The sequence below is a fragment of the Pelobates fuscus genome, chromosome 9, assembly GCF_036172605.1.
Source record: "Pelobates fuscus isolate aPelFus1 chromosome 9, aPelFus1.pri, whole genome shotgun sequence".
NCBI lineage: Eukaryota > Metazoa > Chordata > Amphibia > Anura > Pelobatidae > Pelobates > Pelobates fuscus.
Window position 1 is genome coordinate 157046084 of NC_086325.1, and position 288358 is coordinate 157334441.

A 288358-nucleotide genomic window follows, 5' to 3' on the forward strand; every position below is an offset into this window, starting at 1 on the left:
GGCGTGTATATATATATATATATATATATATATATATGTATATGTATGTATATATATACACATATATACACACACACACAAAGCTGTGTGTGTGCTGTGTGAGGGTGCTGTTAGTGTGATGTGTGTGTGCTGGTAGTGTACTATGTGGGTGAGGGTGTTTGTGTGTGCGTGCTTGTGAGGGTGCTGTGAATGTACTGTGTGTCAGGGTGCTGTTTGTGTGTGTGTGTGTGTGTGCACTTGTGAGGGTGCTGTAAATGTACTGTGTGTCAGGGTGCTGTTTTTGTGTGTGTGTGTGTGTGCACTTGTGAGGGTGCTGTAAATGTACTGTGTGTCAGGGTGCTGTTTGTGTGTGTGTATGTGTGCACTTGTGAGGGTGCTGTAAATGTACTGCGTGTCAGGGTGCTGTTTGTGTGTGAGGGTACTGGTAGTGTTTTGTGTGTGTGTGTGTTTGTTAGGGTCCTGTTTGTGTTTGTGAGGGTGCTGTGTGTGTGGGTGCTGTATGTGGGTGCTGTGTGTGTGTGTGGGTGCTGTGTGTGTGTGTGGGTGCTGTGTGTGTGTGTGGGTGCTGTGTGTGTGTGTGGGTGCTGTGTGTGTCTGTGGGTGCTGTGTGTGTCTGTGGGTGCTGTGTATGTCTGTGGGTGCTGTGTATGTCTGTGGGTGCTGTGTATGTCTGTGGGTGCTGTGTATGTGTGTGTGTGTGCTGTGTATGTGTATGTGTGTGCTGTGTATGTGTGTATGTGTGTGGGTGATTGTGGGGGGTGGAGGTGGGGGTACATTACTAAATATCCCCCCTCCCTTCTTACTTTATGTGGGGAGGGGGGATTCTTGTTCCTTGTCCCTGGTGGTCCAGTGGAGGTGGAGGCAGATCAGTTATCCCCCCTCCCTTCTTACCTTATGCCTGGGAGGGGGGATCCTGCTGCTGCTGCCATCCCTGGTGGTCCAAAGGAGAGTGAACTCGAGCCCCGCAGGGCTAGAGTTCACTCACGCGAGATCTGAGCGTTGCCGCGGCAACGCTCAGATCTCGCGAGAGGAACCCGGCGGAGCTGCAGGCAATAGCTCCCCGGGTCCTCTCCTGCCTCCCTCACTGCCTGTGAGCCGGTGAGGGGAGGCTGAGAGCAGAGCCGGCGCTCGGATAGCGCCGGCTCTGCATGAGCCGGCAGGGGAGATCCTGAGATCTCCCCTGCCGGTCTCAATGCATAGGCGTGCCGCGGGGGTGCTGTGTATGTCTGTGGGTGCTGTGTATGTCTGTGGGTGCTGTGTGTGTCTGTGGGTGCTGTGTGTGTCTGTGGGTGCTGTGTGTGTCTGTGGGTGCTGTGTGTGTCTGTGGGTGCTGTGTGTGTCTGTGGGTGCTGTGTGTGTCTGTGGGTGCTGTGTGTGTCTGTGGGTGCTGTGTATGTCTGTGGGTGCTGTGTGTGTCTGTGGGTGCTGTGTGTGTCTGTGGGTGCTGTGTATGTCTGTGGGTGCTGTGTATGTCTGTGGGTGCTGTGTATGTCTGTGGGTGCTGTGTATGTGTATGTGTGTGCTGTGTATGTGTATGTGTGTGCTGTGTATGTGTGTATGTGTGTATGTGTGTGGGTGATTGTGGGGGGTGGAGGTGGGGGTACATTACTAAATATCCCCCCTCCCTTCTTACTTTATGTGGGGAGGGGGGATTCTTATTCCTTGTCCCTGGTGGTCCAGTGGAGGTGGAGGCAGAGCAGTTATCCCCCCTCCCTTCTTACCTTATGCCTGGGAGAGGGGATCCTGCTGCTGCTGCCATCCCTGGTGGTCCAAAGGAGAGTGAACTCGAGCCCCGCAGGGCTAGAGTTCACTCACGCGAGATCTGAGCGTTGCCGCGGCAACGCTCAGATCTCGCGAGAGGAACCCGGCGGAGCTGCAGGCAATAGCTCCCCGGGTCCTCTCCTGCCTCCCTCACTGCCTGTGAGCCGGTGAGGGGAGGCTGAGAGCAGAGCCGGCGCTCGGATAGCGCCGGCTCTGCATGAGCCGGCAGGGGAGATCCTGAGATCTCCCCTGCCGGTCTCAATGCATAGGCGTGCCGCGGGGTTTAGGGTGTGCCCAGGCACACCCGGCACACCCCGTGCGCACGCCTATGGGGAGGGAGGTAAGTGTTACTGATATCTGAGTGAGGGAGGTAAGTGTTACTGATATCTGAGTGAGGGAGGTAAGTGTTACTGATATCTGAGGGAGGTAAGTGTTACTGATATCTGAGTGAGGGAGCTAAGTGTTACTGATATCTGAGTGAGGGAGGTAAGTGTTACTGATATCTGAGTGAGGGAGGTAAGTGTTACTGATTTCTGAGGGAGGCAAGTGTTACTGATATCTGAGTGAGGGAGCTAAGTGTTACTGATATCTGAGTGAGGGAGGTAAGTGTTACTGATATCTGAGGGAGGTAAGTGTTACTGATATCTGAGTGAGGTAAGTGTTACTGATATCTGAGTGAGGTAAGTGTTACTGATATCTGAGTGAGGTAAGTGTTACTGATATCTGAGTGAGGGAGGTAAGTGTTAGGGATATCTGAGGGGGGAGGGAGGGAAGTGTTACTGATATCTGAGGGGGGGAGGGAGCTAAGTGTTACTGATATCTGAGTGAGGGAGGTAAGTGTTACTGATATCTGAGTGAGGGAGCTAAGTGTTACTGATATCTGAGTGAGGGAGCTAAGTGTTACTGATATCTGAGTGAGGGAGGTAAGTGTTACTGATTTCTGAGGGAGGCAAGTGTTACTGATATCTGAGTGAGGGAGCTAAGTGTTACTGATATCTGAGTGAGGGAGGTAAGTGTTACTGATATCTGAGGGAGGCAAGTGTTACTGATATCTGAGTGAGGGAGGCAAGTGTTACTGATATCTGAGTGAGGGAGGCAAGTGTTACTGATATCTGAGTGAGGGAGCTAAGTGTTACTGATATCTGAGTGAGGGAGCTAAGTGTTACTGATATCTGAGTGAGGGAGCTAAGTGTTACTGATATCTGAGTGAGGGAGCTAAGTGTTACTGATATCTGAGTGAGGGAGCTAAGTGTTACTGATATCTGAGTGAGGGAGCTAAGTGTTACTGATATCTGAGGGAGGGAGGTAAGTGTTATTGATATCTGAGTGAGGTAAGTGTTACTGATATCTGAGTGAGGTAAGTGTTACTGATATCTGAGTGAGGGAGGTAAGTGTTAGGGATATCTGAGGGGGGAGGGAGGGAAGTGTTACTGATATCTGAGGGGGGGAGGGAGCTAAGTGTTACTGATATCTGAGGGGGGGAGGGAGCTAAGTGTTACTGATATCTGAGTGAGGGAGGTAAGTGTTACTGATATCTGAGTGAGGGAGCTAAGTGTTACTGATATCTGAGTGAGGGAGCTAAGTGTTACTGATATCTGAGGGAGGGAGGTAAGTGTTACTGATGTCTGAGGGAGGGAGGTAAGTGTTACTGATATCTGAGTGAGGTAAGTGTTACTGATATCTGAGTGAGGTAAGTGTTACTGATATCTGAGTGAGGTAAGTGTTACTGATATCTGAGTGAGGGAGCTAAGTGTTACTGATATCTGAGGGAGGGAGGTAAGTGTTACTGATAAATCTGAGTGAGGGAGGTAAGTGTTACTGATATCTGAGTGAGGGAGGTAAGTGTTACTGATATCTGAGGGAGGGAGGTAAGTGTTACTGATAAATCTGAGTGAGGGAGGTAAGTGTTACTGATATCTGAGGGGGGAGGGAGGTAAGTGTTACTGATATCTGAGTGAGGGAGCTAAGTGTTACTGATATCTGAGTGAGGGAGCTAAGTGTTACTGATATCTGAGTGAGGGAGCTAAGTGTTACTGATATCTGAGTGAGGGAGCTAAGTGTTACTGATATCTGAGTGAGGGAGCTAAGTGTTACTGATATCTGAGTGAGGTAAGTGTTACTGATATCTGAGTGAGGTAAGTGTTACTGATATCTGAGTGAGGTAAGTGTTACTGATATCTGAGTGAGGTAAGTGTTACTGATATCTGAGGGGGGGAGGGAGCTAAGTGTTACTGATATCTGAGTGAGGGAGGTAAGTGTTACTGATATCTGAGTGAGGGAGCTAAGTGTTACTGATATCTGAGTGAGGGAGCTAAGTGTTACTGATATCTGAGGGAGGGAGGTAAGTGTTACTGATGTCTGAGGGAGGGAGGTAAGTGTTACTGATATCTGAGTGAGGTAAGTGTTACTGATATCTGAGTGAGGGAGCTAAGTGTTACTGATATCTGAGGGAGGGAGGTAAGTGTTACTGATAAATCTGAGTGAGGGAGGTAAGTGTTACTGATATCTGAGTGAGGGAGGTAAGTGTTACTGATATCTGAGTGAGGGAGGTAAGTGTTACTGATATCTGAGGGAGGGAGGTAAGTGTTACTGATAAATCTGAGTGAGGGAGGTAAGTGTTACTGATATCTGAGGGGGGAGGGAGGTAAGTGTTACTGATATCTGAGTGAGGGAGCTAAGTGTTACTGATATCTGAGTGAGGGAGCTAAGTGTTACTGATATCTGAGTGAGGGAGCTAAGTGTTACTGATATCTGAGTGAGGGAGCTAAGTGTTACTGATATCTGAGTGAGGTAAGTGTTACTGATATCTGAGTGAGGTAAGTGTTACTGATATCTGAGTGAGGTAAGTGTTACTGATATCTGAGTGAGGTAAGTGTTACTGATATCTGAGTGAGGGAGCTAAGTGTTACTGATATCTGAGTGAGGTAAGTGTTACTGATATCTGAGTGAGGCAAGTGTTACTGATATCTGAGTGAGGGAGGTAAGTGTTACTGATATCTGAGTGAGGGAGGTAAGTGTTACTGATATCTGAGGGAGGTAAGTGTTAATATATATCTGAGGGAGGTAAGTGTTATTGCTATATCTGAGGGAGGTAAGTGTTATTGCTATTTCTGAGGGAGTTAGGTAAGTGTTATTGATATAACTGAGGGAGGTAAGTGTTATTGATATAACTGAGGGAGGTAAGTGTTATTGATATAACTGAGGGAGGTAAATGTTACTGATACTGATAGCTAGGGAGGTAAGTGTTTGTGATAAATATGAGTGAGAAGGTAAGTGTTATAGACAAATATGAGTGAGGGAGCCAAGTGTTATTGTATTGATATATCTGAGTGAGGGAGGTAAGTGTTATCGATATATCTGAGTGAGGAAGGTAAGTGTAATTGATATATCTGAGTGAGGAAGGTAAGTGTTATCGATATATCTGAGTGAGGAAGGTAAGTGTTATTGATATATCTGAGTGAGGAAGGTAAGTGTAATTGATATATCTGAGTGAGGGAGGTAAGTGTTATTGATATATCTGAGTGAGGGAGGTAAGTGTTATTGATATATCTGAGTGAGGAAGGCAAGTGTAATTGATATATCTGAGTGAGGGAGGTAAGTGTTATTGATATATCTGAGTGAGGAAGGCAAGTGTAATTGATATATCTGAGTGAGGGAGGTAAGTGTTATTGATATATCTGAGTGAGGGAGGTAAGTGTTATTGATATATCTGAGTGAGGGAGGTAAGTGTTATTGATATATCTGAGTGAGGGAGGTAAGTGTTATTGATATATCTGAGTGAGGGAGGTAAGTGGAATTCCACTGTTACTCAGATATTTATTAATTAAACTATTTTATAAATAAATATCTGAGTGACAGTGGAATCCCGGATATATCTAAGTGAAGGAGGTAAGTGATATATTGGGAAATAAGTGTGAGTATAAGCTGGAGAGCTGAGTATGTATCTGAGTGTGACCTGGGTGAGTATGTAGCTGAGTGTGAGCTGGGTGAGTATCTAGCTGAGTGTGACCTGGGTATGTAGCTGAGTGTGACCTGGGTATGTAGCTGAATGTGAGCTGGGTGAGTATGTAGCTGAGTGTGAGCTGGGTGAGTATGTAGCTGAGTGTGAGCTGGGGGAGTATGTAGCTGAGTGTGAGCTGGGGGAGTATGTAGCTGAGTGTGAGCTGGGGGAGTATGTAGCTGGGTATCAGTTTTACAGTGAGTTTCCTTTGAGTAAATTCTCAGTTTCTTAAACGCAAGAAGAACTTGCTGAGTGTGAGTGGGCACTCCATAATAAGAGTGTGAGTGTCTAGAGTGTGTCCTCCTCCTTACTTACAATAAGTGAAGTGAGTTCCATTCAGCTGTGATCCTGTGAGTGGCCCTAACAGGAGTCTACACTCTCCCCCCCCCCCCCGTGTGGGAGGAGACAGGTCTCCTGCGCCCCTCACTGCCCCCCTCCCCGCGAGGGCCCCCCTCCTGGCTGCGGTCGCTGCGGTGAGGGCCGTCCGTCGCTGCCCCCCTTGGCGGGGCCCCTTTGCATTGCAGCCAGTACTGGGAGCAGGGGACATACAGCAGGACTTTCCTTACATTGTTGGTGAGTTTGCAACAACTCCCTGTGCTCTGGGCTCCTCCAGCTCTGGATTCTAACTCCCTGGGCTCCCAGCCATCCCTCCAGCACACCCCCTGTCCAGCTGATGCCTCTCTCACACCTCCCCGGCTAACTGGTGATTGCATTATTAATATTATTTTAAATCTGGCACAGCCCCCCCATCTCTCATCACAGACACTGGCATGAGTTAACCAGCCATGGACACCAAGCATTTCCTGCCTCTGGGTGAGTACAGCAGCCTGGATCCTCTGTACAGCATTGCATGCATGGGTCTGGGGGCTTTATTTGTAATATTGCATACTGTGTTTAACCCCTTGGCTGCCAGAAGGAGCCTTGCAATGCACTGCATACCACTTCCCTCTGGCACCCAAACTGGCTCCTGGAGTCTAGTATCCTGTTTACGTTTGCACCCTCCACCCATCTCCTAATATTTTGGTACTGTAAATGTCCATGGCACTCCAGGAGTTAAGGTGGGCTCTTTTTTTGGAGGTGTTTGGGGTGTGATCACCTAATTCCTAGGGGGTGCCTGTTTACAGCCTTGCCTTGTGAGAGTGAGTGCAAGTTTTGTCAAAGTACTGGGGTGGGCTGCCAGGCTGTGTGGGTTCTGACTGGTGAGAGTGATGGGGGGGTAAAAGTTACATTGATTTGTGTAAGGATCAAGTGCAAGTTAAATGTTCAGATAGTGTGGGTTTTACATTGACACTGCCAGGGATGTCTAGCTAACACAGGGGGAGGGGGGAGGGCAATATTGCTTCCTGGATGTTTATAATCCTATTGAGAAGGGCTCTTATGGTGTTGTGCAACTGGCCACACAAAAGAAACAATATAGTGATCCTTAACTATCCACTAAAAGCACATGTTAATGCTCCTTTTTGGTGACTTGACATTGTTACTTTGTAAAAGGGGCATGGACTTAATCCCCCCAGCATAGAATAGCAGGGGGCTTGTACATTGGCAATGACAGGGCTGCAAGACATTGTAAAATCTGCTAAAACTGTTTAATTACGCACTTCTTTAATGCCAAACGTCCAACATATCTTTAAGCATGTAGGGGCACCCATCTCTCTAGTCTCCAATGCCCTGTGTTAAATGCAAGGGGGTGAACATTCTGTTGGTAGAACCTTCTGATTGCATAAAGGGTTAAAATGTGTTAAAAAGTTGTTTGAGTGCAGAACCTGTGATTTCTGATTGACAAAACCCCTTTCTCCCCCCTAGAAGATTATCTTCACTCCCCATTGCTCTAATCTTCCACATGTATCTTTGGGTTCAAGAAATGTGTGCACACAGGTTGCAAAGGTTAAGCCTGTCAGAGGGTTAAACTGATTTGGCATTCTCACTGTCAGATACATGCAAAAGCATTGACAGGCTTTTTTTGTGTGTGTGTGTACCCCTAAATCTCACCCATTTTGGGGTGCCCTGCATTGTTAATCTGCCAACGCCTCCTCATCATTGTTGCAAGAAGTGATTTTTTTTTTTTTTCTCACACAGAGTTTACTTTATTTCATAATTAATCAGCTTTAACCACCAATAATCAGAATCTAGAATGCTGAGATTACTGGTAGTTAAATCTCTGAGGTGTAATAACCTTTATTTATGAACACGCAATAATTACTGGCAAGATTGCTGTATTAATATGTTGCTATTTTCTTTAAAGAGAATGGGGATCTGTAAAGGCTAAAAAAAGAAAAAAACATTTTTGAGAAAACACATGGTAGTGTTTTTTTTGTGTGTGTGTGTGAGGGGGTTTGGTAGTCCTGTGCTGATTGTTTACTGGTTTATAATCAACGCCAGCATTTGAAAGTTGTCTTAAAATCAATATTTATTCATTTAAATATTCACCGAAGAAACATGTTTCTAATGTCGAGACATTTTCACTTTGAGTGAAAGTTATTTGTAAAAAAAATTAAATAAATCTGCAACTATGTTTTTTTTTCCTCTATAAAACTTACTGCTGTAGCGCTGTGATCAGTTGTCGTTGTTGGTAGTTGCTCAAAAATTGCAGTTTTGTTTGTTCGGTTTTCAAGTATTGTGATGTAATTCCAGTAAAATACAAGTTTAGCAGGCTAAGATTGCCACAAGGCATATGTATGTATATGTGTTTGTAGTATCAGTTGGTTAATTACACGTAGCTAAGATACTGTCATCACTGTACTGACCAGGTGCAGGAATGTAAGAACTGGAATTACGCGTCCCTCTCCTTTGTATCAGATGAGCCACGTGGTTAGACCGGATGGATGAGTTTAGACTCTATTTATTAAATAGGTTAAGGGTATGTGTGGGTGTAGTTAATTGTGGGAGGAGCTACAGTGCTATATAAGGAATGTACTCTATGTATTCAGTACTCAGACTTTGCTGTATTTTGGTGACGCTAGTCCCTCTGAGTCCCGATCGGTGATCCAATAAAGAATCTCTTCCTTCCTGAAGAAACCTGTGTCCATCTCTCTGTGCTTGGCTTCCGTCAGTTTCTCCGGTATCATTTGGTGCATTGGCCGGGAAGCTCATCGTTCAACGGTAGCTGAGAGGCAGAGGCGTGAGACGGTCTATCTTTGCCCACGTTCTCTACGGCTGCACCCCTGAACTTCTGCGTGGACCTCCCTTCGTCTCGGCGCCACTGGTCTGTTGTCCAGGAGATCATCGGCCTCTACGTAAGAAGTGCTGGGGTGTCCCCGTCGATGAGTGTGAACTCAGGTTCAGGAACGAGGAGGTAAGACAACTGCTGTTTTAGACGGCAGGACCCACTAGGGGTATACCGATTGTGCGGTAGGCCCAAAGGGGTTTTGAATCTGTGTATCTGCCCCCTCTGTCGGAGGGAAGGAGCGAAGGCGCACCGCTCGATCGAACGCTCTTTAGTCAGACCGTTTGATTTGGTTAGTCAGGCGGGGTCCTGGTGTAAATAGCCCTAGCCGGACACCGGTGTCTTGTCTAGACTAGCGTTCTAGGGTGTATATTACGTTCGCTAGGTCGGAGGGACCGGGAGACTAAGCGGCGCCTGTGTAAATTCGGTTCGCTAGTTCTCATCCTATCTGGGCTAAGTGGGAAGGCGTGTAAATTTGGAACCCACTAGACTTTTGATAGTGCGACTAAGAGGCGCCTGTGTAAATTCGGTTCTCTAGCTCGCTATATATGTGGTGATTGGGCAGTGTGGCTAACCAAAACGGGTGTATATAGTTTTAGGTAGTCCATTCAAGGTACCGGCCAATAGTTTAGTTGGGAATTGTAAATGTGTTAACGATTGTTTTAGTAAAGTGTATATCTTGTTAGAGCCGTCTAGCGAGAGTGTTAATAGTGTGTTGCTGTATTATAGTGCACGGTACCATAACCCTGTATATTTACTGACATTATATAATAAGTACTAATCATTGTCGTCCATTGCATGTTTAACACCATAACCACTAATAATTGTATTGTGACCTTAACTTGTGCTTTGACCTATGCTAACCGTACTGTAACCGCTATTTGTAAAAGACGATGTTACTGGGGTGTGTTATAGACGGGTAATTCGTATATAGAGAATTATAGCGTGGGTGACTGTATAGTTACGCCAAAGGGCATAATATTGATTATATAGTGACTGGTGTAACAGCTGTGTGTGTACGGGAATTCCCTGAGTGTTTATTGTTATTGTGTACGTTTCACTTGGTAACCGTACCACGTGGTGCTGTTGCCAGAGGAAACGGGTGTGACTGTTGAATAGTACGCGTGTATAGTAATCGTTGTCGACGACGTTCCACTGTTAAATATGGGTGCGTCGCAGTCAACGATTCCGGATCCCTTAGGATGTATGGTTAAGAATTTTAAAAAGGGATTTAAAATTTGTGATTTTGGGGTAAAGATGTCTCCTGTACGTTTGGTCACTTTGTGCACTAGGGAGTGGCCTACTTTGGTTGCGGCATGGCCGCCACGTGGCAGTTTGGATCCAACTCTGGTACAGCGCTTACACGTGGCTGTATCAGGTAGGCCTGAACTTTACGGCCAGTTTCCTTATATTGACTGTTGGAGACAGGCCGTAAATGACTCGCCAAAATGGCTCCAGACATGCCACGAGGAGCAGTGTCGCCTCATGGTAGCTAGGACTTGTTCGTCCACTAGGACTGGTGTTAGGCCCATTTTGGACACGCCCCCTGAGTCCGAGATTCCTTTGCCGCCCCCTTACTTTCCGTTAAGAAGAAGTGACGCAAACGCAGGAAGCCCTGCACCCCTCCCCTCATTACCCTCATCCACTTCCGCTTCCTCCTCCAGTGCAGGATCCACCCCCCCTCGTACTAAATCCCCCCTTCCGGAACCAGATAGACCAACCTCCATTAAAAATGAATATCCTGATTTGGCGCCACTTCAGACTTCCGGTCAAGCTTCATCTAGCTCGGCCCGAAGTGTTCTATTCACTACCTTTTCCCAAAACCAACCTCCCACATCCCCATGCCCTATCTCTCCCCGACCGGAACCCATGACTGACGCTTCCCTACGTAGCCCCATCCAAACCCGACAGTTGACTGGTGCCCAACAATTAAAGCACTATCAGATGCCTCTTCGCTTAAATCCCGGGTCAGCTTATATCGATGCCGCAGGTCAAATGGCACACGCTGACCCAGTCTTCGTATATGTCCCATTTACCACAACCGATCTTTTAAACTGGAAGACCCATAATTCCTCGTATACTGAGAAACCACAAGCTATGACTGATCTGTTCACCTCAATAGTACAGACGCATAATCCGACATGGGCTGATTGCCAGCAGTTACTAATGACTTTATTTAACAATGAGGAAAGGACAAGAATAAATCAAGCAGCCATTAAAGCATTAGAGGATAGAGCCCGTGCTTTGAACCAAGCCAATCCAGCAGCATGGGCCGCGACACACTATCCCAACACCGATCCCGATTGGAACGTAAATGGTGCTGATATGGTTCAACTCAGAGCCTATAGAGACGCTATAATTGCTGGCATGAAAGCCGGAGGAAAGAAAGCCATTAACATGTCGAAGACAGTTGAGGTGATCCAGAAAAGCGATGAAGCGCCCAGTGTCTTTTATGACCGATTATTGGAGGCGTACCGCTTGTACACCCCCTTTAATCCGGAAGACGCAGACAATTCCCGAATGGTTAACTCCGCCTTTGTCAGCCAAGCTTACGGAGATATTAAGCGCAAGCTACAAAAGTTAGAAGGGTTTGCAGGTATGTCCATCACCCAACTAATGGAGGTAGCAAATAAGGTCTATATGAACAGGGATACAGAAAGTAAGAAAGAGGAAGAGCGCAAGATGCGTAAAAAGGCTGATATGCTAGCGGTAGCGATCGCAGGCGTAGATAAACGGGGCCCAGATAGAGGCAATAATAGATGGAGTAGGGAGCCTTTGAGTAGGGATCAATGCGCGTATTGCAAGGAAGAAGGGCATTGGAGGAACGAATGTCCGCAAAGAGAGCAGTACGAGAGAGACCAACCCAGGGCAGGCTACGGAAACTTTAGAGGTAGAGCGAGAGGTAGAGGAGGCCCCGGAGGGAGTAATGGTTATAGAGGGAGTAATGGGAACAGAGGAAGTGTTAGGGAAGACAGATATATTCCAGCAGCGCAAAGGTCCCGCGATAGAGAAGGTAGGGACTTCGTAGGATTGGCTGACACGGTCATGGAGGACTATTGATACCGACCGGGCTCCATCCCCCTTGGTCGAGCGGAGCCTATGGTCGATGTATCAATAGGGGGGAAAAGGAGTGCGTTCATGATCGACACTGGTGCTGAACATTCAGTGGTGACTAATCTAGTTGCTCCTCCATCTGGAAGGACTATTACTGTGATAGGAGCAACTAGGAGAAGTGCTGAAAAACCGGTTCTTAAAAGTCGACTCTGTACATTGGGAGGCCACGTAGTAAAACACCAATTCCTTTATATGCCTGAATGTCCAGTCCAATTGCTGGGACGTGATATGCTATCCAAATTACAAGCGCAGATTACGTTCCTACCAGATGGAACAACATCTTTAAAGTTTAATGGACCTTCAGGTATTATGACTTTATCCGTACCAAAGGAAGAAGAGTGGCGACTTTATACAGTGTTGACTAGCCAAAACCCTAGGAGTGATGAGATATTATTTAACATACCAGGAGTTTGGGCAGAGAACAACCCACCAGGACTGGCCCGCAATATTCCACCTATAAAAATTGAACTTAAACATGGGGTTTATCCAGTGAGCCTGAGACAATATCACATCCCGCAGAAGGCTAAGAAGAACATACAATCCTACCTGGATAAGTTCATACGGTATGGTATCCTAAAATTCTGTACTTCCCCCTGGAACACCCCATTGCTGCCTGTTCAAAAGCCCGGCACAGATGAGTATCGACCTGTGCAGGACTTAAGAGCAGTCAATGATGCGGTTGTTAGTATACATCCAGTTGTACCCAATCCATATAACCTGCTTGCTTTAATTCCGGGCGGGGCTACTTACTTCACAGTTTTAGACCTCAAAGATGCCTTCTTTTGCCTCCGAATTGCCGCAGAAAGTCAATGTATTTTTGCTTTCCAATGGGAGAACGCTGTAACGGGCTCAAAACGCCAAATGACTTGGACAAGACTGCCCCAAGGGTTTAAAAATTCACCTACCCTATTTGGTTCAGCCCTAAGTCAAGATCTATTGGATTTCGAGTCCATCCCAGGAGAGTGTGTATTGTTACAATATGTAGATGACTTGTTGATAGCAGCAGTTACAAAAGAAATCTGTCAGCAAGCAACGCACGATCTACTACACATTCTCTGGAAGGCAGGATACAAGGTGTCTAGAAAGAAGGCTCAGTTGTGTTTGCCAACTGTCAAGTATCTGGGGTTCCATATCTCTGAAGGTCAAAGAATTATGGGGCCAGAGAGAAAAGAGGCTGTCTGCCAAATACCAATACCCAAGAATAGAAGACAAGTGCGAGAATTCTTGGGGGCAGCAGGCTTCTGTAGGATATGGATTCCCAGCTATGCGATACTGGCAAAACCTCTGTACGCAGCTATCAAAGGTACAGAGCACGACCCCTTCCTATGGACCCAAGAACAGCAAACGGCATTTGAAGATGTGAAGAAGGCTTTGATGAGTGCCCCAGCATTAGGTCTACCTGATCACACACGACCATTCTACCTGTATGTACACGAGCAAAGAAGAATGGCTGTGGGAGTATTGACACAGTACTTGGGATCATGGCAAAGACCTGTTGCCTACATGTCTAAACAATTGGATGCAGTGGCCAGCGGACTTCCACCTTGTCTAAGAGCCGTAGCTGCAGCCGCCCTGCTAGTAGCTGAAGCCGATAAACTCACTCTGGGTCAAGAACTTTATGTACGAGTCCCACATGCAGTACAGACGTTGTTGGATTACAAAGGAAATCATTGGTTTAGTAATAGCCGTATGACCAAGTATCAAGCAATGTTGTGTGAAAACCCAAGAGTGCATTTAGAGACTGTAAACACCTTAAATCCAGCTACCCTTTTGCCACAACCTACTGAAAGTCAACATGATTGTTTGGAAGTAATGGATGAAGTATTCTCAAGTAGACCAGATCTTCGTGATTTTCCCATCCAGAACCCCGATGTTCAATATTACACCGACGGCAGTAGTTATGTGAAAGAAGGGATCCGCTATGCAGGATATGCAGTGACAACAATAGACAAGGTGATAGAAGCTCGGCCACTGGCGAAAGAAACATCAGCACAAAAGGCAGAATTAATAGCACTAACACGAGCGTTACAATTGGCTGAAGGTTTAAGAGTAAATATCTATACGGACTCTAAGTATGCGTTTTTAACCACTCATGCCCACGGAGCTTTGTATAAAGAAAGAGGACTACTGAATTCAGAAGGCAAAGAAATCAAGTACGCAGCTGAAATCCTACAACTATTGGAAGCAGTGTGGGAGCCGAAAGAAGTCGGTATCATACATTGTCGAGCGCATCTGAGAGGAGATGGTGATGTAACCAAGGGAAATCGGATGGCAGATAGTGCAGCTAAGCGTGCTGCTGAATCAGGAAGACAGGAGTATGTAGGGCATATAGCTGCTCTTATACCAACTCCACTGTCCCAATGGACTCCAGTTTATACAGCTCAAGAAGAGGAGTGGTTAAAGACTGAACCGGGAAAGTATCTGGAGAACAAGTGGTATCAGCTAGAAGATGGAAGAATAGTTATACCAGCATCGCTAGCGGTAGAAATTGTCCAAAATTATCACAACGGGACACATTCTGGGAGAGACAGTACTGAAGAATCTCTTAGAAAACATTTCTACATACCAAGATTGTCCAACTTGACTCAGGCCATTGTACGCAGATGTGTAACGTGTGCTAAGAATAATGCAAGACAAGGACCAGTAAAGCCACCAGGAGTCCAGTTTATGGGGGGACTCCCCATGTCCGATCTACAAATAGACTTTACAGTGATGCCTAAATCGGGTGGACATCGTTACCTGCTGGTAATTGTGTGCACCTATTCAGGCTGGGTAGAAGCATGTCCTACTCGTACAGAGAAAGCAGGAGAAGTTGTGAGATTCCTGCTACGAGAAATAATACCCCGATATGGACTACCCTGTTCTATAGGATCGGACAATGGTCCAGCTTTTGTTCACCAGTGCCTACAACAACTGACTCATATGCTTGGTATAAAGTGGAGGCTTCATACTGCATATAGACCCCAGAGTTCTGGTAAGGTAGAGAGAATGAATAGAACTATTAAGAACCAGTTGGCTAAAATGTGTCAGGAAACCCAACTTAAGTGGAACGTTCTCTTACCTATAGCTCTATTGCGAATCCGCAGTACCCCTACCAGAAGGATGGGCCTCTCTCCTTTTGAAATTATGTATGGACGACCACCTCCCGTACTTGGTAACTTAAGGGGGGATTTGAGTCAGTTGGGAGAAGGAATTACTCGGCAGCAGGTTGTAGAGTTGGGTAAGACTATGGAGGAGGTACAGAAATGGGTACAAGATAGATTACCTGTGAATATTTATCCCCCTGTTCATAGTTATCATCCAGGAGATCAAGTGTGGATTAAAGAGTGGAATAATGTACCGTTAGGGCCCAAGTGGAGAGGTCCTTATGTTGTTCTCTTGTCTACCCCTACAGCAATAAAAGTAGCAGAAGTGACTCCGTGGATACATCACTCCAGGGTTAAACCAGCAGCAGTCGATTCTTGGCAAGTTACAGCAGATCCAGAGAATCCCTGCAAGATCCGGTTGAAACGCACTACTCAGTCGGAGTAACGAGGAACTATTGTGGATTACAAATTTTATTATTTTTGGGATTTGGTGTGTGAGTGAGAAGGCCATAATAAAGCCTGTCCGCTTACCAACACATAGTGTATAAGCCAGGAAAGTCTCGAAGGGACACCTGTGAAGATGAGCAGAACTCCATTCCCTGCAGCCCCTCACATCCTGGAAGCTGAGGCGCCATCGCACGGACGAAGACTGAGGATGACGGCGAAAGATGTGCTTTTGATAGTGTTTATTTATATGTGTTTTTATATTCAGGAAGGTAGAGGTACCGACACTCCTAGCTGTGAGGTATGCATTAAGACTACGAGAACAGGTAACCATATTTCCCAAACCCTAATTTGGCATTCACAATACGAATGTAAAGGAGAGGTATCAAGATGTAGATACCTAAATATAGACTATAGTGTGTGCCATTTAGGAGTAGGAGAACCTAAGTGCTTCAGTCCAGAGTATCAACCTCGTACAATTTGGTTGACTCTCAGGAATGGAGATCCTCAGGGGACCCTAATTAATAAGACAGTGTTAGAATCCGTACATTCTTCGGGTGTCCTACTATTTGATGCGTGTAAAGCGATATCGAGTGGTAGAAAACCGTGGAATGTATGTGGGGATCTTAGATGGGAGAGGACGTATGGGTCTAACGATAAATATATTTGTCCCAGTAGCAAAAATAAATATGTGAGTCCTAGATGCCCAAATAAAGACTATAACTTTTGTCCATATTGGTCTTGTGTGGGGTGGGCGACTTGGGGACAGACAGTAGACAAAGACATGATTGTTACTAAGTTGCCTACCAATCCATACTGTAAGTCTATGGAATGCAATCCAGTCCATATTCTTATAAATAACCCCGACAAGTTCTTAGATAAATATGGTAATTTATTTGTGTTTCAAATATACGGGACGGGTTTAGACCCTGGGACAATATTATTTATAGGGATAGAGACTGATACGGTATCCTCCCAGACTCATCAAGTATACCATTCCTTTTACGAAGAGATGAGTATAGATAATAAGATCCCCCATAATGCTAAAAACCTGTTCATTGACCTAGCTGAAAGTATTGCCGGTAGTCTTAATGTTACCAACTGCTATGTGTGTGGAGGTACTAACATGGGAGACCAATGGCCTTGGGAAGCAAAGGAAGTAATGTCCGGTTCTGAGGCAGTTGACCAACTAATATCTACACAAGCCGATTATCATTTGAGTGTTAGAGGTAAATCTGAGTGGAGATTAAAGACCTCCATCATAGGTTATGTTTGCATAGCAAGGAAAGGAATAATGTATAATACTTCTGTAGGAGAATTAACTTGTCTAGGGCAAAAAGCTTATGATGATGATACAAAGAATACAACTTGGTGGTCGGCTTCAAATGTCTCAGAACCATCTAACCCGTTTGCTAGATATGCCAGTTTAAAGGATGTGTGGTTTGATTTATCCATCACATCTACCTGGAGAGCCCCAGCAAATTTGTACTGGATCTGTGGTAAGAAAGCCTATTCGGAGTTGCCACAGGACTGGGAAGGGGCATGTGTGTTGGGTATGCTCAAACCATCCTTCTTCTTGTTACCGATTGAAACAGGTGAGACTTTAGGTGTTAAAGTGTATGATGTGAATCATAGGAAGAAAAGGGGACCCTTAGAGATAGGCACCTGGGAAGATAATGAATGGCCTCCCCAGCGTATCATAGATTATTATGGGCCAGCCACGTGGGCAGAAGATGGTACCTTTGGTTATAGAACCCCAATTTATATGCTCAACCGTATTATAAGATTACAGGCGGTGGTTGAGATTATTACTAATGAGACCTCACAAGCACTCAATCTTCTAGCGAAGCATAATACCAGGATGAGGACAGCAGTGTACCAAAATAGATTAGCCTTGGATTACCTTTTGGCAGTAGAGGGAGGTGTATGTGGGAAGTTTAACCTGAGCAATTGCTGTCTTCAAATAGATGACGAAGGGCAAGCAATAGCTGAGCTTACTAGCCATATGGTTAAACTAGTGCATGTGCCTACTCAGGTATGGAAAGGGTACAATCCAAGTAGTTGGTTTGGTAGCTGGTATGAGTGGTTTGGAGGGCTTAAGGCAGTGGTAGGTGGAGTCCTACTAATTTTAATGTTGTGTCTACTCCTGCCGTGTCTTATACCCTTAGTAGTTAGGTCTGTGCAAAGCCTGATAGGAAGTATAGCAGAGAGGAAGGCTGCTGCACAGATAATGGCGATATATAAGTATAAGGCTCTAGATCAAGGAGAACCAATGCAGGAAGATGAGTGTTAAAAGATTCACATCATAAGATAAGTCTGGTCTGGTTCATGGTAACCTGAGGTATATGCAAACCAAGGTTAAGTGATGCCTCAAGTAATTGTGAAATATCAGAGGCATCAAAGGGGGGAATGTGATGTAATTCCAGTAAAATACAAGTTTAGCAGGCTAAGATTGCCACAAGGCATATGTATGTATATGTGTTTGTAGTATCAGTTGGTTAATTACACGTAGCTAAGATACTGTCATCACTGTACTGACCAGGTGCAGGAATGTAAGAACTGGAATTACGCGTCCCTCTCCTTTGTATCAGATGAGCCACGTGGTTAGACCGGATGGATGAGTTTAGACTCTATTTATTAAATAGGTTAAGGGTATGTGTGGGTGTAGTTAATTGTGGGAGGAGCTACAGTGCTATATAAGGAATGTACTCTATGTATTCAGTACTCAGACTTTGCTGTATTTTGGTGACGCTAGTCCCTCTGAGTCCCGATCGGTGATCCAATAAAGAATCTCTTCCTTCCTGAAGAAACCTGTGTCCATCTCTCTGTGCTTGGCTTCCGTCAGTTTCTCCGGTATCAGTATAAATGCATTGTATTTCTAGTAGTTAATATTAAGGTTTTTTTTAAAAGGCTATCCAGAAAACACGTCTGCCTATCGTCTCCAGATGTAAAACTCTGTAAAATTATTTTATTGGCCGAACTATTTGCTTTAACCCCTGCAACAGGCAATCTGGACTTTTAAAACCATGTACTGTATTCTCATATTCTAATAAAAGTCCTTACAATCTCCTCGTGGGTTAATAAAGTTCACAGATATGTCTGAACAGCATGTGCAAATTCTTCACCCACACATCAGACACCCCTTCTTTTTTTTTTTCCCCCCATGCACGCAGATTATTTTGGGGCTATTGTGATTTCCCCACAATAGGCTATATATTGGATTTTTTTTTAATTTTTTTTATTTTTAGATAATTGGAAACTTCAGTAAAGGCTTACAAATCAGAACTTCAATAATTAACTTGTTTTTTATTTTTATTTATTTACCTCCTGTCCAAAAAAACATTCATCGCTGTTGTGTATGTTGGCAATATATAGATAATTGTAGTTCGAGACACTCTAGTCCAGACATAGGCAACCTTTGGCACTTCAGATGTTTTGGACTACACCTCCTATGATGCTTTGCCAGCATGATGGGTGTAAGAGTATTATGGGGGATGTAGTCCACAACATCTGGAGTGCCGAAGGTTTCTAATCTATACTAACCCCTATTTTTAAGTGCAGTGCGGACCCTGAGATGCCAAAATCTATCTCACTAATGTTACCAGAGATATTTAGAGTCCTACATTTATATTACATCTCATTTAATCTTCATAACTATACAGTGCATCCTCTAGCATGTAAGCTCATTGAGCAGGGCCCTCAACCCCCTCTGTTCCTGTACGTCCAGTGGTCTGATCTCAATTATGTGTCTGTTAGTCCACCCATTGTACAGCGCTACGGAATTTGTTGGCGCTATATAAATAATAAAATAATAATAATAATAATAAGCCGACAAGACTTTGGGGTTTATTCACTAAACAGCAAATTGTAGTAGTTTGACATTCGTATTGCATAGTTTGGGGTAAAAATTTGCTGATTTTAGAAAAATTCTCTGTGCCATAGTCTTAGCTTGGCTATATATTTTAACCTAAATGTTTGCAGTTCCGTTTTCAATTCACAAATGTTCTCTTTTAGGGAAATAAACCCTTCTGGTAGATAGTCAGACAGTAATAGCAGAGTTGGGGGAAACGTTTCCATCTCACTTTAAGTATATATTTTCCACACCTGGCTATGCAGCTTTAATTATTTATTAAATCTGCTTTCAAACGTCCAAAAATCACAGTTTAGCGAATAAGCCCCAACTTGGTATGCTTGCTATGCTTGCTATGCTTGTACTTTAGATACAGAAAGTACCTAAAGATTCCATAGAGGTTTATTTATCAAAATGTGTTGTGTTTTTTTTAGCACCAAAACAAAGCTTGCTCTGTTTGTAATCTTGCCTCTTTGGAAAGATTTGGTATTTAGACATTGTTAGAATTTTGTCATGTGCATTAAAATGATATCATGTGCCAATAAGAAAGGGAAAAAAATGCCCTACTGCCGATCTGTGGCATATTAGCACAAGGGCTCTTTAAAGAGTTAATCTTTCTTTGCCAGAGGGTCCTTTAAACGGTTAAGTGTGGATACTGCTCGTGGGCTAAGAAGTCTAGGCCTGTCATACACCATTGATATGATCATGCTGTTCTATTAACAGCAGCTCAACAACCAGCAGCCATTCTCGGCGCAGGAAACCGACGATCTAATATTATTGAAAGTTGTTTCTCTAATTACGTTCTCTGACATAGTGCGCCGTGAGTAATACGATCGGTATCCGAGCTTCTCAAGTGCCGGCTATTTGAAAGTAACCTGAAGTCTCAGTGTAACTGTTTTCCCCCTTCTGTTTGCATTATTTAGTTTTGACCGCCATTGCCAAGTCTTGGTTAGTGCCAAGTGCAAATGCCATCTGATAAGTTTTTTTTGTTTTTTTTTCTTTTTCCTCTTTCTGTGCCGGTCCAGGACCGCCCAGCGTTTATCCATCTCAACCCACTTTACAGACTCTCACCAGCATAGCAGATAAGGCCTTTCCAGAACTTCAATCAAACTCCTTGCGCAGATATCAAATTGCTTTTCGACAGCTACATATCCCGTTGCATGTCAGTTGGGTAAATAAACTATTAATGGTCTGTAATACCAGCAAGTTCTTTACGAACCCCCCTCAGGTTTGGAAAAAGACAGGCTATCTCCCTGTGTCTTGCGCTGTATGGCACCATATACACTTGTGGCATTAGGTGTCAATAAATCCATACATTTTGTAGTTGTTGTTTTTTGTTTTACTGTTTTAAGAAAGTGATAGAACAATTTAAAAAATATGTTAGAAATTCAAAAACTCCTTGACACCATGTGTTGACAAATGTTTTGTAAGAACATGTAGCACTAGACTTTTTTGTTTTTATTGTTTTTTATTAATGGGTATTGTTACTTTATTTTGGAAAAGGATCCATTTCTAGAGCTCTGTATAATATATACAATAGAATAATCTGATAATATGTGTTTTGTTTTTTTGAATGCATGCCTGTTTATTTTATTATATGTTTGTTTGTGTTTTCTTTATTTTGTCCTAGTATTTTAAAACGCTGATCTAAGCCGACATGTCTAAACGTGTCAAACTTTTTGTAGGCCAGAGGAGGCTGATGGTCTGGACCATGGATATAAATAAGGGTGGGGGGGAGCAAATAAGTTTTGTCTAGTTATAAAACTCTTGCAACTGCAAGTAAAATTTTTAAGGAAAACATATGCAGGGAGATGAGTTTGTTTTTTCTTTAAGGGTGTAGGAAAAAATGATGTCCGACTGGGTGGGCCATGTCATGTTTCATTTGCCTACAAATTCTATATTTCCTCCTCTTGTGTTTACATAAATATTTGGGATTTTTTTGGATTTTGTGTGCTGAACTGACTTCCTGTGATATCCAGACCTCCGTAGTGTATTTAGAAGGTTACTGGAAGACAGCCGCTGTCCTTAAACTAGAGAGCCAAAGGTTATCCGACTTTGCATAAGTGAGAATGGGAGCCTTTTAACCCCTTAAGGACACCATCACGCTGGCCTTCTACTTATGAAGCTTTAAGCGGTTAAAAGACTTATTGACTATACTTCACAGAAACTCAGCAGTGTCCAGATGAATCTAGTACTCTGGCAATAAAGTAGTCCTTTTATTGTACAGACCGTAATGATTTGGTACAGTCGCGTGGATTATTTAAGGGCAGTTGAATGGTAAATTAGTTTCTGGATTTGCTAACATGACACTGTCTTCTTTTGGGACTACATCGCCTTTGATGCATTGCCGGATTAAAGCATCAGGGGAATTTTAGTACAACCTTTATGCTACTTTTTGGCTGGAAAAAATTGATAGTGATGCAAGGGGGTAGGTCTTTCTGACTTTAGCCTTGAGCGCAGTTAGGTCATATTTACTCCGAGTTTCTCTCCAGTGATAAGTGTAAACTAAAAATAACGTATCAGTTGACAGGGATCTTTATTCCACACTTCTCAATAATCGCAGAATTGGATCTTCTACTCAGAGTTTTATTGAATTGCTGCATCCGCCATTTTTTTTTTCTCTGTAAATGTAAGTTTGCCCAGGGAGATTGCCACAAATGATGAACCTTTTTGATGCCAAACCACAAAAAGGGGAAAAAGATTTGCTACGTTTTCTAAGCAAGTACGACAGTATCTGGGATAACAGTGGGGTTGGGATTTTCCTTTTTTTGTCTGACTTTTTTGAAAGTGCTGTAGCAGGGCTTGTCCAATGCTGAGCATCATGGGTTATGTAGTTTATGTCACTGATTTAGACCAAAACAGCTGGAAGAAACCCAATCCCATATCATGGCGAACATTTTGCAGGTCGCTTGTCCAGACATGACAACTAAGTGTTTAGTGAGTAAATCCCTGAGAGTCGTGGATTGTAAACTCCAAAGACAGGGCCTCAATCTTTTAGTGCCAGCATGTATCTCATCACCTTTTATATGCTATTCCATTTAATATGTCCTATGTGTCAACTTGCTGATAAAGTTGTTTTATAAAGAATAGAGCGTCAGGATTTGGTGGCTCTTTAAAAACAATAAGAATAATGAAAAAATAAAATATGGAATTTAATAGCCTCAGGTTTCATGCTGCTAAAAAATATTCGGACTCCAGTTTTGACAAAGGTATGTGGATTTGGCCTGGACGGGTTGGAAAGCTGAATGAAAGCTCAGGGACTGCAGACTTCTGGGGAAGCTATGACAGACAAGAGGTTCTGCAGCATCTGCAAATCTCACAGAATGATTTGTTGTGATGGGCAAGTTTGTCAACCATGCCCTTTTACGGTATTTTATTTGCACATCGCCATTGAGTTACCCAAGATTTATTTGCTGCATTGTATGACCACATTAAGTGGAGTTGCTCACCCATATGGCATTTTGAGTGTTAATGCATGCGCGTGGTATGTGTGTGTTTTTTTTGTTTTTTTTATGTTGATAAAGACATCTTGTAATCTTGTCTCTCAACTGTTAGTTAATGTGTATGGAGTGTGATCACCCTTCAGCTATGTCGTTAACCATCAAAACACCCCTATCACTAATTAGCAAAATCATTGCAGGACATGACTTTGATTACTTATTTATTCAATAGATTTTCGGTTCTGTCTTCTTGCATTTAAATATATACCGGGTATATATTTTCTCTTTCATCCTTTTTCTAGTGGCAACAAAAACATGGTAAGCCGTCGCTCAATCGAGGGTCAGACTTTAGCAGTCAAATACGTGTTTTTTATGTTTTTTTTTTTTTTTTATCGAAATCAGGAAGGAAAGGTTTAAAATCTCCTGCTTTGAATCTTCTATAAAAATGCAGAGACTTTCTCTGCTCGGGAGGGAGGTGCGGTTTGGTGGTTAAAGCAGAGTCTTGTGACTCGAAAACGCCACTGTTTCCCTGAAGGAGAAGCACTGCATTTAAAGGTACAGAGCCTCATACATGCCAGTACAAAGATTAATATTTTAAAAGTTATTTTCGCTGGCCTTCTGCGAGTATTTAGTTGCCAGCTTCCAGAATTAGCGTGTACTTTGTAGAATTCAGCAAAGGGCAGATTCCTAGCTATTGATGGAACTATGGCGACTCCTCTTACCTTCAGCCAGAATCTGGAAGTGCGCAGACGCTGGCTGACGTTAACGGTGATCTCTATTTTTTTGCTGGCTGGCACGTTGCCCTAGTTTTGGTTAGCATTGATTGCTTGGGTACGTGATAGGGCCTAGAAAACAAACCATTTGCATCCCCCTAGTATTACCACTGTGTGCAAAGGCCAAGGTAAAGCGAAACCTACTGGTTCGCTCATCTACTAACTGTTGCAAACCCCTCTTGGTCAGATGCTTGTCACCGTTCTGACATTCTGAAGCATCGTAATTTAAAACAAACAATTGCTTGTGTCTTTATTTTTTATTTTTTTGTGCCTTATTGTCAAGTTAGGGCTCTATTTTCCTTATGGTCTTCTCTTCCTGGTAGCAGTAAAGTTGACTTATCTCACTCTGTTAATTGATTGATAACAGAGGTCAGCCAAACCTCAATGCATAAGGAGTTCTAAGTAGTGAGGAAAAAGGAGGAGACATGAACATTGTGATTTATGTATTAGAGTGCCTTCAGGAAGACCCAAGACAAGTCAACTTCTTTTATTGGACCTTTTTCAAAGCCTCACCTTGATCTTCACAAATTAATTGTAATTTTTCAAGCTTCCTCTTTAAATTTCTAACCTAACAAAATATGGAGATCTTTGGTAGATGAACCAACTCTAAAAGAATGCTTTTATATGATTATTTAGGATTAGTTTATGAATTTTATTTATTTAATGGAGTTGGCTCTCATTAACAGACCTTTTTTTTTTTTTTTCAGAGTGTGATGTGTAGTATCGACTGCTCGACCTACATAAACGGTTAATCCAAAGAGTTCTTATGCATTCCACCAGGGTTGTTTAGGGTTTTGTTTCTGATGAAGACCCTTTGCAGCGCAGTGTAGTTCATAATGTTAATTTAAAGGGACACTGTAAATACTGTAACTGCTTTTTCATTTAAGTGGTTAAAGTGTCTGGAGTACCCTGGCACCGTCTTTCCATTCAGTGTTAAAGCATTTTAACATTTAAATGCTAAACAAAAGTTAGGGATCGACTGATATTGATTTTTTTTTTAGAGCCAATAGCCGATAACTTACCGATATTCTGTAAATCAACTATTTTAAAAAAAATAAACTATTTCTAAAGGTAAATGCACAAAATATACATGTCACATTTAGTGGATGCAGTGTGTTTAGACAGAGGAGCTGTGTGTGATTGTGTAGTTTGGATGCAGTGTGTATTTGTGTAGTGTGTTTAGTGAATGCAGTGAGTTTTTGTGTAGTGTGTGTATATATAGTGAATGCAGAGTGTGTGTGTGCGTATAGTGAATGCAGTGTGTTTCTGTAGTTATGTAATATGTGTATAATGGGGAGAGAGGGGGGATTTTTTATTGACATTTGTATTTTTTCAGATTTTGGAAAAAAAAAATTTTTTAGTACCCCTACCCTGCTTGTTACTTGGCCAGGGAGGGGGGATATGGCATTCCCTGGTGGTCCAGTGGCATGGACTGTGCAGTGGGGGCCCAGCAAGTGCTTACTTACCTTCCCTTCAGCTCCCCTCTCTAACTCTCGTGGCCTGTGTGCCGTGTGGTATGGTAACCCGTGGCGATGGCCGCGGGGGTCACGAGATATACACAGGTGAGCTGCTGGGAAGGTAAGTAAGAGCTTGCCGTGGGCCCCCCCAGGAACGCCGGGCTTGTCATGGGCCCGGCGGTCCTGGTATGTATTGGCAATATCGGTATCGCTATAGGCCGATACCGATATTGCTGAAAATACAGAATATCGGCCAGACTGATAATCGGTCGATCCCTAACAAGAGTACCCAGTAGACCCTCCCTTCTATGCTTCTTGGGTTATCGAGGAAGTGTTAGCCCGAATAGCAATAGGCAGTTGTGATTGGTTGAGAGTGTCAGCTGACTGCATTCAGCTAATTGCAGCGCCCATTGCTGGTATGATTTTGGTATGGCTACAAGGAAGTGTGTAAACTTGTAGCCATACAATTTTACACACTGGATGGAGGGACTGTGCCAGAGGACTAGAGGCACTATAACCACTTCGGTTAGATGAATGGTTATTGTGCCTACAATGTTCCCTTAAATATTCTATAATTAAAGGACACAGTATTCCTCTTTCTACTGTGCCTCTAGAAGCATAAATTGCGTTGAATACATATGTTTTGTTTTTTTCTCATCTATTGTATTATACATCACTGTCTTCTCAGTGTTTTTATTCTGATGTTTGCTGTAGAAGGCATTTTTCCTGTAACATTGAAACAACCTTCACTTATATCCTGACAATAGAAGCCTTTTAAAATTCCGTCTAATGAACAATTTACTTTTGTATCTAACGCGGGTCAGTAAGTTGCCTTTCCAGTGCAGAGTCTTCCTAGCAACTAAGTACCTTAATCATACCTGCATCTTTCATTGTTTAACGCCGCTCGCTCACTTTGGCAAGAAGCAACAAGAGAATTGCATTTGTTGTTCTAATATGAGGGCATGAGCTATGAAAAGAAAAAGATGGCTAGTGGGGCTCAAGTGCCCTCATTGATGGATGGTATAGGCCGCTCTAACAGAGTTGGAAAAGCAACTCCTATTACATGCAGACAGAGTTTATTTTATTGGAAGGAGGGGGGATGCAGACATGTTTGATGTTTGTTCTTAAAAGGAAAAAAAGCCTTTTTTAAAGTAACAGGGTAATTAGTGTTGTGGAATGAGTGTTTTTGGATTCCCCGCATCCTGATTGGCTGGGAATCCCGAACCAACCAGAATACAGTTACAGCTTCAGTCAGGAATCATTTTGCATGTGTCACTTAAAGTTTAACAGTTCAATTTAAAAGTTTTTTATAAGTACGGACAGTAGCGACTGCTGTAATTATAACTTTTAAAAAATGGCCCTTAGAGACCTTGCTATTATTCCCGCTAGGATATCTTAGGCATTAGCATTCTGTTTTAGCTTGCCTGGGCAAAAAGATCGCACTGAATTTAGTATTTTGCGGGGATTTTCTTTAGACGTTCATTTTATATTCTTTAAACAGATTTTTAGTTTAATGCGGGTATTTAGGAAGTACGTAACCCATTCTGCTTTTATTTGTTTCCTGAAATAACTGATTAAAATTGTATGTGCTTTTTTTTTATAAACAGAGCTAGTCACTATGGTGTGGATTGTTGGAAAGTCACAGTAAACTTCACATTTTAGACCACAATAACCAAATTTGGGTAGGTGGGTGGGTGAGTGGGAAATCCCTCACGTCAGCGATGTGTCTGCTGTTTTGGAGTAAAAACTGAAATTCGCTTTACATTAAATTCTCATTTTAATGCTAAAAGCATTTTCAGTGTTTTGTTTTGGTGTTGATAGAGAGCTGACCAATTCTTGCAGTGTTGCACCATCGTTCTTCTTTGCATGAGCTAAATGCAAGGTGTGGCACTTTTATTTTAATTTTAATGACTAATAAACGCTAATCACTTTCCCAGACCTTGGATTTTCTTTCTTCCCTGCCCCATGGCGGCTTGTATTTTAAACCCCTCCTTTTTGTAAATGCCTCCTGTCAGTCTTGAACAAGTGGTTAATAGGGAGGGGTTCATGCTCTCTCTATATGTAGGCCGGAGGCCCAAGGCTCTTAAACACTGGCTGAGCATTCTGGTAAATGTAGTTTACCAACACCTTAGAGGCCAAGCACACTGTTTTTCTTTGCAGGGATATCAAAATCTGATTAAAAAAACAATCCCCCCCACCCTTTGTGTGATTAATTGCAATTGCAATTAGTACAAGTGAATATGCACAGAAGAAAATTGCCTCAGAGTAAATGCCTTTCTTCTTTTAATTTCTATGGCAATGGATATAATTCTGTTTATGTTCTAAAAGTAAGGTGTGTTTTTTTTTTTTTTTTTTTTTGCTTTTTGCAGAGGAGCATATATGGGGGTGGGGGGGATGTTGGTGAGAGTGAGGGTTTTGACGTGTCCCATCCACACATTGCTGGTCAACAAAGTCCATACAGATTGGAGGGTGGAGGGTGTATAGCGGCTTGCTCACTAGCAGAGCATTTTAGCGTTACAAAGCAATTGTCTGCCTCAGCAGCTGAATGAATGCAAAATGGTCCAGAATGATAAGTGATGAGCCAGGACATGTGTGTAGGTAGCGGTTACGTGTGGTGCGACACAATGCATCACCCCCATTCAAACCCTTAACCCAATCAAAACTAGGAAACATATATGTGTGGTATAAAAAGGCCACAGCTTTTATTTATAATTTATCAAACATATTTATAAAACCAACCATAAATAAAACAAGGTATAAACATTATTTAACTTGAACTAGTCCTTGCCAACCGTACCACCAACCCTCTAGGGTACACGCCCTACTGAGGCATCAGCCCTCCCCCCTCGTCCATGATACCTGGCCTTCACCTTGGCCTTCCAATACCACATGCCAACCCCTGGCCACCATTCCTGGCACAGAGGGCACGCGCAAATACCCAAACCTTTCCCGAGGTTAGGGGAGGGGGCCAGACCCAGCATCCTTCTTTTTCTTGTACTCCTCTTCCCAATTGGTTCGGCAAGGACCATACCCGCCGGCTGTGACAAGATATTGAACACCTACAGAGAAAGGAAACAAAAACAGCAAAAAAAGGGGAGGGAGGGAGGGAGATTGTCACCTTGCCGTTATTTTAAGATGGCTGAGGTGAAGGGGACAAAATGTCCGTTATTTATACAACCCCACCCAAACCCTTAACCTAAATGCCACACCCATTTTACACCCACACCCACCACACCCACACATGCCTCCTATCCGGCTAGCTTTCAGCCCGCCTCCTCTGGGCCTTGTGTGTAGGTAGCGGTTACGTGTGGTGCGACACAATGCATCACCCCCATTCAAACCCTTAACCCAATCAAAACTAGGAAACATATATGTGTGGTATAAAAAGGCCACAGCTTTTATTTATAATTTATCAAACATATTTATAAAACCAACCATAAATAAAACAAGGTATAAACATTATTTAACTTGAACTAGTCCTTGCCAACCGTACCACCAACCCTCTAGGGTACACGCCCTACCGAGGCATCAGCCCTCCCCCCTCGTCCATGATACCTGGCCTTCACCTTGGCCTTCCAATACCACATGCCAACCCCTGGCCACCATTCCTGGCACAGAGGGCACGCGCAAATACCCAAACCTTTCCCGAGGTTAGGGGAGGGGGCCAGACCCAGCATCCTTCTTTTTCTTGTACTCCTCTTCCCAATTGGTTCGGCAAGGACCATACCCGCCACTAGCCCCGCTGCATTTACGCCTAAATCAGCGGGCGCGACCCCCAAGCAACGCCATGGCCTGCTCCAACGCATCCTGCAGCTCTAGGTTAAACAAGTCCAAACCGACATCAGTGAGATGGACCCCATCCGGGCGGAAAAAGATAGCCGCCTCCCGCTCAAAAGTACGGTGTCGAACTGCCAAGCCCCCGATACCTAGCACAAACTTGGAAACCCGCTTATTAATCTTTATGCGACAGCGCTCCATAGCACCCTGATCGCGTGCGCACTTCCAATAGTTCCTGGAAACTATTCCTGACCATATTAAGCAAATTTTTGGAAAAAGTACTCGCAAGCGCGCCAAGTCTCGCCTGATCAGCTCCCCTAAGCCCCACGCGGGCAGCGAACCTAAATCGTTCCCTCCCAGATGCACCACCAAGATATCCGGGATTCCTAATAACGTGGATAACTGCACGACCTCAGGCAACAGCTGACCCCATTTCATGCCCCGGAACCCGAACCACCGGACCTCCGCCAGCTCCCGAGGTATTCCAAGCCTTGTCCCACCCGGGCGAACCCCAGCCCGCAGGTGGGCCCAGTAGATGTAGGAATGACCGATTATCCAGATCCGTCGGCCGGGCCCTGTGGAGAAAACACAAGGGGAATACCGATCAGCCGAGTGGGCCGAACATAGGACCGAAACCTCCCCGATTCCCATCTACCAATCCTTTGAATGGCCTGGTCCGAGAAACCTAAACGAGAGGCTTCCGTAGCGGCCCCAATCCGAAAAGAGTGACCCCCAAAGTCTGTGCTCGAAATACCCAGATGTTCGAGTGCCAGACGGAAAACCCGGAGAAATTGGAAGCGAGAAAGAAAAGACCCATCCCCATGGATTAACAATGGGCCTACAACATCCGGGCGACACAGAAGGTAAGATTGAAAAGCTGCGACGGGACAGACAGCCGAGCCGGGAATGGCGCGAAGGGACACCCATGCCCCCCTACCAAAAATGTCAGTTTTCGACTTTCGCACCAAAAAACGCACCGTATCATCCACGACCGACACATCATGGAACAACAAGCCGCCTGGAATCCGCTTGCTAGGGCTCACAAGTTCCCCAATCCGCAGAGCACCAAAGAAGGCGAAAGAGAAAGCCACCCGAAACAAACGCGCTTCGAAATCGGACAAACAGACCCTGGATAAGACCGACGCGATACCAAGTAGCAGTGCGCCAGAAACCGGTCTCCTGGAATCCCGAGGCTGCGGACCTCTACGCCAGCCACGCATAGCGAGCCGGACCATGAAATCTTTGGTCACATCCGGCACGCGAGTCAGGTTGAACCAGAAGCTCAGACCTGATAGCTTCCCTGCTACCGTGGCTGGGGAACAACCACTGGCCTCCCAAAACCAGAGCAACCGTAAAACCCCCTGAACCCTCTCCGCAGATGAAGAAAACCCACCTTGGTCCTGCTCCAGAGCGACCCAGTCACCCCATGCCTTACCGTACCGGGCCCAAGTAGCATCCGACACTGAAGACCGAATCCATTCCCTTATTCGCTCAGGCCAAGGGACCATAGCTCTCTGGGACAGGGAAGGCCCATCGTATCTGCTTCGGGCGCGATCTGACGAAACACCTGCCATTGGAAACGAGAAAGGGCGTCAGCCGTGGTATTCTCTACACCGGGAATATGCACAGCGCGACATGTAACGTTCAAAGACAGGCAACGCAGAACCAAGCTCCGCAGGAGCCTGACCACCGGAGGAGAGGAGGCTGTCAACCGATTAATGGCCTGGACAACGCCCAAATTGTCACAGTGGAACACGACACGCCTGTCCTTGATCTCCGGCCCCCAAAGATGGAGAGCCACCACAATGGGAAAAAGCTCCAAGAACGCCATGTTCTTGGTCAGGCCCGAGTCGAACCACGATCTTGGCCAAGGTTCTGCGCACCATTGTTTTCCCATGATAGCCCCAAAACCCGACGCACCCGCGGCATCCGTAAACAGGTGCAGCACTGAGTTTGCTACCTCGGGCTGCTGCCAGTAAGACCTACCATTGTAGTCTTCCAGAAAAACCGCCCAAACCGCTAAATCCTCCCTGAGCGGTTTGGTCAGGCGGACGAAGTGGAACGGCTTCAGTATCCCTGACGTGGCAGCCGCCAGGCGTCGGTTAAATACTCTACCCATGGGCATAATCCGACAGGCAAAGTTTAATTTGCCCAACAAGGACTGAAGTCGTTGCAGCGTGATCTTCCGCAAGGAGCTCGCCTCCTGGACCACCCCACGTAGATCAGCCAACTTGTCCAACGGAAGCCGACATTCCCCGACGACCGAATCAATCTCGATCCCGAGGAAGCACAAGCACGTGGAAGGGCCAATCGTTTTGTCAGGTGCCAGCGGCACGCCGAACATACAGGCCACATCCGACACTGCTTGTAAGATCTGGGAGCATATCGGGGAATGCGCGGGGCCCACACACAGAAAGTCATCTAAGTAGTGAAGCAGGGAATCGTAACCGGACTCCATTCTCACTACCCATTCTAGAAAAGAGCTGAAGCATTCAAAATAAAAACAGGATATTGCACAACCCATGGGGAGACACATATCCACGTAATAATGACCTTCAAATGCACATCCCAAGAGATGATGACACTCTGGGTGAACTGGTAGGAGGCGAAAAGCAGACTCGATATCAGTTTTTGCCATGAGTGCCCCGGGGCCAGCGGCCCTGACTATGCCCACAGCAGCGTCAAAGGACGCATAGGAAACGCGGCATAATTCAGCTGCAATGTCATCGTTTACCGAGCACCCATGAGGGTGCGACAGGTGATGAATCAGCCGGAACTTTCCCGGTTCCCGTTTGGGCACCACGCCCAACGGTGAAACCCTTAGATCGGGGAGTGGCGAATCCCGAAATGGGCCCGCCATTCGGCCCAGCGCCACTTCCTTCGCCAGTTTTTCCCTGACCACCCCTGGATATTCAGAAACAGATCTCAGGTTTCTGCAAAAACCGGAGACCTGCCGAGGCCGGTGAGGGATCCAAAACCCCTGCCCAAATCCCTCCAGCAATAAGGCAGCCGCCTTCTTATTCTTATAACGATTTAGCCATGGGCGCATCGCGTCGACGTCCACCGGCGTCTTCGCTCTTAGCGCCCACGGAGTCCCCTTTGTCGCCAGTTTTGGCTCGTTTGAAGCATTTTGAAGCGGGGTGGGACCCACCGCACCCCGAACACTCATGCTTGAAGCGACAACTAGACCCGAATTTGCATTGGCCATCGTTATATTGCCAACAGCAGCCTGTTTTACGTTGCCCGGCCGACGCTGCGGTTGAAGAACCCGCGCCGGCCCCTCCAAGAAAGGACGACAGGCCCCCTTGATGTGAGGCTGGGCGGGTCATGATAGCTAACCACAAGCCAATGTCCATTTGATCCCAGCCCATGGAAGGCCGAACCGCTAAACGTTGGCGGAACTGCTCATCATACCGCCACCACCCTAAACCGCCGTACACCCGACAAGCGGTCCATATGACGTCCTGGTAGCAGAATAGGGAAGAACATTTGGCGGGAGTCTTCTCACCTATCACGCTGGCTAAGATCGAAAAGGCTCGGATCCAGTTTCCGAAAGTTTTCGGAATCTTCCGGTACCGAAACTTTTCTTTGTCCTTTTCGGACTCTTTAGCGTCAGCGTCAACCCGGGGAAGATCTTCCATAGGGAGGAGGGAAAAAATTTTAACAAATTCCCCCTTGTCTATTTTGGCGCGCAATTCCGGCGTGAGATGGAGGCCCAGAGGACCTGACCAGCACATGTACGCCGCACCGTGCGCAGCCGGAGCAACCCCCAAACCCGAGAGAGCAGCGGCGTCCCCGGCCGTGCCCACTGCAGTTTCCGGCGTCACCGGCAGTAACGCCGAGGTTGAGGGGATGGGGGCCTGTGTCATATTAGCGGGCATTGGCGCCGCGACTGCAGAAGGATCAGACCCTGCGGAACCTGCCCAACCCGCCCGAAGTTGGTTATCTAACGCCACCGGGGGGGAAGCCCCGGGGCGATAACCCCGCTCAAGGGTTAGCAAAACCTGCTTTATAGCCTGGAGTACAGAACCCAATTCTTGCACTTCCCCTGCGCCAGCGCCCCCCAAACCCGACCCCGTTATACCGGAGTACTCACCTGCAGGAGCTGAATTGGCAGGTAGTAGCGGGACTTCAACATGCCCACCAGGCTGCAACGGCCCCAAGGGAACTGCGACCGCAGGAAGCACTGCACCAGTCACAGCATCAGGGAACCGACTTGTCAGCCGACCAGGGGTGACCTGTGAAGACAGGACAGGTGAAAAAGAACCCTGCCCACCCAACCCAGTTAACTGGGGACCCGCAGAAGTGGTAAAGACTGTGTGTGAAACTGGCATGGCAGAAAGAGCCCCAGAGGGGGCAGCATGGACCGTGGGTAATGGCGGGGCAGATGCAGAGGGCATCAGACCCATAGGGAGGGGGCCAAGGGGGGTAGGATGGGCAGGAGATAGTGTTGGGAGAGATGAGAATGCAGGATGAACGGATGAGGTTGATGGGAGTGCATGCTGTCCGGCTGAGGATGATGGGAGTGCATGCTGGCCGGATGAAGCTGATGGAAGTGCCTGTTGAACGGATGAGGCTGATGGGAGTGTGGTAGTGGCCGGGCCAGGGGAGACAGAGCGGGGAGGATGAGAAGGGGGGGGGCTGTGCCCACGAGTAGCCGGACCTGGCTCCATACCCCGACCCCCCGAACCACCCAACCCCCTACTGGTTGCCCTGCCGCCTCGCGGCCTACTCACCACTCCTGAAGAAGAGCCGGCCGCCGACCTCACTTGCTCGCGCTCCGCCTGGGATCCGCCATGAGCCGAGCGCCTGTCAGGTGCTCGGGTTGTCGCCATCGTTGTGCTGGAAAGTGATCTCGCGGACGACCTCCTGGAGGCCCGCGAGATCACAGGAGCAGGAACCGGCGCGGAATGGCCATCACCTCCCCGAGAAGCGGCAGCCGCACGGGTAGCTCTAGACCGCCTCGGGGAGGAGGCGACAGGCTGCACTGACACGCTGCCGCCCGCGGCCGCGGGGGACCTGGCGCGCGGGCCGGCAACGGGGCTCCTGCTCCTACCCCTCACCCGACCCTCCCGCGAGGGGCTATAACGGGTAGGAGGACGCGCCCGGCGGCGCGGAGTACCCTGGCTGCCGACAGAGGGAGCAGCTACCAGGGAGGCACCCTGCAGCCTTACCAGCTGGGCCTGCAGGTGCCGGCCACCGTCCTGGAGGGCCTCAGCCCGAAGAGCAGCAAGGATTCCGTCAATATCCATGCTTCTGGCCGTGGGGTAAGCAAAAGTAACACAATGATAGGAAACAGGGGGAGAGATTGTCACCTTGCCGTTATTTTAAGATGGCTGAGGTGAAGGGGACAAAATGTCCGTTATTTATACAACCCCACCCAAACCCTTAACCTAAATGCCACACCCATTTTACACCCACACCCACCACACCCACACATGCCTCCTATCCGGCTAGCTTTCAGCCCGCCTCCTCTGGGCCTGAACAGGTGTGAGAATCTAATGGCTGTATATAGCGGCAGCCTGGCCGGCTTGAATTAAACCCTTCACTGCTGGGTTTGCATACATTGTATGAGGAATATATTGGGTTGTCCGTTGCGAGAGAGGGTTAAGAATTTGACACTAATCCATTTATTCAGAAGAATTCATGTAGGGGACTCAGGGGAACTTACGTAAGCCCCTCGTGATTCTTTGCCTGTAAATGGCCCGTACATTGTGCATCATTAGGATTATTAACTAAAGTATTGAATAACCCTGTAAGTCTCTGGTCCATATAGTATGCTTAACACTTTTCTAGGGGTACCCAGTCTGTCTCCTGCCCCCACCCTCCGATTGTTCAAAATGATTTGTAAATAACGTTGGTTGTGCTACTTGTATACATTATCTATACGATTAGAGACTGTACCTCCCAAAGGTCCTGTATCTGATGGACCAGTCATTATTTTGGAACGGTCTTAATTTTTTTTTTTCTCTCAACTTTATTAGCACTCGTGGGTAGACCTGACTTGCAAAAACAACACACCTCCGTTATACATATGCCTGCTCTTGGCTCCCATTGTTGAGAGGCATAAGGCATGGTTAATTTCTGCTGATGTGAGTGTCTAACACTTTTTGCTATTTTATTTGAGCTATGCATTGATCTATGCATTTGCTGAAGAAATGGTTGCTCTGATCTACTGCCAGGCTTACCGTTGGTAAAGCAGTATAGGTCGATAGTTCTATAGCAGCTGATTATATACCTTTCTGTCATTCTTATTATACTGTGAGCTCTGTGTTTAAGATCTCGCAATAAACTTTTCATGTGTGAAAAGTGAGAGCAATGTTTGCCCTTAGGATTCTTTATAGAATGAATTCTAGTGAATTGAAAAACAAACTGTCTATAGTTCAGAAATGGGCTTATTTTTTTAATTATTCTTTTTTTTTTTTTTTATTTGACAATTACATTTTTAGTTTTACCATAATTTAGTGTTTAACGATCAAACCCTGATGTTGCTCAACAACATGGCCCACACATGGTTTTTAGAATTGTCCGCATATCCCATGGAGACTTTTCCGGTTCCGCATTTTCACTACCTTTTGTAAACAGAGCAGTTCTCACGTTTAGATGTTCTGACCTTGATTTAATTGATAATTCTAGGAAATATTCAAAGCTTTGAAGAAGAAAAATTAAAACCGTGAGATGCATATACATGACTTCTGCCTGACTCCTCGACCTGCGCGCTATCCCAGACACAGGACCTGGTCTTTTCATTCTGGTTTTATGACACTAAAAACTTCCCCAAGAGGACTTGTATGGTCCAGGGTACTTCTGTGAAAGTCAGTGACCTCAGACGTGATCTTGGAGAGACCCCCCTCCAAAGCGGACTATTACAATGGGAAGTCAATAGGGCGCTATATCTCACATTTGTGGCACTTTAAAGACTGTAGCATTTTTATGTCCATCCTGGTGTTCCAGAGTGAACTTTACAACGCCTGATTGAGCCATGAGAACGAATCCTGTGGCCTCTTTGCCAGGTGTGGAGCATATAAAATCCTTTTATATAGGTGTGCATTGTCCAGCGGAACAGTTAAACCTCTCTTTACCAGGACCAGGAGCACAGTTTAAAGAGGCAGTTACAAAGTAACCCTCATAAAAAAGGCATTGTTAGCGTAATATATGTGTTCTATCGCATTTTGTCAAGATAGCTCATCTGAAGCGATTCAGTAAACTGGCTGTTGTTGAGAACTGACCAGGAAATCGCAAATTATAGGCCACAAGAGTTGAACTAGGAAAATAGCCAAGTTGGGAATTTTTTCAATTTTGTTGACTACATCGGCCTAAAATTTACAATTTTCTTTGTATTTACTTTATAAGTCCTGGTTTGTTGAATAACTAATAAATGTGTTGAGGGGATCATAACGGCATCGTCATTTTAAAATAATCCACATAAAAGAATATAATACTGACTACACCGTACTAAACATGACCGATTAAGTTGTTTGCAAAGTCCATAATTACCCATAATGCTTCACCAGTTAATGTAGCACCGTGTTTTTGTCTACGACACATATTCGAATATTTTTGCAGATGGTCAATGCATAGACAGTGCGGCCATATTGCTTTTTGAAACCCCATGTGCTGCGGGTGCGGAATACATGATCTAATCAAGTCAATTCCTTTGGCTTTTTAACTTAATGATACCTTGCGGCATATTAATTCTACGTACAGCATTGATACATCATTTTTCAATAGATAGACCTGGTACACAGACTTGGCAATTCTAGTTGGAGTCGATAATGCTGCATCTCTATTTTTTTTATTTTAAAAATATTTATGATAGTAGCAATAATATAACCAAACCCTTATTTTTATTTCTTAAACTAACAAGGATCAATGACTTTTAAAAAAACAGCAACGTAACCTGATCGCAAACGAGAGCCTTATTTAACGACAACCGAACTCTGCGGTGCAGCCTGTGTATGTTCTGTTTACTTTTTTATTTTTTTATTTCTTCAAATAATTTATGTTTCTTATAAAATTCCTTTACATATTGATGTAATGTTTTTTAACAAAAGATTGTGACGACTGCTGGGTACATAATTGCCCCTTAATAAGTTAATAAAAACCTTTAAATGGATCTCTAAACCTTATGGAAGGGGACCTTGTAATAGAATAATAAAAAAGTGAATCTAACAATTGGAAAGATGCACCAATTAAGTCAATTTACATGCAAATGCAGATCCTCTTTCTGTGATGTAGGGTTAAGTAATTCGCATTGTTGATGAGACAATGGATTTGGAGTGGGAGAAGAGGTCTGTTACCCTCATCACAGAAGCTGTATAATGTTATCATGATGAGTACATAGAAAGACAATACAAGAATGTTTTCAATAGAGACTTGTGCTTTTTTTTTTTTTTTTTTTTTTATGGGACCAAGTTTTTTTTTTTTTTTTTTTGCAAGACCAAGTTGGGTACAATGTCACTGCCAGGGTAATTTAACCTTTAACCCCTAGAATTGCAAATCATTACACGCCCATTGTATGTCCGTGGGTTATGATGCCATCTGCTGCATTGATTTGCAGAAAACAAGTGGTTTCTTTTTCTTTTTTCTTTTTTTTATTTAATTTTAAAAACCCAGTAAAAATAAACTGATGGATTATAAGCCTGTTTGAACATGACCCTAGTTTGTCAGCATTAATCTGTCTGTCAGTTGCTTGCTGACATATCCCCGCTGTAAAAATGTAAAGCGCTACCACATATGTTGGTGCTCTAAAATGTTAATAATAGAAAAATCTTCGTGAGCCAATTTTTCTCTCCAGAAGTCTCCAGAAGTTGTCATGTGGACTCACCTTTTTCCGGTCAGCAGGAGATTTCACTTTATTGATAAAATCGATTATTTTCATAAGTAGTATACTGTCATCTATGCTTTACTCCTCATACCCAAAGGACTCTTAAGTTTTATTTGTACAAGTCTGGATGGCATATTTTGTGATTTATTTATTTTTAAAAAATTTTTTTTTTCCTGGCTAAAGAAATATTATTACAATACTGATAATGAGACGCTTCCAAATATATACAACACTCAGAGAATACAGATATATATACTTCCCAATAATCACTTCCTGTGGTTTAAAACGAGATACCTCACATGGAATCTACAATAAAACAAATATACCCTCACACAGTGTAACCCATATGATAGCAATAAATGGGGAAAAAAGATATATAAAGTTTTCATTCACAAATATAGAGCCGCGCCAGGCTCTATGTCATCAGCATAAGGGTGCCAATTGCTGGCTGCAAATATATTTCTGATGTAGACCCACAATGGATCCAAAATATGTTTTATTGAAGTAAAAAGTATGTAAAGTAAAAGCAGGACATTTGTAAGCAGTGTGTAAAACAATACACTTACACTACCGCAATGTGGTACAAGTCCTTATTAAAATAATATTATTGCTATTATATAGGTTACACGATGTGTGGTTATATTTGTTTATTGTAGATTCCATGTGAGGTATCTCGTTTTTAACCACAGGAAGCGATTATTGGGAAGTATATATATATATATCTGTATTCTCTATGAGTGTTACACTGGGTGTTGTATATATTTGGTAGTGTGTCATTACCAGTATTGTTATTTTTTTTTTGTAAGGTGATTGAGAACACCTATATCTATACACCCCCTATAAGAAATTTGAAGCACCTAGACACCTTTTTAAACTCGTTGAGTACTTTTTTGTGTAAAGAAATATTATTATTCTTCAAGTCAACAAGTGGTATCTTGGAAAGTATAGATCAGTTTTTGGATTCAGGTTACCAGTATCAAATCCTACGCATGCTCTTGGTAATGGGTCTTAAAGTGACGCTGTCAGATGATCATTTCCATTCTTTAATCTATAAGGCGGTTTTGCAAATAGCGGAGCGGAATATCCATTTTATGTTGGCAAGATATAGTGAATGTAACTAAAATTATCTTTGGAAATTCTGTCAGTGTTTCAGAGTGGAGGCAGCCATTTTGGAATTGCATTTTAATCTTCAAATCATTGTTGACAGATACCGAAAATAAACATAGAATAAATAGAAATGTGTTACATATATATTTTAATAATTAGAATGGGGAGATGTGTAAATGTTAAATAATATAAACAACATTGGGAAAAGCTGTATTATAATGCATAGACTAATCATATCTCCCAAGTGTCCCTATTTAGGAAGTGCAGTCCCTTTTTTGGACTCCAAACCCTCTAATTTCTTTCCTAATGTTTCTCTTTTCTAGGAGCTCTATATCATTGTTATGTCTGAGTGTATAACAGAGCTCCACAGAATAATACTCCCAGTAATGTGTCTGTGTGTATAACAGAGCTCCACAGCAATAATAGTCCCAGTAATGTGTCTGCGTGTATAACAGAGCTCCACAGCAATAATACTCCCAGTAATGTGTCTGAGTGTATAACAGAGCTCCACAGCAATAATACTCCCAGTAATGTGTCTGTGTGTATAACAGAGCTCCACAGCAATAATACTCCCAGTAATGTGTCTGTGTGTATAACAGAGCTCCACAGCAATAATACTCCCAGTAATGTGTCTGAGTGTATAACAGAGCTCCACAGCAATAATAGTCCCAGTAATGTGTCTGTGTATAACAGAGCTCCACAGCAATAATACTCCCAGTAATGTGTCTGTGTGTATAACAGAGCTCCACAGCAATAATACTCCCAGTAATGTGTCTGAGTGTATAACAGAGCTCCACAGCAATAATACTCCCAGTAATGTGTCTGAGTGTATAACAGAGCTCCACAGCAATAATACTCCCAGTAATGTGTCTGAGTGTATAACAGAGCTCCACAGCAATAATACTCCCAGTAATGTGTCTGAGTGTATAACAGAGCTCCACAGCAATAATAGTCCCAGTAATGTGTCTGTGTATAACAGAGCTCCACAGCAATAATACTCCCAGTAATGTGTCTGTGTGTATAACAGAGCTCCACAGCAATAATACTCCCAGTAATGTGTCTGAGTGTATAACAGAGCTCCACAGCAATAATACTCCCAGTAATGTGTCTGAGTGTATAACAGAGCTCCACAGCAATAATACTCCCAGTAATGTGTCTGTGTGTATAACAGAGCTCCACAGCAATAATACTCCCAGTAATGTGTCTGTGTGTATAACAGAGCTCCACAGCAATAATACTCCCAGTAATGTGTCTGAGTGTATAACAGAGCTCCACAGCAATAATACTCCCAGTAATGTGTCTGAGTGTATAACAGAGCTCCACAGCAATAATACTCCCAGTAATGTGTCTGTGTGTATAACAGAGCTCCACAGCAATAATAGTCCCAGTAATGTGTCTGCGTGTATAACAGAGCTCCACAGCAATAATACTCCCAGTAATGTGTCTGAGTGTATAACAGAGCTCCACAGCAATAATACTCCCAGTAATGTGTCTGTGTGTATAACAGAGCTCCACAGCAATAATACTCCCAGTAATGTGTCTGAGTGTATAACAGAGCTCCACAGCAATAATAGTCCCAGTAATGTGTCTGTGTATAACAGAGCTCCACAGCAATAATACTCCCAGTAATGTGTCTGTGTGTATAACAGAGCTCCACAGCAATAATACTCCCAGTAATGTGTCTGAGTGTATAACAGAGCTCCACAGCAATAATACTCCCAGTAATGTGTCTGAGTGTATAACAGAGCTCCACAGCAATAATACTCCCAGTAATGTGTCTGAGTGTATAACAGAGCTCCACAGCAATAATACTCCCAGTAATGTGTCTGAGTGTATAACAGAGCTCCACAGCAATAATACTCCCAGTAATGTGTCTGAGTGTATAACAGAGCTCCACAGCAATAATAGTCCCAGTAATGTGTCTGTGTGTATAACAGAGCTCCACAGCAATAATACTCCCAGTAATGTGTCTGAGTGTATAACAGAGCTCCACAGCAATAATAGTCCCAGTAATGTGTCTGAGTGTATAACAGAGCTCCACAGCAATAATAGTCCCAGTAATGTGTCTGTGTGTATAACAGAGCTCCACAGCAATAACACTCCCAGTAATGTGTCTGAGTGTATAACAGAGCTCCACAGCAATAATACTCCCAGTAATGTGTCTGAGTGTATAACAGAGCTCCCCAGCAATAATACTCCCAGTAATGTGTCTGAGTGTATAACAGAGCTCCACAGCAATAATAGTCCCAGTAATGTGTCTGTGTGTATAACAGAGCTCCACAGCAATAATACTCCCAGTAATGTGTCTGAGTGTATAACAGAGCTCCCCAGCAATAATACTCCCAGTAATGTGTCTGAGTGTGTAACAGAGCTCCATAGCAATAATACTCCCAGTAATGTGACTTTAAACTACAATAAATGTGTTTAGAAATCAGTCTGTGTAATTAAGATACATTGTTCTTGTTCTAATTACATTTTAATTCTATAAATTATTAGTAAGGTGCCTAAAAATGTCTCCGGATAGCCGTGGTAAAACTGCTCGCACAATCTACAGATAAAATCTTATGCTCAATCTAATAAGCAGTAGGTTTTTTGAGGCATGTCAGGAGCCCTTTAAGATTTGGAATTTCCACAATTCCCAGTTTAATTAATAATCCCAGTCTGCGTCAGTTCCATAGGTCACTTCCACCAGTCCTATGTAGGTCTGCTTGTTGGCCCTACTTGCCTTTGCTATTTTCCTGTTGTAAAAATAGATTCACTGAAAACATTCAATAATTTCACAAAGTGTCCTGATTTTATTATAGAAAACATTTCTCTGTCCATTCCTTTTCCTCAAATCATTTCCTGCATTAAGAGCTTTGTTTGACAAAAGTAAAATCTGTTTATTGCACAGCTACACGTTAGAAGATATTTGTTGCCTGGATTCCAATCTTGAATACTTTAGGAAGAGAGGGAACAAGCAATTTGTTTTCTTTTTGTTGTGTTTGTTTGCTGTTTGGAGAACTTTTAGTAACTTATTACTTGGCACATGTCATGTGTTGCGCATGCATTATTAGGCCTTCCCCGGTAGGATAGTACTGAATCAATGCTTTCCTATAGGGAATTAGAAGACATCCTGCGTCTTCAAATTCCCTATAGGAAAGCATTTTGCTAAAACTGCAGTATTTTAGATTGCAGAGGTATGGGGACCGGGACACTGCACCCAGACCACTTCAATGAGACTGGGTGCCTATAGTGCCCCTTTAAGCCTGTAACCTAAACATTGAGTTAACTCAATTCCTAACTCATACTGTGCCCACAAGGGCACTAATTATTGGGTAACATCTGAGAAAATTCCCTTTGGTATATTATATATATATATATATATATATATATATATATATATATATATATATATATATATATATATATATATAATGGTTCTGGGTGCCTGCAGACTTCATATATATATGATGGTTCTGGGTGCCTGGAGACTTCATATATATATGATGGTTCTGGGTGCCTGCAGACTTCATATATATATGATGGTTCTGGGTGCCTGCAGACTTCAATGAGGTAGGACGTTGAAGGCTTGAAAAGAAGTTACCGGTAGTTGGAATGCACTTGTGGTAAAGAGAAGGGCCTGCTGTAGTGGTTATGATGTCAGGAGTATGCTGTTGGCCCCTTGCCCCTATAATGGGATAAGCCATTTAACAAAGGTTTGCCCTCTTACTTTGGTTCCTGCCGGGCCTGAGGCTTGTTGGTGACTTGGTGATGCTCAAGTTGTCTTGAGTTTCAGCGAACTCGATAAACATAAAGAGCTCAGTGGGTAAAGTTTTAGAAAGTTAAACAAGTATCTATGGATACAAAATTAAAGAAAATATGGAATGTTCCTGCCAACTACTCTAAAATTTGCCTTGTGATGTATGGCCCAGTGCCCAGGAGAACACCTGAGAGATCCTGGAGGGTGTCCCACAGTCCTGTGAGTGGTGGACCTAATCTATGCTTCAGCTCTTGGTTTCCTACGATGGAAGCAGGATTACATTTTGATTTTACTCCCCTCTTCTCCCATGCTGCTCCTTTCTTCCTGCAGCTGCCTCCACCTCCATGTCTGAGATAATCAAATTTTAATAATTTCAGCCAATCCAATGCTTTCCCATTGGAAAACATTGGGAGGCTATTGCACATGCCTGGCAAAATGCCACACTGCACCAGTCAGCATCTTCTCATAGACCTGCAGTGAATCAATGGGGGGACATTCAGCATCTCCAGTGTGGAGACACTGAACGTAGATTCTTCACCCTGTGCAGCACTGGGCTAGGAAGCACCTCTAGGGGCTCTCTGAGTGACTGTCACTAGATGTGTTGCTAGGCTGCAATGTAAACACTGCCTTTTAACCCCTTAAGGACACATGACGTGTGTGACATGTCATGATTCCCTTTTATTCCAGAAGTTTGGTCCTTAAGGGGTTAAAAGACCGTGTTTACATTGAAAGGCCTGCAGGCACAGGCTGTAGTCACCGGAACGACTACATTAGATTAAGCTGTAGTGGTTCTGGTGTCTGTAGTGTCCCTTTAAAAGTGCCTTCAGACAAGTTGATTGATTAACGGGATTTGGATTTGGATTTTCTGCAACAGCCCTTCAATATCTTAATGGCTGTCATTAGCCCTGTTACCTGATTGTGATAGCTCACAGCTGGCTGGAGATTTGAATGCAGTAACAGATACTGTAAGAGATTAGACCTGTGTAAATGAAATTTAAGACCTCCTGTGGCTCTCCTTCCCATTGTTTGCCAGGAAATTGTGTACTCTAACAAAGACACAAAGCTGTAGGATCAGTTAAAACTTAGTCAGCAGCAGAAGCAGGGATGGGAGATAAGAGCCACTTGTCCCTTTAAGAGTTACTTACCATTCCTTTGCATTGTGGGGGTGGAGGATACCCTTTACAGTGAGTTTACAAGTGACTTACAAGGTTTAGGGCAAATGGGCAAGTTTGACATTTTTTAAGATTATAGTCGAATAGCATTTATTTAGGTTGTCGTTCTATGTCGAGTCACTGTTTGGTGACTAATTTAAAAAAATCTTTGTAACATATTTATTATTACATGATACATAACTATACAACCTGCACAACTGTATATTTATGTACATATTTTTTGAGTGTGACAATCATTTAATATGAATCACTCGTACGTCTGGTCGTTTTTGTTTTTTTTTTACTTTTTTTTTTAAACAAAAGGTAAAAACCTAAAAAATATGACAAGCCCCGAAAGAGAGAAATTTTAAGGTATTCCAGGCATTTTCTTTCTTTGCATGTATAGTTTGTCTAAATTCCCCTGAAATATAGTCCTGCCATTTCTCTACTTGCACTATTCGTGAAACTTAGATTCTGCAGTTTTTTCCCTTTCGTGTATTTTTTTTTTTTTTTGCAAGAGGTGTGTGTATGTGTGTTTGTGTGTTCTTGCGCAACAAAAGGAGTTTTATTAGGTTAAAGTCTGTCCCTAGCATGCTAACCTTGGACTTTCAACCCGTGCCACGTGTTTGAACCAGCACCGCAAACTTCTGTGCCCAAAACAGCAACAGCGAGAAAAAGTGGTGTGTTGTGTTTTTTTTATTTTTTAAAACCCTTTTTGTACCTCGGCTAACGATCTTAACTACCGTAGTTTACATTTTTATCTCTGATTAATCGCTGGCATACCACATGTGATGAACTGTGCTTCCCATAAGGCTCCCTCATGCCTTGTAGGATCTGTAATCCACAACAAATGAGTGACTTTGGTTTACCATAACTACCGTATAACGCCTACTATATTAATAATAACCTTTTACAATAAACTCTTGGAATGTTGTCTCGTTCTGATTTTTAAACTGAGGCTTTGGATGTGTAAAGGTATGTTTGTAGTTTGATTTATATATTGGTGTTACGCCTTTGCAACAAAGTTATATGTGTTGTGTAAATACCTTCTTGAGGCAAACGTGTATTTTAAGGTTTGTGATCTCTGGATACAAAAATGAATATGCCGTCTGTTTTTATTTTGTTTATTTATTTCCTCTAGTCTGGCGTAGTAAAGGTTAACAACCCCCCAGTTGGTTATTACCACACTGCCAAGCTTCAGAAATGGGTCGGATCCAAACCGTTTACTCTAGCCGTCCGTTCATCCAAACTACTTGTGGAAGCGTGCGCACACCCTCTCCTGCCCCGCCACCCCTCGATTTAGAGTTCTAATTCTTAAATGTGAGAGAGTGTGAAAAACAGATGAGGGAAATGTCAGATTTGGCTCAGAATGCAGCCCGGGGGGAAGTTAGGAGGACGGAGAGGATGCCGCAAAGACGGCTCCCCATACAAGCTGAATCTTGTTAATCTCACTTATAAAAGCTGCTCTTAGAATGACTGTCGGCATGCTTCTAACTTGCCTGTTAACCCTTTCATTGGCCCCCAAAAAAAGACATTGTTATCATTCTCAGACTTTTTCCTTTACATTTTATATATGTCTGATAGCGTTTATGTCACGGAGGGCCAATATGGAACTACAAATCCCATAATGCTTTTAAACCATCGGTATACTGCCTTTTAAGGTTCTCTGCTAAATATAATGATTCCACAAACCAGTATACGGTATATTGTTTGGGTATTCATCTTTACTACTTTTGAATAGCTTAACTGTGAGCACAAGAATAAGCGGCTTTGGTTATTCCAAATCTTGGGCTTTCAATACTTTTGAGACCTGGCTATGTTGAGTTCTTGGCAGAACCATGGTCTGCTGGGTAGCTCTTTCATTGGAGCAGAGAGAGCTCAGCGCAAGTTTAACTCGCCATTGCAGATGCCACACTCAAAAAATCTTTGGGGATAAAATTTATGTAACCAGAATGGTAATCTCATTGGATATTTTTTACCTTTTATTTTTCTAATTTTGTGTTTGGACTGTTCCCTTAAAATGCTAGGCCTCCAGATCTTGCCATACCCCCATTTGTAATTTTTTTTTTAATTCTTTATTTTCATTGTGCAGGTAGGTACATGTCCGTTTCCAACGCCACAACAGCGTACTTACATATGTCTATACAAGCTTAACAGTGGCAGGAGTATTGGCACATTTTTTTTTAAAAACATATATAAGCAAGATCAATATAACAGGCTTAACAATGGTGGAATGTTACTGCAGAGTAGATTCGCATGTGTGTGGAGTAAGTTGCGTTGTGGTGTACTACTGCAGTGTTAGAAGTGCTGGGACAAACAAGTCTGCTTGAGAATCCAGGCTGGTGCCTCAGTCATAAGGAACAGCAGATCTGAGGTGTTGTAGTTAAGTATATTAAGTAGATGAGCGTGTGGTCTGGCTACATTGGATGGTTAGTTCAGTTAGCCCCTTTGTTCATAACTGCGTTGTACAAATCGACACTGGACTCCTAGCTTCAGCATCATTAGATTCATTATGGAAGTCATAAGGGGAGGTCTAAAGAAAAATTACAGCACAAGAAGAATCACTGAGCTCTCTGAGAGCTTTGTCTAAATGTATGTAAGTGTCAGGGCAATGGCGACCTCCATACCCCCATTTCTGATTTAAATAATAAATCAATAAAATTCAATGTCTCACTAGTGTGATCAGAGACTTACCTTCCTTCCCGCACCTTCTGCAATACCACGGGGTCCGCATAGAACCTGTCGCTAAATCTTAAGGTGTTCAGTACTTGCAGCTTACATTTTTACTACCCGGTGTTTGCCAAAAATATATTGTGTTTTTCTTAAAAAAAAAACAAACAAAAAAAACACAAAACAAAAGGATGGAAAAATAATATTTTGGTGGAACTTTCTTCAACATTTCAAGAACTCTTCCACTTTATCGGGGCAGGTGAGGCAGATTACACCTCCCCTTCCCTTTCACAAGACGGAAACTTTTACACATATTTTTGTGAAAGTTACAAAATGTTTTTTTCATTTTTTCATTTTATAGATGTTTATTTCACACACACACACACACACGATGAAAGTTCCTTTTTATAACGGTGCCTTTTCAATTTGGAAAATGTAAGTGAATAATACAAACTATGCGTCCACCGTTAAACCCTGCAGGCGCACATCATGAACTTGTTATATGGACGTTCCAGATTTAAAATACATTTTTTTTTGGTGTGTGTGTGTGTAGATTAGTAGATTTTTTTTTTTTTTTTTTTTTTATCAAATCGTTCATATGAAACTATCCATTAAAATATTCAAGCTAGTAAGTTCGAAAAATATATGTCCTAGCTCTGTAATATATATATATTTTTTTTTTTTTGTAGCAATGCTACAGTCCCTTAAATTGTTTCTGTACTTATTCCCTGAATTCTGAGTCGCGAAGCACCAACCACTGATCTCCAAAATTGATGAGTCAGGAGAAAATTAAAATCTCCACTATCGTATCTCCCAACAACTGACTATTGAAAAGTAGAATGTGACGGGCTATCGGATAATCTGCTCAGAGTGCGCTGTAATAGGCCATCAGCATGCCGGCAAGATCTCATCCGGCAAGCATTAAAGGAATGTTTTTGTATTATTCAAGCTCAATTTGGACACTTGACTATTTTGTGAGTTTTTTTTTTTTTTGTAAGGTTTTGTAAATGGCTCCTACACACAGAAAGAAGGTTAATATCCCAGTTGCGTCATTTAGTTACAAAGTTACATAGCTGAAAATGGACGTGTCCATCAATTTCACCCTTTTTCCCTTTTTCACATTTGTTTTTGCTGTTTATCCAAAAGAAGGCAAAAAACCCAGTCTGAAGCACATCTAAATTTGTAACAAACTTAGAAAAAAATTCCTTCTTTACCCCAGAATGACAGTCGTATATCTCCTTAGATCAAAAAGCTATTACCCCACTAATTAAGCATTGCTATTTCTGTATGTTATGTTTTTACATTCTTCCCACATCCTTTGTTCTTGTATAAAGTTTGTTTGCTCATTGTTTAGAAGAGGATTCTGGGGATTGTAGTCTGGAAGCTGCTGTAGTGGGCATTGTTGCACAAAACTGCTTTAGAGGTATAGAGGTGACTGGCTAGAATTGGACTGGGTCATGTGCTCCAGCTGATGTCCAGGCTGCCTGTTCTGGTTCGGTTACTGGAGGGTAATGGCGATTAAGAGGTCAGTGTCTAGAGATTAGCCCAGCTGTTTGTCTGCACACTGCAAGCTGAGATGCATCGCTGGGACTATATTTAGTCCCCTTTCCACCAATGACCATCTCACATGGAGATCCGACTGCTGAATGGCCAAGCATTGCTTGTGTGAACATGGGCCTTCAACAGGTTTGTGGCCACAGCAAAGCCTTATCTGGCAGTAATTGGCTTGCAGCAGGGGCAGATGAAGGGTCTAGTCCTGGTGATTTTATAAAGGTGTATATGGGTTGGAATTTTTACTTTTTGAATGAAATTTTTTTTTTTCTTCTTACAATTTTACTATGAAAAAAATTGATCCCTTCCTCCACCCTACCTTACTTTGTTTCTTTTGTTAGTCTGCAACTTTGTGCTTTTTTTTTTTTTTTAATTATTTATTATTTTGTACCTTTTTGCTGTCTATGAGTGGTTTCCCATTGTCTATATTTATAAATTTGCAATGTCTTCTTAAGTCGATTGCAAAAGAAGCGAAATAACCTCCCCTCAATCTATTTAAGCAGTGGCTGATGTTGGTGCCCCAAATAACTGCGCTTTATGGGATATATAGTTCACAAACATCTGGCGCATCGATGTGTTCTCTCTGTGTGTCCTTGGATTATGGATAAAGCAACTCAGATTGCACACAGACTTCAGTAACTTTTCTAAACATGGCATGTGTTCTCAGCCCTCCCAACTATCTGTTTAGAAGACACAGTCCCTCCTGGTCCATATTACCATTTTGACCAATCCTTCTTCAGACTACCATTTCTTTCTAAATCTTGTGTGTTTTTCTATACCTCTTTCTACCGTTTTTTTATTTTGTATAGTGTGTCATACATAATAATACGTACATTTATAGTCCCTATAAATACTGACGACTATATAGTCCACTATTATATTGCATACTGGATTTCTTAAAAAAGATGTTGAGGCTTACAGTTTTGGTTTTTGTCTTGTGCAAGAGTAACCAGCACTGTTTTTGTGAGTCTCTATCTCCTATAATATGTTTTTAAAATAAAGTCTTCTTCCATAATATTAACCATATTGTACCTCCTTACACGCCAAGGCAGTAGCAGTGCACTGGCTGTCAGCTATGCAGGACTTAGAGAGTTAATGCCGTGTGCATTGACAGGGATGTACGCCAATCCCTACTGTTTAGAAGTCTGTTACTTGACGTTCGTGCTGCTCTTTAGGCTGACAAAAGGCTAGGCGTCTTGTTCATCGCACTCAGATTTACATGTAAGATGCGATATTTAGCGGGGTGCAAACTGCACTGATTACAAAATGTAGGAGTCGCAGACGGAGGGAGGAAATTATCCTTTTTTTCCATTCTCTTTAGTAACCCTATTTTAGTTTTTTTTTCTCATCCATATTTTTCTCATTTTGGGAACCACCTTAGTTTATGAACCAAAGTGGGTTTCTTACATCAACACACCGGTAAAGCAATGGTAGAAATGCATACCTCCCAAGTGGCCCTGTTTTGGAGATCCAGTCCAAATCCCTCGGTCTCTCTTTAGCAGCTTTGTTTCAGTTTGTTTTTTCAGGAGCTTGGATTTTTTGGTGTAAACTAATATCACTGACCAGCAATAAACTCGTAGCGCTGCGTCTTCTAACAGTGAATGTGTTTCAAAGTGATTGTGTGTAAATAAAATACTTTGTGTGAGTGTGTGTGTGTATACCATGCAGTGATTAAATAGTGAACATTGTGTGATGCGCATGGTTGTATCTCAGAGCAAGGGCCGGGAGGCAAGCGTTAACGTATTTATTCCCTAAACACCCAATTATGGTGAAAAGCAGTGTTGTTAAATGGAAGAAAAAAGGGGGGAAAAACATAATATAAATGACCTTTAGTGAACCGAACTGTGTCTACAGCCGATTGCGAGAATTTTTCTAAATCAACTATCATTGTCTAAATTTTGCAGTTCTGATTTAAATTGGCTACATTTAGGTGTTTACTTTTGTGAATAAACCTCAAAGTATTTTAATGTTTCCCTTTCCAAGTGTTTTGCTAGAATGGTTTAATTGTTTTTGAACAGTTCTGAATCTTTATAAGTTAAAGGGACACTCTGGACCCTTAGAGTACTTTTGCTTGGAGAAATGCTTTATGTGTGAAGAGTATGTCAACTATTTGTCATTTTACAAAAGGTGCAGGTTTCAAAATAAATTAACCGTGTTACACTCCCTCTCCGGCTGTCAAATCAGAGAACTGATCCTTTTACTTCCCTGTTTGGTTAGCTCAGTGGAGCTAAACTCAAAAAGCAGCAATTGCAAACTTCTCATTGTACTGCATTGGGAAGCCTGTAATTGGCCAGTCACAGAAAGTCTGGGTGGGGCTAGAAGGGGAGGGCTTGCAATAAGATGCAGACAAGAGAGTTGCAGCTTTTTCAAGCTGGTTTTAGATATACCAAATGCATGCATGTTTTCACTTGGGGTATATCTACTAAAAGGTCATTTTTATTTGTATTTGGCCAGTGGAGTATTCCTTTAACTTGGTCATTGGCATCAAAATATTTCCATTCCATTTTGTGTTTCTGCACGACTCCCGGTTGTGAGAATTTAAGATCCTGCAGTGACCAGAATCCCTTGAATGATTCCCTGCTACTTGTTGGACCTGTCTGTCTCTAGTTCTTTTTGAAAGGGCACTAGAGCTCAAATGTGATGAATTACAGCCGTATTCAGCTTCTACTCTAACTGCCCTTGATATGCACTCTACTTCACACCTTCCGTATCGGTGGCATAAGTCATCCCGGATAACCGGCGAACAGACTTTATGATGACTTTGGCTCATGGTGCTGCCAACGAAATGAGTGTGTGCTCCTCCCCCACTACTGTACAGTCATTTTATTATCCATAAGAGAAGTGAATCCCTAGATAAGAGACTTAGGAGGACCGAGGCGTCCGGCCAGATCTTACTGAAATCCTCCTTCCAAGCTGTCAGCACCGCTTTCCTGCTTTTCATCGGCAGACGACACAATGCAGAATCAGAGGGCGGACTTTTTTTACTTGGAGAATTGTGGGTTCTGCATAGAAGAGTCGTCATGAAGCCGAGTTCCAATAATGGAGCAGTCAAGAAGAACATCGTTTTTGTTTCCGTGGTGACTGCACAACTTTTAGAACTCCGGTGCAGAACATGTATGCGTGGATTCCGTTGTTACTTATGCACAGCTCCGGGTCTCAGCTCACATAGGGTCCTTGGTTACAGTGCTGTTTACATTATTTTAATTCCTGCTTAAGCACTGATGTCCCCAGCCACCTGTGCTCAAGTAGTGAGACCCTTTCCCAGTCTTGGCTATATCTTTTTATTATTACATCGGGCGGGTTCCAATCTGAACAGTGGTAACCGGCAGTTTCAGAATGTATTTCTTTTACAAGTTTCTACGTTCTAGCTTGTTTTAGTTCATTGAGAAAACCCTAATCAGAATGTATTGGGTATAGGTTTACCTGCCAAATTAAAAATGCAGTGTTTCTAAACTGCCAGCGAGAAAGGGGAGACTCAAAAATTAGGCAAGCTTGATGTTCGGAGTTGTTTGATTTATTTATTTATTTTTGTTTGTTTAGTGGCATTTTACCTTGTTTTGCAACATGGAATAATAGTGGGAATAGGGCAATAATTTTTTTGTTTTTGATTGGCTACTAACCGGCCTGTGATACTTTCTAGAACTTGCAGCAATGTAAAGGGTTTGTGAACTTCATTTCCCATGATGCTCAGCCAGTTTCTACTAGTCATGGGGAATGTAGTTCTCAAGCATCGGGAGTGCTAAAGTAAGCTTTCACAGACACCGGTGCTACAGCAGGCAGGATAGGCATAATGCGGGGTAATGTGAAAAGCCCAGACTCCGCCCCCTGCGCTGTTAAACAGGTAGTGATGGTATATGTATATATGATGCATTGTAAGATTAGCGTGAAGTTTTCTGTTGCATAGTTGTAGTCAGCATCTTCTTATGAAGGGGAGTCCTCCCCAAATCAACAAAGCTTTACAGCACCCGAGACATCGGGCATCCGTCCTCTATTATCGCTTATTTCCATCTCCATTCAACCATCTGGCTGGCTTTTCTGAAAACGCGTCCATATATGCCTGCGCGTGACAAAACCCTAATAACTTCACAATCAGCCTGTCCATTTAAACGCGGCCTCTGGATTTCAGTTGCAGCTGCTGGGGCTAGAATTACTGTTTAATCAAAGGCTCGACGGTTAAATGAAACCCAACAACATCGTCCATACATATAAATGCATAGAACAAGGCAGGCAGGTGTTCCTTATGTTTAACTATGACTGCGTTTTCTGCGTTCTAGGCAGCGGTGCTGTACACAACGGAGATAGATGGATATTTTTTTTTTTTTTTTTAGTTCTAAGAGACTTTTTTTTATGATTGGGGTAATGTGAGAGCAGACACACAGTTTAAAGCCGCAGTCATAAGCATGCGTGATTTTATTGGTCTGAACGTGGGAGAAGTATTTGTATTCAACTCTCTTTTTCCAGAGTCCCCAAACCCCTCTGTAATCTAGGCTTTCGCCAATTCTCCATGAAGTTCAGCGGCAGTTTAAACTCATCACCAACAATATGAATTGATTTTAAAAAAATCCACGCAGCGCATGCCAGTTTATGACTTTAAATCAAACCGTAACAGAATGTCAAAAATAAACAATACTTACCCAAAAAATAAACAAACAACAAAAACCAATAAAGCGGTAATTGACAAACTACCATCTTTTTATTTATTTATTGTGTCAATAAAGGGGCACTTCTGACAGCTCAGTGTAGTGGATGTGTGGTTTATGTCACATCGAGGATCTTCTGACCCCGGGCTCCTTTGCTGTTTGCTTGGCTAATGTAGACATGAAGTTCCTCATTAGCCCTTCCAACCTTGGACAGCATTGATAAGCTGAAAGTGCTGGGAGAAGGATAGCCCTGTGCTCTTAGCCCATCATTGAGATAATGTAGACGTTTGCTACTTCATTACCTGAACTGGACTAGAGGGATAAAGATTTGGAGGCCAGTATTGGCACACGTTTTGTCAAACTGCTCAAACGGTTTAACACAAACCAGGGAGAGTGGCACCCAACCGCAGATTCTTTGCCACATTAACCATTAGTACAATGAACTCAAGTGCTTATGGTGATTATAGTGTATCTTAAAACATGGATAACGCAGGCGTATTGCTTTATTACTTTAGGGCAAAATAGTCAAGTTGGAAAAAGTTGCTGTTTTGGAGAATACTTCTGCTTAGGCCAAGTTTACATTTCCTGTATAATTCTCCATAATTACTTATATCTAAGGCATCTGTCGGACGAATTTAAAGAATCCATTATATATGATTTTAATCCGTGAGATACCTGGACCCTATGAATCAATGTTAAAAAAAGATAAATTTTGTCTAAATATTCAGGGTCGTGCATTCCTCGTGAATATTTGCGTGAATATTTTTTTTTTTTATATCTGGCTTAAAGAAATGTGCAGATAAATGATACACGTAACAGGCTTTATATACATCTAATCTGCCATGCATGCATGGGGCGGATGTACTGTTAAACCGCACACTATTTGAGCCATACGCAGTGACAGCCAGATTGCTAGCAGATGTATAGATCACAAAATATTTCATTTTTCAAGTCTTTTATTTTAATTTACCGTGACGTTACTGTAGGGTATTTGAAGCCTGGTGTACATTAATCTCAGCATGTGTGCGCGCAAGCATTAAAACTACGTATCACACAATATCTTTTTTTCATTTTGGCATTAGCTAGTGCAGGGTGTTATTGTGCTTATAGAAAGGGAGCCATCTTTAGACCGCGTACAGCCAGATTCAGGGTGCTGAGGCCTTTTAAAAAAAATAAATATTAAAATTAAGTAACCCATGTCTCCCTGACATATACAATAATGAGGGTTACCAAGAATTCTTATACTGTACTCACCATATGGTGGGTACGGTGCCATCTCATGTTTTTATATTACGTATGTTGACACATCGTGGGGCTCTGTTGCCTTATGGGTAATGATCTTTTACTGACTTATTTGCCTGCTTACAGTCTCACCTTGGATTCCTTTATGTGATTTCGACCTATGTCTAATGTTTTATGTGTTATGATTTGGGGAAAAAATCACCATGCATTAAAAACTAATTGTGTGTTTTGTTTTTTGTTTTACTTTTTATTCCCTCCCCCCCTCCCAAATTGCGAATCACTTTTGTTATAAGTCAACTGTGCACGCCTTGGAAGTGCTGCCTGTGAGTTTATGAAATGCTTGTACTCCCAACGGAATATTCAGGAATCCGAGCAGTTTCTTGGTCACCCGTGTTCAAATATCTGATTGATATTTTTTAATTTTTTATTTGAAGCATATACATTTCACATATTGCTACGCAACACTTTCAAGCCCTAGTAAACAGAATACAGGATTCTTAAACATTCCAAGGTTGTACCTCTGACCAATCAGAATCTGGAGTATTGCCCAGGCTTAGGGGAGAGCTTTTGGCTACATTTCCAGCGAATTGCAAAACATGAGCAAAAAGTGATAATGTTGAAACATTTTATAACCACTTTATAGTAACAGCCTGACTATCTTAGTCTACATTTCTCAATTCCTTATTTTTTATTTTTTATTTTCAATTCAGTGTTTAGTTAACAACCAAGTGATTGGGTTGGGAGCAACCCCTTTTAGTTAAGTTCTGGTAGGAGGGGAATATTTGTGCTCACGATTTATGCCACTCATGCCACCCACTTACCACAAAGCTAAGTAGAACAAGATCACTGGCAGGTTCTGGGTAAACAAGATAACCTTTCTGTGCCCTCTTGGCACCTTCCCCATATGGCATCGAGAGATGCTCTCAAGAGGTCAGATGTATGATCTTAGCGAACACTTATAATAAACAACAGTTCAATTTTAGAATTTTGATGTAAAGTGAAATTGATATATATAATTTTTAAATACACTTCAAAACCTCATCTAGTACAGGGCATTAAAAGATTATAATACAATAGTGTTGTTGTTTTCACATTTATTTTGATGGATTTCCACAAAGTTAAAGATCTGTTTCTGATTGATATAAAATTATTAGATCATATAAAATACCTCTCCCAACATGGGGATGAGTTTGGGAAGGGTGGATGTGCCCTAAGAAGGGGGGTGCCGACAGAGCCATTACTCGTGTCGCTGATGCCCCCCATAATGAGAGAAGCAAAAGGGCGGGCCTGCCTGACTGACCCCCAATCTACAGAATCCTGCAGAGAGCCCTGCTAATGTTCACAGCACAAGTGCTGACAGGGCAATTCTCTAGTGTTCCAGGATGCGCGAACTAATTTGGGACGGCAGAACAGAACTCCGAAATCGGTACTGTCCTACCAAAAATCGGGACTGTTGGGTGGGGAACTGATATAATCATGCAAAATGATGTACATGCTAGCTGGTGTTGTATGTACGTATCTATGTGTACATTGTTTCCAGCGCACTAGGTTGGTCTAAAACTTGCAATTCCCTTTGCCTGTTCATCTCCAGCTCCCCTGTTTGGTAAATAAGTGCTTGTGCCCAAAGGTTGCTTTATAGCAGACATACTTGTTGTGCTTTCATTTTTACTTCTTGGATTTGGGAGTGAGGAGAGCAAGATTGCGGAGTGTGGCAAGAAATGGTTAACGTTTAGATAGATTAATCATTCAAACTCAAGAATGGCCTTCGGCCAGCTTCCCTGTCATTGAGATGGCAAGTGTTTTCGACATGTTCTCAATTAATGAAGTGGTTTTGAGGCAATGGTCTATTATTGATTGAAGTCGAACTGTCACAAACATGTTTTCTAGGATTTTGTCTCCTTATATCCCTTCTACGTAAATGTAATTTACATTTTTTTATTTTTATTTTTGCTGCAGGAAGCATTATTTTGGGGTTTGTTCTTTGACGTTATTCAAAGAAGGTTATTTCCTATGTTTCCCTTTTTCCCTTACAGGCAACAACTTCGATGAAGACTCTGATATGATCTTTTCACAATAATTTTTTACAGATCACTCCTGTATTTAAGGGTTTCTCCAACCCTTTGTCACTGATGATAGAATAATACCCTTTTGGCATGATTCTATTTGTGCCACCAAAAAAAACGTTAAAAAAAAAAATATATTTTTACGTGCCTTAATCTTGTGCCAGGCGAAACTCTCCCGAACTGTTCAGCGCACCCCTGTCCGAAGTCACGGGAGCAACGCCAAAGTTCAGTCTCATAGAGAAGCATTTGATTAGAGGATTTTACAGCCTCAGAGGGCATGTTCGCGCTCTGATCCTACGAAGGGAGGGGAAGACGGAGGTAGGGAAGGAGGCTTGGAGGGTGGGGATGAAAAAAAAAATGTGCGAGAGAGAGGAGACGAGAGTCTGCAAGGGAGAAGCAGTTAAATCGGTTGCCAACGTGACGACACACGTAATTTATGCACAAAATTGACACTAGGCGGCCAGAGTTCTGGGCTGCCCAAGTCACGTATGCGAGCAGCACACATTTAACATTATCTATGGATCCATTATCTATGGATGTGCAGTGTTTTTTAAGATGAAACACTGCACATCCCGACTAGGTTAGGTTTTATCTGGATTGCGAAGCACCATAACATATCGAACAAACAGAGAAAACATTAAAACGATTCAGGAACATTCCAAGAGAACATTGTAAATGTATATCTTCAGCAATATTACAGTAATACAAATACATAAGAAAAGAATATCAAGCATCTTATTCTCTGTACATAATCAGAGGAAAACAATGACGCTTGGTAATTGACTGAGAATTTCAGTTGATTAAAGTATCAGTTATAGCTTGGATTGAAGCCAACCTCAAAGTGACGTTGCAGCTTATAGTGACAACAACCGCTAACCGTCTTTAAACACGGGAAGCATTTTGCGGGAAAGAAAACCTTGTTCTGTAGAGAATGCATTATCTTTATGCCCTAGATGCCAATCTGCATACTTTCAAAGTATTTTTTTTAAACTTTATTTGCTTACCTGGAACTTTACAGGTTACTTTGGGACATCTGGGTATCAGGTGCAGTGAATTCACACTGTCTAGTGGAACACTGTATTTCTTGCTAGCTAACTGTAGCCCAGCTGTGAAGTTTATATTGGCCAAATTCACTGGCAATCTGTTTTGTTTTTCCAAATATTGTCAAAGCCTCCCACCCCCTAAACTCTTGTTGTTACCCCTTCTCCTTCTCCCCCCCCCCCCCCGCCTCCCCACCTTCCTGTCTCACTGTTGTGTTAAACTGGAGACAAGTGCCTTGTAAACTGTGAAACTCTTTCATCTCTCCAGCTACAAGCTCAGCTGTTCCTGGCCATAAAACACACATCGTAGTTTACCAAGGGCTCTCTGGATGCTATTAAATGAGCAAGCTCTGGGAATCTCTACTCCTCCATCGGTTAACTCTCTGCCAGGAATGAGACCTGCAAAAAATAAGGACACCAACAAAAATGTCTTGTGTTTAACCCTCCGAGTGAAGGAGGTCACTGATTTAAAAATGAAACCCTACAATAACTAAAAATGGATCTAGAAAATATTGGAAGGGGGACCCTAACTATTTTGGTATTCAAGATTTGTTTCTCCTCTTCTAAGTCTAATGGATGGACATAAGTCTAATATGAACTTTTCAGTCCATTAGTACACAGCATCTCTGCATTTACTATTTAATCCCCTTTATGTTGAGTGAAATAATTAAAAACTAAACAAAACTAGTCTATTATAGTACCGGAACATGTGACGAAAACGTGATTCATCAGACCATCAACCTTCTTCCAGTTCTGACGGTCATGTCACCATTGAAGGTGCTTTCGGCGGTGGACTGGGGTCATTGTTGGCAGTTTGACCAGTCTGTGGCTACACAGCCCCATACACCGCAAACTGTGATGCGCTGGGTGTTCTGACACCTTCCTATCATAGCCAGCAAATTGAGCTACAGTAGCTCTTCTGTGTGATCGGACCAGTTGGCCTTCGCTGCCCACATGCATCAGTGAGCCTTTGGCACCCATGACCCTGACACTGGTTCACTGGTTGTCCTTCCTTGCACCACTTTTGGTTTGGTAGGTACTAACAACTGCATACAGCTAACATCCCACAAGATTTGTCTTTTTTTTTTTTTTGACCCAGTCGTCTAGCCATCACTATTTTGTCCCTTGTCAAAGTCACTCCGATATTTTCACTTGCCAATTTCCTGTAGTGATGTATCGCAGGGATCCTTGAAATGTGTTTGTTGGAAATCCAAATATTTAAATTGCATTATCTTGTCGACTCTTACTGCAGTTAGATAGCTAGCTCAAAGACCCATTATTCATGTGTGATCTAACTAATGTCAAAATATATTTTTTCAAAACACCCTTAAGGATTACTCTCACCATCATAACCACTAAAGCCCGCAAGGAGTGCCCTTGCCCACTTTCCCTGTAAAGAATTTTACAATCGTTTACCATCTAGCCTGGGTACCTGCCGGGCATGAACTGTCCTCCTCTGTCCAGTGACGGCATCTAATTTCTGCACAAGTCATTCCTGCTGGCCATTTATTGGCTGAGAGCACCCTCTAACGGCTTTCATCCTATAAATGCAATTCTGTGCGTAGAATTCTATGCACAGAATTGACATTAAAGGAACACTATAGTCACCTAAATTACTTTAGCTAAATAAAGCAGTTTTAGTGTATAAATCATTTCTCTGCAATTTCACTGCTCAATTCACTGTCATTTAGGAGTTAAATCACTTAGTTTCTGTTTATGCAGCCCTAGCCACACCTCCCCTGGCTATGATTGACAGAGCTTGCATGAAAACAAAAACTGGTTTCACTTTCAAACAGATGAAACCAATTTTTTTTTTTAATACTTTATTTTTGGTTGAAACATTTGACATACACATTGCACATAACAGGTTATGCCATACTCATATGTGGTTACACAGGTTGTTTAGTGGTATTACATAACGTTTTGCCCTTGTAGTTTTACTGGTGTGGTATACCACCTGAACATTGTTTTGTATGCCTGTTCCTGAAGAGACACACATATGGATGCTGCATTGCTGGCTTCCCATATATCCCTCCACTCCACTCCTTCTAACACCTCTCCTAGTTCTTTTTCCCAAGTGTCCGCGTATGCGAGTGTGCCCCATTCTGCAGTTTATGAACTAAGGTGCGCATATAAGGTGAAGATGAGGCCTGGATGTGTGGATTCATTTAGGCACATCTTCTCAAAGAAGGACATGTGGCTTGTGGCTGCTGTTTGTATGTGCGGTTGTTTCATAAAGTCCTTGATCTGTAGGAAGCGGAAGAAGTCCGCTGGGGTGAGGTGTGTTGTCTGTTTTAGCTGTTCGAATGTGATTAGTGTGTTATCGGGAAACATGTGGCATATTCGCTGTAGCCCTGCTTTTTCTAAATTGGTGTAGTCCCTTGGTGTCATCCCTGGGGGAAAGGCTCTATTTCTCAATAATGGGTTAAAGGAGACGGGTTGGATGCTAGTTTGTATTTGTGGGCTGTGGCGTCCCAGATTCTAAGGGAGTTTAGTATTGTCGGGCAGTTTGTGCGTAGGATCGGTCTGTTCCCTTTCGGCACCCACATGTGGTATTGGGGTAAGTCTGCTCCCGTTAATAGAAATTCAAGGTCTACCCACCTCCTTACCTCTAGTGGGGCGTGCCACATTGCCACTTGCGCAAGTTGGGCTGCTAAATAATAAAAATAGAGATGCGGTAGACCCAGGCCCTCTCTCTTTCTGTCTGAATAGGATGTTTCTTGATATTCGATGTCTTCTGTTTTGCCATATAAAGTTTCCTATTGCCTACTGTAGTGGTGCTAGAGTGGATTTGGTGATCTTGATGGGTACCGCTTGAAAGAGAAACAGTATGCGAGGCAAGATATTCATTTTTACCGCGTGAATACGCCCTATCCATGAGATAGGCTTGTTTATCCATTTTTCGAGATCTGAGATAAGTTTTGCCAATAGAGGGGCATAATTCAGGTGGTATAATTTAGTCGGATCGTCTGGCAACTGAATTCCTAAGTACCTGATATGTCCCTGCGCTATGGGTATATTATAGTTCTCTCTTATCACTGCCGTGTCCGCCGCAGACCTATTGATCGGGAGAGCACTGGACTTGTCTAGGTTCGCTTTGTAACCTGATAAGACACTGTACTGTGAGGACTTCCGTGAGAGCTGGCATCGATTCCTTCGGTTGCGTGACGGTCAAGAGTATGTCATCCGCATATGCAGACACCAAGAAGTCTTGATCTCCTATGTTGATTCCGTGGATACGTAGGTGTTTATATATTGCCTGCAACAGAGGTTCTAAGGTCAACGCAAACAGTAAAGGGGAGAGAGGGCATCCCTGGCGCGTGCCATTGTATAGGTTGAAAGGTCGGGGCCATGTACCAGGTATTTTTACTTGCGCCGTGACATTGCTGTAGAGTGCTTTTATTGCGGCAATGTATTTGTCAGGGAAGCCTATTTGTTCGAGGAGAGTAAACAGGTATGGCCATTCAACTCTATCGAAGGCCTTCTCGGCGTCGATTGATACCACTAAGGTGGGTGACTGAGTTGCTTGTTGTCGCCAGATTATATCAATGTTTCTTCTAGTGTTTTCGAAAAGTTGGCGGTCCGGAATAAAGCCTACTCCTTGCCTGGTTTTGGGAGGAGAATAATATTTGCTAGTGACATTTCTTTTCCGGGAGTACCGCCTGTCATGAGTTCATTGAATAGCTGTGTTAAGATGGGTGTCAGTTCCTCCCGGAACGTTTTATAGTATCCCCCATCGTATCCATCCGGGCCCGGTGCTTTGTGACTTTTGAGGTCTGCTATGGCCTTGTCTACTTCCTCGTTGGTGATGCTGTCGTTGAGTTGTAGCGCTGCTATTGTCGATACTTTTGGTAAATCCAAGTCCCGAAGAAAGTTATGCATCTTTCGAAGATTGTTTCGGCGGGACCTGTTCGCCATGTCTTCGATGGCTAGTTCCGCGGCAGATAACCTTTCCGTCAGGGAGTTCACTTGGGTGATGGCAGTATTATGTGCCATTGTCGTGTCTTCTAGGCGTTGCTCCAGCCTCGTGGTGCGGTCGCCGATTGATTGGATTTCGCCGCGCAGGACATGAGTGGATCGTTCTATCTCCCCAGCCAGGTATGTTTTCACCTCTGAGAGCCTTGCCAGGATTTGTACCGTGTCTGGGGTTTGTACCGCCATGTCAGGTCTTAACGTGGCTCTCGTTGGAGAGGAGGAGGCCTCTAGGCCTGTGTCGCCGCCATCTTGCGGGCCTGCTGAGTTTTGGCGGGGTGTGGCGAAAAATTCCGCTACCGAACCCCTGCTTCGGACTGCTTTTTTGAGGGCTTCTTCGCTGGACGTTTGTCCATTTTGGTGTGTATTTGCTCTGGTTCAGCAGCTATTGTTAGCTAGAAACGGTGTGGTCGGAGCGGAGCTCTATTCCAGTGCGTCCAGCTCGCTCCGTGTCCTCTCTAAATTGAACTTTAATCACATACAGGAGGCTCTTGTAGGGTCTAGCAAGCTATTAACATAGCAGGGGATAAGAAAATCTTAATTAAACAGAACTTGCAATAAAGAAAGCCTAAATAGGGCTCTCTTTACAGGAAGTGTTTATGGAAGGCTGTGCAAGTCACATGCAGGGAGGTGTGACTAGGGTTCATAAACAAAGGGATTTAACTCCTAAATGGCAGAGGATTGAGCAGTGAGGATGCAGGGGCATGTTCTATACACCAAAACTGCTTCATTAAGCCAAAGTTGTTCAGGTGCCTATAGTGTCCCTTTAACCAACCTCGAACTCTTGTTGCCAGGCTGGCTAATGACACCCAATGATGCAGCTGGAGGTGGTACTATACTTCTGGCAGCAGAGGGGTCAAACTCAGAATGTGCAGTAACCCTTTAAAGGAACACTTTTTCCCCCCACGCTCCCAATACCATTTTTCTTTCTCAATAAAGCCATTTGTGGGGCTTCGTGCTTCAGTCTGATTAAAATTGTAGGCACTCAGAACTCAATTCAACAGCAGATTTACTGGAAGCAAGTGCAATGTTTCAATCTCAGAGAGATCTTTTTTTCAAGCTTGCCAAAGATCTCTGTGAGATCGAAACGTTGCATTTGCTTCCATTAAATCTGCTGTTAAATTGAAACCTGAGTGCCTGGACCATACCTTTGTTCAAACAGTTGCAGTGGGGACAGCCAACCCCACGTCTTGCAGCACCTGGATCTCAACAAGAGTATGGTATTCCTCCTCTTTTCCTAATATATTGTAAATAAAATTGTAGGTGATGTCAGCTTGGATGCTGTCATCACCAGAGGCGGATCGAGCAGCTGCAGGATAGGAGTCCAGGCACTGGAAACGGGGTGTGTAATCTTTATTAAGCTTAGGGTTTTCAACTTAAAGGGTGGTGGACAGAAGGGAACATACAGGTTTTTTTTTGTTTTTTTTGTGGGCAGTCGCCTCGGTGTCCCTACCAATGGGAACACGCTAAAAAAAACAATTTGTGGCCCTTAATTTAATATTGTCGGTTACGCTTTCTAAATGATTTAATAATTTTAGTTAAACTTTAGACACAAAAAAATATTTTCTCCTCACATTAAATTATAAAAAAACTATATATTAAAAAATGTAAATGGTTTTTCATAATATGAATTCAATTTAAAAGCTTGTCCAATAGTATTACATTTAGGCCTTGGGGTTTAAGACAACTGATGGCATTCTGATAAGATTACCCGTAAGGATTGGAACACTTTTAAAGCAGCATATGTTTTTTTTTTATTTTATATATATATAATTTTTCACCCCCCCCATCTATTTCATTTTTAATATTTATTTTGTGGTGGTTCTTGCAGCTGAGGTCCTTAACTCTTAAGCTCTATGTTGCAGAAGAGGTCACACGACAGAAAGTTAAGGGGTTAAATGCTTCGATATTTCCGCCGTCCTGTCTATGAAAATGGCCTGCGGTGTAATGACATTTTTAGCTTTGCGAAATCCTTATTAGTTTCGAAAAGATAAAGTGTGACGGGCAGCGAGGAGATTGCCGCGGGCTAGTAGCTAAACAGAACACAGCGCAAAATGACATTCTTTAGCTCGTTCTGTTAACGATGGTCTTGTTCTCTCTGAATAGTGAATATTTGTTTCATTGTTTTTGCCCATGGTACTTTAATTTCTGTTGCATCCTTGTTCTTTTTGTGTACTAAATTTTACTTACCACAGTTCTATCCTTCGTCTTACTTGTATATCTTTAGATTACTGTCTGGCCTTTCATGTTATAACCGTCTCTGTTTTTTGTGACAATATGGAGGTCCTGTCACAAAAGCAGAATTATAGAGGCCTCAAATCTCTTAGGAACAGCGTAACTCATTCCTTCAATCGGTCTTACAGATTATAAAAGGAGACACAATGTGCCCAAGAACAAGGTGATTTAATTTTTCTAATCCCAGGGCCTATGCACAAAATTATTTTATGGGAAATTTCACAGCTTTAGAATGCTTTTCTCCTTTCCCTGTCCTTAATTACCTTCAACATTTTATGATCTGTTTTGTTTGTAAAACATTTCGACGCAATGGCCTAAAAAATTACGTGACTCAATGTTTTTATGTGGACCAGATTTTTTTTTTTTTAACTCCCTTTTTCTTTAAACTCCGTAAAACAGGAGTTGTGTGTGTGTGTGTGTTTTTTGGTTTTCTTTTTCTAACACGTTTGCAATTTTCCTGTAATAATATTGTTGTATATTGATTCATAACTACACGAAAACGTGTTTAGCACCTGCTTTCCAAAATCGTAACTTATAATCTGTGTTCCATTAACATTTGCATGAATTGCACAAGAGCTCTTATCAATAGACCAGATTTAGGAAAGACAAATATTTTTGATAATATTACATTTGGGTGGCTCCGCTAATTGGACAGAATTATGCAGGGCCAACCTAACCACGGAGCCCCATTCATTGCCTTGTCCTCTCTGCTAGTAACAGTCAGTAATTTTAATATTCTGATAATTTTTATTTTACTAATCTTATTTTTGGCAGCCTTCTTGCACTATAATTGGTTATAATGCCTGTAGTCACCTGGCACTGTCCCTCCAATGAGTGTTAAAACATTTTCTAGTAGTTTAACACTGAATTAGGGTTCCTGGCTTCCCATAGTCCCTCCCCAACTGGATTTGTGGCTAAGGCAGAGGTTACACACTTCCTTCTATTCATACAAATTCTTTCCAGGAATAGGCACAGTGATTGGTTGAATGCATAAGCTGTCGACTTTTAGCCTATTGCAGCCGCCCACTGCTGCTCAGGATAATGCTTCCTCATTAGCCCAAGAAGGACAGCGGCGATGGGCTTTGCGGTCTCTTGTTTACCATTAAAAATGGTTGAATGCTGACCGAAAGGTCATTGCCAGGATATTCGAGACACGATAACCCCTTCAATGGGATGAGGCAGTCATAGTATCTACAGTGTCCCTTTTAAAGGCATTAAAATTCCGTGGCTTCCTTTGACGGGCAAGATTATCGCTGAAGTGACGGTGGATACACTATTTCATGCCAAAAATCATACACCGTTATCTGTTTTAGATGTGTACTATCCTCTGCAGAATGGGCTACTTCCACATTCCCCTTCCCTATTGAGATTGAATTTTGTTTTTAACAGTAAAGTATGGGCAAAAGACTTTAATCTTAGAGTTAAGAGTCTTTGCCATGTTATCTCTTTCCGGTAGAGAAGGCTCTAGATCCACAGGTATCTAATGTTCTCATTAGAACTCTCATAAGAATATGCCTTTCCACCGTGTCTTCATGGGACTTGCCATTTTTGGATTTCAAGCCCTAACTAGTTCTTTCTTTGAACCCCCCTCAAACTACCTTCTTGTTGTTGTAGTATCATCTCCTCGAATGTGTCTGTTGTTTTCCTATGAGGAAGAGTCAGACATCTTCAGCCAAGACTGATGGTGGTCATTCTCTGACAAGGCTATAGAGCCACAGGAATGATGTACCTTCAAATGAAGTCCAATTCCTTCTTCTATTCAACATTTACCCCCCTCAAAACTTGGGTTGGGCAAATAATTTTATAATGTTGACAGTCCTGACTTGTTACTCAAGGAATTAAAGTAACTCAAGCCAAGCTTCTAAACTTGTTTGAGATATTTTAATGTTTATTATATATATTTGTTTTCTGCAACAGCGCTCAATTTAGTTTTTAAACTTTGTAACTGTTTCTACCGTGTAGAAACACAAGGCTCCGTTTGTCTACAGATCTCCTGTTGTTTTCTAACTCTGTACAGCTCTGCGGTCGTTTGTCTGGGAAACGCTACACTTGAGGATGAGATGAAAGTTTTAGTGCCGATATATAGACGGATTCATAAAGACTATTGTCTCCCCCTTTTTTATATTTTATTTTATAGCGGTCCAGAATAGCCTCCGCCATGCCACATAAAATGCCTTAGCCGGATAATGTGATTGGCTAGCTAAAGGCATTTCAGAGCTGTCAATTTCCCACAATGCACTATAAATTTTGTCATCTGTTGGATTGTGCTGTTGTAAATAGGATTGGCGCTTTGACTTTAGCTATCTCTCCTTCTTTTCTTGTTTCCTTTTTTTTCCTGTAGCATTGCTGAGCCGTACTGACTGTCAGTCTCTTCTGTCTACAAATAAAAAAGACTCCATCATGATTTAAACCGGCAGTCCCTCCAAGGGTGAAAGCGAACTAAAGACAGTGGCATGTTTAATAGGTTAAATGGAGCTGATTGGCATAGAGTTCTAAAAAATCAGACAAGCAGAAATATTGTTGAAATACATTTTTCTTTCCCCCGTTTTCATTTTTCATTCCTATTTTATGGGAACCTACAACAGCATTATATTTCCGTCTTTGGCATGTTTTGTTTGCTTTTATGTGTTTTTTTTCCCCCTCCTTTTTCTTTTTTAAATCTCACGCTCCCCACTTAGGAGAGGGAAGAAATCGTCAATGCTCTTTAATTACACTAACTGACAAGCAAAAGAATTGTATATAAAAAATTTTATGGTGCTTATATAAGTCAATCGAGAGGCAATTTAATGGCAGATAAAAATACCCTACCCAGTTGATTTTAAAATATCTTTTATCCTTGTCTCATTTTACGCATTTATAAATGTTTTCTATGTTATATATTTACTAAAAACATGACCAAAACTGGGGAGGAGCCAGTTTAAAAAAAAAAAAAAAAATTATTTGGTTTAGTTTTCAATGAGAAAAATGCAATTCTTAACGGACACTATAGACACCAGAACCACTGTAGCTTAATGTAGTTATTCTGGTGTCTATAGCCTGTACCTGCAGACCTTTCAATGTAAACACTGTGTGCAGCAGCTACGTTCATCGTCTCCACGCTCTGCATGGAGGCATTGAATGTTCCCCATAGAGATCATTGATTTAAAACCTCACTCTATGAGGAGATGCTGATTGGCACAGTTTTGCTGCACATGCGCGATATCCTCCCAATGCTTTTCTACAGGAAAGTATTGGCTTTGCTGAGATCATAAAGATAGCTGATTTCAGTCATGGAGGCAGGACCAGCCACGGCAAAATCGGCATGACGTGGAATAAAAGGTGAGTAAAACAACCTATGTCATGCAATTGGAGGGGGCAGGTACACACACACACACACACACACACACACACACACTAACTCTGACAGGCGCACGCATGCACACTCACTCTGACAGGTGCACACACTGACATTTTTATTTTAACTGAAATCCACCCAGCCTCCCAACCTTTGGGAGAGCTGAGTGGATTTTTCCCTGGGGTTCAGTGGGGCTGCTCTCTTCCTGCAGCTCCTCTGTCGTCGGAGTGACTAAAAATTCCAACTCCCGGCATCATTAAGCAGCATCCGAGGGAGCAGAGAGGAGCTGCAGGTAGATTACTGCTCCTTCGCACACTGCCTACAATGCTCCTGTACAATGCAGGGGGCCCCCGTCCTCCCGCGGGTGGACGGGCAGGCGGCCCCCGTGCTCCCGCGGGTGGACAGGCAGACAGCCGTATAAAGAATATGGATAATGTAACCCCTGAGCCATCCGCTTTCATGCTCACCAGGGCGGCCGGCTCCAGTGTTCCCCACCAAGGTTGACTTTAATGCTCCCTCGGGTGCCATCTTAATTAAAGGGCTGACATCCCAAGCGCCAGGGCGAAATTTCTAGTCGCCATGGCGACCTGGCGCCTGGGATTTGTCAAGCCCTGATATATGTATATGTTTAAAGGGAATACTATGCACAATAACCACTTGGCATGCTGTAGTACTGATGGGGCCAGTTTTCCTCTTGCGTGGTCCGACCATAAACTATAAAACCATTTTAAATCGGTGTGACACCCTCCAGTCTTCTATATCCCTTGATCCATTTTGTCTCTGATAGAATTATATACATATATTTTTAGTGACCATTAGATTTTGAGGCTTCAAGGTAGTGAAAGAGAAAAACAAACAAACCAAAAAATAATAAAAATATTCTGCTTGGTGCATAATTGAACACGGTAATGTCTTGAATGTATGTTACATTGACATCGTAAAATGATACTTTAGCAATGAGATGACTGTGATTGTCATGCTGTGGACTTTTTTTTCCTAGTTTCAAATGGGTAGAACACGGTTCCCTTGGTGCCGTGTGAACCATGTAATTGTTGCGTCGATGACAGCTGCAATAATTTCCTTGAGTATGATAATACCAGCCTTTAAAGTTTAGTGGTATAGAATGACGAGACTCTCCGGTTCCACGCTATAGATCATCTGTTAAAGTTGTGGTGAAACCACATTCGTACAGTGCTACATAGTAACATTCCGCTGATTGCCAATATCCCTCTTGTAACTTTCCCATCATTATGTGCTAACCACACTGAATGCCAGTCTAGAGGCACAAAGGATTCTGGGTGTTTGCCTACCCATACATACAGTGAGTGATGGACTAATGCACTTGACTGAAATATGTTTTGTGCACTTTTGTTCTGTTGCAATGGCGACCAGTGGATTTTCTTGAAAGTCAGAACCAGGGGCCCATAAATCTTCTGTGTATTCTGAATGACTTTTGTGTCTTCTTGTCTAAGAGCAGTTCTCAGGAATGCTTCCTTCTACAGTGATAGAAGACTTATAGCTCTTACTGTTGCCACGCCGCTTGCTGAGACATTCCTTTTCTGTTACAATGCGAATGAATGCTTAGAGAAGGGAACTGTCACTCTTCTGGGAATTAAACAATGGAATCAAACAATCAAAAATCACCAATAACTCGTCTCATGCCTTTTTTTTCACATCATTTTTCTTACAGGGCTTCAATAATAGAAAAGTGCAGGTTTTCCAACAATGATTTACAGGGAGCTAATATGTAGAATTGCTTGATTCCGGGATGGAGCTAAATACAGAGGTGTGAATTGCTACATTTAATTTTAGTTTTCAAACTTCGCAATGACGTTAATGAAACAGATCACCAATCTCACTGACTCGTGAATGAGAAAATGTATGTTGCTTGCTCAGCCATTATTTCAGGCCTCTACAGCTTTCTACAAAACTCTTTAGTGTCACTGTCCCTAGGAAAATACAGGACACCCTCGTTTGTGATACAATACGTTTTACTTACCCTTTTCAATTGCCGAGGCTAAATTGCCGCTGCTTACCCCTCCACCTCCTGTGATGTCACGCAGGATGCAAGACCTTCTCCGGTGTGGTCCAATCAATGCTCCTCTATGCATGCATGGCTACTGCTGCATGCAACAAAACCTAACCACAGGCAAGCTGTGAATCGACTTTTCTATGGGTGTTTTTGCATCACTGGCTAGTACTACATAATTGCCTCTTGTGGCTGTCATGTAAACCTTGCAGTTTCAAAAAGTAAAAGTAGAAATTATAAACTGCAGTGTTCTTGCCGGGTTAAAACTAAAAGACCACTGCACCCATGCAACTTAATTGAACTGAAGTGGCCTGGGTGGTGGCTTTAGTGGTCCTTTAATTGACAAACTCTTTTTAATGGGTCCAAGACAGCATTGATATGCGTTAAAGTATGCGCTCACCGTATGGGGATGAACGCTGATAAAGTAATCCTTGTTTCTGATGAAGTTTGATCGCTCAAATCGTGACATCATGTTGGTGTTGTGACCGTCATTATTTGTCCCTGACTCTAAATCCCTGTACAGTAAACATGTCACATATTGATTTAGAAATATAGGTTTACCGCTCCTTTAAATGTATTAAGTACAATAAGATAGAATTAAGTACTGTATAACATTCTTGCAAATTTCCAGAGGGCGTGCGCATCTCTCGGCGACCTAATTCTTAGCATTTTCCAGTGCTTTTCTTCCCAACTGGAAGCCATTAACGCCACTTACCTCCAGAAATATTATCCCTTTTCCGTGTGGCTGAATATTTCATGGGCAAATTAAAAATTTAAGGGTGAGAGGCCTGCTGTCAACGTGGAGAGAGAAAGGCAAGTGTGTCGGATTCCGTGGATGTAGTTCCCTTTGTAATATAGCCATGTCATTTACAAAATGACATGACTCTTTAAAATGCCGTTCCATGGCCCTCTTTAATTAAAGCAGAGACATAATGCCAATCTGCTCTCATTAATGAATTTTTAACCGCCGCAGCGAGAGTTGAGTGACGCACGGGACAGCTTTCACTTGTAGGATTTAATATTGTAAGTACTTAACTCTTTAATGCGTGGAAAGGGCCTCACGTACTGACCACTGCTAGCAAAGGTTAGCGTGATCAGTTGTTTTCTGTTAACCCTCTGATCTCAAAGCTGGGCACAGTTAATCATGTATTGAAATGGCTACCTGCTCACATAAGCGTTGACCTCCACGCATCCATTATGCGTAAACAGCTTGGAATTATAATTTGCTGTGCCGTTGAATGGTAGCCTGCTATACAACTATCAAATTAATGACAAAGACGTTAAGGCAAATGGAAACAAGTGGTGATTTGGTTATTTTGCTTCTTGAAAAAGCTTATAATCTAGAAAATGTGTTCTTCTGTCTGCGTTGGGCTGCAAATTTAAAGGGATACCCTAAGTAGATCATAACCACTAACGCGTGTTGTAGTTGTGGTGCATAAAGTGGGGTAAAGGCCTTGAACTTCTGCGGCCACTGTGATTAAAAAGGGTTATTTACTAAACTGAGAATTCAAAGTGAATTTAAGGCCAGAGTAGCTGAGCTGAAAACATGGCTGACTTAGAGAATGTGTCCAGGTCGGCTATTTAAAGTTCACTTTGAATTCACCTTGAATTCTCACATTGGTCAACAACCTTGATCGTGTTTTTTGACAAACTGTTTTGTAATGGTTTAAAGCTAAACGAGAGTCCCCAGCAGACCACCCCCTCTGTTCTTTGTAGGCTAATAAGAAAGCATTAGCCTGAACAGTAATAGGCAGCTGTGATTGACGGAGAGTCTCAGCTGACCTGTTTTGGCCTTTCACAGTGCCCATTACTGGTATGAATTGGTATTGCTAGAAGGAAGTGTGTTGTCTCTGTGTAAGTCGCACCTCCAGTGGGGGCCGGACTGTGGGTGGGCAGGGACTCTCACTCTGTGCTAAATTGCTCGAAATGGCCATAGTGCCTATTTAATAACCACAGAGTTAGGAAATGTTATATATTGGCTATTTTGGCCTATTTTTGCCAGTTTTTAGTTTGATTTTTTTATTACGTAAACAGCAGAGTGTTTGCTATGGAATTAGCCAGAATTCTGGCTAATAGCCAGTCACGTTTGAATATAAGATGCTTCTCGCAGCCTTGTACCAGCATATATTCTGTAATTAAGCAGTTAGTGGGCAGCTTAGTCAGGTAGCAATTAGGAGTAAAGGCACCAGTTTTATACCAGGCTCCGTATGACAAGTTACGGCAGAATCGGCCAATTCCTAATCACTGCCACCTAATAAATTCTAACACAATGTGGCAAACTGAGCAAGTTTAAACGCCAAAGGTACAGCCGCTCCCTTCAGGGTGCGTACAAGTGTGTTTTATTATCTTAAACTGTATTCCTAACACTATAGTGTCCCTCTGCCTCCACGCACCCACCTGGTGTTGAAAGGGTTAAAAAAACAAAACAAAAACAACAACCCAACAAACCTTTTTCTCTTAGCTGTTTCCCGAGCCGGGGTTCCCTCTCCTCCTGCAGCAACGTAATGCCAGTTGGAGAACCGGGAGTGCTATGCTGGGTGAGGAAACAAAACGGTTTGCCCCATATCTGGGAAACTGATCTAGGTTAGGACAGGCTGCAGTGGTGAAGATGCTTGGAGCCCTTTAACCCTACTCCTTTAATCTACCTGGGAAAGGTGAGCGGTTAAATGACCTTCCCAGGCACTGAACTTGCGACTCTTCCAATATGTGCTGCAGTTGGAGCAACTACCCACTGAGCCATCTCACAGTGGAGCCTTACTTTTAATAGAGGTTTTATGGCAGAATTTGGGAGATCTGCCATGTTTTTTTAATCACCTCTGCAAAATGTGGGCGCCTTGATGTGCGTGGCAGCTTGGAAACTTAGCAAGCCTGGCCGCCGTGGGAGGGAGCGTAGCAGACACACCTAATCTGTAGCAATGAGTTTTTATTGCCGCTGTAAATCTATTACCGTTAAAAAAAAAAAAAAAAATATATATATATATATATATATTGTTTTTTTTTTATTTTAATTTACATTTTTTTTAAATATCACAGCCAGTAAAAGTCTTATCAACACATTAAGTAGGTTTGACGCTGGGTTATTCAAGGGGAGGAGAACAGTTATTCTGTAGGTCACACAATCTGTTCAACCAATCGCCTTGCCCTGGCTTACATAGTGCTATTTTAGTACATTGAACTCTAGTCTCAAGCTGCAATAGTCTGATCTTAATCACCTGTTCCGTATCCCAGCACAATTCACGATCCGATCTCTTGCTAGTAACTGCTCGCTGATGCACAAGGGTGATTCAATAACAATTATTCCATATCTTGGCTCAAAGTCCGCCTTACAAAGGCTTTGAGACTGTGCGACCGCTGCAAAATGTGTTTTAATACTTGGCTCCAATCAATCTATCAATCACAATAAAATAATACCTGTCAAAGTAGTAATGTTTCTTTGATCTAACCACGCAAACCTGATGTAATATTTAAGGTCTAAATGAGAGAAATCCTTGCAACACTGAAACCTTTCAGGATCTCCTGTGATGTCAGTGGAATGCATATTCACCCATCGTCTACTGGTTTTTCCTATGCTTTGCAAGCCTCTACATTTCCTTATTTGCTAGCCGCATATAACCAAATTTTTACGTGTTCAGGTCACATACTGATTACCCATTAAACACAAGGCTAAAAAAGTAAAAAAAAAAAAAACAAACCCTAGATTTGACATTGTTTCATGGCATCAGAGGATCATGGGAATAGTAAAGTAATTGGCAAGTGAAATTGGCGCTGGAGACAACTTTGGTGTTAAACCGTTCAAGAACTGTTCAACCCCTTGTGGTAAGTTCTCCTCCTGGCACCATAACAACTTCATTTAGATTGGGGATGGTGTGTACGGTCTAATTTTTAAGGGAAGGGAAAATTAAAAGTGAAGTTAAATGCCCTCAATGATGTTTTATTTGTTTTTGTTTTTTAATCCCCTATAAGACCATTAAAACTAACAAAGTGACAGGGTGATTATTTGCAATATGTATGTATATCAGCAGTGTGAATTGCATTTTTTTCCCTGTGGACAGGGATTCCCCCCCCCCCCCCTCACCCCACCATTGAAGTTTTTTTCTTTCCCCCCAGCCTTGCAGTCTCCCTAGCAGTAACTTGCGCTAGTCTTCCAATAGTCTATAGGCAGACTTTGGCCTGAATTCAGGAATTTCAAATTATCTCCGGCCAATCTCAGCTTCCAGTGAGCATGGAACAAGCCTGCTTCTGTCTCCCACATCTGGAAAATGTTATAGCGGGGCGTGCAGGCTGTCGTCACACAGTGACTGACAACCCCCCCCAATCATCTTAACCACTTCGCTGTATGAGTGAAGGTATATAGGACTGGCAGGTCCTGATCTGCCGCTTTCACTTTCTGTGGCTGACTAAGACTCTGCTGTCTGATAAACCTTTCACCTTGAACCTGTGCCTTGCCTTTTTCCTGTGTTTGCTTTTTTCAAACACATTTTTCCATTGAACTTTTAAAAAAAACATTATTTTAACCCTATATATGTTTCTTGCGGTCTATAAAATATGGCTTTTTTCCTCTCCCCCCCACAAATGTCTGTTTCATTTCCATTATTTTTCTATTTTATTCTTACGCCTTTTTATTTTTTTCCTTTCCTTAAAAGGGACACTGTAGTCACCAGAACCCCTATTATTATTATTATTATTATTGCCATTTACATAGCGCCAACAGATTCCATAGCGCTTTACAATGTTATGAGAGGGGGGATTTAACTATCAATAGGACAATCACGGGGAGGGGGGTGGCGGGGAGGTGCGGACTAGCGCCCTACCCGTCTCCTCTGCTCCCCCTAACGCACAACGACCGCTTCCCACCTGGCCTAGACCCCAATGCATTTAGAGATCTGCTCCGCCACACGACACCGAGACTACATCACCTCCTTGACAGAACTGACTGCAAAATGCTCCCGACCTTACTAGAGGGAACCACTCCCACCCCCCTACACCACCTAAAATACAGGCAACTACAGAGGTATCTACATACTCTCCCGGGGGGCATAGCACGGACGTGGGACCCCACCACATTCGAAAGAATGTGTATGGACCCAGACCCACAACCACACGGGATCTCACTCATCTATTCCATGCTCAAGAGGGAGACCCCGACGGAGAAACCCAAATTCATGGGAACATGGGAACAAACATTGGGCAAAACCTTCAATGACGGAGACTGGGAGAAGATGTGCGACCTGACGCACCACTGTTCGGTCTTCAGCAGGACCCAAGAAACTGCTTTCAAACTACTGACGAACTGGTACCGTACCCACATACTCCACACCATAGACCCAGACCACACAGACCTTTGTTGGAGATGCAATAAAGAGGCCGGCACCATGCTCCACCTGTGGTGGGACTGTGAGGCCATACGGCCTTTTTGGAAAGACCTACACGGCTTCCTCCAAACATTCTCAGACACACCACCTCCCTTTTTCCCTGAAACCATGCTCCTACACCACACCAAGTAGCCTAGATCCCGCTACAAACACTCACTAACCGTACGAATCCTAAATAACAAGTGCTTCCACAATTCTGGAAGCCAACAATAACACCCCTACTGACAACATGGTTAATCCAAATGGAAGAACTCAGAGACATTGAAGAACTCAACATGAGCGCAACTAATTCCTCACACAAATACATGGAAATATGGACACACTGGCTACTAACGACTACCAATGCAGACTTCATGAATAGGCTTAAATACGGCACATAGACAGTGTGGCGGCGAGGCAGCGCCGATTGAAGAAATAAGAGACGAAACAGACTGAAACACCCCTGACAGCAGCATACCCCCTCCCAGACAGCCCACCCCTGAAGCCCACCCCACACCACACACAATTCACCACGAACACCAAAAACGGACGCTCAAGCCCAATGGAATACCACCTCTAGGAGGCACAAGAGACCACATTACCCAACACGAAGTCACACAACCTCACAGAAGTACAGCACACAGAGGCAGACAGAACCCACAGATGGCTAATACCAAGACAATGCCTAGGGCACAAACTGGCATTACATGGCATCACAAGAACAACCCAGTCACATCAGGCAGGCCAAACACGACGAACACAGCCACACGCCACTACACACTAAACACGCACCCGACATGCAAACCTAAGACGCAGAAACAGGAAACAACCCATGAGACATAACACACAACCAAACTGTATGCCTCCGCATTACACACAAGTGGTTTATGCCTACCTTGGGCCTGCGTGCCGCAAGATGCGAGACCTGCGTGTCTCAAGACAACCTGAATTTCACCAAGTTGAAAATCTGAGAGTTTATAAACATAACCTGTACTAAAAAGTTTGCAGTACTGCCATAACCTTTTATACGTCTAAGGAGACCTGCGAGTCCTAAAATTACTTCCTTATCAGAAAAATCTAATAAAAACATATTTACAAAAAAATAGGACAATTACAAGAAAACTTACAGGAACGATAGGTTGAAGAGGAACCTGCTCAAACGAGTTTACATTTAATAGGAGGTGGGCTGTAAAACACAGTAGAACAGGGAATAGCAATCTAAATAGGTGGGAGTGAAGCAGAGCTGGAAGAGAGAGTAGAGTGCTGCCCTTTAAGAGAGAGCAGGAGACCGGTATATGAGTTAAAGGTTTCTCTGGGAGGCCATAAGCTTTCCTAAAGAGACAGATTTTAAGGCACTTCTTAAACGATTGAAGACTAGGGGAGATTCTGATGGCGGTAGGCAGGCTATTCCATAGGAAGGGAGCCGCCCGCGAGAAGTCCTGCAAGCGTGAGTTAGCCATACGGGTGCGAGCAGCGGACAGGAGAAGGTCACGGGCAGAGCGAAGAGAGACCGAGAAGGGGCATAGCTATGGATCTGTGAAGAGATATGAGGGGCTAGAATTGGTCAATGCTTTATAGGTATTGGTTAGCACTTTGAATTGACTCCTATAGGATACAGGAAGCCAATTTAAGGACTAAAAGAGGGGTGAGGTAAGAGTGGACCGACTAGAGAGGAAAATCAGTCTGGCGGCAACATTCATTACAGACTGTAGTGGGGCAATACGATTTTTGGGAAGACCAATTGGGAGAGGGTTACAATAATCCATGCGGGAAATTAGTAGAGCCTGGACAAGCTCCTTAGTAGCATTTTGTGTAATAAAGGGGCGTACTTTGGGATCTACAGTATGTCCCTGTAGCCTTAACAGTGTAAATACTGCCTTTCCAGAACAAAGGCTGTGTTTACATTGTTGGCTAGTAACCGCTCTAGTGGCAGTCACTCAGACAGCCACTAGATGTGCTTTCTGGGTTAGTGCTGTACAATGCACACTCTGCTTGGAGACTCTGAATCAGTTTAAACATCTTATTTATACAGTGAGAGGGGTGCCAGGGACACTAAAAGATAGCCCATCACTATAATGTTAGGAATATGTGTTTTGTAACCACTCCTTTAAGCCTCTCCTTTAAAAAAAAAAATAAAAAAAAATAAAAATTTTTTTAGCCATTCTCTTCTAACTGTTGTTAGTTTACAACATTTATGAGACTCTTTCATTTAAGGTCCTATTTTTCAATACCTCTCTCTTAAAGTGGCTCTGTCAGTGTCTTTGCAAAGACCTCCGACAGTGACTGCAGACTGCACCACTGGCAGTGCGGTGGCTGAGTGCAGGGAAAGGTGAGTTAAACTTACCCGAACCTGTCCATCACGGCCTCCGCAATGCTGTTCCTGCTGGTCCTCTTCAGCTGGTGGCTTATCCGTGTGGTACTTTTACTCATGCACGTGATCAGGGGTTCCTCCATATACAGAGCCTTTTTCCTGGAGAAAAGTTAGCTCTGACTTGTGTCAAGCTTTGTCAAGGTAGTCCCTACCTTGTCTCAGTTTATCTTTTGACTGTGTTGGACCAATGTGAGTATTTGACAAAGATTTTATCTTGATAAAATACACATTTTAGAGGTGGGGGTGACTGTTTTGCTTTAACTGAATATTACTTTGCATCATGTGTGTTCCTCTCTTTTCTTTGATATAACTTTTCCCTCCTAGGCTCCATCCCTCCAATCCTACATTGGTCTTATCTCTCCCTCTACATCTCCCCCACTTCTGCTGAGGTTCGCCAATGCCTACCCCCACCCCATCCTCCTCCTGTCTTTCTCTGTCTTATTACCCTCACACGCTGAGTCTCTCCTTCAGCTCAGTCCCTCTTTTGACTAATCCCTCCAAACCCCCCTTATTTTTCTGTCCGAGTGCTGCCTCTCTCTCTGTTTACTTACACCCCTCTGTTTTCCCTTTCCCTTTCTTGAGTTGCCTCCCTGTTTGCGTCTCCCACCTTATCAGAGTCTCTCTCGTGTCTTTTTTTTTGGGCTCCCCGTTGAGTCCCTATATTTTAATTATGTGCTCTCCTGCTGAGTTTCTTCTGCCCTTCCAAAATGCCTGGGTCCCTGATATTTTTGTGTAAAATTCTCTTTGTGGTTCTTCCAGAGTCCCCCTTTTTGCTTTGATTATTTTCCATGTGCCCCCATGTCTTAGGATCCAAAACCCTTTGTTCATGTCTGTCCAGCACTGCAGGACCATATTGCCCTGTTCTCTAGAGGCCTCCTCAGACCTCTGCTTACATTCTTGTTCTGTAATAGTCCGTTAATTGTCTTGTTTATTTTTTATAAAATGAGACAATGTTTCTCAACAGCTTGTTTGTCGTTGGATATTTGGATGGGGTCTCCTAGCCAGAAAGTTCCCCACCATAATAGCACGTTCAGCAGATTACAACACTGTAGGCCGAGGAGAGGAAGCTGAGTAAGAGGGACATATTTTAACTCCTAAATTGCTTAAAAATAAATGAAATTGACACATGAATTTCTCCCCATACAGATACAACATATCTAAAATTGCTACTTTTCCTGTAACGTAAAAGGACACCTACCTTTCGATTGTAAGCTTGTTACAGCAGGGTCCTTATTAACCGAAATTTCTGTGCAAATTTTGTAGTAGTTTGTCTCATTTGTTGTTAAACACCCCCTTTATAACACCTTAAAACGAGTCGGCATAGGTTGGCGATATATAAATGCCGATAATAATAATTTATTTGTAGAAACTTTGACTTCTCTTGTTGGAAGAACTAGTGAGATTTTCAGTAGAATGTGTGAAGCTACTAAGATTGTTTCCTATGCAGGTTTTATAGCCAACATTCTAATTCACTAAAGTGTGAATTGTCAGGAATTTAATGTGACATACAAATGCTATGCCAAAATAATTGAACTGAGAAAAATATAGACGTTTTAAATTCGGCTATTGTGGTCTAAAAATCTGACATTCACTTTTAGTTCACATTGCATTTACTAAAGTGAGAATTAAAAGTGAATCTAAATTCCGAATGTTGGAAGGGATGCGGAGCACAGGGTACCTATATCCATGCTTGGTGGCACTGCCCACGCATAGCGCAGATCTGGGTGGGGGTAGCGGACCTGGCATCAGCCCTCCTACATACAAAGATCCCTCTCGACCCGTGGATCTGGTTATTATCTAAACCCCACGCCCCCCTATTTAGGTCACAGAATAAACTGCTTGCCAAAATAGCTCTGGCCACGAGGCGCACTATAGCCGAACAATGGGGCAACAAAAACATACCCACCCTAGACACTGCACTCAAAAAAATAGAGGAAGCCAGGGAAATGGACAAGCTCTCAGCCTTACTCCATGACACAACCCACCACCACAACAAAGTTTGGGACCCCTGGGTCATATATAGGCTGACTCATCCCTGCCCATAAAGGCCGGCCACTCCAACACCCCACTCCCACTACCTGCCCGGACCTACCCTGATTCCCAAACCTCTCACCACCCCGCACACACCCACTAGATCACCTCAGACCACTTCCCAGAGGTCTCCACCCACTTTGCCACCCTAACTTGAACTATCCCTCAACCCCGAATCACTCAACTAGGGTGGGCCCATGACACGGAACCTACCCGGGGAATAGATACTATGACCTTGAATACACCTCAGTCTTCTACTCGCACAATCGCACTTAACCACACTACAACAACGCGACCCCGACAACTTCACCCACCCACCAAGGGGACCCCACAGGGAACCCACACCCCCATACCCCCTCCCCCCGGCTCTAATCATCAGGCCCACATCCTCCAAAATATATCCCTGGACCACTGACCACCAATAGCGCACACTAGCACGTGCGACCCACTCCCCGCTCGACATGGCCTAACTTCTAACAACGACGCACGAGCATAGTTCCTATAAGAACACTAAGATCTCATTTGAATCATAGAGATGTACCTCACCCCCCCCCCCCCTCCACAAACCTAACCCATCTCAGTACCCCTCTGGAAATACACACCACAAGGCCGCATAGGGCTGTCAAAACTGAAACTCTACTACCTAGAACATCTACCGACCCATATCTGTGGGAACGGGTATGACGACTGACCGCAACAACTGGCATTTACAGTAACGATAAACCAGCCTATGTGACCTCATTCCTGAGTAATATTGATTGATTCATTGTATTGAAAGACTCATATCTGTACCCCACCCCTCTTTTACATTCTGTATCCCTCACATACGTCTAAAAGACTTAAAACTCTGAAAATAAAGAATTTATAAAAAAAAAAGTGAATCTAAATTCAAGTTCCTAAAAATCTATTTATATACTATATACCATGTTATCACATGCTTTATCCATACACGGCAAATTGGAATTATAGCCCCCTTGACAAACGGATTCAGGGTTAATCATTAAAGAGTAAATGATTAGGATTTTAAAATAATGTAAGAAGTCTATGTTAAATAGACAAAGTAGAAAAACAGATTTCAGGTTTCAATCCATCAATTTTTGCAAAAAAAAAAAATATATATATAATTTACTTTGAATTCCCAAAAATTGACAATTTGGTGAACCCAGAACAGCATAAAAAAAACCCCTTACATTCGTGCAAAAACATGAACGAAATGTGCTAGTTAGTCAGCATTATTCCTGCATGGTTGCTTGGTTTTCTGTTATCAATTATGACAACGCCCTGTTTTTTTTCACCATTCTTCGATACCTTTAAAAAAAAAAAAAAAAAAAAAAAAAAAAAAAAAAAGCACTTCTTTATTTTATATGATTAAGTTACATGTTAAGATACGCGTTTGCGTTTACCATTACCGTTTGTTACCCCGAATCCCACAATTATTCTCTGATTTAGCTCCTTTGAGTGCCACAGCACTAGATGCATGCACGTTAACTTGGGGGGGGGAGAAACAAAACGCTTTGGGTTACAATAAGAGTTTGTTATGGCAGTGTTTGACAGACTTGCCAGTAAGCTTACAATCTAAAGGATATTATACTAGATCCGTGCAGTTCTCTAATGAGAACATTTTTCAGGAGTGTGGGCCCTTTATCCTCTATTTTAATTCTCTGGCAGTTAGCGTGTGGGAGTTTCGGATCTCTTCGGAGTTTAGATCTCTGCATAGAATTGTCAAGTTCATTGCTGATGAGGTATGACCTCGGTAGCTGCGCCTCTGATTGCTGTTGTACTTGCTGAGGTTTTGTGTTGTTGTAGGACCTGGATGTTGCTGTTCTGCTTCCTCCACATGCTACGGGTGAGAAAACCTGCCATTCTCCTACCTATTTCCTTGCTGGTAGTTGGTAGCCTGTGCCATCCCATTTGTATTTGTCGCATGTGGGTGTGCACGTATAAGCGCATGCATGAGTGCAGATGTACGTCCATGTGCATTTTTTTCTTTCTCTTCTCTATATATTTTTTTTTAAATTTAAATAAACATACAGTGGGAGCTCGGTTTACAAACGACTCGGTTAACATAATTTTCGGTTTACAAATGAAAATCCATTGAAAATAATGCCTCTGTTTACAAATATTTTTCGCAATACAAAGCAAGTTTCCCCAGGATGCACTGCATGCTGGAGCCTGTGGGTAGCATGTGGCGTTAAGTGTGGAGGTGTTGGAGTGGCTTTTGCATTGAGTTTTGGAGCCATTCTGGAAATTGTTTGCATTTATTTTGGGACTTTTTGGTTCATTTCTCAAGCTGTGCAAAGGTAGGGAGCTGAGCTTCGTCGTTTGCATGCCTTTATTGTGTGTTCTGCATTGTGGGTTGGTTTCCATGCCAGCTCATTTTGACTTTTTTTCTGACCTCCAGAACGGATTAATTGGTTTTCAATGCATTCCTATGGGAAACCGCGTTTCGGTTTACACATTTTTCGCAATAAGAAACGTCTCGGAGAACTCATTAAATTCCTAAACCGAGGTCGCACTGTATAAGCAATTGTATATTTAAAGGGACACTATAGCCACCAAAACAGTTTTTGGATATATATCATAATCTGCAGTCTCACTGCTCAATTCCCTGCCATTTTGGAGTTAAATCACTTTTGTTTCTGTCCATGCAGCCCTAGCCTTTTCTCTGGCTGTGATGTTAAAGGGACTCTCCAGTGCCAGGAAGACAAATCATTTTCCTGGCACTGCAGGTCCCCTCTTCCTCCCACCTCCCATCCCTGGTTGCTGAAGGGGTCAAAACCCATTCAGTGACTTAATTGAGGCAGCGCCGTTGTCCCTCGGCGCTGCTTCTGGGTCCGCCCACGCTCCTCCCCGTCACCATGTAATCTGACTGGGGAGACCGATCACGCCCGCCGGCGGGGGAGACCTAATGCGCCGCGCTTGCGCATTAGACCTCTCCTGCTGACAGGCAGGAGAGAGAAGGCGCGCACACAGTGCCTTCTCTCTCCTGCACACGTCAGACGTATTTTAATACGTCTGACGTGCACATGGCCTTTTTAGGGCCATACATGATAGGAAGTCCATCTGGTGGCCGTCTGAGTGACCGCTACTGGAGGTATTCCTATCAATCAATGTAAACACTGTATTTTCATTGAAAATACAGTGTTTACATTAGATTGCCTGCAGGGAGCAATAGATCTCACCTGAACAACTACATTAAGCTGTAGTTGTTCAGGTGACTATAGTGTCCCTTTAAATTAGGGTTGGGTGGAGCCAGTATGTGGTCGCGCCTGTGATACAATTGGTGTCACCCCACTCGGACTGGGCTGTACCTACACGGAGTGCCGCTTTAACCATCGTGTTCGAGCTTAAAATCTTAAAAGTTGAACTCTTAGGGCACTGCATGGAGCTCTCTGTAGCTCCACTTGGCTAAGCCTTGGATGTAGATGAAATTTTGATTATAGGAAGCAAGGCCCACAACAGAATAATGAAGTTGGCAGCCCATTTGAAAGGGCCCATTTAATTATTTTTTTGTATGTGTATGATTACTACTGCATATTATTTATATGTTTGTTCCTGGCAAAGTAAACATTTTATCATATTTGAAACTGTGAATACTTTTTTGCAGGCTTGTTAAATTTTGTTTGCATTTTATGTGAAATGTTAAAAAGTAAAAAATAAAATAAAAAATACAGCATTTGAATCAACAATGCTAACTTTATTTAATTAGCATTCCCTTGGAGAAAACTAGAGAGGGGGGGGGGGGGGGGGAAATGTTTCGCTTGAGGCTGTATAGCCAAGAAAGCATAATCAGACTTCACAATAAGGAACCTAATGTCTCGATCGCTCCCGGCTCCAGTGGAAAATGTTAGACATATGTGGCGTGTGTATAATATTGTCTGTATCCCGAGATGCATGTGAAATTAGATGCATATATTGGAATGTGTGGTTCTTGGTGAAAACAAAATGAACAAAAAGACCCAACATTTTAAACAATATGATTAGGGTTTATTCACTAAACAGAGAATGTAGTGTAGTGAACATTGAATTGCTAAGTTTTAGACCGAATAGGTGCATTAGAAAAATACTTATATTCAGTTGTTCCTCAATTTGTGAATTTTGTCCTAAAATTCCCAATTTAGTTTTTCGGTTCCTTGCAATGCACTGTTTAGTAAATACACTCCTTCGTCTCCTGTCTCTATCTTTCACCCAGCAAATCCTGGATATGAATTGAGATATTGCTTTGTGATTGACAGCGATCATTTTTAATATAAAAAAAAAAATTATGTACCCTTTAAGGAAATCTGAAAATTGATTAATATTGCTCAAAGACAGAATGTTTTGAACTGGCAAGCATTCTTCAACTTTTGCTAGTTGGGCCTGCTTTTTGCAAAATCAACTAACCAACGAAAATCAATCAAACCTTAATTGCTTCTAGTAATAGAGCGCCGTTAGCATTATAATGTAATTTATTAGATCAACCCAATATTCCCTCTTGTATACAGAGTGGAACCCTGGGAACATGTTTACAAAATCTTAGATTCTTTTCTGATTGGCTGTTTGGTATCACATGGCCACTGCAGCGTTTTTGGCGTGAAAGAATATCTTACAGTTACCATATTGCCCCCTCCCCGTTAAAAAACTGTCAGATCAAGCAAGAACAGCAGCAACATTTATATTTAACTTGTTCAGGTCAAAATAATTTCAGTCTGTTGATAACATTTTTAGAAACTGATTTACATACATAAAATGTAAGGGAAAAGAAGCAAACTACTTTAAAACCCTGGGGGACTGAGTTTGACACCCTTGCCCGAATGTGTCCCATGCAATTTATTTGTCATTCAGCATAGATACATTCGTTATAGGCCACAGAACAGTGCGCTCCTAAACAGGTATTCCTGAGTTCTATATATAAAGACAGTTTAGATATGCCGTTTTCTCAACCATAACATATTTGGGACACTTCCCTGCTTGCGAGGCATCTTGGGATGGGCTATTTTTGTAGGAAGCGTTGAAGTAGCCAATGTTTTTATAAGCAGGATGTTCTTACACAAATGAGCACGTTCAAATGGGAAGGAACAGGCCCAGCAATCGAGCTTTTTACTAAGAAGGATGTCCTTAAAATAGATCCTCTGGAGGAAGCAAATTGGGAAGGAGGGCTGGAGGCTACCGAATGCTGTACTGAGAGTTCAGACGCTGTGTGTCTTTGGAAAGTGATTCTGACGTCCGTGGACATATTGACTGCTGTTTGCGTGAGAGCCGGCACATTTAGAAATAAACAAATATGGCCCTTGCTGGAAGCTGAACTGGTCCACTGGCAGGAGCACGACGTGTTTGCAAGGCCTGCGATTTATAGAAAGCTTCTCATTTGGATTTTGTCCATGAACAGATTCCTTTCCCAAAGTCGATGATGCGGGACTGTTTGCAATGTAATTTATTCAATAAAACAAGAATTGTGGAGAATTTAAAAAGGAATTTCTAATTTTAGGGTAAGCTAGCAGAGCTCGAAAAAAGCTAAGTTGGAGAAGTTTGCAGTGTGACTATATTTGCCTAAAACCTGCAATTCTCCAAAATTTTCAGTCTGCATTTTCAGAAGCTGCAGATTCTTTTTTTTTTACTTTTTTTTCTTTTAAAAGAAAAAATAAATGTAATTTAAAATGTGTACAGGGGGGTAATACTTTAAGTCACTGGCCAAGTTATTTGATTGTTGTGCAATGTTTCTCATAGGTGAACTATCAGGTCACCGTTACCTGCTTTCCCTGGAACATTCAACTTTGCTGAATATCTGCAGTCAAGCATAAAAATGTGCCGAACGCTCTTTTCGAAGAACACACATGTGCAGTGTCCCACATGAAAAATTCTGTATATGCTGGAGTGAATTGCTCGCCATTCGTTATTTATTAAAAAAATACTCTGTGCTCTTACACACTACCTCCTGTGGGTTTGTTGAACAATAAAGTAACACTTAACACAGATTTATTGACGGAAGCGGGGAAGGGGATTATTGTACCCTTAAAACTACGGAGGATGTTACTCAAAGAAAACTTGATTACAATAAAGATTGGCAAACTGATGCTCACCAGTTTGAAATGGATTATTGTTCTGTATTACAGGTTGTCCTCATTTAGTGACCTACCTGTTTTACAACGGCTCGCACTTCTGACCAGGCGTAAGTGCGAGCCATCGTGGGGATTCCCTGCTCTGGTGCGCATGTCTATGTTCGGGGAAACTTCCCCGAACATAGACAAACGCACGCGAGCAGGGAATCCCTCGAATCTATGCTTGGGGGAAATTTCCCCCGAGCATAGATTAGAGGGATTCCCTGCTCTGGTGCGTTCGTCTATGTTTGGGGACGTTTCCCCGAACATAGACGAACGCACCAGAGCAGGGAATCCCTTGACTCCTCACCGACCAATTTGTTACGTTCCTACGACCCGGTCAGTAAGTGAGGAGTGTGTGTATTTCACTGAGACATGCCATGTTTTCCTGTTTATTGTGCTGTACAGTTTTGCCTGCAATTTATGATTTTGGCACAATTGGCTAGGGATTTTGACCTCTGCAAAATGCTGCGTCATGCTTTTGTGAATGCTAAATAATGTTTGGGTTTGTTTTGTGAAAACGAATAAAGGTTTGGATCCATTCTTGCTGTCTGATTTGGGATTCGTATGATGTCTGCTGTTACTGATATGGTGTTATCTTCAGGGCTTGTGTTCGCCAAAATGGTCACCCCTTTGCCTTCTGCCAATACCTCTATTCTATTCTATTGAAGCTGAAGATTTTAACATAATTTTTGATAAAACTTGTTAACATCAATATATAATGTATAGTAATATTGCATATTATAATATATTCTTCCAAATTATTTTGGAGGGTCAAAAAGCTTTATAAAAAAATCAAGCAAGCAAGCAAACAATGCAGAGCTATACAATAGTATTTAAAATGAAATAGAAATAGAAATTAAAGGGACGTAACTTGAAGGAGCTGATAGACATTTACATTTTGCGTTATCATACATACTGATGCCAGGTGTAACAATGAAATGTCATGAGATCTATATAATATAATGTGTGTGTGTTTGTAGGCTTGTCCCTGGAGTTCTCTTAAAATAAATTTATTTAGTCCACAAATATTGCTTTGAAACCCCCAAAATACAGAGTATAAAGACAGTGTGCATTTACTTTGGGATATCTAAATTTGAATGTTTATCCACCAAATTAAGTCTGACTTTTAAAAGTAATTGAGTGCGTTTATTCTCCTCCCCCCCCTCCCCCCATGTGTTTACGTGTTTGAGCCGGCCGTGTCACTTTGGTATAAGATACTTCGCTACGTATTCATTAAGATTACAGCAGAACTCTTCTCTCCTGGGCAGAGCTCTCAAGAATACTTATTATCAACGTGGACTTAACACTTCCAAACATCATGTTCACAAAAAGAACTCTTCGGCATCTTATCGTTTGTTGCTGTGAGCTTGGTTTAATCCGAGTGCTTCCCCCGTGAAGTTTTTCTGCTTTGGCCGCTGGCTTTGCGCAGTCAGTGGGAAGCACTTATCATGCAGAGTGTATCACTATTTATTAAACTTGAGCAATCAGTGCATCTTTGTAGCCCTTGCTTCCTGCAAATCGCGCATGCTGATCGGCGCTGCGTGCAGTTCCAATTGGTGTTTTTTAAGCTCTTGCGTCGAACGGTTAACAATCACAGTGAAATTCTCCTACAAGATTGTAGCCCCTTCATATTTCCTGAGTACAATTAAAGGATTAGTGGCGTTAAGGCCTGTTCACAGAGGCTTATATAAATTGGCGTCCCTTGAAAAGGACTGGCACAGGGCCTTCATTTCAAAAGTTCTTTACTCTAGCTGTTACTTGACAGAAATGCACAAAATTTGTGTTTCTGTGTCCATCAGAAAGATCGCCCAGTTCTTGAAGGCCACGTCCCTTAACAGAGATTTAGGATTTCCCTATTAATATATAATCAAATTATCCATTGATCGTATTAGCATGGCTCATGTAGAGTAATTGTAGATAACATGGGGAAAATGTGGAGTAACTGTTTCCATGGCGACAGCTCCACTTTTAGAGCAGTGCTCGAATTTTGCTCACATTTTTCCTCGTTAAATATGGCCTGATTTATTTGTGCTTGGTTGACTAACCCAGACCTCACAGAACCATTAGTGAGGGACTTTTTAAGTGTTATGTTAATCTCTTTCCTGCTGGGCGTCTGAATCGCGGGCTGCTGTCATCACAATGGGGTTTAATTGTATTTTATTTGTAACTTCTTAGTTGCTGGAATAAATTGCAGTAATCCTTACTGGTTTGCCATGCCAGATTTGGTTTACTGACAACTCTCTGCTAATTGCCTACTTTAATTGGATAAGGAGCCCGGTGTTTGCCAACATGTATGGGGGAGTGTGTAAACATTGTGATATGGGACACACACCAAAATATGCCAATCATTCACATTGGTTTTATCCCTTGCAGACCCAGGTTTTTCAGGGTTATTGTTCAGTCCTTCAATAAAGGAACACTATAGTGCTGGAATATACATATAGGTTTCCGGTCGTCCTCCCCCGTCCCCTGTCCCCCTTTACTCCGGAGAATACAAGTGAGTGTACACCTTTTCTCACTCACTGTCGCTGGCCCCGCCTCTGTGGCTGAGACTATCAATTTTGATGATCTCAGCCAATCCAATGCATTTCCATAGGAAAGTATTGAAAGACTATTGCGCATGCACAGCAAAACTACACTATCTCCTAATCGAGATGCAGTGAATCAATGCATCTCAATAGGGAGCATTCAGGAGACGCTGAGTGCCAGTCCTGCACACTGTCACCTTCCGAGTGACTGCCTCTAGAGGTGGTACTAGGCACCAATGTAAACTATGGCAGCATTTATATTAGAAACTCTGCCGGGATACGCTATAGACACCACATTAAGCTGTTGTGGTTCTTGTGTCTATAGTGTCTCTTGAAATATTTTAACAGCAACTGAAACACACAAAACGAATGCATCTTGATGGTAAGCAGTGATTTAAATGTCATAGCTTTAGAGTGGGCTGGCAAAGCATCATTGGAGTTGTATTTTGGATAATAGCTGTTGACCTACCTTTTCGTAAACCTTGTTGTGCAAATTATCATTTACATTGGTGGAACAACCGCCTGTGCAGCTGCACTGGACACACAAGCTGCAGGGGGATGCGGGTTACCCACCTGATTGGCATCTCTTATCCGGTGGCCCGGTTGGGCACCACATCCCTTTAACAGCGTGACTGGGCTAGGCAGAGAGAAGTGGGAGCTAAGGAGAGACTGCACTAACCCCAGACTCTCATCATCCTCAGTCAGCAGCCAGTTCCATTGAAAAAAGTTGAGAGTTTAATGTTTGTCTACCCTTGCACTACGGGGGCTCTGATAATTCTTTGCACCAGGGCCCTCTCTGTGTTCGTTTCGCCACTGGCCAATACGAAGATATGAAAAGCACTCCTGTCTAGTTCTTCACTGCTCTGTTATTCTGAAACACCACTTCTGTCCAGGCACGTTGGTGTTGATTTCTCCAGCCATGTAATTATTACGATAAAAGGTCGCTTGAGTGATTTATTTTTTTTCTTCTTCTAACAGAGTGCCTGAAAAAAATCCGGTAATGAGAGATAATTGTCTTACATGCTCTTAAAAAGGCTTAACCTTTTGACATTTTATTTTTTGTGTATGCCATATAACCAGGGATTGTAGCATCATCTACAAATATTACTCACTGCGCACTGAAATACTCAATCAGTAATTGTAGGGAATGGACAGTGAAATTGTACATCTTAGCCCCAGTCCGAAATATTTACCCAGCTTTTTACGTGCAACAGTTCCTGGTTTAGTAAATACATGCCACTTTATTTATTGAGTTTTTGGAGAAAAAAAAAATTGTAATAAATTGTTTTTCTCTCCAAGGGACTGTATTATAAGTTGTGAAAATTAGGAAACTCAAACTTTCCTTAGTAGCAAGTGAGTCCTTTGGAAATCTTCCATAAACCTGATGTAGGCAAAAATCAGGAGGTCTTTTGGGTATCCCTGATTTGCTTAGACATCTCGAATTCATGTATGCTTCAGATACGCCAAAGACTCTACAGAATATAAAAGCAGGTCAGTTGGAGTGTAAAAGCAGGTCAAGGATCATTTATGTAGCATCTGATCACACGTCTTCCTTATAATTAATGTAGACTATCCATAAGGATACAGAGCTTCCTACATTAACCATTAGAACCCCCAAACCGGCTATGTGTTGTGTTAATTATCTTGAAAACTGTTCAAGCAGAAATATTTTTAGTAGTATGTATTTATTTTTTCTTTAGTACCTTACTCTGCGTGCAACGAAAGGAACGCTGTAGGTTGAAGACAACCAGTCATTTTATAAAGGCGTTAAGAAAATATATGCAAATAAATGAGTACGTTAAAAATAAAACATTTGAATACATTTTAAAGTTCTGGCGTTTGCTGCAAATCCCCAACCTCGATTTTTCTCTCCTATGGTACCAAAAATGCTGCCCTCTCTGACCTCGGAATATTTACTTGAGTTGAGAGTACATTAATAGATGCTTTTGTTTTCCAAACTGTCGACCTTTAACGTATCAGAAACAACGCAAAATGGAGAGGACTCCGCTGGAATCTAAACCTGCAGTTGTTGGATTTTAAATGAGCTTCCTAATTGTCTTAACTAGAACTCTTTGACCAATTGCAGTGTAGTAGTGTTTCAGGCAGTTAGACAGTGTGACGGTAGTAATCTGTATCACCGTCCAATATTCCCTTTTTTCCCATAGAAGAATATTGTCAATAATCCACAGGAATAAATATCGCTGGTATCGCCAAATAATCCACACATGAGCCAAAGCTTAATGCTGGAACAAGACTGATTTACTGGAAGCAACAAGCATTCAATTTATACAATAGTAGACTCCTTCTCTGGGCCAGGCTAGATAATTGAGTTTCAGCAACATACCAGCACCATACCAGCAACATACCAGCCAGCACTTATCTGCTGGCCAGAAATATAAAAATTGTTACAATTTTTAGAAAAGTACTTTCTGCATAACATACAAATATAACATTACATCCCTGGGTAGCTGAGGATACTGGGAGTCACATATCCAAATCTCATGAAAATCCGTTCGGTAGTTTCCGTGTCGCATCGTGTGGAAGTTTGACCGGCTCGCCATGTGGTGGTATCCGATTTAGAGTTCCATGAAATCAGCAGCAAGAGCCGGTCTCCGTTCGCGCCTAATTACACGAAAACTACCATACGAATGTGGCAGCTTGTTATATGAAAATGCTCCCCTTGTTCGGTAGACTCCCGAATGCCGTTTTGATTCGTTGAATGGAAAGTAGTCAGCCGGGACTTCCATAATGACCGGACGTTCACGTGGTTGCCATGCCGAAAACAGTTCCAGGCAATTCATGCGTAAGTCCCGCTGACCGCATTCGGGAGATTTAAGATGGCCGCCATCCTTTGTTCTCGCCTCGTGTTTGTATGCCAAATGGCAGCCACCTACGAACACTCAATTAAGTTGCGGTTTTCACAACGTTCCAAACGTTCTACATTCCTCAAACATATAGTAAAAACGAATCGGTTAAAAGCATTTAAACAGCAGGGAGAGGATATAACCGAAGGCACACAGGTAAGTATACGGAAATCCTTAACAGACAGGTCAACTGCTGCCTGTATTCAGGGAACACAGCGACTCACACTGAAGAAAGGGCAATTACCCAACACCACAATATCATTTATACCAAAGGGATATGGACACGAGGGGTCGGCAATTAACCGAAACTTCAATATCGTTTACGCTACACTATATTGATTGCTACACCCAACAATTTCTGGTCTCAGGACTTTTGCCAAGATTCTACTAAGCCTGATGGATTTTCATTTAAGGCGCAGATAATGTTCAGGCTCAAGGCTCGCAATGGACCCATGTTGACTCTTGTGACTGCTTGCTGTGGGAGGGCACCTGGGCACTTCTGGCACTATAACTACAGCAGGCTATAGTGGTTATAATACTCATAGTAGAGTAGTCCTTTAAAGAAGGTGCCTGCAGTGCGTCATCTGCTTGCAATCTGCACTTCTCAGCCTTTTGTTGTTCTGCAACTCCCATTATCCTGATTAAACTAGAGACAGTTTCATGCAGGGAATTTGCAGCTCCAGAGGAATGTACAAGCTCAGTGTCGGCGCTGCTTGTAGTGCAGACTGGGGGAGTTTGCAAGTTCCAAGCCATATCTAAACTCCAATTAGTTTCTTATCTGGTTTTATGCCTTGGAGGTTATGAGAGGAGAAGCAGTAATTTAATGGAACTCTCTTGTCCGGTAAATGTTCTCTGCAATTACATTTGTCTGTTACAAGTTATCTGTCATAACGACACACAGATATCTTACCAGAAGCACAATGAAGTCTAGTGCAGCTGCCAATTATCTCGGCACAGCCTCTGCTAATGATTTAGTCAGTGGGTCTCCCTTATCCAGCATGCAAAAATATAGGCGTAATGTTCATCGGCTAAATAGTGATACCTTCAAACTTCACCGCGTCCTGAGCCTCAGTGGAATAGTTGAAGCAAAAGCGTACAAAAAATGTGTAAATCTTACTGGCAGCAGCGCAACCAATATTCACTGAAATCATTCAACCCTTCAGTATCTCTGATTTCACATCCTGGCACCACTGGCCATCACACCACTGGCCGTCGCACCCCCGGCCCCTCTGGCCGTCGCACCCCCGGCCCCTCTGGCCGTCGCACCCCCGGCCCCTCTGGCCGTCGCACCCCCCTGGTCATCTCAGCCTGACACCTTCCTCCTTTACCTTTGGTGTCTTTATGACTGCACCCTTCCCTTGCCTTCACCACTCAGTGCAAACTTTTCCTGTAAATATGCTGCCAACTAAAATAAACAAATATGTATCTGCTCCTTTAAAAGTAATTACTTGGAGTTGAGGAGAACCCTTTGTACCATGACATGTCTGGCATTTCAGTGGTCCTTAATGGTTAAACATGATATTACTATAATGATATCACTTTATTGAGAGTAGGTTGCAGTCGCCTGTAGATTAACTGTAAATCCCATGATCCTCTGTCCGTCACTAGTTTTTCTTGGATCATGGGAGTCGCAGTACATCAGTCATGGCTAGAGTTTGCACGACTTCCTTTATCAGTAGCTGGAGCATGTTCTTGGTCCATTTCATAATCCAAACGTGCTTTGCTACCGATTTTATAGAGTTTATGACCTCGTCCCAGCCTCTGCAGAAGTGGTTCAGCATCTGTCGTTGGGCAGCCGAGCGCCAGATATATTGTATCCTGTTTAATACAGCCGCAATCTGTAATCTTTCCGGCCATCGATAATTTAGACTCCGATGCTACTTCTTCATCTAAATCTCCACCGCCGACCCCAAGACGAACGATAAGACCTCCTTTATAACTTGATATCCCTTTAGAACTCGCAGGACAGATATTGTCCCACAGCTGCTGCTCAGAAAAGCATTAAGGGGATTTTCCGATAACCCGCGAGACGTTACGCACTGATTTTGCCGAGCCAAGGGGTGAAGAGATTCTGTCTACAAAACTGTAAGTGTTTCATTGAGAAATGTGAGAACCACATGTGCACGAGGAGATGTGATATTTCCACTTCTACTCCATCGGAAGCATCTGTCTCGATTCTAAAGGTGGCATGCAAAATGTAAAATACAAATAAAATGGAAAAATATATATTTCTAAAAACCACGACTTGTGATGTGTTTAGGGAGAGCCCCTGAAATATCAGTCTAGTGGATTGCTTTTTGAAGTTGCTCGTTTTGTTTCTTTTGCTGTGATCCTTGCATCTTCTGATCACAATTAACGATAATGTAATTCTGTATTGATTGTATTTCAAATTGAATAACCACCTCATTGTCATATAACAAAAAAATCCTCTGACTAAATGTAGTGAAATGATAAAATCTGTGTATGGAACGAAAGTCAAACCTGATGGACATGAGTCATTACTAAAATGTTTTAGGAATGTCTTTACCGTACCTCATTAACTTATTGTCTTTTTTCCACCTTCCTCCCCTGCCACTTTTTACCCTGGGTACCTATCATGGATTAAAATAATTTTCATATAGAACTCAAATCACCCACCTAGCCTATTACAACCTGTAGTATGCTTTTTTTGCACAAGACCCTCGCACGATACGCTCACCACACTGCATTCACAAGCTAAGTGTCCAACTCCGTCTCACTATTCAACTAGCGTTCCAGACTAACACCTCCGCTGCCTGTATTAGTATCACATACCTTGGTAGGAACGTATACCTCATATGACACAGTGTAGTTTTAAAATATGCAATAATAGTGTAAGAGAACATGCTTCTAGTGGTAGCCTAAGTCCATTTTGACATTCATCATCGATGATGCCACGCTATCGTATATTATACCTGATTTTGCTTTGTGTTGAAACGCTATGCTGTTATTCATACATCGTATAATTCCGTTCTTGAATATCACTTCGCAGTGACATCCGCTCGATTCACAATCTACTTAACTAATTTTAATACCATGTCTAAGACTTTGCATGGTTTCGTATTCCTCTCGTAATAGTTTATCTAGACATGCACTACTTAGCTTGTACTCTACGCTATCTTTAAAAATTGTGCAGTATAATCGAATGCCTTGTAAATAATATGCTTTGTCCGACCAACGATCTTGCCAATGCTTTTGAGGCATGGTTTGATTGTCTGTTACTCACATGCACGCAAAAAAAGAAAACATTGATTAATTTTTTTTTTTTTTTTTTTACATTCATTTTAATTCTTATTATTATACCCTATTATTTAAAGGATCATAGATACCAATAATATTAATATTGCATATTTGTTGTTTCCTGTTAATTCGTGTCACCGTGGATTTACTGTGAAAAAAACTATAAATCTTATACCTTTTGACAACTTGATCTGAGCCCCTTAATGTAATATAGATTCTGGGTCTCAGATCCCTGTCGCGTAATTTTTTCCCTTTTTACAACCATGAAATGGCCACTATCTCACAGCCAATCCCGGACCTCTTTAATGGGTTATTATTGGAAACTGATACATTTCCTTTACAAATGCTATGCAAAGGAGTTGCTTACTTAGTTTATGTTGAGCAAGAGATTATGGAAAAAAATTAGTAACTTATTAACTGCTAACTTGTCCCATTTTCCTCTTTTGAAAATGGGGAGGAGAGAAGGGGGGGGGGGAGGTGTTCTACAACCAGTAAAAGCTGTCAATATAGATACGTTTTTAACATTTTCAGAGTCGCCTATTTTGGTTGTTAAGTTTCCAAAGAGTTGGTTCAGTGTCGCATAAAACTATTTATTTAACCAAAATCACACAAAAAAAAAAAAAAACAACAAAAAAAAACATGCATCTGGCTTAATGGAAAAATATCCAAATAAATTTTTTGCTAATTGCATTCTTGCACATTGAATGTTTTTACTTCTAGGATAACCTAATCTGTGATTTAAATCTGGATTTCAGAACCACATCGCCTTGTTACAGTTTTACTTCCTAGATGGACGTAGAGATTTTAAAGGGCGTTGAATTGTATGGCGATATACTGACGATAAACTGGTTGTTCCGGCTTTGTTTGTTTGAAAGGAGTTATTTTGTACACAGAGGCGGCAGGTTTTTCTGATTGTCACGTTTTTGAAAGACTGGTCTGGGTAATGGAGAGATTTATGCCTTTTTTTACATACTCACATAGTCAAATATGTGTAAGGGTTCCCTACTACAATAATGACAAAAACAGACAGCCCTCCCACTCCCCCCTGCCACTGTGGGAGATAACACATTGAAAAAAAATCAAATATCCACAGACGAATTGACTTTATTTATTGGAAATCCGCAAGGATGAGTACATGGATGAAAAAAACCTGCTCCTCCTTTGAATTGTTATTTACACTTATCAAAATGCCCGTTTTATGGACTGAAAGCTATTTCAGGCTTGTACATACTTACTTCCTTGTGTGGTGTCACAGATTGTTTGTGTCGAGGTCCGACTAGTGGTGTTCATTAGCCAAGAACTGTTCTGTGCATGCGTTTTAAAACATTCTAACTAGGTTTGAAACATTCAATTCTAGATTCCATGGTACAGACTATAGGATTTCATTGTGGCCCACATACTTACAACTGAGACTGTAGATTCTGTGGTTTCACATATTCTCAGTTAATTTCATAAATAGTTGACATTTTGTTAAAACCGGGACGTGCTTTTTAAGACTTGGTGTGTGTGGGGGCCCCTCGACTCTGGGTAATTTGAATCCTGTTCAGGTGGCTTTTTTTGCAGAACAGTCCTTCATCTTCAGTAATTAAAACCAGGCCCGGTTAGGTAGATGACGAGAAATGGGATGTGATGGTTATAGAGGTAAAGAGTTGAAGACTGATTAATGACGAAGTGCTAAAAAAGTGATGTGAAAAAAAGAGTCCGAGGTGCGGGAGACCAAACGATGACTCATTGACTTTGGCAGCAAAATACAGAGTGTCACTTTGAGGTCATTGGTGAAAAATGCAGCTCGCTTCTGCTTCGACTGATAACCGTCATCATTGAGAAGGGGCTTGGTTGGACGGCACGGAAAGCATCAAGGGTCGACCGCATCCATGTCAGTCTGTAAACATGAGATCAACAACAGATTTTTATTGTCTTATGTCTTCCATACAAGGGGAAAAAGGCAGTAAAAAAAAGATCTATTCGTTTTTAAGTTTCCTTTTTAAAAAAATCTTTTATTTCATACCTGAGACTTACTCGTGGAGTTGACGTTTCAATATCTCGAACAAGTCTACATGTACCCAGTCTACATGTAGAGGAGAGGTTGTGCATCACAAGGTGAAAGCAGGCCCAATATGAACATGTTTTAATAAATTCAGGTGGGAAAAGTTGGGTCAGGCCCTCAGATGCTTCTGTTTGCAGAGCTTGGCACCTTGAGACACCTTGCTTTAGAGGAATGAGTTGATGATAAAGTCGAAACATAGAATCCTGTCAAGTATTCAGTTTAACTGTATATCCTCATAATGCGCCTATATGGAAATATTGCCTGATCGGTGTCCAAACGATCTTCCATTATGGTTCCATTTATCATGAAAGGGTGGGGGAGTCTAAACAAATGCGGATTGGGCATCCCTTAAAAGGGAAGAAGACATTTTAGAGGAAGTCTCCAGTAGAATGTGATGGAAGGCACCTTTTGGCACTCACAGATTATGTGCAATTTATAGAGTACTGGCCGATGGCATACCTCCCCAAAATTGTGAAGTATGGAATCGGGATGGGGAGGGTGTGCGGACCTTGGCGTTGGCCAGGACTTTGCCAGTGATGCAATTTGCCTCACTGGTGATGGCAACAATTGGTGGACCTGCCTTCTTAAGAGGCGTCAAGCACGCCAGACTCACAGACGGCCCGGTGCCCACAATCGGTGTAATCCTGCAAAGGCGCTGCTAAAGCATTCTCTGCAGGAACCTAGTGCCCGCTTAACAGCACAAGTGCCCACCTTATATTTGTCCTTACGTATAATGTTTTTGTTTATTTCCTCCAAAAATTATTCTGTACACAATATGCAAATGAAACATGACAATTGAACTACAACTCCCAGTTCTTAATAGATAAAGTAGCTCTGTAGAAAATTAAGTGAGCATCAGTCATTTCCTGAGTTTATGAGGGTCCACTTAAGATCCTACACAGCCCTGGGCATTGCGGCAAATGCAGAAACTTTAAATGTGGGCACTATTTACATTGTCGATTTGAAAGTGGGTAATAGACAGCATGGAGTATCAATCTGTTTTGTTCGGACACCTGAGTCTTGGAGTTGCTGGGAGGTTTCCTGGGTCATGTTGTGAATTTATACCAGGGAGCTAAATTCTAGACTGTCATGATGCAAGCCTTGTAGTATGTGAATGTGGTCAATGCGAGGGTATGTATGCTTTGAATGGGAAATTCAAATGGCTCTTATGGAAATGAAGATTCTGTGACATTGACAAATATGTATGTAAATGTTTTAATACCTAAAACTAGATGCAGAAATTACCATATTCCTGGAATAGATGAAAAAGATTATTTTGAATGTAGAATGTACTTATTTCTCATAGCCCTCCCTCATTTTGCTAAAAGACATGACCAATTAGGCCAATAGAATAGCAGAAAGTCTTTATTAAAATGTAGAAATGCATAGTAACGCTTTAACGGCTTCCGCAAAATCTCCCTGCACAGCCTTCCTTGCACTTTAGTGGTTTATTTAATTTAAGTAAATCTGCCAAATTAGAGGAACTTTACATTTACAGACAATTAAAACTCTCTATATCAGGGATATACAAATTATTCCACTTGCTTTTTGATGCACTACTATTCCTATAAATGTTGGTTGAAAATTGTTGGTTTCTGTGCTTTTTCAATAAATTTTTTAAAATATCCTTTTTAAATTTGTTTTTAATTGTGTTACCTGTCTCTAGTGCTTAGACCTCTTTTCCCACTACATATACCAGCATGCTCCTGGCCTGCACTGTTTAAATGGCTGGTCATTTTTCACATTTTGAAATTTATTCTGATTTTGTATTTTTAGAACTGGTGCAGGAATCGTGGGAAAGGCGATCTTTCAGGAGAGGTGAGATATGAACTAGATAGCCCTAAGTGCTGCACTAATAACAATGAACATCATGTTGGGTTGAAATGAAAATATTTTAAAACCTGTTTCTATTTTAATGCAATGTATTATTATTTTTTTTTAATTCTTTACGTATTAATGTTTTTTAAACAAATCCCTTTTAATTTCTCAAACAGCAGTATATAGCAAACTTGTTCCTAAGTTCGAAGCGTCTTTTTTTGATTTCTGTGTTGTCCACATCAAAACTGTCATCACCCGTTATATCCTCCAATCCATTGTGTCTCAGAGAAGCAATTGATTAGAGATGCACATCCGCGGTTAAAAGCCACGCTCCTCCAATCAAATGCTGCTATCAGCAGCATTTCATTCCCAGATAGAGATTTACTCGGCCTGGAGGAGGAAGTGCCACTTGTGGCCATCAGGAAGACCGCCTATAGAGGTGTATTTAACCCTGCAATGTAAACATTGCAGTTTATAATAAAAAAACAAAAAACGGCAAAGCTTTACATTACATTTAGATGAAGTGGTCTTGGTGACTATAGTGTCCCTTTAATGTTAAACTTAGAAATACGAAGATGTATTCCTAAAACATAGGGGGCCCTCTAACCAGGGCCGGACTGGCCCACCGGGATACCGGGAAATTTCCCGGTGGGCCGCGGCACCTGGGGGCTGCAGAGGTATGTGCCACCGGGTGGCCGGTCCCGCCGGGCCGGGTGGCAGCCTCATCGGTCCGGCGGCACTTCTAATGCTGAGGACGGAAGGAGGAGGAGGAGGAGGAGGAGGAGGAGGAGGAGGAGGGAGGAGCATGTCTCTGTACCATGCTCCCTCGCGGTTCCTGTGCTGTGAATTGTGGGAACCGCGAGGGAGCATGGTACAGAGACATGCTCCTCCCTCCTCCTCCTCCTCCTCCTCCCGTCCTCCGCATTAGAAGTGCCCGGCGGCACCAGCGTGGAAAGCGGCCGGCCCCCTCTGACTCCTCTCAGGTAAATGGAGGAGAGGAGGGGATGGGGGGGGGAGGGATAATATAGAGACAAAAGGGGGGGATAATATAGAGACAAAAGGGGGGGATAATATAGAGACAAAAGGGGGGGGGATAATATAGAGACAAAAGGGGGGGGATAATATAGAGACAAAAGGGGGGGGGATAATATAGAGACAAAAGGGGGGATAATATAGAGACAAAAGGGGGGGATAATATAGAGACAAAAGGGGGGGGGATAATATAGAGACAAAAGGGGGGGATAATATAGAGACAAAAGGGGGGGATAATATAGAGACAAAAAAGGGGGGGATATAGAGACACAAAAGGGGGGATAATATAGAGACAAGGGGGGGGGATAATATAGAGACAAAGGGGGGGATAATATAGAGACAAAAGGGGGGGATAATATAGAGACAAAAGGGGGGGGATAATATAGAGACAAAAGGGGGGATAATATAGAGACAAAAAAGGGGGATAATATAGAGACAAAAAAGGGGGGATAATATAGAGACAAAAAAGGGGGGGATAATATAGAGACAAAAAAGGGGGGATAATATAGAGACAAAAAAGGGGGGATAATATAGAGACAAAAAAGGGGGGATAATATAGAGACAAAAGGGGGGGACTATAGAGAGACAAAAGGGGGGGACTATAGAGAGACAAAAGGGGGGGACTATAGAGAGACAAAAGGGGGGGACTATAGAGAGACAAAAGGGGGGGACTATAGAGAGACAAAAGGGGGGGACTAGAGAGACAAAAGGGGGGGACTATAGAGAGACAAAAGGGGGGGACTATAGAGAGACAAAAGGGGGGGACTATAGAGAGACAAAAGGGGGGGGACTATAGAGAGACAAAAGGGGGGGACTATAGAGAGACAAAAGGGGGGGACTATAGAGAGACAAAAGGGGGGGGATAATATAGAGACACAAAAGGGGGGAAATATAGAGACACAAAAGGGGGGGAAATATAGAGACACAAAAGGGGGGGAAATATAGAGACAAAAAAGGGGGGGAAATATAGAGACACAAAAGGGGGGGGAATATAGAGACACAAGGGGGGAATATAGAGACACAAGGGAAGGGGGAAAATAAAACAGAGAGGGAAGAAAGAGACAGTGGGAGAATAGAAAGAGACAGAGGGGGAGGGAGAGTGAGACACAAGGGGAGAAAGAGGGGGATAGAGAGATAGTGGAGAGAGAGACAGGGATAAGGGGGAAAAAGAGACAGAGGGGAAGAGAGATACACAAGGGGAGGGGGAGAAAGAGGCAGAGGGGGAAGAGAGTGACTGGGAAGGAGAGGGGTGACATGGACACAGAGGAGCAGTGAGGGGGAGAAAGAGATATATATATATATATATAGACTGGTGGATCCAGGGGGGGCAACGGGCAATTGCCCTTTCCCCCCCAGATGCTCTCCCCTGCTGGCCAATGCAAGGCTGGCACTGTCCAAGCACCATGTGATTTCACGAACCGGAGGGGAGATCAGAGATATCCCTCCCTGTTCTGGAGGCACCATGCAGGCAGCCAGCAGGGGAGGGAGGAAAAGAGGACCCGGGAGCTCCTCCGGGTCCTTCTTGCGTGAGTACAGAACGTTGCCACGGTTACAGTGGTAACGCTCCAGCTCTCGCGAGAGTGAACTCTAGCGCTGGAGCTACGGGCTAGAGTTCACTCTCAACACTGCGACCTCTAGCCCCATACACACACCCAGACCCCCCCACACACATTGCCCCCCACACACACACCAAACCTTTCACACAAACTGCACCCCTCACACATTGCACCACTGCTCCTATACCCTACTACAGCCCCATATCCCAGCAGACCCCAGGTAAGTTGTCAAACTGTTCTTAAACGGTTTGACTACTTACTCTGGGAGCGGGTCCTGGCACCATAACCACTACACAGAGCAGTAGTGGTTATTGTGCATGGATTATTTCTTTAAATCTATAAGTGCCCCTCCCGAGATCAGGCTCTGGATCCGCCACTGGTGTGTGTGTATATATATCATGTATATTTATGTGTGTATTAGTTATATACATATATAATTATGCCTATTATATTTACACATATATTAATGTACATATATATATACGTAATACACAGAGAAATGTAATTGATATGTACCATATGTAATGAGCAGATATTGGCCCAGTCTTGTTGCTAGGTGCATACTCCAGCACAATAACATATTTAAAGTGAAGAGCGCACCCACAGGACTTCAAAATAAACAAGATACCGTCATTTTTTACAGTTGTGCCCTACATACATTCACCATTTCAGTCCCATTACCAAGCTTTTCTTAATATGTCAAGGTAGTTGGACTGAAACATTGGTTATATGCAAAGGCTGCTTAAAATAAATCTGCACTCTTGTTTTTTTTTAAAGCCTATATGTGCTTTTTTCACGTTGGAGTAATAATTTTTAATCTTAAATTATCTTTTCTAACGCTGTATTTGCACACTATGCTGGCGCGACGCATTATGGGGCTGGTAAATATTTTTTTCCAGGGCTGCTTTTAATTCCCAGTCCGGCCCTGCCTCTAACCCCCTGGTGACAAGTAAGTAAACTGTTAAATAACCCTCCTTTTACTTACCTGAAAATCCCTTGGTGGCAGGTTAGGCTCCTCTTCTGCCGACGTTAGCCAATGGGGAGGACCTAGCGTGCATGCTCCACACACGCATTTGTCCTTCCCAATAGGAAAGCATTGACTCAGTCCTTTCCCTGGACGTCCTCGTGCAAAGCCTGAGGACGTCCAGAGTTGTTTCAAAGAGACCAGGCAGTGCCCCTAGTGGCTGTCTAATTGTTATTAGAGGCAGTCTTAACCCTACAGTGTAAACACTTCAATTTCTCTTCAATTTCACTTAAATTTTAAAGCTGCTGGTAATGTGAATTATGTAATGTACAGTATGTAGGTCAATTTAATTTGTGAAAATTTGTTTAGCAAATCGCCTTGTTAGTGGCCACGACTCAAGACAAGGCCCCCAAATCTTTAATATTATTTTGTGTCAGGACATATAGACTTGAGTCCCTAGAACAAGTCGATTATTTTATTAATTCCACACCCCTGAGTGTACCTTTTCAGCATTTCAGAGGATTAATCATCGAAGTGTCATGCAGAATGACACCGGACAGCCCCCGAAGAGTCACAAAACCATTCTGCAATGTCTCCTGAAGAGCCTTCTACAAGCCAAACATGTATACAGTATTTACAGATGTGAAGATTTCTGCTGGGTTCTCTAACTGTAGCCTCAAACTACAACTCTGTGCTCGGGAGAGATCAGTCACAGTAGCCTGCCCTGGGTAGTCAGGAGAAGTGAAATGAATCAGAACTTGTTTTTTCAATAACTGCTGCAATTGTTCTGTTTTAAGTGGGTTCATGTTGGGTTAAAACTTTAAAATGACAAAAGATGCACCAGCGAACAACTTAATCCCTCCAAACCTCACCTGCTTAAGCCTTTGGGTGTCTTAAAATAACGCTTTCATAGCTAAGTATACATGTTACAGAAAGCGATGTGATTACTCATTCCCAAACATGTAGCGTTTATGTCCTCTATTAGTCAGCGGGAGGGGAGCTTAACCCCAATCTACGAGGACAGAAGATACGCCATGTTTTAAATCTGCCTTGGGCATTAGCATAGTGTCCCCTCTTTTAGAAAGTGTCCAGCAATAAGCTGATGTGAAGGCGTCTTAAAAGTGCTTACAATTTTTTACATATTTACCGTATGTAACAAACCCGAATAAAAATACAAAAACCCCCTTAAAGAAACACAATAACATTAGGAATGCAAAACTGTATTCCTAACGCTATAATTGGCCCCTATCACTCACCTACTAGGTGTGTCTCCACTTCTCCCACCCCAACCCACGTGAGCTTGAAAATGATTAAAGGCCCTTTTATTCACTTACCTGAATCTCGGCGTTAGATCGGTCTCCTTCTCCAGCGATGTCACACCAATAGGGGAACTTAATGTGCATGCGCGGCGAGTGGTGTGCATGCATTAGGGCTTTCTCCTAAGGAAAGCATTGACTCAGTGCTTTCCTATGGGGATTTTAAAGACGCTGGACATCCTCGTGCGTAGCTTCACACATTATTTCACAGAGTAAAAGACTGCCACTAACGGCCATGTTAACCATTGCAGGGTGAAGGGGACAAGGATACTGCACCTGGACCACTTTAATGAAATGCAGTGCTCTGGGTGTCTATATTGTCCCTTTAACTCTGCAGTTTGTCCCCATGACTTTTCTTTCCTCCATGCACATAGTGCCGGCTTCCGGGATATGACGTAATGCATCGCGAGGATGTAACTCTCTGCATCGCGAGGAGTGGCTACCATTTGTCTCCACTTATCCCTATGCCTGGCTGTCTACTGCAGTCCTTAGCCTGTTGTACGCGAATCAGACCGTTCTTCCACCACACCAAATACCCTGCAACAGGGCTAAAATAATAGAAACACTCCTTGCCCGGCACTCTGAACTGCATGTCCCAGGTGTTGGGCTATATAAATTCCACAACCCTGATGCTAAGCATTGGTAAAGTGTAAATTGCTGTGAATTCAAAATTAATTATAAAAAAAATTAGACTGAAAACATAGCACGCATAGCATTTTTTACTATACAGTTATTATGGGCTAACATTCGTTTTGAATTTCTGACAGATGGGTAATGGAGGGAATGTGCCCGTATCACCATGATGTACAATGGCAGGCCTGTTAAAAAGGGCTGATGCAGTTTTTCCAGACAGGCATTCGGTCCTGCACACACTGTGCTCTGCGAACTCACAAGCGCACGGGCAGAAATGCGTGACAACTAACTGGGCAGACGTGAACGTTTCCGACGCACCAGAGAAAAAGCCCAGATGGGGGAACCACATTGGAACTTCCTCACCAAGATCGATACTATTGGCAGGTATATTGTAATCAGTGAGTTTGACTACAATTTACCTGTGGATACTTGATCTTTGACTGGAGATTAGTCTTGCTAGCTGAATCTATGCACAGCTCTTACTTCCCAAGGTACCTTAATTACCATTTTATTTTCTCTTGTACCTGATCTGTCCTACCTGAAATAAAGGCAAATATCTTATGCATTCAACACATTTCATTGTTTAGTGAACAAACCTTATTGTACTTATTTTTACTTTGTTATGCCCCGGGTTCTTCACACATTAACTCTAATAAATTGCTGGTTAGTGTTATTGTAACTTTTTGACACATTTGTTGTAACAAGTTACAGACATTGCTTCAAACACTCCAAACCATATGAGACCGTGGATCAGCCAGAGGTGGATGATGTGGGGGGACTGTTTTTTTTGTTTTGTTTTTTTTCTGTTTTTTTTTTGGAGCCAGGAGAATTTCTGCCAAGAGAAGTGTTAGATGAAGCAATGACTGTTTCCTTCTTGAATACACAGTTCGTGTTTATTTAAAGGGGTACTTCAAGCACCATAACCACTACAGGCTCACTGCATGGAGTTTGCAGAGTGTTGTTTAATGTGTTCTTTGTTGCAATGTGCGACACAAAACATCTTCACCATTACTTTCTGTATGTTGGGGAGCTGGAGAACCTGCTGCCTCTACCAAACAAACTTTCTGCATCAATATGCTATGGATTTCTCGGATACCGGTCTATGATGTTTTATTTTATTAGGGGCAAATGCATGATTCAGGAGCACAATATTTAAGTAGAAAATGAAAAAAGTACCCAATAAATTCTTTCAGTTTGGTTTCCTTAAAAACTGTGTTTTTTGGTTATCACAACCCTTGTTGTGCTGATCACTCCCAGTCAATGTTAAAATAAATAATGTTACCTCTATTTTTGCACTGAGGCCAAATTCTCCCCTCAGCCTTGGCTTGAGTGAGGGCTGTAATGACATTGCACTTTAGGCACCCACACTACTTCATCTGCCCCCCCTTAGTCCTGCATTGCAAAACATGTTTTCGAGAAGCTGCAATGTTTACAAATAGCCACTAGAGGCACTTGCTGCAGGTTCACTGACTTTGGCTCCGTGAAACGATGCTGGACGTCCTCACGCTTTGCATGAGGACATCCAGCGTGTTGGAATCCCCCATAGGAAAGAATTGAGTCAATGCTTTCCTACAGGGAGTTCTTTATGCTTTCGCATTCGGTTTCCCATTCGTCTGACATCGACGGAGGAGGACCCAGACCCAGCACTGAGAAACATCTACACTGGAATAAGGCAAGTATTTAAAGAATATTGTCTAATTAATGTTCCTCGGTACCACTGATAGTGATAGAAGTCGTTACTGTGGACCCAGTACCGATGTATTTCACCGATAATATTGTTACATCTCTTAATACATTGCCACGTTCCACATTATGAATTCTCATGGCAGATACATCAACTGATTCTTTTTGCACATTTTGGTAACTTATTGACATACGTACTTCTCATGGTCCAATTTTAATTTTAACAACCATTCTGGCTGTATAGCCTTAAAGGCTGACAATATTCTTCCAACATCAGGGGTTAAATATAATGTCCCTGCTGACTGTTCAACTTTTACTGAGTTTGAGAAGAAGCTGCCAAAAAGAACAACACATTACAGCTGATAACATCAATGTCTCTTTTTGAATTTATAAAAAGAATAAATAGACGCTTGTGCTTAGATATGGCTTTCTGTTAAATGGCAGGATTTCCACTAAAGATTTGGCACGTAACTGTGGGAAACTGCAATTTTTTATTTTATTTTTATATTTTAAAATTATTATTATTATTTTTTATTTTTTTTATTTAATGTAAGCCGAGGGACATTATTAGAGTATTCTTTTTTTTTTCCTTGAGAGGAATGCCTATTTTTGAAAGATGTTCCTTCCACTGGTAACCTCTTTTGTTGAGTACAGTCCTGCTTTTTGTCATTTTGTCACTGGGTGATAAAGGTTAATCTGCATTCCACTCAATGGACAGGAAAAAAAAATAAAAAAATTCTTGGCACTTTTACGTGATTTCCTGCGACACAGCCGTCCATAGGTCCAACCCATGTACCTTCCCAGTTCTCTTGGAGAATTTACATGATTGAACCTTCTCTCGCTTTAACGAACGCTTTGTATCCAGTTTGATAGAATTATTTAGTTACACCATATTTTCCCAGATATCATTTTGAAGAGGAAAGAGGTGTCTTCTTTTAACTGCTTTAAATGGAAAATATTTCCGTTTCTTGTGAAGTCATAGGGATTTTTATTCACAGAACCAGGAAATGAAGAATTGACAAGGGAATCACAGATTTGAGGATGAAAGATCCACATTGGAAACGGGAAACATTAGTTGTGTTTGGGAAATGTATCCAGATTTTCTACTTTGTTTCAAATTTTGCAAAAATGCAAAATGCCATTTAGTGGATATACCCCATAGGAAAGATATGACATTCAAATAATAAAGAGAATCTCTAGGCACCATAACAACGTCATGGGTATGAAGTTATTCTTGTGGCAGGAAGTTCTGGAGCCAGCTTTCCTTTTGGGGTTAAATCGTACATGAACTTCCTCTGCAAAGTCTTTGCTCCAGCGCTGTTTTGCAGTGCCCCATCTTTCCGCTGCTCTCAGATTCTTCAAACGGGAAGCATCGGACTGCCGAGGGCAGGTAAGCCGCTGATTGGCTTAGAGTTTCTGCTGATGCTCTAGGCCAATCCTTGGCTCTCCATTTACGTATGTATTTTTCTCAAGCTATGAACGGTTTAACCCCTAAAGCTAAGTTGGTGCCAGGAACCTCTTGACACCATAACAACTTAATTCAGATTGATTTTCTATTGTGTCTGGAGTGTTCTTTTAAACACTGTGGAGTTGACAAGTCTCTGTCTGTTTTTTTTTTTTTTAATTGTGAAATTGGTACTAAATTAATCTGTTGCTTTGTGATAGGCTGATTCTAGCCTGGGAACTATACATTTTTTTCCTTTGCACTTCAGACCAATTATGAGAGATTGCGTCTTTAGAAATCAAATTTTTAGCCAATATATCCTTGTTATGTCTGTTTTCTTCCATGATACATCTAAAATCGCTGTGTGCTCCAAGGTTAATAGTCACTAGGTTCATGGCGATGTGATATACTTCGTGTCACTGATCAGTTTGCTAGACTCCGTTTAATTCACTACTGATAAAAACAGTTCTTCCAGGTTTTGCATAACTATTTTGATTCAAATTTGGGAAGAATGTAATGTATTATCCATTACAGTAAAGTTATAATGTGTTTGGAAAAAGCATTCATACATAATTCATATCAGTTATAAAGTTAGCAATGACATTTTAACAAATATGAGCAAATAGAGGGATTGTCGGATTGCGGATTTTCTGTAAAAATATTTTTAAATCCAGCACTTAGTTAGTCACCCCTTTTAACAACTACAGGTTAATGAAGGTTCTGGCGTCTAGTCTGCCCTGCAGGCTTGTTAATGGAAACCCTGCTTTTTCAGCAAACAACACCTCTAATGGCAGTGACTCAGGCGGCCACAAGAGGTGCTTCCTCACTGGCGTTCAGTTTCTCCAAGTTCTGCATGGGGAGAGGCTGAACTTTCCCCACAGAGGTGCATTGATTATTTAAAATCTACTTCCAACAATATAACCACTACAGCTGTCTATAGTGTTTGGTGTCAGGAGGGCTGTGCAGGCTCTCACTCATTGAAAATACTCAATCCATTTTGGAACGCTTTGACTTTACTTGGAGACCGGCAGGTGCTACTGAAGACAGAGGGCCAGAAGCCTTAGCCATTTTGAGCTATGCTCTGAGCATATATAATGGGATATGTAGTAAAGCATGGGCAGACGTTTCATTAATCTGATAAGATGAGAGTGAGGGGGGGGGGGAAGGGGCGGAAGAATGCTGAAATGTCTGGTGATGGTGACACTCTTGCGCCATGTTTGTTTTGGGACTTGGCCCATTGGCAGAGAGCAATCAGCTGCTGTTGTCTCTGCATAGGATAGCTAACGCAGGATCTGTGCTAGAGCTAATGGCTAAACAATTAGTTTGACTACTTACAATATGGAGCACCAGAGTGTTCCTGGTACCATAACCACTGCAGTGCACTTTATTGGCTATGTGCTTGGAATGAACCTTTAATTGAGTTTTATGTAATGTTATTTTTTTTTTACAAAGCAGTGGTGTGATTTACTAGTCGTTAAAAGTTGCAGTGATCGACTGAGTCACCTACAGTTCACACATTGGCCTGTCATACTAATAACTGTTATATCCATGTAAACTTGTACATCAGCAGACATGTGAATTCATTTATTAAGTAGAATTTCAATATTTTGCCTAATTCTCGTGTGTGTGCACAGAGTACAAAAATACCATATTGTGTGGCCTGGGCCTATTTCAGGACTTTCTTGTTGGATACGGGACCCTTTGGATGGAACCATAGTTGATTGCTGCAGTCATGCCAAGTGCTAGCCTTATCTTTTGATTTTAATTTGCTTTCATTTTTGCATCATATTTCCATACTTCTGCAGTGGTTAGTTCTTTTGTTGTTTTTGTTGTTGTTTGTTTTTTTTAAGCAATGAAATGCGTAGGGCATGCAAATGTAGTTACTGTAGAAATGGCAAATATCACTTTGTGCACATGTGTATGTGTGAACTTTAGAGAAGGCCTTCAAGATGATAGTGTTGATTCATGCATGACTCCGATGCTGGTTATATATGTCCTCTAGGGGGATTTAAAAAATAATTCTCACCCAGCATTTGGATCCAAATTTTCCCGGGTCACACATCGAAAGGGCCAGTTTTCCAGCAAAAAACATGAGTTGGGCAAATAACCCTTTGGGAGTGTTTTTATTTTATTTATTTTATTTTTTTGCAATGCTTTGCTTTTAATTATTTCTTGTTAGAAATGAATCAATTCTGCATCATTTGCCAGCAAAACCATAATTTCCTCTGAGAGGAAATGGCAAGTCATATTTTTTTTCCTGTCGAAAATGTATCTTGAAAGCAGTGAAGTGTGTTATTATCTGTTAAGTCGGCATAGTGAAACCTAGTCAAAACGTGAATCTACGATTGAGCCTCAATGAAGCTAAATTATGTCAGACTAAGTGTCCTCTGGTTTTCCCCTAGCTCGTGAAATTCTTCTTGTTAATTTTTAATGGGGCCGTGTGTTTCTCTTTTAATGCAAGGTATACACATTTCAAATGACGCCAGCATTGTGCCTGAATTTTAATTTATTGAAAGAGCCATAATAAAACAGAACCATTGCCTTGTGTTGCAACCACAGTGGAGCAGTCTTCATGGAAACCAATGGAATCTTAAAGGATTACTTAAAGCACCATAACCACTACAGTGCACTGTGTGGGAGTACCCTGGCCTTGTTTCCCTGTAATGGGGCAAATATTTTTCCAAGAAATTGCCCTCTTTCCTGGTTCCCTGCCAGGCTCCAACTGTCCTCCAGTGACGACTTTTGGCTTCTGCAATAAATGCAATTCTGAATATAGGAATATGCATAGAATTGACCAGACTATAAGTCTTGTCGAGGTAGAAACATAGAAACATAGAATGTGACGGCAGATAAGAACCAATCGGCCCATCTAGTCTGCCCAATTTTCTAAATACTTTCATTAGTCCCTGGCCTTATCTTATAGTTAGGATAGCCTTATGCCTATCCCACGCATGCTTAAAGGGACACTCCAGGCACCCAGACCACTTCTGCCCATTGGAGTGGTCTGGGTGCCAACTCCCACTACCCTTAACCCTGCAACTGTAATTATTGCAGTTTTCATAAACTGCAATATTTACCTTGCAGGGTTAAGTCCTCCTCTAGTAGCTGTCTAGAGGACACTTCCGTGTTCATAGAACACGAAAAGTGGTTTAAAACAATGCTGGAAGCTACGTGAGGACCTCCAGCATCGCCGAAATCCCCATAGGAAAGCATTATTCAATGCTTTCCTATGGGGAGGTCTAATGCGAGTGAGCGGCCATTGCCGCGCATTAGGTCTCCCACACCGACGGCCGCGCATGTGCAGTAGGTGGGGGAGGAGCGCAGGCGGAGCCTAACCCAGCGCCGACTCCGGTAAGTCACTGAAGGGGTTTTAACCCCGTCAGCAACTTGTGATAGGGGGTAGGAAGGAGAGGGGCACTAGAGGGTTCTGCAGTGACAGGAAAACAAATGTTCTCCTGGAACTGGAGAATCCGTTTAAACTCCTTTACTGTGTTGACCTCTACCACCTTAGCTGGAAGGCTATTCCATGCATCCACTACCCTCTCAGTAAACTAATAAACATAGTCTCCTCCTTTACTGTGTTGATTCCCTTTATGAATTTAAATGTTTGTCATATCCCCCCAGTCTTGTCTTTCCTCCAAGCTATACATGTTAAGATCCTTTAACCTTTCCTTGTAAGTTTTATCCTGTAATCCATGAACCAGTTTAGTAGCCCTTCTCTGAACTTTCTTTAAAGTATCAATATCCTTCTGCGTACAATACTCCAAGTGAGGTCTCAATAGTGTTCTGTACAATGGCATGAGCGCTTCCCTCTTTCTACTGCTAATACCTCTCCCTATACAGCCAAACATTCTGCTAGCATTTCCTGCTGCTCTATTACACTGTCTGCCTACTTTTAAGTCATCTGAAATTATTACCCCTTAAACCCTTTCCTCCGATGTTGAGGTTAGAACTCTATCAAATATTCTGTACTCTGCCCTTGGGTTTTTACGTCCAAGATGCATTATCTTGCACTTATCCACATTAAATATCAGTTGTCACAGCTCTGACCATTTTGGGTCCAAGTACAGATCCCTGAGGTACCCCGCTGGTAACAAGACCTTGCTTTGAATATACTCCATTGACTACAACCCTCTGTTGCCTGTCACTCAGCCACTGCCTTACCCATTCAACAATATTGGAATCCAAACTTAAAGATTGCAGTTTATTGATGAGCTTTCTATGTGCAACCGTTTTAACAGCCTTACTGAAATCTAGGTAAGCAATGTCTACTGCACCACCCTGATCTATAATTTTAGTTACCCAATCAAAAAAATCAATAAGATTAGTTTGGCATGATCTCCCTGAAGTAAACCCATGTTGTCTCTCATCTTGAAATCCATGTGTTTTTAGATGTTCAACAATCCTATCCTTTAACATTGTTTCCATCACTTTCCCCACTACTGAACTAAGGCTTACTGGCCTATAGTTGCCCGACTCCTCTCTACTACCTTTCTTGTGAATAGGCACAACATTCGCTAACTTCCAATCTTCTGGGACTACTCCCGTTATCAATGATTGGTTACACCTCCTGCAGCAGTTTCATATCACTGCAGTGGTCATGGTACTTGAAGTTCTCTTTAAAGCTGAGACTTGTCTTTTAGAACATTGCCACAAAATGATATATATCTCCAGTATTCTAGCAGGCATCTTATCTAGACACATTGTATATTATTTTTTGCTTTATCTGGTATTGCAGTCTCAACATGAAACGCTCTGTCCTTCCAGCGCCAATAACCAAAATATTTTGCAGGCAACAACTTTAGGTGGATCTGAAATGACCTGAAATGAATTGACCTGTGTGGAGCCCTGATTCAATCACAAGGCACCATATTGATATCAGTATTCGAGTTTACTGAAGCAGGTTAATATATAGACAAAAAAGTTCCTGCAAGGCCATTATTTCCATTTATCGCTCCATCCTACGTGCAATCATTATAACACTTGCATGATCCGAAATGGTTTGCATCGCCCTTGCACAGTACAACCACGTTTTTGGCATTTCTATGGTGTCTCCTCCTTTGGTACCCCACCAGATGTAGAATGTGGGACTTAAAGTTCCGTATAAGTCTTCACAGCTAGATCGAGGGGAGCTGGGAGGTATGTGATGGTTAATAATTTTGGTAGATTTTTTTTGACAGATTCAGGAGTAAACTGAACCCAAAGAGAACATTTAAAGAATTCAAAGGATTTATTTTCTAATGACCAGCAAGGCTGTACATTTTTCAATTCACTTGTCAGCACAACAGTACTCTGTTAAGTGCATAAACGCTACGTTAATCCTCATGCAGGCCGCTATGACGCCGAGATTCAGGTTCACGCTGTTGTTCTGAGTTGCCATATTACACACACGTACAGGCATGCAAAATAAGACACGTGGAATGTGCTGTGTGTGCAGGTGGAAGCTCTGTGCAGTGTAAAAGTTGTTGGGAGACATAAATCCGTCTCTACAACCATTCCTGATGTAAGGAGAGCTATATAGGTCTTTCATCCTGTGACCATTCAAAATGTAAAAAAATAATAATTTTTTTATATAAACAAACAGACAAGCACACGCATGTGGACAACCAAGACTCCCGCCAGACGGCTTGCGCTGGCTTTCATAAACCAGTAAATGAAGATACTAGTCGGCTTAAAGGGATAACCTTTATTGGCAAAGTACATATAGAGTGCAAGCTGCCAGACTACTCCGTCATTCTTCTGAGGTTTTTCCTTGAACACCTAAGTTATAAAACCGTTCTCTTCCTTGGACAAACCTAATTGTTGTTACAGGGTTAGTCCTCAATTTCTTCACAGATCTGTTGGTGTAAGAGGGGTTTATTCCTCTAAACAGTAAGTTTGCATTTGAGATGAGAGCCAACATTCATTTCCCTATTTGCTATTTTTTTTAGCCTTCAATTTGGCAACTCTGTTGCCAACTCAGCACAAATTGGTTGTTTAATCAGTAATCCCCTGTTTGACTTTTTTATGACAATACCGTTTAGCTCAGAAAAGGAAGCGCCTGGATCTCATACTCGCTGTAAGACAGAACGCAGGCGTCAGTGATGGGCTTTAAAAAGGCTTCATTTTCAGAGCTAATCAAAACCAGGTTTCTAGAACGAAGGAGCTCTTTCATTAGAAAAATAGATTTTTTTTTTTTTTTTTTTGTTTAATCTGGAACCAGGATACAAATAGACAAAAGGATTTAAGAACTCAAGCGTTCCTAAGTTTAAATGCTTCTCCCTACATGCTTAGGAATTTAACCCTAAAATTATGGCGTGTGTTTTCTGATATCGAATTTAACATTGAGACGTATGTTTTAACATTTGCTGACCTTGCATTTTTACACCAGTCCTCTAGGTATGATGTCATGGTCCAATCGCTAGTCTTGTGGACCGGACATATCATTTACAGCAGGGCGTCTCAAAAGCCCTTTTTGGTTACTCTTTTTTTTTTTTTTTAAACTTTATTTTTGTGTGAAAGTCTCATTGCAACATTCGCGGACATTATACATGGTATAGCTGATACAGATATTGAAATCGTTCCTGGTGCATTACAGGTATCCTTTTTGGTTACTCTTGAATGAAAAGAAGAACTGTCACTATTGAGATCTAGGCACAACAATAATAAGTAATGAGTTCTTCTATGTAATTTTTAAAATTCTTATACATTTTTATTATTTTCATTCCTTGCTGAACTACCTTGACATAATGTGTAAATTAAATTAATAATTTCGGTGTCGTGGGCACATACGGCAGTAATTAACCCCTTAAGGACCATACTTCTGGAATAAAAGAGAATCATGACATGTCACACATGTCGTGTCCTTAAGGGGTTAAGTAATGCCCAAGTGCGAGGGTGGATTTTTTACATTTTATTTTACTTACCTTTGCTAGATTATTCAGCCCCCAGGTAATTCTTTAATATAATGTTTACTGCACTAAAGGAACACACAAAAAAGTGACATTTCCCTTTTAACACATTAGCAAGTTATTACTAGACTGTTAATAGATTAATATTACTGTTGCTTGGCAAATTATTTTTTTTTTAATTTTTTTTTTTCAATTGCCTTCTGAAGGCCAATCGATGAACTGAACTCAGATTGCTGGGAATACAACTTTTTAATTGTGAGGTCTGTACGAGAGCTCACGTTTATTATCCAACTGCGCTATCTCGCCCTATGCAATGTTCTGTGTGAATTCTACGATGTTATGCTTTTTAGCGCTTAAAGGTTGATTTAAACAGTCCTGCACTTGGAAGAGACAAACTGATAAAGATAATTTTGTAAGGTTGCAATTCAAACTTTCTACCAATATACAAGACAACGAGGGAAATGGAATATCTCGCACCCTAATATATTTAGCATTTTCTGTACTCTTCAAAGCATTTTATCCTTTTTTATTGGTGGATGAACCCTGGGGAATAAACCCTAATTTTCAGATTATAATCTCACACGAGCCATGCGCTGTTGAATGTGTCCTTCTCCACAAGCTTCCTGTATTTCCAGTGGGATGCGTAAATAAATGATGTCCATAATGTATTCTGGGCACATACTGTGAGCAGCAACATGCTCTATCACATCCAGCGTTTGGGATCCTTGTGGCTGACGATGTATATGAGGTTAACAGTCTGCCTGAAATAACTCAAAAGGAATGTGCAAATAACAGGGAGTGGGGGAATCGGAAATTGGTACACTTTTGAACCTCCCTCCAGGACGATGTAGAAGAGGGAATGGTACGGGGAAAGGGCCTGGGTAAAAGAAGGGGGGAGAGCCTTTCTATTTCTTGGTTTTTGATCTCTTTGGTTTGCGAATTGAGCACTTTCCCTTCTGAACCCCATCTCCTATCATACTCTCTCCGTATGTCGGCAGTGGCTTACGGGACAATACGTGAACTCTTTTAAAAACTAGGGGAAAACCATGCCATCAGCAAAATAAATATCAGCATGGAGTATGCAACTTGTTTACAGCTGCCCTGTCAGGGCTACATAACTGAGTAAACTGATCTGTAAAACTAGAGTGGACGCGTTATGAATTTTGGGCCTTTTTTCACTTTCTCTGAGTATTTGGTAAGCGAAGTAGGATTAGAGTGCAAGCTCTTAAGGCAACTTGGGTTTTTGCACACTATCCCAACGCACTTTTGTCCTAACTGGGCAGGTGAGCTTACACTTTAATGGCCATTGGTGTGCTACTAAAAGCCTCCTGTTATCTAAATGTGCATTGGGATGTCAAGAGAGTGTGCATGTAACTTTATTTGTTTGATTTCTTTTTTTCTATGTATTTAGTCTGTAATTAGTGGGAAGCTTGGGTCCCGGGATTAAAGTGACACTATAGCTTTAGAAATACAAACCTGTATTACTAATGATAGAATCCTCAAGGTTTTTTAAGGTGTGCTCCCTGCCCACCCCCATTTGCCATAAAATGAATTTCTCAATTTTTTCTAGCGTTGAGGCTCCCTTGACGCCGCTCCTCTTTCTGCCTCCCACGACATCTGAAGATGCGTGCCTCCTCCGAGGGAAGCGCAATCAAGCTTGCCCGTGGGAAAACATTTTATTTAACGCCTTCCAATTTGCTTTCCTGTCACGTGATCGATCATACTCCGTCAGTGCAGCGGAAGCGCCTCAAGTGGCTGTCAGTATGTTAGTAATATTGTAAAGCGCTATGGAATCTTTTGGCGCTATATAAATGGCAATAATAATAAGTCACTAGAGGTGGATTTAATCCTATAATGTAAATATTGCAGTTTCAAAACACCACAACAACAAAAAAACCTGCATGGTTAAAAGAATGCAGCCACTGCACCCAGATCACTTCATTAAAGGGATAATATAATTCTAGGAATATCAAGTTGTATTTCTAGAACTTAAGCCCCCCCAGCATAGTAAGGGTTAAAAAATCCTTATTGTATTCACCTGATTCCAGGGCCACAGTCCCTTAGCACTGGGTCGACGCTCTACCCTCTCTGACTTAACCTGACGTGGTGCGCTAATGCACATGCGCGGAGAATGCCTCAAGCGCATTAGGCTCTTCCCATAGGAAAGCATTTTGTATGAGGAAATAGCTGACTCGGGATGTCCTCATACAGAGCGTGAGGACATCCAGTGTCAGGTGACCAAAAGTTAGGTGACCAGAAAGTGCCTCTAGTGGCTGTGACAAGTCACTAGAGGCAGTCTTAACCCCGCAAGGCAATTATTGCAGCTTCTCAGAAAATGCAATAATTACCATTGCAGGGTTAAGGGAACAGGGACATTGCACCCATACCACTTCAATGAGCTGAAGTGGTCTGAGTGCCTATATTGTCCATTTAAGATGTAGTGGTCCGGGTGCCTCTAGTGTCTAATTAATTTTGTGTGTTTGTTTTTGCTCTGTGCAAATCGTTGGCCAAATTAAAGGGTTTATTTTCCTTAAGACTGGCAAATTATTATTAGAGTTGTAGTTGTGCAACAGCTTGGGGGTTTACCCTTTTAATGGTTCTTCGCAGGCAGAGTATGCGGTAATAGATGTTCCAGAATTGTTACATATCAGCCCATACATCTTCGTTGTAAATGGCGGCTGCAGCCAATAGACTATGCCCTTCTAATTGTATGTGTCTAAGGTAACTGCCCACTTTTACATCACTTTGATAAATCTACCACTATTTCCCAAACTAAAAAAACACATCGAGGAAATAATGAGACTTTAATCACCATGGTTTGACCTGGATAGCCTCCTTGCCAAAATAAATCTGTTTTTGGATGGAGTAACATCTATTGAGTACCTTTTTGTAGACTGAGAATCTGTTACTGGGCACACAATCTGTGCCCGAATTATTACCCCTTCTAGAGAAACGAGGGGCAGATATTTATAAACCCATTAACTCTTTAAATTCGGAGCTCTGTGTCTGCACGTAATCCTGAAATATAGCCACGTTTAGTTGGCACACTTAACCGAAAATATTTGGTGGTGGCTGGGTGAATTTGGCAACAAAACCCTCAATTGAGATTACAGTGTTTGTTGGAATAATTTGATCTTGTTAAGGTGTTGCCAATTATTACAAGTGGATAGATTAGAAATGTAGCGGCAAGGAAATAGAACAGTGGCCTTGATAAGTTTCGTTGATGATATTTGCATCAGATATTTCTGTAATATGCACAATGTATTGCGGTCATGGTTTACAAATTGCCTCTATAGATATCGACTCCTAGCCATATCTGATTTCCAATGGCTGTGTGGCTCACCGTGGCAGATGTTTGTTAACTACATGATACCCGGCCAGGCTGATGTACAAGACTTAGGCCAGAATTTGACAGTAGGCACATACCCAAATTTACCCACCATGACTTTGATCCAAATTAGCACCAACATGGCGCAATTAAACCAAAATTCCTCCTATTTTCCACAATAATATATTATCATTATTGATTTCTTTAACAGTTGTCTTATTATTTCAAATTAGAACATTTCTCATTAATTTCAAATATTCGATTTAAAATATTATTTCAGGTTCTGGGATTCCCTCCTAAATGATGTGTGGAATGCACCTTCGTGGCTTATCTTTTTATGTATTTTTATTTAATTTTTTTTTTTTTTTATTATAATACCTGAAAGCTTGGTACATGTACTTGTATGAGTGCATCAGCTTTTCCCTTCCCCCACTGCATATCGATCATCTGGTTCCCATTAGACTCACTCAGAATGATCCATAGGTCCTGCATGTTCTCTGTAGTGGGAGGCGAGGCTGTGATTATATTGTTTGGGGCTGGAAGAAACACAAAAGAAAGACCTCTATCTAATTCTTCCAATATTATAATTTAAATATGTATCATGTGATCGTGAAAGCATTGCAAGGGGCAGTCTGGTTCATTGTTCTTGTGTGTGGAAGGTATCGTGGTGCCAGAAAAGATTCTGAATGTATTTATTTTTGTTTTTTAAAAATCATTTTGTAGCTTGAGAAGCTTTATGATGTAGCAGATACCTAGGAAAACCTCTCAGAAGACACTGTAAATGTTTTTGGTTGTGGAGGCATGATCAGGGGTGGGGTTATTTCAGGCGAATTCAGAATCAATTAATATTTTTTTTGTAACTGAAATAATTATGTACAGCATTTAGGGGAATTAAGGAAAGCAATTTTTTGGGCGTGTGTGGGGAAAGGACAGTGGAATAAGGACTGTCCCTCTTAAATCAGAGCTTTTGGAAGGTATTGTGTTGTGATCGATTCCTTATTGTTAAATTGTGTTTACCTAGAACACTTCTCTAGAAGTTATCCCGTGACGTGTGAATATTCAATTCTACAGGCAAGTCCCAGTGTGTTAAGTCCCAGTAGTCACTCATTAGTCAAATGGTTCCACTGGGCAAGTAAGGCTTAATTATGTTTTGTTTACAATGGCACAGTGTGAAAAATCTGTGTCGTGTTTACTTTGCAAACGCTTCTTAGGAGTTTACATACAAATTAAGTACACATTACATAGATCAGTGCACGGGAAGTCCAACTGTTTTGAAAGTAAAAACCGTACCTTCATTTTAAATGTCTCATAATTTGGGCTCTCTTGTTTTTTTTTTTTTTTGACAATTCAGTGTTTTGAAGAACCAGGCGTTTCATTTGACAATTGTGCACGTATCTCCAAACGGTCCCATATTGTCGAGCTCTGCCGGGGAGCTTTTGTACACACATGGCATATTGCTGGAGTTGTACTGCTCTGGAACTCTGTGACTCACAATATATACTAAATATATCACAGAGAGTTACATTGCTTTTGATCTTTGTGATGCGCTTATACACACTGCACATTACTGTCCGTCTTATGGAGATATTCTCACGCACACTACATATTACTAAGATTTGTATTACTGTAGAGCTCTGTGATACTCTCATACCCAATGCACATTACTGTGAGTTTTATTGTTGTGGAGCTCTGTGATATACTCCTGTACTGCACATTACTGTGAGTGTTAATTGTTGTGGAGCTCTGCAATGCTCTCATACACCCTGCACATTACTGTGAGTTTTATTGCTGTGGAGCTCTGTGATATACTCCTGTACTGCACATTACTGTGGGTTTTATTGTTGTGGAGCTCTGTGATACACTCTTCCCTTGCATTTTACTGTAAATGTTATTGTTGTGGGTCGCTGTGATACTTTCATACACTGAGTATTACTTTGTTTTCTATCTCTGTAACTCGTGGTGAAGCAGGAACGAGAGATCCTAGGTCCCAATGTGGAGATGGTGAGAAAAGCCATGTCTGTTGTAGAATGCAATCATAAGGCTGGCAAAGAGGAAACTGATCTCTTAGATCAGTTGTGAATCTGTGCTGTGGTCTCCCTGGTCCAAACGTGTGACACTTGAAGATACAAAGAATCTGCTCGGCATCTCTGAACAGTTGTTTATCTGCAGTCACATTTTCTTTATACCAGTCACTCTTTATTGAAGATTAGAATCATGTGCCAGTGACTGGGCATATGACAAGACAAAGGTTTATAAGAAACCAGGGCTGAAAGCTATCCAGGCTCGAGATTCTGTGAATGTGCTTCATGAAAATCTTCTCATCTCTATAAAAAGGAAGTAACTTTCACATTACTGCAACAACAACAAAGATACTTTCATTACCAGCCCTGTCCACCGAGATCAGCCCTATCAAAATAAGGCAGATTACCTTAAAACGTGACCCCCTCCTCCCCCCCCCACCTATTTTAGGACACCCTATTTACACCCACGTTTTAATAACAGGCTGTCCTGTAAAAGTATTGCTTGCCTTTGCCAGTAGCTCGGTTTAGAAGGGGGGAGGGGAGGTTTATGAAGGATATATATTCTCTATGAATGACAGACCACCCTCCCCACTACTCTCCCCCTGCAGATGCTTATCAGAAGGCTTTTAATCTGCAGATGTTTCAGTGGGATGTCCTTGACTTGGGCAGGGCTCCCAACACATCTACCGCTCCTAGTGGCGTAATGTTGCTGTAGAAATCTTCCTCTGGTTGGCTGTGTGTAGCCATCAGTTGTTTTGCTTTAACCCCTGAATGCACTGGTAGAAATCCACTGCCAGTCTCAGTGTTTTTTTTTTTTTTTTTTCTTCTTCTTATTGTGTTCATTCAATGAGAAGGCCAAGTGTCAGTGACGAGTCACCTAGTGTTCTAAGGCGCTGCCGCATCAAATCGGAACCTTCAAAGTAACATCTGTTAACACATCTGTGTTATCCTGGGTAAGTAGACTCTATATGGGTTACACTGTTGCTTTAAGTTTTTGCGGAAGGTCTGTTAGCCTGCCACCCCCCCATTTGAGCCCCTGGTTAACCATTCAAGGCAATCACTGAATCTATTCCATGCTGTGGGTGAAACCACAGTTTAAAAAAAACAAACAAACAATGTTTTTCTGTAATTTTTAGTGGAACCAGTTTAACTGCTTTTGTGCCATGTACAGCCATTTCTTGTCATGTCATATGACCATTTGTTACCCCTGTGCCCACTCATTCCTGCTGCCGTGGGACCCCTCTCAAGGAGTGAGAGGATCTTTGCAAAGTCTCTTCTGGAACTGTTGCGACATATTAAAAAAATAAACCCTTAACCCATTTCTTAAGCCAGTCTGCCCTTCGGTGGTTAAGTTTTTTATTTTTTTATTTTTTTTAGATTTATATAAAATTAGTCTCAAGTTGTGATTACGTTGTTTGCATTGTTTATTAGTAAAGCATTTTTTGTTTTGTTCGCAAGAGTTTAAAACAATGAGATTTCTTTTGTTTTCATGTTTGTCCTAGAATGCCTTTGTACTGGGTTACAAGATGTGTCATTGTGAACTTTGCTAGTGAACAAGGTGAAAAGTTCCCGCGTGTCAATCATACAGATGACTGGGGTTTGCTCTCCATAGTTAACCCCTCTGGTGACCGTCCACATTCCTCCCTGTTACGATAATCTGGTCCATGCAGGCAGAGTGACAGGATGGCAGGCGCAGTGTTATAGCCCCTCTTACAGTCATTTAGCCAAGGTAGGAGCCTTTAAGGGCTAGACTCCTACGATGACATAGCCTGTCAATGCCTTTCTGTTAGCGGGATAAAGGCTTGGTGTGTCTCATCTCCCTTCAGGGCGGGTACAGATATTTCTTAGTAGTATTGGAATGTCTCTTCTCAACTTCAGCCCCAGCGTCGTCTTCAGCCTGTTACCTCGTACTATAAAACCACGACATTGTATATAACCCCCAAGCATTAATTCCTTTATTACACCAGCATTTATTTATTCCACTGAAAGGCTACTCCATTGGACCACTGCTCTTTCTCTATTGCTGTTATCCCTTGCTGCTTCCACTGGAAGGCTGTTCCAGGTATCTACTTTTCTTTTTTTTTTAAAAAATAAAAAAATTTATATCACTATTGGCCTTTACTGCTTGCACTGGAAGGTTGTTCCAGGTATCTACTTCTCTCTTGTTATCATGGTTAGTCTTTACGGCTTCCACTGGAAGGCTGTTCCACGTATCTACTACTTTATATATATTACTGTTGGTCTTTACTGCTTCCACTGGAAGGCTGTTCCATGTATCTAATAGCCTTTCTATGTCACTGTTCACTTGGTAGTAGTATTTATATGACACCGACATATTCTACACCACTTTACAAGTATAGAAAGGGGATATTTGATAATAAGCAATTGACAAGAGACAGTATGGGACGAAAAGGGCCTGTTTGGTCTTACAGGGAGGAGGTCTGACCGGGATTCGAACCTGGGTTATCTGGTTATACAGCATATATTGCACTGCTCCAACCAGCCGATATATACTTCCACTGGAAGGCTGTTCCAGGTATCTACTACCCTTTTCTTATTACAGTTAGTCTTTATTGCTTCTACTGGAAGGCATTTCCAGGTACCTACTACACTTATATATTTGCCTGTGTCTATTACCATATTTCCTAAACTGAGGTGCTGGAAATTTTTTTTAAATGTCACAAGTTAAAACTTAAATAGGACACAGTTATTGTTCTCTGAAAGCATCTTAACCCACGGATGCATGCCAAAAGGTGCAAGGCCTAATTGTCTGCATGCAGAGGTGGGTCAGGTTTTGTGTAGCTACTTTATGGTTACCATGGCAACAGACCACAAATACTTCATGTTAAAAAAAAAAAAAAAAATGTGTGTACTTCAACCGTGCTCCCGATGTGCTCTTCAACTTGTCAGGTAGAATAAATGGCAACCTTGAGGAGACACACGTCTGTGTTCGTATCAGTCTCTCGCTTCTTCGAAAAAAGAAAGAGGAGGCAGAATGCATGGAGGGTGAGAGACATACTGGAGAGATGCTCAGGAGACCATCATACATAAATAAATGAATCTTGCAGACCCCAAGGACGATGATGAAGTTATTTTTTTTCTTTATTTGCCGTCCCTTGTGATGTCTTGCCATTTTCTAGTCTTTGACCATAAACGCTAACCAAAATGAAAAACTGGGAGCAGGCACATGATAGCACCACAGTCCGTGCTACTCCTATGCGTTTGTATGAAGGATCACCGATTGGCTAAAAACAGTTTAGTGAGTGAGCAGTAACAGAGTTACGGAGAGTCTGTGATTAGCACAAACCCCCTCATCCGGATATAGGTGTCAACTGGTGTATCAACAGCTCCTGCAGAACCTCTTCAATGCCATCATTTTGTGACTTGTCTTCATCATTTCCCTATAACAATTAAAAGTTAATTATCGCAGGAGGCAAAAGTTGCCATTTCTATGCTCGCGCTACTGACGCTCAAATGGTGGAAGATTACTGATTATTTTTGCACCTTAAATCATTTGTGGAAAATTGAACATTTGTATCCAAAATATGGAACAAAATATCTGTTTGAAGTATTGTACGGTTTATCTAAATCAGTTGCCCATAATTCCCTGTTAGATTCATTGACCAATGCAGGCTTGCAATTTAAAAAAAAAATAAAAAAAATGAAAAAATTTGTCTTTTGAGATTTTGCCCCAATTAGTTACATTTTTCTGTCTTTTTTTTCTTTCTGGGGAAGGAGAGATTCATTATTTAATACAGAACAAATTGGAATTTTCTTGATTCGTAGGAGCTGTCGGTGCTGTGTATATTTGCAGATCCAAGTACAAGGTCGAATTATTTTGATATAGTGCATGAGTTTGCTCCTAGAGTGACTGAGTTGGACTGTAACCTTGACGTTCTTTAACCATTCCACTACCATTCTAAAAGCCCACAGGTTCCCCCCCCCTCCCCCATGTTTAAATGTTTATTTATCGAGTTTTCTTCAGTTTAAATATAATGACATATTTGTAAGAAAAGGAAAAGATAGACCTATGTCTAAAACATTTATAAAAGGTCGTAAACAGCAATAAACTAACATTGGTGTCTAATAATGTGAGATTGCTTGATGATCATATATTCACAAGTAACTGTGTTATTTGACATCCGAGGGATTGGTCCATGTCTTGTGCACTGCTTTGACCAAGATTTGTAGATTCAGATATTATCCACCTTAGTGAATGCAAAGAGCAAGGGTTAGTAGGGGAAGCACGAGCAGGGAAGAGGGGGGTTAGTCGAGTGAGAGGGGCAAGAAGTTGGGGAAAGAGTGGTGGGGTGACATGCTTAGGGAGAATGAGAAAGTGTACGAAAAAGAGGAGAGAGAAAGAGGACATAGTGGATGCGAGTCCATGGCGTCTGTGGAGTTGGGGGTTGAAACACATTGTTTCGAGCCAGTGATCCTAAGGCTCGATTTGACATTTCTTTTTGTATATCCTTGTTTGGATAAAGCAGTCGTGATCCATTGCCGCTGTAGGCACAGTGGCAGTTTTTCCATTTTTATCATTCGATTACTCTATTGCCTCCATTTGTAAAGTTTTGTGCTTCTAAGAAGCCACAAAATTCTCACGTAGCAAGCTGTCTTTAATTTTGAGCCCGGGTTGTTGTCATCTCCTGTGTCCGGAATAAGTTATTTTAACACGGTGCTCTGTGCAACCGACTGTGGTATATGCCAGGTTTATACACGACGTCTCTGAATTTTTCTGATTTATACAGCCACCTTAGCGCAAGGAGGTGATAAGAGGACACTTGTATTGTAAACATAATCTACCACGCGAACTGTGTTTACTGTCACGCCAATTGTGATGGGGAAATTGCCTTGTCACGTATTAACTCATCAGAACCTTGAAGGACGTGACAGAAAAATTAGAACAAATGAGTCACGTAAGAACTCAGGTACTTTGTTACACTTTGGGCCTACAGAGCATGTTTCACTCCTGTGGCACTAACACTGTTGACAATTCAATTTGTAATACTTTTTAAAAAAAGTTTTTTGTAAAGTCACATTTTCAACTTGTTACCAAGGTTATGTACAGAGAAAATTCTAGTCTGTAATTTATAGAGATAAATGGCTTTCTTTTAACCGCTAATTGAAAGAATGACTGACGATTCTTGATTGTGTGTGTTATCAAAGGGATCTGGGTAGTTTACCCTAACCCCTGCTCCCCCCCAAATCTTTCATTCTCCAAGGGGTCAATGATTCTATTAGGACTTTGAAAACCCGATTAATTATTAAGCATCCTCTGTCCTCTTCTTTTCAGTATCTCCCATCCCACCGCACCTGCAAGTTCCATTGTTCCTATAAAGTGTCATAGCATCCCTATGGATTTAATTATCAAATTGGGACTTGTGGACGATTGACAGAAGTAAATGGATATTTTTGGACAAAAATAGCCACATTTTATAAAATAGATGCATTTTGAGAATGTTTTTGTTTACACTTTGCTTATCAGTTCTCCTTTCTAATTTAGTGAATAAGTCCTGCAACACCCAAAAACGGTGTCAGAGAATTTTGACTTGGCTGTTAGCTAATCGTGGCCTCAACTTCTTCCCCCAACAACAGGAGGTGGACTGGCAGTTGTGATCTTAGTAGAATCAGTTGCCAATTCACAGCTACGTGGTATCAGACCTTTTGGCAGTAAGTGATATGTTTTCAAAGAGTGACACAACACACTCTGCACAGAAGTTGAGGTTAGAGGTCATGCCGTAGACTGCTCCAAAACTGTTTAGCCAACAGATCAGGACTCACATTGTGATTTCTAATGCCCAAGTCTTTTACCCCTGGGAGTTTTTTTTTTTGAAGAGCCAGTTAACTTGCAAAGAATCCTATCCTCAGAATGTTTTTGCTAAACATTTATTCACTTGTAACCAGACACGGGACCCATGCTACTTGCTAAAAGGCTTGTGTTTGTTAAATCCGGCATGTGGAAATGGTTAGCTAAGGTGAGAAGCCCTGGTAGGACTAACGAGAAAAATGCTGATTAGATGGCAACTTTAAAAACATTCTTAAGCAAACAGAATGATTAGGCAGGTCCTGGGGGATTGTCCACACCTTTTGTTGGAGCCAGGTCGCCGCTAAAATTTAACACATGATATCCAAGTGAGACGCAGAGGGAGGTTTCATTTGGGCTCAATAAGTGTCTGACCAGAGCAACGGATCGGGAGAAACTCTGCAATCAGACATTCCACTCGCCAGAAAGCGATACTGTGTTTCACTGAAGAATGTTTTGAGAAAGTTTGATGTAGGCCAAAATGTTGCCTGCATTCATTAATTAAAAAAAAAAAAAAAAATTATGTTTCTCATCGCTGCTGTTGTATCTAGACTAGAGTGAAGATCGCCTTGAATTTCCTAGTATCATTTCTGTTCAGAAACAAGACTAACTCTTTCCTATGGGCGTCTATGAACCTTTAGCAAGTCGCCATGGAAACCTAGCTTTATTCCATTTTTACCATTGCTATAAGGGAAATTATTGCAAGTTATCTTCCTTCTGTTGTTCTATATGTCGGACGACCTTGACATGAACCCAGGTGTTAATGTACGTTTTTGGTCACCTTATTCACTGGAAGGGGGTCACCTTCCAGGAAATGTATCCTTTGTTTATGGAGAGAGTGGTGCGCGTATTCCACAGCTAAGGGGCAAATTGGCAAAGGATGTTTGTTCCACTTTGGAGCAGAACACTTTAACACCTTTCTGCCTAGGGATTTTAGTTTAAAAGCAGCTTGTCAAAAGAACATTAACAAACAACAAAAACCCTTAAAATATACATTATTTAATAGTGATGCTCTATTGATAATATTTTTATACTCTTCTACAGAGTAGAACTACAGAGTAGTAGTGTAAGATTTGTGAGGTGTTCAAATAACCTCACAGTTCCATGCACAATATGCAAATAGTCATGGGTTTCCTGCCAGTATTTCTGTGTATTACCTTAGCACTAACCTGCTATTTTAAACATCGCTACTTAGCCAAAGCACAGAGTAAGATCTCAATTAACGGATGTCTGCAAGTGCAGATATTATTTTATTAATTTATTAATTTTATTAATTCTATAAATTCTATTAGCTTACTAAGGTGATCTGCAATATCTTGAGATCGCTATCATGTCTGAGTTGATTTTCCGGGTCACGGTTCTTCCTATGGCGAAGGATATATTAAATCTGGGTCGTTTTGACTAATTGCCCCCAAGTCCAGCCTGCTCCTGTTTACAGATAAAGACCTAACTATGCGCCTGGCCGAGGGAGATTTTTTCTTTTCTTTTTTTTTTGTGATCATAAGACAGGAAATGCCAGTTAATCCTGTCTTACATTATGGTAATCGGCAGGTTTTGAGTGTTTGCCACCACAAAGAAAGCCATGAACAGTTGCTGCTAAAACCCAAATCTCTGATTCTACACACTTTGCTACAGTCTCCACCATTGCGAAGCAGGAAAAGCACTCTCTGCCATACACCATTGCTTCCTATAAAGGCGTTAAATGACTAGCATAGGTTTCAGAGAAAAAAGATGCATATCGTGAGTTAACTCTTTACTGGGGCAGGTGGTTTTAGTAAATATTTTTTGCATGCCTTTGGGACTTGAAAGGTAAAATAAGAATAGCGGATGGGTGGGCAAAAAAAACAATAAAAAAAATTAAAAAATTTATCAAAGTGACAAATTAAAACGGAAAAAAAAAAAAATAAGTATAAATGTACAAAGCAAACGTGTGAAATCTTACCGCAAGCCATAAATCTTACTTATGTGTTCAGAAACCACATTACCAGTTAGTATGTTGACATTAAATGCATTTATTTAAAAAAAATAAAGAGCAATACATATAGCTACATTTTTCAAAGAGGACCCGTTACTTTTTCATTTTTTTGTTTAATTTATATGTTTGCGTAAAATGCTGTTTTGACATAGGGTTTAAATTCCAAATGTAGTATGATTCTCGGTGTGTGAACCCAGACTGCAAAATATGCATGAATAAAACCTCGGTGTGTTTTTTTTTTTTGTTTTTTTTTTAAATTCTTTATTTTTTTCGTGCATATTGAAGGTAACATCCAACATGTTTCTCCGCTTTGCCCCAACAGCTGCAGCGGGATTTGAACAGCATATAGCATTTGTATGGTTAAAGTCAGTCATTACGATAATTGTTTTGCACTTTTTAATTGGTTGATTGTGTATGTTGTGGTGTAGCTGGGATGGGTTATAGGAGTGGTTGCGAGTGTGTATTCTGAGATTGTGCAGTGATTTGTCTGGATTGGTAGTGTGGATGTGTCGGGTCGGGCTGTTCGTTTTGGAGCTATCGTATCGTGGCATGTCGTGTATTTAATGAAGGTGGGTGAACTGGCCCGCCATAGGTAATACCCCTTACCAAGGGGGTAGCGGGGGGGGGAGAGGGCTGGCCCGTGTGGAGACGGTCTCTTGCCATGTAGTGCCCTGTTTCCAGGTGTTGTGGGTCAAGGGGTGGTAGGTTCCCTTTGAGGGGGCTGTCGTGTGTGTAGTGCTGTAACACCTATGTAACATCTACGTACTATCTACAAACTACTTATAACAGGCTCTGGCATAACACATTGCGAGCAGGTGTAGTCTCTTAAGGGTTCAAGTCCCTGGGTGAGTGGCCGGGTTGGCACCTGGAATAAACTGGGCAACTTGGGAGGGATTCCAGCTCTGTGAGTTTGTCCGTCTGTCGGTGGTTATCGTCTGGGGTGGTATGCCCAGTGCCGTGAGGAGGGTCGGGGCGTCTGCCAGCGACGAAAGCTTGTGTAACGTTCCTTCATGGTCCACCACTAGTAGTCTTGGGGACATCCAGCGATATTTAATACCGGCTGCTCTTAGCTGGCTTGTGAGTGGTTGTAGAGATCTCCGCCACTGCAGGGTGGACCTCGTGAGGTCCTGATAAAAGGTGAGGCTAGCGCCTTCAAAGATGAGCGGCGTCTTACCCCGCACCGCCGACCAGATGGAGATTTTGTCGTGGGAGTGTGAGCATCTCACTATGGCGTCCTGTACGGCTGTTGCTGGGGCCTTGCTGGACTTCGGCAGGCGGTAGGTCCCGTCCAGGGAGACTTTTTTGGCATGTGCAGCTGGCAGGATGGTAGCCACCAATCGCCTCACATAGTGTGGGAGTTCCTCTGGGGTTACCGTGTCTGGGATGCCCCTTATCTTAAGATGGTTTTTCCTTGATCTGTCGTCTAGCGTGGCTTGGTGTATTAAGAGTGATTGCTGCGTGGTTTGTAGTTGTTGGATGGCTTCCTGTACTGTGGTCATACCTTGTTTGAGGTCTGCAATGTCTCCCTCTGCTGTTCTCACTTTGTCATTGACCCTCTGCAGGTCTGCCTTTATAACTGCCACATTAGCCGCCAGCAGGGTTTTAATTTCTCCCACCAAGTTTTGAAAATCCCTCTGGGTGACTGGGGCTGATCCCTCTTCTGTAGCCTGTGTGGTGTGCCTTGCATGTGGCTGGGCAGGCTGTGTGTTGGTCTCGCTCGGTGGAGGATTCTCCTGTGCATCCACGGCCCTGTTGCTCCCAGACGGCGCCATTTTTGGTAGAGGCTGCCTCTGGAGCATATCTCCAATATTCTGCGCCCCTGATGGTGTGTGTGGGGGCGATTTTTGGGACCTGCGTCCCATCTCGGTGGCTGTTGCGACCTGAGGTGTCGGCCTGTCTCCTATCGCACCCGGCGGTGAGTATGCGCCGAACAGTGCTGCCAGGTCCAGGCCTTGGGTGGTGTAGTAGGCCCCGGTTTTCCGTTTCTTCCGTGGCGCCTTGGCCGCTTGGAAGAACGGCATGTGGCGTGTCGGGGTTGCGCCCTCGGTGCTTGTGGGTGTTCCGCCTGCTTGAGTGGGTTTTTTGGGGGTATTTTGGGGTATTTGCCGAGTATTTTATCGGAGCTGATGTTATTTGCGTCCGCTCCGGTTCAGGCGCAGGCTCCGCCCCCTCGGTTTTTTTTTTTCAACTTCTGCTTTAATAGCCTGACATGTGATGGTGAAGGATTAAATGTCACAAACTCATCCGTGGCTATTTGACTTTTGAAAAAAAAAAAAAATGTATCCATGAACTAGTAGTTGGTGCTCTATACAACTATTTTTGCTCCAACATCATACCCACTGGAGCTTATTGTAGCTGTTATAGTGCTAAAATGCCATGAATAAAGCTTTTATCAAACGTCTTTTCTAGCACCCCAAACCAACCTCACTGTATAGATCATTCTACGTCCAAAATATTTGTGTTTATCTGTGCGTTGACACTTTGCAAGGAGAGGCTGTGAACATTGGTTAACCCCCTTTGTCATTTCTAAATTGCCCTACAATTATCTGTGAACTACTCGTCTGTGGCAAAAGACAATAAAAATGAAGTGGGTAGACCCAAATAAACAACATTTTTGTCTACTAAAACAGTAGGTGAGTCCGTATTAATTACCTTCCTGGCAAGTCATTTTTTTTTTTTTTGTCAATTCTTCTAAAACCTTCGTACTATGTTCCCAATTGCTGCCTATAACTGTGCGCAAACTGTTAGTTTAGTTTTACATTGGATCAAGCAATGTTTTTGTTCTGCAAAGCCTTTTGAGAGTTGCACGTTTGCATCGCATTACCCAGAATCCATCCCTGCGGTCTGCGATGCCCTGCTTTTTCTGAAACGTGTGACTGTTCTTGTAAGTGTTTATTATCTTTACTGAAGTGCCTTGAGAGACTCATTATGGCGCAGTACACTGCGTTTTATGATGTTTTATTAGGATTTGCTTTTCCACTGGTAAATAAAATAAAATTAACTTTTGAGTTGCCAAATAAATTGCCTTTGTTCCACAGCAGCGGACCTAAATCAGAATGGCCGCCGACTGCCGTGGCTAATTGCCTGCTGCATTTGTACATTCTCTGGCTGTAAATTGAGAGGCCTAGCACTAAGAATGTGACAGCAAAACGCTGATCGCTGTGACCGGACATTGCAAACGCCGCCAACTAGGATGAAATAAGAGGCTGGAATTTATCATCTCTCTTGCAACATATTTTTGAAGAAGCCTGTGACTGAATCACTCTGCTTGTTCAGCAAAATCTTTAATTGTTCCCCTTCTGTCTGCGCTGTTTGCAAATGAAGAGAGGGTTTGATTGCAAGAGTCTGTAAAAAAAAACAAAAAAAAAAAAACAATGCTTTTGGAAAAAGGGGAAATAGCTAAATATCGGTGGGGGCTAGTAAAAAAAAAAATATCTCCAAATTGTCAGAATTGTTAAGTTTATAATCTTTCGTCAAATTGCTACAACTCTGTTTTTTTCCGAATATATTTAATTATGTATGATTTCCAAAATCGTTTATTTGTTGTTTTTGTGGGGGTGTATTGATCAAATTTCTATTAGTCAAGGAGTTAAATATGTGACCTATGCTTTTCCCACTCTCGCTGGCTTCCCCGTTTGTACTTCCTGTTTTGCCTACATATTCTCCTTGCCACATACCCTGAGCCACGTCATGTTCCTTCCCTTATAATGCCACGCTTTGTACTGCTTTGTTAAATGTCATTTTTGCTCAATGCGGTCACAAGACTTGCTGTCTCTCCTCCCTAATAAAGCACTAATATCAAAGATTCATTCAGTATCTTTGACCCATTTCTGCTCAGCTCCTGCATGAAAAGACGTTTGCCAATAAGGAAATATGGCATTTTGGATCAATACACTTATTCTCAAACAATATTTGTTAATAAATCCTCCTAAAAAAGGTATTGCGCATGTATGCACGTGTCCTGCGATGCGCTTGTATCCCAAAATGGAGCTATATTTATTGAGGATATTTGGGAAGTTTGGGTAATCACTGGGCCCAAATATGAAAAGATGACATGAACTATTATAGAGAAAGAAAAAAAAAGTTTTGAAAATAAATATATAAAACATAATTACCCTGTTTATATGCTTTTCCATTATGGAATGTTTATATATTATATTATGCTATATAAATTGACAGAATCCTTTCTCTTGTCCTCCCAGACCTCCTTAACTGATCGACTGCAATACATATGTATTTATAGTGAAATACTGCAAATGCTAATTATTTAAAAACATACTTCTGTGCCCGTAATGGGAAGATGGAGTTCTATGATTGATGTGAAAAGCAGACACTTATAAAGATGAAATGTTCTAAGACATGCATCAAATTATTGATCTTTGTATTGTATGGAAGACTGGTGTTTAAACACCTACCCTGTCTCTCTTCTAGCGCACACAAATGTTTTCTGTATGCGGTATTTATAATTTCTGCATCTTTTTCTTTCTTTTAAATTTCATTTTCTCATGTAAAATATGTGTGTGTGTGTGTGTGTGTGTGTGTATATATATATATATATTTCTTTTTTCATTAAATAAAAAAATTTATAATATTACGGTAAATCAGTCTTGCTTCCCTACTATCCCCAATGCTACAAGTTATTGAATAGCAAGTTTTTTTAAAAAAAACTCTTAAAAGTGTTTTTTGTGACCCTGTTATAAAGATCAATGGGGACATTTGAACTAGACAATAGGCACCATAGCCACTACAACCTTTTGTTTTGCTGCTGTGCTTGGTAGCTATGGGAGGAGTTCCCATTTTTTTGTGTTTGTTTGTCTTTTGTTTTCTAATTTTTTTTTTCCAGTAAATTTTCAAAAGATTTGTACCTTTCAGATTTTTGTCCTTTTCCACTTTGTTCAGATAAAATAAACATATCCAGATAACACGAGCTAATATGTTTTTGTAGAAAGATAATGCACTTGATAAAGCGATAAATGCGTATGAAACATCATGTCCATAAAATAAATCTGATATAATTGCAACACATTATTACTCGCCGTGTGGAATCGTATAAAACCAAGAAATCAAAAAACAATTTTTTTTTTCTACCTAGTTCGCTCTGAACTGGCGATGTTTAAGTGAAGAAAACAAACAAACCAAAACAAAAACATTTGTAATTTCCCCCCTTTATGTTATTTTGTGTCACCCGCAGCAGACGGTATATAAATAACACCTGCACACCCTGGTATCTCACATTAACAGGTTTGGTTTGTGAAATTCGCAATATAGGACCACAATAAAGAGAGAACACAGTTTGTATGTGAGTTGTAGAGCTGGGAGTCTTCTTAAAGGGACATTTGCCTTAAGTGTTGTTTGATGTAATATCTTCACTTCAATGGCAGCCGTGAAAGGGAGAGGCGTGATCCACGTGTCGGTACAATTTTGGCACGTCTTGCTGCTCCAGCAATTCAGGGTTTGGGTTGGTTACACAATCTCATAATCTTCAAGGAATAGATGATTCTGGGAAGATTATTATTATTATTATTTTTTTTAATCGGAATCAATGATTTCCTAAGGGGATTTGCGAGATGCTGGAAGTAATCATGTAAAGCATGGGTGTCCAGCGTCGTTTAACGGTGTTAAACTCTGTAAAAAGCCAGAAAGTGTCTCTAGTGGCTGACTGGTAGACAACCACTGGAGGCAGTCTTTGCACTTTTCTAAAATTGCAGTAGCATCAGCAGAGGGGTTATGGGGACTGGGACAGTGCACCCAGACCGCTTCAAAGAGATGAAGTGGTCTGGGTGCCTATAGTGTCCTTTTAAGTACACGGGGCAACTTTAGCTGTCAAAAGGAAAGTCCCTGCCAGGGCATTTTTCGCAGATGAACTAATTCTAAGCTTAATTGGGCAAGGCCTTCTTCATCTTTTAAATTGGAAGTGGGTACTCTTCAAACGCTGTAGAAGTCCACGGTCAGGAATGCCTGGTGCAGTGTACCAGAATTTAAATTCAAGTTTTGTTTTTTAAATTCATGGATATAATCTTGGTAATGGCCTCTAGACTTGCAAACATATGCCCGTTAGTAAAGGGGTTAATAATAAATGGATTCTATGTTACTTACCAAGCCTACTCAAGCCAGCCAGATTAAATCTACAATCTGTTTATCTCCCATTGGCTACTCAGTATTCTAAATTCAAAAGTAACTTTGCGTGCCCACGGCCACTCATCCTGTACATATTCTATTTTTGTAACTTGTGGAAGGGTTAACTGTATATACGTTGCTTCACTGTGATCGTAGAAAATTATATGGTAACATTGTTGAAAGTGCTGGCAGCAAATAAACATTTGGAGAACGTAAAAAATAAAATTATGTTGTGTGCTAATAAGTGGCACCTTTCACGGCTTAAAAACCCCCCTCTGATATAGCCCCATCCAGTAGCAGAATGCCGGGAGATTAGATTAGAATTTTGGAGTAGTGATGTTTAGACTATGCGTTGCTGTACTTGGTTTCAATGAACAACAGTTCTCTCCCCAGTCTCACCAACAGAGAATGAACACTGAATTTCTTTCTTCCTTTTTATTAGCGTTTAATTTTCCGTCCCGGGCCACCCCCGAGTCGCCTTGTTCATTTCGGTTTTAATCACTGATTATGTTGTATTTTCTGTAAGTGGGAGAAACAAAATGTAAATGGCAGTATGTAGGGTAAACTCAAGTGACTGGGCTTATCCTTAAAGGATCACTATAGTGTCAGGAAAACATAGCGGTTTTCCTGACATTATAGTGCCCTGAGGGTGCCCCCACCCTCAGGGTCCCCCTCCCGTGGCGCTGAAGGGGTTAAACCCCTTCAGCAGCTTACCTTATTCCAGCGCCGGGCTCCCTCGGCACTGGTGACCTCTCCTACCGCACCAACGTCGGCTCCCTCTGCAAGTGCCGCGCACACATTCAAGCTGTTAATAGGAAAGCATTTATCAATGCTTTCCTATGGATGCTCTGCGTGATGGAGGCATAATATGCCTCCAGCATCGCTGATGCGCCTCTAGTGGCTGTCCGGAAGACAGCCACTAGATGCTGTCTTAACGCTGCAATGTAAAAATAACAGTTTCTCTGGAACTGCTATGTTTGCATCTGAAGGGTTAAAACCTGAGGGACATTGCACCCAGACCACTTCATTGAGCTGAAGTGGTCTGGGTGACTATAGTGTCCCTTTAAAGGATCACTATAGTGTCAGGAAAACAAACTTGTTTTCCTGACACTATATCATCCTTAAGACCCCACCCTCAGGGCCCCCTCCCGTGAAAGGGTTAAAACCCCCTCAGTAACTTACCTTAATCCAGCGCTGGGCTCCCTCGGCACTGGTGACCTCTCCTCCCCCGCCGACGTCGGCTCCCGAGTGGAGCAGAATGCGCGTGCACGGCGCGCATTCTAACAGTCCATAGGAAAGCTTTCCTATGGACGTTCTGCATGCTGACTGCGAATTTCGCATCCAGTGTTGCAGAAGCGCCTCTAGCAGCTGTCAGGAAGACAGCCACTAGAGGCTGGATTAACCCTGCAATGTAAACATAGCAGTTTCTCTGAAACTGTACAGCGAGGGGGACCTAGCACCCAGACCACTTCATTGAGCTGAAGTGGTTTGGGTGACTATAGTGTCCCTTTAAAATTGAACGATCAAAATATAGATTTGCAGATTTTGTTGAGCTACAACTGGTAGGTCTTTGTGGGAGTTGTAAGTCTGCAAAAGGTGGGGCATCTACCTTTGGCCATTTCTGTTCATAAGGAGTGCAGAGCAGTGGCTACGGACCCAGTCTTTAATTGACACTCACAGTCCATGTGTTATATGTACCCCCACTGGTACAGAATTAATATATGCCCAATTGCTGTCCTTTTGGTGTTATGAGTATTGGGAGTCGTTGATGTACAGAGTATGCAGGTGAGATTGGATACTTATTAATTGATAGATACTAGTTTAACGACTATAGGGTTAATAGGTCAAAACCCTTCAGCCACTCACCTGAATCCAGCGCCGATATCCCTCGGCGCTGGGTCAGGCTCCGCCCACACGCCACCATCAGCCGGTGGGAGAGACCTAATGCGCATAGACGGCAATGGAAGCGCGTACATTCAACCTCCTCATAGGAAAGCATTATTCAATGCTTAAAATTAAAATAGCGGACCACTGAAGACCTTAAGGAGAGAGTAGCAATAAAAAGGAGAGGATGTCCTACCTTTAATACGTCGAACGATGAAAGAATAGCGGGTAAAAAAATTAGTGTAGAGAGAGAATTACACTTATACAGCTGGTAAGGTATATGTACAAACGAGCTAAGTTCCAACTAGACAGATACACAATGTGTCTAAAAAAATCCAAATAATGTCGGAACCCCTAGCTCCACACACTCCACACGGTGCCGCGGTAACACATGGATAGATTTTTTTCAGTAGCCTTTTTTGGTTTATGGCTATTCAGGCTCAGTTACTCCATCTTCCTCTCTGTGGTTTCTACCTTTAGCTATACCTGCCGCTAGTCTACTGGCTGGGAGTGTGTGGAGCTACGGGTTCCGACATTATTTAGATTTTTTTAGACACATTGTGTGTCTGTCTAGTTGGACCTTAGCGCGTTTGTACATATACCGTTCCAGCTGTATAAGTGTAATTCTCCCTCTACACTAATTTTTACCTGCTATTCTTTCATCCTTAGACGTATCAGAGGTGGGGCATTCTCTCCTTTTCATTGCTACTCTCTACTTAAGGCCTTCACTGGTACGTTATTTTCATTTTTTTTCCCCTTTCATACTACCTGTGGGTCATCCCCCATCCTCAGTGAGAGTAATGGTGGGTGTATTTTTGGAGCTAATTTACCACCCCTTATCCTTGTCTTTTGGGGCTCCTGGATCAGCTCCTTTTCCCTTATTTTTTTACCTTTTATATTAATCAAAATGCTTTCCTATGGGGAGAATCTGACGCTGGAGGTCCATGAGGACGTCCAGCGTCCGATAACGGACCAAAAGTCCGTTTGGATTCCGGAAGCCCTCTAGTGGCTGTCTGTCAGACAGCCACAGAGGGCAGACTTAGAGCTGCAATGTAAACATTAGAGTTCTCTGGAAATGCAATGTTTAACATTGCAGCACTAAGTGCAAAAGGGTCACAGCACCCAGACCAATTCAATTAGCTGAAGTCGTCTGGGTGCCTACCGTGTTCCTAATATGTGTAGACCTGTGATGCACAAAAGGTGATTCCCTGCAAAATTTGAAACCTATATGCTTTTTTTTTCTTTTTTTTCTTCATTTTATTTAAATAAAACACTTAGGACTGAGTTAGGAAACTGATATGCATCCATTTTGTTTGATCAGCCACATTTCCAGGGTTAACAACACAAGTGAGAATGCCAGGAATTCAAAGTGAATTTCAAAATTTAGGCCAAAGTTGTTGAATTTGAAAAAAAAAAATCTCCAAATTAATTTCATTTTGACCTTAAATTTGAAATTCACTGTAAATTCTCAGCATTTATCATGTTACCTAATAACCTTGTCAGTGACTGAAGACAGACTAAGAACTATACCATGTGATCTAAACATTGTGAAGCTGTGGGGTTTTATTTTTATTTTTATTTTAAATTTTTTTGTTTACATGATAGGGTGTACTTTAATTATGTGACAAAACTTAGTCGAAATATGGTTGATACCATTAGGTCAAAATGGCAGAGCCTAAAGAAAAGTGATCACGTTGATCTTTCATACACTCTCGCTGTCGCCGTTGGAAATGTTGTGTGCATAGGCCGAATCTTTCACAATACGTGGATATCCTTTTCCTATTACATTATTATTATTATTTTATTTTATTTTTTTAGACCCCGAAACTGTTGACATATAGAACCGGACTCTCCATCCTGTAATAAGCAGCAATGATCTTGGAGACAGATACGTGTCAATTCTCCAAGGGTTATTCAGGAGATGCAATTGTTTACACAGGGCAACATTTTGCTTTACTTTTTTTCAAATCGTAATGGACAGAGACATTTTAACCCTTCACTGAAATTAAGAACTTTTTTTGTTTGTAAAGCACACTCTGTTGGTAGTGCCCTTGTATGGTGATAAAAGTGGTTTAGAAGTCTGAAATGTACCTCTTTAATTGACTGGTGATAATTAGAATTTTTCTGTTTTAACAAATCGATTGGACGTTTTGGAGCTTGAAATGCAAAACACATAAATGAGTGGTACTAATTATGGTCCTTTACAGGGTATGCCTAATAATGCCTGCTGGTTTATATATATTTTTGTTTCAATAAGAATGTTACTGTACGTTTGAATTGTATTGTCTTATTGTCTTATGTCTCTTTTGTTGTATTTCTCACTTGGTAAAAGCTCATCTGTGTTTTGGAACTAATCAGTTTGTATGTTGGTGTTTATAAATGCATTGGAGCTCTTTAAACCTATCAAGGCATTGAAGATTATCAGTATGTTGGAATTTATCAATACATCGATCGGTTTGGTAGATGCTATGAAAATATTGGAACTTCTTAGCATATTTAGATTTTTAAGATTTTCAATGAAAGGCACACACAATTGCTATCCTCCGTTCATGTTTTCTGTTTGTTTTTGCAGATTTTTCTACCCAGATCAACTCCACGTCCCTAAACTCCCAAAATGTTCGTGGGTCTATGACTGCACCGTTGCTTCATCCGTCTCTTAGCAATTCTGGGTTAAGCTCTTCGCTGGGATCCCCAACTCAACTGCACTCGCCTCTCAGCTCCCCCATCAATGGAATGGGACCACCATTTTCGGTTATCAGCCCACCCTTGGGCCCCTCTATGTCTATCCAATCCACGGCTGGCCTTGGCTATGGAACCAGCAGCCCCCAGGTAAGTCCTCTTGTGTAACCTTCTACGTGGGATAGAGCAGTGATACACTTCATTTTCTCTGGACTTTGTATAGTCCTTTATTTCAGGATTTAAACAGTCCACTTGCCCTCAGAGTAGTTTAAGTTACTGGGCATCTTAACATCCATCTTAGTCTTATAATAGACTTATAAATAGATTAGCCAAATAACTAAATACACCAGAGAATGTTTGACACACAGGAACGGGAGGGGGTCAGGGCCCTGGTTTCACCAGCGAACCGGAAAAGGGATACAATTACTCAAAAGGTATAAATAGTATCCAGAATGAAAATAGATAGTTAACAATAGCACGTTTATAACACCTACTCAGTGGGCAAGGGGGAACTGGTTTAGTGGAGACAACGGGCGATAGCGTAGGGCTATATTGAAAAAAAATATATATATACCTAGTTAATTGAAGCAGCGTTTTTACCATTTCCTATGATACTGGAGACTAGAGACCTGTCCTAGGTGGTGTGTTCCATGGCTGAATTTTGTGGACAAAACAATTGCTCTTGCCCTTGTGCTGAAGAGGACAAAGGGACCTTTGGGAAGCCATGTTGTTTCATGTATAAAGGAGTTATCTGGCTCGCCCAATTGCTAGTATTGTTGTACTACAGTTTGACTTCTTACCTGAGGTGTGAGCACCGCTAACTGCCTCTGTTACTGACAGATTAAATATTCCGCTTCGGAACGTCCAGTAGGTCTTCCAAGCTAAGCTCTTTACTGCTCTCTGTCAGAAGTAGTCTCAGCAGGTAAAAGCGCCAGACTGACCCCAGATAGGAAGTCAAACGTTGTAACCGTCAAACACAGGGCACTCGTGGCACCACAACCACTACAGGAAAAGATCCTAAGCTGTGTGAGCTTGTTTATGATGCATCTAAAAGTCAAAGCTAGATTTGTACATCAGTAACTATCACGGCGGCAGCGGGACTTTTTTTTTTTTTTTTTTATAGTCCTGTATAAGTTTCTGTTTCTAATTGCAGAAATGATCGACTTGATTTAGTTTAATTATGGCTGCTGGTACTTTTTTTTTTTTTTTCTTCTTTCCCAAAGCGGTGGTTACTGTTGGCACAATCTCTCAGGAAGTCTTACATTAAAGCTTGCGGGGTTTATTCACTAGAGAACGAGTTATCGTGACTCTAAAACAGGGAAGAATGGCTGAGCTGTGTCTGTAAGGGAGTTGACAAATTCTCCCCAGTTGGCTAACTTAGCCAAAGTTTTACAGATTGTTTTTGAGTTTGCTACAGTCGCATGTTTAGCGAATAAGCCCCTGTGTCGATCCGAATTTTTACTTTGTGTTTTAGCACAAGCTTTACCTATTGGTTACACAGCTCAAATATTTCCATAACGCTGTCTTAAAATGATTATTACTGTTGTTCTCAGACTGTGTGGGTGGCATTCTCCCCTTAATGTAGGTTTAGATTTAATCTGTACATCGTGACAGCAATCGCTACTGAAATTATATAGCATCAAAGTATAGCATTGCATATCAAATATTTAGTGTGAACTTCCCAGGCCTCAACTTAAAAATCATATTTGCAAAAATTATATTGTTAAAAAAAATCAAACCTTAAAGGAGTAAGTTCAGTTATTTGAAGTGGTCATGGTGCCTAGAGTCATAGGCGTGCGCAGCCTATTTTATAAGGGTGTGCATCCTAAAGCACAAACACACAAGCCGTGTATATATATATATATATATATATATATATATATATATATATATATATATATATATATATATATATATACATACACTGCTGTGTGTGTGTGTGTGTGTATTTGTTTGGAGGGACTGTGGGGGTGGGGGGACCGTTTAGGAAATAGCCTCCCTCCCTTCTTACCTTTTGTAGGGAGGGGGACCGTGCTGTTGCCATCCCTGGTGGTCCAGTAGTGAGTGAACTCTAGCCTGCGGGGCTAGAGTTCACTCACGTGAGATCTGAGCGTTGCCGCGGCAAAGCTCCGACCTCGGAGAGGAACCCTGCAGAGCTGCTGGCTAGAGCTCCCCGGGTCCTCTCCTGCCTATCTTTGATCTCCCTCACCGGCCCATGGAGGCCGGCACACCCTGTGCGCACGCCTATGCCTAGAGTCTGTTCGTGCAACGTTAAGCTATGAAACTCTGCCAATACTAGTATTAACCCCTCTACAGCTGGAGGTGTAACTCCACATCTGTGAGCATCACCGTTCATCATTATCCAGCCAGAACAAGAGTTCCTGGCTGACTAATCTCAGTTCTGCACCAACACGGACTGCATGATGGCACCAGCCAGCCAATGGCAACACCCCCAGCCCTCCTTTCTATGCTACCTATGTCCTCCCTCAGCCCGACCTTCCAGACTTCCCTCCCACCTCCTGCGAGGAAGAGACAACCCTTTAAAATTAAAATAGCATTTCAAATTTGTTTGCCGTTTGGCTAACACCAACATGTATAGGTGAAATATTACCAACTTTAAAAAGACACCTTGTATGGCATGGTTGGTTCACTTTAAATTGCGTGCAAAAATATTTATAAAATCCTTTCACATAAGTAGTTAAGGTGATTGTTCTCTTATATTCTCCCAGAGAACAATCTGCAGTTTAACCCCTTAAGGACACATGACGTGTGTGACACGTCATGATTCCATTTTATTCCAGAAGTTTGGTCCTTAAGGGGTTAATAATATGTCCTAAGTAGTCAGTTACATTGTCATCTTGGTTGGGAAAAAAAGACTCTAGTCCATTGAGTTCAACCTTTAGAACACATCTTTTCGTGTAATGTCATATAATCTTTTTATATCAGATTATGAAATGGTGGTACCGTAGGTAGAGGTTACAGTACAGAGCTATGATCACGACAACACTTGAGCTACAGTAAATAGTGATGTGTTTTTGGATTTTTTTTTCCCTACAAAATTTTCAATTAAAGATATTCTATTCTAAAACATATACATTTATTGAAGACTGGGCGTTCAGTTAAAGTGCACCAGTCATGACAGGTTCAGTTTAAGATTAAGCAGAAAACCATTGAAGGGGCATCCTAAACACCATACCTACCGATCTTACTGGAATGATTAAGGTGACAACCAGTGCCCCATGTTTTGTCAAACTGTTTTCAACTGCTTTGAAAAGGCTCAGGCTGTCCTGGCACCACACTCACAGCTTTACCCACCAATATGGACGCCTTTCTTTGACAGAAGTGAAATGATCCTTTTGCGATACGAGGGTCAGCAGAAGGGCCAGGCTTTGAGTGCCGGGAGAGCCTCTGTGTTTGGCAAACAACTCAAATAATTTAACAGAAAATGGGGAGAAAAGTGGGATTTGGCACCCAAAGACTCCTAGCACCATAACCACTACAATAAGCTGTAATTATGGTGCTTAGAATGTCCTTTTATGAAGATACAATATGCAGCATGTTCTGTTTTCTCAATACTTAAAAAGAGTTTCAGTTTAGAACAAACATTTTTCCTGATTAGTTATGCTGCAATTTGATCTACCCTTTTTGCTCCGCGATGGAATTTTTAGAGGTAAATGCGGTCAGCCTTTTTTATTCTTGCATTTCCAAGAAAAGAATGCCAAGATGATGGGCAGATTATCTAAAGCTGTTGGACACTTCCCTTCCTCCTGTGGTAAAGAGATTAGACTATTATAAGCAGCCAGCCACCTGCCACAAGTCATCCAGGCATTGCCACCTTGTACACAGAGCAGGGTACCCTGTTAAGTTAATTGCCGTCCTGCCAGAAGGCAACTCAGCCTCGCTAGCCTGGGAACGAGACCACTCACCCAATATAAAAGGCACTCGTTAAGGATACACTGCGGGGAACAAACGTTCAAGAATGCATGTTGTGGCATCTTCCGAAGTGTTATTTATTTATTTCATAGTGGTTTTTTTTAAAATTATTTTTACAATAGCTAGATATAGATAAAATCAGTCTAGGTTTCATGGGAAATGCGCAGAATGTGTGCCTGCCAGTTTAGTTTTCATTTACAGGTGCAAGCATTTTCATTATTTTCTACCAAATTAGGCAAAGAAAGAAGCTGCTCTGTGGCCTCACTGTTAAACTTTGTTGTACTCTGAAACACCCCAACAATATGGAGCGCATAAAAATAAAAAGTCATTATTATAGAAAAGTGGTACAGAGTTATTTGGGCCTTAAATAGGGACTGTCCCTCCAAAATCAGAACACTTGGAAGGTATGCGTAAATTATTTTATGATCTGCAAGTACTTCCAGTGGAGTCTTCAAAGACTGAATTCCTATAGGGAATTCCAAGGCAGATACCAAAGGAAACAGCCACACGTTCGAGTTCCAGTTTGACATCTTCTCATTGACTGTCTTAAGTGATTATGTAGAGCGGCTGATTAAGCCCTTCCTCGCCTGCTGCCGTGGCAATATGTTCGGCTTGAGACTCGCAGGCACCGACGCCTCAGCTGGGACGTCGGACAGGAAAGGAGCCCAGGTTCGGTGATTTTTCAGGGGGGCTCAGATGTACCTGTTTGCATGGTGGGCTACGGTCGATCTTGCAGTCTGACAGTGCTGCCATAGGATCAGCGTTTGATGGCTGGACTCCAGAGGCAGATGCTACGATAGGACTTTCTCTTTCCCCTGCTAGGTCTGTCTGCCTGTGCTGGGCAGAGAGGCTGCAAATTGCCATGGTGGGCTACTGGATTGATATGGGGTGCAGCACAAATTAAGGGGACCAGCAATCCACCTATACACAGAGGGTAAATATTCTGCAGTTTTTTTTTGTTTTTTTTTTACCAACTCTATGACTGATAGCTTAAACGGACTGTCACGATATCACGCGATTTGCCTGCCCTAAAGGTAGGCAACCTTCGCCGCTCCAGATATTGTGGACTACGTCTCCCATGATGCTCTTACAACCATAATGCTGGCAAAGCATCAGGGGAGATGCAGTTCACACCATCTGGCGTGCCGACTGTTGCCTACCCCTTGTTTGTTCTGTATCGTTTAAAGTACATTTTCTTTGTCCCTTTTAAAATGTAACATAATATGACTTTGCTGAGATATCTATACCGATGAGACAATGCGCCAACTCCACGCATCAGACTTTACACGAACACGTCTGTGGACAAAAGACACAATTGGATACTCCTTTAAAAAAAAAAAAAAAAAAAATGACCTTTTTTGTGCACTCTAAAGTTTGTTTAAAGTACAGGGTATTCTAATATTCAAGTCGGTGCTATAAAAAGATCTTTTGTTACTTATTTTCATCATTTCTATTGTATTGTCGCTGTTCTTTAGGTGTGTGTGTGTGAAAATGTAGATCTTTTAAAAGTGAAATGACCCCTCCAGGCTTGCAGTATCCAGTAACTTTCAAAGCGTGGCTAGCAGTGTGTGACTTGATCTGGATTGGATGTATAGACATCCGATCTGGAAAAATATCTAAAACCGCTATGGTCACAGCTTGACTACTTTTGCATCAGTTTTGCTGTTGCAAATCAATTTGCAAATATTTAGATTTTATTGAATAGCCCTGTCTTCACTTTGCAGTTATTATATTTTCTTTCTATCCCCTACTACTTCTCGAATTAAACTCTTTTGGATCTCAGCAGGGAGGGGGAATTAATAATACATCCAAATTCTTGACTTAAGATAACGCGGTGTCGTTTGTCTTTTTGACATTAAAAAGTATGCGGGGTCATCACAGGTTTAAATTATTAGACCAGTAACTGAAAACTCCTTGGTTTAAGGCTGATGCCGCCAGAGAGGGAGACCCACAGTTTTTGTACTACTTCATCTCTCGTGATACTTTGCCAGCCGTTTAGGACTGCAGAGCATTATGGGAGTTGTAATTCTAAATCGCCTGGGGCGGTGTTCCTTTTCGCCGCCAATTGTTTAAAGTCTGTTGCCCAATAACGTGACCGGTAAAGATCCCCAGTACGATTGCCAGAAGTATTGTGTTTCCAGCGGGCAGCGCGACGCTGAGCGTTTCAAAAGAAAAGTGAAAAAAATAAATGAAAGGTACTAATTAAAAGAGGCGCCGGGCACTTTCCATTCCTATCTAACAAACTGATCCATTGCAGGCCCCCAGCTGTATAAACCCACCCTGCGTGCAGCACACTCGGCCTGACATCACCGAGCTTATAACAGGATTTTGTGAGCTGTAAAAGCTGCTTGGCCGCTCTCACCATGTGGTAATAAGGGAGAGACACTTCAGGGTTTGTCTTACAGGGATATGTAAACATTCCTCAGCGCGGTGATGTCATTTGCCTCCTGGAATACCTGAAGCAATTTTTTAATAAGCCAGCGATAATTCCCCCCTTCTCTTGCCACACCTCCAGTTCAGAAATGATTTTCGAATTTTCAGAGAGTGGACCGTTTGCTGTTGGTCACAGCTTCTACTATTACTTTGTCAGAGAGAATCTTTTTAACCCCCTAGATGCCATAAAAGAATTATGGGTAGATCCCCAACACTCTCCTTTGCAGATACATACACTGTAATGCTAACATTCCAAATGAAAATATTCAAGTTCTGTGCAGCTGATTACACTGTCTAATATTGGCTCACAGTCTGAACAGGCTTTTTTTTTTTGTTCATTTACTATATATTTTATTTTTGAATTTCCTGGATTTGAATGTTGCTGCGCGGACCTATTTTAAAGGTTAAAAAGGGTTTTACAACGATTGAACGGTTTCTTCCATTACAGTGATACAGCATTTAAGGCCGTGTTTGAACCAGTATGTGTATTCTCTCACATATTGGCCAACAGTCCTGAGTTTTTCAGGACACTCACGATTTGGGGCTTCTGTCTTTTATCGCGGGTTCGTTTGCTTTCTCTTTTCTTTTTTTTTAATCTTCTGTATGTCCTGTTTCTCTGGGCTACTTCATTTCACTTCGCTGCTGTGCTGGATGATTTCAGGGCTCTGCCCCCACCCACCCCAGCAATTTTGGCACGCATGCTCTCCCTTTATACAAATAGACCTAATCCTATGTTTTTGTGGGATATTGCTGCCCTCTTTACGAACACACGGGTAAAATTACCTTGATGCTTTTTTTTTTTTTGTAAATCTGTTTATTGAAATGGTATAATCAACATAGTTGGCTCGCAGGCCGGACAAAAACGTAAAATTTCCAAAATCAGATAAAGCCAGCATAGAATATTTTAGTATCAGAGCAGTTTGAGTAAAACAATTAAAGTACAGTTAAACATCACAAAATCAGATAGACAAATTATGGACCTCGTCTGACAAATTCCGTGATTATTTCCCTTTATTTGTGGAAGCAGGGGGCAGGGACCAGTATTAAGTGTCTACATGTAGCATTTGTGTGTACAGGAGTATTTACCCATGTCCCGATGCACTTCTGGCTAGACATGGGTCACAGATGACGCTAGCCTGTGGTGGACAGGAGATAAATATGTCACATAGGCAGTTATTACCTCAGATAGTCGGGGTTAGTTCAGGGTATATAACAGTGTTAGGGCGGAGAGATCAGTGAGTCTCGAGTTTAGTGCCATCCAGGGTCGAGACCGTAAAGGCCGAGAGATAGCGTATGGGCAATGAGACCAGCAGGCCTTCCACATACGTGGGATCATTGGTGATAGGGTCCCAGGTGCAATCCGGGGTACCTCCGGGGGAGAGGTATAATCTGATCAGTGATGGTGAAGTACCTCTTGTTGGGTGAGGTATGTGAGGGACCCATCCCAATGAATCTCCATGACCCAGTACCCCCATCTAAAGTGGCCTAATGCTCAAAATAAAAGGTAGAAAACTAAGATGCGAGTGCTGATCCCTCCCGCACGATACCCGTCTCAGGCGGAGCCTAAAACATGTTCACCGGGCACCTCCGCCTCAATAGTGTGGAGTCACCGGATGGTTCGAAGGGTCCCTGATCCCTCCCGTAATGGGCGGTGTTCATTGGTGTGTGTGCACGTGTAGGAGTCCTGTCGGTCCATATGTCAGAATGTTAGGGAATTGAGTCATAGCGTAGTCAGATTCTGGAGTGTCCAGTACATTAAATGTCATTGAGGGCGATGTCTGCCCCTAGAGTCTTCTGTCCAATGTCAAGTCCTAACTCGTAGGTTTCTAGTCAATGGTTTCCTATCCTGTCCGTTGTCATGAGGCATTACCTATCTGCATAAGTATAGTCTGTCCATTGTCTGTCTCAGGTCCCTTGAGACCCTGCGATCGGAAGGAGAAGAAGAGAGGAAAGGGAATTAGGAGGGGGGGAGCATTGGTGCCTGTGCCGTGCGACTCTGATTGTCTCCATCACGTCGATACTGAGCAATATAGTAAAACCAGGGCATCCACATGTCTGTGTGTCTGGCTCTCCGACCAGTGATGGTGGCGTGTGCCTCCTCCGCCCCCTGAATATCTTCGACCCGGTGAATCCATTCGTGTTTAGTCGGTACCGTAGTTGTTTTCCAATGTGCTGGGATGTTGGCCTTAGCAGCGTTGAGCAAGTGCCGCAGTAACGACTTTTTATATACTGGTATGGGCTGTGTAGAGGCGTGTAGCAGGGCCAGTTCTGCCGTCCATTCGGGTATGTCTCTCAGGATGAGCGTCACCTCGGCCCTGACCATGGTCCAATATGGGGTAATGAATTTGCATTCCCACCAGATGTGCAGTACAGTGCCGCGTTCCACCTGGCATCTCCAGCACACAGGTGGGATAGATGGGAAGATACGGTGAAGTAGTGCCGGTGTCCGGTACCACAAAGATATCCGCTTGTAATTCATTTCTTGGTAATAAGAGCTCATCGAGCTCTTATGTTGCCAGAGCAACGCGGATTCCCAATGTTGGGTGGTAAGTTCCTTCCCCAGTTGTCCTTCCCATTGCCTCTTAAACGCCAACGGTGCGGGGGTGCCTCCTACTAATAGGTTTTGATATAGTGTCGAGATTGCGTGGGCCAGGTCTAGTCCTTGGTCGCAGATTCTTTCGAACCATGTGAGGTCCCTATGCAATCGTACGTTGTGTGGTATGGAGGCAATGAAGTGTTTCAACTGCATGTAACGGAACTGGGAGAGAAGGGTCCAGGGTCTGTCTCCAAGCAGCGATGGGAGATCCCGAAGTTTCCCATCAGCGAGGATTGTATGTATGGGTATATACGTACGTTCACTCACGAAGGGCCATGCTCTCGCTGGGAGTCCACCTCCTACCTCTGCATTATGTGTGATCGGTAGCATTGGGCTAGGCGTAGGGGAGATGTGTTCTAGTTTTCTCAGTGTTCGCCAACCAATCAAGGTCTGAGATACCAGACCCTCCGTGCGAGTCGGGGTGATAAGTCTTCCGGGGTTCCCCCACACCTGAGCTTCCAGTGTCGGGCCTATAAGTCCCCTATCCAGTGTAACCCATTGTTTGGGTGCCGAAGTTACATGCCAGTCTGAAACACGTTGCATTATCGCAGCCTGATAATATTTTTTAAAATCAGGGAGCGCTAGACCACCTTGAGCCCTGGGTCGGCACAGGATATCATGCCGAAGTCGGGGTCGGCCGCCTCGCCAGACATATTTAAGCACTCCCGATTTCAGGGTCGAGAAGAAAGACTCCGGGATGGCAACAGGTGTTGTTTGCAGGAGATAGAGGATCCTCGGTAGGACATTCATTTTGAGTACGGCAACTCTGCCGTGCCACGTAATATGCGGGTAGGACCAGTTGGAGAGGTCCATCAAGACTTTCCTGAGGAGGGGTGTGAAGTTGCAGTTAAACATATCCTCCGGGTCTGTAGTCACCCAAACGCCTAGGTACTTCATTTTGTTGGAGCACCAGCGGAACTCAAATTGCGATTCCAGAGAACGGGCCTCCTCTGTGGGGAGTGAGATGTTTAGTGCTTCACATTTAGGGATGTTGAGTTTAAATCCAGATAGGAGTCCGAATCTGTCTAGTTCTGTGAGGAGGCAAGGTAACGTCGTTCGGGGGTTGCGGACAAAAAAGAGGAGGTCATCGGCGTAGGCTGCCACCTTATGGTGCACTCCTTCCCACTCATAGCCCTTGATGTCCGGGCTCTGCCTGATAGCCTGTAGGAGGGGTTCCAGGTATAGTGCGAACAATAGTGGGGAGAGCGGGCATCCCTGCCTGGTTCCATTACGGATCGCGAAGTCTGTCGTCGTAGCCCCATTGATTCTCACAGTTGCTCGAGGGTCCAGATATAGTGCAGAGATCCAGGAGAGGAGCCTTTCATCGCACCCCTGCCATCTCAGCATCTCCATAAGGTATGACCAGTTGACCCGATCAAACGCCTTCTCCGCGTCCGTGGAGAGAAGCATCAGACGGGTCCCATGTCTCCTGGCATGACGCTGGATGGCGAATACTCTCATGGTGCTGTCTCTGGCTTCCCTACCCGGAATGAACCCTGTCTGGTCCTCGTGAATCAGCTCGGGTAGGAGGCATTTGAGACGGGTAGCCAGAACTTTTGTGAACAGTTTGGAATCCACATTAAGTAATGAGATTGGGCGGTAACTGCCGCAGTGTAACGGATCCTTCCCAGGCTTCAGGAGTACGGAGATGGTGGCAGCTACGGATTCCCTCCCCAAGTGTCCCCCCTCTCCAACTGCGTTGAGGGCATCAGTGAGTCGTGGTAAAAGTATGTCGGAGAAGTTTTTATAGTACCCCACAGAGAAGCCGTCTGGTCCTGGAGCCTTACCGGTTTTAGAGGATTTCAAGGCCGCAGCTATTTCTGCGACATCAATTGGAGCTCCCAAGAGTGCTGCAGAGTCCTGCTCCAGTCTGCGAATGCCCATTTCAGACAGGTATTCCTGGATCATTGAGCGGTGCATCTCAGTCTCCGCTACCCCTTTAGGTGGATATAGGTTATATAGTTTTTCATAAAACCGCCTGAATTCCTCCGCAATCTTTTCCGGGAAGGGAGATATCTCCCCGGAGGTCAAGCGGACTTGTCGAATTTGTCTAAGGGGCATAGGGCCTTTTAAGAGTCGTGCAAGGTACTTGCCACCCTTGTTGGCATGGGCGTAGTAGAAGCCCTTAGAGCGTTGTACAGACCTGAGGTGTCTCTTCAAGAGGAGGGCTTTAAGCTGTCGTCGATGTTCCATCAGCTCTCCATAGACCGCATTCAATTGGGATCTCTTATGACTGCGCTCCAATACCGAGATGTTGCGGTGTAGCTCAGTCAGCTCGGACAGGAATGCCTTCCGTTTTTGCGAGGCAATACGTATGAGGGTCCCGCGGATCACGCTCTTGTGTGCCTCCCAGAGCGAGATCGGGGAGACATCCGTTGTGTCATTTTCCCTAAAATACTGCTCTAGTGCTTGGTGTAGTTGGTCCTTCGTATCCATATCCAGTAAGAGGGCCTCATTGAGTCTCCAGGTCCATCTTGTTGGTTTGTAGAGTGGGGAGGCCAATTCCATGGTAACAGATCCATGGTCCGACCAGGTGGCAGGGGTGATGTCAGTTCCAAGCAAGCAGGATAATCCCTCTTGGGTAAGGAAAAGATAATCGATACGTGAGTATCGGTTATGAAGTGCCGAGAAGTAGGTATAATCCTTCGTCGAGGGGTGCAGTGTCCTCCAGCAGTCCACTAATCTGAGTGCCTCTAGTGATTGTCTAATGGACCTAATATGGCGCTGCGATATGCAACTGTGACCTGTGGAGGAATCCAACGTTGGGTCCAGTGGGGCGTTAAAATCGCCTCCCACTATTAGGATGCCATCGGAGAAGTCCTCCAGCTGGTGGAGAGCGTTGCGGAGGAAAGGAGCTTGTCTCTTATTAGGTACGTAAATGGAGGCTATGGTATAAATTTTGTCCGCGATGACCCCTTTAAGGAAGAGGTACCTCCCCATTGAGTCCTGTACACGGTCGAGTTCTTCAAATCCCAGGTTGGTCGCCAGTAGAATGGCTACACCGGTCTTGTGCGATGCGGGATGATTGCAAAAGTAGTTGGTAGCATAGTGTCGGTTGCGTAATCTGGGTTGTGACCCTTCCTTAAAATGTGTTTCTTGTAACAAGGCGATGGACACCCGCTTTCGTTGTAGTTCCCTCAGCAAGTGTGTCCTGCGTTCGGGGTTGTTCAGTCCCCTACAGTTTTGCGTGACAACCTTCAGGGGTGCTGTGCGATAGGTCATAGTGCCCAGCGTCGACGGAGATGTGGGTCAGTGAGAAGCAACCAGTCCACACGCCAGGCAATCCAATGCAGGAGGGGAGGGGGAGGGGGAAAAGGAGAGGAAAGAGGGAGAAAGGAGAGAAGGGGGAGGTATGAGGGACGAAGAGGAGGGAGAGAGAAGAGCAGAGACAGGTAAAGTGATCGTAGGAGCAGGTTCGTTCAGGGGCCTGAGGTACAGGTACAGTCGTCTATAAGGAAATTAAAAGGAGGTAAGTATCCCTATTGTCGATACCCTCACAGAATCTGGGATCTATCCCAAATCTATACCCCCCACCAAGGTGGAGGAGGGTAGTCTCGTGCAGCAACCGACGTCAATGGGTCTTCACCCCGGTACCAGCCCAGGAGGTTAAAGTACCCGTTGCGCGGTCACACCACCTTTAGCACGAGTGTATTTATGTGGAAGCACGGTTCAGGCTCCGCTCAAAGGAGTACCCACGAGAGGATAGTCAGCACCCGCCTCAACCTATCCCCCGTATGGAGAGTTAGTGGGCAGTGTGAATGGCCAGTTGGGCGAGCGATGAAGGAGCCCATGGACAGTAATCGTTAACCAGGTTAGGCAATAAATACAAGAGTCCAGGCTAATCAGGAAGTTCCAAAGCTATCCCGTATCCCCAAGTACAGCCCCAGCATAGAGGCCCTCCTTCTGGTCCCCCCACCTATCCCATTGGTCCGCCCCTTGCGGGACTGCTAACGATCAGATTGTGGGCTGATAAACATTTTACATATGTCAGATCCCCGGGCTCTGAGGAGGGATGAGTCTATGGAAGGCAACACCAAAAAATAACCACGTGCTCATGTAGTGACCCACGTAACACTTAATACAGCAAAATAATTCTAACAAACCTTAAAACAGTGTTAACATTTTTAAGTACGCTTCCTCACCACGGTTCCCCTCCCCCAGCTCGCCCCGCGTCAAAGAGAGAGGGGGGGCAAGCGGGGGGGTGGGAATGCACATGCATGAGAATGGGCGCTCCCGGATAGGGGCCAACGGGCAAGTACACCCCAGGGTGAACAAATGGGTCCGAAATACCTGCAAAACCATGTGCGTGTCCGGGCGGGGGGGGGGGGGGGGGGTACTGGGGGGGGGCCGCCGCACGCACCCGGATAGGGAGCCGGGGGAGCGGGGGGGGGGGGGGGGGGAAAGGGCAGGCGGAAAGGGGAAGGAGGGGAAGGAGGGGGGGGGGGGAGGGGAAGGAGGGGGGGGGGGAGGAAGGGGGGGGGAGGGGGGAAGGGGGGGGGCGGGGGGGAAAGGAGCGGGGTAGGGGCCGCAAGCCGGTCCCCCACAAATGAGTTATGGGTATGTATGTCCCAAGAGTAGGGTGCGAGTGCGGAGCAGGCCATCTAGTTCGACACTTGTACATACTAAACCCTGCGGTAATATACAGTTAAGTACAACAACAGTCGACCCTTTATGGAAAACGGCAAATAGAGCATAAAATACATCCCACAACCCCCCCACCCCAAATCCACACCCACCCCCCAAACCGGGTAAGAGCCAGTGTCCCACAAGTCCGTAAGCCTGTGTTGGTCATAGAGGACTTTCAGGAGGCGCAGTCCGCATCACCCCCCCTCCCCCCCCAATCCCCCCACCCAAAGGTTCAACATGTATGTATGCAGGTAGCGGCACAAATCATGAGGCCAGAGATGCCATAGCATAAGGCAATGAATTACGGGGATCACAGCGGTAGAGGACCCAGTCAAGAACCCATATGTCCCATTAACCCCCCTCCCAAGATGTCAGGGAAAAGAGGGAGCCCCACAGTACCTCGAAATCTGTCGTGTGAAACTCACTCATCCAGAGATAACCAGGTCGGAACCCGTCGTCATCGTCCAGCAGCAGGACTTCATCACTTAGAGTAGTGGGTGTTATACCATGGGAGGTTCAGAGGAGCGTGATTATTCCTCCGGGGACGTTGGATCTCTATGTCTGTCAGTCCGGGGGGCATAGGAAGCTCCGGCCGATCGCTGTCTGGGTTGTCTGGGTTCTCTCTGTGGTCTCGGTGGCGGCCCCAGCGGACCCAAAATCCAGTTGGTGACTGGCTGAGGCGGAAGGCCCAATTCCCCCAGAAAGCGCGGGACTTCCTCAGGCCATCTCAAAGTGACCCACCGGTTCTGATGTCGTGCCATCAGGGCGAAGGGGAAGCCCCATTTGTAAGTCACGTTGTGCTCCCGCAGTGTCGATGTAATAGGCCGGAGTGCTCGCCGGGCCTCCAGGGTGATAGGAGACAGGTCGTTAAATAGCGCAACTTGGGCTCCTCTGAAGGGCCAAAAAGCTCGTTCCCGGGCTTTAAGCATGATGGCGTTCTTCACCGGGAAAGAGCTCACACAGCAAATGAGGTCCCTCGGGCCGTCCTCTGCGTTCCTGGGGCGCAGCGCCCTGTGCGCTCTTTCAAAGAGGATCGGTGGTGGCGGGGTAACTTGCATAATGGAGTGGAAGAGCTCCCTGAGAGTGTCTGCAGCCTCCTCCGTCCCCTCCGCTTCTGGGACACCGCGCACGCGGATGTTACATCGCCTACCTCGGTTATCCACGTCTTCGAGGTGGCGGCGCATAGATAGAATCATCTCGCCTTGCCTAGCGAGCGCGGTGTCCGTAGATGATATACGGGCCGTCATAGCCACATCTGCTTCTTCCAGTGCGGTAATGCGGCCTGCATGCGTCGTGAGTTCGGCGCGGAGCCCAGCCACCTCCGTCCGCAAGGCTTCCTGCAGATTGGTGGCCACCGCTTGTAGGTCGGTTTTAGTGACCATAGCAGCAGTTAGTTCCCGGAGGGTATTTTCGATCCTCTCCAGGGCAGCATGTGTTGGGCCTTGTGCAGGGGCCGACGCCATCTTGGGCGTTGCAGGGTCGCCGCTCGCCCCGGGCTGTGGCTGTAAGAAACCGTCCAGGGGGCCTTGCTGGGGGTTCCCTGGGGTCTGGGGATGCTCAGGTCGTTTAGTGCGCCCCATGAAAGCTGAATTGCCGCTATAAATCGCTATATCGGGGGTGTAGGTGAGCGGAGCTCTTCTCTCACGCGGCCATCTTAGACGGAGCCAAAACCACGCCCCTAATTACCTTGATGCTTCAGTCACGAAATCTAATCAGAGATTTTAAAGCCTGTGATTTCTGTAATCTTTTTTTTAAAATGTGGAACACTCTAATAATGAAAGAATATATGTGTGTGTAGTTAGATCTGTTCCATCATTCAGTTCATTGTTGTCACCCACACCATTAAACATACCTGTCATTTAGCGTCCTTTAGAAGCCCAATTCTCCTCTTGTGAGATCAACCAGTTTAATAGTTAATTGCCCAGCTAACATTGGACGAAAAATGTATTCAGTTGATGAATCTATTTTAGGCTGATGCGTCCGGGGCTGCATGTGTGACGGGCAGTGCTCATTGTGGCGGGACAGCCTCTATTTACGGATCCGGTCCCCAAAAAGTGTATCGCGAACACATCATTAGACGCACTTGCGCTACGCTCAGGGTTCTAGAACCCTGCAGACCGCACTGAAACAGTCCATCCCTCACTTAGTTGGCCTTCTTTATTTTTTATTATTCAAGGATCAAGATTATCTGTTGAAAAATCTGGACTATGATGTTTTTGATCCCACTATAGGAATACGTGTATTGAAACGATTTGTTTTATTAAGCGCAGCCTGTATGCTATATTTTGCATAGTCAGGCTGACCCACCAGTAATTTGAGTGGACCCGTCCCCTTTACAGAGCACGTCTGCCCCTTTTGGCACTGCCTTTTCCCCAAATTGTACAGCGCTGCAGAATATGTTGGTGCTTTATAAATGACAAAAGAAAAGAAAATGTTACTTGCGCTTTTTCCTTAATCCCTATGTATATTTAGACAAATGGAGGTCATTTAGTTGCTCCAATGGCCATTGGAGGGATGCCCGCCTGCCAACGTCAAGGCAGACCCCTCCTAAGCGGGTCCTAACACTGACCCTTCAGCCTGCTTCCTTGAGCTTCTGGCAAAGATATCTCTTTATAAATGACAGTAATGACTATGATCAAGTTAAGAAAAAAAATTGGAGAATTCTTCTACTTTGGACTAAACTTTCCAATTCCCCGAGGAAGCAGAGTGGATATTTTAGCCGTGAATGGCAGCATCCCACACCTGAAAATATATTGTTTAGTCATAGGCTTTGGTACATTCAGAATGTTGCTGGATACTCAAAAGTCTATTCTCCAATAGATGAAAAAGTATACGGGGATTTTGAAAAGCTCTACGATACGTGCACCCTGTGTTGGACTTTGGTATGGATTTGCTTTCATATGTTCATAGTATTTGATTAAAAAAAAAACTTGATTGGGCTTAAATGGAAAAATTGGTTACCTGTGGTTTTTGGTTGGATGAAACCGAGAGCAAGTATGGATACAAAAGGGGAGATTTATCAAAGTGATCTTAAAAGTGACTTACTGGGAGGAATTCAATCGCTGTTCCAGTTAATTAAAATGTGTTAAAAGTAATCTGAAAGTGTTGCCTTTATATTATACTTTCATATATCTTCAGAGGTTTTTTTTTTTGTATTTACCGTGAATCAAACATACAGTACAAATATTCTGTGTGTTCTGCTTCGCTTTCTATGACCGTCTAAAAGTGTCAGGAAAACAGTGGCAGAAAAAGGTAGTTTTTTTTTTTTTTTGTGCAAATATAATTTTTCTGACTGTGCTATACAAAAAGTTACATAAAAAACTGTCAAAATTCCTGCACGCCACAAAAAAAAAAAATCCACAAAAAGGTCATTTATTCAAGTGGTTTTGATAAATTTCCCCCAAATTCTTTGCGATAGTTCTACCTGGGTTACACCTCGTGTCCTCTAACCCTGTTCTTCAGTTTCCAGGGATCTTGGTGTAAGCCGATAACTGATGCCCGGAAGCCCGTTGACGGATTGAGAGCTACATGCATCCACACTGACACAGATGTGCATCCACACGGCTATCTGTTGGTGTTAATTCAGTTGATGTTGAATTTCATCCGCCTCGAACAGTCCTTGCCATCTCTTTGATCTGCCCCTCCCACCTGCCCAAGATGAATGAGATCGAAAGCGCTACCCAAGTATTAGATAAAGCACTTAAGCTTCAGAGCTGGTCTTGTGATCCAGCAAAGCAGTTTGTCTTGCTTGCACACTCCTTCTTGTTTCAATCCAGTTACTTTTGATGTTGCCAGCTATGCCTGCCAGACTCTCCGTCAAGCTGATTAGACTCGAGGTTTCTGTTTCACATCAGGCTCCTTCTCATCTCAAGTCTTTTTTTTTTTTTTTTCATTCTTTCCCATGGTGTGAAAGTTTATACGTCTTCAGATTCCTTGACAAGCGGGGGGACATCCGGTAGAGTCCAGATATTCTACCCAAAGGCGATGCGCTGACTTTATAACAGCGCTGTAAAGTCTGATTCCCGGCAGTAAATAATTATGGGATTTGTTCCATTACTTTTCTCCCCACTCCAGAAAGTCTGTGGTTTGATACAGTAAAGAAATGGTATGAAAGTTGATAGTGCAGTATTTTTAATGTCCATTGAAGTTTTCTCTGCTTGCTGGACCAACTGTTTCCACTCATCTTTGTTAGGCTGCAACTTTCACGATTACTTGGCCTGCTACGATCATGGGAGTTTAAGTCCCAGAACATCTGTGGTGTCATGGCTTGACTCCTCAGTGCTAAACGGTTAGTAGACTTGTGGGGCTGGTCCATACATTTCCTCAAGTAGCATGGAAGTCAATATAATTAAATAGTGACCATCAGACACTTATTTCCAAATGAAGAAGAACGCAGTGAGGTACGAGTCTGAAATGTCCGTTTGTAAAAACGTAAAGAAATGGTTTAATATACAACGTTTCTACGGTGTAAAGAGTAACAGATACACAATAACAGCATGCAGAAACAGGCTGATTCTATAAATATTATTTTATAATCAAAGTACCTGGATGGTATCTGTAATTATCTGATACTGCACTATGTCTGCTTAGATGATTAGACCGATTAGATGATGTCGGGATTATTAATCTGTTTTGTGTATTTCTGTTTATATTCTGCACATCTGCATAACTAACTCCCATCCTTCCAAATGGCCAAAGAGATGCACTTTTATTTTAGATGGTGTGGAAGGAGCTGTACCGTTACATTTTAGCTGACTTTGTGACCTAGTGGTACCTTTATATTCTCTAAATATTTAGAAGAGGTATTTTATTAAAGGCATCTAGAGGATAATTTAAGGATCACTATAGTGTCAGGAAAACAAACCCGTTTTCCTGACACTATGTCATCCTTGGGGGACCCTCACCCTCAAGGTCTCCCTCCTGTGGCGCTGAAGGTGTTTAAACCCTTTAGCAGCTTACCTTAATCCAGCGCCGGGCTCCCTCGGCACTGGTGACCTCTCCTCCCCCGCCGACGTCGGCTCCCGAGTGGAGCGGAATGCGCATGCTCGGCAAGAGCCGCGCGTGCATTGTAACAGTCCATAGGAAAGCATTTCTCAATGCTTTCCTATGGACGTTCTGCACGCTGGATACGAATTTTGCATCCAGCGTCGCAGAAGCGCCTCTAACGGCTGTCAGGAAGATTAACCCTGCTATGTAAATATAGCAGTTTCTCTGAAACTGCTATGTTTACATGTGAAGAGTTAAAACCTGAGGGACCTGGCACCCAGACCACTTCATTGAGTTGAAGTGGTCTGTGTGACTATAGTGTCCCTTTAATGGTTATGTCCCAGTAGGCATATTTATAGAAAATTGGAAATTAGAACGGATTCCACTAAACTTGCCAATTGCACATACTGTGATGTTTGCCTCTCGTACATTTCTCAGTAAGCAGTAATACAGCCTCAGGTTGGACAATGTCTAGTACAGACAGGAGTAGTCTGTGCTTCACAATAACGGAAGGGTCTAGCGTAGCTCCAGAAACTAGTTTGCCCCCTGTTTAGCTTTTTATATCTATTACATGCTTGAAAATACTTAACCCACCACCCCAGTGGAGTGTTCCTTCTTTAAAGGATCCTATTTACAGGGATTTATTTCTAACCACATTTCTGTGATTTTCATTACATCGGGGCTCTGTACTGCACTTCCAACCTGGATGGCAATAATAAGCTAGAGCTATGGGGGTGGGTTAGGAATATCTAACAAAGTAGTAGAACCCCACACATTCAGAACTCAGTTGTATCTGTATTGAATTAAACTTTTTAGTACTTGCCGCCAACTTATCTCTGTCTGTTTCTGTTTGATTTCAGCTTCATTCCCCCATGAACTCTGTCAGCAGCACTGAAGACATCAAGCCTCCCCCCGGTATAAACGGCATCCTTAAGGTACCAACGCACCCCTCGGGACCAATGGCATCTTTCACAAAGCACATATGCGCCATCTGCGGGGACAGATCATCAGGTACCAACGCATTTTACTCATTCCTCATCATTACATCAATCCGTTCACCGGTGCCTTGATATGTTACCTAATGTTGGACTGTACTCTACGGGAAAACAATACCTTCAACGGGTTCTGAAGACATCGTAATAAACCGAAGAGACAGAAGATCAAGTGATCTTCACCATTCTATTTTCTGTGAATATTTCATTTCTGTGTGGATGTTTTAAATAACTTATAGTTCTTTATTTTATTTTGCTATATGTTTAATATGATTCCCTGATGTCTTGATACAAAGTAACCAAAGTCGTTTATTTGTGGAGACCTTATTAAGGAAGTTCTGTGATGGGTAGCTGAACTGTGGTAAGAAAGGCATTGTGTTGCCAAATATTTGTCTATACCATGTCTGACATGTGGTTGAAATAGATGAAAGAAGTGAGAATATCGTAATGAGTTCCTTTTTGTAACCAGACATCATTTTGATCAGACACGGGGGCAGATGTATCATAGTGTCCTTTTTCACTTTTCTGTCTAATTTAACACTTTTTTTTTTTTTTTTGCATATTAATCTGTAGATTCTTTTTTTTTCTAAATCTGTTGCTTAATTTGCACCTTTAACAGCCATTTTTGAATATGCTGGTCCAATGGATTTATCAACATTACTGCAACTTTTAATGACAAAGCAATGGCTACATTTTTCTGCCACTGTAAATCTGATGCTCTTTTGAAATCGAAATTACTGCGAAAACTGGCGGAATTTATTATGATGAGAACCGTCACTTTTTACATCACTATAATAAATACTAACCACTTTTCAGAACACTGACAAATAACCCCCAGCATATCTATAAACCAGAGTTTTGTTGATCTGGTTTCCAGCGCTCTTAAACTTGCATATTCCAAAGCTCTATGCCCTATATCTGCCTCCATTAAAGGAGCACTATAGTGCCAGGATAACAAACTCGTTTTCCTGGCACTATGTAGTCCTTAGGCCTTGATGCTGGGGAACTCTCCTCCTCCTGCCGACGTCAGCTCTTCCTATTGAGACAGCTACTAGAGGCTGGATTAACCCTCTCTGAAACTGCTATGTTTTCAGCTGCAAGGTTAAAACTAGAGGGACCTGGCACCCAGACCACTTCATTGAGCTGAAGTGGTCTGGGTGCCTATAGTGGTCCTTTAACCATCCATCTGTCTCACAGGTAGGCTTCTAAGCCCACACACAAGGGCAATCAGATTGCAGCTCCCCATTCGTTTTAAAACTCCCATGCACCTTAAGGCTGTCAAAACCTGGTGGGATTTGTAGTCCTACAACTGATGGGGAGCTACCTCCTCCCTTGCCTGAAGAACTCCTGAAGATCCACCTTGTACATTATCTTGTAATGTATTCTTGCATGGTGTACAGGCCTGCTGTATAAAGATACTTTATATAGATAATTGCATTATGTATTTTGCAAAGGGTTAACTCCCCACAAACATGTATAGTAAAACTATTCCCTTGTGCTACAGATTACTGTCTCTTAACAGCTGACAGCTTTTACCGGAGCTGCTTGCAAGTTGCAGGAACTGATTTTTTAATATATTCCCACCAGAGCCTCCAACTGAGATCCTTCCAGGAATTCTTGCATTTATTTAACATTATTGAAGGATTATGTAACTGAAAACTACCCGAGGATTTATTGCACAAATAATCGGCGTCCAAATGCAAATTCCATTTTGTAATGATTGAAATGTAGAGTAAAGTCCTCATTGAATTCAGTGTGACGGCCCCATTACACGTGGCTTGAAATAAGGGCACCACATAGTCATCGCTGAAGTAGAGTTGTAATAGAACCCCACCCGGCCGCAGAAACGTTTAATGAGATGGCAAGCAACTCTTGCATATACCAGAGACTCAAATATTTACACAAATATCATGATCTTGAATGGATAGAAGTAGGATCTACCCCTGTAGTCTCACTGTTCAATTCTCTGCCATTTAGGAGTTAAATCACTTGCTTTTGTGTTTATGCAGCTGTAGCCACAACTCCCCTGGCTGTAACACACACCGCCTACATTAAAATAAAATAAAAAAGTTAAATTTTCAGTCAGATCTTACAGCACAGTGTGTTTATTGTAGAAAAATCTATGTCCTGCCCTTTTAATTTAACTTGACTCACACACAGGAGGCTGCTGTGGGTTCTAGCAGGTTATTGAACACACCCTGCAATACAGGAAGTGTAAACATTAGATCTCTTTTTATAGGAAGTGTGTAGGGAGACTGTGCAGGTCAATGCAAGGGAGGTGTGGCTAGGGCTGTATAAAAAAATGATTCAACTCCTAAATGGCAGATAATTGAGCAGTTAAATTGCAGGGGCATGATCCATAAACCAAAACCACTTCCTTAAGCTAAAGTTACATAAGTGCTTATGATTTCTTTTTAATTTTGCAAGCCAGCAAAAATTGTTCTTTAGCGATTTAACCACCCATAGTCTTTGGAACTCATGTGGAATGAGCAGATTTTTTGGGAGAATATGTTTAAACCAGGAATCGTAAAGAGTTTGACAAATGATTTGGAATTATAGGTAGAAAATTACCTATATTTTAAAAAATATTAGATTTGGCTATTTTTTTAAAATCTTTTTCAATTTGGCAATCTTGGCCTAAAAATTTTGTTTTCTTGTCAATTCTCAGCAGTTCACACATTAATGTATAATTCAGTGCATATCCACATAGTGAGTATTCTGGCTGGATCATCTGCTTGATATTGCTTCTGAATTCTGTATTTTACAATGTCGTCCCTTTGATTGAGAAAAAGAAATCCCCTCCACCTGCCCTCTCTGTCTATTCCCGTCATTTGTATTACCCGACTTAGGCATCAATTTTATATGTTTGGATAAGCTTTTTAAATGATTTATCTGCAAAAATTTCCATACACTTTAATGGTGATTAAATCCTATAAAAATATCTAAAAATATAAAATGCAGGCTTTAGGTACATTTTGGAGCCTCAAGTAGTCATCCAATCTCCAATATCCAACACCAATTCTCACACTGTTTTGGTATTACAGTGCTGCACAAGGTTTAACCCCTTAAAGACACATGACATGTCTGACATGTCATGATTCCCTTTTATTCCAGAAGTTTGGTCCTTAAGGGGTTAAAGGGACTCTGTAGGCACTATGACCATTTTAACTCATTGAATTGGTTATAGTGCCAGGGGTCACCTGGCACTGTTTCTTCATTTAGTGTCCAAGTATATTCAAGCTGTTTACCACTAAAGGAGGGTCCCTGACTTCCCACAGTCCGGCCCCCAGTGGAGGTGTGGCCAAGGCAGAGATTACACACTTCCTTCCTTCTAGCAATACAGATTCATACCTGCAACGGCCACTGTCACAATTTCAACCAATCACAGCCATCCATTGCGGCTAAGGTCGATGCTTCCTCTTTGGCTCAAGCAGCACAGAAGGGATGGGCTAATGGGGACTCCCATTTAGCATTAAAACATTAAAAATGGTGAATGGATGGACGGTACCACACGTCTTAATGGTGAATGGATGGACGGCACCAAGTGACTTAAGACATTATAACCACTTCAATGAGATGAAGCAATTATGATGCCTGCAGTGTCCCTTCAATAGAACCGTCCGTAGACATTCTGAATTTCATACTATTTGACCTTTTGTGGGGTTGCAAATTCCATGAACCTTTTACCAGTTTTTAGTGTTCTTCAGCCAGCATATTTGCTGATGTAACAAAATGCTTACCCGTACAGATGCATTTTTCCTTTAAATCACAGGTTCAGAGTTGTTAATCAAACAGCTTCACGTTCACGGTCTGTAATGAAGCACGGCATGTAATTAAACAGGACTAATTACTGGCTATGAACTCCTTTGATACACTTTAATGGTGAGCAGCGGAGGATTTAATTAACCCCTAATTTAATTTTTGTTGTAGGTAAACATTATGGCGTTTACAGCTGTGAAGGCTGTAAAGGCTTCTTCAAGCGGACCGTACGGAAGGATCTGACATACACTTGCCGCGATAACAAAGACTGCCTGATCGACAAGCGGCAGCGGAATCGATGTCAGTATTGCCGGTACCAGAAGTGTCTGGCCATGGGGATGAAGAGAGAAGGTAACATATCTCGGAATTTGGTTTGCGTCCAAAAAGTGTAGAAGCATTGCAATCCTATAAATGTTATTGGGACTGAAGCACTCGTTCATATTGACATAAACATATACAAACATTAACAATATATCTTCTAAAGGCACAGAATACATTTAAAGGAGCAGTAATGACGTATGGGTAAATCAATGATAGTGGAGGCGGTTACCGACATCCATATACAAAGCTAATCTGATTTGTTGAAATGGTACCTCATACAGAATTGCAAGACTCGCTTGATACTCTGAGAGATTTGAGACTGTATCGGACTGGACCAATATATTGTTGTAATTTCTATCATGACACATACACTTCCTTAACAGATGACAAAGGTCTTTGTATTGGAGGTTTTTCTAACTCTCCACGTTTTAGATTTATAAACTGAATATTGTTTCATAGACTGATGGCTTGTGTTTAGATCCCATTATATCTTTCACTCCTATATATCTTACTTTAGAACTTTCACAGAACAGAGGTTTTCTTAAAGGACCACTATAGTGCCAGGAAAACATACTCATTGTCCTGGCACTATAGTGCCCTGAGGGTGCCCCCACCCTAAAGAACCCCCTCCCGCCGGGCTCTGGGGAGAGGAAAGGGTTAAACACTTACCTTTCTCCAGCACCGGGCGAGGAGCTCTCCTCCCTTTCGGCTGAATGCGCATGCGCGGCAAGAGCTGCGCGCGCATTCAGCCGGTCGCATAGGAAAGCACCTCTCCCTCCCACCCACCAATCTCCGGTTACTGAAGGGGTGAAAACCCCTTCAGTCACTTACCTGAGGCAGCGACGATGTCCCTCGTCGCTGTCTCCTCCTCCGTGCCGCTCCTTCTCTGCATTGCGTCGGCCGGTGGGTGAGACTGATCCCGCACACCGGCCGAGGAGAAGCATTGAAAAATTATTTCAATGCTTTCCTATGGGGGAAATGAGCGAAGCTGGAGGTCCTCACACAGCGTGAGGACGTCCAGCGACTCTCTAGCACAGGTTTCCTGTGCTATAAAGGAGGAAGTGACCTCTAGTGGCTGTCTAGTAGACAGCCACTAGAGGTGGAGTTAACCCTGCAAGGTAATTATTGCAGTTTATAAAAAAACTGCAATAATTACACTTGCAGGGTTAGGAGTAGTGGGAGTTGGCACCCAGACCACTGCAATGGGCAGAAGTGGTCTGGGTGCCTGGAGTGTCCCTTTAATATATGTTAAGGGTCTATGTCAACATTTTATAGACAGATGGAATAGCAGGCAAACAGATGTTTAAGATAATCTATACATTTGCTAGCAGTCTTGCCAGCACAATGTATAGATTGATGTTTTATTTTTACTGTACATTTTTAAAAAAATGTTTGTGTTCTATGACAGATACATCTTAAACATCTCACAGTCTAAATAGTATTTGCAAATGTCTGGTCATCAACTTAAACCACCCACCGCCTGCAATCCGAAATCTCAGTTTCAACATTTAAAGGAACACTCCACTGCCAAATAAAAATAAAATAAAAATCACTGTTTAGTCAATATACCGCAAATTAAAACATGCATGCATTTAATTATGCCTTTTTATTTTAATTCTGGTTATATTTAAATACAGCTTGTAAAACCTGCAGTTCTCTTGTCTGCAGCCTTTGCAAGCCCTCCCCTTCTAACCCCGCCCAGACTTTCTGTGGCTGTCCAATCGAAGACTGCTAATGCAGCTAAGTGAGAAGTCTTAACAAGGCAGATGCTCTGGGAAATTGCTGCCTCTGAGTCTGGCTAAACTGAACTAACGAAACCAGGACTAGCCAGGAGGTGTAACAATGCCAATCTATAAAAGTGCAAATTTCTTTTTAAATCTGTGAAAGTGGAAAAAAAAGAGGACAAACCCTTCACACATAAAGCACTTGAGCGAATTAAAGTTCTTTAGGGATCCGGAGAGTATTTTCAGATTGTATTGATTACAGTGTCGTAATACTATGGGAGCTCAACCTCTGTCCAGTCACTATCCCTTTTCGACAATTTGCAACCTGGCATGTGCAGGTGTCTACAGGTGCACAGGTATCCATTGGTTTGTGTCACACCTTTGGAGACTGGCTTGACGAAGACCCAAGTTAACAACTTAATTGGAATTAAGTGGTACTTCTGGCCAAATTAGCTGCTGCGATCTGGGGGCACTGCTGATTGACATAAAGTGGTCAGCTGATGCTCTAAGCCTGTCAGTAGCTCCCCATTAAAAAAAAAAAAAAAAATGGTTCGGGAAACATATTTTTCACAAACCATTTGTGAATGAGGAGCTACGGATTGGCTTAGAGCATCAGCTGACCCCTGATCGGCGTTATTGATCAAAGCGGACATTGGAGGGAGCAGAGTGAAATGGCACTAGACAGGAGACTTTGGGTTTAAACTGAACTGTTTAAACCCTAAATGTAAGCCAGCTCCAGGGACCTCCTGTCACCATAACAACTTAGTTTCAATGAAGTTGTTATTGTGCCTGTAGTGTTCCTTTAGCCATCAGAGCTTTGGTTGCTGTGTTTATATGTTGTATGACCATATTTTAAATAAACATATTAGCTGTTAAATTATTTTATCATTTACATTTTAATTAAAATATATAAATATATGCCCATTTCATTTATTAATGTGAGATTTAACCCAGTTGTCTCTCCAGAAGCTACATTTAAATAGAACACATTGTGTAGAGTACCTACAGAGATACGGGTAGGACATTTAAAGAATAATTTGTTGTTTATGAGCCTTTAATATACTCTACAAAGCATTCTGGGAGTCTTGCAGAAACATATTTCAATTGTACAGTGCATCTTTTTATTTTTATTTTTTATTTTGAATCTGCCTTGTAACATGAGGATTCTGTAAATACGTTTGAGTGTGTGTATACCCACACTGGGACATACAGTGCCCCCTACCCATCTCTGGGCACTATGTCCCAATACTGCTCGAAGGTTAAAGAAGCCCTAACAACAACAAAAAAACTTTAAAAAAAAAAAGCCCCAAACAAACAAAAAAACTCACATAAGATACACAATGCTGAAACTTTGATGTATCTAGAACTGCTCAATGATGTTTGTTTAATATATTACACAGCTGTCTATTATATATCTTAACCAGGCACAGCCCACACCTTAAACCTAGAAATAAACATCACCGTAATAATTTTTCTTTAACTGGACTTAAAATATTAAGGGGTGACTATCTTGTAGCCAGAACTAAATTTCCACTCACTAAAGCTAGAGGCAAGCCTTGATATAAAGTACGCATAAAGCTGGTACACTGAGGTATCGCGTGTCCTTGATACACTCTTAATCGTGTAAACACAATGTATATACTTAAATATGTCTGTAAGTACTCCGACACAGGCCCCAGTTTAATATGTTTGGATACGCTTTTCAAATAATGTTTTAAAAAATGTAAAAATATCAAAAATCTATAATTTTTTAATATATATATATAAATATATAAAATACCCCATAAATATATTAATAAAAATTAAATATCAAATCATTTTAAAAGTGTATCCAAAAATATTAAATAGAGTTCACGGTCCTGAATTTATGTTTATATATGTAACACATGCACACTGTTGCTTATAGATGTACATGTATATATAAATACACTCACTGCGACATCCATGGTTTTATTTAGATTTTTCTGTTATGTTAGAAAAGACATTAAAGTTAATAATGTCAGTCTCAGCACTCCATAATACTGATAAGAGCAAATCTAGCTCCCACACGACATAACTTCACAGTGATATATAATTTAATGCTAGTTTATGTTTCATGACGGTATGTTTCAGTGCTTTAGATCTCTCTCTCAAAAAAATTAAATATATATCCTATCCCGGGAATGGAGGAGGGGACAGTTTGACTGTTACAGTTTGTTCAGTAACATTTTAATTAATGCTTTGTGTGAGAATATGTAAATGTCCAGCTTTTTCGTAAACTCAAATTGTGGAAGTTGCCTAATGGCGGGGGATCCGAAAGGCAGTATCAAGGCCGGTTGAAGGAGAAAAAGACATGTAATTAAGTGTTTAAACATAACGGCAGCATCAGTATAACTCTGTCACGATCTACTCGTTATTTATCTGCAGTTTCCCCGAGTCCAAAGCGATTCACTATAGTCAAGAAAAAAAAAAAAACAGATTTTCAAAAAATACTAGAGAAATTATTCCATCCAGACATTTTAATTTATTTTTAAATAATCTTTTCATTTTTTTTTTTTTTTAAATTGTATTTGTAGGTTTTTCTTTTTCTTTTTCTCTTGTACATTGTGGTAGCCAGAAAAAAATGAACACATTTATAAATAAATATGGAGTTGTATGCGCTATATTTCTTACCTTCTAGGCAGTATTTGGCCGTCCTTCGAGATCTGATGGTACCCGTACATTTGCTCTGTGGCATTTATTGCAGATTGTAATTGTCATTTCTGACCTTGCTTACTGGCTAAGCATCATGGGACATGTAGTTCAGAATTCTCTTGATGGGTGGTGGATAAATTTGTCTTTGAGCCTTGATATAATGGACACATATTGCTGGAATTGTGGGTTCTTAATCATGTAAATATAATGTATACATGTTTGTAAGCTCCCGACATAGGCCTTGAATTCATATTGTTGGATGAGCTGCTTACATTATTTAATATTTTTGGATACACTTTGAAAATTATTATATATTTTTTTTAAATATTAAAATATAAAAAAAATGTAAATATTACAAAATTTTTATATTTTTCATAATTTTAAATCCTTTTAATAGTTTATCCAAAAATAATAAATAATTTGAAAAGCTTAACCAACAATATTAAATTGAGGCCTAAATCCCTTTGATTATGCAGATATGGTGTTTAGAGCCAGTGGAATGGTGTATGCAGGAATCTCACACCATTAGTACCTTTTACTAATATCACAGACTTTCAGTTGTTGCCTCAACAAAGTTGGAGCTGTGTACTGGGCTGACACTCCATTTTCATGGTGTTTACATGGAGCCCAGGCAGTTCATTATCTAGGTAATGGACTGAATCTCTGTGTTGGACCTCGGGCAGTGCTCGTGATGGGCTGAGTCTCTGTGTTGGGGCTCTGGCAGTGCTCGTGATGGGCTGAGTCTCTGTGTTGGACCTCGGGCAGTGCTCGTGATGGGCTGAGTCTCTGTGTTGGACCTCGGGCAGTGCTCGTGATGGACTGAATCTCTGTGTTGGACCTCGGGCAGTGCTCGTGATGGGCTGAGTCTCTGTGTTGGGGCTCTGGCAGTGCTCGTGATGGGCTGAGTCTCTGTGTTGGGGCTCTGGCAGTGCTCGGTAATGGGCTGAGTCTCCACATGGAGCTCAGGCATTGTTGGCGCTGGTAATGGGCTTAGTCTCTGTGTTGGAGCTCAGGCAGTGCAGGAGCTGGTAATGGGCTGAGTCTCCTTGTTAGACCTCTGGAAATGCCGGCACTAATAATGGGCTTAGTGTCTGTGTTGGAAATTGGGCGATGTTGTCGCTCGCAATGGGCTGAGTCTCTTTTGTAGCTCGGGCAGTGCAGGGACTGGCAATTGGCTCAGTCTGTGTTTAAGTTTGGGCAGTGCTGGTGCTGGTAATGTGCCAAGACTCTGTATTCGTGACCTTCACAAGGAGCTCGGGCAAATGTACAGTGTCCTGCAGGAGCAGATGTTGTCTTTGGGAAGGGACAGGATTGCTTCACTCGGATGCTCGAAAGTATGCAGAGCTTGTGCTTAAACAACTGTCTGTGGGGTTATTCGAGGTCACCCGGAGGCTTTAACGTGTCATTGATGTTAAGTGCTTCAGATTTATGTGCACCTTTACACCCTGAAAGTAATGCGTGCAGGAGATGTCTCATGTAGGATGGATTCCCGCTGCTAGTGAAGCGCTTTATTGAGATTAATTGGATTTGTAGCCGGTTTGTGGAAGACCACAAGGTGTAATATTATAAACAGATACTTTAATAAGCTATTAAATCCGCCTACATTTTTAAACAAGATTGTTTCTATTTTTTTTTTTTTCTTTTTCAGATGGTAAAGATCAGAGTTTAGTTATAAAAACAAATGTATTTTTTTTTTTGGGTGTGGATATTGTGCCGCCCTATTAAAGACCTTCTCTGTGTTTATTTTACTGCAGTAGACAGCATTTTATGTTGGTCTATTATTATATTTTTTATAAAGAGCCAGCATATTCCGCAGTTCTATGCAATAGGTCAACTAACAAATAAGGAGTTGCAAAAAGTCAAGCTGGATTATAGGAACAGAAGGTGCTGAAAGACCCTAAGGGGAGTGGGGTATAATTACATAAGGGGTTATCAATCTCATACTATATCCTTTTCACCTGCAAATGTAGGCCTTTTCACTTGCATCAGAGTGCTTGCCCATCCATAACTGGTTTTGTCTGACATTGCATTGTCATTTAGATTATCTAAGTTGATTAGCCCACTGCACATTTATGGTACCATGAGTTAGGAAGCAAATTGACCATTGGCTCGAGGTCCCCAGTAATGTAGTATCATGATAGAATTAGTTTATCTGAGGAATTCATTGGGTATTCATGGCCCATTGAAGACTAAGGAGTGACCCTCAAGAAGACGACATTTTAAATTCGGAGGATGAATTATTCAGAGTGACAACAATCTCTATAGTACTACCTCCAGGAGAATCTTTCTGTTTATAGAACAATGTTAGTACAAGTATCTTCTAGACTGAGCAGAGCTCAGGGCTCAGAGTTCCATTTAGTCGAATTTACAACTACACCTGAGCTTAAGTATTTACATACAGCAGGTGAGCCAGTGGTTTCTTGAGTTGAGACCAAAACCACATCTGTAGGTTGACCTTGGAGTCCAGAGACATTCAGTCAGTCTATATACATGGGAAAGTGTATGCATTTATGTTTATACCGTGTATTAGCAGAAACCGCACTTACTCTCATAATACAATTAATATTACTGGGGTGCAGATCCCTGGAAAGTCTAAACCTGCCAAAAAAAGATAGAAATACTCTCAGGCTTTAAACAGATTTTCTAGCATTTATTATGAGAAGAAAAAATGTGTTACAGACCTTGGAATGTCCAGCTTGTTAAAGCACCTAAATAGCATTCGAATTGCTTGTGTCGGGGATTGTGAGGGCTCTGGTAGTGGAAGAAGAGAGATTGCTGCCAGGAATGAGTGGACTCTCTTGTGCTCGCCTTCTGTATTCTATTTTAATGTTTGATGGGTTGTGGGTTCAGAGATGCTCTTCTGCAACACCGCTCTTGTAAAGAGTGGCTATTTTAGCATCTGTGATATAACCGCCAGCTTGAACCTTTCTGACGTCTCTTCATCCACAGACTTGACGTTTGCTGGATGTTTTCTGTTTATCGCACTATTCTGGAATTTAGAAACTGTCATGCATTGAAAATCCCAGGAGGCCAGCTGTTTCTGACATGCTGGAACCGCTACATCTGGCTAGAACAATCATAAAGTTATCTCATTCACTTAGATCACGTGACTTCTCCCGTGTAACGACTGGTGAGACTATTCAACGTTTTGGACCTATCCGCATGCCTTATTTATGGACATGCCGCAAGCGACATTATATCATTACTGTTGTTGCTATTTTATAAAGCACCAACATACAGAGCTGTACAACAGATAGATTTACAAGTCGCGTCAGCAAGACGAGGTGGATGTATGGGGAGAGAACTTGCTACTTGAAATATGATTAATTAAAATGCCACTTGGTGAACGTGTGTGTCTTACAAGATAGGAAATCCCCTTGGAGTTTATTCACTCAACACCAAATTGGGTACAAAAAAAAATAGCTGATTTGTAAAAATTCTCTATTTTGTCTGTTTTACTTTGAATTTGTGCATTTTTTTCTATTCTCTGTGATTGTCTGTTGTTTTGACAAAAAAATTAATAAATATATATATACACACATATTGTTGCTATCTCAACCAAACACGCAAATATGTTGGATTTTACAAACTTGTAAAACCCCTTGTCAAATATATACAGTTTGAGTTGTTCAATTAAGTGGGTCAAGTTATTTTTGGGCCAAAACATCCACCCTGTAAAAATTTTTCAGCGCAAACTATTTCCGCTTGAAATTTGCAATTAACTTGACAAATTTTCTGAATTCCTGGTTCTGTAAAAAACATCTCAAATGAGATTAAAACTCATAATTTTTTTCACCTATACCAGGGATAGGCAACCTTCGGCTCTCCAGATGTTTTGGACTACACCTCCCATGATGCTTTGCCAGCATTGTGTGTGTAAGCGCATTATGGGGGATGTAGTCCACAACATCTGTAGAGCCGAAGGTTGTCTATCCCTGACCTATACCATGAATATAAGGCAACTATTTACCATTTATAAGCACCATATTATGCATTTTCTATAATCTTGATTCTATGCCTAAAGTAAATAGCTATTGCATTCCCCTCCCTTTCAATTTAAACAAAAAATATTTTTTAGCGTGTCCAATGTACGCTGTGTTGTGCACGGTCGATGCGTTCTGCATTTCAGCACAATGCGATTTACAAGAGTACATTGGATATTACAAGGTGAGAAAAAAAAAAAAACTTGTGAGATAAACGTCTTCACTCCCCAGGGCTGTTATAGTCAACCTTGAATTTCCACAAAACAATGGCCTACAAATTGGTTTTTCGAGAACGCCACCCCACGCTTACAGAAAATCTGCCGTTTCTGTCAGACAGACGTTTCTGTACTATTCCTGTCAAGTGGACAGAATTCTCTACCCCTCGGCGCATCCATTCTTTCTCTTGCCGCGCAAAAAAAGAAAACACTATTAGCAGTGTAAGGCAAAATGATGCGTTAAACTAGACCCAAATGATGCTAGGAAATCATTACATAGCTCCGAGGATCGATATAGCTCAGGCTGTGCAATAAAATAGCACAGCGCGAGGTCAAATAAACTATTTATGGGCCTAGTTTGGAACAGTAATTGAATGAATCGAAAATCTTGTTGCGCTGTTTATCCTATTCGATGGTGCGCACATAATTTGTGGAGTGAGGAACAAAAAAAAGACACAAAAGACTGTCCAAAATAGTTTTCTTTTCTTTTTTTGTTTATTAGCAATTGTGGCAGCACTGAAAACCGCAACTTTTATGAGCACCTCAAATTTAAGTTAGGGTGTTTTTGTGTGTAACAGTGTGCCTCCGTTACTTATACTGGTTCTGGCAAATTGTAAGTACCATTAATAATATCCTTAGTTGAGTTACCTCCTAATGTCCCTCTTTAGGACAAGACATCTCTGCTGCCCCTAATGCCTTCTCCACTGTCACTTTATTTATAGAAATCAGATTTCAATGAATGTGTCGCCAAATTAGGGTGTCCGTTCAGCAAGCCTTGAGCAATTTTAATCACCATTAATTCTAATTGTATGAATTGTTGTTTTTCGTTTTTTTTTTTTTTTTTTTAAACAAAACTTATGACCTCTTGGGTCTAAGAAACCGGCTGCTGTTTAACTTTCGGCAAAACTCATGTTTTTTTGCCCCTTTTTTTATGAGGGTGGAAGGCATTCCCTCCCAGGCAGTCACAGGATAGTCTTGCCCCTTTTGTTAGTATAAGTTTAAACTCCGAGATCAAGCCTTTCATTCATACCCAGTAGCCAGCGATAGACAGTAACTGTCCTATATCCAAAAACTTGTGGGAAGGGGGGAGAGGAGGAGATAGATTCCCCTCCAGCCACAGAGAGAGGATGTTAGTAATATAAATCTAGCTTTTATCTGTTTATTGACAGTGTTGTCATTACACCAGGCGGGACAGCTGTTTTAGCAGATTAAGCCAAGGATTTATTACTTTTCTAACACATAATTTAACTTCCGTCTCATAGCAATTAGCCGAGTTTAGGTGGCAGCGAACGCCTCGTTTCCTTTTTTCCTTTCCTTTTTTTTTTTTTTTTCTTCCAACTTTGAAAAATGTCTTTTGGTAACGCAAGAAGCCTGATTTCCACTATTTCCTTCTGGAGGAGCAGACGCTAATCTGGATACACACTCAAATACAATCTTCACTCAAATGCAGTCATCATCGAGTCCGTGTACGACTAGTTATAAATTACTGAAAGAAAAATAAACTATAGAGCGAGAAAAATGGAAACTTCAGCTTCAAGACAAAAATAAAAAAAACTTATTTTACCATAATTTATTTAAATCAAAAACTTTTTAAAATCTGCATTTAATTGAAGGGGGAAAAAAAAGCTATTTGTTGTGGATATTTTCTAGGTACTAATCCAGAAAAGTCATCACTTTCCTCTAATCTCAAACCAGCATTATGGGAGATGTAGTCCACAAGATCTGGAGTATTAAAGGTTGCCTACCCCTGCACTAGATGTAGGAGTGTTGGTAGGCCCAGCTCCTTGCTGTTTGAGTGATATAAGCAGTAGTAAACGAAATTCCAGAGAATTTTGCCATTTTGAGAGGTCTTTCACAAATTACATCCTTGCTAAGATTGGCCAAAAAAAGAACCCCTGAGATAATAGACTTTTTAATATTTTTTTGAATGTAACCCTGGCCTTTTTGGGCCTCGGACATTTTTCCTTTTTTTTTCATTCCATACCACGTGGGAACATGAAAGACATATGGAATCATTTGTCTTTAGGCTCTGTTAGTACCTGGACCAGGTCCGTCCTTTCTGTGCTTCTCTTCACAGAGGTGTTATAAAGCAAGGGTGAAACAAAAACAATTAAAAATGCACCCAGCAAACTTCAGTGAATGTAAATGATGGAGAAATATATTAAATTCCACAGTTTTAATAAAAGTAGAGACCGACAAGGGCAGATTCACAGTGTACAATATGCTTCATTGGATCTATATGAGCCTCACGAGAGATGCTGTTTCAGGGAGGTTTTTTTTCTAAAACCGTTCAGGTCTGTGTTCTATATACTCTTATTAACCACAAGAGAGTTTGTGATGTTTCTAACAGAGAAAGAGAGCTTTTAAAAAAAAAAAAAAAAAAAAAAGGGGACTGCGATCCATACATGTCTAAAACACCAGTACTACCGTCTGTGGCATAATTTGCAAATGACCTCAGACAGTGACATCGGTGGTAAGGAGGGGGTGGGGGGAGGAACACAGGCAAAATTTTAATTATCTGAACATGTGCCAAGCAGGCGCTGGCCCTCCTCTGCTCCTTCAGCTCCTTCAGCACCAGGAGGCAATGCCACCGCTGTATGCTTGCGCAAGAGTACAGCATTAAGGTATATGGAAAGTCCAGCGAGAACACAGGATCCTCCATAGTCATAGCCAAACCCCCGCAGCCATCACTGGTGACTGATGGGGTGATTGACACTTCTAGTTGGCGCTAGCGTCGCCCAGTGTCTAGAATTGTTAGGCATAGGAAAAGTACTGAGACAAAGTAGTCCCTACTTGTCTCTGTGTTCTACTGTCAGTGAAGTGCCAACACAGTCAATATGAGTATTTCATTAAGATTTTTTCTTTATGAAATACTAATTTTGCTGGGGTGGTGGAGTGGGGGTTGGCAGTGCCGCTTTAAAGGAACCATCAATTTTCTGGAAAATATGCAGTTACTGACTCATTACTGACCAGTTCAATCTTAGCACAGGCAAGGCACACATGACATTGGAAGAGGAGAAACCAAGAGATTTATCGCTGATATTTTTATGATCACTTTCTGGGGCAGTTTATTAAATAATTTAGGATATTTCCATATGTTGCTTCTCTTGTACCCTAGTGCTTATTTTTCAATCTATGCCATATGTCCGCTATGCAACAGATTTGTCAATCTTTCCACCAACTATTCAGACAGAAAGTGTTCTGATTCATTTCGCTTTTTGTCCGTCTTCTAAAATGGAACTGGCAAAATGTACTATGAATAAAATCACTTTTTACACCATATTTACAATATCTCAAATTAATGATAAAAGGACACTAATATAATTATTTACAGGGACCCAAAAAGAAGGCACTCCGTTCCAGGATAGAGGGATACACAGTGGTGTGGATTTCTACATTAAATGTTAAATTTAGACCTGACAAACACATTTTGTAAAATGCAAGGGATAAGTAAAAGTAATATTTCAAACCCTGGAAAGTGATTGTTTCCCTTTAAGAGAGACGGTTTGTGAGATTCTGTTCAGGGGTGGTAAAAAGAGGCATAGGCAACAAAAGAAATGATGACTTTTGTAAACCTAGTTTGTATTGATTTTTCTTGTGTTTATAGGGAAGGACACGGTGTCTGTTTTGCTCCTTAAATTGAACTTTTCTGAAACCCGTTTTCCTACTAAATAAAAATAAAATTAGGTTTTCGTTCGCACATATTGGTAGAGATTTTTTTTAGATTTTTTTTTTTTTCGTGACTGGCCCTGTAATAGCGAAAAGCTAAAAAGAGACTAACAAAATGCATGTCTTCCCGTCTGCTTGCTGGCACCGCTCTGACTTTCTCCTTTCGTATAATATTATTATTTATATAGCACCAACAAATTCCGCAGCGCTGTACAATAGATCAGACACTGTCTGCCAGGTTCCCACCACATGTTTGATGAAGAGATTGTTGGCTACATGTGTTACTAGGGAACATACATTTTCATCCTATCAGTTTAGTAGTTCGACGTCAAATGACTGCAGACGTGAATAACATTTGACCACTAATAAATGCAAAAGATGAGAAATGTGAGGAAATTAAATAATTATTTATGGTGGGGTTGTTTAAAAAAAAATGAATAAAAAAAAATGTGTTTAATAAATTCAGTTGTGTTCTATTTAGCAGACGAGATTCAGGATGCTGGATGCTTTATACCATGCTTGTAAGGAATTGGTTAATGTCATTTTCCTGTGCAGTCATGTCACTGGCTCCTGAGTTCAGCATTGCGGTTGTTGTGCTGGTGGCAAATGTACGAGAAGTTAGGATCAGATAAAATAAGCAGGAAACTGCCCGGAGAGAGAAAGCAAGGCTTTTTCCCAGGCTCTCTGCAGCCTCCTTGGGAGGTCTGGAGACGTGAACCCTATCTGGTTTCGGTGAGGTCCTCAAGCTGGGATTTGTTGGCTGTTCTCCTAAGCAAAGCATCTCTGCCTCGTGCAGGGAGATGCAGACACATTCTAGGCAGTCGCAAGCAGTGATCGAGAATGTCATAACAGAAGGGAGGATAGACAATAGCGCCATTTATACCTCCTCGCTGCGCAACCTCGCCGTCTCTGCCGCCCAACGAATAAAAATCTGAATGCTTTGTTTGGCAGGTTGATATTATACCAGAAGATTTATTTTTTTGGTATATATTATGTTTGTTTTTTACTTTTCATATATATTTTTTTTATAGCTATAGACCAAATGTCTTTTTTTATTTCTCATACATGTATCTAGACTTGCCGCTATTGATGACTAGCACTCCCAGGAGAGTCTGCCGCTCCTTCAGGTGGTAGAGCATCGTGGCAAATGCAGTCTACAACAGATCTGAAATGCCGAAAACTAACCATGATTGACAGCTGTGATTACTCCAGTGAACATGTCAACAAGTATTCTGCTGTCTCTTTACATAGACTGGGACTAGAGTAATGCTTGCAGGTTTCTTTGGAACAGAGGCTCAAATAGGTCAATGTACTGAAGTACATTATGGCTGCCAAATAGTTTTAAATTCTAAGGATTGTGATATGATTATTCTGATAGTGTAATTACAAGTACAAAGAAAACATATACAAGATCGTTATCGCTTGTAATTTAATAATTTAGGAAGCCTTTCTTGCAGGGCCCTCAGCAGATTGTTCCTGTATGTTAAATATGTTTTGCTAGGATCAAATAGAAAATAGAACTTGTATCAAAAATTTGGGGGCACTCGAAGCACCATAACCACCACAGCTCATGTTAGTGGTTATGGTGCTAGCAGGCCAGGGGCACAGTCCTTGTTCTGTGTCAAAACTTTATTTTTTTTTAATTTTGAATGGTACTCAAGGCACCTGTGTCTTGACTCCTCAGTTGTCTACATTATTATTAAAGGTAAGGATACATCCAAATTTGCACCTCACCTTTATGCGTTACAGGAAGAGTCCAACCCTCATAACCACTAAAATTTTCCAAAGTGGCTATGGTGCCAGGAGTGCCCTGGCCCATCGTCTGACTTCCAATTTAGGATCTGTTGGTTGCTGCTCCCCGCCTGCACTAGTAGTGCTAGAGAGCGGTTAGTTCCTGAACGGGAACTTCTACAGCTCTCCTGAGCCAAGCCCTGCAGTATCTGAGAGTGTCAGGTGATCGCTCTCAGCCAATGAGATAAACCCTAGGCCCGACAGACCCCGGGTACGAAGTCACACAGTTATGGTATTTGGGGTTTTTCTTTAATATTTACTGTAAAGTGATGCATAAACTTTGAGGTTTATAAACTGCCAGGTAGAATTAGCAAATCGAAAATGATCGGCTTATTGATACTTTGTAAAAAAGCCTTCCTCAGCTGTAGTCTGTTACAGAAGCAGTTTGGCTGCTCCCAGTAACTTTTTATTTTATTTTTTTATTCACATACCCTAGAGGTTTGCAACTGTATCTGGCAAAAGGCCTTCTGCCAAGAGAAACATCGACATTCCATTTTCCTATTTAGCCTGTGTATTACATTCACACACATTCAATAAGAAGAAATCACACTTGGGAATATGGTAGATTTGGCAGTGAATTGATTGTCAGATGGGTTGGGTGAGTTACTCTTTCTTCCCCTAGCTCTGTCCTCCCTCTCCCCAAATAACAAATGTTTGCACATTAAGAAATCCTTACCCTTTTTAGCAGCACCCCTTGTCTATACGTTCTGACTCTGAACCACCCCCCTTAGTGCAAGGAGTAACACACTCCTGGTACTTGGGGCTTTTCTTTAATATTTACTGTAAAGTGATGCATAAACTGTAGTGGGATCTAGTAGTGGGCACCTAACTTTCCCCTTGTAGTGGGAAGTTAGGTGCCCCTAGTGTGGACCGGGATAACCCCCACCGGTCCAAAGGGGAGGGTTGTGGGGCTCCAATGTCGACGTCCGGGGCTTGCTTCATGCCGGGAGAGCGGCCGTTGCGTGTACTCGCTGTCTCTGGTCATCTGGATTAGCCACAGTTGCCCACTGGTTGCCTGACTGTGTACCAGTCGATTAGGGATGAACCCAGCTTGGTATGTCGCTTGAAAAGCTGATTTATTGCTTAATTGTGCAGGAGCTTGTACAGAACACGTCTGGCCATCTTGGCTGTCAGGCCTCAACCATCCCCTTTTTTGTGGAGGATGAACAAGGTAAATGTTCAAGTCCAGACTGGCTATTGGCTAAACCAGGAAAGTATCTAGTGGGCAGCAGTGATTGAAGGCCAATTCGGGAGATCAGAAATCTCCCTGTCATGTTTTGGCCTGCCACACACTCTTTCTTTCCCCTTGTGGCTGATTTTTGGCTGCAATGTGTGGGGATATAGATGCCTACATCCTTTCCACCATGGGCCTCTGATAATTACGTTTGTGCACAAAGCAAGTAGCTGTTGCGGAAGATGACTAAGCCAGCAAAAAGTGAGGGCACATGGGAGTGGGCTGGCTAAGTCAGGCTAAGAATGCAACAATTGATTTTATGTCCTAATCCAGATATGTGGGCATTACATTTTTAGGGTAATAGTATTGTTTCCAGGTGCAAATTTAATTCCAAACAATAACTAAATATTGTCAATCAGAAATGCCAAAAAAAACAGCCAGACTCAAAATTATAAAACCAGTGACAAAATCTTGTTTGACAAAAACATTCTCAGCAGGGGTTCACAATTGAGGTGAGAGTGGGTACACTTTCTCCTGTGAATACCGATCTCAAATGTTCTTGTCAATAAAGATGTTGATCCCAACAGTACCTCCCTGTCCGGCTGTTTTTATTGTTTATTCCAAACAATAACTAAATATTGTCAATCAGAAATGCCAAAAAACAGCCAGACTCAAAATTATAAAACCAGTGACAAAATCTTGTTTGACAAAAACATTCTCAGCAGGGGTTCACAATTGAGGTGAGAGTGGGTACACTTTCTCCTGTGAATACCGATCTCAAATGTTCTTGTCAATAAAGATGTTGATCCCAACAGTACCTCCCTGTCCGGCTGTTTTTATTGTTTTATTGTTTTTATTGTTTTTCTTGAATGTAATTCCGCCGTCTTTAATTTATTGTGCGTTGTGTTTTTGTTTGTGTTTGGTGTGGAGAGTACCCAAATGAGAGTTGTTGAGAAGCCACTTACCGATATTTATTAAATATTACATGGAATGATGATAGTGCCCATACTAGTTTAATGTCAGACAGAGCCACAAGGCTGCTTACTGCGTTCCTTTCTGCCCGTTCCGAGTGCAAATTCACAGCAAGCATCCGTTTTGTAGAATTTCATTACCCGAGCAGCTTGCCGTTATGTTGATATATTGGCCCATTGTGTCCTGTTACACTAACAGCCCCATAGGTTTAGTCATTTCCTCTGTGCACACCCACAGGTCATTAGGAGCACAACATTAGCCCTGCAGGATTGCCGGCGCTGGCATTGTGGCTGGTAGCCTGGATATTATGTAACTGAGCAGTTTTGATATTTATGAAGGTAATAAAGATACGTTTAAATAGACACTAAAGATTTGCTCAATTAGACGGAGAAAAAAAACAAAAAAACAACCAAGATTTTTTTGGGGAAAATTGGCTATTACTGAACATGTTGTTTTACCTCCTACCAGTGCCTTATTCATTCCGTATGATAAATTCTGGGGTTTACAGAAAGTCCATCACGGTTTCCCGAAGGGAAAACCTATTGGCTTTATTTGCAGAAGAACCCTAGTTGGATCTCTTCTGCTTGAGATATATATTCAAATATATATTTTGTTTTGGATAAAAATAAAAAGCCAATTTCAGATATAGCCGTGAATTCCCATCAGCATTTTTTTAGATCTAGACTATTTTGAACTTGTGAATTGCTAGCCTATTTGCCCAAACAGTAGTAGAATTGTATGTTTGGGTTAAACATTGTGTGTATGGTTTTAAAAACTCTATGAATGGGGTCCTTCGGTGGATCTCTTTGGGTTTTTAATAGGAAAATTCCAGGCACCATAACAACTTATAAAAATGAAGTTGTTATGGGGCCAGGTTGTCTCTGGTGCTGGCTTACCGTTAAGGTTTAAACCGCTCATGAAAGGTTAAACCCCACTGTCTCCTTTCCAGCCCCAGATCGCTTTGCCTCCTTCAGCATCCGCTTGGACGCTCTCAGCCAATCAGTGGTCCGTACGTTTCTATCATCAAACTTTTCACCACGCAGATGATGGAGGGGCAGAGTGATCTGGCACTAGTGGTTAAACCGCTCATGTATGGTTTATCCACTACAGGTAAGCCGCTCCAGGGACCTCCTTGCACTATAGCAGCTTTATTTATGATTAGGTTGTTATGGTGTCCGTTTGTGTTCCTTTAAGTCACACCCCACATGGTTATTTACTAAAGAATTATCAGGAATTCATCAGGAATTTCAATGTTTAAATCAAAATTGCTGTAACCGTAGCTGTCTTATTCCCCCCCCCCCCCCCAATTCAGCTATGTGAAATTCTCTTTAAATTCCCGACAATTCTCCTTTTAGTGAGTAACCCAGTCTAGACTGCTAGGCTTAGCACTTTAATTTGATCTCAGCCGGCCTATCGCTCTCCCCTACAAGTCCGTACTACACACGGCAATGAAGCTGCAGGCTTTTCGTTTTATCACGCGCTTGTGGAGCCAGGAGGAACATTTGGTTCATATCCAAGTCACATGTATGGAGGAATTACAAATTAATTAGATCGCAGGAAAAAATGCTAGGACAACATCTGTAGAAATAAAGCGATTTAATAGATGGACTGTGACTCCCACAAACTTCACCTGGGACAGGCTAAGTGCAATGGCAAAGTTTTTTTTATTTATTTCTTTATGTAGGATGTCTTGGGGGCACTCCAAGGAGTAGGGTAGGTTCAAACAACTTCTATTGCAATTACGTTTTCACCCATTATATATCATATACCTGTATTTCATTTCAGGGGTGTGTGGCTGGAGGTGTCGGGTTGTTCAGGAACGTTTTGTTGACTTCATGACCTACCGATAGCATTTATATAGTTGTCATTTACCTATTGTTCCTGTGTCACTGTGTAATTGTCTCATTTATTGTAAATCCCCCCCCTAGTAGTAGACAAAAGCAGGACGGACAGATTGACACCCAAACTAGGGACTGGATCATTTTAACAGAGACAATTGGTATTGTTGCAAACATTGATTGGCCATTACATCTGAAACAATACTTCTGATTAGTAAAACTGTTTGGCACTTAATTCAAAACAACATTTTGGGGCTTTAGAAATTGTTTCCCTCTTTTAAGCAAAATTTAAGCTTAAATCTTGCTGTTCTCTTCATTAATAAAGTTATTTATTAGAAAACTTGTAAACCTAACCACAGCAGCTCATTGTAGTTGTTATGGTGCGAGAATTCTTTGGTTGCAGTCTCTACATAGTTCGGCAATTTTGGAACGGTTCAATAATAAAAATAGGGGCGTCTTGTGGATAAAGCACCTTCACCCCCAACCCCCCCCCCCCCCTACTGCCGCCATGATAATAATGCAAAGATTTTACTAATGCGTTATTCCATCCAAGTTTGTATATCAGGGATAGGCCGTGGGGATTATGGTGTTTTGCGTTTCCCTTTAAACATGCTCAGAGCTCCAGTTATTTGTTTGGGTTGTGCGTCAGCCTTGGTCTTTAGACAACTCAGGGATTAATTCAACTGAAAATGTATTAAAACCTTGCAATTGCATCTCTTTTTCTCCCTTCAATCTGCCTTAGAATTTGTTAAAATGTAGGTGGCCTCAACAGGTCTTTATCCCGCTACCCCTCTCCAAACCTCTTAGGGTTTTTATACCGTTAAAACATTTTTTTTTTTTAATTTTTGCTGTACATACAGCAAACACAATATAAAAATAATTATTGTAAATTCTATTTTGTTACAGGGATGGAACCCCATCCATCCCAGCATACAAGAGATCTCCGCTGTCAGGCTGAACAAGGTATTTCTAACATAGTTGTCATGTAGAATTTTTTATTTATTTATTTTTTAAATTAATTATCGGAGGTTTGGCTGCCTCCTAATGAGATCTTGATATTTTGTGCATGATTGTGACTTCTTGACAAATTCATCTTTTTTTTTATTTTTTATATATTTTTTTTGCCCTTAGGAATACAGTCCCATTTTTAGACCCAAATCCCTTTTTGGTTCTTTCCCAGGATCTTAGCATTTTTTTCGAGTGTGTGACTGTAGAACAAAACACAACAATAGTGATGTCTGTAAACTTTGCTAAATAAGAGACTTTGTGTAAACAAATGGTTTGATTTTGTTCTAATAACATTTAAATGTTGGGAGGTATGGACTTTCATTTGTTCCTGGACAAAGAGTTTGGCGTTAGGAATGTGAATATATGTGATCGGCATTGCCCACGATGCTTTGCCAGCTGTGAGCGATGTATACTGTCAAAGTTAGCCATTATTGCTAATATACTTAACTTTCTGAGCTGTGCTTTAAAATGCAGGCATCCCTGGTCTGCTCGGACACGGGGTGATTCTTACTGCGCGAACAATAGTATTCTTGAAATGCTGGAATCCGAGCTTGAAAACGCCAAACACATCCTGAGCAGGCGACAAAGATACTTTTTGTATCATCAATTTTTAACGCAGTTAAGCAGCTCTTTTCTTAGCAAACTTTGCTTACAAGGAAGGTTAAATTACAATGGGGAAAGGGCAGTGCAAATCTGTAGCGAGAGAAACCATTATAAACACGGCGATTAATGGATTGCAATGGCAGATACAAAGCAAAAAATATTAAGTATTTTATCCTAAATGGATTCTGCTCAGTTTAAAAACAAACAACAACAAAAAATCGCAACAATAAATCCTGCATAGTTAATTCAACAGGGCATACAAAACCATAATTTACACAAAAGTGCTGGTTTGGAAAAAATAAATGGATTCTCAGCCATAGTCACAGCTTATTTGATGAGACTATACATCCCAGTTGTCCCTATTTAGTAGTGGCAGTCCCTACGTTCCAAAATGCCCACATTTCTCTGTCCCTCTTCTCTATATTTATGGTGATTGTAAGTGCATAAGAGAGAGTCACTGCAATAAAACTATAGTAAATATGTTCACTAATCAGTCTGTGTATTCTTATTCTGAATTCCTTTTTTCAGTGGCCCCTATAGTTACCCCAAATGTTCCAGAACAGCTTTGCCCGACCAGGCACTTTGGCCATTTAAAAATTTTATAAGGTGTGTTAGGAGGATGTGTCGCTGTGATGTCATCATACCGCACTAAGAGTCAGGTAGCTTTATTAGCCAATATGTTGTGCTCCTATTTAACCCCCCGCCCACCAACTGTTGTACATTATGTGTATATTATGTGTTCAGCAGAGCTATTATTTGTGCTCGTGCATTTTTTCTAAATCTCTTTTGCTAGAAGTTTGTTAAATATATTTTCAATAAGACTACAGGTAGTTTATATTTTTAGATTAATATATTTTTATTCTGATATTAGAACTGCATTTTGAAAACACACTACCAAGGCACTGTGTGTAAATAAGCTTAAATATCTCATAATTCCAAGTTCATTAAAAGCACAGAATAGGTTCGTAATATGAGCCCCCCCCTTTTTTTTTTTTTTTTTAAATAATCCTGTCCAATTAGCATTTGTAAGTTATTTAATATACATGTTTTTTTATTTTATTTTTATTTGCTACATTTATTTATTTTTTTGGACCAAATTATCCTACACTAGAAAACACGACAGACAAAGCCGACGCTCTATGGTAGTAAACTGAATTCATGTAGCAGGTTCTAATTACAATTAGTATATTTATTCGGTTCTATTTATTGTGATTGTTTTAGTTTTTCATTACTCTACCTCACTGCTCACGGAGTTGGATCCAATAATTGTTTGCACCACATTTTTAATCGTGGCCTTTGTTGCACAAACCTGTTTAAAGAGACATTCCAGCCAAGAGTTGTTTTTTTTTTTTTAGTTTTTTTTTGTTTTTTTTAAAGATTTCTGGATATAATTAATTGCAAAAACGTCAGAATTCCCCTTGAATATTGCAAATTTGCAGCTTCTGCTGGGTGTTTTAGGGGTGTTACTAGCGTATGGGGCGAAATAAAACTTTTGAAGAAATATTGACCAAACCGTACATTATGGTCAATTAAAAAAGCAAACATTAAAGTTTAGTGAAAATAGCTGTAAGTGCTCAGAATTCGCTGTGCCCTCCATTTAGCTATTATTGCCTAAATATCCCGTATTCCGTGTTCAATTCTTTGTTAAGCGCATCACCAAGGTAACCCGAGGCTTGCCTCTTTATCTTTGAGACTGGCAGATACATATACGGTAATTGGGAATTGTTTCTTTATATCAGTGCTGGTATTGTACTTTCTGCCACCCACATGTCTGAGATGTCCTCCTTTGTATTTATTGTATGTCTTTTCCAACATGATTTTGTTGTGCGCACAGTTCCAATAAACAAGACAAGCCCTGCAGAAGTTGGAGTCTTACACCAGTTGTGATGTATTTGCCGCAACCTTTTGAAAATGAGGCAGTGAGCTTTGTCCTGGCATTCAGAGTCATTGTTTGTCAGATATAATTTCTTCTAAAGGACCTTGTACAGACGTAGTCACCTTGACGGATTCTTTCATACAAGGAGTGACAGCTACCAGCCAGTAGCCCCCTCTGCTAGGAGTCTGTTGTCCTAGCAATAGTCTGATTTTTCGCTTTTTCAAGGTCAACTATATTGAAAACAGCGGCTCAGTCTGTGACTGTACAGTGTGTGCACCTATTTTTCCATCTGTGTTACTACAAACTACATCCATTTGTTTTGGGAAAAACATGAAGTTCTCTAAACCCAAAATTATAGGGGGCTGGGGCAGGGGGGGTTACAAGTATTAATTTTTCGAGTTGTAGGTGTATTCATTTATATAATACTTATCAGTATACTCAGCACTTCACTGGTTACTTTGCAGTTTAAGGGAGGTACAGTAAATACCTCTTTGCTGCAAGTTGTCAACCCTCTGAATTATCCACCCATCTTTGGATGGCAGTGATAGGATGCAGGCACGTTATCCCAGTTTATCATTGCTGTCCAAGGTTTGACAAATAATGGTGAAATTTGCAGAGCCGCAGTTGAGGTGATGGATTTCAAGCACCATAACTACTTTGGTTCATTGTAGAGGTTAACTGAACACAGTGTGTTCCTATTAAATATCTGTAGGTGAGGCGTAGGCAACCTTCGGCACTCCAGATGTTGTGGACTACACCTCCCATGATGCTTTGCCAGCATTATTGCTGTAAGGACTGTATGGCAGATGTAATCAATAACCTCTGTCAAAGGTGGCCTGCCCCCTGCTGTAGGTAAACCGAGCGAGCAGACACTGCGCCATCGCAGCTGTGTCAGTTACTACACCTGAAAAGCCTTTCTTCACAGCCACTTAAAATAAGATTTGTTTCAATGGCACCATGCTTATTTCGGAAACCTTTGTTGATAGTAATGCTTCAGCCTCCTAGGGCTTATTAAAATACAGCTTTTCTCTCAGCTGAGTGTTTTCACACTTCCCGCGGTAAACGGAGCGTAGTAGACAAGCCGTGCATGACCTTGTCCAGCAGTCCACAAGGCCAGATATATTCTCAGATAATCTCCACCTTCTGACGGGCTTTGGTTTTTTTTTTTTTTAGCTTCCATTCCTTTTAACCTTCATTCAAAGTGAAACTTAAAAGAGAATAAAATATAGAGAAAGGAGTATATCAGTTGTCATACTATTTTATCCAGAACACTGGACTATATATTTCCCACTTTACAATGGCTAATTTTGTCAGCACAGTAGTTAATGAACTTGTCCCATCCTGCTCCCAGATTTGCGGCTTATTTTCTAAGAGATCAGGGAGGTGCGCATACAAATACAATTCTAAAACTAAAATAAGGACACCCTGACCACTTCGGTGATTTCAAGTGGTCATGGTACTTGTATGTGTCTGTATGTGCAACATTTTGCTTTGAAATACTGTACATACAAGGATCAACCCCTTAGCTGCCAAGGGTGTAATTTAGGGTCACCCATGTGTGGAAAAAAAAATAATTCAACAAATATCTCACCTTTTCTCCAGCGCCAAGTCTCCCACGGCACTGCCACAACCTGCTCCTTGAATTATTACAACAGGCCAAACCAATCCTCCTCATAGAGGTGAATTGGTGAATGTAGGGGCATGCACAGCGCTCCCCACAGATTGCCTACAGGTGTTCCTTAGAAAACCATCGTATTCACGGATTCTCTATGATTGACCGTGAAAGCACGACGTCACGGCGTGAGAGCCAGCAAATAACATTCCCAGTTCCCCTACCCAGAAGGCTTGAAGGGGTGGCTTGAAGCTGGTAGCACAGGGTTGCCAGCACTAAAGACACTATAACAACTTCAAGAGGATTAAGTTATTAAAGTGCCTAGAGTGTTCCTTTTGAGGTTTATGGGCTGACCCCCTAATACTTTGTTTTAAAACTGTAGTTTTTGCTTGGAGTAACCTATTAAAATGTTTCTTAAAAATATCTGAAATCTTTATCATGCCGGCTAAATCCAGTTGTTTCTGTATTATAGTTTGTGTTCTGGAGCAGAACATATTTTTTGCTTATTGCATTTTTTTATTTTTTTTGGGGGGGGGGGGGGGGGGGGCGGGGTGATGACTTCACATTCACAATTGCTACACATCAGTCATGTGAGGCAGCTGGTGCTGGTTGTTTTACCTAAAAATAAAGGACCCACCAATCTTTATTCCCAGGCGTTACACAATCTGTAACTTCATGTTCTACATTGCAAGCATGAGCGAGCGAGAGGAAGTGGAACATTTAAAAAAAATAAAGGAATTGCTCCTTGCTGTCGTGGTCATCCTGGTTTTTATGTAGAGGTTTACAAAACTGACCGCAGTCTCTGGCATTTGGTGGTGTATATATTATCAGGGTTGGAGAACGCTGTGAATTGCTGACTTGTCCTATTGTAACCAGTTACTCAGTCTCACAATACAAAGTACAATGTGTCAGCTGATGGCAAAACTATTTATCTCACACATTACTTCTTGTGCCGCAAATCTACAGTTCATGTAAGGGGACCTTAAACTATTCAGATTTCTCAGCCAATCCCAGTCCTCCTATTGTTGTCAAAGGGGGCACTAATTAACAGTGGATAAACCTCTATTGTTCTTAAGTCAAAATGTTTGGGAAATGCCAAAAATCTCTGGTGTTAAAACACATACATCCAGTCAGCGGCCATCATTTCATCTTGACTACTGGCATCTTCATACGTCGAATGAATGGTACCCCCTACTTAGAAAATTGCATATAAACCAAACTTTCATTTTTTTTTTTTTTTTTTTGGCAATTTGTTCTCCACTTTTAAGGTCACTTTTATGAATCACTCCCTCTGTGTCATTTTGAGCATCAGCACGCAGGCTTTAACCCCTTAAGGACACATGACATGTGTGACATGTCCTGATTCCCTTTTATTCCAGAAGTTTGGTCCTTAAGGGGTTAAATATCGCTGCTGTATAGTGGGGTGGGTGATGGAGAAAGTCGAGAGGCGAATGAGACGAATGAATACCTGTTAGTTTGTAACCGATACTCTGATGCTGTTTTTTCATGCATACACAATACAGTATAACAGGAATACAGTGTGACAGAGTGAGTAATCAGTGGCTTTATATCATTCTAATAGGCCTACAAATAGAACTTAAAAGGCATTTAGGTAGAATTTGGGACCGTGGACGTGTTTATCCAGGACTGGCAGCGTTGTTAAAAAATATGTGTATTTCTTAAAGCGGCATGGTCATGTTTCGAGTTTTTTTTTTACAGTTTATCTTGCCTTGTGTCCCTTGTATCTTAATGATTATACTCCACTCTTAGTGTTGGCCTTTAGTTACATTTATTATGTTCTCTTTCTTGTGCTGGGTCTCTCTACATGGGCGCTGCCATTTTTTCCTCTCCTGTCCATGAAGTCTGCTGTCTGCCTTTCTGGGATTCTTTTGACTGATGGATTGTGGGTAAATTAGCTTACCAACCTAAATGGAACTTTGACATCATATGAGAGAGTCCATTTCGGTGTGAGCACACATCAGTCTCCTTCACTTGTGAGTGCAGCGTTGCGAGAGTGCACGCTTTCGGGCACCCACAGCACAGATTGTGGTTATGGTGCTTGCAGTATCCCCAAAAATGCAAGATGAGTTTTGCCCATCCGTTTCAATTGAGTAGGCCTCGATACCCTATCATGAACCTAGGTCCAGGCAGTGTAACTGTGATTTATTTTTGTTGGTATCAAATAGTCAATCTCTTAAGATTTATTCAGATAATATTATGATTCTGAGGCATTCTCTCAAGGCCAATTCCTGACAGGACCCCTGCGAGGAAGCATCTGCAAGGAATTCCCTCTGCATTCCTTGAAACCAGCGGGATTTGCTCTCCTTTTCAATATGGCTGCCATCCAAGGGGCCTAGCCTTAGACACATTCCTTACATGTGTACAATGACATTGCCAGAGTCTGGAGGAAGGGCTTTTATTTTATACGAAATCCAGAGCGGTTTATTAGGCAGAGTGCCGAGTTATTAGACAGGGCTGGGACTGATTATTCTATAAAGATGCATTGTGCCCTGCTGGGTAGATCGCTGGAATATTTGTGCGATTTCTACGTAAAATAGAATAGAAACGCTTGCATTGTTTAGTGGAGGCACAGGGGGAAAACTAATTATTGATTCTTGGAAAGCCAGCAAGGCTGTGAATTTGGTCAGCCAACACACGCGTGTCTCTCTATGTGTGTATTTTTTATATATTAAAAATGGTGTATTTGGCGTTTGTTCACTAAAGCAGTAATTGACAAGGGAATATAAAATACTAGTTCAAAACAACCAAGTAGCAGAAATAGCTGTTTTTAGAGAAACGTTTTAGTTTAGCCATTTAGGCTTAGAAATTCTCAGCAATTCACAATATTATTATTATTGGTATTTATATAGCGCTAACTTATTCCGCAGTGCTTTGAATATAAAGACTAAGCCTGTAAACCTCAATAAAACCTATTGTTACATTGTTTTTATTTTAGGTTTTTTTTTTTTTTTCTTGGAAAACCTCTACGAAAAATAACAGAATTATGCTGTTTGCAAAAGACCTTCACGGATTGATATTTAGTAGTTAAAAATACTTGTTTATATTTTAAAAATATTTTTAGTAATACATTTTAGACCTAGTGTCAGGTGCATGATGGGTAGTGGATGTTCTAAGGACTAAAGACAAAGCATTCAAATGTTAATGTGTTCGTTATAAAATCTCAAAACTATGATCGTTAAGAAAAAAAAACCATAAAACACACATAGAAAACACACTTTTTTTACGCTCTGTTAATCAGTTGGCAGTTTTCGTCACTAAATTGTTGTGAATTAAAAATTAAACTGCACTTTTTCAAAGTTTTGGCTTTTTCGGAGGAGGCAATGTCTCGAGGGGGTTGGTCTCCACTGTGGAGACTTCTTCTAACATTGTGGCAGGCCTTTATGTAATTGTATCTTGTTTTGTTTTCTGTTATTTATTTACTTGATTTTCACCACCTCAAGACTTTTCGGATTGTCACTTTGGCATTTATATGTTGCGTGTTGTAACCTCTTTTCAATGTTAAAATTCTGCGTACAATTCTACAGGATATCATGATTTCATATGTTCGGCTGTATACATCATACAGTACCTATCTTTAAATAAAGAATTTAACAAAAAAATCGACAGTCAATTTTGGCAACAATTGGAAATTTGTAAGAATGTTATAGTCTCAGCATTACTAGTCCGTGTTCACTTTACGGCTAACTACAATTGGTGTTTAGTGCCGCCTTATTTCACGCGGTATGTCCATCTTAATTTATGGTGTGAATGTGGTGCGTGGGACAGAAGTCATTTTTTTTTCCTTTAACTTATCATTCCCATGTCCACCTTGCAAGCAGAATATCCTGCAATGATAACATGTTCTGAGGATGCAATTAGATTAATTAAATAATTAGGAAGTCTGCTAATTATCCCTTCAAAGGAAAAAAACACATACTAAAGAAAGCAGACGGCATCAGGCCTTTCTGTGGGTGACATGTGCGAGAATAAGTGAACAGCCTTTGGCGCGTGTGCGTCTCAAAGGCAACATCTTTCACAGCATATGGCAAAGAAATATTAAGGAGAGCAAAGTGACGGACTAGCTTCTCTCCAAACCATACTGCAGCAAAGATGTTTGTTTAATTTCATTGAAGAATGTGCTTTTAGTAGTAACATTCCCTAATGATCCTCTGATTTTTCATATTGTACAATTAAAATCCCACGCCAAATGAAGGCTTTGTAGCGGCAGCCTTATTCATTCTCTTACTAAATGGTCTATTTAGGCCGGGGGAGGTAATTTAAACTAGACAATCTTTTATCTGGATTGTACATGCTGAATAGTGATGGTGCATCATAGTCGTTTATTCAGTAAAGTGAGGATTATGAAAAATGTAAATAAAGTGTAAGAGTGTATAAGCGTATCACAGAGCTCCACAGTAATGTGTGTGTATGTATCACAGAGCTCCACAGCAATAAAACTCACAGTAATGTGCAGTGTCTGTATGTTTGTATCACAGAGCTCCACAGCAATACAACTCGCAGTAATGTAGAGTATGTATCACATAGTTCCACAGCAATTAAGCCAACAGTAATGTGCAGTGTGTATGAATATCACAGAGGTCAATGGTAATAAAACAGTAATATACAATTTGCATGAATGTGCCGTGAAGGTTCGCAGCAATACGCAGTACAACTTACCATAATAAACGTTCTCTATGCATGTGTCAGAAAGATCCACACCTATAAACACACACTTTAATATACAAATCTATACGACTTTCATTGAGGCCCACAGCAGCAGGCCGGCCGCGTGAAATAGATGTGCTTTGTTGTTCTTTCTGATTACATAAATAGATCACATACTCATTAATACCCTGTGTATGCTACATACCGAACATTGTTCATCTCACTGCAGCTTATTCAGCTCTGTAATTCGGGGTGTAGTAACTGGGCTCATGCAGGAAGTCTCTACTCTGGTCAGTGTCCATTGTGCTCTTCAGCTGAACAGATTTTGTGTTTTTTGTATTGTGGATACATGCCATTGCTTTTTACACTTACCAGGGAAGTCTTATCCCTCACCCTCCGTTGTGTTTATTCTGATGTAAAATATACTTTGTGTATGTTTTTGTGCTGTTATGTTTGTATGTATAGAAAAGGACCCATTGCATACACTCCATGCCGTTATAGTGCTAAAATAAAACTACTATTTAACATATTTAACCTCCAGCATTCATTATTATTGACTTATTAAATTAGCTTTATTTGTAAATTAGGTTCCTACCAATTCTAGTTCCAAGAAGCATGAGTTTAAAGGGACAGTATAGTTACCAAAAACCCTACAGCTTAATCTAGTGGTTCTGGTGGCTATAGCCTGTCCCATCAGGCGTTATAATGTTAGCACTGCCTTTTCAGAGAAAAGGAGGTGTTTACATTACAGCCTTGGGACACATCCAGTGGCAGTCCCTCAGATGGCCACTAGCCGGTTTTCCTAGTCCACTGGTGCAGTGTGCAGCACTGACATTCTGCTCTGCATTGGAGACGCTGAATGTTCCTCATAGAGATGCATTGATTCATTGTATCTCTGTAAGAAGATGCTGATTGGCCCAGTGCCATGTGTTGCTGCACATGCGCAACAGCCTCTCTAAGCTTTCCTATAGGAAAACATTGGATAGGCTGAGATTGTCAAGTCTGATGATCTCAGCCAATGAGGCGGATCGGGAGGCGGGGTCAGCCGCGACAAAATCCGCACTGCGAGAAACAAGAGTAAATTTACTTTTTACTTTGCAGACAGTGTGGCTGGGGGCCTAAATAGCCACTCAGGCACTGTAGTGTCAGGAATACATGTTTGTATACCTAACACTATAGTAGTGCTCCTTTAAATTAGAAAGTCTTAAGAAAACCAACCTTTGAGGAGAGAAAATTAGCTCTCTGCAGGTTTTAATATTAAATTAATCCTTTATTGTCACTCTATTTCTACTTGTTTTTATTTTTTTTAAATATGCATAAGAAAAAAATAGGGACTGCTTTTTCTCATGGGGAGGGTATTTGAAATTGGGCGGAGCTTAAGAAAAGTTGCATCGTTACATGGCTGAAAAGAGACTTGCATCCATCAAGTTCAGCCTCACAAGTTCCATTTCAGTTGCTAAGCTAATTTACCCACAATCCATCAGTCAAAAGATTCCCACATAAGGCAAACTGCTGGCATCACGGACAGAGGAGAACAAAATGGCAGCGCCCAGGTTTTAAAATCCAGTACTATGAAGAAGAAATAATCAATATAAATAAAGGCAAACAGCAAATAGAAGAGTATAATCATTAAAGATACAAGGCGCATAATGAAAGGAAAAGTGAAATTTTAAAAAATGACAGCTCTCCTTTTAAGAATATAACGCTTTTAATTGTAATACAGCATTTATACCATTTTTTTCTGATCTTCCGTAAGTCATTTTGAACACTTAAAGCACATCAGTCTTTGACAGTGTGACATTACGCTGGGTTCTTCAGATGTTTTTGAGCCTATTCAGCTTCACTAAGATCCCAGTCTATTTTATAATGTAACGGGGTAAACCGCTGTAAACTCACTTTGAATTCCTAGCAGTTCACGCGTTGAGTAATAACCCTGCGAGTTTGAGGAATTATCATACACTTGCTGGCTTTTTCAACAGAATTCTTTGTGAATGTTAGTAAAAGCAGGATTATGATAAATACAGTGGGGAAGAGAAAATACTAAACTATTTGTGATAAATAGATGTCGAAATAAACGTGGTTTGTTGTTTGTTTTTCTGACAAAATATCTTCAATTTCCACTGTGTTCTCCAGCTGTACAGGAGGAGAGGCAGAGGGGTAAAGACCGGAATGAGAACGAGGTAGAGTGTTCAAGCAGCGCCAACGAAGATATGCCGGTGGAGAAGATCCTCGAAGCTGAACTGGCGGTGGAACCAAAGACTGAGACGTACATTGAGGCAAACATGGGCCTTACCCCCAACTCTGTAAGTAATGAGGCTCTGGGGCGGGGGATGGGAGCAGGTTTAAATTGACAAAATTCTAACATATTTAGAATATTCAGGAACAAACTTTTTTTTGTGATGTAGGAACAGTTAACTAAGTGTAAGTGTAAGTTTGCCTTCTGTCTTGCCCACAAATAAAAGCATCTATTGTAACAGGTGTGCTAGCCCTGGTTTATCTCTGGTTTAATCCACTCTGTACTCGGGCGCGTTGTTATTTATCTATTTTATATTTTTTTGAGGGTCCCTGAAAGGTCCAAAATTGATCTGCTATCTCTCATTCACTTACACAGAGTAAAACGTATTTCGATTGGCATGTATGATGTGAATTGTACTCTGAAGGGCCATTCTTTGCCTGGAGTCTAAATCTGGTGTTTTGGAATAGCCAAACAATTACACATTAAATGGCGTTCTATTGTATCTAGCAGCAGTAACAAAAATGGTACATTTAGAATAAAAATAAATTTAAAAAATAGCTAGATACGGTATCCAAAAGAGATCAGATTGAAACATCAAGCATCGGAAAATTTAGCTTTTTGAAATTTTGATTACGATTCCCAGATTACCCAACTGGTTTATTGAGCTAGTAATTGTTCCAATGACTGATGGACTTTGATTCACAATGTGACTTTTTCTCCCCATTTGTTAGTCAGAAATCAATGGAAAGCGTTAGAATTCTCAAACAGATGTTGGCAACGATCAATATATATTGTTGATTCACTTAATTGGTAAATGTGGTTAAATGACAAGTGAATTGATGTTATTCCAAAAAAGCCAGATTGGAAAAATCTGCAGGTTGCATTTGAGAATATGAAATTTGAATTTCAATTGACCCGAATTCACTCTTTTAGAGAAATACTGCAATCCCTATGACAAAGCGGATATAAATCATAATGAAGTCCAGTTGAATTTAGGGAAGGCTACTGTATAATTCAATAGGCGTCTCACCATAAGAGTAGATTGAAACCTATAGAGGTGACACTAAAAGCACAACACTGCTATGTGCTAAATCTGCTCGCAGAGCATCGTATGTTGCAACTATTCAACACCTTCTGTCTGTCTCTGAGCATGGGACACCTTTTATACAAATGGAGGCCATTATAGGCCAGATTCTCCCCATTTAAAGGAACACTCTGGGCACCATAACAGCGTCACCTGAATTAAGTTGTTATGGTGCCAGGAGGTCCCTGGTGCCAGCTTATCTTTACTGGTTAAACCATTCACAAACTGTTTAACCCCAAACTTTTTTTTTCTCCCTCCTGGAGCCATTTAGCTCTGCCCCTTCCTTGGGCAGGGGCACTGCCGATTGCCTGAGCGCATCAGCAGATATTCTAAGCCAATCAGTAGCTCCCTGTTCATAACAAGGTCCTGGGAAAATAACGTAGATTTTTTTTTGGGGGGGGGGGGGATGATGATGATGATGTGGATGGGCTGTGCTGCCAAGTGCATTCCATATTATGTCTGAGCCGAGAGATATACTTGGGAGCAAGGCTGTGATCTGGTGTCCTGGGCGGTCACTGCAGAGGCAGTTAAAATGGACATTTAGCTGCCGGCATAGAACAGAGGTCTCATCAAATTGTATTGTGTCGAACAATTTTGCAGCTGTTTGCTGCTTGTTTATCTGTTTCTCTTGCTTTTTTTAATCTTTTTTTTTTTTTTTTTTAAGTGACTGGTTTTATGCATTCAGTTTCTTCCTATGCATTTCAAAATTATTTTTTAGAATTTCCGTGTCACTTACTTTCCCTTTCATATGTCGGTTATGTTCTTGTTGGTGACTGGTTTCCTGTATGGTTTTATTCCTGCTCTTTGACCCTACACCTATGTGCAGTAAAGAAGAGAGGGCTGCCACGTTACTTGATGGATTGTGAATTCCGATTTATTTGTGCATTCCACTTTTAATGTTTTGCCTGTCTTTGCAGCCGAGCGATCCCGTCACCAACATTTGCCAAGCGGCAGACAAGCAGCTCTTCACCCTGGTAGAATGGGCAAAACGAATCCCTCATTTCTCAGAACTGCAGCTGGACGACCAAGTGATATTATTGAGAGCGGGTAAGTGTGTGCACAGATTTCTCAGAGACAATGTACACAACAAGAGTTTAAAATTTATTTTTTATAAGGTAAACCATGAAATTGGCATGACCTACATTTGAGTTTAGTTTTTGTTTTGTGAGTATTCATGTGAGTGTGACTACATTTGAGCATGCTTCCTTGCCCACAATTTATTCCACAGGACAATAAAAGGGACACTATAGACACCAAAACAACTAAAGCAGTCTTGGTGTATAGAACATGCTCCTGCAGTCTTTGCTCAATTACCTGCCATTTAGGTGTTGAATCACTTTGTTTCATGCAGCCACACCTCCCTGCATGTGACTTACACAGTCTTTCTAAACACTTCCTATAAAGAGAGATCTAATGTTTACACTAACTTTATGCAAGTTCTGTTTAACCCCTTAAGGACCAAACTTCTGGAATAAAAGGGAATCATGACATGTCACACATGTCATGTGTCCTTAAGGGGTTAAATTTAGAATTTCTTATCTCCTGCTCTTTTAATAGCCTGCTAGACCCAGCATGAGCCTCCTGTATGTTATTGAATTTCAACTTATGGAGCAGGAGATAAAAACTTTTAAAGTAAGTTACAGCGGATTGAAAATGAAACCATTTTTCATGCAGGCTGTGTCAGTCACAGTCAGGGGAGGTATGGCTAGGGCTGCATAAACAGAAACACAAGTGATTTTACTCATAGATGATAGTAAATTGAACATGATCTATATACCAAAACTGCTTCAATAAGCAAAAGTTGTTTTGGTGACTATAGTGTCCCTTTAATTATAATTTAATTTGCCCTATAACTCGATATGACATATTTTAGTGCTTATCTGGATCAAAAATAGCTATTGCTAATGGCATGATGATCATGGTGGAGGGTTGTAATTGGGAATGGAGCTCTTGGAGCACAAGCAGTCCATGGGAGTTTGGTCTCTCCACCTATCGGCATGATGACAGATATTTGGTAGATATCCCTACTCCCTCCACCTGTTCATGTTTAAATAACAATCCTCTCTGCAGGTTAACCAGGTGCCAGGATAGAAAGAAAGTATTTATTGCAAAATTAACGTAGCAAAAGATTTGACATTCGGTTTTGAAAACAGGTGTCCTAATTCCACCTGATTTTAGAATGGTAACCTCTAAATGTGCTCGGAGATGATGGCTTGATAAAAACGGATTTTGATGGCTAAGCCTTAAAGGGAATCTCCAGTGCCAGGAAAACAATCCGTTTTCCTGGTACTGCAGGTTCCTTCTACCTCCCACCCCCCTATCCCCGGTTACTGAAGGGATGAAAACCCCTTCAGTCACTTACCTGAGGCAGCGACGATGTCCCTCGTCGCTGTCTCCTCCTCTGCGCCGCTCCTCCTACTGACTCCGTCGGCCGGTGGGCGAGGCTGATCCCGCCCACCGGCCGGGGAGACATAATGCGCATGCGCGCTCCCCATAGGAAAGAATTGAAAAAGATTTTCAATGCTTTCCTATGGGGAAATGAGCGACGCTGGAGGTCCTCACACAGCGTGAGGACGTCCAGTGACGCTCTAGCACAGATAATCTGTGCTATGTGTCAGGAAGTGACCTCTAGTGGCTCTCTAGTAGACAGCCACTAGAGGTGGAGTTAACCTTGCAAGGTATTTATTGCAGTTTATAGAAAACTGCACAAATTACACTTGCAGGGTTAGGAGTAGTGGGAGTTGGCACCCAGACCACTCCAATGGGCAGAAGTGGTCTGGGTGCCTGGAGTGTCCCTTTAATACATTACTTCCTGCATGGATAAGTGTAAAATGCTAAGCTAAGGGGTTACTTGGAAATCATGGTAAAGAAGAATAAGTGTCTTGGCAGATAAAGCAGAGAGAGTTTGGAATTTTTTTGTATACGAGGCAATAATGCACGCCCTGGGATCTTGCAGTGGTATATATGGAGTTCTGCAGAATCTAAGATACAGTACACACTAATTTGTTACTTGCATATCTAGGTTACTACTGAGCTCATTTCATGCAAGTAAAAACATCCCACCTCCACGTCCCAAACCACCCCTCCAACCTGTCCTTATGTGGAAGACCAGATTAGTCTAACAGCATTCGGAATGTCAGGGTGATGAGCATTTTAGTAAAATAGTTTGTCTCTCTACAAACACAAGATGTCATGGGCAGGAACTAGTGGGCTGCCTGAGCTGTAGGACTCCAGCCCTTCCATACTCTGCCTGATGCTTTAAATAACCTTCCCTGCAGTATTTTAACCAGTGACTTAATGCATTATTGAGTGTGGGGAAGAGGCTCCAGGGAGTAACCTTGCATGAAGCATTTACATCCCAACATCTAGCTAACAGAGCTACTTGAAGCCACTCATGCATCCACTAACAGGAGATGAAACAGAACTAAAGGAATATTCGAGATCTGACAGAGTCCAAGCCCCTTTATAGATTCCTGTGGTTCTTACAAGCTTAATCATGAGACCCCGTCTGGAGATTTACAGAGAATTTCTGAGTGAGATGTCCGAAGGACACAATCTTTCTTACAAGAGCCCCATACCTTTTCTTTTGGGACAAGTCTCTGCTTCTGGCTTTATTTATTGGGGGTCAGTGACCGACGTATAATGCAAACATGGTCATCTCTCATAAATCTCTTGGCAGCTAGCTTGTTCCATTAGACTCCGAAGCATTTATTTCCTATGACGAAGACATATGATAAGACATTTAACCTTTAAAGTGCATTCTATAATATTTTCTCTGTCCCTGTAACATGTCAAGGTTTCCAGTTATTGTTCAAACTAGAGACTGGTTTATTTTATGGGCTTCTCTTCCTGTGACCGTATCATAATGCTGTTCTCCATCTGTACTCTTTTGTGTTCGCCTATATTCTATGCATTCAGATCGGTGGCTGAAGTCCGTATACGGTTGGACTATGGTCAAGTAAAACATAGTGAGATGTGCAAAAAAGAGTTTGCATAATTTGCAACAGAAAAGTGAAGCCCATGCAGTAAAATAGTCCCTATATTTACTCAACAATGTCTTGAAAATGAGAGATGTTAGATGGGATACAAGAAATAAGCATAAACCCTTCCTGATCACAGTTTGTTGTCATTTAAGAGAGTTTATTGTCTCTTAAGGTTGGAATGAACTGCTCATTGCCTCCTTCTCCCATCGATCGATAGCGGTCAAAGACGGAATCCTTCTCGCTACTGGACTGCACGTACATCGGAATAGTGCGCACAGTGCTGGCGTGGGAGCAATCTTTGACAGGTGAGAAAAAAGTCACATCACAATCTTTTCATAAGTGTTTATATTATTCATTTATTATTCTAACTGGGTAATGACATTCGTTTTATGTGAGACAAGAGGTACCGTAATAAAGGTTTTCCCATGCAGTTCTTTAGAAACCTGGTTAGAAAGGTTTATCTTTCTCCCATCTTTTTATTTCCTCCTGAACACTAGAAGTAAGTTGTGTGTCTTCTGCTTTCTTCAGAGTCCTAACAGAATTGGTGTCCAAAATGCGAGACATGCAGATGGACAAGACCGAGTTGGGTTGTCTGAGAGCAATTGTCCTGTTTAATCCAGGTTAGTCCGAATTGCCTTTACCCTGGTTTTGTTTGACCTCTTTATCTAAGGAAATAGCAAGGGAAACACGGCTATATAAATACTGTTTTTACTCTACAAATATCCAAGGAAGCTCTTACAAAAACAAACTTTCTTTGCAAGACAAACCCCTGTTATCCTGCATATATTGCTTGCTATAATGCTACTTAATTTGTCTAGGATTTATCATGTCGCTTATTTTAGCATATATTCTAAATTGGCATTTTCATGCCAACCACCTCTGTGCTCCAGTTCCTTTACGCCACCCCTCTTCAATGACAGCTCCCCAAACTGGGGCTATTTACCAGGAGGACAACAACCTGAAATCTCATTCCCGTCTCAGTTTAGAAAAGCTTACATTGCACATTCGTTCTTCTGCCCTAAACCATGTTAGCATAGTGTTCACATTGGAAGTATATTCTCTTTGCATCAAACACCACTCTTTATTGGTTGTCATTCTAACGATTTTCCATTCAATCTCTCCAGATTCAAAAGGTCTTTCGAATCCCTCAGAGGTAGAGGCTCTTCGTGAGAAAGTCTATGCATCTTTAGAAGCATACTGTAAACACAAGTATCCGGAACAGCCAGGGAGGTGAGTTTTAGTGAACGGGATACAGACTTCTAGAAAACTTGATGACATGGAGATGCTTAGAGAACAGTACCGTCCAAGTCTCTGGAGTCCTATGCAGACTATATTTGGCAGCTATTTTAAACATGAATTTGTTTCGAGAGCCAGAAATTCTAGTTTCAGGTTGTAGCCTGTCCGACGGGATAAGAGTGTCTGGTTAACTGTCTCTTACCTGACACTAAGTGGGTAATATTTGTCATTTTGCTGAGCTGTGAAGAACCATAGCAGATTATACTTAAGGGACCAGTTTGCTTATTTTTTTTAAAAAAATTACAATCTTTTTTACAAAGTACATAAAGGTTTGTTTGCACCAAAGATATGCAATCTTCCACAAAATGTTACAAAGCCAAGAGCTTACTTAACGAACAGGACCGTTTTTGCAATCCTGCTCCTTCCTAACCCTTTTGAGTGGAAGTCATATGGGGTCTGAAGAACACAATTTATCTCTACCAGCCAGTGGGCATGCACGTTTTGTTGTCATGCTAACGATTAAGTCGCACTATCCTGCGCGGTGATCCCGTAGGCTCTTACTGAATGCAGATGAGTGTATTATGAATAATTTGAAGATTGGCAGAATCATTGGTCATTTAGACTCGCTGCTATGAAGACTTTTGTCTGAAGACAATTAGTCCAAAGGTTGCTGTGCTTTAATTACTCTGCCTCAGAGCTATGTTTCTCCATGACTACGAAGGAGTTAATATTCCTTCCTCCAGCCATCATGTGTTTTAGTTTAAACTTTAAAGTTGAACTTCCTGGATGGTGTTCAGAGTGGCTTGTTTATCCTGGCGCTTGGACGCCTGTTCTCAACAGCTCAGCAGAAACGACCATTCTCGTTGGCTCCTCGCCAGTCCCTAAATGGATTCCGTTTATTTATATTTCTCCCCCCCCCCCCCCCCTCAGAACACGTAGATTGCGTGATGACGGTGAGGAAAAGAAGTCTCACATCTCTTGAGATTCTGTTAACAATTTAGTTATTATTTTTTTTTTTAAGTCTCTTTCTAGAACAAATGTTCTAGTTTGCTATGGCCAGAACATTGTCCGTCAGTATGATGACCTAGAATAGGGGTAGGCAACCCCTGGCACTCCAGAAGTTGTGATCTTCTCCCATAACGCTCTTACAGCGATATTTCTGGCAAAGCATCACCCGTGACCTAATAACTCTCAAAAAAATGGAGAGCAGGCCCAATGGATTAGCTTGGCAAAATTGGTTCGCCCCCCGTCAGAACTAATCCACTCTAACCAAAGGGGAGGAGTAATTTAGTGGGAGGGGATAGACAGGATTCTTGTGACGGGTAATTGTAAATGACAAATTTGATTTATGAATGAGTAGTTTGTAAGATATTGTTTTAAATCATAAACCTAAATCACAAGGTTTTATTAAATTTACATAAAAAGTAGGATTTGGAAGACTGACACAGTCAGTGAGGTTTGATCATAACCACCTTTAACTTGTCCTTTTGGATGTGGACATCGCTTAATCATAGGCTGTAACCCTTTGATGCTGTAGACAAAAGGCGTACAGCCACTAAATCCATTTTTAAAAACCTGTATCAAGAACAGTGCTGCTGGGGTCCTGAGCTATAGACAAGGCTGTTGATTGTGTCTTGCATTATTTTCATATGCCTCCTAATTGTTCTATGTGTTTTTGGTTGCAGGTTCGCCAAACTTCTGTTGCGTTTGCCTGCGCTACGATCAATTGGCCTAAAATGCCTAGAACACCTTTTCTTCTTCAAGCTAATAGGAGACACACCAATTGACACCTTCTTAATGGAGATGCTGGAAGCTCCTCATCAAATGACTTAAAAGCAACGAGGTCTTTTTTTTTTTTTTACACGTGCAGAGGGCTACGAACTCCTCTTTTGATGCCCTCAGAGACACTGTCGTCTCCTCTACAAATACAGAAAACGTCCAACGACCCCACCCTATGTCACATGTGCGCCTTTACTCCATTCAAAGAGCTAGAGAAATGCTCTTACGTCCCGTCATGGACCGCAAGCCGTGATGGGCGTCTGGGGCACACACAGGCTGGGCTCGCCCTCTCAGCCTCTTTGGAAGAGATGGTTTGGTTGTCGCTGCTGAAGCTTCAGTTGCTGTTTATCGTTGTTTGGCTTCTCGTGGCCCTATGTTTATATGAAACCGAAAAAGAATCCACACAGTATTCTAATGGTGAATGTATTTTTTTTTTTTTTTTTTTTTTTTATATGATGTGTACAAGGACGGTGGGCAACTGTTTTCTGATCCTTCGCCCGCCCTCAATGACCCACAGAGGTCAGGGTTGTCCGTGATTGGAGGAGTTAACCCAAATAGACCTTCTCCAGCACATACTTTGAGTGTCCGTATCTATTCCACAGGCAGTGAGACATATGGCTTGTTACCCCATACTTGACGTTTGGCCTTAATTATCAAAAGAACATCTCAATATCAAGCTGACTTTTTGTTTCACTCAGAGGCTGATATTCTGAAGACATTTGGCCTTTAAACTGGACTAACCTGTGGCGGAAATACGAAGGAGGTGCGAAACGTAGCTCTACTGCCTAATTTCTCATTTTTAAAGAACTATTTGGTGATTGTTTAGCTTGTCTATAAGGCGCTTTGAATCAACGCACTACAGAAATACTTTGTTATTATGTATACAAGAAATTGTAGAAAAAACCACGGCTGGAATTTGCTGCCTCTTTAAAAAAAGAAAAGATCTTCATTAACAGTGGGGCCACTGTTGTTTCCACGGGTAGTTTTCAGGGATAAAGCCTCCCCATTTTTCATGTGTTTCATGTATATTGTGGCTCTTCTTTAAATGCCCTACCTCTGGGGTGGAGTGGGGTGGCTGTCCAAGCAAATGGAAAGCCACGTATTGGCCACTACAATGCTGGAGAGAGCTCTCTAGAGCGTCACTTACTCTCTAGCTATTAAAGGGGTTCTCGAGGCAGAAAATCCGAGCCATGGTCAAATGTTCTTTAAAGAAAATGAGAGAAAGAAAAAAAAAGGAAATTTATATTTGAAATTGCATACATTTGCTGATACCATGGAGATTTCTAAAACAAAACAAACCAAAACATACAAGTTGCTTAAAGGCTGCTCTCTCTTCATGTCACTCCAGCCCAAAACATGGGTTTAATTGTAAGTGATAAGGAAGAAACAGGATGATTGTCTCAGTTCTTTTAACTGCTGATCTGACCAGCCGTTTGCAAAGTGCATTTTTTAGGGTATTTTGATATTTTTCAGGCAGTTGAACTGCTGGAGACATGGGGAGCCTCAGGAGGCAAGATTGGGCTGGCATGGATTTAATAATAGGGTCAATTCTGTGGCTGCTTTAAAACACCAGGGATCCCTGTTGTCTGTCACTTAACGGGGAGCAGTCTAATTTTTTGGGATTAAATTTATAATCAGGGAACGAGTAACAGAATTGAAGATTCAGTCCAAAATAGCAGAGTTGGGAAAAAAAACGCCCAGTTTAGATGGATTTCTAACTTGACTGTTTGAGGCTACATGCTGACATTTGTTTTTGATCTTTATGGCATACTTCTCGTAGAAAACGCTATTTCTGCCTATAGTTTGGGATTTTGTAAAATGAGGCAAATGTATGTATAAAACCAACTTCCTTTTGCCAACAAAACCGGGTTGTGGGAGCTGCCATATTGAATGATTGTTATGTTGTCCCACCTCAATTTGCAAAATATTTTACATTATTCCACGATTGCTCATGTTTCTGAAAGTCACGTCCACATGGAGAACCACATTGGTTTCAACATGGACAGGATTCTCAGGATTTTGGTTTTTGCAGTTTTTATTCTACGAAAAGGATTTATGGGAAATGTAAGTTGACTTTAACTGCAATTTCAGAATTATTATAACAAAAATAGATATGGTGGCTGTTTGTAATGCGAGAGGCCCTTTTTATAATTTGATTATTATTGAGATTTAAAAGAAAAATATAGGGGTACAGAAAACATAAAGGGGTTGAGTAAATGCGTACTTAAAAAGGATAGATGTCCCGATAACGAGCAGTCATAAGACAAGTTTGACAGCTATTAAGGTCAGATTCAATCAAACAAAAAATAGTTGCAATAGTGAAATACAAATGTTAAGGTGCTCTTACACAACACGCATTGGTGACAGACAGCTCTGCGTCTTCTGGTGTTCCCAAGCTGTTCTGGCATTTTGGAAACTAAGAGTCTTTTAATCAGCCTCCTCCCCACCGAGTTTAAAAACCTGCTGTAATAGGGGTGAGCAGACAAATGCCACCTGTGGGTGCCCTATCTTTCAACATGTAGACGGCAGAGTAACGAAGGACTCTGTTACCAAGAGGCAGATATCTTGTTACAGCTTGCTGGAGAGTCCAAACATACAAATTTAAATGGATTCAGAGAGTATTTTGGGAGAGCTAACTTGTAATTAGTTTTTTAGTTTTGTATATTTTTTTTCCTTCTTCTTTACAGGGTAAACATTAATTTCTGGCCTACATTTTTTTATTTCTTGTTAAACATAACTATATGTACATTTTCCAAAGATACACATTATTACAGTTCTGCATCGCTCTCGAGTTGTTCTGCGACAGAGCGAGTTAATCAGAATCCTGAGCCAGCACATGCTTCCGTGAAGCCACCCCCCCATCACCCAGCCTACAACCAGTCGACCATTATTAATCGTGTTTTTTAAATTTTGACATCAGCCATACTATTCCCATAGACACAATGAACTGCGAGTTTACCTCTGCCAAAGTAAAATGGGACAGGAGTTTAGCTTTCATTTCTGTGACCACTCTTCTCTAACAGACTCCCTGTGGCACGCGCATTGATTTTATTGAGGAAATAGGATACTCTAGGCTCACCAATACGTTACCACTGCAGACGTAAAAACTTAATGTTTCTGGGGATGCTTAAAGCAAGGGAGGAAAACCATTATGTTAATCAGCAGAAATCAGGTCCCACTTATGGTCGGAGATCTAGTTATATCCTACTATGCCATCTCCTGCCTTAATATAGGAATAATCCAAACATCACAAATTATATCCAGGTGTAAAAACGCAGGAACAAAGTGTTTAGTACCATCTGCTCCCTTTTTGGTTAGAGAATAGAGTAGTGTTGATTAGCTCCAACGTTCGAGAGCTTAACCAAGTTTAAAACCACATACCTGCTTGGTCATAGGTAGGTTAAGTAGTTATTATCAGTGCAATCAGAAGGTCGTGATGGAGTCTCCTTTATAACACAATGTAGGATGCTAATTCGATAACCCCTGTAGATCCACCTCTATACCATACTCTGTATGAACCCAGCAATGGTCCACTCAACTTAAAGACCACTCTGTAAAATCTGCATTGCTCTAAAAAGAAAAGTAATTCATATTTTCTCAAATTTCTTTTTAAAGCTGATGTTTATTGGATCTTCAAACAAATTGAGGAAAAAACAATTAGGCCATTTTGATATATAATATTAAAATGTTAAAAGTCGATGTACGTACGTAGCTTTCCTGCTCTGCAGCATGATCTTATTGGTACTGTATTGGCTGTCTACAGAGTCTTATTAGAGAATGTTAGCATTTTATTATGGGTTTACATGTATGCAACCGTGGCTCACATATATACAATATTTGTTTCACCTTGGTTCGATCTAATATTCACTGTAGTCCTGTACCAGAGTTGGGTCAACTTGAATCTTTTGTCATCAAATGCGGGAGAAACTTTGTCTTGCATATAGGGAAAACTTGCATGCAGCGAACTCCTAAAGATCTCAACCATTTATAGCTGCAAGGGTCCATAGGCCAGAAGAGCTGGGTCTCTCCATGGTGATAGCCTGTGGTTAATGAAAGCAACATTGGAATTTGAGGTGTCATTCACCCAGTAAAAAAAATACGTTGTTTAAGCACTATAGGCACAAAAAAAGCAAAAAAAAAAAAAAAAAATACTCCCTAAACTCCGATTTGCAATGAATTAAAATCTAGATACCAACATTTAAAGATTTTGCTAGTTCCTAAACCGTGCAGCTTCTGCAATGACCTCTCACCAAACCAGGAAGTGATTCTTAAACAGTATTTCTCGGACCACAGCAAAGGTGAATGAGGTTTGTCTTTCGACAATAATTGATCAACAACTCCCGTAACCCCATTTTGTGACATCATAGTGAAGCACGGTAGGGAAGGGCGCAAAGAGTGGACTTATGGGGGGCGGGGGGGGGGGGGGGGGTTAAAACTTTTAAAAAGAAACTAAAGACAATTAAAAATAATTTTACAAAAAACAACTAACTTAACTACCTGTAATCTAGCCTACACTTTGCATCTAACCTGTATAGATGGGGGAAATGCCTACCTTAAAGGAGCAGAAAGCAACTTTGCGTTACAACTAAGAAGAGACCCTTAATGAGAGCAGACATATCTTTGATTGACATGGATACGTCAGCAAGGTTAAAATCCCAATAGAGGGAGCAGAAGCCATGCCTGCTGCCTGGTCACATCATCGTTAGGTCAAACTAGCCCAGTCATCTCAACATCCGTGCCTTACAACATTAACCACCTGGACACTGGAGGGATTTGGCCCTGAAACTCTTTTTGTGGAAATAAAGCCTTATGTCTCTTATCCAGGGCAATAATAAAGTCTTTGAGTGCCTTATTGCGGGTGACAGTGTCTAATCCCCACTTCACATCTTAAATTTAAATGCCTTAAAGTCTGGTCTTTAACTGTAAAAGTAAACTTGAACCCTTAAAAATAAATAAATCCGCTAATTTATTTCCATTACTGAAATTTGGATAAACGAGAATCTATCCATAGACACATTGACCGTGTATATTACAAACCCTTTTAATGCCATGCACTGTATGCCTAGTGGCACTTATTGCGTTTCGGTAGCTAAAACCCAGAATAATTTCATGCAGATTGTTGGGAGTTTTTTTTTTAAAGGACTTTTTGGGGGAGAAAGGGGAATTGGCAGGTGGATCTAATAACTGTTCCAGACATTATTGGATATCCCTGCTTAAACACAGATGGGTTTGGTGATTTTCGTAATTTGCATTGAGGCACCTGTGCTGAAGCAGAGATACAGAATTCGCTACATATTTGCACCTCTTGGGTCATGGGTATGTGGCCTTAATTTACAGCAACGGCGGGTGGCTATTTCAATATTTTTAAATGTTAATACTGAAATTAGTATACAGTGTTAACCCTAATATCAGTGTCTAATGTAGGCTAAAGGAGCTTTTGGGTCACCCTACCAATACCATGGCTCTTTGATGTTGATCAGTATTTAGAGATTAAGAGTTAACATTTAAATGGAAATCACATTTCCAGACACTGCGAAGATCTGAACCAGGGTTTGTTTAGTAAATGGTGAATTGCGGCAAATTCAAATTCAGGCCATGTTAGCAATTCGGAGCTCCTTTCAACTTGGTGATTAAGGCCTACGGTTTCAGCTGGTTGTCCATCACCGCTTTTCCCTGTTTATTGAACGCACCTCTAGCCGTATAGCTTTGCCATTTCAGAGTTTGGCAAGGAACACAATCTAGCTGCTACCTCAGCAGACATTGCGTAGAAATCCTGTTAAAGCCATAAACATATATCTGCAAGGTGAGCCAAATATCAATCCTACATATCGCATCTACAGCCATAGAAAATCAGAGTATTTTATTGGGTGTTGGGGGGAGTGGGTTGGATCAATACCTCTTGAAATTAAAATTAGTAAATATTAACTTGTCATACGTTTAAATAAACCTTTAATATAATCTTCAAATCCACGTAATTTATTTTAATTGGGATTTTGGAAGCCGCGGTGTGCCTGACTTTCCCGCCACCTAGGAGGCCACGAGGTCTTGTACCCTTTGGCTTCTAAATTGGGTTTTTAATCCTCCAAGCCTCCCAAGGAGGCCTGCCACGCTTTCAAGTTAGAAATTGCTTTATGTCCGTGTTAGAGAGTTACTGCAGACACCTACTGCAATGATCTGTCGTATCTAGAGGAAGGGACATGGCGGTCCCTCAGCTGTATGGTATGCATCTGTTTTGAGGTGCTATTAGAACAAGAGGTATTTGGACTGGGGTTTATCACCAGCACTAATGCTTGTGTGTGACGTGCTTGTGATATTATGTAAAAAGTTACCAGTTAATGTAAAAAACAAAAAACAAAAAAAACTAAATTTAAAAAAAAAATTGCTTAGAAAAATTATCAGAAAGGATTAAAAAAAAAAATCTATTGTATCAGCAAAGTTAAAAAAAATAAATCTATTTTTGTATGGATGTACCTTTATCCCTTTTACTGTAGGTTTCTCATTAACTTTTACCTAATTCTGTTTTGTTTTGTTTTTTACGAGCGGGTCGAGCTTAATTTTTTCCTGTTCCGTTGGACTATCTCAGCTCTAAATCCTTTTAATTTAGGAGTGAAATATGCCATTAATATATTAGTCATCATTTGCAAGACAGCAGCACTTAAAAGGTTTTTTTTTTTTTTTTTTTTTTTGCAATGAGTTGCTCTGAACTGTGACCATATATATTCCCTGCTTGAATTCATTATCAGGGTTTATTTACTAAACAGAAAATTGGGGTAAATTGAGAAGGAAATTGTAGAATTTCCAAATCTGTACATTTGGTATAAAAGTTTACAATTGTTTTTTCTGGCTTGGCTGTTGAGACATGCAATGCGTTCATCACAGTGCTCCACAATTTCAATTTTAGTAAATAATCCTGTTTTTAATTAGTCTACATATACTCAGGCAGAGTGTCTTTTAACTTGACAAGTGTATCTCCCTTTAGAAGTGGAGGGTTTTATTTGCCAAGTGCTGTCTGCATGGGCACTGCTTGTAATTGGACAAAAGTTTTGTGCGGTAAAAGGAAAAATAAAAAAAATGCAGTTTGTGGTTCAGGGTGTGAAACAACTGAATATAATGGATCATACTATGTAATTCTGCAGGTCTGATTGCTCAAGTAAGTGGTCACTTATTTAAATTGGGGCCCGGGTGATGGTTTTTTTTCTCAGACAAGGAAAGTACAAAATTACCCCCCTTCACAAAACTATTTACCTGCATGACCATTTTACTGTGAATTCTTTTCATGCAAGCCCGCGGCAATTTATGTTTTTCCATTTATAAATCCCATCAAGGTATTTTAGAACAACTATCGGTAAACTGTTATATTGTGAAGTGGTGTAACTGTATTCTTTCTAAGCCTCTTTGTATGCTCTTCAACACCTTGCGAAGATACTAAAGAGTTGCTTTGCACTGTTAGCCAACTAGTGCAATCATTTTTTAACTAGTCCACCTATACCCAAAAAGGCCCAAATTGTATTGACATCCCAGTTGGAGCAAAACCGAGAAAGCAATGAATTGCAAATCGCTGGGGGTGAATGAGTAATGGTTTGATCTGCCATGCTGGACAAAGTCAGATGATGTTGGACCCCCGATTGAGGGATTAATCAGAAAACCTTTCTCAATGCTTTGTGACTATACTAGAATCTGACAATGGTAACCCTCGCTATCCAGTGAATTAGCCTCATGATAAAGTGAAGGTTTCTATGCGCTCGGCCTCACAGGAGTTGTCATTAGTGGGAGAAATGTTGCTGTTATCTTGCTTTTTAAAAATGACTGCCGTGGGAGTCAGTCCCATCACCCATTATTACGCTGTGTTCATGTAACTGCCTTCCTGCTTGCCTCCATTTTTTTTTTTTTTTTAATTTAATTTGAATTATTATTTTTTTTTTTTTTTACTGTGAATCACTTCTGCACATGTTAACTTCAAAATTAAAAGTATTGGAAATTGGAGTTCTTTGATGAAAATGGTATTAGAATTGTAAACAAAATGAGCATTTTTAAATATAAGTAAAAGTCCAAGTTTATTGGTGTCTGTCATTTTTTTCCAGGCTATATTGCACACTATTTGTACACACTAGCTGGTAAAGGCTGCAGACAAGAGATCTGAAGTTTTTGCTAGCTGTTTTTTTTTCTTGGGTATACAATGAGAAGAAGGGTACATGTACCGTATAGTTTTGAGACCACCATCTGGCCCCTGATTGCCCTCCCTAAATATAGTAAAGTCTTACTTGTATTCAAGTCTGGTGCTGCTGGCTCTGTCCCTAAACTGCCTGCTTGGCTGACATAATCAGAAGTGATTCTCTGAGCCAATCACAATGCTTTCCCATAGAATTAGCTAAGACTGTCAAGAAGGCAGATCAGGGGCAGTGATGAAAGTGTAACAATTTGAGGTTCCTCAATAACTAGAGATCATATAGATAAGAGTAGGGGGAAACTCATGTTCCGAAATAAGAGCTGAAGATTTTAATACAAATATCGAAGAAAAAGTGCAATGAACAATTACTGAGAATAAAAAAAAAAAAAACTTAATAGTTTGCTGTAGGATTATTTCCTACATATAAGATTTCAAGCAAAGTTTAGCTCATTCGTGACATTGTGATGAAACCTGCACCAAACAGTCCACCAGGCTGATCCCACTAACGTGGACTGCCACAACTGGAATAGCAGAGAGGTCGACTGGACACAGTAGCATCTGGAATCATTTGTCCCTCACAGACAATGGCCACGAGATATTTCTGAACCCACTGTAGCTACAAACGAGGTAAGGATCAGTATTTTTAGTTATAGACAGATTACGGTATACTCGTAGAACGCGGTTTAAACTCAGCCAAATACGTCCACATAATACACTTCAAAGCCTAAAGGAACTGTGAGATAAACCATCTAACCAGAATTGTGGCTCACGGTCCACAATTAATTAAACGGACGGTTTGCAACCGAAGGAATGGAAAAACAACAAACCAGTTGTGGTTGTGTCTCTAATATGAAGGAAGAAGCGACTAGATCATTTAGTCTGCTGACTTGAATATTTTCACTTTATTTATAACCGTTAAAGGGACACTCCAGGCACCCAGACCTCTTCTGCCCATTAGAGTGGTGTGGGTGCCAACTCCCACTATTCTTAACCCTACTACTCTTTTTTTATAATCTGCAATAGTTACCTTGCAGGGTTAACTCCACCTCTAGTGGCTGTCTACTAGACAGCCACTAGAGGGCACTTCTGTGCCCCTAGCACTGTGCTAGAACGTCGCTGGACGTCCTCACGCTGTGTAAGGACCATCAGCGTCGGTCGTTTCCCCATAGTAAAGCATTGAAAAGCATTTTCAATGCTTTCCTATGGGGAGCTCTAATGCGCATGCGCGGCATTTCTGCGCATTAGGTCTCCCCGGCCGGTGGGCGGGATCAGTCTCGCCCACCGGCCGAGGTAATACAGAGGAGGAGGAGTGGTGGCGGAGGAAGAAGCAGCCTATGGTAAGTTACTGAAGGGGTTTTCACCCCTTCAGCAACCGGGGATTGGATGGGAGGGAGAGGGGACCTGCAGTGCCAGGAAAACATGTTTTCCTGGCACTGGAGTTTCCCTTTAAACAATGTGCCATATTTAAACTCCCTACACTCCATGTAAACTGATCCAATTACCAACAGCCACAGCAACCAGGTGACAGTGGGCACTTAAAGGGTGGGATAGAGCAAATACTACAGCCGAACGTCTGCTGCAATGTCACCAGGCATCAAAAAAGGGGTAGGTGGAACAGAAGAGAGAGCCATGTGCAGGCCCTGACCAGAGAGGTAGATGAGACAACAGAAATGTAATTGATTTTATTTATTCCATAACTGTGAGCTGTCTCTATAAACTCCCGGTCCCCTCTCAACATTTCACTAACAACTTTCTTTCAACCAATTTAAGAGACTTTCCATTTAAAATGAATTAAGGGGATCATTTGTAGACTCGTACATTCAGTTTTAAATAACTTGCAGCTCGTTCAAATTGTGGCTAACCAGTGGGTCATACAAATTCCGTAAATCCGAATCACCATATGGACGAATTCTGAAACAATTTAAACGAGCAATGTTCGTTTTAGTTTTATGATTCAGAGTTTTGCATGTGTCGCTCCAAAACAAGATTATTGACGCCTAGGGAACAGCCCTTAAATAAAATAAATAAAGTATGAAACCAAATCAATGAAGAAATAAATCTGGGATCAGCGAACAGAACACGTAAAGGGACACTTCAGACCCTTAACGCACTTTAGCTTGCTAACATGCTTGATGTGTGACGAGAAAAATTAAAGAAAAAAATTAATTTAAAAAAAGTGCTGATTTCAATACAAATGCACTTTTATAAATTAACCTTTGAATGGTAAAATACCACCTGAATTAACATCAGTAAAATGGAGCAAAAATGAGTATCGCTGTACTGCAAAATATAAACATAGAAATATTATGGATGTTTTGCAACACAGTGACAGGCTTATTTCTGTATCATTTTGATTTGTCTCATTAGTTATTCTCAAATTGTTCATATGGTCAAAATTTGGACGAGCTAAAACGCAATGACAATGAAAGTCGGTCGTCCGACTAAACAAATAAATTCAGCCAAATCAAATTTTTCTGCAGTGCACACATCAAGTCATTTTTACCCCATAGCAGTTTCCCCTTCGTTTTAAATTTAAAGGTTCATAACTAAAGATCTGCTGCCATCTGCTGGTTTATAGAGTTACATGCATGCACACATTTAACAAAGACAATACTGATTGCACAACATGGGGTACAGTCAGGGGCCAATATAAGGGTCCTCCTCCTAAAAAAAAGTATCACTTATCACGGAATGTTTGTGTTTTTTGTTACAACTGTAGGTGTTGGGCATTAGTGATGTACCGAAACTGTTCGCTGGCGAATAGTTCCTGGCGAACATGGCGTGTTCGCGTTCGCCACGGTGGACGAACACATGCGCGGTTCGATCCGCCCCCTATTCATCATCATTGAGTAAACTTTGACCCTGTGCCTCACGGTCAGCAGACACATTCCAGCCAATCAGCAGCAGACCCTCCCTTCCAGACCCTCCCACCTCCTGTACAGCATCCATTTTAGATTCATTCTGAAGCTGCATTCTTATATAGAGGAGGGAAAGTGTAGCTGCTGCTCATTTGATGGGGAAATTGATAGCTAGGCTAGGGTATTCAGTGTCCACTACAGTCCTGAAGGACTCATCTGATCTCTGCTGTAAGGACAGCACCCCAAAAAGCCATTTTTAGGGTTAGAACATCAGTCTGCTTTTTTTGTTTTTCTGTGTAATGTAATTGCAGTTGCCTGCCTGCCTGCCTGCCTGCCAACTTCTGTGTCAGGCTCACAGTGGATACTGTGCCCACTTCCACCACTCATATCTGGTGTAATAATAGCTTAAGCTTGCATTTAAAAACCAATTTTTTTTCCCCACTGTTATAGATTGAATAGCAGTTAGTTGTCTTAAAGCGGGTGTCAGGCCTACAGCGTGTACTCTGCCAACCTCTGCAAGTGCACTTTGCCACTCATATCTGGTGTCACTATAGCGTGCATTTAAAACCAAAAAACTTTTTCCACTGTTATAGATTGAATAGCAGTTAGTTGTCTTCAAGCGGGTGTCAGGCCTACAGTGTGTACTCTGTCAACCTCTGCCAGTGCACATTGCCACTCATATCTGGTCTCACAGTAGCTTGCACGCATAGTACCACTAATCCCCAAAAAAATGACAGGCAGAGGCAGGGGCCATCATGGTCGTGGTGCTGTGATTCCCTTTTGCCCTAGAATAATGCCCAGTTTTCAGAGGCCACGTACCCTGAACTTGAAAAGTTCTGAGGACATAGTTGACTGGCTAACACAGGACACCCAATCTTCTACAGCTTCCGCTCGGAACCTTGACACCATCCTCCTCCAGCTTAGCTTTGGGCACCTCTCAAGATACCACTCTTCACTTTATCTGTCAGAGGAGTTATTTACACATCCGTTTGAAGAAATGAGTGATGCGCAACCATTATTGCCAGAGGATGTAGATAACAGGGCTATGTCTCAGTCAGGCAGCATTACACACATGGACGTACGGTGTGATGATGATGTTGTACCCGCTGCTGCTTCCTTTGCTGAGTTGTCAGATACAAGTGAAGCGGTTGATGATGACGATGCGTCCATGGATGTCACGCGGGTGCCCGCTCGGCAAGAAGAAGAACAGGGTGAAAGTTGAGATGGGGAGACAGAGAGGAGGAGGAGACGAGTTGGAAGCAGGGGGAGGTTGTCGCAGGAGCTAGTGGCACAGTCAGACAGCATGCATCGGCACCCGGGGTCAGCCCGACAGCACGCCAATCAACGCATGCTGTGTCCACCACCAGAATGCTGTCATTGCAGAGCTTAGCAGTGTGACATTTTTTTTGTGTGTCTGCCTCTGACAACCGCGATGCCATTTGCAACCTGTGCCAAAAGAAACTGAGTCGTGGGAAGTCCAACACCCACCTAAATACAACTGCTTTGCGAAGGCACATGATCGCACATCACAAACGCCTATGGGATCAACACATAAGTACAAGCAGCACACAAACTCAAAGCCGCCATCCTCCTCCTGGTCCAGCATCTTCAGCCACGTCAACCACTGCTGTCCTCCTTGCCCCCTCTCAACCATCCGCCACTCCGTCTCTTGCCTTGAGCAGTTCCCGCTCATCTGCCCACAGTCAGGTGTCTGTCAAGGACATGTTTGAGCGTAAGAAGCCAATGTCAGAAAGTCACCCCCTTGCCCAGCGTCTGACAGCTGGCTTGTCTGAACTATTAGCCCGCCAGCTTTTACCATACAAGCTGGTGGAGTCTGAGGCGTTCAAAAAATTTGTGGCTATTGGGACACCGCAGTGGAAGGTACCCGGACAAAATTTCTTTGCACAAAAGGCAATCCCCAACCTGTACTCGATTGTGCAAATAGAAGTAATGGCATGTCTGGCACACAGTGTTGGGGCAAGGGTCAAGGGTCCAACAGGAGGTGAGGTGAGGTTTTTCCATCGAGGCCTCATTCAACCTCCACGGCCTCATTCAGCCCCCCCACCTCCCAAGTGGGTTCTAAACTTCAAACGGGCCAGGTCTGAGATTCCTCACTGCGATTAAAACATCAATCACACAAACCTACACCACCTTGCTACTACTTATTTAACAGTACGTTTCTTGTCTATTATTTCTACATTTCTTCATTACCGCAGGTTCGCCAAGTTACACGGCAACCACCACCAACAAGACTACCTGGTTCCCTGCATTTCAGTCTCGGGTATTGTTAAATCTTACTCACTACTATTACGTTACTCCTTAAGGCCTCACTTCGCCTTCGTATCATGTAAATTCCCCAATCAGGGGATCCCAGGGGGCTTGTCTCTACTTACGGACCAACGTTCAGGTCCCTCATCGTACACGGGTTCTTACGTTACAGTTACGCGATTACACTATACCCATACGTTTGAAATTTTTACACTTGGCATACCAGTGGCACGCCGCAGGCCCTCTAGCACCTTTATTACCTTTAGGATATCTTCACCGGACCCGTTCCCTGCAGAATCAAGAATATATTGAAATCCTCCTGCGCATTGACAAAGGAATAGGACAATACTCAAGGTTAAATATATACATACATTTAATTACACCATTCAAAGAGACAAGCGCCTTTAGGCTAGTGAACTGGCATTGAGGGTTAGGTGCTGGCCTTGGCTATCCTAAGTAATACTACGGTCCCGCGAGGCCTACACCCCCACCTCATAAACGGAGGTTCAGCCCCTCGACCAAATCATAGTTAGCTACCTCACTCGCCCTTCTTTAGGGCTACAGCTAGGGCTTCCCAAGTCACGGCCACACGTTTTGAATCTCTTACGGTCACCGAGAGGCTAACACCCTGCCACCACGTTCAAGTGGCCACAAAATTCCCTTGGCCCAAATCATAGGTAGAGCCTCTCTCCGCCACTTGGCACTAGCAGGGCCTCACCTGTCACTTGGTTCTAGGTAAATTCTAGTGCATGGAATTCCAACAATCTACATAAAATGTTAAAAAATTAGATGACACATTATCCACACATAAAGCACTTCAGACAAACTACTTTAGGTAAAAAAAGGTATACACCTTATACACAATGAACCAGTGGATAAACACAAGTGGGTATATATATTTCCTATATCCTTAAAGTGGTACACTATGTTCTTTTTTTTCCCTTTAAGTGAATCCTTGGGAAAAAGAAAATTCTATTGATCCTCCTGTCTACGTTCAAAGAGATTATACTGGGAGATTTTTTATTATACAAACTACTTTAGGTGTTTGGAATGTGCCTTTAACTCCACCTTCGGCCACATCATTGGTGTGTCATTAGTCAGCCCAGAACAATAATTCCAAGTGGCTAATGTGGATCCTGTGCAAATTTGGCATCTGACACTAGTATATACACAGCAGAGGCGTACCTAGGTTACATGGCACCCGAGGCAAAAAAGTATTCTGACACCCCCCCAAACTGTAAAAATAAATAAATAAAAATTGGGGATCTCACTCTACATGATATTCGTATACATTTACACATTTGTATCCATAAACATTAATATTCACATGTACTTACATTCATGAACACACATATGGACACATATAATAGACACATACATTTCTATACATACACAAACAGACTCACACATACACACATGGACATATATACACAAACACACTGTGATATACATACACACTCATACACAAATATTCACCGAGACTCACAGACATACGTACATACACACTCATGTAAACACTAATAATTATATCACCACACTATTCATTTTTATTTTAATAAAGGTTTTTTTTGTTTAGTTTTTTTTTAAACACTGGGGTCTGTCCAGCGTCCCTGCTTTTACCTTAACACGAATAGCTGGAGTGGAACCTCATCCCTGGTGTCCAGTGGGGAGCGGAAGGGATCTCTCTCACTGAGTGCCCAGTTCCCCGCAGCTTTGTACTGTTGCTTTGCCCGTAATGATGTCATATCCTAGCTCTACTATCAGTACAGGGTGTGCGAGGGCGCAGGGAAATCAGTATAGAGAGTTCCCAGCAGCCCCCTGGGATGCACCGCTTTGCAAGAATCTACAGCAGAGCCTAGGAGCACCTACCATATGTCACCCCCGCGAGTCAGTGTCTGTAGGTAGGTGCCGCTCAGGAGGGAAGAGAGACAAGCCCTACCACTAGAAGCAAGGGGCTAGAGAGACGGGCCCCCTTACTTTGCCAGGCCGTCCCCAAATTGCACACCCCTAGTAAGTGACACCTGGGGCGGACCGCCCCCATTAGTACACCACTTATACACAGCATGTTGGCACCAGACAGCAAATTGTAGCCATGTTCCATGTTGAAAGAGTGACATCAGCTAAGGGACTGGGCTGTGGGGATACATTGGCTTAGATGCTGGATTGAGATAAGGTTTAGCTCCTTTCTTCCTTTTTTATGGCAGTGGGTTGGGTAAGGGGGGAGACCTCCAGAGCAAGGGTTATTCTAACAAAAACAAGTGTTTTATAAAAAAAAACACAGTTCTAAAAAGTCAAAAGGTTACTCCAACCAAAAACCATGGAGCTTATCACAGAAGCAGTGTTTTATGGGTGAAAGCAAGGGTTTCTGGGAGTTGTTGTTCAAGTGTTTTCTACTGTAGAAAGCAGAGTGCTGAGCAGCAACTATCAGTAACTGCAGTCAATACATTTTGTAAAGCAGCACATACAGGTTTGGAGGGATAGAACATGTAGGTTATGGATCAAACAAAACAAAACCACTCAAATAACTAAATGTATCCTAATGGTTAGTGAACATTTCGTTATTATGCACCTAGTGTATTTGGGAGCCTGGGGTGTCCCTTTAAACAGTTGCGGAACTACCCAAGGTCCTGCCGGTGCAGCTGCACCAGCAGCCCAGAGCACTACGGGGCTCATTGCCAGGAGTTCTGCCACCGAGTTGCTGCCAAACCATTCCTGCCTGGTAATGGGCCCTCCGGACTCTGTTGGCACTATATAAATGGCAATAATAATACAAATATACACACAGAGACACAAACATACAGGCACTCATACACACAAACATACATACACACATACACACACATACAGACATACATGCGGAGACACAAACACACACACAGAGACACATACATACAGAGACACACACACACATAGAGACACATACATACAGACACACACACACATAGAGACACATACATACAGACACACACACACACATAGAGACACATACATACTAATACACACACAAAATGTTTTAGTCACCCTCTTGTTTCCTACCTTTTGGGTGCAAGAGGGTGACTTTCCATTGGGTCCAGTGGCTGGCTCCAGCTGATGGTCTCTTCACTCTGACTCCCTCTTCTCCTTCTTTCTCCCGCGCGGGCTCTGTGTAAGCTGGGAGGAAGTGACTGGGGCAATCATTTCCTCCCAGCTCTGATGTCATCACAGGGGTTCCCGGTCATGCTACACACTGGGCCCACTGGATATTTGTTGCCATAGGGTGGCCCTAACAGCATAAGCCACCCGATGGGCCCCTGAACGCGTGGCCCTGGTGGCCCCCTGGAGTGACAGGACCAGTCACAGCTGCGACCCCTGTGACCGCAGTATTTCCGCCACTGTGTATGTGCCAGTGTGTATCTGTGTGTCTAATTGTGTGTATGTGTGCCAGTGTGTGTATTTACCAGTGTGTTAATGTTTATGTATATCTGTGTAAGTATTTATGTTTGTTGGAGTGTATGTTCATACATTCCCAGCATACACCAACTCAACATGCAAACACACCCCTGCAATCAAACACTACATACAAACAAACCCCTGCACTCAAACTCAATGATAGACAAACAACAATACTACACACAATTGTACATCCACATTTAAAAACTAGCACTTCATCCAAACACTCGCATCCACTGCACTCAAATGGAAACATACAAACACACCCCTGTATTAAAATGCTAATATTGTATGCAAACACCAACACTACACACAAAAGCACATCTGCATTTACAAGTCAACACTACTTACAAACACACCCCTGAATTAAAACGCACAAGTACACCACTGCATTCCAAAGCCAACATTACATACAAATACACCTCTACATGCACACACATGCTCTATACAAAAACATGCTTATATTCAAACTAACAAACACTGTTCACAAATACAACCCAGCAAGGATGGGAAAATGACAGATCCCCCAGTTGCCATAGCATTGTGGGAGTTGTATGACATATGGGGATCTTTTTGCCACACTTGTGCTAGAGGGGGCCCAGAAAACGTTCTTGCACCAGGGCCCTCTCTAAGGAAGTTCTGCAACTTCCTTTAATAATATAAACCCACCTATCCTACACAGTGCATCTAACGTGTGTGGGAGCCTGGAGTGCCCCTTAAATAATATAATCCTACCCAGTATAACTAACTGTAACCTAACCTACACAGTGCACCTAACGTGTGTGGGAGCCTGGAGTGTCCCTTTAATAATATAAAGCCATCCAGTATAACTGACTGTAACCTAATCTACACAGTGCACCTAACGTGTGTGGGAGCCTGGAGTGCCCCTTTAATAATATAAACCCACCCAATACAACTAACTGTAATCTAACCTACACAGTGCATCTCACGTGTGTGGGAGCCTGGAGTGTCCCTTTAATAATATAAACTCACCCAGTATAACTAACTATAACCTAACCTACACAGCGCACCTAACGTGTGTGGGAGCCTGGAGTGTCCCTTTAATAATATAAACCCACCCAGTATAACTAACTGTAACCTAACCTACACAGCACACCTAACGTGTGTGGGAGCCTGGAGTGTCCCTTTATTAATATAAACCCACCCAGTATAACTGTGACCTAACCTACACAGTGCATCTAACGTGTGTGTGAGCCTGGAGTGTCCCTTTAATAATATAAACCCACCCAGTATAACTAACTGTAACCAAACCTACACAGTGCACCTAATGTGTGTGGGAGCCTGGAGTGCCCCTTTAATAATATAATCCTACCCAGTATAACTAACTGTAACCTAACCTACACAGTGCACCTAACGTGTGTGGGAGCCTGGAGTGTCCCTTTAATAATATAAACCCACCCAGTATAACTAACTGTAACCTAACCTACACAGTGCATCTAACGTGTGTGGGAGTCTGGAGTGTCCCTTTAATAATATAAACCCACCCAGTATAACTAACTGTAACCTAACTAGTGATGTCGCGAACATAAAATTTTCGGTTCGCGAACGCGTACTTCTGCAAACGTTCGCAAACCGGCGAACCGCCATAGACTTCAATGGGCAGGCGAATTTTAAAACCCACAGGGACTCTTTCTGGCCACAATAGTGATGGAAAAGTTGTTTCAAGGGGACTAACACCTGATACACACTGACACAGAGCAGAATAGGGACTGTTCCCCCTACATAGGGTCACTTGGCAGATATGGATTGACACCTATCCTAAGGATCCCTGATACACACTGACACAGAGCAGAATAGGGACTGTCCCCCTACATAGGGTCACATGGCAGATATGGATTGACACCTATCCTAAGGATCCCTGATACACACTGACGCAGAGCAGAATAGGGACTGTTCCCCCTACATAGGGTCACTTGGCAGATATGGATTGACACCTGTCCTCTGGGACCCTGATACACACTGACACAGAGCAGAATAGGGACTGTTCCCCCTACATAGGGTCACTTGGCAGATATGGATTGACACCTGTCCTCAGGGACCCTGATACACACTGACACAGAGCAGAATAGGGACTGTTCCCCCTACATAGGGTCACTTGGCAGATATGGATTGACACCTGTCCTCAGGGACCCTGATACACACTGACACAGAGCAGAATAGGGACTGTTCCCCCTACATAGGGTCACTTGGCAGATATGGATTGACACCTGTCCCCAGGGACCCTGATACACACTGACACAGAGCAGAATAGGGACTGTTCCCCCTACATAGGGTCACTTGGCAGATATGGATTGACACCTATCCTCAGGGACCCTGATACACACTGACACAGAGCAGAATAGGGACTGTTCCCCCTACATAGGGTCACTTGGCAGATATGGATTGACACCTGTCCTCCGAGACCCTGATACACACTGACACATAGCAGAATAGGGACTGTTCCCCCTTCATAGGGTCACTTGGCAGATATGGATTGACACCTGTCCTCAGGAACCCTGATACACACTGACACAGAGCAGAATAGGGACTGTTCCTCCTACATAGGGTCACATGGCAGATATGGATTGACACCTATCCTAAGAATCCCTGATACACACTGACGCAGAGCAGAATAGGGACTGTTCCCCCTACATAGGGTCACTTGGCAGATATGGATTGACACCTGTCCTCTGGGACCCTGATACACACTGACACAGAGCAGAATAGGGACTGTCGCCCCTACATAGGGTCACTTGGCAGATATGGATTGACACCTGTCCTCAGGGACCCTGATACACACTGACACAGAGCAGAATAGGGACTGTTCCCCCTACATAGGGTCACTTGGCAGATATGGATTGACACCTGTCCCCAGGGACCCTGATACACACTGACACAGAGCAGAATAGGGACTGTTCCCCCTACATAGGGTCACTTGGCAGATATGGATTGACACCTATCCTAAGGATCCCTGATACACACTGACACAGAGCAGAATAGGGACTGTTCCCCCTACATAGGGTCACTTGGCAGATATGGATTGAAACCTATCCTAAGGATCCCTGATACACACTGACACAGAGCAGAATAGGGACTGTTCCCCCTACATAGGGTCACTTGGCAGATATGGATTGACACCTGTCCTCAGGGACCCTGATACACACTGACACAGAGCAGAATAGGGACTGTTCCCCCTACATAGGGTCACTTGGCAGATATGGATTGACACCTGTCCTCCGAGACCCTGATACACAGTGACACAGAGCAGAATAGGGACTGTTCCCCCTACATAGGGTCACTTGGCAGATATGGATTGACACCTGTCCTCAAAACCCCTGATACACACTGACACAGAGCAGAATAGGGACTGTTCCCCCTACATAGGGTCACTTGGCAGATATGGATTGACACTTGTCCTCAGGGACCCTGATACACACTGACACAGAGCAGAATAGGGACTGTTCCCCCTACATAGGGTCACTTGGCAGATATGGATTGACACCTGTCCTCCGAGACCCTGATACACACTGACACAGAGCAGAATAGGGACTGTTCCCCCTACATAGGGTAACTTGGCAGATATGGATTGACACCTATCCTAAGGATCCCTGATACACACTGACACAGAGCAGAATAGGGACTGTTCCCCCTACATAGGGTCACTTGGCAGATATGGATTGACACCTGTCCTCAGGAACCCTGATACACACTGACACAGAGCAGAATTATTCATCTTAATAAAGGTGAGGTACTTTTTTGACCTAGGCGACTTCTCTTCTCAGTGACAATACCTCCTGCTGCACTGAAGGTCCTTTCTGACAGGACACTTGAAGCGGGGCAGGCCAGAAGTTCTATCGCAAATTGGGATAGCTCAGGCAACAGGTCAAGCCTGCACACCCAGTAGTCAAGGGGTTCATCGCTCCTCAGAGTGTCGATATCTGCAGTTAAGGTGAGGTAGTCTGCTACCTGTCGGTCGAGTCGTTCTCTGAGGGTGGATCCTGAAGGCCTGTGGCGATGCGTAGGACTTAAAAAGCTCTGCATGTCCTCCATCAACAACACGTCTTTAAAGCGTCCTGTCCTTGCCGGCGTGGTCGTGGGAGGAGGAGGATTACTTTCACCTCTTCCCCTGTTAGATTCCCGTTGTGCTGTGACATCACCTTTATACGCTGTGCAAAGCATACTTTTTAATTTATTTTGCAAATGCTGCATCCTTTCCGACTTGTTGTAATTTGGTAACATTTCAGCCACTTTCTGCTTATACCGGGGGTCTAGTAGCGTGGACACCCAGTACAGGTCGTTCTCCTTCAGCCTTTTTATACGAGGGTCCCTCAACAGGCACGACAGCATGAAAGACCCCATTTGCACAAGTTTGGATGCCGAGCTACTCATTTCCCGTTCCTCCTCCTCAGTGATCTCAATGAAGGTATGTTCTTCCCTCCAGCCACGTACAACACCACGGGTACCAGATAGGTGTCTTCCTCCTCCTCCTCCTCAAAGCCACATTCCTCCTCTGACTCCTCTTCCTCACAATCCTCTTCTAGCGTTGCCGCAGGTCCAGCAAGCGATGCTGATAAGGCTGTTTCTGGTGGTGATGGTGACCACAACTCTTCCTCTTCACGCTCATCTACGGCCTGATCCAGCACTCTTCGCAGGGCACGCTCCAGGAAGAAAACAAATGGTATGATGTCGCTGATGGTGCCTTCGGTGCGACTGAATAGGTTTGTCACCTCCTCAAAAGGACGCATGAGCCTACAGGCATTGCGCATGAGCGTCCAGTAACGTGGCAAAGAAATTCCCAGCTCCCCAGAGGCTATCCTAGCACCCCGGTCATACAAATATTCATTAACGGCTTTTTTTTGTTGGAGCAGGCGGTCGAACATTAGGAGTGTTGAATTCCAACGTGTCGGGCTGTCGCAAATCAAGCGCCTCACTGGCATGTTGTTTCGCCGCTGGATATCTGCAAAGTGTGCCATGGCTGTGTAGGAACGCCTGAAATGGCCACACACCTTCCTGGCCTGCTTCAGGACGTCCTGTAAGCCTGTGTACATATGCACAAAGCGTTGTACGATCAGATTACACACATGTGCCATGCACGGCACATGTGTCAACTTGCCCAACTTCAATGCCGCCAACAAATTTGTTTTGTTGTCACAAACCACTTTGCCGATATCCAGTTGCTGCGGAGTCAGACACTTTTCCACCTGTGCATTCAGGGCGGACAGGAGTGCTTGTCCGGTGTGACTCTCTGCTTTCAAGCAAGTCAAACCCAAGACGGCGTGACACTGCTGTATCCGGGATGTGGAATAGTACCTGGGGAGCTGGGGGGGTGCCGTTGATGTGGAGCAAGACGCAGCAGCAGAAGAGGACTCAGGCGAGGAGGTTATGGAAGAGGATGGAGTAGGAGGAGTAGAGGAGATGGCAGCAGGCCTGCCTGCAAGTCGTGGCGGTGTCACCAACTCCTCTGCAGAGCCACGCATTCCATGCTTGGCAGCCATCAGCAGGTTTACCCAATGCGCAGTGTAGGTGATATACCTGCCCTGACCATGCTTTGCAGACCAGGTATCAGTGGTTAGATGGACCCTTGCCCCAACACTGTGTGCCAGACATGCCATTACTTCCTTTTGCACAATCGAGTACAGGTTGGGAATTGCCTTTTGTGAAAAGAAATTTCGTCCGGGTACCTTCCACTGCGGTGTCCCAATAGTCACAAATTTTTTGAACGCCTCAGACTCCACCAGCTTGTATGGTAAAAGCTGGCGGGCTAATAGTTCAGACAAGCCAGCTGTCAGACGCTGGGCAAGGGGGTGACTTTCTGACATTGGCTTCTTACGCTCAAACATGTCCTTGACAGACACCTGACTGTGGGCAGATGAGCGGGAACTGCTCAAGGCAAGAGATGGAGTGGCGGATGGTTGAGAGGGGGCAAGGAGGACAGCAGTGGTTGACGTGGCTGAAGATGCTGGACCAGGAGGAGGACGGCGGCTTTGAGTTTGTTTGCTGCTTGTACTCATGTGTTGATCCCATAGGTGTTTGTGATGTTCGATCATGTGCCTACGCAAAGCAGTTGTACCTAGGTGGGTGTTGGACTTCCCACGACTCAGTTTCTTTTGGCACAGGTTGCAAATGGCATCACTGTTGTCAGAGGCAGACACACAAAAAAAAATGCCACACTGCTGAGCTCTGCAATGACGGCATTCTGGTGGTGGACACAGCATGCGTTGATTGGCGTGCTGTCGGGCTGACCCCGGGTGCCGATGCATGCTGTCTGACTGTGCCACTAGCTCCTTGCGACGACCTCCCCCTACTTCCAACTCGTCTCCTCCTCCTCTCTGTCTCCCCATCTGAACTTTCGCCCTGTTCTTCTTCTTGCCGAGCGGGCACCCACGTGACATCCATGGACACATTGTCATCATCAACCGCTTCACTTGTATCTGACAACTCAGCAAAGGAAGCAGCAGCGGGTACAACATCATCATCATCACACCGTACGTGCATGTGTGTAATGCTTCCTGACAGACATATCCCTGTTATCTACATCCTCTGGCAATAATGGTTGCGCATCACTCATTTCTTCAAACGGATGTGTAAATAACTCCTCTGACAGATAAAGTGAAGCGGCTGTGGTGCTAGTGTTGGTGGTGGCGGCAGGCGGGTGAGTGGTATCTTGAGAGGTGCCCGAAGCTAAGCTGGAGGAGGATGGTGCGTCAAGGTTCCGAGCGGAAGCTGTATAAGATTGGGTGTCCTGTGTTAGCCAGTCAACTATGTACTCAGAACTTTTCAAGTTCAGGGTACGTGGCCTCTGAAAATTGGGCATTATTCTAGGGCAAAAGGGAATCACAGCACCACGACCATGACGGCCCCTGCGGGGTGGCCTGCCTCTGCCTGTCATTTTTTTTGGGATTAGTGATACTATGCGTGCAAGCTACTGTGAGACCAGATATTAGTGGCAATGTGCACTTGCAGAGGTTGGCAGAGTACACGCTGCAGGCCTGACACACCCGCTTGAAGAAAACTAACTGCTATTCAATCTATAACAGTGAAACACGTTTTGGGGATTTAAATGCACGCTATTGTGACACCAGATATGAGTGGCAATGTGCACTTGCAGAGGTTGGCAGAGTACACGCTGTAGGCCTGACACACCCGCTTGAAGACAACTAACTGCTATTCAATCTATAACAGTGAAAAAAGTTTTTTGGTTTTAAATGCACGCTATTGTGACACCAGCTATGAGTGGCAATGTGCACTTGCAGAGGTTGGTAGAGTACACGCTGTAGGCCTGACACACCCGTTTGAAGACAAGTAACTGCTATTCAATCTATAACAGTGAAAAAAGTTTTTTGGTTTTAAATGCACGCTATTGTGACACCAGATATGAGTGGCAATGTGCACTTGCAGAGGTTGGCAGAGTACACGCTGTAGGCCTGACACCCGCTTGCAGACAAGTAACTGCTATTCAATCTATAACAGTGAAAAAAGTTTTTTGGTTTTAAATGCACGCTATTGTGACACCAGATATGAGTGGCAATGTGCACTTGCAGAGGTTGGCAGAGTACACGCAGTAGGCCTGACACCCCCTTGAAGACAACTAACTGCTATTTAATCTATAACAGTGGAACAAGTTTTTTGGTTTTAAATGCACGCTATTGTGCCACCAGATATGAGTGGCACTGTGCACTGGCAGAGTACACGCTGTTGGCCTGACACACAGAAGCATGCAGACAACTAACTGCTATTCAATCTATAACAGTGAAAAACATTTTTTTGTTTTTAAATGCACGCTATTGTGACACTAGATATGAGTTGCACTGTGCACTGGCAGAGGTTGGCAGAGTACACGCTGTAGGCCTGACACACAGATGCTTGCAGACAACTAACTGCTATTCAATCTATTACAGTGAAAAAATGTTTTGGGTTTTTAATTGCAAGCTATTTTGACACCAGATATGAGTGGTGGCACTGGGCAAGTGGGCACAGTATCCACTGTGAGCCTGACACAGAAGCTGGCAGGCTGGCAGGCAACTGCAATTAGATTACACAAAAAAAAACAGACTGATGTTCTAACCCTAAAAAGGGCTTTTTGGGGTGCTGTCCTTACAGCAGAGATCAGATGAGTCCTTCAGGACTGTAGTGGACACTGAATATACTAGCCTAGCTATACATTTCCCTATCAAATGAGCAGCAGCTACACTTTCCCTCCTCTATCTAAGAATGCAGCTTCAGAATGAATCTAAAATAGATGCTGTACAGGAGGTGGGAGGGTCTGGAAGGGAGGGTCTGCTGCTGATTGGCTGGAATATGTCTGCTGACTGTGAGGCACAGGGTCAAAGTTTAGTCAATGATGACGAATAGGGGTCGGATCGAACCGCGCATGTGTTCGCCCGCCGTGGCGAACAGTTCGGTACATCACTAGCCTTATATACACGTCCCCTGATAGGGGACGTAACAGGAATTAAACTGATAGGAATAGTACTACGTAACGCACCACTCCTATCTGGTGGCACATGGGAGTTTTGCCACAGTCCAGGTGTTAGTCCCCTTGAATCAACTTTTCCATCACTATTGTGGCCAGAAAGAGTCCCTGTGGGTTTTAAAATTACGGCAAGTCGGAAAGGATGCAGCAGTTCCAAAATCAATTGAAAAGTATGCTTTACACAGCGTATAAGGGTGATATCACAGCACAACGGGAATCTAATAGGGGAAGAGGTGAAAGTAATCCTCCCCCTCCCACGACCACGCTGGCAAGGACAGGACACTTTACAGACGTGTTGTTGATGGAGGACATGCAGAGCTTTTTAAGTCCTACGCATCACCACAGCCCTTCGGTGTCCACTCTCAGAGAACGACTCGACCGACAGGTAGCAGACTACCTCGCCTTAACTGCAGATATCGACACTCTGAGGAGCGATGAACCCCTTGACTACTGGGTGTGCAGGCTTCACCTGTGGCCTGAGCTATCCCAATTTGCGATAGAACTTCTGGCCTGCCCCGCTTCAAGTGTCCTGTCAGAAAGGACCTTCAGTGCAGCAGGAGGTATTGTCACTGAGAAGAGAAGTCGCCTAGGTCAAAAAAGTCTAGATTACCTCACCTTTATTAAGATGAATGAGGGATGGATCCCGAAGGGACTGACAGTGGGCGATACATTCGACTAAAAAAGGCCTGATGAGGGGGACTACTTAACACACCACTCCTATCTGGTGGCACATTTGATTGCACGCGCAGTGCCCCAAATTTGAAGTAGGAGGACCGACCAAGCATCTTTTTCCATCTCCCGCTTCCTAAAATCGATGCCTTATATACACGTCCCCTGATAGGGGACGTAACAGGGATTAAACTGATAGGAATAGTACTACTTAACACACCACTCCTATCTGGTGGCACATTAGATTGCACGCGCAGTGCCCCAAATTTGAAGTAGGAGGACCGACCAAGCATCTTTTTCCATCTCCCGCTTCCTAAAATCGACGCCTTATATACACGTCCCCTGATAGGGGACGTAACGGGGATTAAACTGATAGGAATAGTACTACTTAACACACCACTCCTATCTGGTGGCACATTAGATTGCACGCGCAGTGCCCCAAATTTGAAGTAGGAGGACCGACCAAGCATCTTTTTCCATCTCCCACTTCCTGGGTGGAGGAAGAGAGACCTTCAATGACATCAGTGAGGACAAGGAACGGGACATGGCTAGCTTGGTATCCAACCTTGTGCAAATGGGGGTCTTTTTCGCGTTTTGTAGTTGTCTCATTTATTGTTAAATGTCCCCGTTTATAATATTGTAAAGGACTTCGGAATATGTTGGAGCTATATAAATAATGAACATAATGATAGCAATTGTGTTCCTTTAACTGCACTAAATACATATTGGCAAGCCCCAATGATGTAACATGTAAGGCCACAAGATGGCAGTATTTCACTTTAACAAACATCCTGCGGCACCATTCCAGTCTACATGTTTTATAACATTTAGATGACTGCCTCAAGCATTTTAAATGTGTTAAATGCATTCATTTATTAAGAAATCTACAATCACAACATTTAGAAATCTTGTTTGAAGCACCACAGATACTTCAACCGGGTAATAAACGTGTGTGTGTTAACATTAAAACCACTGAGAGGCAAAGTGAATAGCATTGATTATATCGTTACAATGGCACATGTCACGGGGTGGGATATATTAGGCAGCATAGGGGCCCCCACCACTATGCCCATGGGCTGAGGCTGACAGGAGAGATTATTTCACCTTCCCTGCCGGCCCATGCGCAGCCAGCCTTGCCGACTGCCTTCTCTGGCTGGTGGGAAGATCAAAGCGCAAGGCTTTGTGTTCTTCCCACAAGCAGGCAGGTCAGAGCATTGTTGAGCGCTACCACAGCGCTCATCTCGCAAGTGGAGTAGTATGATGAGGGACGTCAGCTCGCAGCCAGACGTGGTGCAAGCTAAAGCTCACTATAAACCACTGGACCACTAGCGCACTGCTTTGCCCGGGGGCCTATAATTCTGTGAAAACGGCCCTGGAAATATTGGGGGGAGGTGAAGGAGGGGGAGCAGTGTGAATGTACATTCTGCCAGCTGCATTTGGCTTTGAATTTAAGTTAAGTTGGTGCTTTGTGAATCTTTGAATTCCTGACAATTCACATTTTGGTAACCAGGAATGTTTAAGGCGTATTTAAAAAACAAACAAACAAAAAAAAACGAATAAAGGTATTGTCCGCAGCATTCTGACCCCAGCACAGCACCCCTACTACACAATATCATTCTCCATTCAGTGAGGCAGGTCGGACGTTACGCTCCTGGTTATAGACTTATTAAGATTTATAAATTTATAAAGCAAATATTAACACATAGAATGTAAGATGTTTCTGCATATATTTTTGTGGTTTTACATAAGAAGCTCTGCAGAAGAACGAAATAAAAAAAACAAAAAAAAAAACAAGTTCGCTCAGTGAACTCCGTTTGACTCCAGGACTAAGTTTGGAAACGTTTCATAGAACAGATTACATGCACATGATGAAAAATGTTTTAATATCCAACTGCAACAAGCTCCATACTGGATGCTATTCAGCTATTTTCCTTTAAAATGGCACATTTTGCAAATGCAAGAAATGTGTTGTAGTCTTGTGTTGGGCCGAGTTCAGTCCCACTGGTTCAAAGGGACATTAATGCCGTAATACAAACATATAAAATATTGGGGAAGAGGGGCGCAGGAGGGAGGGGGGTGAGGGGAGAGGGTGGTGGTGTGTGTGTGTGTGTGGTGTCTCTCTTTAAGATTACCATCATCCACTTCTTTAGTAAAAACAGATGACTGGCTTATTGACTAACCCAGGATTTGTGGAAAATAGACTAGGGCAGGGCCGCCATCAGGGCATGACAACCGCAACGGTTGTCATGGGCCCGGCGGTCCTGGGGGGCCCGGACTGCTCAGGTCGTCCGGGCCCCACATTCAGTGGGAACATACCGGGTCGCAGGGGGTCCTGCGACCCCGGTATGTACCCACTGGGCCAGCCTCTTCTCCTGGGGGGCCCAGCAGCCGGTCACCTCAGGGCCCCCCAGAGGCTGACCCTGCTGACAACCGGCGGGCGCGCGAGGGAGCACTCTCCTCTGAGTGCTTCCTCTTCAGCTCCCTCGCGCACCGTACTGATGTCGGAGCCGGAAGATGACGTCATCTTCCGGCTCCGGCATCAGTACGCGCGCGCGAGGGAGCTGAAGAGGAAGCACTCAGCCAGGGAGAGTGCTCCCTCGCGCGCCCGCCGGGTGTCAGGACATTTGAGTGGGGGGGGGGAGGGAGGACATTTGAGTGAGGGGGGGGGAGGGAGGACATTTGAGTGAGGGGGGGGAGGGAGGACATTTGAGTGAGGGGGGGGAGGGAGGACATTTGAGTGAGTGAGGGGGGGGGGAGGGAGGACATTTGAGTGAGGGGGGGGAGGGAGGACATTTGAGTGAGGGGGGGGGAGGGAGGACATTTGAGTGAGGGGGGGGAGGGAGGACATTTGAGTGAGGGGGGGGGAGGGAGGACATTTGAGTGAGGGGGGGGGAGGACATTTGAGTGAGGGGGGGGAGAGAGGACATTTGAGTGAGGGGGGGAGGGAGGACATTTGAGTGAGGGGGGGGAGGGAGGACATTTGAGTGAGGGGGGGAGGGAGGACATTTGAGTGAGGGGGGGGAGGGAGGACATTTGAGTGAGGGGGGGAGGGAGGACATTTGAGTGAGGAGGACATTTGAGTGAGGGGGAGGGAGGACATTTGAGTGAGGGGGAGGGAGGAGGAGTGGGAGGAGGGGGTGGAGGGAGGACATTTGAGTGAGGGGGGGAGGGAGGACATTTGAGTGAGGGGGGGAGGGAGGACATTTGAGTGAGGGGGGGGAGGACATTTGAGGGGGGAGGACATTTGAGTGAGGGTGGAGGGAGGACATTTGAGTGGGGGGGAGGGAGGACATTTGAGGTGGGGGAGGGAGGACATTTGAGTGAGGGGGGAGGGAGGACATTTGAGTGAGGGGGGAGAGGGAGGGAGGACATTTGAGTGAGTGGGGGGAGAGGGAGGGAGGACATTTGAGTGAGTGGGGGGAGAGGGAGGGAGGACATTTGAGTGAGTGGGGAGGGAAAGGGAGGGAGGACATTTGAGTGAGGGGGGAGTGGGAGGGAGGACATTTGAGTGGGGGTGGGGGGAGAGGGAGGGAGGAAATTTGTATGAGTGGGGGAGAGGGAGGGAAGGGGGGAAATTTGAGGGAGTGGGGGGGAGAGGAAGGGAGGACATTTGAGGGGGGAGGAAGGAAATTTGAGGGGGGAGAGGAAGGAAATTTGAGGGAGGGGGGAGAGGAAGGAAATTTGAGGGAGGGGGAGAGGAAGGAAATTTGAGGGGGGAGGAAGGAAATTTGAGGGTGGAGGGAGGAAGGAAATTGGAGGGGGAGAGGAAGGAAATTGGAGGGGGAGAGGAAGGAAATTGGAGGGGGGAGAAGGAAGGAAATGAGAGGGAGGGGGAGAAGAAGGAAATTGGAGAGGGGGGGGGAGAAGGCAATGAGAGGGAGGGGGAGAAGAAGGAAATTGACGGGGGTATGGGGAGAGATTGACATCCATCACACACACACAATGCACCCCTTGCACACAGAAAAACACACAATGCATTACACACAGACACACATACACAAGCAATGCATCCCTTACACACAGCAACAAACAATGCACCCCTTCCACACACTCAGTGCATCCCTTACAGACACACACACACTGCATCCCATACATACACAAACTCACCTTGCAGCCCTTACACATACAAACACAGATTCACACAATGCATTCCTTACACACATCAGGACACCCCCCCCCCCCCTGTGTAAAGGGCCCTCAAAAAATGGAGCTGTTTCCCATTCTCCCAGAACATTGATTTTTGTGACCACAGTTACAAACCGCCTCCAGAGAGCCTGTTCTACACCAGACCAGTGGAGCCAGACGGCAGCTGAAGCCCATCATCATCCTCATCTGGTTGTAAGTAGGCAATCTAGTATATTATTCGTGGCACTAATCTCTAATTTACCTCACATTAAAGGGACACTATAGTCCCCAGAACCACTGCAGCTTAATGTAGTGGTTCTGGTGTCTATAGCCTGTCCTTGCAGGCCTTTTAATGTAAACACGGCGGCACTGCAGCACTGTGTTAGTTAACATGGCAGATCATATGGGTGGCGCACTGTGATGTGACATGGGGGGGTGGCAAACTTTACTTTTGCCTAGGGCGGCAAAAATCCTTGCACCGGCCCTGCAGACACTGCATGCCTGTGGGCGGACTCGGGTGCAGGCGCCGGGGGGCCCAGACCTTGAGCTGTGTCAGGGGCCCCAAAATTTCTGATGGCAGTCCTGGACTAGGGTATTGCATTTTGAGGAGTTGTGGAACATTCAATGCTTTTTTTGCTCCTCCAACACAGAATTAAAGGTATACGCTAAGCACTTTACACCAAAACAACTTTTGCTTAATGAAGCTGTATTGGTGTATAAATCATGCCCCTGCAGTCTCATTGCTCAATTCTCTGCCATTTAGGAGTTAAATCACTTTTGTTTCTGTTTATGCAGCCCTAGCTACACCTCCCCTGGCAGTGATTTACACTGCCGGCATAAAACAAAAATAACAAAATTTCAATCAGATCTTACAGCACAGTTTGTTTGATTGGCCTGTACGTAGCCAGTCTGGTCTCCACTGGAATCCAGGGAAGCCACCCACACTGATAGATATATACAGAGCTGCAGCATAACCCTCCCCGCATATAAATAAAACAGCCCACACACAAACATACACACAATCCCTTCAAACGTAACACCGCTAACAATCTGCATACATGCACACAACCCCACATGCAGCCTTTCACATGCAATACCCCAAACAGGCCCTCACATACACACACTACCAAACACACAACGTGACATTTCCATCCACACACACAATTCCACAAGCAGCCCCCATACACAGCCCACATTCATACGTATCACACACAACACCACAAACTACTTGTGAACATATACAATATAACAGCCCATACACGCACAAATACAACGATACAAAACAACTGCAGTATAAATAACACAAGCAGAATACGTCAACATACACACCTCAAATTTCAAAAATAGGACCGGCACGCTACGGGACATCACAGTCTTATTTCAGCACAGTGCTGCTATAGCCCTGACCAAGAATAAAAACTTAAAAAAAGATACAGGTTTTTAATAAAGTGTGAGCAGGCACATTGTGGATTCATAGAAATAACATTTGGTTGCCTGCGCAGAGGCATAGACATCAAAATAAACAGGCAGCTAAGTAAATGTGATGTACCTAAACTTTGCGCATTCAGTCGGCATATTTACGCATTGTGCTGGCTGTAAATTCCTCCTAATCATACCTAGTCGTATGAGGCTCTTATGGCATGGATTATTAAAGGTATCCTATGGTTGCCTGCATTGAGGCCAATAATTCTCAGCAATCATACCATGTTGTAGGCTAAACGTATATTAACTTTGCGCAAATGTCTAGGTTTTAAGACCAAGCGTGAGAAAGCAGTATACTAGCGCTGTATGCCAACTATTATAACTATACGTAGGCCATTAGTAGCATTTATCTGGTGAGTTACTCAGGCAACAACTAGAAGATGCATGCACGCAGAGTCCAGTAATCATTTGGTAAGGAGTATTAACATAGCATTAAGTCCTAGCTGCCTGGTCTGGGTCTTATCAATCTATTTTGCGTAGTTATTAGCAAATCAAATATATTAACTAGTGCGTTACGCTGTTGTCCCTGTCGAAGCATTTCTAAGCAAATCAAATTGTGCAATTTCTGCTGATAACTAGGCATTTAATTTCCGTATCAGCGTGCGTATCTTGAGGTTGCGTCTAGTATGTATACGGTTAACGATATGGGCATTATTAAATCAGGTACATTTAGCCAGTGTTAGCTTATGCGTTTATCCTTCATATGTTGCAGCAGTTAGGCTATACTGTAAGCGACATAGTGTATGCAACGTCTGCTGGTATCTAAGCAGCATGCCTAGAATCTGTGTAAAAGAATAAGATTGTTTAAACTAATATAACGGATATCATGCTGTTTTCAGTACAGTTCAGTTAACGTAAGACTGTGATATTAATATCGTTGATGCTTTTCACCACAACAGAGCTGAACTGTTCTCTAGAAATTAGGGTAAAGAGCAAATATAATATGTGAACAATTTCAGCAGACCATTTGTGTTATGTCGCCTCCGGGCTTGGACCCTAGGACTCAAACTGTGACACAAATAACCTATGCATGTTAGCAATCCCCTATAAATTAAGCAATAGAGCCTAACACTCAACTTTTGCCCGTGGGGGCACTGTGGCACAAATAGCCTATTGACGTTTAAGACTGATAAGGGTAGTCCACTGCATTGAGTCCCTTCTCTGGAGGTGGTTTATCAGCTCCGCTGCGGGGAGGATCCCTTATCCCAAGGTATATGGCTTCTCGGGGAGTCTTTTGCGCTTCAAGCTGGTTGCTCACTGCTTGGGCCCCCAGTGTCCCACAGGTAGTGAACCCCCTCAGTTTCTCCCAGGGCTTGCCTCTTCCGTGCATCGGAGAGTCTCACAGTGTTGTGGGCACTCAGGGTCGGGAGCAGTCCGGCGGCCTCCCACCCCTGAAAAGTCTGCGGGTCCCCCTGTCCCCTGCACCTCCCCAACTCCTGCTGACCTCTGTTGGAGCTCCAGTCCTTTGACGCCTCACACTTCTCCGACCACATGCTCGGCGTCAGTGCGCACCTCCCCAGCCACCGGTCCGCCGGGGGTAAGCGCGTGTAGCGGCTGCTTGTTCATCGCTTTGGCCCTTCTTACATGCTGCCCCGGCTCCCGGTGCTCTGAGAGGGTAACATTTCCTTTGGCTTTTTCGGCTTTTCCAAAGCTTTTGTGCCCTTCAGGGTCGGAGCTAGTGCGGATGGCTGCCCCGCCCCAATTAACATTTTTACATTTTTTTTTTTTAAATCACTTCATTAAATAAAACATTGAAAATCACCTTTAACTCGTGTTAGCCTTTTTTCCATGCGATGCTTACAATTATTTAAATATTTGCCAAAGATTCAGCAGGTGACATCACAGTCCAGTATATTCTTGGCACAGCAAGGCATTACATTGAAACAATGTTTCTGTGTCTCCTCCCACATTCGCGAAATCTGGTGAAAATTGTATTTAGAAATCCAAAAACATATTACTTTTACATATAGTTACATAGCTGAAAAGAGACTTGTGTCCATCAAGTTCAGCCTTCCTCACATTTGTTTTTTGCTGTTGATCCAAAAGAAGGCAAACAAAAAAACAGTTTGAAGAACTTTCAATTTTGCAACAAACTAGGGGAAAAATTCCCTCTTGACCCCAGAATGGCAGTCAGATTTATCCTTGGATCAAGAAGCTATTACCCTACATTGAAAAACGCATCTAGTTGCTGTTTAAACATTTGTACGGATTTTGATAAAAAAAAAAAAAAAACACCTCTTCAGACAGAGAATTCCACATCCTTATTGTTCTTACAGTAAAAAAAAAAACTTTCCTTTGCCTTAGACTAAATCTTCTTTCTTCCAGTCTAAACGCATGACCTTGTGTCCTATGTAAAGTCCTGTTTGTGAATAGATTTCCACACAATGGTTTGTATTGGCCCCGGATATATTTGTATAATGTATAATGTATACATTTGTATAATGTTATCATATCCCCTCTAAATAGAGGATAGCTATACACAATTTTAAAAAATCATGGGAACTGACATTTCATTTTACATTTTGAATGCATCTCTAATATTCTCATAACCTAGATAACCATTTAGTGAAAAACCATTAAAATTGCCCCTTCCTAAATCTCACAGCTGCTACCATTCTTTACTCCAGACCACACACGTCTTTAGAGGACTGGCAGTTTCATTCAGCATCTTGATAACAATTTACTATCGTTCTAGGAAATGTTTTTTCCCCCCGCAATGACCACAACACTGTCACACAACAACATTGCCGGGTTGGGAATAAATCTACTGGATAGGTTTACTGAGAAAATAGTCTGTGCAACTTTTACCCTTGTTTATTGGCATCATTTATGCTTCTTTAAGGCTTTCAGGCTTAAAAGGAAAACCGATGTTGATCAATATTGCAGCCATCTTTAAAATGGGCCTAATCCGGGCCTTTAATTTACTGGCTGACATCTGTAGCAGGCAACGTTTGATCTTTGTCTTGTACCAATGATGTGGATTTAGGAATCTAAAGTTAAAGAGAACATCAAAGATTGTTGGAGTTGCAGCATGGCCTTACTTTCAAAAGGACTGTAAGACAGGGTCACAGGCGAATAAGATATATTGTATCAAGCATAACCCTGACTAGTAATCAGAAACATAATTCAGTTGAGGTCATTCCAAGAAGCGACGGAGGACAATTGCCCAAAACAACAACTCCCTGGCCAATCAGTTGTCCCTGCGTTCTGTCAACCAATCAAAATCTTTTGCCCGCACCTCCCTGTTCGTCTATGGTGCACTCCTTCTGCCACGCGTCCCTTCCTGTCCACTAGCACTGTCAGTCTATATTTAATTATATAGGATTTTTTTTTTCCTTCTTCATCTTCAAGGAAACATCTGGAAGAGGGGTATAAGACAAGAAATAATAAAAACGAATGTTCAGCGGGGCAGAGGAGGAGTACAGAGAACCATCTGATTTCATTTAAGTAAAACAACTGTAATTCAGCGACAGAGCCTCCATCGCCCCCCTCCTCTTGCTGTAGATTTAAACCATGCTGGATGAGGTCAGTGGGAAAATATGATTGCTCCTCGACTCCCTGCCTCCCCTCCCCCCCCCCCCCCCTTTTTCCCCCCTTTCTGGCATTTCACTTAAAACTCCCTGGAATAAAGAACTCAAATAGTGAGAGGGTCCGTGTTTCTTTAACATTTCACGTGCTTAAAAAAAGGGCTGTGAGCAAGGGATGCTAGGAATTAGCATCAATCTGGTATGTCGATATAAGCAGGGCTGGAACGAAGTCACTGACATTGTGGACATTTGATTATAAAAAAAATAAATAGAATAAAAAAATAGTTGCCTGGTTAATGTTTAATAAAGATTTGCCTTTTTTTTTTTTGAACAGTGGAAAGTGAGCTTGCCTGTCCATGTGTGATCTGCAACAGTTGTCAGAACAGTTATACATCCAATTTGGGAAATGTCAGTAGCAGACAGGTTCACTTCAGGCTGGAAGTGTCTTTCATTTATTAACGCAGTTAATAAAGTAAATGAAATAATATAACAGTTCCTGCGTTTTCTGCAAATGCATGGTATTTACAGCATCTGCACTGAGCTCTCTATTCACTGTAGTCTCATCTTATCCCATAAACTCCTACCTAGCAAGGTGTATGGGATTACATGTTCAGTGCTTTCATTTATCACTGAGGAGATGAGAAATTAAAGTCATCCACCAACCTGCATGGAAATGGAAGGAATGAGAACTTTATTAATGTGTGAACGTTCCTGATATACACTTTCACACATTCACTACTCTGCATCGATACAAGAAAACATTTATTTTTAATACTACGCTATAGTGTTAGGAATGTGTATTACTAATGCTGTAGTTCCCTGGTGGCCGTTTAGGTGACCAATCCCCACCTGCAGGGAGGTAAAATAAAGTTGTTTTACACACCTTTTCTCCCGGACAGTGTCGCTCTCTATGGCTGGCCCCACTTCCTTAGTTGAGATCATCGAGAACGATGATCTCAGCCAATCCAATGAGAAAGCATTGGGAAGTTAGTGCAAAACACAACGCTGTGCCAATCAGATGGTCTCTCTGAAACATCTGATGATGATAAAAAAAATAGCAGAGTTTAACTTTGCTATTACCTTTGCTGTGCCCTTAATGGTATTTAAACTCTAAGATTTAATAAACCCATTTGTCTCTCAGGGTTTCTAGTACCAATATCTATTCACAGTGGATGATGGTAGCAGTCATGAAATAAGACACAGTTTATATCGAATTGTAAAAGATAAAAAGTAGCACGTTGGGAAGGATCTAATGTCTGTATGGAGGGCAGATTATTTTTTAGGATTTGCACAGAATAAGTTACCGTAACATATCCAGTAATGGGCTCCGAGAGATGCACAGCCGTATCATAGCTGCACAACTTCGAACAGTCAACGAAACATAAAATACTCCTCCAAGAACCCAGAACGTTCAGGAAAAGATTAGTAGCTCTTCAAGACTTACTCTAGAGCCCAGTAGGACAGAGGGTTTGTTCATTTCTGGATTTTAAAATTAATGTATCAATCAGAATATATCTCTTTACCATAGCGATGCACGGATAGGGGATCAGTTGACATATTGCTACAAATCTCAATAAATGTAGAGTTTATTTTTTTTAGAATTCTTATATTTTTGTTTCAACCAATGTAGATCCATAGAAGTGAAATATGTGTTCTACATTGCACGGATGGGTCTGAAGAATGTAATGGAATGAGATGGTCGACGTTTACTTGACTTGGTTTCCCGGCGAGCTCACATGTTGGACATTAGGCGAAAAAAAGCCCGTAGAGTAAAAAAAAAAAAAATGCAGCTGCCTATAATGATAGTTATTTGGAAGTTAATTTCATACATTACAATTAAAGTACCTGATCTTCTTCCAGGAAATTTCTATTGATCTCATTCAACGAAATGGATGGAAAGAGCACCATAAAAGATAACTCAAGGGTAATTAACGAAGGGGCCCTAATTGGACAGAAGCTCTTCGTCTTGTACGCCGAGATGGGAGATTGTTACATATACTCGGCTTGTTTAAGGGATTCTAAGAATACACATACTTAAATGCAGATGGCATGCATTAAGAGTGCTGACTCAGGACAGACTGGCTGGCGGGGTTTTGGTGGGTGGGTGGTTGGTGTAAGTAAAATTACCCTTAAAGTCTTAGACAATAACTCATCCGCCGTCTTAACAATGTCAACGTATGTATCCATACAAACAGATAAACACAGCTAGAGACATGACATGGATTAAAAACATATACTTTAATATATTAACGTTTTAATACATTATCACACACGTATTAAGCCGGCTGACTCTACTGTATCATGTTTAAGTCACCCAGAATCCGTGACTTGGGACCCTACCCTGCGCTGTTCTCTCTAAGAAGTGTTTGAGCATTCCAGCACCGAAACAGTTAAGAAAGGAAGAGAAACATTAAATCACTGCTAACTTTAAAATGTGGTCTTGTGATGATTCATTTCGAACTAGTTCAGTGCTAGCCAGATGACAAAATAGTTCTTAAAGGAAACACAGTGTTCTTTCCTGCATTATAGAGTAGGGGGCCCAATATAGCTAGGAAAAAACTCCTTTCTGCCTTAGTCATCAGCTTTATGGCCATGGACTAGAATCTCAGCTGCTGCTGTAGAAACTAAGCATGGTATGGTGCCTGTCACTCAGACTTTCAATGTCAATCAATCGCTCACTGTCAATCATTCTTAATTCATGACTGAGAGGTACAAACGCTGCCTTTAAATTAACTCTCCAGCTACCTAAAACTTGTGGCCTAAATAATTAGCTGTATTTTTACAAGCTCAGTTTTTTTATTGTTTCTGGGAAAAAATATAAAATAAAATAAAAGCATTTTCCCTGTTAAACCTGTCTCTTCTTTGCCACCTCCATTCGAATTGATTTATTTTTATTTATTCTTCTCTAATTTTGGATTGGTTGCTTTTGGCTGTACACTGATTGCATAAAAAAAAAAAATGATTTCCAGCCTGGAGTCCCCTTAAATAAACATTGTGGGCCCTATAACAACATTATCTTATTGAAGTTGTTATAGTATCTTTAGTACTACTCCCTGTATATCCTGCACCCCAAATGTAAGGTTTTATTAGTCAGAAAGTTTGGAAGTGTGCCGGCTCCAAGCCCCCTGGGTAGGATAACTGTGACTGTTATTTCCCGGCTCTCATACCCCAGAATACTGTGGCACATAGGTGTGTCATCATAGATGTAATGATTCTCTATGGCAGAGTCATGGGAGCATTGTGACGAGTGCCACACATGCACCTTCAGCGCTCCTCTATGGATTGGATCGTATTTCAGCGCTGAGGAATATGTTGGCGCCTTATAAATGCCAGTAATAATAATAATAATAATCCTAGAGGTACATCGTAAGGACGAGGTCACTAGATGATGGCCAGGCTTCAGCGCTGAAGGAAACGGTGAAAAAGTGAGTAAATGAAATGTAAAAAAATTAAATAATGTACAGTGCGGGGATGGGGGTCTGGAAATAAATAGGGACAGCGATACTATAATGTTCGGAATACAGTGTTCCTTTAATTCCTAGATAAACAAACTTCAGTGGTGGTCCAAGTCAAGTCAAAACGACTGGTGGGTATTGCTTTCTCTGACTTTGATGTTAGATATTCCATTTATCAGAGAGGCATCTAAGCTTCCCACGCACTTGTTTCCGAATGAGACCATAATCTAATACATGGAGATCGCTGTAAATATAGTCACTTACTGACTAACGTGCAGTCATAACTTATTTTTCCAGACTTTTTTTTTTTTTTTTATCCTACGCTGGAGTTTTAGGGGTCACTGGCATAATATTCTTTTTTTAAAAAAACAGGTGACTGATTTTGGATAAATTGCTTGGGAGACCGGAAGGACCGTCTGTGGGAAGTGTTTTCCGCTCTTCCTGGTCAGTTAAGCATTGGCACAGAGTCTGTGCCGAATATTTAACAGAGAGGTGGGAGAGAAAGCAATTTTTTTTTTGAAAACATGTTTTTCTCCCAATCTATACATTTGCTTGTAGATCTACTACCACATTGGATAGATGAGATTATTTTCTCTTTCAAAAGAGCATGTCCAGTTTGGGGCATGATACGTGCCATTTAAGATGCATTATGAAACTTTCAGTCGACTGTAGCTGAAATATAATTAAACATTTTTCAGATTTGCTGTATCTTAAATGGAACTACAACGGGTATCCTAGAACTCAGGACTTAATAACCGGTTTATATTGGAATCTATAGTCAATTCTGGTTAATCCAGTTTCTGATTCATTCACTGAACTCCAAATGATTGTAAACTCAATTATAAATCGCAACATAGACAAGGAGATCTTAGATTGGCCCTTAGGACTGCCACGGAGGGCCATCTTCAAACACCTATTAAAAAACCCGAACCATGGGAATTACACTACAGGAAAAGTTGAGGAAGCCCAAAAGGGATTGCAAATTCCTCAGGGACAAAACCCGTGCTGCCACAGCCGTACGAACCAAAAGCAGCGTCCTATCAACCTTGTCCTGTGGCAGCCTGCACTGCATTAAAGAGGTGTCTATTTCTATGCCCAAAAAAGAAAGCACTCGTGTAGGCCCCTCAGACTTGTCCTCTGCCAGAGGAACACCAAACTCAGTCATGAGACTTCTCATGATGGACATCAAATAGGAGCAGCGAGGTGAGTCAACAGGACCCAGCAGAAGGAAATCGTCTAAGTAATGCAATACCGATGTGCTGCCCGCAGCCGAGGCCACGGGCCAGTGCAAAAATGAACTGAACGTTTCAAAGAAAGCACCCGACACAGAGCAGCTTATCGCTAGGCACTTATCCATGTAATAAGCCCCATCAAACTTAAAACCCATCCCCCGAAACGAAGAAGGGTGTAGAGGGAGAAGGCGAAAAGCAGACTCAATGTCAAACTTTGCCAACAAAGCCGCCTGGCCCGCTTGTTGGACAACCACCACAGCATTATTAAATGGCTGGTAGTGGACCAAACGAAGGGCTGGGTCAATGGCGTCATTAACGGACACCCCGTCAGGGTATGACAAGTGTTGACTGAGCCTAAACTTGCTGGGCTGCTTTTTGGGCACTACACCCAATGGTGAAATAACCAAGTCTTCTGTAGGTGGGAGAGCAAAAGGGCCAGCTATCCTACCCAGAGAGACCTCCTTAGCTAGTTTGTCCCGGATGACTTGGGGGAAAGAATAGGCCGATTGAAGATTCCTAGGAGGAACCTTACCAGGGGAGTAACCCGCAACCGGGATCACAAAACACTCCCGAAGACCAGACAGAAGCCATTCAGCTTGCTGCCAGGGAAGGTAAAAAGTCATCCACCTCTAAATTGCATCCACCTTCAGCGGTGTTGAAGCCTTTGATATAGGAGAATGAGCGACCAGAGGAGGCCTGCGACTGAGAAGGTCGCTTGCACTCCGGGATGGCCACCCTCACAGAATCTGCAGACGTGACAAGAGGAGCAAGCAGCACCCTTGTCACATTGTTTATCCTGGTATTTCCAGCATTCACGCCCCTTCCACCCGCCATGGCTAAAAGCGTGGGAATACTTGGAAAAAAACACCACCCTCATGAGGCAAGACCCTCTCCGGCCCCAAGTACGACCACGGGTGCATATCCTGCACACCAAAGGACAGAGGGATTACTCGCCATGCGCCTCCTAAACGCCGAATCATACTCCTTCCATGCCCCTAAAATGATGATAAATATAATCCACTGTCTCCATGTACTGGATGACAGGAATGGCCTGTGCTGGATGCTTTTCAAAGAGACAGGAATCCAGCACCTGAAAGCAGCGCTGCCACTCGTCAAATGATTCAAGGACTTTGGGATGTTTCATACTTGACTCACCGTCAGCTCTCTCTTTAATCCTATAAGCCTCAGAAGAGAGCTAAAAGATTCGGACATATTTCAACTCCAAAATCTTTGCCTTCACCTTGGACTTGAGGTGCGCATGCAGGGAGTAAACAGAAAAGGGGTACGAGTCCCCTTGAATGGCTGCCTTGCGCAGCAACAAATCCTGGCCAAGTGAAGAGGAGGGGGAAGTCAGCGGTGCAGAGGGACATTCCATGTAAAACATGGAAACAGAAGATGAAATGGGAGCCCCGAGGGCAAAAGACACGACAGCCGCTGGATCAACAGAAGTAGAGGCATGAGAAGGAGGAGGACAGCAGTGGATGTACGGTTAACAGTATTTAAAAGTGGAGACAGTATACATGGCGGGAGCTCTGCTTGGCGTATTAACCCAAGGGGAGCGTGCATGGCACTGATGTTTTACCCTGCTAAGCGGGGGCCACCCATGCCAGCAGCCGGAGAAAGTGGCGCAGCAGTGGACCCACAAACAATCTGGTGCGTAGAGGAGAATGGAGCAAGCGAAGGTAAAGTAACAGAAGCCCCCCGAGACGCTGCTTGAGAAACTGGCAATTACAGCCCTGGCATGCCCACCTCCAAAAGTACTGGACACCCCTAGGCCGGATCCAAAGCAAAAGGAGAGTGAATGGACCCCACAGCATTGTGACCGTATGAAGGAGGCAGCAAAACCCTGGATGGAGAGGCCTGGGGAATCCTGGACCCAGAAAAGGTACGTTTAGGTTTATACTGTGACCAGAACATACAGACATGACCGGGACCCCTTATACTGTGACCAGAACATACAGACATGGTCGGGACCTCTTATACTGTGACCAGAACATACAGACATGGTCGGGACCTCTTATACTGTGACCAGAACATACAGACAAGGCCGGGACTCCTTATACTGTGACCAGAACATACTGGTAAGGCCGGGACTCCTTATACTGTGACCAGAACATACAGACAAGGCCGGGACCCCTTACACTGTGACCAGAACAATACATACAGACATGGCCGGGACCCCTTATACTGTGACCAGAACATACAGACATGGCCGGGACCCCTTATACTGTGACCAGAACACACAGACATGGCCGGGACCCCTTATACTGTGACCAGAACATACAGACATGGCCGGGACCCCTTATACTGTGACCAGAACATACAGACAAGGCCGGGACCCCTTATACTGTGACCAGAACACAATTTAAACTTTCGTCAAACTAACGCCCCCTCACTCAGATTAAGCAACGTAGCGGTAAAACCCATACATAATCAATTACTGAATTATTTAATGATTATAAACAATGTAATATTGAAGTTCACTTATAATTACAATTGTCCTTCAGGAAAAATATAATAAAATGCTATTACAGCTGATATTAATGTCATGCTCCCTTTGAGAGACAATACATTTACTATAAAACAGGTGTAGAGCAAAGAACATTGCATGCAAGGGATTCTGGGTAGTGCAGCGGACTCCTGAGGATTACACGTAGCACTCTATGTACAGTAATACGGATCACTTCTGTATAAACATGCTGTGACACTGGAAGAGCAGGATTAAACAGTGTGCTTGTACATACATTAATAAATAGATGTTAAAAAGCACCGACAATGACTTGCCTTCTGGGTGGGCTCCCGTCACAGCACCCACTCTGCTGTATGTATATGTATGTGTGCATTGTTAACACAGATCGGTAAACACCAGTCAAGCCGTAAGACTTTCTTTTCCCATGGAAATCTGCAAGGGATTTTGGGTGGGCATATGCAAATGAGTTCAACAAAGAACCACCTTTTTGACATTTCTGTGGGAAAAGCAAGTTTTACGACTTGACCGATGTGTGCAGATCTGTATCTCACAATGTATTGATATCCACTGACTTCAGGTGGAAGGGGTTTTCAATCACTTTTTTCCCCACCATAACTTTCTTGGTTTTTATATATCTATCATCTATTAAAGAAAAGAGATGGCATTGCAGTCCGATTTAAAGCAACTGCAGAGTAGTATGCCACGTGTGGGGTGGCTGCAGGGTAGTGGGCTGCAGAGTTATGTGCCACGTGCAGGGTGGTTGCATCGTAGTGTGCCAAGTGTAGGGTGGCTGCAGGGTAGTGTGCCATGTGTAGGGCTGCTGCAGGGTAGTGTGCCACGTGTAGGGCGGCTGCAGGGTAGTGTGCCATGTGTAGGGTTAGCTGCAGGGTAGTGTGCCACGTGTAGGGTGGCTGCAGGGTAGTGTGCCACGTGTAGGGCGGCTGCAGGGTAGTGTGCCATGTGTAGGGTTAGCTGCAGGGTAGTGTGTAAAATAGCTCAAATAACAGAATTTACTATTTCTAAATCCACTACTTTGGCCTAAGTTTTGAATTCCTGGCAATTCTCGTCTTAGTGAATAACCCAGAAAGTCTCCAGACATGAACTTACTGCGTATGGTGTTTGTGGGTGCTGACTTGGCGATTGAGCCCCTGAGGATTGAGTAAGCCACACATTGTTGCCAAGATCAGTCACAGGAGATCCTAATTCGTGGGTTCTGGAATTCATATTGTGTCAGTGAATCAGTCATGCATTCCCATTACACATCTTGTCCTGCAGAACACACCAGGGAATATTTAAATATACCTCTTGTAATTGTTCTGACTCAATGGGGTCAGTGAATTCACTTCTTCGTAATTAATCAAGGTAGCTGTCAAGTCACCACAATCCCAGTTTAGTGAATAAACCCCTAATTTAGTGTAAACTCACTGACCAGCTTTGTGGATCCCTCAGTAATCAGGAAATAAACAAGTCAATGATATAATTATTTAATAGGAACGCGTAGAGAATGCATTAGGCCAGGGTTACACAACATGTTGTGGACTACATATGCCATAATGCTCTTACAGCCATTATGCTAGCAAAGCATCATGGGAGATATAGTTCACAACATCTGGAGTGCCAAAGGGTGCCTACCCCTGTATTAGGTTATAGTTAGTATGTTAGGTTGCTGTTAAGAGTGTGTGTTGGGGCTTGTTGTGTGTAAGTCTTTTTTTTTTTTTTTATGGATATTGTTTTTTCAGGAAATCTGTTCGAATTGAAAAAGTTTTACAGCAAAAAAAAAAAAAGACAAAGTAGAAAGTACCCCAAATATGGGTACACATAGGTATGTACTGACCAGAAGCATGTGAAAAAATATAAAAATATTTCATTATAAAAATTAACCAAATATGAAGTTTCTTTTTTGAGCTTCAATTGGCAAAAAATAAATAAAATAGTGGATAAAATTAAGCAACTGCAAAACAATAGTGACTAAAATGTGTAATATGTAAAAAGAACAGATTATAGAGTATATTTAAAGGGACACTCCACTGCCCAATAAATAAATATCACGGTTTAGTAGATATATCACCAATGAAAATATGCATGTGTTCACTTATTTATTTACATATTATTATTTAAATTATGCATATATTTTCCATTGGGGGTGTACCTAAAACAGCTTGCAAAAGATCTCGTCTGCAGCCTTTACAGGCCCTCCCCTTCTAACTCCGCCCAGACTTTCTGTTACTGCCCAATCACAGACTTCCCAATGCAGCTTAATGAGAAGTGTTTGCAGGCAGGTGCTCTGAGCAATTACTTCCCCTTAAGTTTAGCTCCACTAAGCTAACCAAACCAGGAAGTAACAGGACAGGTTGTCTGATTGACAGTCAGGAGAGTGTAACCAGTTTACATTCTTCACAGATCAGCCAGTGTGCGATTATTTTGTATATCCACACAATTAAATTTACAAACAACTATCTGATTAATAAACTACTACTAGTTCAAAAAGGAAAAAGAAAAAAAAAAACACATTGCTTGTTATTGTCTTTTCTCTTCAATTTCTTGAGTTACTTTGTATATGCCTTTTAGATATAATCTACCTAAATGTAACATTTCTTTTAAATACACCTGGGATGCGCCAATAAATGTGAGCTAGCTTTACGGAATAATTAAGCCTGATACCTTAGTATACTCTGCCTAGAATATATTTAATTGTTTTTTTTTTTTTTGTTATTGTAATGTGATATTTGTACAACCATAAAATATCCCCATCAATTGTTACAATTTTCTTTGGGGTATCGATCTCTCTATAGACTTACAATAATTACCATAGAATTTGGAGTAAGACAATGTATAGACAGTGACGTCTGTTTTTCCCATTAATATGGTGATTCACAAGTCTTCCAAATTTTACACCGATAAAGCAACTGTGATTAATTTCTCCCGTCTCCTGGGCAAAATACCTGTCTGTATGATGCTTTGAAGCTGACATACTGTGCACTTAATTCCCTTTGGTCCTCTTACAAGAGAAATTCCGACAGATTCGTCTAGTGTGGAAAATCATTAGTCATTCGGACTGTGAGGACTTCGCTCTATCTGCATTGATCATTTGTTGGGCATAGAATATCTGTTATCTGAAGGTGATGGGAACTTGTCACAAATACAATAACCGAGTGAGTTCATTTACCAGTCCCCAATGGTCTCTTCCTTGAGCTCAGGCAATTCCAGCATAAAGTAACTATTTTACACTAACATGCCGTAAAAAACAGCTTTATCATAGTGATTCCAACCACTGGGGCAAGCCTGCTCATTTCCTAAATTGTCTTCATGTCATTACAATTCAGTGATAAAGGCACACCATAGGCTCCAAGACCAATGAAGTGGTCTGCATGCAGTGACCCTGTCGTTTTGCAGATACAGTAAAGTTTTCGTTGCTGGGCTAGACACATCGCTAGTGGCTGTTATACTGATAGCTACTAGATGCTGCTTTTTAGGGTAGGCGCAGCCGCTAGGCGGATTAGGCAGTAGCCCTAGGGTGCACCGGCCCAATGGATGCCATGCCTGGGTGACCAGCTCCTACTGGTCACAGCATGTAGCATGGACCAGCCATGGACTGCAGTAGAAGAGCTTGTGTATCCCCAACTCGTTCTAGCACATAGAGCACAGAACTGCTTCCTGCCAGACAGGGAATCGTCTACCATGGTCCGTGCGCGGTAGAGCTACAATAGACTGCAATGGAATGCACGTTCATATTCGTTGGTCTGAACGGTGGAACACGCAGAAGTACGTTATCATGGGAAGACATCCGTTTTAGCGCACATCATTTACTGGCAAATGCAAACAGCTGAGGAATGGAAGCACAGGAGCGATCTGCCGACGGGTAACCTATCCAATCATAGGAGAACATGGAAGAATGACCACTACACCACCAATGGACTTCCAGGATCCACCTTATTTAAGGGGAATACAGGGAGGGAGGTATTAGGCTTGTTGGTACACTTGATTGTATATTTTAGTGTATTTTATTGTATTTTTATAATATTGGTCCCTGAGGAAGTTCCCTGAAGGGAACGAAACACGTAGGACCATTTTTAAAACAATATTATTTTAGCAATTTATGCCAATAAATATTTTTACATCCATACCATTTGGAGTGTGTGAACTTCCTGGTATCCGGATTGGAACTACTGTCGGCAGTGTGATATAGCCCGCACAGCCAGAGGGGAGGATCCCTGAGGGCTTGCTTTTCACAACTAATCTGTGAGTGTAACCATGAAGTGTTGGGCGATTGAGAGGCTATAACAGTATTATACTGTGTTGTATTTTATTTATATGTTTTAGTGATACCAGCTGGATCCCTATCTTGTTTGCATTTTATACTACGCTCACTTGACACATTGCGTGAGGATGCCAACATTTACTCATGAAAAGCATTTGAATAGAGAAGCCTGGTGCACGCACTTCTCTTCCACAATGCTTCTTTAGAAGTAGTATTGGTTTGGACTTGGAGTAGACACAGACAATCCCGTTGCTGAAAAAAAAGGCAAGTAATGGGTTATCTAGATAAAAACATTTTAAAACATGAAAGGGGGGTGGAGTCTCAAATATGCCATTGATCTACCGGTATTTAAATTTAAAAATGACATAATGGTTCCCTTAAGTGAATAAACCCCATATAACCCATCAGATAACATTTTCAATCTTTAAATCAGGAATTATGGAAAATATTTCTAAACTCGGCTATTCTGACAGATCGATTAATTTGGACTCAATTTAGCCATTTACAGTTTAGTAAAGAAATTCCTATTTTTCCTTCTTAACTATTGGTAACGTCATTTTGTTAACATCATGAGAACATGCTCACTCTTTCCTTTACATCGGAGCTAGCCATTTTTTTTTTTTAAAGACCGCTTTGCTCACTTGGAGATAGAACTGGAAACAGATGGTACAAATCACCTCCGCATGTCGAATCGAGCTAAGCAATATTTAAACAATTGGTATCTAGCTGTGGAATCGCCCTTACACTCCAACGTAGATGTTAAAAAAAAAGCAAAAAAGAAATAATAAAAATCACACCAAACAAGTTATTTTTTCAGAGCAAGATTCCATTGTTACTGTACAAATGCCCCTCTTGCACCCTTTGGCTAGTTGCGAAACGTGAGAATTGGTGAACCCTTGACGTATGGTGGGATTATCGTACTTTATACTAAATACATGGAATCTGCAACAGGGAATGCTGGATAATTGTCAGACATTGCAGTTTATATTAACCAGAACGCTCATTTCACTTTCCATTTTACTCATTTACACAAACACTTTTTCCTCATTAATGTGAGCAAAAACGACACATTTCTGCGTTTGCTTACAACGTTCCTTGCTAGTAAACATGTCTGCCGTTTGTTAATCTAAGTGTGTCTAATGTTCTAATAATCGCCGCTTTGTGTCCTAGTGATTGGATCTATATTCTAGACACAAAGAGAAAAAAAGTTAAAAAATTTCCCTTACATTACAGGTTTTAGGTGAATTTGTGGTTTAGCAATTACTAAGCGTTCAGACAGACAGCCATGACTCACTTTTTCAAGCCATAAGACTTGCTTTTCCCACTCTGGTGTGCAGATTTTTGTTTAACATTTTATTAACTATCCACAGACTTCAGGTGGAATTGGTTTTCAATCACAATTTTTCCCCACCATAACCTATTTGGAGATATATATTTATTTTTATTTTATTTTTTTACATTTATCTGGATGGATTCTGAATTCTGAGACTTGTTGGCTTCCAAATGCTGCATTATAGGAGCAGATTCACTAGACAGTGCGTTGTGAAGAATTGAAAAACTGATTGTAAAGTGTGGGCTAAAATATTAATGTTTTGACTAAAATAGTAAGTTGAAGGATTTTCCTATAAAATCACTTGCAGTATTAGCAGGGCCAGACTGGGGATACAAAGCAGCCCTGCGCCATATATTGACGCATGTAATATGTAAGGCTATGTCTTGCCACCCCAGATGACAGATGATTGAGTAATATAGATATATTACTTTTTCTAATATATAATATTGGTCCTTTCAGAGTAAAACGTTTAATTATACAGTAAGCATACTCACATGCAGACACTGACATCTCAATGACACACACAAGCTCATTGATACACAGCCTCATAGACAAACAACCTCACTGATATACATCAGCTCATTGACATAAAAACACAAGCTCACTCACTAGCAGGCACACACATGCAAGCGCGCGCACATACACACACACACACACACACAGCTTAATGTAGTGGTAGTCAGGGGCGGACTGACCAGTCGGGCACTTCGGACATGGTCCGAGGGCCCGGCTGGGAGGGGGGCCCGCCGCCAGAGCCGCCATCAGGGGGCCCGGCGGCAGGGCCGGATTGCCCCACCGCGGCCTCGGCATCTGTGCATGTAAGTGCCACCGGGTGGCCGGTCCGGTGGCACACTGAAGGGGCCGGGTACATGCTGGAGCCGCCGGGCCGGGTGGCAGCCTCGCCGGTCCGGCGGCACTCCTGTCAGGCTGTCAGTAACGCTGAGGACGGAAGGAGGGGAGGAGGGGAGGAGCATGTCTCTCTCACATGCTCCTTTGCGGTTCCCACAATTCCAAGCACAGGATGTGGGAACCGCAAAGGAGCATGTGAGAGAGACATGCTCCTCCCCTCCTTCCGTCCTCAGCGTTACTGACAGCCTGACAGGAGTGCCGCCGGACCGGCGAGGCTGCCACCCGGCCCGGCGGCTCCAGCATGTACCCGGCCCCTTCAGTCTTCTCTTGGTAAATGGGAGGGGGAAAAATAAAACAGAGAGGGGGAAAAGATAGAGGCAGGGGAAGAAACAGACAGTGGGAAAATAGAGAGACAGGGGGAGGGGAAGGAAAGAGACAGAGGGGGGGGGGAGAGAGTGACACAGGGAAAGGAGGGAGAAATAGACAGGGGGGGAGAGTGAGACACAGGGGGAGAAAGAAGGGGAATAGAGAGATGGTGGAGGGGGAGAAAGAGACAGAGGGGAAGAGAGATGTGGGGTAGAGAGAGACACAGGGAAAGGGGGGAGAAAAAGACAGGGGATGAGAGATGTGGGGTAGAGAGAGCCACAGGGAAAGGGGGGAGAAAGAGACAGAGGGGAAGAGATATGTGGGGTAGAGAGAGACACAGGGAAAGGGGGAGAAAGAGACAGGGGACGAGAGATGTGGGGTAGAGAGAGACACAGGGAAAGGGGAGAGAAAGAGACAGGGGACGAGAGATGTGGGGTAGAGAGAGACACAGGGAAAGGGGGAGAAAGAGACAGAGGGGACGAGAGATGTGGGGTAGAGAGAGACACAGGGAAAGGGGGAGAAAGAGAGAGGGGATGAGAGATGTGGGGTAGAGAGAGACACAGGGAAAGGGGGGGAGAAAGAGACAGAGGGGACGAGAGATGTGGGGTAGAGAGAGACACAGGGAAAGGGGGAGAAAGAGAGAGGGGATAGGAGATGTGGGGTAGAGAGAGACACAGGGAAAGGGGGAGAAAGAGACAGAGGGGACGAGAGATGTGGGGTAGAGAGAGACACAGGGAAAGGGGGAGAAAGAGAGAGGGGATGAGAGATGTGGGGTAGAGAGAGACACAGGGAAAGGGGGGGAGAAAGAGACAGAAGGGACGAGAGATGTGGGGTAGAGAGAGACACAGGGAAAGGGAGGAGAAAGAGACAGAGGGGACTAGAGATGTGGGGTAGAGAGAGACACAGGGAAAGGGGGGAGAAAGAGACAGAGGGGACGAGAGACACAGGGAGAAAGGAGAGAGACCCACAAGGGGAGGGGGAGAAAGAGGCAGAGGGGGAAGAGAGACTGGGAAGGAGAGGGGAGACATGGACACAGAGGAGCAGTGAGGGGGAGAAAGAAACATACAGAGGGACTGGGGGAGACAAAAAGGCACACAGTAGGGCTGTATATATAATTGGTGGATCGCCCCAGCCGATCTCTCTCCCCGGTCTGCAGGCACCGTGCGGGCAGCTGGCAGGGAGGGAAGAAGAGAGGACCCGGGAGCTTAGCCTGCAGCTTCTCTGGGTCCTTCTCACGCAAGCACAGAGCGTTGCCGCAGTTACCACGGCAACGCTCCGGCTCTCGCAAGAGTGAACTCTAGCCCTGGAGCTACGGGCTAGAGTTCACTCTCAACACTGCGACCACCAGGGATTCCTGGTGGTCGTAGTAGTGAGAGTGAACTCTAGCCCCATACAAACACTGCCCCCCCACACACACACCATACACATTCACTCACTGCCCCCCATACACACACACTGTCCCCACACACACCCTACACATTTACACACATTGCCTCACACACACACATACACAGACCCCCATACACAGCCCCCATACTAACATTGCCACACACACCCTATATGTTCACACACACACACACACACACACACACACTGAACCTTTCACACACACTGCACCCCTCACACATTGCACCACTGCTCCTATACCCTACTACAGCCCCATATCCCAGCAGACCCCAGGTAAGTTTTCAAACTGTTCTTAAACGGTTTGACTACTTACTCTGGGAGGGGGTCCTGGCCCTCCTGGCACCATAACCACTACACAGAGCAGCAGTGGTTATTGTGCATGGATTATTTCTTTAAATAATCTACAAGTGCCCCCGTAGCCAGCCAGCCAGCCCACAAGCCAACCAAGCCACCAGTTAGCCAGCCCACAGGCCAGCCAGGCCAGCAGCCAGCCACAGGCCAGTAGCCAGCCCACAGACTTATAACAAGCCACAGGCTTACAGCCAGCAAGCCCACAGCCTGCCGGCAGTAGCCAGCAAGTCCACAGCCTGCCGGGAAGCCACAGCCTGCCAGCCGCAGCCAGCAAGCCCACAGCCTTCCAGCAACAGTAATTAAGGTAGGATGAGCCAACTTGGCCTAGGTATCAGCAAGCTATGTTGTGTTGCTATATTGTAAATAGGAACCAGAGTGTTGGAGAGACCCCCCTCCAGGCCCCCATTAGACTCCATTGTAGTCTCTAATGGGGCTCGAGTAGATTCTTTCTAACACTCTCTAAATAACACTGAGATAGCCTCTGCTAGAAAGACCCCCCCCCCTCCATGGCCCATTAGCCCTCAATTGTAGTCTCTACTGGGGCCTTGAGGGGATTATTGCACTTTTGTTCCTTGTGTCTAAAGATTGTGTAGGGTGTGGCTGGAGGCGGGACAAGGGTGGGGCTTGCTACGGAGCATGGGTGGGGCCTGTAAGGGGGCCCTTGATTTATTTTGCCCGTGGGCCCTGAGGGTTCTCAGTCCGCCCCTGGTGGTAGTGGTGTCTATAGCATGTCTCTACAGGTTTTCAACGTAAACACTGACTTTTCAGAGAAAAGGCAGTGTTTACATTGCTTCAAAGTGACACCGCTAGTGACAGTCACTCAGACTGTCACTAGAGGTGCTTCCTGTGTCAGTGCACTTACATTCAGGGCCTCCACACTCTGGAGGCACTGAACGTTCCCCATAGAGATACATTGATTCAATGCAACTCTATGAGGAGATGCTGATTGGTGTAGCGTTTTGCAGCCAATCCTATGGCAAAGCAATGGATTGGCTGAGATCATCAAGCTTGATGATCTCAGCCATAGAGGCAGGGCCAGTCAAGGGGAGACCAGCACGGTGTGGGGGAAAAAAAGGTGAGCAAAAACACTATTTTTAAACACACATATACACCATGGCAGACACAGAAACACACATATACCATGACAGATACACACCCCATGACAGACACAGCAATACACATATACCATGACACAGACGGACCATGACACAGACAGACCTACACACACACACCATGACACACACACATATACCATGACACACACACCATGACAGACAGACACACACACACCATGACAGACACACACACACCATGATGGACAGACAGACAGACACCCACCATACAGGCAGACACCATGACACAGACAGACACACACACACCATACATGCAGACAACATGACACAGACAGACACACACACACACACACCATACAGACAGACACCATGACACAGACAGACACACCATGACACAAACAGACAGACACCATAACAGACAGACAGACTCACACTGACACACATTACTACTACCTGGCAGGGGGTCGTGCAGTGCAGACGGCTGTCTGTGCTGGCGGCCGCTGGGGGACCTGTGCTGGCTCTGCTCTCCCGCGTTGCTAAATGAGACCGTGGCCAGAATATGACGTCATATTTCGGCCCCAGTCTCATTAAGCTGCGCGCCCCAGCACACCCAGCTGTTTGCCCGGCCCCTGGTGCCGACGGCCCACCGGGAAATATCTTGGTATCCCGGTGGGCCAGTCCGGCCCTGATTAGTCAGAATTACATTTCCGTCCTAAAATAAACCTAGACTGCACAGTTAGTGTGTGTGGATAGATGTAACTCTTTGGGAGTCTAAGAATTATTAACTCACTGCCCTCAAAAGTAGGTCAAATTAAAGGCACTACTTGCACCCCCAAAAATGAGAAATAAATAGATAAAATACTCAATTTAAAAAAAAAATGTATTTCATAAAAGATTGGGATCAAGGAATACATCAGTCAGAATACTAAAGGTACATACCAATGGTCAAAACACAATAGAATCAATAGAAAAAAAAAAAACACACTCGAATTACCATAATGAAAACAACGACAGGGCACAGTATAGATTAGGTTTAGTATAGATTAGATTTAACTATCTCTAAGAGGGCTGTGATTGGCTAGTAGCGATCATGTGATGGTGGAACGTGTGTGCACAATGTATGCGTGATGATGCACGCAATCCGCTTCACAATGAGAACCGGAATAGGCAGGACAATTTAAGGGCTCTGGTGTGCAGTGGCCAGCATCAATTAGAACGCCCGATGTGGGTGCCGCTACAGATGAAAAAGTTAGAAGCTGCTCCCCCAAACTCCGTCAAGCTGCGCGGGAGCGTGCCGACTAGAAGCCCAATCCGCAAACACCACGACACAAGTTTAGGAAAGAAAATTTCCCCTTTCCTTATGGCCACTGGAACCCTAGCGGCAATGTCACCATTGGGAGTCTGCAAATTATGCCAACATTATTCGTATTGAAATAGAATTTAGAGTATCTGTAATTGCAATCAGAATTTAATGATTCAGAAATAAGAGGCCATCTTGAATTTAAGATTATATATATAATATATATAAAAAACTTCAAAAATAACCATACTGTAAAGAAGACATTTTTGAGAATCCTTCCAATTTGGCAATTCTGGCCAAACATTTAAAACTTTGAATCCCAGACAATGCAGGTTTTGGAAAATAACCCTGTCATGGTAGTTTATATAGTGTGAGAAATGTCTAATGACAGAGTCCTTTAAAAATGGTTAATTGTGTGAAGTACAACTTGTTCCAATCATGGCTTTTACATTACTGTGAAGTCTAGACTTGTGAATGATTAGCTAAGCACACCCATATTATTTTAACTTCGATTTGACAGTGATCTATGTATGTTTTCTACCGCCATCAAACAGTTAGAGAATGTTCCATCTGTCCACAAGTTTCTATATTGCAATGTTTCGAAAGAACGAACCAACAAAGAAAATAAATAAATGAATCGAATGTTTCAGTCAATCTGGAAGGCAAACAGCATTACAGGTATGAAATGTTAACAAAAATATACATTATAAAAAAATTATATAATACAGTCTTAACATTATAAAAGTGAGATCCAATCAAGGGGATGTCCAACACTTTCTGTAGGTGAAAGTCAAACAGAAGTAAATCTTGAAGTGTGGTCTAGTCAGGAAAATGGGAGGTCATCTGTAGAGGAACATAGAATTGAGGTCTGAACAATGAAAAACGTAGTCAAAACTTTGTTAAATAGCCGTCTGCTGGTGGTTCACCTTTCCCTCAAACCAAATAACCTGAAATGTTTACTGGGACGATGTGGGCAGCAGAGAGAACTCTAAATCCCACCTCTATTGTACTTGTAGACCTTTGACTCAATGCACACAGTCATTTTGAACTTGCGCGGAGTAAAAACTTAAGAGAACAAAAAAAAACCTAAAAGCACAATGAGTCATTTTTGTAAGCTATAAGAATGTGATATTTACCCCCAAACTCACAGTTTCCCTATAAAAAAACATCCAATTAAGTGAAGTGAGGAAAAGCAATCAGAGATTGGGTGAGATGCATTGTGGCACTCATATTTGATAAGACCTTCTGTAATTGAGTGAAAGGCAGTGTGAGATACATTGAGGCAGTGCGAGAATTAGTAAGATACATTGAGGCAGTGTGAGAATTAATGAGATATATCGAGGCAGTGCGAGAATTAGTAAGATACATTGAGGCAGTGTGAGAATTAATGAGATATATCGAGGCAGTGTGAGAATTAGTAAGATACATTGAGGCAGTGTGAGAATTAGTGAGATACATTGAGGCAGTGTGAGAATTAATGAGATATATCGAGGCAGTGTGAGAATTAGTGAGATATATTGAGGCAGTATGCGAATTAGTGAGATATATTGAGGCAGTGTGAGATATATTGAGGCAATGTGAGAATTAGTGAGATATATTGAGGCAGTATGGAAATTAGTGAGATATATTGAGGCAGTATGCGAATTAGTGAGATATATTGAGGCAGTATGCGAATTAGTGAGATATAACGAGGCAGTGTGAGAATTAGTGAGATACATTGAGGCAGTGTACGAATTAGTGAGATATATTGAGGCAGTGTGAGATATATTGAGGCAATGTGAGAATTAGTGAGATATATTGAGGCAGTATGGAAATTAGTGAGATATATTGAGGCAGTATGCAAATTAGTGAGATATATTGAGGCAGTATGCAAATTAGTGAGATATAACGAGGCAGTGTGAGAATTAGTGAGATACATTGAGGCAGTGTACGAATTAGTGAGATATATTGAGGCAGTGTACGAATTAGTGAGATATATTGAGGCAGTGTGAGATATATTGAGGCAATGTGAGAATTAGTGAGATATATTGAGGCGGTATGCGAATAAGTGAGATATATTGAGGCAGTGTGAGCAGTGGTGTATCCTGGTTTTGTGCTGCCCTAGGCTGGCGAGGGAGCACTTCCTCTGAGCACTCTGCTCAGCTCCCTCGCGCGCCGCAGTGAGGCTGGGAGCCAGTGTTCTATCATTGTGCTATACCCCGTCAGATTTCTATACCCTCGTCACTTCCGGGGAGGGGAATCAGCTGGATCCTGTGCTGCACATGCGTGCTAGCACTCCTGCTACTCCTCCACAGCCAGGTCCTGGAAGGTAAGTAAAACTAGTTTTACACTTTCATTATAGTTAGTGCATTCACTAAGCTTAGGACATGGGACATTTAGGGTTAATGTTAGGGTTCAAATTAGGGTTAGGATTAGGGACTTGTTCACATTTAGTGATATTTCACATTAGGGGAATATCACTAAATAGTGATTTCTCACACTTTATTTTAACCCTTACCCAAGGGTTAGGGTAAGAATAGAGAGTGAGTAAAGGTTAGAAGCACTTACCTAACCCTAATTTGAACCCTAACATTAACCCTAAATGTCCCATGTCCTAAGCTTAGTGAATGTCCCATGTCCTAAGCTTAATGAAAGTGTAAAACTAGTTTTACTTACCTTCCAGGACCTGGCTGTGGAGGAGTAGCAGGAGTGCTAGCACGCATGTGCAGCACAGGATCCAGCTGCTTCCCCTCCCCGGAATTGACGAGGGTATAGAAATCTGACTGGGTATAGCACAATGATAGAACACCGGAATATGACGTCATATTCCGGCTCCCAGCCTCACTCTGCGGCGCGCGAGGGAGCTGAGCAGACAGCTCAGAGGAAGTGCTCTCTCGCCAGCCGCCCGCCAGCGCCCCCCGACCGCCCAGCAGCCCGCCGGCATGTCTGTTAGCAGCAAGGCTAACGACATTTGCCTTGGGCATTTGGGGGTGCCTTTTTTTGCCGCCCCCTGGAAAATGCTGCCCAAGGCAAATGCCTTGTTTGCCTCGTGGCTAAAACGTCCCTGAGTGTGAGATATATTGAGGCAGTGTGAGAATTAGTGAGATATATTGAGGCAGTATGCGAATTAGTGAGATACAGTTGCAAGAAAAAGTATGTGAACCCTTTGGAATGATATGGATTTCTGCACAAATTGGTCATAAAATGTGATCTGATCATCATCTAAGTCACAACAATAGACAATCACAGTCTGTTTAAACTAATAACACACAAAGAATGAAATGTTGGCAAGTTTTTATTGAACACACCATGTAAACATTCTCAGTGCAGGTGGAAAAAGTATGTGAACCCTTGGATTTAATAACTGGTTGAACCTCCTTTGGCAGCAATAACTTCAACCAAACGTTTCCTGTAGTTGCAGATCAGACGTGCACAACGGTCAGGAGTAATTCTTGACCATTCCTCTTTACAGCAATATTCTTGGGATGTCTGGTGTGAATCGCTTTCTTGAGGTCATGCCACAGCATCTCAATCGGGTTGAGGTCAGGACTCTGACTGGGCCACTTCAGAATGCGTATTTTCTTCTGTTTAAGCCATTGTGTTGTTGATTTACTTCTATGCTTTGGGTCATTGTCCTGTTACAACACCCATCTTCTGTTGAGCTTCAGCTGGTAGACAGATGGCCTTAAGTTCTCCTGAAAAATGTCTTGATAAACATGGGAATTCATTTTTCCTTCGATGATAGCAATCCGTCCAGGCCCTGACCCAGCAAAGCAGTCCCAAACCATGATTCCCCCCACCACCATACTTCACAGTTGGGATGAGGTTTTGATGTTGGTGTGCTGTGCCTCTTTTTCACCACACATAGTGTTGTGTGTTTCTTCCAAACAACTCAACTTTGGTTTCATCTGTCCACAGAATATTTTGCCAGTACTGCTGTGGAACATCCAGGTGCTCTTGTGCAAACTGTAAACGTGCAGCAATGTTTTGTTTGGACAGAAGTGGCTTCCTCTGTGGTATCCTCCCATGAAATCCATTCTTGTTTAGTGTTTTACGTATTGTAGATTCGCTAACAGGGATGTTAGCATTTGCCAGTGACTTTTGTAAGTCTTTAGCTGACACTCTAGGATTCTTCTTCACCTCATTGAGCTGTCTGCGCTGTGTTCTTGCAGTCATCTTTACAGGACGGCCACTCCTAGGGAGAGTAGCAGCAGTGCTGAACTTTCTCCATTTATATACAATTTGTCTTACTGTGGACTGACGAACAGCTACTGTGGACTGATGAACAGCTTTTGGATATACTTTTATAACCCTTTCCAGCTTTATGCAAGTCAACAATTCTTAATCGTAGGTTATCTGAGAGCTCTTTTGTGCGAGGCATCATTCACATCAGGCAATGCTTCTTGTGAAAAGCAAACCCAGAACTGGTGTGTGTTTTTTATAGGGCAGGGCAGCTGTAACCAACACCTCCAATCTCATCGGATTGATTGATTGGACTCCAGTTGGCTGACATCTCACTCCAATTAGCTCTTGGAGATGTCATTAGTCTAGGGGTTCACATATTTTTCCCACCTGCACTGTGAATGTTTACATGGTGTGTTCAATAAAAACATGGCGACATTTCATTCTTTGTGTGTTATTAGTTTAAGCAGACTGTGATTGTCTATTGTTGTGACTTGGCGATCAGATCACATTTCATGACTAATTTGTGCAGAAATCCATATCATTCCAAAGGGTTCACATACTTTTTCTTGCAACTGTATATTGAGGCAGTGTGAGAATTAATGAGATATATTGAGGCAGTGTGAGTTTTGTGAGGAATAATGACCAAGTCTAGGACCAAGAGGATGTGGAGACATTGCGGAACTACGGAGACCCCAGACTAACCCATGTGGGAGCATCAAGTGTGGAAAAAGAAATAAAATATAACAAGGATCCAGCAGCACAGTGAAGTCTTCGTGGTCTTCAGCAGCACCCACCCAGTGGATGTAGGTGCTTCTGAACCATGAGTGGTGGCGGAAGAGCGGTGCTCCTTGTTTAACCCATATGTATTAATGGAGGCTTTTTTGGGGTGTGCAGTAGGTTGGGTTCCTTCCTTTTTATAGTGAGGTCTGAGGACCCAACTTGCTTCCCCCCTTTTTTTTCCGTTGGGGGCCCACTGCACATCCCATCTGGTTTATTGGTGTCTGTATTGACTTACAGTAATGTTCTAGAATTTTTGCACAAGTTTTGTACATTGATTCCAGTGTTGGTCAAGGAATTTTCTTTCCCACAGAAAGTTGTGTTTGCTGTGTGTAGTGGAAATTTAGGGCCCAGAAATAAAAAGCTAACAACTCCCTAATGGGCTATCCCCTCTCTCCCATTAGAGAGTTTAGCTGTATTGAATAAAAAACATTTTTTTTGTTTGTTTTAGCCGTCATGTTTTTACGATTAGTCGAGTTTCAGTTTACTTCACGTGGACATCGGCTGGATGCGACCCATTTGCTATATTGACGATTAAGTCAATAAAAAGAAACCTTATAAGGTGAACACTAACAAAGCATTTGGAAAGACAAAGCATCTAAACTTTGCAGTACGATTGTGACATTTGTATAAGACTTGAGGGTACATTCACGGAACCTATACAATATGTTTATATGAACACACATGGTACAAATAAGTTTCTGTTTGTTAATGTGAGCTTCGTCAGTTTATTAAAAACTTGATTTAAAGCGACACGGACTGCTTACATCATGTTTTATTCGTACGTCATTGCTATGTAGCCTTACGCCTCAAACATGCAAAATTTCCCTCTGTTTGCACTCAGGCCAATGCATGTGTGGTTCTGTATTACCTGAACGCCACCTATCTTAACACATTGACGGACAATCCCCACATGTAATACTTTGACACCGACATTTATACTTCACAGACATGCTCTCACCTTAACAGGTCTATGATTGAAGAGAGTAGGAATGCCCACGATGCAATTTGCACCACTGGTGATGTACCTGGTCGTAAAGAGGGAGTGTTATCGTTATAGCCACAACTTTCTATAGACCTGTCCATAACGTCCGTAATTCTTTCATTACATTAGAAAATTAAGATTCATCCAATTTACTTTTTTTTATTTTTTCTCCAACTTTGTGTTGCATTTAATCACTCACCCCTTTGCATTCACTAATACCCTATACTATATAATAATATATACGTTTTGTATAACTGCCTTATTTCTGTTTGTTTTAAAAATATCTTGCATGTAAATAGAGCGGAGAGATCCACCCACCATGGTGTCCTGGATATATTTTGCATCTACATGCTACTGTGCTACATAAAAATATTATCCCAGACCTAATATTCGTTATGTTGGGGGTCACACATCTATTAAAGGATCACTAGAGGTGCCCAGACTACTTTATTCGTCAATGAAATGGTCTGGGTGTAGGGCCCCTGTCGTTTTTGTCCTGTAATGTAAAACATTGTCGTTTTGTAGATACAGCAATGTTTTAAATGCAGGGTTAAAACAAACCTTCAGTGACAGTTTTCCTGGCAGCCACTAGAGGGTGCTTCTGCACCTACGACCGAGTCAAACTCTTTTCTGTGACATTTGATGAAATCACACATTGCATGAAGACTTCAAAGTCCTCTAATGGTTATCATAAGGAAGCATTGGATTCAATGCTCCTCTGTAAGACACATTTGATTGGACGAGCATGGCGCATGCACAACTCATCCCCAGCACTTCTCTACGAGCAGCATTGAGTTAGACAAGAAGACGAAGACCTTCAGGAAGACGAGTAGAGGGCAGGTGATCCGAGCGAGTGTCAGCGCTGAAAATGGGCAAATAATTAAGTTACGGGGACTCTGATTCTAAATAGGGAGTAGAACACTATAGCATTAGGAATACACAGTTGTTTACATGTTTCCCAACATTATAGTGTTCACGCAATTCAGTTCTGAATGATATGAATGCTGCATACCGTTCATGTACAAGCAATCTGCACAAAATTGTGTTGTGTCCAAAACACAGGGTGTAATGGACAACTCTACATTGGGCTGTTTCCTATACACACTATGCACTGACTGCTTTAGGAATCTTTACCGCACAGTGATTGCATTTCCAAATGGCCTGTGATTAAGAGGAAAACTCTGAGCATAACCGGTGGTTTTAAAACTCCTACATCAGTACATTCCTAGAGAAATAGGTAGGCCTCGCTGGGAATCCATCATTCTGTCATTACTAAGGGGTTAGTGTAAAGTCATTTCCTCCCTTCTCATGTGTAGAACCTCATACATTATCCTGCCTTCAGTCACAAGGTGCATTTTTACTATGTAAGACAGACGTTTCCAAGGGAGTGATGAAAGTTTTGCCTTAATGTATGAGCACGACCCTTTTAAAAATAAATTACGTCACATCGAACAGATCTAGCGAATGCACTACTGCATTCGTTAGTAGAGTCCCAGCAACCGGGACAAGTCAGCTGCTGTAGGAATTTAGGCAACCTTGCAAGGGCGCGAGAAAATTTCAATTTGGTTTTAATCACCAAACACTGAATTGTGATGAATTGAAAAACGAATGGCAAAGCCGAGGCTCAAACAATAAACTGGAACACAATTTCTCAAGCTCTGCTATAGTAACACCTTGACCGTTTTGGTGTAGAGTTTGCAATCTTTGCGTCCCCTACACCTCCGTGTTCAATGTATAAATCCCAGTGATGTTTAAATGGGAAATGTGCGAAAAAGACAGTGCTAGGAGTCCTATTGATTAGGAACAAATCCAACAGTATTTCCTTCTTAAAATACGAGACACAGAAAACTACCTGCAGCAATATATAGAAAGGTCCTCTGCTAGCATGGTGTTATAGAAGTTAACGTGGGGATTCCGAATGTTCGTGAGACCGCTTATTTTTTCCAAACAAGATGTTGGCTTCACAGTACAAACAGAGGCCACAGTGAATGCGAGGACCTGGAATGTACAATGTTCTAGGACTTGAAGATGTTACCAGACGTCTTTCCTACAGAAAACAAAGTTAAAGGCTTTGCAGCTTGCCTGGAAAAATGCCTTCATGTTGAAACACAGTTCTGGGGAAATCCAAATCACTAGTGGAAAATGCAAGCGGATCCTCCAGGGTACACCAAATCGTTCAGCCAGCTGCACAAACCATTATCTGTATAACATGCATTTGTATCTCTACGGTGGGCCCTCTAAAAGGAACCAAAATCTAAAGATGTCATATCAAGGATATATTACATTTTAATGCTGATGGGCAGGATATGAAAAGTGCTGCCCTGTAGATTGTAGTGTTTGTATGCTGCAAGAGGGACTTAAAAATGAAGACAGCTTCTCAGGGAAACCCCTTAATTAAATCCCTTTTTGAAGCGTTTGAAATCTACATACAGCGTTTGACAGTAATGTGTGGCATTGTCAAAGGTTTAGTAGACAGAGCCCAACACGGGGTTACAAGTAGAGTACAAATCAAGATAACTCAGCATACCGGAAAGGATGAGAGAAAGGCATAGTCGGGATAGCGAGAGACACAGGTTCATAAACGGATTACAGGTCAAGGGTCAAATACCAGGAAGACAACACGTAATCAGCAGGAGCAAACAGGACAACTTGACTGAACAAGAAGCCCAGTAACATGGAGAAGAAGAGAGGACAGGTAGAGCCAGGGCCGGTGCAAGGATTTTTGCCGCCCTAGGCAAAAGAAAAATTTTCTGCCCCCCCCCCATGTGACATCACAATACCCCACCCATATGATCTGCCATATGAACCAACGCCAGTGCTGCACACAGTGTGTGTTAACATTAAAAAGCCTGCAGGGACACGCTATAGACACCAGAACCACTTCATTAAGCTATAGTGTCCCTTTAATGTGAGGTAAATTATAGATTAGTGTCACTAATAATATACTAGATTGCCTACTTACAACCAGATGAGGATAGTGATGGGCACTGTCTGCAGTCTGACTCCACTGGTCTGGTGTAGAACAGGATCTCTGGAGGCTGTTTGTAACTGCGGTCACAATATTCAATGTTCTGGGAGAACAAGAAGCAGCTCCATTTTTTGAGGCCCCTTACACAGCTCAAGGTCTGGGTCCCAGGGCCTGACGGTGAGTATGCCCATAAGGCCCACCCATAAGTCCACCTATATGTTCCACCCATTAAATTCGCTCACAGGGAGTGTAGTGTGTAGGGGATGTGTAATGTGTTATTGTAGAGGATCTAATGTGTGTGCTTATGGAATGTAGTGTATAGACATACCAGTTTGTGTAGGTGATGCAGTGTGTTTGTGTGTAGTGGAAGCAGTGTGTGTTAGGGATCCATTGTGTGAATCTGTGTTTGTATGCATAAGGGATGCAAGGTGTGTGTCTGTAAGTGTGTGCATTGAGTGTGTGTAAGAAATGCAACATTTCTGTGTGTATGTAAGAGAAGCAGTGTGTGTGTGTGTGTGTGTTTGCATGTGTGTGTAAGGGATGCATTGTGTGTTTCTGTGTATGTATAGGGATGCATTGTGTGTGTGTACGTGTAGTGTGAAAGAGCTCTCCCTTCTGTCCCTTAGAGCTCTCCCCCCACCCTCCCCTGGGGGTCTCTTCTCACACCCACCCACCCTCCCTGTGTTTTCCTCACCTCCCCTTCTCCTCATCTCCACTTCTCCTCACCCCCTCTCCTGTGTTCTTCTCACCTCCCCCCGTGTTCTTCTCACCTCCCCCCGTGTTCTTCTCACCTCCCCCCTGTGTTCTTCTCACCTCCCCCCCGTGTTCTTCTCACCTCCCCCCCGTGTTCTTCTCACCTCCCCCCCGTGTTCTTCTCACCTCCCCCCCGTGTTCTTCTCACCTCCCCCCCGTGTTCTTCTCACCTCCCCCCCGTGTTCTTCTCACCTCCCCCCCGTGTTCTTCTCACCTCCCCCCCGTGTTCTTCTCACCTCCCCCCCGTGTTCTTCTCACCTCCCCCCGTGTTCTTCTCACCTCCCCCCCGTGTTCTTCTCACCTCCCCCCCGTGTTCTTCTCACCTCCCCCCGTGTTCTTCTCACCTCCCCCCGTGTTCTTCTCACCTCCCCCCGTGTTCTTCTCACCTCCCCCCGTGTTCTTCTCACCTCCCCCCGTGTTCTTCTCACCTCCCCCCCGTGTTCTTCTCACCTCCCCCCGTGTTCTTCTCAGCTGCCTAGTTCGCCTTATAGGAAGCGCCGGCCCTGGGTAGAGCACTTCTAAGGAGGAGAAGGTACACCTCCCCACATCATGCTCGCATCACCAACATGTCCCCCGTCCCTTTAAAAATACACATGACTAGGTGTGCACCTGCCTAGAGCATACGGAGAAACGAAGATCAGATCACGATTTTATAATGTGGTTGTTGACCCGCTCAAATTGCAATTTGCTGCATGCGAATGCGGCCATCCTGCTGTCATAAGAACAGGCCTCGGGAAGAGTCGCAACCGTACCAAAATTCACCGACACTCCACAGCGTGGCTCCTACAGAGTGGAGGGACGCAGCATTGGAGTGAGAGGGCAGTGCAGAGCGGGGGCCTGGCAGGCAATCATAACCCATCTATTTTGCTCTGACCCCTTATCTCTCTGTATTTGCACCCCTTAAGCAAACTGCACCTACCCAATGTCACGTATTCATCCGCTTATAGAAATGTGGTTAATGACATTTACTGTCCACACAGGAAAAGTTGTGCCGAGCAGCAACCTAATCCACAGAAGGGTTAATGCTGAGCAGCAATTATGCAAATGAAACCTGGTAACTGACGTTGGGGTCAAAGGCCGGTTACAGCCTATCAGAACTAAAGGAGGGGTATTTAGGCCCAGTTCTCATCCTGCTCAGTGCCCTGTCGTGGTTTCCCTTGTGGTTGTCCGAGAGCGCGTTCCTGTTATTAGTTTTCTACCTGGTTTTTGACTTTGGCTTTGTTTATTTGACTTCTCTATATTCTGGTATCCTGACTCCTGGCTTTCCTCATCGCTGCGTCCCTTTCTCTGTTCCCTGACCTCGGCTAGTATTTTTGACTATTCTATGTACGTTAAATCCGGCCATTCTAAGGACCGGTAATACGTTACTTATTTGTCATCCGTGCTATACAGTTCTACGTGCTGGATCAAACAGTAATCTGACACCCAAACCATCAGTTTTTAGATCAATACGGTGTTGCAGATTTTTTGTATATATATATATATATATATATATATACACACACATATATATATACACACATATATATGTATCTTGTGTTCTCAATCTTAATTAAGCAAACTGACGTCACACTGAAACTGCACCAGAGTTTGAACTAACAAACAGAGGTCCAACATTGGAAAATACGGACTCAAGATGGGCAATGGAAAGGCCATAAGGGGGCAGTGATAATGGGCATGCCCACTACAAAGGGCAACTTGTAGCCTCGCAATTGCGCACATATACCTGACAGCCTCCAGATGCGGGGTAGTAGAGAACAAACCATCACAACAGGACAGGATGCAAAAACCAGGACTGTAGGACTGTCCTGTCTAACCCAGGACTATTAGGAGTTATAGACATGCCGTTGGGTACAATGTGAGAGGGCTGCCGTGTAGTATGCAGCAGACAGCATTTGACTGAATACTTATCATATGCTGCATGTCAATATGTGTTGACAAAAACATGGTGAATCTAGAAAATCTATTGACAAGTCCAAGCCCTGCCCCACACAATGCAGAATTTACAAGTATCCCTCAAAAACCCTGGCAACTCTACAGATGCCGTCATTCACTTTACTTTATAGAGCATGATTGTATATTTGGCTTAAAATCATCACTAATTAATGTCTCATCATTATCTCATTATTTTGGAATGACAATGCTGCCATTTAAGAATCTGGACTCTGGGCAGAGGGCAGAGTTTTTTTTGGTTTTTTTTACCGAACAGCTGTGGTTTAGCGAGTATAATTGCGCCACCACCTGGGTCTCTGGGATTTGTGCCATTGTCAAATTCAGGGAAAAAAAGCAAAAAAATAAATAAACGTACAAATAGAAATGGATGTCCTACAACAACACCAGCACTCAAATGGTTAGCTGGTGGAAGAGAAGGAAATAAAATGTTTAACACCAGTTTTAGATTATAACGTTCCATCTGTTTTATGGATTAATGGAGTGTTATTGTAACAGTAAAACAAGCCATTTTTCTAATACCTTGGGACGCGCATATCTATATTAAACAGGTCTCGGATGAATGTTATGGAGAAGATACGATATTTACATTGATTAAAACAATTTGAACATGGATGCCGGCAGTTGGTTTAACCAGAAAATTAGATGCTAATCAGGAGCGTGCAATGAGTGTAACTTGTAAGTAGAGCTGTTTCCGATACACATTTACCACTCTGGATCCCGCGTTTGTAATCTGGCTGAAAAGACCTGGTCGTTCATATGTAGCTCAATTTGTGCGCTGGTAATTTGCGGATTAGTGATGCATAACTTAATTAAAGCTCGTCTGCGGAAGGAAGCATAAAGTGCTCCAAAATCTCCTGGTAGACGGCTGCGTTGACCCTGGACTGAATGAAGCACAGTGGACCAACACCAGCAGATGACATGGCTCCCCAAATTAACACAGACTGTGGAAATTTAACACTGGACTTTAAGCATCTTGCAGTGTGTGCCTCTCCATTCTTCCTCCAGACTCTGGGTCCTTGGTTTCCAAATGAGATGCAAATGTTGCTCTCATCTGAAAAGAGGACTTTGGACCACTGAGCAACAGACCAGGTCTGTTTTTCTTTAGCCCAGGTAAGACGCTTCTGACATTGGTTTGTTGTTCAGGAGCGGCTTGACAAGAGGAATACCACCTCTGAAGCCCATGTCCAGGATCCGTCTGTGTGTGGTGGCTCTTGATGTACAGACTCCAGCCTCAGTCCACTCCTTGTGAAAGTCCCCAACACTTTTGAATGGCCTTTTCCTGACAATCCTCTCCAGGCTGCGGTCATCCCTGCTGCTTGTGAACTTTTTCTTCCACACTTTTCCCTTCCACATAACTTTCTATTAATGTGCTTTGATACAGCACTTTGGGAGCATCCAACTTCCTTCGCAATTACCTTTTGAGGCTTTCCCTCCTTATGGAGGGAGTCAATTATGGTTTTCTGCACAACTGTCAGGTCCGCAGTCTTCCCCATGATTGTGATTACTAATGAACCAGACTGAGAGACCAACATCTTCATGTTGGTCTTCATAATATCCGGGGCCCTGGTGAGTTTGAACCAAAAATTGAGCCCAGACAACTTACCAGAAACAGCCGACGAGGAATAGCCCTATGCCTCCCAGAACCAGATTTATTGTAACAGACCTTGCAAATCCTCTCCATCCGACCGGAAACCCCTGAGCTGCCTCTTGAAATCCACCCACCTACACCATGCCTTGCCATAACGCTGCCATGTAGTTTTAGATACTGAACCTTGGATCCAGGACATTATTCGGTCAGTCCAAGGCCCCAGAGATCCATCGGGCACAGAACGCCCACCTTGTCCGCCCACGGCGCTGCCGCCCTGAACTCCCACCACTGAAAACGATAAAGATCATCCACTGTAATATTAGCAACCCTGGGGACATGCACAGCCCTACAGTACACGTTCAATATCAAGCAGTGCAGAACTAGGTGCTGCAGCAGCTCTAACACGGGAGGGAAGGATTCCGACAAATTGGTAATGGCTAACACCACCCCCATATTATCACAGTGGAAGACCATCCTCCAATCCCGTAGAAGATCCCTCAGAGCTACCGCAACCACTATAGGGAAAAGTTCCAAGAAGGCCAAATTCCTTGTTAACCTCACAGCATGCCAGGAGTCCACACACCAGTGGGCCAAAAAACCAACCACCCCGGCTGCGTAAGTAAAGAGATGGAGCTCAGCATTGGACACCTTAGGAGCCTGCCAACAGGAACGCCCATTAAAACCTTCCAAGAAGATGGACCAAACTGCCAGGTCCTCATGCAGGGGGGCAAGTGACTCGCACATAATGATGAGGGTGCTCCACCCAGAGGTCGCCGCTGCCAAGTGACGAGTAAACACCCTTACCATGGGAATAATCCGGCATGCAAATTGCACCTTGCCCAAGAGCAGCTGCAGCTGTAGCTGTCGCAATAGAATCTTCTTGAGCAACCCAGCAGCCGAAACCAGGCAGACAACACTCCCCCGTGACCGAATTGATCTCAATACTCAAGAAACTCAAACAGTGAAAGGGGCCAGAGGAACTCTGAAAAACTGCGAGAGGCCGACTCCAGGGTCTGAAGAAGTAGTGAACACACGTGCGAACCTGAGGGACCGACACAGAGGAAATCATCCAAGTAGTGGAGAAGCGAGTCACAAGCCGCTTCCTCCCGCACCACCCATTCCAGGAACATGCTGAAACATTTGAAATAGAAACAGGAGATTAAGCACAAGTCCACATAATAACTGTCCCGGAATAAACAGCCGAGCAGATGGTGGCAGGCTGGGTGCACCGGAAAAAGCTGAAAGGCCGCTTCGACATCCGCTTTAGCCATACGAGCCCCTGAACCCGCAGCCCGGACCATCCAAACCGCTGTGTACGATATCCTGCACAGCTCAGCATCAATATCCTCATTCACTGATCCCCCAAATAGGTAGGATAAGTGATGAATCAGACGAAACTTGCCCGGCTCTTTCTTGGGCACCACACCCAAAGGGGGACCCGAAGGTTAGGAATTGGCGGAGCTGAGAACAGGCCCGCCTTACGTACCAATGACAGCTCCTTGCTGAGCTTGTCTTCTACCAACTTGAGGTTCTGACAGACCCCAGGGAAATTCCTAGCCCGATGGGGAATCCAAAACCAATTGCAGAAACCCCGAAGCAGTAGTTGCGCTGCCTTGCAGTTCCTATAATGGTTTACCTGACGTGGAGGAGGGAGATGCAGGGACCACAGGGGCAGAGGCCATCAACATCCCCCGGGACGGATATCCCAGTTCCCCCAGAAGAAGTAACAGGAGAAGCGTCCCTACCCGCCCGAACCTGCATGTCTAAAGAAGAGGGGCGCAGAGACTCCACTGAGCTACGCTCCCACTGATCCAAGAAGCCCCTCAGACAACTAACCAGAGAACCCCAATCAGGCTGAAGCGGCAGGTGCAGACCCCCATCTTGTTAGGCCTCAGCTCTGAGGGTAGATAGGACAGCCTCAACCATATTCAGACCCTGGCCAAAACAGCACTTGGCAAACAGGTACACAAAGAAGCAACTACCACGCAATTACCAAGCGGTTATCAACTGATAATTAAAATGGCTGCTTATCCTGTAAAATGCCCACCTATTTATACTATCCCACCCCTTTGCCCCTAATCCTCCTCCCACCATTCTAAAGACCTCCTTACCCTTCCTTCTATACACTCCCCCTCACAGTCACATGTTCCTGTTCTGTCTAGGCCTTGCCTGACTCCTCAGGGTCTTAACTGAATCCCCAATAATCGTTTGCTGAGATAGGTGATTTTAAATAGCATTATAAAACGCATTAAATTATAAACAAACACCCCTTCACACAAAAGCACAGCTGCATTTAAAATCCAACACTACATGCAGACACGCCTCTGCATTCAAATGCAAACACTACACACAAGTACATCTCTGCATTCCAATGGCATCAGTATATACAAATACACCCTTACATGCACACGCATAGTCTTACATTCAAATGCAAACACTGCTCATAAAAACAACCCTGCAAGAATGGACAAATGGGAGTTCCCCAGCTGGCGTAGCATTGTGGGATTGGGGGACCAAAAATGTTTGTTCCACCAGGGCCCTCTCTAAATTAGTTCCGCCACTGCTCACACCCCTAAAATTAAAGTGTCCCTCTTTGTACATTCGAAATGTTGGTTATTATAACAGGGAAAGAAGAATTTTATTTTTCAAGTGAGGTTTAATGTAATACATTCAGAATCTAATATTGTAGGATTCATGAGTTCCAAGCCAGGGTTTTATGCTTTGGTAAAAATATTTTCAATCTAATGACTAGTTTCTAACAAATGCAAAAACACATCAAGAGTTTATGTGTTATAACTTTTTTTTAAGGTTCTTTGTTGTTGACAGGCTCCCTTAAAGATTATTCTTCGACTCTACATGTGGCAAGTCACTGATTCAAATAATCTAATCACACATTATGTGCATGTACTACTGGAATCACTGGCTTTCTACCTGTAACAGATGTTAGAAGCACATCTTACTAAATGTATTTTTTTGCCTTTTCTATGAATATTAGCTTAAGGGCTACGCCTTAGGCTTCCATCTCCCAGAAGCTATGATTGCTCACCCTGTTAATGTACAGCGTACTGGATAGATTACACGGATAAATAATATGTAACCGTCTTGTCTGCTAATCAAGGTGACGAGTCTCTCTTTAAAATTCTTTTACGGCCTCAGAGTCATGACTTACACACCTCTTAATCCCTGGCAAGTTATCACCTGCCCACAAGGGATCTGATCGCCAGCTATGTTTCCTACGGCCATAAAATTAATATATTCTATACCAGCGCCTTGATAAAAAATAGAAAATGCTTATCGACTCACACCTGCTTCTTGTCATACATAATGATTTACTCTGATATAATCCAGTTTTATTAATTAAAAATAGAATTCACAAGATATTTTCAGATGAGAAATGTGTTATTTTTAAACCTCAATCTTAAAAGTAGACAGCAGGTGATAGGATGTCTCTTACAAATAGTTTCTGGTTTTTGAGAGATTTTTGGATGGGGTGTTCCTTAAATCATTTCTTTCCAGCTGATCTCCACTGGGGGACGATTTACTAAAATCAGGGATATTGGAGAATTTGAAGGTAGTGATTTGATAACCAACTTGAAAATCTTAAGCTAAATTAGCCAAGTCGTCACTATACCCTAGATGGAGATTTTTATTTATTTTTTTATAGATCAGATATTTTATGCTTACATTTTGCAATTTAGTTTTTAATTCACTAAAATTTGCTACTTTGTGTATACACCTCCTAAGGAATCATAAATTGTAGAATTTTTACAGTTTTTTTGCCTAAATGTGCAATTCCCTTGTCAATTCGTCAAAATGTTGGAATCAAAAACGTTTAATGCAATGTATGTACATACCATTGCCGGTAACATGTCATGGTATCTGCCCAAGTTCTCTCAATGATGCACTTTCCCTGATGTTAATAGTGCACTTTCTATGATATTTTGAGGTTTTCCTCCCTACGAAGTGGGACTCCAGGGGATTACCCTATGATGACAGAATAGGGGCTCCAAAACTGGGACTGCTACCCTAGATCTGGGGCACGTATGAAGCATGCATTGGCTCACTACACTATCTTTGTAGTGTTTTGGATTCACAGCATTTATTTTAGGATACGTATTGAATTATAACTATCGGAATATTTATTAGTCATTTAGTTTGCACAATGTATCAATAACACTAAACGTACTATCAAACAGGACTTGACAAGTCCCTTTAAGGAATCCATGTTCAAGGAATGTAATGTTCAACAACAAAATCTTTCTTATTTTTTTAAGTTGCGCACACTCTGGAAGGCCTTGTTCACAGATCCAGCAATCTATTATCCTGTTATGCTTTGTGGATACAATGCTTATTGGTTGGGTTCCTGGTGACTCTACGAAGTAGCCAATAGAAGCTCAAACAATTCTGCCTTGGTAGCCGCCATGTCCTGGTGGTCCGTATTTCCTCATTGTGGTCTCTCCCAGTCCCAGATGTAAGAGGACACACATGCAAATCCTATGTGAACATGATAGTATTGGCACAGTGAGCAGGAACGGCACAGTTCCTCTGTAAATATTCAGAATATTGTGTCATCATTACCTTAGCAGAAGCTTAATGACTCCCTCGAGGGTACAGACTATCCCATTATTTACACAAATTTTGGGAATGGCTCTGTGTAGTAAAAACACAGCTGTCTAGTAAATGGCCTTTAATAGCAGACAAGGATAACTGTACTAATTTGATGGTTCTTTTTCAGTACTTTATCAGTACATATAAAACCAAAGGACAGTTTGTAAACTGCAGATTTTATTACCTGCCAAATGCTTTGTTTAAACAGCTTCTGCAATATAATGGAGTGGGTAATCCACAAACAGTTAAAATGTATCCTTCGATGACAACTGGATTTAGAGCGGCTGTTGAGGTGTGTTTAGCCATGCCCACGTTCAACCTGTCTCCACCTCAAAGAGTACATTGAGGGTGTTTAAATTATTTATTTTAAATAGCCCTTTTACAGTACCTAGTTTCACTTACTTGGGCAAGGTAGCCAATGTGTTTTTCATGAAATTCCCCCCCGCTTATACATTTTTATGCAGCCCTCGCCCACTTCCTGCCCCAGTTGAAAAGCATGTTACAAAGATCGGAAAAAGATGCAAGATAGGCAGCCAATCAGAAAGAGGTATACAGCAAAGAATATAGGTGGAGCACTTATATGTAGCACTTAATATGTAGCTTATTTTGTAATCCGATAGCAGATATAGCTAAACATAAGAGACACAAACATAAAAAAATAATAGTGCAGTTCAAATGGTGGTATAAGGTATAAAAGTCATCTGACAAGGGGAAACTCACATATTTTAGAGCCAAAAAAAAAAATCTACACACTTGGCTATAGTGGATAGCACTTGTAGGACTGTCGAGGCGTTCTCTCCCTTCTTTTAGGAAGACCATAAAATCTCTATAATTAAATTGATTTTTATAGCGTAAACCATATATACACAATGGAATAATCACAGCGCCTCAGAACAACTCACACAATTTACAACCTGGTGAGCTCGACACAGTATTCAGATTTTGGTCACAACAATGAAGTAGAGAATACTTTTTGTATGTTGTTGATCTTGAACAACAGATCCACACTAAGAAAAATTAGGTCTCACATGCATTTAAAGGTCGTGAAGGTGGAAAATCATAGAAAACACACAATATTGAAATAATTATAAGCATAATCTTTAATTTCCTGTGCTCGCACATAGAATCTGATTAGTTAGTCTCACTCCATCAAACAGTTGTTATTGGAACCTTTGCCTTATGAATAAAAATTATAACTTTTATAGAAACATAGAAACATAGAAACATAGAATGTGACGGCAGATAAGAACCATTCGGCCCATCTAGTCTGCCCAGTTTTCTAAATACTTTCATTAGTCCCTGGCCTTATCTTATAGTTAGGATAGCCTTATGCCTATCCCACGCATGCTTAAACTCCTTTACTGTGTTAACCTCTACCACTTCAGCTGGAAGGCTATTCCATGCATCCACTACCCTCTCAGTAAAGTAATACTTCCTGATATTATTTTTAAACCTTTGTCCCTCTAATTTAAGACTATGTCCTCTTGTTGTGGTAGTTTTTCTTCTTTTAAATATAGTCTCCTCCTTTACTGTGTTGATTCCCTTTATGTATTTAAATGTTTCTATCATATCCCCCCTGTCTCGTCTTTCCTCCATGCTATACATGTTAAGATCCTTTAACCTTTCCTGCTAAGTTTTATCCTGCAATCCATGAACCAGTTTAGTAGCCCTTCTTTGAACTCTCTCTAAGGTATCAATATCCTTCTGAAGATAGGGTCTCCAGTACTGTGTACAGTACTCCAAGTGAGGTCTCACCAGTGTTCTGTACAATGGCATGAGCACTTCCCTCTTTCTACTGCTAATACCTCTCCCTATACAACCAAGCATTCTGCTAGCATTTCCTGCTGCTCTATTACATTGTCTGCCTACCTTTAAGTCATCAGAAATAATCACCCCTAAATCCCTTTCCTCAGATGTTGAGGTTAGGACTCTATCAAATATTCTGTACTCTGCCCTTGGGTTTTTACGTCCAAGATGCATTATCTTGCACTTATCCACATTAAATGTCAGTTGCCACAACTCTGACCATTTTTCTAGTCTACCTAAATCATTTTCCATTTGGGTTATCCCTCCTGGAACATCAACCCTGTTACATATCTTAGTATCATCCGCAAAAAGACATACCTTACCATCAAGACCTTCTGCAATATCACTAATAAAAATATTAAAGAGAATGGGTCCAAGTACAGATCCCTGAGGTACCCCACTGGTGACAAGCCCAAGCTTTGAATATACTCCATTGACTACAACCCTCTGTTTCCTGTCACTCAGCCACTGCCTTACCCATTCAACAATATTGGAATCCAAACTCAAAGATTGTAGTTTGTTGATAAGCCTTCTATGTGCAACAGTGTCAAAAGCCTTACTGAAATCGAGGTAAGCAATGTCTACTGCACCACCCTGATCTATAATTTTAGTTACCCAATCAAAAAAATCAATAAGATTAGTTTGGCATGATCTCCCTGGAGTAAACCCATGTTGTCTCTGGTCTTGAAATCCATGTGTTTTTAGATGTTCAACAATCCTATCCTTTAACATGGTTTCCATCACTTTCCCCACTACTGAAGTTAGGCTTACTTATAAACACTAGTATAATATAGGGAGTTATGTATAAAAAGTGTTGTAGGTTTTGTTCCACCATTTTGGCACTTTCGTATTTTGCATCTTGTTTTAAGGTGTTATCCTACATAATTTTCCTTTCTGTGCCTTCATTTATTTATTTTTTTTAACTTCTTTTAGACCAAAAATCTGACACTGTTTGTATTGAAAAAAAAAAACGCAAAAAAAACTGGGCAAAAATGTATAAATGTATGGACAGTGTCACGATCACAAAATTGTGACATAAACGTGTGTAGTGGCTCTACAGTTTCTATATATAAACTCTGCTGTGCCGTTTCAGAGCTATTTAATAGAAGTCACAGGTGAATTGTGTTTCCTGTGACACAGCTAATTCTCGAGTTTAGGAAAGCAATCCAACTACAAGAATTTCAGATTTATATTCTTACCACAGCGGAGATATTAAATGGGGCCTAGCAAAATGTTCTCACTGGCAAAGATTCACCAAGTGTAGGTGTTGGATTTTTTTGACTTAAAAGATATATATCTTTTGTCTAAGGAACCAAACATCCTGGGGCTCTTAGTCGTTAAATCATATGGATTTTACAAATTTGTTTTAAATATTTATATTGAGCCCTCTTCGTTGTTGTAGTTTCTTGGTGCAATCTAGACAAAAATATATCACTGGATCGGACTCACAGGCTGTAAATTATCTACATACATTATTTACCTCCAGGTTTTGCATTCCTAGAAATATTTACAAAACTACACATTGATGAGATGACTTTTTAATATTTATGGACCCACAAATATCAATGTCTCGTTAAAATGTAGAAATGACTCATGAGGGACGAGGAAACTTAAGTGAAGAACACATCTGGGCTTCAGTCTGAGGAGAATTCTCAAACAGTGAAGGGATGAATCAACGCCAATTTGAGACTTTCTCAATGACTAATTAACCATATTAGTTAAACAAAACATGGAGTCAGCGAGGGGTCAACCTCTGTGAAAGTCTTGAAAGCATTGGAGGCCGGTCCATTGGGGCAGATGAGGCAGGGCCTACCAGTTTTTGTTGTAATACGAAAAATTGGTGTGGTAAGAATTAAAAAAAATAAAAAAAAATAGAAAAATGCATCAGTCATTATTAGTTCTACAGATCCTCCCCCTGTCCCTTATTGATGACTGGAGATGCAACCAAGGAGCTGGACAGCCAATTGTGTCAAGATTTCAGGGCATTATCTAACCCACCTTTATTTAATTGGGTATAGACCACCTCAGACATTCTTGGTATATTCTAAAAGCATTGCTGCTGTCACCCATTGGTTTTGCAAAAACCTGGATTCCATTAAAAAACACTGCTGCATATTGTCCTGTCCCAGGGCTCAGAGGGTGGAGTCAAGTGGTGGTTGTCTGCTGAAAAGGACAATCTAAAGACTTATGGTGTTGAACAGGGGATGGCACCTTAGAAGGTCAGAGTTTAAGTAAGTCAGGAGGTAGAGCGAAATCCTGAGGGTAGAGTCTTGCATCTTTAAACTGCTTGTGGTTATTTATCTCTATAGGTTTCTACCTTGCATGTTCAAGGTTGTCAGGATTACTCTGTAGTGAATGAAGTGCATCTCAGTGATGATACAGTTTCCCAACTTTAGCTATTGTGAAGGCTTTTTTCTGGTGTGCAGGGTCACGGACAAAATTTTATGTCAGAATAAATGTCAGAATCTAGGTCGGTCATCTAGTACAGATCACTCTCTGGAGAGGTCTCTTTGATCTTCACAAGATCCTCATGAGCTGCTGAGATCATCGGGCCCAAGTCATATCTTGGCACGAGAGGTAGGAAACTACCTGTCAAGATAAAGCCTCTGTTGGACACACCACGTTCTTAGAACTAACTGGACCTTTTTAATGACCACATGTCCATATGGTCAACTGTAGGAGATGTCCAAAAATGTATCAAGGACATTTCCCCCCTAGGTCATTTAACAATACTATAGAGCACAGGCATTTACGCACAGCTCTCAGAGACGTGGGATATTATTGGATAGGAAATTAGTCTGGCTGCACTAACGAACTGTTCAACATATTTTATGATATTTTCCTTTATTATATCAATATTAAAATGTGCATTAGAAATATAACAGTTTATTGTGTATTAGTGTTATCAAGTGCTCTTTTGAAAGGATGAAGCCTGGCACTCGCAATATACGTAGTGGCCAATCACAGCTTTTCACAAACTGTAGACTCTGAGTCAGCCACACTGGCTGTAACAGAATTATGTGGGAGCTCTGTGGCTGCCAAACCATCTGGTTTTGGGTTGGGCCCCGTCAATTATGCAGAAACAAAGTGAGGTTTAGTTCAGGTCTGGATTTTTTAATTTATTTTTTCTTTGCTTTATTATGTTCTTGAAAGCATTATAATACACTGACAGATACCCAGTGTTTTTATATGTGCAAGGCTGCTTATCGTTAAACCCCTCAGTGTGGATAAAGCGAATCTGTTACAAATTCAATTCTATTACAAATACATGTGGGGTGTTAATATAGTGATTACATTTAGAGAAATACGCAGGAACTGCAGGGAGAAGAGAGTGAGGAGTGGACAGCTCATCTGGAGTGACCCCAGGGAATGTATAAACTACTTATTATTTGGTAATTTAGAGGGCATCTATGTGTATTTTAAAAGAAAAATGTAATACATTAACATATTACCGATATGCTTTAATTACAAGTAGTCCTGCTCTCTGAGGTTCCTCTCGTAGTGTGTGAATGGCAGCCGATTGTTGAGCATTGTTGGCAAAGCTTTGGTCTCCTGGCGGAGAGAATGGAAGAGTCAGAGAGATTTCTAATCTATATAAGAGGGAGGAGGAGCTAGAGAAAGTGATCTATGGCCAATAGAAAAGAGGAGGTGGAGCCAGATAAAGTGATCTATGGCCAATAGAAAAGAGGAGGTGGAGCCAGATAGGGTTTTTTGGGACACCTACACTATATCCCAATGCAGTAATAATACTGCCCAGTCACTTTTAAGTAGAGCTTACTGAAAGCTCTAGATATTGTAAGTGCATTTCTCACTTTCTCTTCTCCGTACATATTATCGATATATACTACACTATGCAGCCCCCTTGTATGTGGTTGCGCTCATTTCATATTCAATACACTTCGGAGGACCCTTGTAGGCTCTGCTCCCTCCATCTTTATAAACATCGCATTGTGTTAATAGGCTTAGGGAATTTTGTTTAGAATAATGTCTCAGGAAAGATTCTGAATTAATAAACAGGAGTTTTAGGATGCCAGCACCACCCTCCTAATACATGCTGTGATTTGTTTTGTTTAGCATTCAGTCATGTTACTGGAGGGGAGGATGTAGTCCTACTGGTCTTGGATTGAAATGGTTAGCATGTAATACCAGACTGTGGCCAAGGTATCAAGCTTCTGGCCGAGGAGACTTTCCAGATTGGAAAAAACTTCTGTACTCAAAAAAATTAAACAAAATTGGTGTGCAGCCTCACATTAAACCAATTAGAATTAAAAAAAGAAGTATCAAGATAAAAAAAAATTGATTGTCTTGTATTAAATTTACACAAGATGAAAACACGGAAAACTGTGTGCAAGGAAAGAAAAGTGGTGTAAACACACGTTTGGGGCTATGTAAAGAGGGGAAAAAATTTGAAAAGTGGAGCAATCACCAAGGGAACCAAAAAAATGTTTTGGGGGCGGGGCCGGGCCGCCGAGCTGAGAGGCAGCAGAACAATATGCCTCCCGGCCTGAACGCGAAAAAACGCTAAAACTCGGCATATAAACTTACTTAATACCGAAATGACCGACACATCCCTATCAAGCAGCATCCAAGCTTCAGGGAGATCCCAAACAGGGACGGGTACCGAGTCAAGAACACCGCAAATACAAAAGCGGGCCTACTCGCCATCACAGACATGGAAAATGGCGGCACCCAAAGACACATCGATCACTGATTGGCGGCCAGCGAGACGGCGGACTGCCAGCTCCGCTACCCACACGGAGGACCATACCGTTACGAGAGGCGGCCCGGCCCCGTTCCCCCCCCACCGGCCGGGGGGGAGACAGACCCGGCCACATGGCGGTGGCGCGCCCCGGGCGAATGATACCGCGAGGGGTTTGAGCAGACCGCCTGCACGGGCAAAGGCAACCGGAATGGAGCCCGCCCGAAGATCTGCCTCAGACAGAGAGGCAACGGGAGCCAACCATGGGCGGCTCACACGGGCCCTGGTAGAACCGAGCGCTAGGCTGAGTCCCTGACCGCCGGAGAAGTGGATACCCGGGCTTCTGGGTCTGGGAGGTCCCCGGAGAGCCATGTCCCCAATGCCGTGAGCCCGGTGGGGCAGGATTGTGCCACCCTCCCGACGGACCGGTGGTCGCGGGGGTGGAGCACTGGCCCCAAGCATGTGGCCGACACCGGGCGAGACACTGGAGTACACACCTCAGGAGGCCCACGTGGAGCTGGGGAGGTGCAGGGAGCGGATGCCCCGAGGACTTTTGTGGTGGGGTCCGACGGACAGCTACTACTCCTGAGTGCCCACAGCACTGTGGGGATCCGACCGGTGAGCAGAGACCGACATGGGGAAGAAGGAAGGAGGCCTGGCGACCCAGGGACGGTGTGGTTGCAGCGCCATGGGAGACTCCCTCCGGACGGCTAGGCGGTCTGACAAGGCCTTGCTGCCGTTCGATAGTTCACAATTCTTTATTTTCCTCTTTTGATCTTTATTGTATATTTTATTTTACATATGGTTTTTTCTTTTTTTATTATTATTATTTCCACGCTTGTATGTACAATTTAAGCAATTAACATCAGTGTGCAGGTCCTCCACGAATCCAGGGGCCGTTAATAAGCCCAGTAAAGCATGTACCCTGCTTTCACAGCCCCACTAATTATTACACACAATGCGAGGCATGCCAATATTGCCCTTGACTAGCGGCAGCAATGATGTAAACAGGATGTATTGATGCCTCAAGATGCCTGACTAATTTAAATTAATGCACGTATTGTTACAAAAGCTTCACAGTTTTTATATTACAGCCTCAAGCCAAACACAGTTATATATTACAGCATGTTAAATGACATGGTTATATGCACAACCCCTTTACCAGAACTACATGGTGTGTTAAGCCAATTGCTTTATTTAAATGCGCATAACCAAGTTTACATGTTTCACGTTGATCTATTTCTACTTAACTATAAACATGTGAGATAGACAGATAAGGCGCGGGCCAGGCAGCAAGGGCTTCGTACCCTGCGTTACTAAATGTGCCTAATGTACTTGATATATCTAACTCTGCAAAATTTATGTGTGCTTAATTCTTGTCAAAGCTTGGTTACTTTGAATCACTCGCATACAGCTACCAGCGCCTTTAATCACTTTCAAGTATTGCGTAATTGCGTGCAGAGTACATGCAAGATGAGCACTAGCTACTGAAAAGACGACTACCCTAATGAAACATATAGCAGTAAATCGTTTTAATTGCATAGATCAGTCGACAGTATGTTATGTTATCCAGGTTATGACAAATCCGCCTCTGCGTAGGCGACCAAATGCTTGCACTTCTCTATACTGATGCTTACGCCCCTGCGTGGGCATTTACCTGCTTTCCCACAAATCAATCCGAGATATGCGTTTATATTGTGAAAACAATAAACATATTCAAAAAAAAAAAAAAATGTTTTGGTAGATTGTGCCACATTAAAATTTATTCCCAAAATTGCTCTGTATCATTAACCCTCAATATTGCCTAACAGACAATAGCATAGCACAGTGGAACAGGGGCAGAGAAAAATTAACCAAGAATTTGCTTGGCCCTATTAACCATACCTATATGAAGAACGAAGGTGGGGCCCAAACTGGTACCCTGCTGAGGGCCCGTGGGATCTAAATCCTTCTCTGCTGCAGAAGACCGGGTTAATGCGTACCTGCTTTCAAGACGATAAACATATGAACACAGTGCATCACCGACATGAGTGCATAAGTGCAATGTGCCATTATGTTTTTTTTCACCAAAGCCGCAGAACTGTATACATTAACTTTGACATTCCAAAAAACTAAAACAAAAAAAAACAAAACAACAAAATCTTCATGTACTTTGAACTTCTTTCACATGCAGAATATGAACATAAAGGCCCTTTAAAAAGCAAAATAATTAAAGACTCACAGAGAGAAAATACAAGGGCTGCAATTAAGAGAAGTGTGCTTTTAACGAGACGGCTATTGGAGTTTGTAAAATTCATTTTAGAAAAGCTAAAGGAAAATAAACCTAATTAGAACACAGATACAAGTTATTAGGTGACAGAATGTGGCTCCCTGGGAGATTTTGCAATAAGGGATACTTAAAATGTAGTATTTGGACCATTAGTAATGTTACAGATACCCATTATAATTATGCAATGCCTTATTCTTAATTAGGTCAAAGAAGAGACTGAGACTCTAATTAATCTTTTACACATGAATACTTTTCTACAAATGCAGAAAAATTGAATTTATTTACCAATTATTTCCCCCCCCCCAAAACACTGTATTTAATCCCGCAGGATAGCGCAAAGTCTTAATTTCCACACACCATCTGCAGTAGACTATAGTTACAGAAATTAGCCCAGAGCAGATCTAATTTATTTTCCTTTGTATTTTTCAAAGCCTTGTTACCGTGCAGTCATCTACGTTTATGTGTGGCCTATAAAAGGATTAATCAGCTTGTCTCAGAAATGTAATCTTGCTGCATTCAGTCTAGAGTAAAATGGTCAGCAGAAGAGTCACGTGAGGTTGGCTTGGAGGTTGGTAGGGGAGCTAACACTTTAATAGTCCTATCAGTGACACCAAAGACTATCATTTGAATATATATTAAAGTTGTGCAGAGCTGACCGAACCATTTTTTCCGAAAATATTTTATTTCATTATTTTTTTTCTGTACGGACGAATTTTGACCACATGTCAGTTTGGCCGGGCAGGCAGAATTTCGGTAAGAAAAAATGGATTTGGGAAACGAATGAACGAATGAGACAAACCAAAGGAGTGTGAAAATGGACCAATCAATGTACTGCAAATAATGTATAAATATAGATTTTTCTTTACCGTGTCTCCTATTCTCCCCCCCACCCCCTCCTATTGGTCCCTTCTTACTTGTTCTGTGAATAAAATCAACATTTTGTGGCTGTCTTCTAGCCTTCAGTCACCTTTTTTCCCCTCATTAATCATCTCTTTTTTCTCACCAAGAGCAGAAATCTGAATCAAATCAAAACAAACATGCTGGTTCATTGTGAGTTTCATTTGGTGTGTGATTCCGCATTTTATTAGCGTTCGGGAATCCAACTGATCACCTAAATTCAGACAAACTGCAGTTTGGAAACAAATTAAACCTCCAAGTCTAATGTACATTGAGATATGGGACAGTGTGCAAAACCTCTTGCATTTGCTTTTTTAAAATTTTATTTAATACTTAAAGACTAGAAATGCTATTTCGTGGCAGCTATAAATCCTCTCCCCCAATGTATAGTTCTACAAATGGAACTGTAACGGATCGACGGGCACCCCGACTGGGTACCTCCGTTGAAGAATGCTCCTAGCGCTTCCTGAGGACTCCAAGCACTGCAGCAGACACCACAACCACTGAACCGAAGAAACATATGAATGCTGTATACAGCCGAATAGGACAAACCATGCGAATAGGTTTCCACTCCTAGCAGTCAAACTGGAACAGCATACAATAAATCCTCCCCCAATAATGAGACAACACTTTACTTTGAGGGTTAAGCAGGAACTGCAGATTTATTCACACAACCTCCTTTTAAGACATTCTCCCATGGAAGGGAGGATCCACAACAATTAGTACCACAGCCAATAATGTACCAGTTACCTCCCACACATCTCTTCCTCTTAGTGTGACCCATAATCCCATTATTCCAGACACAAATTCTCTGGGTTTCTGGATGTACCCCTAAACATAGGGTTACCCCTGTAAATGCTACATTCCCTGGTAGCCCTGATCTGGGTGAGACACATATCCAAAAATCACCCAGATCGGACCAGGAGTTTGGGAATTATGGAGGGTTAAAGATTTGACCGACCGCATGGCAAAAGTATCCGAAAATAGTTCCATGTATTTTGGCCCTGCAGTCGGTCACAGAAAAGGGAATGAAAACACACGAATTGCCTGGGTTATAGAGCCTGGGGAGGCATTCCCTTGTTCGTGGGGTTCTTTATACCGAACGATGGGCCATTCGGTAGTTTCTACACAAATTCATGGAAGTCTGGAGGTCTCAGCGGTGTTTGCCTAGTCGAGTGTCCGATTTTAGTCCCAGACACTCGACAGCAAAACACCGCTGTTCGGGAGTTTAAGATGGCAGCCGCCACGTGTTCGTTTCCCGAATGGCGGCCACCCAGAGGACAAAACCACACATTACACACATTGTTGCGAACGGTAATTGGAGGCACACTTTAATCCTGGGTGGTCTGGTTGTTCGGTAGTTTCACTCAATATAATGAATGGAGTGATTCTACCGAACAATCAGACGAATGCTGCATACATATAACACAGTTTACCGAACACATAATATTAAAGACAGACTAAATGCAATCTGCTACACAGTCTTAAAGGGGCATTGTTCCTAAAAGTCATAATATGTCCACGGATGGCGCTTAAAGGGCCAGTAGCAGCAATATAAAATACCACATGCCCGAATATTGCATTCAAAGGTACAAATTTACCAGGGTCAGCAGGTAGGAGGCGGGCAGCCAGGCCTCTCCAATGCCCAGTGGCGAGGCGGGTTTCGCCACAGGAACCATTAGCAGGAACATTCCACATGTTACCATGTCCTACCTCTTAGGTAGACAGCCACTAGAGGTGGTCATAAATAGCAGTGGAAATACTGCATTTCCCTCAAAAAGTCAGCGATACTGAGCCTGCAGGGACAGGCTAAATGCCATAGAACGTTTAGGTCCCTTTAACCCCACTACTAATACTACATTCTGTGACAGTATATGTGCCCCTCTGTTTTGTATTTTGACCCCTCCCCAGACCATACACATCCCGTCTTCACTATTCCCAATCCCGCATTCCTCTCCAGCCCTTTAATATACCTGGGGTGGGGCTGTAAGTCATTAGAAGTCAATCTGGATAAGAATTAACTCTACAATGTAATTAAGTGAACTTTCTGGATTTATGCATTAAATCCATTCGATTGTTAGACGGCTCTGTCGAACGAGTCTGCAGCTGCTCGTCACTGCTTCAGAACACTGAATCTTCAGTCCGTCTTAAACTAAAACGAATCGAGGTCCATAAACAATATGAGATCCAGGTTCTCAGCCTGAGCTGCTGTGCATTCTATGGAAACGCTGGAGTGGGTTTTTGTGGACTGGGTTAAAGTTGAGCAAGATGTTCTGGAGAACATGAAGTATACACTGACATGGCAGCATCAGGCCCCCCACCCCCTTCCTCCAGTGTGCTGTGAACAAACCGAGTTGCAGTAACTGTATACCTTCTCTGTAATCTATTCCAGATGTGATAGAAAATGAGGTCATCCCGGGGACCTGTCTGTCACATTAATAATTAGTTTCCATTCTGCAAAAGCGGAAATGTGGGCCCCAGTTTGTTGCTTTGTTGAAAACTGTCTTATTTTGCTTTGTGCCTGGAAAGTGGTAGGGAGGAGGAATTAAAGAACAAAAAAAAAAATATATATATATATATATATATATATATATATATATATATGAGAAAAAGGGGTTTGGCTGCACTCACCTAAACATGCTTAAATGGGGTGCTGCTGGGGGCCAATAAGTACAGTAAAAATGAAAATCCAGCGCACTCACTTGTCTACTAAACAGTTATTGTAGTGCTGAACATTTTTCTTAGTTTTATTAAAAACACCTAATCTAGGCAAAAAATAATGGGGGTTTAGTTACATTATATGATCATACATTGCATAAGCCTGCCACAAACGTCAATATACCCCATCTTTGGCAGGGTATATATATATATATATATATATATACACACACACATAAAAGTCCAGATACTATCGAAGAGATGTTTTCTTTGAAATAATCTGTTACGCAGTGCACTCCAAATTACTGAATCCCCTCCTGCAATCACAGCTTGTTTTTTAAATTTTTTTTTACTTTAGAAAATGTTCAGTGGATGATTTATTCAATAAACTGTGGATGTACTCCAAAAATAAATATTTCAGAAGACTTTTAAATCAACAAATGTATTTTATTTTTAACCAGGGAACATTATGGAATGTGTCAAAAGTTTGCAAAGGATACATTCTGATTCTCAACCAGATTGTTATTATTAAAAACAAAAACAAAAAAACAAGCTGGGGGTTCCCACAACCCATATGAACAAGAAAACAATGTATCATGACTAGTGATGTACCGAACTGTCCGCCGGCGAACAGTTCCCGGCGAAATTAGCGTGTTCGCGTTCGCCGCGGCGGGCGGACACATGCGCAGTTCGATCCGCCCCCTATTCGTCATCATTGGGCAAACTTTGACCCTGTGCCTCTCGGTCAGCAGACACATTCCAGCCAATCAGCAGCACTCCCTCCCTTCCACACCCTCCAACCTCCCTCCCAGCATCCATTTTCGATTCATTCGGAAGATGCATGCTTAGTGAGAGGAGGGAAAGTTTAGCTGCTGCTGATTAGATAGGGAAATTGATAGCTAGGCTAGGGTATTCAGTGTCCACTACAATCCTGAAGGACTCATCTGATCTCTGCTGTAAGGACAGCACCCCAAAAAGCCCTTTTTAGGGCTATAACATCAGGCTGCTTTTTTTTTTTTCCTGTGTAATGTAATTGCAGGTGCCTGCCTGCCAGCTTCTGTGTGAGGTTCACATTGGATACTGTGCCTATTTGCCCAGTGCCACCACTCATATCTGTTTTAACAATAGGTTAAGCTTTACATTTAAAATAAATATTTTTTTTCCACTGTAATAGAAGAGCAGTTGCCTGCCTGCCAGCTTCTGTGTCAGGTTGGATGCCTTGCCCATTTGCACAGTCAATGCCACCACTCATATCTGTTTTAACAATAGCTTAAGCTTTAGATTTTAAAGAAATCATTTTTTTTCACTGTAATAGAAGATCAGTTAGTTGTCTGCAAGCATCTGGGTGTCAGGCCTACTTCAGCGTGTGCTCTGCAGACCTGTGCCAGCGTGCTTTGACAGTTGCCAATCATATCTGGTGTCTCTATAGCGTGCTTTTACAACCAAAATTTTGTTTCCACTGTAATAGAAGAGCAGTTGCCTGCCTGCCAGCTTCTGTGTGAGGTTCACATTGGATACTGTGCCTATTTGCCCAGTGCCACCACTCATATCTGTTTTAACAATTGGTTAAGCTTTACATTTAAAATAAATAATTTGTTTTCACTGTAATAGAAGAGCAGTTGCCTGCCTGCCAGCTTCTGTGTCAGGTTGGATGCCTTGCCCATTTGTACAGTCAGTGCCACCACTCATATCTGTTTTAACAATAGCTTAAGCTTTAGATTTTAAAGAAATCATTTTTTTTCACTGTAATAGAAGATCAGTTAGTTGTCTGCAAGCGTCTGGGTGTCAGGCCTACTTCAGCGTGTGCTCTGTAGACCTGTTCCAGCGTGCTTTGACAGTTGCCAATCATATTTGGTGTCTCTATAGCGTGCTTTTAAAACCAAAATTTGTTTTTCACTGTTATAGATTGAATAGCAGTTACTTGTCTTCAAGCGGCTCTGTCAGTCCTTCCTTCAGCGTGTGCTCTGCAGAACTGTTCCAGTGCACATTGCCAATCATATCCGGTCTCACAGTAGCTTGCACGCATAGTACCACTAATCCCCCAAAAAATGACAGGCAGAGGCAGGCCACCCCGCAGGGGCCGTCGTGGTCGTGGTGCTGTGATTCCCTTTTGCCCTAGAATAATGCCCAGTTTTCAGAAGCCACGTACCCTGAACTTGAAAAGTTCTGAGGACTTAGTTGACTGGCTAACACAGGACACCCAATCTTGTACAGCCTCCGCTCGGAACCTTGACGCACCATCCTCCTCCAGCTTAGCTTCAGGCACCTCTCAAGATAGCACTCACCCGCCTGCCGCCACCACCAAAACTAGCACCACAGTCGCTTTACTTGGTATGTCAGAGGAGTTATTCACACACCCGTTTGAAGAAATGAGTGATGCGCAACCATTATTGCTAGAGGATGTAGATAACAGGGATATGTCTCAGGCAGGCAGCATTAAACACATGGAGGTACGGTGTGATGATGATGATGTTGTACCCGCTGCTGCTTCCTTTTCTGAGTTGTCAGATACAAGCGAAGCGGTTGATGATGATGCGTCCATGGATGTCACGTGGGTGCCCGCTCGGCAAGAAGAAGAACAAGGCGAAAGTTCAGATGGGGAGACAGAGAGGAGGAGGAGGAGATGAGTTGGAAGCAGGGGGGGTCGTCGCAAGGAGCTAGTGGCACAGTCAGACGGCATGCATCGGCACCCGGCGTCAGCCCGACAGCACGCCAATCAACGCATGCTGTGTCCACCACCAGAATGCCGTCATTGCAGAGCTCAGCAGTGTGGCATTTTTTTTGTGTGTCTGCCTCTGACAACAGCGATGCCATTTGCAACCTGTGCCAAAGGAAACTGAGTCGTGGGAGGTCCAACACCCACCTAGGTACAACTGCTTTGCGTAGGCACATGATCTCACATCACAAACGCCTATGGGATCAACACATGAGTACAAGCAGCACGCCTACTCTAAGCCGCCATCCTCCTCCTGGTCCAGCATCTTCAGCCACGTCAACCACTGCTGTCCTTCTTGCCCCCTCTCAACCATCCGCCACTCCGTCTCCCGCCTTGAGCAGTTCCCGCTCATCTGCCCACAGTCATGTGTTTCTGTCAAGGACATGTTTGAGCGTAAGAAGCCAATGTCACCAAGTCACCCCCTTGCCCAGCGTCTGACAGCTGGCTTGTCCGAACTATTAGCCCGCCAGCTTTTACCATACAATCTGGTTGAGTCTGAGGCGTTCAAAAAATTTGTAGCTATTGGGACACTGCAGTGGAAGGTACCCGGACGGAATTTCTTTTCACAAAAGGCAATCCCCAACTTGTACTCGATTGTGCAAAAGGAAGTCATGGCATGTCTGGCACACAGTGTTGGGGCAAGGGTCCATCTGACCACTGATACCTGGTCTGCAAAGCATGTTAGGGCAGGTATATCACCTACACTGCGCATTGGGTAAACCTGCTGACGGCTGACAAGCAAGGAATGCGTGGCATTGGAGAGGAGTTGGTGACACCGCCACGAATTGCAGGCAGTCCTGCTGCCACCTCCTCTACTCCTCCTACTCCATCCTCTTCCATAACCTCCTCGGCTGAGTCCTCTTGTGCCGCTGCTTCTTGCTCCACATCAACGGCACCCCCCCAGCTCCCCAGGTACTATTCCACATCCCGGATACGGCAGTGTCACGCCGTCTTGGGTTTGACTTGCTTGAAAGCAGAGAGTCACACCGGACAAGCACTCCTGTCCGCCCTGAACGCACAGGTGGAAAAGTGGCTGACTCCGCAGCAACTGGATATCGGCAAAGTGGTGTGTGACAACGGAAAAAATTTGATAGCGGCATTGAAGTTGGGCAAGTTGACACATGTGCCGTGCATGGCACATGTGTGTAATCTGATCGTACAACGCTTTGTGCATAAGTACACACGCTAACAGGACGTCCTGAAGCAGGCCAGGAAGGTGTGTGGCCATTTCAGGCGTTCCTACACGGCCATGGCTCACTTTGCCGATATCCAGCGGCGAAACAACATGCCAGTGAGGCGCTTGATTTGCGACAGCCCTACACGTTGGAATTCAACACTCCTAATGTTCGACCGCCTGCTCCAACAAGAAAAAGCTGTTAATGAATATTTGTATGACTGGGGTGCTAGGACAGCCTCTGGGGAGCTGGGAATTTTTTTGCCACGTTACTGGACGCTCATGCGCAATGCCTGTAGGCTCATGCGTCCTTTTGAGGAGGTGACAAACCTAGTCAGTCGCAGTTGTGTGTGTGCGTGTGTATGGCTGTCTGCCTGTGTGTGTGTGTGTGACAGGGGGAAGATTTCTTGCACATGGGTGTGACAGGGTGAAGATTTCTTGCACAGGGCGCCCAAAGGCCTAAGGCTGGCCCTGCGCATGGGTCAGTGGCTCTGCACCAGACTTCCCTCCAATTGATCAAAGTTTAAGGATTTCAAGTGGACTGATTACAATTACAGGGCCTCTAAAGAGTCCTGTATTGTTATTTGTCGTCACTACCTTCCCGCGTCGGGAGTGGGTCATTTGCGCCCCTGCTGCCTTCCTTGCATGTGGTAGCTGTTTGTCAGGGATTTGTCAATCCATATCTGCCAAGTGACCCTATGTAGGGGTAACAGTCCCTATTCTGCTCTGTGTCAGTGTGTATCGTGGTCTCTGTGGACAGGGAACAGTCTCTATTCTGCTCTCCATATCTGCCAAGTGACCCTATGTATATCTGCTGTCAGTACACAGGAAAAGTTTAAATATTTCTTGTTCTACGTTCTCTGCAACTCCACGCACCGACTCATCCAATACGTGAAGATCTGGGGTTTCTCTGACTCTCCTCAGTAGTGTATCAAACAGAGTCTGCACTGTGGTAACACGGACATCTTCAGGACATAACTCAACTATTTGCAGATAGGCAGTCTGCAGCTTCTCTTTTTGACCTGTTCTCTTCTTTCTCTTATGCGTATTCTTGTCTATATGCAGGTGGTCTCTTGCCTTTTTTCTTTTTTTTTTTTAAAGGTAACATACATGTTGGATGTCGTCGCTTTTTTTTTCGTTTTTAAAGTTACAAAGACAAGAGTAGGTACATGCTTGTTATCGCTATTATAAAGTGGGCACAGTAAATAGGCTAAACATCGCTAACAGAGCGTTTGCTTAAGTTAATGTTAAGAGTAGGTTACATGCTAAGCGGGGTGCAACTGTGAATGTGTATGACAGTACTGAATAGGTACAAGTTGGGTGACATATAGCAGGCCCCATGTGAAAGTTAAATTAACTGTACAGGCTAGGTACACGTCATGACTACATCTTTCATAATAAATTGCATAAGTGAGTAGTAGCAGTCGCTGTAGGTTACTATACATTTTTGTTTTGGCAGGGGTCATTGCCTGCTCATCCACACCTATCTGCTTCATTCAGGCGGTGCTTAGTTACAGTAAAGTAATACCTTTACCTGCCGAACAGGCTGGGAGGCATGCAAATCAATAGGAGCTGATTAGGCTAGGTGAAGGCTTAAGACCAAAAAGAAATAGGAACTGAGTCACTATACAAAATAAGAAAAGCAGTGTGCAGGGTCTGTACGGCATAGTGGCTGCAGGGTTGTGTAGTAAACCTGCAAGTCAAATACAGTCCAAGCTTTAAATAGTTCAGTTATTGCCCCGAAAGGGGTGGTTGCCAGCAGGTGGGTGCTTCAGACCTGGTGTAGGTAAACCAGCGACGACCGATTATAGGGATGCAGGTTTGTTCTCGAGCTTGGGCCGTCCGCCAGTGTCTCCTACTAGTGTATCCATTCCAGTCCCGGGTCAGCCGACTCCGCACAAGGGCCACGTGGGAGAGACAGTCTCTGCAACTGGGGAAGGCCACAGCTCCACTCCGATTTGTTTGCGTGCAGCAAGAAGCTGTACTGTGGACTGGTAGGTTTCTGTGTTCCGGGATTTCAGAGCATAGGCATGCTGGTCAAAGGTGCTGTATATGTTGGCCCCCAGGGTCAGGGGATCGCCTCTGGTGGCAGTAGGTTGCGGATATGTGGCGGCCGCCTGCCGGCCCCAGGCTTTCGTGAAGGCCTGCACCATTGATCCACCAACTCGGTAACTCTGTGAGGCCGGGTTGATCCTCAGTCGGGTGCCGTGTTGAGCTTGGGTGTTTCGCCACCGCCTGCAGTGGCTTGCTCTCCGGCGGCGTGGTCGGTGCTTGGGAGGGTTGCTCCTATTGGACTTCGGCCCGGGAAGGATTGTGGGGCGGCCTTTGCCAGTTGCCGCTGTAATGTACAGGGGGTTCTGGGCGGTCAAGCGTTGTATGTTAGTCCCTGACCGCTGTCCCCTTTGGGGGTGGTTTGAGAAGCATGCTTGCTTGTTCAACTTCGTTGGTGGGCCATATTTACGTGTGTTGGGGATGTGGAGGGGGTTACTGCCCTGTGGAGTCCCCTTCCCCTTCTTACCCGCATGTGGTTGCACGCATTTCTGTTCCCCAGTTGCTGTCCTCATATGTTCCTCTAGTTTCTCCCAGAATCGGGTGAAGTGTTCATCGATGCGTTGTAGCAAGCCATCTAGTATAGTGCTCCCGTCTAGACTGGGTTGTTGCCTGGTTCTGACGGTAAATGCGTCCGCCATGTTGCGAGGGCTCACTGGACGGCTAACGACCCTAGATGTAGCCATCAGCAGGCTGTGCGGTAGGTGGGGTGTGTTGGTTTGGACCGAGATAACCCCCGTCGGTCCAGGGGGGGGGGGGGGAGGTGTTCCCCGAGGTGTCCAGCCGCTGTTAGTGAGTCCGGGGAGCGGCCGTCTCCCCAGGCCTCTTCCACGTGTAGGCCGCAAACCTCTTTTCAGCAACGATTTGGTCGGGAAAGGTACCGTCCGATTCGGCAGCCTCTCCCGGGTCTTGTGGGATAGGTTGCGGTAGGCAAATGTCGCTTTTGGGGCTGGATTACCCCGGATTGTGTCCCCAGATGCAGGAGCCCTAGTCGGGCACGTCTGGTCTGCTACGCGGTTAGGCTCCGCCCCCCCTCTTGCCTTTCTTTTAACCAATTCGTTCCTTCCATATGGTTTCAAAAGATCTCTGGCATCATTACTTTCAACGCAAATAACGTCATCATAGTTAGTCTCCTCATTATTCACCGGGAAGAGAGTGTTTGCACTGACTACCCACAGCATGCTCTTGCCATTGCCTACTCCACCTTCAACGACAGGGTGCAAGTCCCAAGGAGAAGGATCATTCACTTTATTATCTGTCTTTATTTCACAAGTAGTGCCTGGAACATCCTCAT

The 288358-nt window shown here is 42.7% G+C and overlaps 1 protein-coding gene across 5 annotated transcripts; it reads left to right on the top strand.

Annotated features, from left to right (window-relative positions):
- Positions 1-6265: 6265 nt before the first annotated feature.
- On the top strand, positions 6266-199123 carry RXRA (retinoid X receptor alpha). 5 transcript variants are annotated; one of them, XM_063432848.1, is made up of 12 exons: positions 6266-6334; positions 96775-96816; positions 136035-136291; positions 155576-155726; positions 159638-159817; positions 178733-178789; positions 189724-189893; positions 191828-191957; positions 195066-195198; positions 195422-195513; positions 196018-196123; positions 197815-199123. In XM_063432848.1, the coding sequence occupies exons 3-12, from the start codon at positions 136091-136093 to the stop codon at positions 197960-197962; spliced, it is 1368 nt and encodes a 455-aa protein (XP_063288918.1). In that variant the 5' UTR covers positions 6266-6334; positions 96775-96816; positions 136035-136090; the 3' UTR covers positions 197963-199123. The 5 variants fall into 5 exon arrangements, with proteins under 5 accessions (XP_063288918.1, XP_063288914.1, XP_063288916.1 ...); XM_063432844.1 differs by having other exon boundaries at positions 6300-6574; XM_063432846.1 differs by lacking the exon at positions 178733-178789 and having other exon boundaries at positions 6300-6574.
- Positions 199124-288358: the final 89235 nt, after the last annotated feature.

Bases quoted from the DNA above. Each gene is read 5' to 3' on its own strand.
- RXRA (XM_063432844.1), top strand. From the start codon at position 6,547: ATGGACACCAAGCATTTCCTGCCTCTGG. The intron at 96,817-136,034 runs GTGAGATATGAA...TTGTTTTTGCAG, and splicing joins AAGGCGATCTTTCAGGAGAG to ATTTTTCTACCCAGATCAAC. The intron at 195,199-195,421 runs GTGAGAAAAAAG...TGCTTTCTTCAG, and splicing joins GTGGGAGCAATCTTTGACAG to AGTCCTAACAGAATTGGTGT.